This window comes from Lithobates pipiens, unplaced genomic scaffold (assembly GCF_037356315.1).
Source record: "Lithobates pipiens isolate NorthernLeopardFrog02 unplaced genomic scaffold, aLitPip1_a1.2 Scaffold_3, whole genome shotgun sequence".
Taxonomy (NCBI): Eukaryota; Metazoa; Chordata; class Amphibia; order Anura; family Ranidae; genus Lithobates; species Lithobates pipiens.
The window spans coordinates 118,054,876-118,343,233 of NW_027507790.1; the positions used below are offsets into that span (position 1 = coordinate 118,054,876).

Consider the following 288,358-nt stretch of genomic DNA (forward strand, 5'->3'; position numbering starts at 1 on the left):
GTAAGCTCTGTATAATTTTTGTTGCCTATCTGTGTTTGAACTGCAGAGATTCACTGTCACTTTCTATCCTGGTGACTGTTTTGAACAAGACAGAAAGTGAGGGGAAATCTAAAACCTTCTCTCCGGGAACACACTGGGGTGGTGCGGGCATAAGCGGTAAAGCGCCGCTAGTTTTAGCAGCACTTTACTGCTGTTATAGCAGTGCTTTTTGGAAGCTAGCAGGACGCTTTTAACTCTTGCTAGCAGCTGAAGAAGGGGTTAATAGCGCCCGTGTTGCAGCACTGCCGAAGCGCTTTGCAGGCGCTTTGGCAGCACTGCCCATTCATTTCAATGGACAGGGGCGGTGGAGAAGCAGTGTATACACTGCTCCCGCACTGCCCCAAAGATGCTGCTTGCAGGAATTTTTCCCCGTCCTGCAAGTGCACTGCCCCAGTGTGAAAGCACTCAGGCTTTCACACTGGGGTGGCTTCTGAGACCCCTTTTACACACTGTGTAAAAGGGGTTTCAGAAACTTTTTCCGTAGTGGTGCTGTCCCTGCACTGCAATAGTTATATTCTCATTTACACCTAGGGGGGCCAAGAAAAGTAGCTTTGTTTACCCAATCCTCTACTCCTACTGGCTCCTCTGCGCTGCAAGGCGCATCCCTGCATTATCTTCTCCTCTATGCTCTGGAAGTTGCAGGTCCCTGATGTCATCAAGATAGATTCATGTTCTATAGTCCCGAATTGGACGCGAGGACGGCGAAGAACAGGTGCTGGAGAGCAGGTGATCGTTGTCTACTGGGCGAGCAGTGAATTGTTTTTTAGAGCTGTTTTTCCCATTCCCTACACCTAAATGTACATTTAACCCTTGCAGTGTGGGGGCATCCTCACTGTAAAGGAGCAGTTTTACTCTATCACAGGAATAATGTAATCAATATAATTAATGTCCATCTCCAAAATTTTTTGTCAAAACCTTGTTTTGGTGTACAGCTTGTATGGGTTTATACAGAAGAGGAAGTTATATTACTCATGTATGGAGACTGTGCTTCCTGTTTTAGTATTGCAACAATATTGCGACAGTAATTGTATTTTTATTGCTCATTTCAACGTATAATGTACATACACCATGAGCACAATATAATATTTATGTGGCTTACCCTGTCATTGCTATCCTCTCAGAAACCCTTCAGTGAGAATTCTGATCAGTAAAAGAGTATCTACAGGCTTTTTTTTTTTTTTGATGAACATATGAAACGCATCACCTAATTGTACTTATCTGTATCAAAGTGTGTTTCTATTGTAAAATATGTATTTGTATGCATAGTTTGTAATGATACCTTGGGAAGCCACATTTGCTCAGTACTTCCTGCTGATCCCCATACTGATAAGGTTTTAGCTGACATAGAACAATACATACACTTTGTAGGTGACATATATATTGGTTCAGTCACACAGCAAGGCAATGCTAAATGGGAGCAGTGAGACATATTTATTATAATTGGGTTTCTTGATAAATAAATTCCTTTCTCTGCTCTGAAGTAGCACTGTGACAGAATAAAACCTGGCCCTGACCACTTCCTAGGCTAGGTTCAAACATATGAGATTGGTTTGACCCATGTTTGTGTGGGCACAGCAGCCCTTTCATTTAAATGAAAGGGTTGCTATACCTGCCAGACACGCAGGAAAAATGTTCCTGCACCCTTTTAAAATCGCAGCCACATAGGAATCGCATGCAGATTTTGCATCATGAGATTTCTTGTACCAGGAAACTGTGTCTTCATGTATGTGAACCTAGTCTTAACTGTGCTTGTCTGTCTCATCTGCAATGGTAATTTACAGACCTATTAAAGACCAGTTGTTTACCCAGGATTACAGGCAAAGGTGTCACAAACACACATAGGAACCGTTGCATAGACCAGTGTTATTCAACCTTATCCAAGTCATGGCGCCCTTTAAAATTCTGCACAATCTTGAGGCATCCAATTCTAAAATGTAAAAAACTAAACTTAGGCCGCGTACACACGGGCGGACTGTTCGCCCAACTTTGTCCGCTGAACAGTGTTTCAGCGGACAGTCCGCTCGTGTGTGGGCTTCAGCGGACAGTCTGACGAACAAAGTTTTTCGGAATTCCCGTAAGACAGTCCGCTGAAACTTGGTTTCAGCGGACAGTCCGCTCGTGTGTAGGCTCGTTCGACAGACTAAGTTTCGCGCATGCCCAGAAAGGATTTACAGGGCGGACAGGGCGGAAGCGCTCGGTCTTGTAAAACTAGTGTTCGTATTGAAGCTAGCATATTCGTCATGCTGCTAATTTTGTGGTTTTTTAATATAGCCCGTTCTTTTCTTCTTCGTAATGCAAGAAAAGTGAAGTAGCTTTGCTGCTTATATTCACACAGAGTTATACCACATGTTTTTATTCATCCTCATCCTATGATTAATCTTCCAATTATCGAAAAAATATATTCAAAATTAAAAAAAAAAAAAAAAAACCCAAAAAAATTAAAAAAATTATATATATATATATATATATATATATATATATATATATATATATATATATATATATATATCTTAAAAAAATAAAATAAAAACCCCCCAAAAAATGTATATATATATATATATATATATATATATATATATATATATTTATTTAAAAAAAATATAGAATTTATCTATTACTATATATTTTTGGAACTACTATTGTCATTTTTTTTTTTTTTGTGGGGGGGGGGGTTGAAACAAGATGGACTTGCATTTTTTTTGGCCAAGCAGGACTATGCAAGTAGAGATAGATAGATAGATAGATAGATAGATAGATAGATAGATAGATAGATAGATAGATAGATAGATAGATAGATAGATAGATACCCAAACCAGCATTTTAGCTTACACATGATTGCATGTTCAAAATCAGCAGAGCTTCCCCTCATTTCAAATGTTAAGCCTCAAATTTACAGCGACTGCACTTCCAAGTGCACTTGCAGTGCTTTAAAAATTGCACTTGAAGTTAGCATATTTACATGAACGTGTGTTTTGTAAATAACCCCCAGAGTCTTTTGACATGTATCTGCCTACTCACAAATAAACTTTGTTTTTTAAGCCAAAATAAAAAATAAAAAAAACATACAATATTTTTTTGAAATAATAAAGTTTTATTTTTCCTCAGAACAAAACTAAATCAAGAGGGAGGCAACACTGGAGACAATTTTGACGTTTGTGAAGCCTTTTGTCCCCCAGGCACACATCAAGTGAGTGGCCACCAAAATTCCGAACCTGTGTAACATGTAAATAGGGAGCACAACCAGGTCCTAGAATCCCAAAGACCAGGAACAGCAGCAGATGAGATCTATGTCCCCAGACTGTGGTACTACAACAGCCTGCGTCTTCTTTCAGAGCAGACTGAAGCCAGGCAGTCACTTGCGACTCTTCCGTCTAGCCTTCCCTCCATGCGTCGCTGGAGGCTGTGCCTCTGGTGGTGGACTTGTGGTAGGAGGAGGAGGAGGAGCAGTAGGGTCTGCGTTATAAAGCTTGGTGGTGGGTGTGAGCTCACCCTTCAGACCCCGTTGGATGGCATCAAAAAATATTGCTTCACACAAGTTGCGCTGTGGTTTGTCCATTTCAAGTAGCTTACTAGCCAGATAAGTGCCATAGGCCTCCTCCGGATTGGGGGGTTTGGACAGAACTTGTGTGGCTTGGCGTATAAGCGCCAAGGACTCCTCCTCTGTACGGGTCATCGTCCTGGGCCTTTTGCTGGCTAGGCGGAGGGGAGGGACCTGGCTTTCAGTCCTACTCCTGCTGGGCCCAGCTAGCTCTTGTGTGTGGCTGGTCCCGGCCTCCTCCTCCATACCACTGGTCCCGGCCTCCTCCTGGGTGAGCTCATCCTGTGTAAAAAAACAAAGAAATCAATAAATAAAATATGTCTATATTTTGAAATCATCAATCACTAACAATTTTACAGTTCTCACTTGCAAATACATTTGTCTTGAAATACAAAAGGCTATCATTTTGACACCATCATTTTTCCATCAGTTCACCAAGATTTGAGCCACATTTGTGTAAACTACTGTATCCTTCTATCTAATTTAATTTGTGATGAAATCCTAGATTTGGAAGCAATTCAAACATTGAACTTTACATCATTAATATTTGAGCAATCCAAACTTTAGAAACTAAAATATTCCTGGCTCCAGCTGGGCGCATCAACTTCGTCCAGCAAGGAAGGGTCTGGATCTTCCAGGGATGGCTCACCTGAGGTGGAGGGAAGGGTGGAGGGAAGGGTAGAGGGAAGAGTGGAAAGTGACTGCCTGGCTTCTGACGTGTCATCCAGAAAACGCAGCCTGTCATAATACCACAGCCTAGGTACATAGACCTGACCTGCTGCTGATCCTGATGTTTGGGAGTCTAGGATCTTTCTGCGCTCCCGCCTATACACGCTACGCAGGTTCTTAATTTTGGCGTTCACAAAGTCAGTGTCTGCCTGGGGGAGTCGGGTTTTCACAAACGTCAAAACTGTCTCCAGTGTCTTCTTCCGGCAGCACGGCTTGAATATTGGGGGTGTTTTGAATCCCAAAGACTACTGTGCGACTCAATTAAATCCAGAAATGTGGAGAGGAAGGCCTCCTCCTTAAAGGGGTCTGGGGTATACCTTTGCATTTTCTGAAAAAAAAAAAATATATACCAAAAAAAAAAGTCAGACCAAATGCACACTATATTGTGACAATGTAGGCGAGACACACACTACCACACACGCTACCCCCCCACACACACACTACCCCACACACACACACTACCCCTCCCACACACACACACAAACACTACCCCCGCCCTCCACACACACACACACACACACACACACACACACACTACCCCTCCCACACACACAAACACTACCCCCCCCACACACACACACACACACACACACACACACTACCCCCCCCCCCACACACACACACACACTACACACACTACTGCCCCATACACATACACACACACACACACACACACACACTACCCCCCCCCCCACACACACACACACACACTACACACACTACTGCCCCATACACATACACACACACACACACACACACACACACACACACACACACACACACACACACTACCCCTCCCACACACACAAACACTACCCCCCCACACACACACACTACCCCTCCCACACTCACAAACACTACCCCCCCCACACACACACACACTACCCCCCCCCCCCACACACACACACACTACACACACTACTGCCCCATACACACACACACACACACACACACACACACTACCCCTCCCACACACACAAACCCTACCCCCCCACACACACACACTACCCCCCCCCCCACACACACACACACACTACTGCCCCATACACACACACACACACACACACACACACTACCCCTCCCACACACACAAACACTACCCCCCCCCCCCACACACACACACACACACACACACTACCCCCCCTATACACCCACCTCCACCCCCACACTACCACACAAAACACCAACCCCACTCAACCACCAACCCACATAAAAATCAATTAAACATCAATAAGATTACATTTCAATATACACATTCCTAACGCAGGCTTTAAATTAAAAGAAAATAAAATGATAACTATCTTACCGTCGCGTGTAGCACTCGCTGCTTCCGTTCGGACAAGCGTACGGCCTCGCGGTAACGCTTTATATACAGCGCATGCGCTCAGGCTCCGCCTGCGTCGCCCGCCCCTGACGTTCCTTGTGACCGTATTTCCCCGCCCCTTTTACCCTCGTTCCGCTGTGGGTGAATGATAGGAGAAAATGGCGGACGCAAATTCAATTAGCAGCGTGAGCAGCGCGGAGGAAAGCCATGGACCCCATACTTCCGGAGCAAGGAGGAGATATAAGGCCACCAATATGGCCTTTGAAGAGATGGTGGAGATGGTGGCTATATTAAGAAGGGAGGACTATGATGGGGAACATGGCCCGTACCCCAAACCTAATGTCCGGAAAAGCGCCATCTTGGATAAGGTCGTGACATCGTTGCAGAACAAATTTGGGGTACAAAGAGGCAAGGACCAGCTCCGGAAACGATGGTCCGACATCAAGTCTAGGGAGCCGGACCAATATCACCGCATCAAAAAGGCCCTGAAAAAAAGTGAGTAAACTCCGCGTTTCTCGTGACTGTCGGACATAATCGTTCGTATAGGTATTATATGTAAATCTGGCGGATTTGTTCGTAATCGTTCGTGTAGGTATTGTATGTAAATCTGGCGGATTTGATCGTAATCGTTCGTGTAGGTATTGTATGTAAATCTGGCGGATTTGATCGTAATCGTTCGTGTAGGTATTGTATGTAAATCTGGCGGATTTGATCGTAATCGTTCGTGTAGGTATTGTATGTAAATCTGGCGGATTTGGTCGTTCGTGTAGTTAATAGTTCATGTAATGAGCGCATATGGTTGTTCGTATATGTGGGCGTAAATAGCATGAATTTGTATATGGTGTAAATTTATCTGGTGTTGGATTAGATTTTAATTAGTTATACATTTTTTTGTATTGTTCATGATAAACTGAATTGTCACGCTCAGTTTATAGGATATAAGTTTTTAATAAAGTTTCATAAATTTATTCAGTGCAATGTAGACTCAATAAAAAAAAGGAGATAGATAGATAGATAGATAGATAAAATGCTGGTTCAACATCTGGACTGGGAAACATTTAAGTGTAGTTTGGGACATCATAGAACATTTTTTGACATAATCACACACAGGTACTCCAGGGGATGATTCGAGTGTGTCCGTCTGTGAAACTTGGACAAAAGATATAAAGTATCACAGTTTGGTTAAAGGCTAGGTTCACATTGCTGCAATGTACGAGATCAAATGTGATTTGCACCGCACTGCAGTGCAAATCACATGTGATCTCTGTGTGATGCGATTTCAGCCATACATATAGTATGGCTGAATTCGCATCGCATCCGGCCCAAACTTGTACATGGCCCTTTTTTTAGTCCACAGCCGAATCGGATCACATGGGTGTTCACACCATGTGGTCCGATTCCTGTCCGAGTTTAAAGATTGCACTGTGAAATGAGAACTAATTTGGAGGTGTCAATAAAACTTTACACTGATACTCCCAGCAGGTCACATAGGGCAGTGCGAACTGCACATGCGATGCGTGAAACCACAGTAGATTTGCAGCGTTCACACATCGCAGCAGTCTGAACACAGCCTAACTAAAAAAAAGTAATTTTAAGGATGTATTAAACTAGGAGCTTGTAATAACCAGCTAATAATTGTACACCACTTCAAACCAATGTTTCATATTCAAATTTCTGTACTCAAATATCACTATGCTTAAAAGTATCCTTTTTTTTTTTTCATTCTCATAGGGGAACAAAGACTCAGACAAGAGGCGGAGCAGCCCAGGACCCCCCGACCTCACCAGCCTGATTGGGCACTTAGCCCCAGCCCCGCGTCGGTATTGGAGCTGCCCAGCCCTGTGTCCGAGAGGGAGCAGCCAAGCTCCGTATCCTCCGCTGGACCAAGCTCCGTAGCTCCTCTGGATCAGCCGAGCCCAGGGCTAGATGTGGAGGAGGAAGAGGTGGTGGAGATACACACCCCACAAAGTGAGTGTCTGACAACCCAGCTTAAGGTAAACAATTAATGGCTGTATATGTTAACCAATTTTTTATCTACACATGTTTTTAGGTGATGATCTGGTTGTGGAAGGACAACAAGCTGCAGAGCCATTTACAAGCGACAGTGCCCAGAGGCTGATTGGGCAGATCATGGCCTGGAATGGCAGGATTAATTTCATGGAGAACAACATCCAGGCCATGCAACACCAAATCCATGCCATACAACAGCAACTGGTCACTATGAGGCAGGAAATGAAGAACATGATCGATGTTTTAGGGAGAATCTAAGCCCCTTTTCCCTAAAACACAATCGATCATGTTCTTCATTTCCTTGCCAAAAAGTTTTTAATGTTTTTAGAACATAGTTTTTAGAGGCCAAATTTTGAAGATGCACACGGTGTGTCAACATGTGCTATGTGCCATCAGAGGATCGCAATGGACGCATTTGGTGTTTGCAAACCCTTCCTCATTCTAGTATGTGAGAGGAAGGGATTGCACACACCAAACACGTCCATTGATCACTCATGATGGTACATAGCACATGTTGACATTACCAATTTTTGGTGTGCATCTTCAAAATTTGGCTTTACCCCTTGTTTTATGTAAATAGTTAAAAAGATGCTTTTATTTTTTTATTTTTGTGATAATTGTATTTGAGATATATCTATATATTTCTATGTTTACAAAAAAAGAAAAAAAAAAAAAAAAAAAACAATTCCAAAAAAAAAAAAACACAAAAAGAAAAATATCTAAAAAAAAGGCACTGGTTGGAATGTGCACTATTAAAAAATCCAAAAAAAGATGTGTGTGTGTGTGTGTCTACTTCTTTCAATACTCAATACCAGTTTGGGAAGTCATTTTGTGTTTTCTGTCACAAAGGGCCTTATTTCCTATTGTCAAAAACCACTTTGCTATACAAATGCACTAGGACAGGAATATGCAATTAGTGGAAATCCAGCTGTTGCAGAACTACAAGTCCCATGAAGCATAGCAAGACTGACAGCCACAAGCATGAGACCCAGAGGCATGATTGACTTGTAGTTTTGCACCAGCCGGAGGTTGGCCAATTGCATATCCCTGAATTAGGACAATGTAGGAGACAAGCAACGTGAAAAGCAAACAAGAACCAAACTTAAAAATTTGAACAGACAATACATATTTCAAGAAAAATACATTTTTATTGCTCAGCTGGCATTGGAATAGCCCCCCTACCATTAAAATAGCTGACATAGCGGTCACGCACCTCACGTGCTGTTTGGGGGGGCTAAGCCAGGAAGGGCATGATCCAGCCCTGTCAGTTCTGGAAATATTAGTCCGGCCTCAGGCCCAATAGGCTGCAGGTACTGGTTACCTGAAAATTTACGTAGGAAATTATGCAGAATGCAGCAGCACAGAATCACATAGTTCAGTTTATATTCTGCAAGGTTGATCGCTGTCAGTAACAGATGGAACCGGCTGGCCATAATGCCAAAGGCACTCTCCACAACCCTTCTTGCTCTGGCCAGCCGGTAATTAAAAACACTCCTCTCCGGGGTGAGGGTCATTTGGGGGAAGGGTTTCATAAGATGTTCACTCAGACCGAATGCTTCATCAGCCAGAAACACAAACGGTAGACCCTCCACATTCTCGGCATCTGGTGGCAAGTCCAGGCCACCAGTGAGAAGACGGTGGCAGAACTCGGTCTGCCTAAAGACTCCTCCGTCAGACATCCGGACGTTCTTCCCCACATCCACATAAAGAAAGTCACATTGTGCCGACACCACCGCCATTAGCACCACACTATGGAACCCCTTATAATTCCAATAGTAGGACCCCGAATGGGGTGGGGGCACAATCCTCACATGTTTCCCGTCGATCGCCCCTCCGCAGTTGGGGAAGTCCCAACGGGCAGCGAACTGGGAAGCCACAGTCTGCCATTCCTGTGGCGTGGAAGGACACTGGGGAGTCAAACACAGGAAAAAAAATATTTGTCATTAAATAAAAACAATTCATAACAAATAAAACTCAAAAACATTTTGGAACAACAGTTAAACAGAAATATTGCAAATTTGTTTTCTGCCAAAAAAAAAAAAGTAGGCGGACCAATTCACAGATTAATCAGCCCTCTGATGGACCAGGGGACATAAATTAGGTGGGTAAGTGGGGTGGGGGGACTAATTAATGAGTATCCAACACCTGCAAGCAATTTGAGTGGGGGGACTAATTAATGAGTTGACAATCCATATATATCAATCCATATATATTTATCTATATCTATATCTATATCTATATATCTATCTATATCTATATCTATATATCTATTGTGACATTGGGGTGATTAGCTCATTTGGTAGATGCATTTTTTAGTCCACATCAGTCAGGCGTGTAGGGTTAAGGGCCTGGTAGCCCACGTTTATTAGAAGAAAACAAAATATTAGTCCATCCAGTAATCCCACGCAGGGGTCCAAGCTTAAATTAAATACAGCAAAATCAGAATGAAAATGCTAGCCCACCTGGCTACTTGCCCCGTCCAACAAACTGCTTGGACGCACACAGCTTCCAACCCTTCGACACACAGCACACGGCTCTTTGGACGCACACAGCTTTGAGTCCTTCACACAGCTTTGGACATGCACAGCTTCAAGCAGCAAGCTGCTCACACCCCACCATCCTACACAAATCCCCTCGTTATATGGGCTGTGTGCAGCTGGGCACACACCCTGCTCGCTAGCCTCAAGACCCGGACACAGGGTTGGAGATCCCGTCCCACCCATAACTCTCAGGGATCTCCAAACTACAGAATCCCATCTGGAGCTAGCAAAACCTGGAGAAAACTGACAGAGCAGTTTTCTCCATTTAAACTCTACACTCTGTAGTCCTGCAGTCCGCAGATATGCAAACTCTGTGTCTCCTTTACCTCTAATTTCATAGGGACAGAGCCTCGCTCTGTCACATATCCCCCCCCTTTGTTTCGATCCGGAGGGAGGAACACCAGCACCCATCATGATGGTTGGGACACCTCTGTGCTGGCTGTCAGCCACGTAGGCCCAACCCTTTTTCCGGGTGCGCTTCCAGGAACATTCCCCCCTGGATCTTAACAGGTTCCTATATTGTCCTATACTCAGCCTTCCTCTTCTTTTGGGGTCCCTGGGCTTATTCACTTTTCTTGGGGGAACTCTGCCTTCCTTAAGCCCTCCTTTCAACTTACAAATACCCATTTTACCCTTCACCATCAGTATTTCAGGTTCAAAACAGTTTTTCTTGGTACCCACTGTAACCAAATCATTGTTTACAGAACGAACTCTTAACAGATCACAGCTTTCCATATCATCAGTGCTTTCCAATTCAGTGTTTGTTAGAAGAAGACCTGAGGAGGGACTACGTCCGACGGGACCATAGCACAGCTCCACCTCACCCATTGTCAAACACTCCATGGGTACCTGTTCTAACAAACTACCCTGACCCAAGCATAAACCATTTTTTCCAGGTGTACACATTACATTGTTACGGCAACCAACATTAACACTTTCTCCCATAGTGTCTCCGGGCACCTTAACTTGTACCCCTGGGCCAGTGACAGAAAGCATCTCTGCTACTGCTGAGTCCATTCTGGGCCCTTCCTTCTCATGAGGCCTAGCGGGTAAGGCAGTATCTGCGCCCTCTACTGACCACTGCTCCGCCGCACCTCGGACCACACCAGCAGAGATTTTTCTAGTCACCGCCCCAGACGGAGAGACCTCTGATATCTCAAGCAGTTCTCTCGCGTGCCTTCCATACCAATCAATAACTAGAAGTACGCTCACAGAGAATCTGGAGATCCTGTGCCAAATGGTTAACCATTGGTCCCACCAATTCCACTGTTGGTCATGGTTTCCCAGCACTGCCTGTACCACCTGGCTCCACCCATTGGTGCTACGCAGCACCACCTGGTCCAACTGCGGTGGAGATACCCAAGTATACAGCGAGTTCATTTTTACCAACTCTAGCATTTCCAGTAAGGTTTCGGTCATCTCTAAACATCCCATGTCTAAACACCAGAACTTTCTAGGGTCTTCTACCCTGTCCAAGACATGGAGGGGCTCAGCGACTGCAGGTTGAGAGGGTGAGACATTTGAAGAGACCTCATCCTCCTTGGAGGTACTCATCATCACGGCCTGTTGTTCCCCTGGAGAGCTGTCAGACACATGTCTCACACTTATCCATTCTGCACCAGTGTTGGTGAGCCTCTGCAGGTCATTACAAGTCACACTATCACTTTGATACTCAATATCATTTAGCTGTGGAGCTGTGGACAACACATCTGCGATGCCAGTGCCCTGAACTGTTTCTTCAGAGGGGAGGGCAGCAACCTTTGCAGGGACCAGGATGCCCTCAACCACCAGCAGCTCTGCGATCCCCCTGTCTGGCATAGCAGTTGTGTCCACACCCTTGTTACTTAAGTTAGCCTTACCCAACATGGCTAGCAATTGTTTGGCCCAGCTGTCCCAGTCCATTGTGGTTCCACCATGGGTGTTCCACAGCGTTGCATCACCTGCTGTAGAAAGCCGCACAGAAACCTGGGATTCATTAGCTTTAACTGCACATTCCTCACTTCTATATACATCATTTTGTAACACCACACTTTTATCAACGTTGCATTGGGGTGATGCTTCACCTAAAGCTTGGTGCAGCACACCATTTTGAACACCTTTTCCTGGTGGCACTACAGACACATTCAGCTTTGTACCCTCAACTTTTGCAGGCTGAATTAACCCCTTGCCTACTGGGCTACGCGTAGGGTTGTGGGGCTGCGCCCACACTCTCTCACTGCGTGGCCCAGTCGTAACATTACAGGAAACACTTTTTTCAGCATTATAATCACCAATCACATCACATTGGCCAACACTATTGTCAGCATGACCATCAATATTCTCATTATGTGTTGACATAGCTACTGCTTTTGTGGGTTGTCTATGAGCCACCATAACCTCTGAGCAACTCTTCACAGCACCCGCTCTCTGTAAAGGGGCACTTTTGCCTATTTGGGCAGCTCCATAGCTGACCTGGGAAACTCTCTGCTCTAACACTGCAAGCTCCTTGGAAGTTTCCCTGGGCAACCCTGCAGCAGCTGTCACTAGGGAACATGGTACCAGCACTGTTTTGGTCACCCCTAGCTCAATTTTCCCAGCCATCTGCTGGATCATAGCAGGCATATGCAGAGTCCCCATGTCCTTTTCAGTCTTTAGCCCTGCGTCTAGTTGGGCTTTACGCTGCGCCTCCCCACTGCTCTGGGTAGCACAATGCAGAAAGTCTATGTCCATTTGTACTGCGGATCTCCCCACTGGACATACTCCCACTTCACTGGGTTCAGCATCATAAACTGAAACAGTCTTACCAGTTCCTGCAGCTGATGTCATAGCCTTCACTTGAGTGTGTTGTCTCACTGGTGTGGTGTCTCTATAGGCTGACTCCCCCATGTGGCCATGGAGCAAAACTGCAGCCTTTCTGAACCCACTGACGCCCCCTGTAGGTAACACAAGATCCTTGTTGATAGGGGTAACTGCAGACTTGCGCTCCAAAGCTGGTTGGCTATAACTCATGCAGGATTCAGGCTGATGTACTCTCCTTTCGGGACTGACCCCTTTGCCTAAGCGGCCATGACAGAAAACTTTACGTTTCTCTGGATTTCCAAAACCTAGGTCTTCCGGCGACACTTCTCCCGTCCTGGAGCATTGCTGGTGGCCCGTGATACGTTGGAACTCTCCTCTAAGAAGGATTTCCTCTTTAAACTTGCTGTAGTCATCCTGGTCCCCATCCATCAAATGGTAAACCGACCGGAACTCTATCCGCAATAAGGTTTGCAGCAGTTTTGGCCACCGGTCCCTAGGCCATTTTCTCTTTACAGCAACTTTTTCAAATCTTACAAGGAAGTCTCCCACCTCCTCTGTAGGCAGCATGGGTTGCACATAGTCAGAGGCCAAGATCTCAGCCCCTTGCAGTGCACCCGACTCTTTGCGATTCCGCTTGAACCATTCATTCGCTGTCTCACATGTCACTGGCCCCTTTTTACTGGTCCTACAAGGTGGAGACATCTTCTCAGGCCATGCTGAGCTCACTTCTTGGCATCTCCTCCATGACTGGCTCTCACTTGTTGCCATTGGATACCACTTCTGAGGACACAGCTGATCACAATCATTAGTAGATGAGCTCCAGAATTCATCAACCTCCCATCCAGCTTGGTTATTCCACAAACATTCCTGTGACAAGGGGCAATGGGCAACAGCATGTCCCCACTCACTACAACTAATGCAGCGCAGAGGCCTCCTTGCGTCATGCTGTGGCACCTTTGGGCTCAGGCTGCCAGGAACAACATCCTCTTTCACTTCTCCTTTAACTCGGGGTGACATGATCAATTTACCCCAGATCACAGCGATGTCAGACTCAGACAAATTCTCTGGTGTGGCTGGGGCATGTGGTGAAATACCCTCTAGCCACAATAGCCGCTCCCTCCTTGCAATCACATGCACACAGCGGCTTGTAACAGTTCTCAGCAGAGAAAAAAAAAAAAAAATCTGATGTTTGATTCTTCCTTCACAGGTACACAACCCGCATGCAACACAGTCCATCAAATAAACGTATACGCAATGCTGTTCGCCTGGCTGCCACACACAGCTAGCAGTAGTTCCTGATGCGACTCACCATGGAGCAAGGACCCGGATTCCACCGTCTACATGCCCGCATTCTCCACCACTTGTGACATTGGGGTGATTAGCTCATTTGGTAGATGCATTTTTTAGTCCACATCAGTCAGGCGTGTAGGGTTAAGGGCCTGGTAGCCCACGTTTATTAGAAGAAAACAAAATATTAGTCCATCCAGTAATCCCACGCAGGGGTCCAAGCTTAAATTAAATACAGCAAAATCAGAACGAAAATGCTAGCCCACCTGGCTACTTGCCCCGTCCAACAAACTGCTTGGACGCACACAGCTTCCAACCCTTCGACACACAGCACACGGCTCTTTGGACGCACACAGCTTTGAGTCCTTCACACAGCTTTGGACATGCACAGCTTCAAGCAGAAAGCTGCTCACACACCACCATCCTACACAAATCCCCTCGTTATATGGGCTGTGTGCAGCTGGGCACACACCCTGCTCGCTAGCCTCAAGACCCAGACACAGGGTTGGAGATCCCGTCCCACCCATAACTCTCAGGGATCTCCAAACTACAGAATCCCATCTGGAGCTAGCAAAACCTGGAGAAAACTGACAGAGCAGTTTTCTCCATTTAAACTCTACACTCTGTAGTCCTGCAGTCCGCAGATATGCAAACTCTGTGTCTCCTTTACCTCTAATTTCATAGGGACAGAGCCTCGCTCTGTCACACTATCTATATCTATATATCTATCTATATCTATATCTATATCTATATATCTATATATCTATATCTATATCTATATATCTATATCTATCTATCTATCTATCTATCTATCTATCTATCTATCTATCTATCTACACACACACACAGGGTGTATACAAAGAGTATACAAAGGGTGGGGGCAAGTAAAATAGTACAATGGAGCTGACAATATGATTTATAGAGAAAAACAGTCTCGGCTGTGGGTGTATATGGGGCCCAGGATTGAATGCTGAGGACGTTAATGAAAGCAAATATGCACGTGGGACACAAAAAGGTAAAAAGCTCAAAAAAAAATGACACAAAAATAAATAAATAATAATTTAAACAAAAAAAATAAAAAATAAAAAAATGGGTGGACCAATTCACAGATTAATCAGCCCTCTGATGGACCAGGGGACATAAATTAGGTGGGTAAGTGGGGTGGGGGGACTAATTAATGAGTATCCAACACCTGCAAGCAATTTGAGTGGGGTGGGGGGACTAATTAATAAGTATCCAACACCTGCAAGCAATTTGAGTGGGGTGGGGGGACTAATTAATAAGTATCCAACACCTGCAAGCAATTTGAGTGGGGTGGGGGGACTAATTAATAAGTATCCAACACCTGCAAGCAATTTGAGTGGGGTGGGGGGACTAATTAATAAGTATCCAACACCTGCAAGCAATTTGAGTGGGGTGAGGGGACTAATTAATAAGTATCCAACACCTGCAAGCAATTTGAGTGGGGTGGGGGGACTAATTAATAAGTATCCAACACCTGCAAGCAATTTGAGTGGGGTGGGGGACTAATTAATGAGTATCCAACACCTGCAAACAATTTGAGTGGGGGGAATAATTAATGAGTTGACAATCCATATATATCAATCCATATCTATATATCTATATCTATATATCTATATATCTATATCTATCTCTATCTCTATCTCTATATCTATCTATCTATCTATCTATCTATCTCTCTCTCTCTCTCTCTCTCTCTCTATCTATCTATCTATCTATCTACACACACACACAGGGTGTATACAAAGAGTATACAAAGGGTGGGGCAAGTAAAATAGTACAATGGAGCTGACAATATGAATTATAGAGAAAAACAGTCTCGGCTGTGGGTGTATATGGGGCCCAGGATTGAATGCTGAGGACGTTAATGAAAGCAAATATGCACGTGGGACACAAAAAGGTAAAAAGCTCAAAAAAAATGACACAAAAAAAAAAAAATGCATGCATTCATATAAAGGGGACATTCACATCATATTCCTGTCATGGATATTAAAAGTCATGATGAAATGAATACAAACATACAATGCATATAATGCATATAATGCAATATTAAAAGAACAAACTTACCTTCATATATTCCTTCTGCAGGACCCGAATAATGGCAGAACAGGTCTCTGGAATAATGATCCCCAGAGCCTGGGGGGAGATGCCTGTCGAGAACTTGAGGTCCTGAAGGCTTCTCCCTGTCGCCAAGTAGCGCAACGTGGCGACGAGCTTCTGCTCCGGAGTGATGGCTTGCCGCATGCAGGTATCCTGCCTGCTGATATAAGGGGTCAGCAAAGCCAGCAGACGGTGAAAAACGGGGTCCGTCATCCTGAGATAATTCCTGAAATCATCAGGATTATTCTCACGGATCTCACAGAGTAAAGGCATATGCGAGAATTGGTCACGTTGGCGCAACCAATTCTTTGTCCATGAACTCCTCCTCACCCTGTTCACAGACTGGGCTCGGGTCAAAGTATTAACCCCAACACCAAGCCCCAATATAGCACGAACTCGTTCCCGAGTACGTCCACTCTCCATGGCTTTGAAACGGTCGGCTGGACAGACAAGCTCAACTGAACGCACTGAAGAACAGCCAGACCTATGAAGAACGACCTGAAACCCAGAAACGAGCGGACCAGAAGCGCCTAATAACAGGTACAACTGATCCACGCGTACCGAAAGACAGATACAAACCTCACAGGTAGACTGCGCCGCAGTGAACGGACAAATTAAGCTGAAGTCTGAAAAGCGCGAATCGTCTCTAACCAAACTTCTACTAACGCAAAGTCAGCAGAAGGAGCCCAAAGGGTGCTTTGCTGTGTCTTGGACTTCCTATTTCTAGTCCCGTCGTACGTGACGTACGTCATCGCGCACGCTTTCAGCGGACTGTTCGTTCATCGTGTGTGGTCAAGTCCGTTCATGCTAATTTTGAGTGGACTGTTTGTCGGATTGTTTGACGAACAAAGTTGGGCGAACAGTCCGCCCGTGTGTACGCGGCCTAAGAGTTTTATATATTGCAGCAACATCCACACACATAAAACACCCAACAATTGAGGTGATTTATTCTTTCAAAGTAAATACACTTTTGCACACTGGTATACTGACTAGTATTCTAACATTTCTTCTTCCTCATTTTCTCTCCCCCACACAGCTAATGTGACCTTAGTGCTGACAGAGAGGACCAAGGAGGCTGTGCGGGTGCTCAAGGTTGTAATGTTGCACAATAAAAACCTGTGGTTTTATGTAACAAACAACAGGCTTGATCCACCTGCTGGCTTGTACCCAATTTTTGGGCTATTTGGGGCAATTTTTAGGCATTTGTCCAGGGCACCCCTAAAGAACCCAGAAGACACCCCATGGTGCCTAGGCACCCTGGGTGAAAAAAAGACTGGCATAGATTTTACTAACAGACAGCATCTACTTTTGTTGCTAATGTCATTGATACATGCCCCTCTGTGCAGTTGCCAATTATTGGAAATACTCACAATGCAACTGGCAAGCCACAGACTGTGTCATCTTTGCCTAAGCTATATGTCAGAGATCAGAGCAGGAAATGGGTGCTTCTTACTAAGAATTTGAATGCTCTTTGGTAATACTAACATATGTGCCAATAATAAAGTAAAGTGTTTTTTTTTTTTGTGATCTATATTACAGGGAGAATACATTGTGTGCTATGTGCTCTTTTGGAGAGACAGGGCAAAAAGAAAAGGTGATCGTGTCTTTATGTTGAAGTAATCTCAAAGCAAGTGTTAAATAGGTCCAAGTTGAAGTAGGGTGTGAAGCGAGTGTAAAGGAGGCCCAGGTTGATGGAGAATGTGATGTGGCTGAAGCATTATGGGTGGAACTACATATGGGTGTGTTTACTGCGAAGGTAATCATTGGGGTGTGTTATAGGCCTCCCAGTGTTACACCCCTTTCACACCAGGGCGTTTTGCAGGCACTATAGCATTAGAAATAGCGCCTGCAATCCGTCCTAAAGAAGCTGCACCATTGTGTGTAGTGTGAAAGCCAGTCCCGAGGGCTTTCACACTACAGCGGTGCGCTGGCAGGACGTCAGAAAAAAGTCCTACCAGCAGCTTCTTTGGAGCGGTGAAGGAGCGGTGTGTTTACCGCTCCTCCACCGCTGCTCCCCATTGAAATCAATGGGGCAGCGCTGTAATGCCGCTGGCAAAACGCAGCTATTGCGGTGTATTGCTGGCGGTTTTAACCCTTTCGCGTCCGCTAGTGGGGGGGGTAAAAGCGCCCCGCTAGCGGCCGAAATGCGCCGCAAATCTGGCGGTAAAACGCTGCTAAAAATAGCGGCGTTTTACCGCCGACGCAAAGGGCGGTGTGGTGTGAAAGGGGTCTTAAGGAGTAGGTGGAGACTCAGCTCCTTGCACAGATAGAAAGGGCTGCAAGGGCTAAGATGGCGATAATAATGGGGAATTTTAACTACCTGGAAATTGAGTGAAGTAATGGCACTGCAGGAACAGTTAAAGGGCAAAAATGTATAAACCTATTACAAGACACTTTTATGGTACAGTTCATTGGGGCCCCGGGTAGGAATGATGCTCTGGTGGACCTGGTAATCTCAAACCAGGCAGAGCTTATTAAAATTACTAATGTTCATATAAAAGAACATCCGGGTAGCAGTGACCATAACATGATTTAATTTAATGTTAGCTGTAAACAAGCTCATGTTGGAAATATAAATACACTTGAAGTGTTTCTTACCCCAACATTTCATATTCCTGATATGTGCCATGCTGTACCATGTACTTGTATGAAAAAGTATCCCGTTCTCTATGTATTGCTTCCTTTGTGTGAAATTATTGGTGTTCCTACCAGTCCATCTTCTTTCCTATTAAAAACTGACCATACTGAGCAGGAGAACACTGTGGTCAGTTCTCTAGCGGTGCTAGGGACTCAGCCTGCTCTCCTCCACTGATCAGACTTGTCCTGGCACACCTCCCCTGCACAGCTTTTCACTGGGAATCTTGGTGTACTGCTGCTTCTCCTCCGCTACTATGCAACTGAGGATAGAGGGAACAGAGGGTATATGATCACTATAAAAAACTTAAAAAAAGATTTGAATAATCAAAATTGAATAATAGAATTAATTATAAGAAATTATAAGCAAAAATAGAAATTCTTCAAAAAGACTGTATGTGAACACACAGAAAATATACCCATGTGGAATACGTTTAAAAGGCTAAAAATAAAACGTATGTGGCTCAAGTTAAAAAAGCTATGAATCAAGCTTTTCAAAAATATAAAAATGAAGGAACACTATCATAGTTTAAATATTACAAAGAATATAACAAATGAAAGATTGTAAAAGATAGTAGGACAAACCCCCCAACAAAAATCTTAAAATATATTAATAGTAAAAAGGTCAGGTCTGAGCATGTTTGCACTTTACATAATAATTTAGAATGGGTGACTGGGGACAAAGAGAAGGAAAATTCATTAAATACCTTCTTCAGTACTGTGAAATATATAAAAAGCAAAAATAGCTAAGATGATCCCACGCAGGGGATATGAGCAGTAAGCATATCATAGCGCAACTTAAGGATACACATTGAAAAATGTTTTGCAGAACGAACTGTCGAACAACAATAACTTTCCGGCTGAAACTGGGGATCAACTTAGGATGGCTTAGCTTAATTGCTCAGGGGTTGGGTGTGGAGCAATCCACAAAATTTTGAAAAAACAAAGCTTGGACTAAACTCATACGAAGAAACAGTAGAGGGGGGGATCAGTTAGAAGGGCCTAGGCTGGTCGGATGCAAATTTGGAAGAGCATAGGACCACCAGGGGCTCCACACCTTAAGGAATTTAGTGTGGGAGTCGTGAAGGATACTAGAGATCTCATTAATCATGAGAGTCGTTATGATGCTCTTCACCTCCACAAACGAGACAGCCGGCCTCTTGCAGGCCCTTGCTATTGCACACTTGCAGCGATATACAAATAGGTGGCCAATTTATGCTGTTAGGAGAAAGGGCCATGGAAGAGAATAGAAGACCGAACACCCTTGACCAGAATCCCACTATTCGGAGGCAGGACCACCAGATATGAAGTTCATCTCCACACTGACCACAGCCTCGAAAACATCTATCACTGTCAGGAATGTGCCAGTGCTGATGATGGGCACATGCGTGCGCGTTGACGCATGTGTGTGCGCACTAGCAGTGTTTGGCACCAAGGAACTTTTAAAAGTACCTCAGCTACACTTGTGTGGCGCTGTTTTGTCTGTAGCTCTGTACCTGTGTTACCTGAATCCATCCTGCTGATTGTTTACCGACCCGGCTCCGTCTGACTTCTCTACCTTCTCCAATCCAACCCAGCCTGCCCGACTCTGCCTATCTCTGCTGTGAACCGTTGCCGACTCCTGCCTGCCTTACCGACTCTACTGTTGCCTGCTGCTCTCATCCACCTGATTACCTGCCAACCCGGACCGTCTGACTTTGCTGTTGTCTGCTGTGTTCTTCTGCCTATTGCCTGCCTACCTGGACTGTCTGACTCTGCCTTTTGCCTGCTGTCTTGTGTTGTGGTGTTTCAGCCTTCTCATCCAGCTCCAGCAGCCGCTGTTCCTGCATCTCCTGCTGCTTCTGCCTGCTGTCATCTGCAGTCCAGCCATCCCTGGAGGATCTCCATACCGTTCCTGTGCCGACCACTACAACTTCCATAAGGGACTCCTGCCCACTGTGCTCACGAGACCACTGTTCCCATTCCAGTGGCTCCTGAACTAGCGCTGTAAGAGGTGTCTTCTCCTACAAGCCGGGCTCTACTATAAGGTACCTAACAATCATTGTATGATGGGTTTGATCTGACAATATGGGTTGGGACCCAATACCAGTAGAGGAGTACCTTAAAGGCTGCCTCCAGGGTAGCCGTGTTAAAGGAACATTTCGCTACACTAGACCAGGCCTTGCTCCAATCCTTCAAATTGATGGGGAATAAGTCTCGCTCCCTATTGGGGACATAACATAACGAAGTTGGGGTCCCGCATAAGTTAAGAGAGGAGTAAATTAAGGATATAGTACCAGGGGATCCTGTAGAGTGTAGGCATGTATTTTGAAAGGCTGCTTTCTGGTATGGAAAGGTGACATGGCATCTGAGTGAGGATATCCAGTGTCGCAATTGGAGATAACGAAAAAATTCCACTAGGGGAGCTTCACGAGTCTCTTGGAGGGAAAGGTGTGTGTTCCACGAAAGTGCTGGACCTGAGAGAATTCATGTGCAGGCCACCAAGAAAAGACATGAGGTTGTTCTAAGCTGGGGGGGGGGGGGAGAAAAATATTTTAAGCAAAAGACAGCATGGATTCATGAAAGACAGAAGTTGTCAAACAAATCTGATTTCTTTTTATGAGGAGGTAAGTAAAACCTTAGATAAAGGGGTGGCTGTGGACGTAGTGTACTTGGATTTTGCAAAAACATTTGACACAGTTACACACCACTAATGTGTAAGGTAAAATTGACCGAATTGGAAAGATCAGTTTGTAAAATATATGAGATATAAAACTGGCTAAAAGACAGAATTCAGAGAGTAGTGGTTAATGATTCTTACTCTGAATGGTCTAAGGTTATTAGTGGTGTACCCCCTTACTTTTAATATATTTATAAATGATATAGGGTCTGGGATTAAAAGTACCATTTCAGTCTTTGCAGATGACACCAAGCTCTGCAGTGAATTAATGTCCTTACAGTATGTTTTCAACTTACAAGCCAACCGCATTGCACTGTTTAATTGGGCAACTATGTGGCAAATGAGGTTTAATGTTGATAAATGTAGAGTTATGCACTTGATTGAATTTGCATGCATCATACATACTAGGGGGGAGTACAACTGGGGGAATCAAGATGAGCAAAATCCTTTTTTATATTAAGTGAGCTATAGACTCCAGAGAGAAAGAGATATTTCCCCATGTACAATCATAAGACCACATCTGGAAAATGCAGTTCAGTTTTGGGCACCAGCTCACAGAAAGGTCATCGAGGAACTGGAGAAAGTACAGAGAAGGGCAACCAAACTGATAAGAGGCATGGAGGAGCTGGCTATGGGGAAAGATTAGAGGAACTGAATTGATTGCCTCTTGAAAAGATGGTCAACTTGTATAAATACATATGTGGTCCATAAAGTGAACTTGGTGTTGAGTTATTCACTTTAAGGTCATCACAGAGGACAAGGGGCACTCTTTACAACTAGGGAAAAAGAGATTTAATTTCCAAATAAGGAAATGTTTTTTCACAGTAAGAGCTTTAAAAATGTGGAATAGACTCCCTCAAGTGCTGGTTCTAGCCAGCTCAGTAGATTGCTTTAATTTAAAGGCCTGGATTCTTTCCTAAATGTACATAATGTAACTGGATACTAGCATTTATAGGTGAAGTTGATTCAGGGAATATCCGATGGCCTCTTGGGAAATCAGGAAGGAATTTTTTTCCCCTGCTGGCGCAAATTGGATCATGCTTTGCTGGCTTTTTTTGCCTTCTTTTGGATCATCTGTGGGTTTATGATTATGTATATAGGATTGTATAGTTTTTTTTTTCCTTTGATTTGGTTGAACTAGATGGACTTATTTCAACCAGACTAACTTTGTAGAGAAAACATGGTAATCTAAGTAAAAATTCACAATTTACATAAAAGTTCTTTATGGAAAACTTTAAAGCTGAAGTTCGGGCACAAAAACTTTCATATAAATGTAGTGCCCTGGGGTTTGGTTAGGGAGCTCCTCTCTAAGTCCTTTGTCAGGAGTATCTACTGTGGCTAATTGCTAGGGATACTTTGATTTCTCATTTGGCCTGTTTGTACTTTCCTCTTCTACCACTAGGTGGCCAGGCACTTGGAGGTATTCGATTGAGAAGAACAACTCAAGGTCAGGTTATGGGTATATAGGGTATCTCAGCCAATGGGCAGGGATTTTGTTGGATGCCTTGGCCTGCTGGGGGAGCCTATATCTTCGGGGGAGGTCAGGTGATCCATGTTCTTGTGTGCCACCCGGACCGCCATCTGGCTGGATGTGTGTCGTTTGCCCCAGGCTTTTAGGCCAGAGATTAGGCCTATCCCGGGGGCATCAGGGTATCAGGCTGTGTGAGGGCCTATCCTGAAGTAAGAGGGCAGCGCAGGGTTGGGATTGCCGTCCAACCAGAAGTGACGGTTCTGCCATCCACTGACAGAACCTGTCAGTGGATGGAGGTAGAATGGAAGTTGTCACCATGAAGGGACCAATTGCCTTTACCAGGGATCACAGTGAGTAACTGAAGCAAGTACCAGAGCAGTATTTTCACCGAACTAGGTGGAGCATTGGGAAACTTCAGGCGGTTATCCAGTTAGGGACCCAACCAGTGGTTGGCGATGCTTGCAGAGCAGCCTTGTGTGCCAAGCTAGGGACCGATCCAGTCAGCAGGGGTGATCTTGAAGGTATCCGAAGTGCCAAGCTAGGGACCCAGCAGGGAAGCGTGAGTGACGTTTGAGGAAGATACTGCCGCAAAAGCCTTAAGGAGCTCATGAGATTCAGAGTAGTGACTCAGAGGGTCCAGTGAGAGACCAGGAGCTCAAGGGGGCTGAAGACCTACAAGGAGAAGTTGTAGTACAGCTGAGAGAACTATTACTTGAGTTAGGAACTGTTTAAGTACTGTTACCATAGGAGACTGCAATCCTGCACATGCAGAATGTAAATGGAAACAGTCCGATGGAGTCCACACACTATTGGATTATCCGACAACACGGTCTATCGGACATTGTCCATCAGAATGTCCGACCGTGTGTACAAGGGCTAAAAGAAATACACAGAGTACACCAAGATCCAAGTAAGAATGAAGCCTTGCCAGGTGGTACTTCACACTACCAGGTTAATGGAGGCACACAGACATAGGCCAGTGTGCTTTTAAATGGCAGGCTGTTTTTCTATTCCTGATTCTAGTATACAAGTATAGATTTTAAGCATGCTCTGTTTACAGCGGTACACACCAACATCTCCAGCTGGATTCTGAATAAATGTCTATGGCAGGAACAGAAGCCAGCACTGGCTGCATCTCTAGAACATATCATATGTACCAAAACAAAATACTTTCAACTTCTGTTATTTGGCTGCACTTCATTTTTTTTCTAAACAATTCTAAAACACTGCTTTGCATCAGGACGTAGAATACAATGATTTTAAGAGGATGACAATAATACAAGAATTTTAAAAGTGGACTTCAGATGCTTGACTATAGGCATAAAGACTATGTTCTCTTTAGGCCTCTAAAGCACATTCCTATTTCCAATGTCGCTAAGAGCTCCAACACACAGGGCAGGAGGATAGTAAGTCACATAGGCTACAAAAGTGTTGTCATCTAATGTACACAGCAGCTTATGTCTGGCCATGTCTGACTCGGCTGTGACCCCACTACAGAGCTCCAAGAGATCTCAGCAGTGTGATTCAGCATTTGAAGTCTGTGTGTATGAGCTATAACTTTACAATTCTGACATGACACCTGTAGCTCTTACCCGCAAAGGGGCTGCTGAAAATATGCTCAGGGCACCCTTGCTAGTGCAGAGACTGCCTGTCACAGTCACAACACATAGAGAATAAGAGAGGGGCACAGTATACTCCAAAACACTAGCAACAAGAAAACAGGACAGTCCCTAAGCAGAAAATCTGTGTGACAGCCTTTGCTGAGGATAAGAGGAATTGGCAATTAACCTGGGACTCTATATGAGCATTCCCAGTCCTTACAGCAACTTCTGGCACTTACTTCCCCAAACACATGTAGCCAAGTGACTGGCTAGAGACAGAGAGCCATTTAGGACACTGTGTTGCAGTCCTTTCTGTACTTGCAATGGACTTCAAATGAACACTTGCCTTCATCCACCAAAGGGAGCTGACAGGCAAGAGGAGTCTAGACTAGACTAGACTGAGACTAGATGGTTGGCAACATTGAATCATGGGATATATTTGGTAAAGAAACATTACTATGGCAGTTAATAAACTATTGTACTACAATTCTCACTGCAAGCCAGGTATAAAGGGAGAGAGACCTGTATTTTCACAGGCTGAATACTGAGGTATAAAAAAAAACAAAAAACAATGGACAGTTTGGGACTTTAAATGAGGCACGGGTTAGCGCCTCCATCCCGTTATTTGGCAAAATAGAAAGGAAATTGGGACTTTAAAATGAAGCGGCTGAAGTGTGGAGGTCAAGGAAAAAATAATTTAATTAAATTCATAATAATGTATAGTACAGAGTAAATTCATATACATACATACATACATGTACAGTTATTTGGCACAAAATATGTTTATGAAGACATCAAGGTGTATGTAAAGACACATCAAATCAAAAAGCATATGTAAACAGTAAATAGTATCTAGAGCAACAGCATAGCCCAAAGGTGCCTCAGGGCGACATATCCGGTACCTATGTTTATAATCGCATAATGTAAACGTAAATGTACTGAATTAATATTGGTAACAACGTCAGGACGTAGTAAATATCACTGTAGCATCCAATGTAGCTCGAGGCGTTTCGTGGATGTATTCCTGTAAAATGTATAGATATAGTAAACCACACTCTGTATAGAGGGGAATAGATACAGTACATAAGGTGCTTTCAAAAGAAATTAGCCAAGCATATCTACCATCCCCGGCAGCGAGCGCAGCAAGCAGCAACTGGCCCATGGTGAGTCGGAGGCACAGATCGCCCCCCCTGGGAGCTGAGGCGGCATATTTGGGCAACGGAAGTAGTGAAAAAATGCCTGGGTGTGAAGATGAATTCCATGTACTAACAGTGCTGGTATATGGGTCATCAAATAGACGTATCTAAAACCGAATGTGTAAATGAGCGTTAGGTGAACATGTAATGGGGAAATATTAACCCCCCTAGCGGTAATCCCGAGTCTGGCTCGGGTTGGGATTTTAATTACAGGAGCGGTAACCCCGAGCCAGACTCGGGATCGCATGGCTGGATGCAGGGGAGGACACAGGGAGAGTTACTTACCTTGTCCCCTGGATCCAGCGATGTCCTCCGCGCTGTGTGATCGAGCCGTCCTCCGCTCGATTCACAGTGCCGAATGCCGCCAAGCTCCGTTCCCTGCGACGCTACGGCGCACGGGAGCGGAGAATGGCGGCAAATTCAAAAAAGTAAAAGTACACAAAACACACACAGCACTGTAATCTTACAGATTACAGTGCTGTATTAAAAAAATACACACCCCGTTTGTCCCTAGTGGTCTGTCCAGTGCCCTGCATGCACTTTTATATTATAAATACTGTTTTTTTAAGCCTGGAATTTGGAGATTGCCCATAGCAACCAAAACTTGTCCCTTTTTCAGTGTTTTAGGATTTGATTACATTATTGAATATTTTTTATTATTCTTTATTATATTATAAACTTTATCATACCCGGGATGTCTGATAGACTCTGGTTTGAACAGATTTAAGAGCGTTATTCCTAAGAATTACAGGACTACAAAATAAAACGCCAGATTTCCATGCAAAATAATTGTACCTCTTTCAGCACCTTATTCCCAACTGAATCATACCGCCAGGGAGGTTAATAAACTTAAAAGTAGTTATAAATGTGTGGGGTAAATATAATGGATCTACAAAAATATAATGATAAATGAGAAATAGTGTATGGGAATAAAATGTCTAAAAATAAAATGTGAAAAGGGTATTAGAAGAATGTGAGTATGAACTGGAAAGTGATGTGTGAACGTATATGTTGGTTGTTCACACCCAGGCATTTTTTCACTACTTCTGTTGCCCAAATATGCCGCCTCAGCTCCTGGGGGGGGGGGGGGGGGCGATCTGTGCCTCTGACTCACCATGGGCCAGTTGCTGCTTGCTGCGCTCACTGCCGGGGATGGTAGATATGCTTGGCTAATTTCTTTTGAAAGCACCTTATGTACTGTATCTATTCCCCTCTATACAGAGTGTGGTTTACTATATCTATACATTTTACAGGAATCTGTTGCATCTGCTCCTGATGAGTGGAGATACATCCACGAAACGCGTCAAGCTACATTGGATGCTACAGTGATATTTACTATGTCCTGACGTTGTTACCAATATTAATTCAGTACATTTACGTTTACATTATGCGATTATAAACATAGGTACCGGATATGTCGCCCTGAGGCACCTTTAGGCTATGCTGTTGCTCTACATACTATTTACTGTTTACATATGCTTTTTGATTTGATGTGTCTTTACATACACCTTGATGTCTTCATAAACATATTTTGTGCCAAATAACTGTACATGTATGTATGTATATATATATATGAATTTACTCTGTATTATACATTATTATGAATTCAATTAAATTATTTTTTCCTTGACCTCCACACTTCAGCCGCTTCATTTTAAAGAATACTGAGGTATTGCCTCTTTGCTGTGAGGGAAAACAACGTGTGCATATTGCTGCTCCTGTGTTCACATCAACCTACTACATGCCTGTGGCCAAGAGCTGAGGACCAGAGACGTTCCAGGCAGATACAGAATTGAAAAAAAGGGGAAACAAACTGCGCTAAGGTGAAAAATTATGAAGTGTGTGAAATAATTGTGAATCTCTTAAATAATAAAAAGTGTTGAAAAGTGTTCAGCTGCGGCTTCACTGTATCACTTACAAGCAAAATAGATAAATGAAAAAACCTAAGCCGCGCTTAAACAAAGAAAAATGTAACCAACTACTTATACAGTGGTATTAAGATATGCACTATACAAGGTACAGCAACCCTATATATATGTGTATGTAATGCAGAACACATATGTATTAATGTTCCAAATCCAAAATCTCACTACTATGATTCACTACATATAATAAGAATACACTTATAAATACGAAAAATGTATAAAGCATCAACACCCAGTGTATAAACAATAAGTCCGTGTATAGAACGCCAAAAATGATTGACGAAAGGCTGTGAATAAAAAACCTCTAGAAATAAAACATAATGTTCATGAAATCCAAACTGAGAAAAATCGTGTTCAGTCCACCACCAACATACGTTGAGATTTGCTGCTTACCAGACGGATATGACCCCCCCACTACAGAGGGTCACACGGAGCTTTATGAAATTGTACACCACTTTCAGCCACAGGGAAGGGGATTCCACGATGTCCTCCTGACCTTGCTGCTTCAAAGACTCTTGGGAAGAAAAGCTCGCTCCCGTATACTTGGCTCAAGGTCCAAAAGAAGGACTCAGAGGCAGGGGCATTAAAATCATAAAGGGAGATAAAACTCGAAATAGTATAAAACCCTTTTTATTATGGGATAAAAGATATAAAAATGCACTTACAGATGTGTAAAAGAAAATACGCCTTAAGTCCGTGGCGCCGGCCGGACGCACACAGACAGACCCGTTCTCCTGGAACCCGTCACAAACACGAGGTGATAAGTAGCGTACCGCTCAGCCCATCAGATTTGGAACATTAATACATATGTGTTCTGCATTACGTACACATATATATAGGGTTGCTGTACCTTGTATAGTGCATATCTTAATACCACTGTATAAGTAGTTGGTTACATTTTTCTTTGTTTAAGCGCGGCTTAGGTTTTTTCAGATACAGAATTGAGCTGATGTCTGAACAGTGAGACCCCTGTTGTTATATTTCTCTAGTGAGAGTGTCACTAATCTGTTGCTGGGACTGGCCATCTAACAAATAGCATTATTTACTGCATGCAGACTTTACTGTGACTGTACTCACGTGCACCACCATAAACACTGGGCCCCAACTCTTGCTGGCTGAAGACCTAGGTCTAAGGACTGCTCACTGAGATAACTGCTTCATAAGAACTTTGATTATGGTCCAATGTAAGGGGTACTTCTTTAGGGAGTTTTAAATTTCATTCCTCCCATTCGTACAAAGTGCACTCTAAAGTTGATATAGCCTACAGTTTACAACTCATCAAAGTATTGATTATCATTGTTGTTCCTGTTTTCTAATGCCATTATTACATATTTTGTGGATTGCCAGGTTTAAGCTAATTTAGCTGCATAAAAATTCCATTCTATGCTGCTAGAGCCAAGCAAACATATTATCTGGCGAACTGTCTGTGATTGACCTACTCATTTATGTGCATACTGCTATGTACTGCTGCAAATGACAATATATTGGGTTAATTTACAATTAACCAGTCTGATGTTTTCTTTTAGAACCTTAGTTGTGTACCAGGTATCTATATTTGTACTCCCAGTAGCAGTGTGGTATCCATTTGCTTAACCTGGTGTGTCAGTGGGCTTAAGGTTGTTCTCAGAGTCAAGGAAAAGGAACAGAGACCCAGATCTACTAAGTGACTCCTGCGGGGGTAACGCTACACACTTGCACACCTTGGATCCCAAATCAAGGTCTTTACTGACAATGTCCACTTTTTAGTGAGGGAGTAAAAGGATCCTTCTCCAGAACAGTTTCCCCAAGTGATGCCCTCCAACAAACTTCTTTTAGTCACATCTCTTCTAGGCCCTCAGCCCAGCACTTGCTCAGGCCTAACAGCAATTCTTAAGTATACACTCTGGCTGCATCCCAAGGGCAGCAGTCCCCAGGATAAAAATAACATGTCTGAGCAAGCTTCCCAAACATCTTCTCCACAGCAACTTTCTGTGTGCCCCTTCCGAGGGATTGGATGAGGTCAGATAACTATTCCTAACTTCAGTGGCTGACCCTCACAGCTATTTTTGGAAGCTTCTTCCAGAGGCAGACAGGAGCAACCAACCACCAAGCTTAGGAAAACTTTACTAGACCAAAAACAAACTGTCCTTTTTGAACTAAAACACATAGCCAAGGATTTAAAAAAAAAAAAAAATAATAATAATAATTTATTAGGGGTCATAACAAAATAAAGAGGAAGGCAATGCTGGATACACTGTTGAAATTGTTGAAGCCCTTGTACCCCAGGGCAGACAACAATTATTTGACAGGCCAAATTGGCAACCTGGGAAGTACATTTAATAGGGAGCACAATATGATCCAGGACTCCAAGAGATCAGGAGCAGCAGCAGATGACATATATGTCCCCAGGCTGTGGTCGTACAACAGTATGCGTCTTTTGCCAGACCACACCAAACCTAGTCCATCACTCTCAAGACTTCCTTCCACGCTTCCTTCCAGGCTGTGGCTGCGGTGTTGGAGTTGTGTCAGGAGGTGGAAGAGTATGGTCCAACTCACATACGTGATTTTTCTTGGTGAGTTCGCCCCTATTTAGGACCTGAAATATGAGCTCCTCACTGATGAGTCATCGGCCCACCACCATTTCCTGCATCTTACTGACCATCATACACACAATGGCCTCCTGGATATTAGGGGTGTTTGTGAGGACTGCAGTAGCCTGCCGAATCTAACCAAGCACTGACTCCTCCACCTTCCTCCCCTTCCTGGGCCTTTTTGTTGGAAGGTGGAGGGAGGAACCTGTGATTCAGGTTTTTTGTCATCAATCACACTATCACGTACCTTCTAGTAGCGAGCCCGGATTGCGGAGAGAGGCCTCCTTTACGACTCCCACTACCGGTTTCCTGGCAATGTAACAGGGAACACAGGAGTAAGGAGGGGTACAGGTGCCTGGCAGGATCAACAGATGGGTAGGATGGGTAGGCGAGGTTCAGTGGAGCAGGTAATCACAGTGAAGGGATCAGCAGGTAGTTTATAGCAGATACACAGTTCAAAGGAGCAGGTAACTTGGCAATAAGCAGTGCAGGAAAGCAGGCCACTTGTAGCAGGTGAACAGTGTAATAAACACAAGTGCTTGCAGCAGATAAACAGTCAATATAAGCAGGCACTAGGAGCAGATGGACAGTGCAATACTAGCAGGTTACTTGTAGCAGATGACACAGTTCAGTATAAGCAGGTGACTTGCAGCAGATAGGTAGTTCAATATGAGCAGGCACTTATAGCAGATGAACAGTTCAATACTAACAGATTACTTGTAGCAGATGACACAGTTCAGTATAAGCAGGTGACTTGCAGCAGATAGGTAGTTCAATATGAGCAGGCACTTATAGCAGATGAACAGTTCAATACTAACAGATCACTTGTAGCAGATGACACAGTTCAGTATAAGCAGGTGACTTGCAGCAGATAGGTAGTTCAATATGAGCAGGCACTTATAGCAGATGAACAGTTCAGTATAAGCAGGTTACCCTTTTAGCAGACGGATGGTCAGATCAAGCCGGATCGGATACCAGACAGGAACGAAGTACAAGGGAACAGGCAGGAGAATAGTCACAACAAGCCGAGGTCGGGTGCAGGCGGATAGCAGATAGGTCACAGGCAGGCCGGGTCAAACAGGAACAAACAATACGGATCAGGTCTCACAGATATAACGCTGTAGCGCAGACAGCAAAGACTGTTGGCAAGAGGCTGGTTTAAATAGGCCGTTTGGCGCCAATACGGACGCACGCACGCGAACGTGCACGTGCCCGCGCACGCGCACCTGTGTACGAACGTAAGGGCGTTCGTACGATCGTGCGTACCCGCGACGATCGTACATCAGAAGACCTGGAGGACAATCTCTTCGTGAGATTTTCATGACACACACACAATTTAGAGCTCATGGCTATTGCAAATTGAATGTTAACAAATAGAAAAGACTATCCTTCTGACACCAGCATTTTTCATTCTTGTCCCAATCATTTTTGGCTACTACTGTCTATTGATTTGTAAACCACTTTGTTAAATCTGAAATTAGTGATCAATAATAACATCTAGTTAACATCATTAATTTTTGGTCAAGAAATATGTTGAACAATACTATATCTGACTCAAGCTAGGCTTCTCCACATCTTCTGGGGTGGAAGGCCCAGGTTGTACATCAGAAGCCTCATCTGAGATGGAAGGAAGTGTGGAAGGAAGAGTGGAAGGAAGGGTTGAGAGTGATTGCCTGATTTCAGTCTGGTCTGACAAAAACTGCAGTTTGTTGTAATACCAGAGCCTGGTAACATAAATGTAATTTGCTGCTGCTTCTGATCTCATGGAATCCTGGACCTTCTTTCGCTCCCTATTATATGTGCTCCTCAGGCCACCAATTTTGGCCTTCAAATAGTTGATGTCTGCCGTGGGAATCACCAGCTTCACCTATTCCAACAGTTGATCAAGCGTCGCCTTCCTATTTAGTTTGTTATTATAAAATGGGTATTTCACTTGCCACAGACAGGGCAGCTCCATGTATTTATCAATGAAGTTGGGGAGGAAGTCATGGTCATTGAATTTATCCATATTCTCTGCAAGACACAACACAAGACAAACCCTAATGTCAGGCTAAACTCTCCTAATCTTGTCCCAATATAGGCCTCAATCTATAAGCAGTATAGGTCACTGATGCCCCAAGTTAAAATGGTACCTTCTTTTGCACGATCGGCACTTACGATACTCCGTGCTCCACTCACAGATCGCATGTACGATGCACACGTGTTATGCTTTATATACACTGTGCATGCATGAAACTCCGCCTCTGACCTTCTTTCTAGTATATTCCCCGCCCCTTCTCTTTCGGCACAGTGGGAGAGAACATGGCAGAGAGACAACAGGTGCATGCAGAGGAGAGCAGCAACGATGAAAACCTGGAGCCAGAAACATCCCAATCCAGGAGGAACTTTAAGGCGTCAAATATGGCCTTTGTTAAGATGGTGGAGATGGTGGACATCTTTAAGAGGGCCGACTATGATGGGAAATATGGACCATACAGCAACCCAAATGTGAGAAAGGCCAAAATCATCACTAAAGTTGTGAAAAGTCTGCAGAAGAATTTTGGTGTACGACGATCCAAGGAGCAACTAAGGAAATGATGGTCAGACCTCAAATTGAGGGAGCAGGATCAGTACAGAAGGATCAAGAGAGTGCTGCAAAAAAGTTAGTATTTTGTTGTGTGTTCCTATTATTATTATTACTTGCATGCTGCTCCATGTGCTTTTCTTTACTGTTGTACAGTTTAATATGGCATTTAAAATGGCAAGTTTCTGGTTCGTGGGGACAGTAATCATTCGTAGTAAAAATCTTTCGTTCACCATTCGTTAGCTACTGCATTCCGGGTGATCGAGGAATTCTGAGATTTTTCAGGATTTCGGATCAACTGGACCAAATCAACGCTGTTTGCCTTAGACCCACAACCAGATCTAGTGCCCCCTCCTCGCTGTCCCCTGACAGTCACAACCCAATTTAAATACCTGGGGATACAAGTGAAATTACCCGTCGAGTCATTCACGGAGGTGAATCTATGGCCGGTAATTCGAGACTTTAGAGACAAAATACAAAAATGGAAGGAACTCCCGCTTACTTTATTAGGAAGAGCTAATTTATTCAAAATGATTTATCTCCCCAAATTTTTATACATAATCTCCAACGCCCCGCGATTTATCCCTAAAAAGACTTTCGGTTATATTGACTCCTTGCTGATCTCCTTTTTGTGGGGCGGCAAGGCAGCACGCGTCTCGCTGAACATTCTGCAACTACCGGTGTGGAGAGGGGGGCTGGCAATCCCTAATCTTCGCATGTACTACTTGGCGTCGCAATTAGTCCAGGCTCATTGGCGAATGTTTCCGCAGCTGAGCAACGCTGCGACTGCGGTGGAGGCAGCAGCGGCCTCCTCCTATGAGACACTTTTGAATTTTTTCTTTCGAGGTGAAGTACCGACGGAATGTGGCATGACTGCACTCAAACCAGCCAAACAGGTGCTAGAGACCTGTACAAGGCATATACAGGATGCGCCCTCCTGTCTATCCCCTAATGCCCCCCTGTGGTTTAATCCCTGTTTAAAAGACTTCTTTCTCCTGGACGATGGGCATAGGTGGGCTAGACGTGGACTTGTCTATTTACATCAGTTGTTTGATGATGGGGACCTTAAAACCTTTGCACAATTGAAAAGGGAATTGCATATTCCCGACTCATGGGCATTCCAGTACGCCAGACTGAAGCATGCGACTCATGCTCAATTTGGGTCTGGGCCAATAGTTTTGGAAAACACAAGACTGGAAAAATTACTTGCAGAACCGGAGCACACGAAACGTGTCTCTACCTATTATGCGGTCCTTATGACCAAAAGGCTGCCCGGTGAGGATAAAATGAGGAGCAGATGGACGGAGGTGATTCCGGAGCTGACTGGGGCCCAGTGGGAGGAAGTTTTAGCCTCCTATGGGCCCACAGTCATCTCAGCCCGGGACAAAATTATACCGTTACGATACCTTCACCAAATGTATTATACTCCACACAGACTATTTAGGATGGGCAGAAGAGATGACCCTACTTGCCACAAGTGCCAGGTGGCAGTTGGCACTTTTATTCACATGGTGTGGGAGTGTGGTAAGATACGACCGTTATGGTCACAGGTGTCCCAGTTTATTGCAGACACTTTTGATCTTCCGAATATCTGTAGCCCACTCTTGGGACTCCTGGGTGTAATAGAGGATGAGGTGATGAATAACAATACAAGGCAATTCCTGCGATTGCTGTATTATTATGTCAGAAAACGTATAGTTTTGAATTGGACTAAGAGTGAGGTTCTTACCCTATCTGCATGGAAAGGTCTGGTCAATGCAAATGTTACCTTGTACAAGATGACTTATGAAGCAAGAGGTAGTAAGAAAAAATTTAACAAAATATGGGGCAGATGGGTAAATTCTAAGGAAACCACACCATGTGACACCTAAGGGACACAATTTTATACCATTGTTGAATAAGTATTTCCTGAGAGATGGTATCGGTGAGGGCATATCGGGGGGGTGGGGAGATGACAGCACACAGCACGGAAAAATGTGGGGAATTAACCCACATAGTTTTGGTTTATAAATTGTTTATAGGTTTGTTCTTTGTTTACCATAATACATACTGGTGCTGAACGATATGATCTGTAATAAATATGGGTGAATGGTTAAGTATTCAATGACGGAAAAAAAAAAAAGCTATATGTGATAACTTGTTTTTGCCTGCGCACCGTGCAACTGTGTAAACGGTTCATACTTCCGCCACTTTGTTGTATATGGTTGAGTATATACTTTGTAAATGGTGCTTTCTTTGTATGTATGTACACTTGGTAAATAAAACTGTTTTAAAAAAAAAAAAAAAACTTTCGTTCGCCCACTAATACAATGTTTTTGACAGACGCAGGTTACCTATATTTGTTCAGGCCTATTTGTATTAAAAGAAGTTTATTGCATTGTTATCTAGATGGGTTTGTAACTAGAATGAGATGCAAACTTGATTCAGTGTAAGGAGAGGTCACTCAGCAGCACTAGATGGGTTTGTAACTAGAATGAGATGCAAACTTGATTCAGTGTAAGGAGAGGTCACTCAGGAGCACTAGTGTGGGACACCAGAACACCCTTTTTAGGGTGTCCCACACAGGTACTCCAGTGGATACTAGGGGTGTCCCCATGTGTGAAACTTTAACAAAAAAGGTAACTATTCCAGCTTTAAGAAAGGGAAAAAAGCATGTCTTCAGCTTGGAACTCTGCCAAAACAGAGAATTGTACGAAACTTTCAAGCAATGTTTCATATTCCTATCTCTTGCTTCAAATATCTGTGTGCTAAGTATACCCTTTTTTATTCACATAGGGGAGAAAAGACTCGGGACATCAGAGGACACCAAGAACAACACACCTCCTAAAGAAGGGGAAATGTGGATTCCGAGGTACATGAACTAGGCGAACTAGTGACCACAACAGGTGAGTGTCATGGAAGGGATGCCTAACACAGGCATCCAGCACAAAGTAAACAGATCAATGGGCTGCACTAAGGAATGAGGCTCGAAAGGTAAGTGAAGATATAAATATTTATTAAGGAAAAAGACACACGTGCAAACCAAACAAACACAGCAAACCATAAACAAGCAAGAACACAAATAATACACAGCAACCATAAACAAGCAAGAGCACAAATAATACACAGCAAACCATAAACAAGCAAGAACACAAATAATACACAGCAAACCCCAAAACCCTAAACTAACTAACTAACTATATACATGGAAAGGGAACACATATATAACAAGGCAGGGATGAGAGACAAGGGGAACAGGAGGCCAGGTGGAGGAAGCGGAAGTAAGGGGAGCCAAGGCAGGAATCAGGGGACAAGTCACAGGTATAGGGAACAGAGTCCAGGACAGGAAGCAAATCAGGAACAGGTCTCAGGCAACAGGTCAGGCAGGAACAAGGCTAGCAGGAAGGATTCTGAAGCAATGAGCCTCAGTGAAGGGCGGGCTTATATACTTCCAAGCCATACCACTTCAGGTGCAGCTGGATTATTAGAATGTCTGTTTGCTGGGAGACACCCGCTGGTGACCACCAGAACTGCAAACTTTGATGGCAAAAGCAACAGTGACACCAGCAGGCGATCCCAGCAACAACACCGTTCCTGACAGTTCCCCCCCCTAAGGAGTGGCCTCCGGACACTCCATTCTGCCCTTGACCTGACAGTGCATGTAAATGGGGAAAAGTCCAGAAAAGTATCCCCTGTGATTGCTGACTTCTTTGCGCTCTCCGGCCAGAGTCTCTTAACCTACTGGGAGGCATGCCACCCAAGTCTGACAATGGAACATGTATCCCACCACCAGGGTCTGGAAGTTTAGATCTGGAAATAAAAACAGGCTGGGCAACTTGCTTCGGGTCATCAGGCTGGGCAGTAGGCTTGGCAGCAAGCACCGGGTCATCAGGCTGGGCAGCAAACACCGGGTCATCAGGCTGGGCAGTAGACTTGGCAGCAAGCACCGGGTCATCAGGTGGGGCAGCAAGCTCCAGGTCATCAGGCTGGGCAGTAGGCTTGGCAGAAAGCACCGGGTCACCAGGCTGGGCAGCAAACACTGGGTCATCAGCCAGGGCAGAAGGCTTGGCAGCGAGCTCCGGGTCATCAGGCTGGGCAGCGAGCTCCGGGTCATCAGGCTGGAAGGCCGGGACATCAGACTGCAAGGCATCGGACTGGAAGGCCGGGACATCAGACTGCAAGGCATCGGACTGGAAGGCCGGGACATCAGACTGCAAGGCATCGGACTGGAAGGCCGGGACATCAGACTGGAAGGCATCGGACTGGAAGGCCGGGACATCAGACTGGAAGGCATCAGACTGGAAGGCCGGGACATCAGACTGGAAGGCATCAGACTGGAAGGCCGGGACATCAGACTGGAAGGCATCAGACTGGAAGGCCGGGACATCAGACTGGAAGGCATCAGACTGGAAGGCCGGGACATCAGACTGCAAGGCATCAGGCTGGAAGGCCGGGACATCAGACTGCAAGGCATCAGGCTGGAAGGCCGGGACATCAGACTGCAAGGCATCAGGCTGGAAGGCCGGGACATCAGACTGCAAGGCATCAGGCTGGAAGGCCGGGACATCAGACTGCAAGGCATCAGGCTGGAAGGCCGGGACATCAGACTGCAAGGCATCAGGCTGGAAGGCCGGGACATCAGACTGCAAGGCATCAGGCTGGAAGGCCGGGACATCAGACTGCAAGGCCGGGACATCAGACTGCAAGGCCGGGACATCAGACTGCAAGGCCGGGACATCAGACTGCAAGGCCGGGACATCAGACTGCAAGGCCGGGACATCAGACTGCAAGGCACCAGACTGCAAGGCCGGGACATCAGACTGCAAGGCACCAGACTGCAAGGCCGGGACATCAGACTGCAAGGCACCAGACTGCAAGGCCGGGACATCAGACTGCAAGGCCGGGACATCAGACTGGAAGGCACCAGACTGGAAGGCCGGGACATCAGACTGGAAGGCATCAGACTGGAAGGCCGGGACATCAGACTGGAAGGCATCAGACTGGAAGGCCGGGACATCAGACTGGAAGGCCGGGACATCAGACTGCAAGGCATCAGGCTGGAAGGCCGGGACATCAGACTGCAAGGCATCAGGCTGGAAGGCCGGGACATCAGACTGCAAGGCATCAGGCTGGAAGGCCGGGACATCAGACTGCAAGGCATCAGGCTGGAAGGCCGGGACATCAGACTGCAAGGCATCAGGCTGGAAGGCCGGGACATCAGACTGCAAGGCCGGGACATCAGACTGCAAGGCCGGGACATCAGACTGCAAGGCACCAGACTGCAAGGCCGGGACATCAGACTGCAAGGCCGGGACATCAGACTGCAAGGCCGGGACATCAGACTGCAAGGCACCAGACTGCAAGGCCGGGACATCAGACTGCAAGGCACCAGACTGCAAGGCCGGGACATCAGACTGCAAGGCCGGGACATCAGTCTGCAAGGCCGGGACATCAGTCTGCAAGGCACCAGACTGCAAGGCCGGGACATCAGACTGCAAGGCCGGGACATCAGACTGCAAGGCCGGGACATCAGACTGCAAGGCATCAGACTGCAAGGCAGGGGCATCAGACTGGAAGGCATCAGACTGCAAGGCCGGGGCAGCAGGCTGGAAGGCATCAGGCTGGAAGGCCGGGGCAGCAGGCTGGAAGGCGTCAGGCTGGAAGGCCGGGGCAGCAGGCTGGAAGGCGTCAGGCTGGAAGGCCGGGGCAGCAGGCTGGAAGGCGTCAGGCTGGAAGGCCGGGGCAGCAGGCTGGAAGGCGTCAGGCTGGAAGGCGTCAGGCTGGAAGGCCGGGGCAGCAGGCTGGAAGGCGTCAGCAGGCTGGACGACAGGCAGAGACACTGGCACAACAGGCTGAACAGCAGGCATTGGAACATCAGGCATGGAGGCAGAAGTGGGTGATGACAGAATGGTATGGGTTGGGAAAAACTTCAGTTTCTTTTTGGTTTTAGCAACTGAAGATTTGTATGTGGGTAGAGGGCTGTAGGTAGTGGATGCAGCTGGTAAGAGCGAAGAGTGGAAGGATGGTAAAGCAGAGGGAGCAGATCTTGAGGGGAGATTCAATGGAACTGATGAAGGCAGCTGAGAAGTAGCAGAGGGGTTAAAGGCTGGGTAGGTACAGCAGGAGGAAACAGGGTACTGGTACTTCATTGGTAGCAGGGTGTATTGATCAGAAATTGTGGTTGTTGGGGGTAATAGAGAGGAAGATATCCCAGCAGGCTGGTATCTGGACACAGAAATGGGTGGTTGGGAGCTGACAGAAGCTGAGTACAACAAGCTTGACCAGGCCTGTAATAATGGTTGCACAAAATCTGGTTTGCACACGGTTTGTCTGACCAGAGACTGCACTGAATCAATACATGCTGCAAGCACCTGTTGAGGACAAGCTGAGTACTGCTCAAAGAAAAAGGCTGAGTCATCTTCCAACAGCCACACCAAAGACTCTACCTGAGCTGCACTAAAAGGGGGTGTATAGTCATCACCTCCACTAGGGACATCAGACAGGGCCAACTCTGTACAGATCCGAATCAATGGCTGCACATCCTCAAACAGAAAACTGCCCTGATCAACAAAAACATGGGCTATACGGATACATTCCAGCAGTTGCTCTCTAGTGTATTCACCTAGTGTCTGATGACAAAAATCTCTGTCATCTGTTGCCAGAAGCGAAAGATACAGGATATCTTCCAGATGCATTTTTCTTGGCAATAGCAAGTGTCCAGATCCTATTCCCAAGTGCAGCCGATCTGTTAGTATGGCTTCAGAATTCTGTCATGGAAGGGATGCCTAACACAGGCATCCAGCACAAAGTAAACAGATCAATGGGCTGCACTAAGGAATGAGGCTCGAAAGGTAAGTGAAGATATAAATATTTATTAAGGAAAAAGACACACGTGCAAACCAAACAAACACAGCAAACCATAAACAAGCAAGAACACAAATAATACACAGCAACCATAAACAAGCAAGAGCACAAATAATACACAGCAAACCATAAACAAGCAAGAACACAAATAATACACAGCAAACCCCAAAACCCTAAACTAACTAACTAACTATATACATGGAAAGGGAACACATATATAACAAGGCAGGGATGAGAGACAAGGGGAACAGGAGGCCAGGTGGAGGAAGCGGAAGTAAGGGGAGCCAAGGCAGGAATCAGGGGACAAGTCACAGGTATAGGGAACAGAGTCCAGGACAGGAAGCAAATCAGGAACAGGTCTCAGGCAACAGGTCAGGCAGGAACAAGGCTAGCAGGAAGGATTCTGAAGCAATGAGCCTCAGTGAAGGGCGGGCTTATATACTTCCAAGCCATACCACTTCAGGTGCAGCTGGATTATTAGAATGTCTGTTTGCTGGGAGACACCCGCTGGTGACCACCAGAACTGCAACCTTTGATGGCAAAAGCAACAGTGACACCAGCAGGCGATCCCAGCAACAACACCGTTCCTGACAGTGAGTGTCTGAGACCACAGCTTAATAGGTGTATGCCTGCATATTTATAATACATGGTGTGTTTTTTTTATTTTAGGTGATGTGGATGTTGTGGAAGAAGAAACTAATTTCACCAGTGCAAGTGCACACATCCTCATCAGGGAGATCATGGTGTGCAATCGTGATTTAGAAAACATAAAGGAAAACATCAATGATGTTCAACAAAAAATGAAGAACATCATTGATGTTTTAGGCAGAATCTAAAACACACCATGTACCATTTTGTACCATTTTGTCATGGAATTTGTTTTTTTTAAATCAAGCTTTAAAGTAATTTGAAAGCCAAATTTTGAAGATGCACACAGTGTGTCAATGTCATGAACAGGTGTGACCAGATTGTGTGGACTGCACACTGTTTATTTACATAGGTGACAATAAAGTGAATATAACAGTACACAACCAACCCAAACCCACAAACAACAATGGTATTTACAAATAATGGGAAATACCGGAATCGTAACAAAAGCCAGGCCGAGGTCATACACAGGGGGGTCAGCAGATGGGTAAGGATGGGGAATAAACAGGACAGGGCGAGGACGGATGGATGGGCTGCAGAGCAGGGATCCAAGGCAAACAAGAGGGACAGGTCCAGGATGGGATCGGAATAGATCAGGTTGTGTCAGATGCAGGCTCAAGGTCAGGATAGCAGGCTCAAGGTCAGGATAGCAGGCTCAAGGTCAGGGCCCAGGGAGAGAGATACCAAGGCAATCATGTGTGGGCTTGTCGGGTATTTATAAGACTGCAGTAATTGTCCTCAAGTAACACCTGAGCGCAAGAAGTGTTGCCTGCTCCCTACTGCCAGGATCCATCCGCTGGTGGACGCCAGTACTGCGGCCCAATGATGACACAACACCAGCAGGGAAAGTCTCTCCTGACAGTTACAAACTGCCAGGAGACACCTGCTGGTTGACCTCTGCACTGCATGACAAATGATGGATCTTAACAGCGGACAGACCCTTTCCTGACAGTCAACATGTGCTATCTGCCATCACCGGATATCAATGTACACGTTTTGTGGGTGCAACACCTTCCTGGCAACTCAAGCAGGTGAGAGGAAGGGGTTGCACTCCCGAAACACGTCCATTGATCCCCCATGATGGGAGCTAGCACATGTTGACATTAGGCATGGGATCAGGAGAGAAATCCACATTTTGACTCCTAATTTGTGTGCATCTTCAAAATTTGTCTTTTACAGGGATGACATCACCCCATCTGATGAAGGCAACATCAACACAGTTTGAATATACTAATGTCTGATAGTGCCTTCACTTTTTTAAAGCTGAACTTTGTAAGTTCCTGAGTTGTATATGTTAGTATGGTTTTAAACATGCCTGTTTAACCAAAAAAGGCTATTTCTAATGTCAACCATAAAAATGTTATACACCAAAGATGTTGGTTTGTTCAAAAACCCTTTTCTAACGCACATGTGAATGTGCACGGAGTAAAAGGTTTTATACTCAACAATGTGTGGCTTCTTCTTTCAATGCTCAATACCAGTTTTTGGAGTAAGTTGGTGTAGTTTACAGTGACAATGGGGGTATTTACTAAAGGCAAATCCCCTTTACACTCCAAGTGCACTTTCAGTGCAGTTTCGTGTGGATTGGAGTCATAAATAGGCGGAACCAGCTGGCCATAATTCCGAAAGCATTCTCCACCACTCTTCTAGCTCTGGCCAGCCGGTAGTTAAAAACCCTCTGTTTCGGAGTGAGGGTCCTCATGGGAAATGGCCTCATCAGATGTTCACCTAGCCCAAACGCTTCATCAGCGACGAACACAAACGGAAGACCAGCCACGTTGTCTCCTGCAGGTGGCAAGCCCAAGCCACCATTCTGGAGCCATCTGTAAAACTCAGTCTGGGCGATGACTCCACCATCCAACATCCGGCCATTCTTCCCCACTTCCCCACATACAAAAACTCGTATGTCGCCGACACCACCGCCAGCAACACAATACTATTAAATTCCTTATAGTTATAATAGTATGACCCCAAGTTGGGGGGTGGGACGATGCAAATGTGTTTCCCACTGATTGCCCCTCTGCAGTTTGGGAAGTCCCACTGCTGGGCAAACTGGGATGCCACAGTCTTCCATTCCTGTGGGTTTGAAGGAAACTGTGGAGTCAAACAAGAAAAAAAAATGAGTACTTTTGCACAAAAACATTGCAAGCAGATTAGACACAAACATTCTTGGCCAACATAATTATAACATTTATTGAAATGATTATTTTAAGTCTAAGGTCCACTTATCAGATTCCTCACCCCCTCTGATGGCCCATTGTAAAAATGTTATGGTGGGGAAAGATGTTTTGGACAGGTAACCCTCTCCACTTCATTGAGAGCTGAATGCATAAATAATGTATTTTACTTTGGCCAGCCCCTCCATACTTATACTATTGGCAGCCTACTGGACAGGTAAGAAATGTCATAATCTAAAAATAAGAATACACACTGTACAAATTGAAGCACATTTTACATTCTACAATTACCTATCAAGATAATAGGAGAACAAAACTTTAAACAGTACAATTTGAAAGTATTAAGGCAGGCCCTTGCACTGCATTCTTGAATTCATCCATAAATATTAACACAAAAGAGGTAGGTATAGTGTTTGTGGGTTTGGCAAAGTCAGCAGATAGAGTATTGTTATCAGCTGACTTAGTGGTTGGGAGTAGGGAGGGTTCCAAATGAATTTTGGCCCCCCAAAAAAAGCCTCTTGCACTCTGCTTGAATTTAAGGACAAAAATCACATTTGTACACATTTTAGGTGGTGTTTAGGGTAAGCACTACAAGGGAGCTGACAAAATACATTGTTAATTGACTAGACTAGGTGTGTATGGGCCCAAGATAGCATGCTCGGGAGGTTAGTGAAGGCAAATGTGCATAAAGGAAAAAAAAGAACTTTAAAAGCTTCCAGCATGCATGAGGACAAAGAGGACATTCACAGCATATTACAATCATGGTAATTAGGGAATGATGAAAGAAATACAATACATTAGCAAACATTAAATTCATAGAATGTGATGCTAAAGGAGAAAACTTACCTTAATATAGTCCTTCTGCAGAACCTAAATGATGGCAGAACAGGTCTCTGGAATAATGATCCACAGGGCCTGGGGGGAGATGCCTGTTGAGAACTTGATGTCCTGCAGACTTCTCTCCGCCGCCAAGTACCACAAGGTGGTGAGGAGCCTCTGCACGGGAGTGATTGCTTGCCACATGCAGGTGTCCTGCTTCACAATATAAGGGGACAGCAAAGCCAACAGATGGTGAAAAACGGGGTTCATCATCCAGAGATAATTCCTGAAATCATCAGGATTATTCTCATGGATCTCCCGCAACGAAGGAATATGAGAGAACTGGTCGTGCTGGAGCAACCAATTCTTCATCCATGAACTCCTCCTCGCCCTGTTAATGGACTGGGCTTGGGTCAAAGTAAGAGCCCCAACACCAAACCCCTGCACAGCATGAATTCTATGACGAGTACGTAATCGCAACATGGCTAGAAAACATTCAGCTGGTCAGAACAAACGAACAGAACGCACTGAAAATCAGAAAGAACCTGACAAGAACAATCTGAAAAACAGAAATGAGTGGACAAGAACGCACTGAAAATCAGGTATGAACTGACAATACGCACTGAAAAACAGATACGAACCCACAAACACAAACTGAGAGCAATAACGAACTGAAAAGCACCAGGCTGAAAAGCGCAAATCGTTTCTCTCACCAAACTTCTATTAACATGAGATTAGCAGAAGGAGCCCAAAGGGTGGCACACTTGGTATTGAACTTCCTTTTTCTAGTCCAGTCGTACATGTTGTACGTCACCGAGTTCTTGCCAATCGGAATTTCCGACAACATTTGTGTGACCGTGTGTATGCAAGACAAGTTTGAGCCAACATCTGTCATAAAAAAATGCACAGTTTGGTTTTGGGAATGTCTGATCGTGTGTAGAAATGTTTATATTAGGTTTTCTGGGAATTTTCATGGATTTTTTTAATTTAATTTTATAAAGGATATAATAGTTTTATCCCTAGATTACCTTAAATATTAATTTAATTTGGTATTAAGATACTGAGAGACATATTGGGTGGTGGGAAACTTCTACAGTTTGACGCCCTGAAAACTACGTTTAATCTTCCCAATACTCACTTGTTCTGTTATTTTCAGCTTAGACATGCATACAATTCCCAATTTGGAGATATTGGTATTACCCTGAAAATTAGTGGTTTTGAGTCTTTACTAAGGGAGGATGCTTTGTCTACAATATATAAACATCTGTTCAGAGAGGGAGGAGATCTCCTTGCAAAGTGTAGGGCGGTGTGGGGTGTTCCCCCAGATGGAAGGGGACAACTGGGATGATGTATGGGACATTCATTTTACTAGATTGGTCTCTATACATATTTTGCTGAAATCCCCCTCCCAGCAAAAATCTTTGCCCCCAAATCCCCCCCTCGCTCAAATGCCCCCCTCCAACAAAAAATGCACCGCCTCTAGTCCTAAATTTTCCCCTCCTGATACACATCTTCTCTCCCCGCTTCGAATCCCTCCCTCCTTCCCAGCACAAATTCCCCTCGAATTCCCCCTTCCTAGCACAAATCTTCTTCCATCCCCCCTCCCAACACAAATCTCTCTAAATTACCATTCTTATCACTACCTCTCCCCCCATTTCCCCTCTTAGAATAATACTTACCCCCTGCCTCCCCCCAAATCCCCCCTTCCAACACAAATTCCATCCCCTCAACCTCCTTGAGGTGCCCCCCCACCCCATATGATACCACAGTGCCCAGGGCAGCTGCCCCTCCTGCCCACCCCTTGTCCCAGCTCTGGGTGTGCCTTTTGGGACTGATAGACAAACTAGCCCCAAAGAGAGTAACTCGTACTTTGCTAACAAACATAATCTATTACGCTAGGAAAATTATAGTGTTATCATGGAAAAAGCCAAATCCTCCATCTGTATCAGCATGGAAGGGATTTGGTTAATAGGGCTGAACCTTTATACAAGGCAAATTACTTAGCAGGGACATACCACAGAAATTTGATAAAGTGTGGGGCAGTTGAATGAATAGTGAAACTACGGTGGCGGATTGAGTGGCACCTTATAGAATGCACCTGTAGTAGGATTTGACATGTATTTGACATGTAACTGTTTGACATATCTTAACCACTTTCAGACCGGACCATTTTGCTGGTAAATGACCAGAGGTCTTTTTACACTTTGGCACTGCGCTGCTTTAACTGGTAATTGCGCGGTCATGCAATGTTGTACCCAAACAAAATTTGCGTCCTTTTCTTCCCACAAATAGAGCTTTCTTTTGATGGTATTTGATTGCCTCTGCGATTTTTATTTTTTGCGATATAAACGTAAAAAGACCGCAAATTTTGAAAAAAAATGATATTTTCTACTTTTTGTTATTAGAAAAATCCAATAAACTCAATTTTAGTCATACATTTAGGCCAAAATGTATTCAGCCACATGTCTTTGGTAAAAAAAAAGTCAATAATTGTATATTTATTGGTTTGCGCAAAAGTTGTCACATCTACAAACTAAGGTACGTTTTCTGGAATTTACGCAGCTTTTAGTTTACGACTGCCTATCTCATTTCTTGAGGTGCTAAAATGACAGGGCAGTACAAAACCCCCCCAAATGACCCCATTTTGGAAAGTAGACCCCCTAAGGAAATTGATAAGAGGCATGTTGAGCCCATTGAATATTTTATTTTTTTGCCTCAAGCGATTGAATAATGACAAAAAAAAAATTTTTTTTTTTTTTTTACACAAAGTTGTCACTAAATGATATATTGCTCACACATGCTATGGGCGTATGTGAAATGACACCCCAAAATAAATTCTGCTGCTTCTCCTGAGTACGGGGATACCACATATGTGGGACTTTTTGGGAGCCTAGCCGCGTACAGGGCCCCGAAAACCAAGCACCGCCTTCAGGCTTTCTAAGGGCGTAAATTTTTGATTTCACGCCTCACTACCTATTACAGTTTTGAAGGCCATAAAATGCCAAGATGGCACAAAACCCCCACAAATGACCCCATTTTAGAAAGTAGACACCCCAAGCTATTTGCTGAGAGGCATGTTGAGTCCATGGAATATTTTATATTTTGCCACAAGTTGCGGGAAAATTACAAACTTTTTTTTTTTTTTTTTTTTTTCACAAAGTTGTCACTAAATGATATATTGCTCATGCATGCCATGGGCATATGTGAAATGACACCCCAAAATAAATTCTGCTGCTTCTCCTGAGTACGGGGATACCACATATGTGGGACTTTTTGGGAGCCTAGCCGCGTACGGGGCCCCGAAAACCAAGCACCGCCTTCAGGCTTTCTAAGGGCGTAATTTTTTGAGTTCACTTCTCACTACCTATTACAGTTTTGAAGGCCATAAAATGCCAAGATGGCACAAAACCCCCACAAATGACCCCATTTTAGAAAGTAGACACCCCAAGCTATTTGCTGAGAGGCATGTTGAGTCCATGGAATATTTTATATTTTGCCACAAGTTGCGGGAAAATTACAAACTTTTTTTTTTTTTCACAAAGTTGTCACTAAATGATATATTGCTCACACATGCCATGGGCATATGTGAAATGACACCCCAAAATAAATTCTGCTGCTTCTCCTGAGTACGGGGATACCACATATGTGGGACTTTTTGGGAGCCTAGCCGCGTACGGGGCCCCAAAAACCAAGCACCGCCTTCAGGCTTTCTAAGGGCGTTACAGTTTTGAAGGCCATAAAATGCCAAGATGGCACAAACCCCCCCCCCCCAAATGACCCCATTTTAGAAAGTAGACACCCCTAAATTTAGGGGTACACTAGTGAGACTAGGTAATAAATGGCGGGTGCCCTGAAACTATAAAAAAATAACTAACCAACCAGCGTCACCTGTAACAGTTATATGGTGATCACTGGTGAAAGGGTTAACTAGGGGGCAATCAGGGGGCTTTATGCGGTAGTATATGGGGGTCCCTGGCGCTATAAAAAGCTGCGGCGAACCTAAATACCTACCTGCCTAACTAGCGTCACCTGTGACACTAATACAGCGATCAGAAAAACGATCGCTTATTAGGCTGGGTTCACACTGGAGCGATGCGGGAACGCCACGAATGCGCGGCGGGTTCCCGCATCGCATGCCTCCCGGCGGCAGTTCACACTGCCCTATGCGAACTGCTGGGAGTGTCAGTGAAATGTTAATGACACCCCCAGATCAGTTCGCATATCGCAGTGCGATCTGCAAACTTGGATCGCATGGTGTGAACACCCATGCGATCCGATTCTGCTGCGGACCAAAAAAAGGGTCCCGTGCGAGTTTGCGGCGGGTGCGGCGGGTGCGACACGAATTCAGCCATACTATCTGTATAGCTGAACTCGAATCGCACAGAGATCGGATGTGATTTGCACTGCAGTGCGGTGCGAATCACATCCGTTCTCATAAACCGCTGCAATGTGAACCCAGCCTTAGTGACACTGGCGACGGGGGGTGATCACGGGGTTAAACCTTTATTGGGGGGGTTAGGGGGGTACCTTAGAACTAAAGGGGGCTAACCCTAACTGCCCTAACAGTTATTAGTCACAAATGACACCTGCCGGGTGATCAGGGGGTTAAACCTTTATTAGGTAATAAATGGCGGGTGCCCTGAAACTATAAAAAAATAACTAACCAACCAGCGTCACCTGTAACAGTTATATGGTGATCACTGGTGAAAGGGTTAACTAGGGGGCAATCAGGGGGCTTTATGCGGTAGTATATGGGGGTCCCTAGCGCTATAAAAAGCTGCGGCGAACCTAAATACCTACCTGCCTAACTAGCGTCACCTGTGACACTAATACGGCGATCAGAAAAATGATCGCTTATTAGGCTGGGTTCACACTGGAGCGATGCGGAAACGCCGCGAATCCGCGGCGGGTTCCCGCATCGCATGCCTCCCGGCGGCAGTTCACACTGCCCTATGCGAACTGCTGGGAGTGTCAGTGAAATGTTACTGACACCCCCAGATCAGTTCGCATATCGCAGTGCGATCTGCAAACTCGGATCGCATGGTGTGAACACCCATGCGATCCGATTCTGCTGCGGGCCAAAAAAAGGGTCCCGTGCGAATTTGCGGCGGGTGCGGCGGGTATGGCGGGTGCGGCGGGTGCGGCAAATGGCTGAACTCGAATCGCACAGAGATCGGATGTGATTTGCACTGCAGTGCGGTGCGAATCACATTCGTTCTCATAAACCGCTGCAATGTGAACCCAGCCTTAGTGACACTGGCGACGGGGGGTGATCACGGGGTTAAACCTTTATTGGGGGGGTTAGGGGGGTACATTAGAACTAAAGGGGGCTAACCCTAACTGCCCTAACAGTTATTACAGTCACAAATGACACCAATGCAAAAAAAAAAAAAAATTAAAAAAAAATGACATTGGTGTCACTGTGACTGGGGGGCAGGGGTAATTGGGGGGGTGATCGGGGGGTAAAGGGGGGGTGTGAGTGTGCCTGGCATGTTCTACTGTGTGTGGGATGTGTTGGTGCAACTCACTGATCCGCTCTCCTCCGTGTCGGAACGAAAAATACCGACACGGAGGAGAGAATACATCACTTCCTCTCCTGTGTTTACATTACAGGAGAGGAAGTGATGTCACCGGGGATTTCCATTCGTCGGGAGCGATCGCGAGGGGGTGGCCATGAATGAATGGCCGTCCCCTCGTCCGGGATCGCTCCCGAACGAAAACCGACCGCCGCAGGCACCGGGCGGGGGCCCGATCGGGCCCCCGACCCGCGGGAGGCAAATCACGTACATGTATGTGCTTATGCCTGCCCGTGCCATTCTGCCGACGTACATCGGCGTGCGGCGGTCGGCAAGTGGTTAATGTACCATTGACTGTTAGTAAGAATAGGTGGTCTTATTATTATTCTTTTGATCTTATCAATGGGAGAGCACCTGGAAGGAGGAGGAGAGAGTCAATGCTGAAGAAATGTAAATAGTTTATTTTTGTGTGTGGACCATTGGGTACTGTATGTACTTGTTATGTTAACCACTTGCTTACTGGGCACTTAAACCCCCCTCAGTCCCAGACCAATTTTCAGCTTTCAGTGCTCTCACATTTTGAATAACAATTACTCAGTCATGCAACACTGTAACCAAATTATTTTTTTGTCCTTTTCTTCATACCAATAGAGCTTTCTTTTGGTGGTATTTGATCACCTCTCGGTTTTTTATTTTCTGCGCTATAAATGAAAAAAGACCGAAAATTTTGAAAAAAAATGAATTTTTCTTCGTTTCTGTGACAAAATTTAGCAAATTAGCAATTTTTCTTCATAAATTTTGGCCACAATTTATACTACTACACATCTTTGGTAAAAATAACCCAAATTTTTGCATATTATATGATCTGTGTGAAATTTATAGAGTCTACAAGCTATTATGCAAATCATAAAGATTTGCAAAAAAAGATCACATCTGATGTATTAAGGCCTATCTCCATTCTTGAGACCCTAACAAGCCAGGAAAGTACAAATACCCCCCAAATGACCCCTTTTTGGAAAGTAGACATTCCAATGTATTTAGTAAGAGGCATGGTTAGTTATTTTAAGTTGTCATTTTTTCCCACAATTCTTTGCAAAATTACGATTTTTATTTTATTTTTTATTTCCACAAAATTTTCATTGTAATAGCTTATTTCTCCCACACGGAATGTGCGTACCACAAATAACATCCCAAAATACATTCTCCTACTCCTCCTGAGTATAACGATACCACATGTGTGAGACTTTCGCACAGCCTGACCACATACAGAGGCCTAATTTTGAAGTAGCACCTTCAGGCATTCTAGGAGCATAAATTACACATTTCATTTCTCAACCACCTATTACAGTTTTGAAGGCCCTGGAACACCAGGGCAATGGAAACGTCCAGAAAATGACCCTATTTTGGAAAGCTAACACCCCAACGTATAATCTATGAGGCATAATGAGTCTTTTCAATGGTTCATTTTTTTCCAGAAGTTTTCGGAAAATGTGGAAAAAAATGAAAACGCATTTTTTTTTTACACAAAGTTGTCAGTTTATAAGATATTTCCAACGCATAGCATTTACATAGCAAAAATAACACCCCAAAATACATTCTCCTACTCCTACTGAGTATAACGATACCACATGTGTGAGACTTTTACACAGCCTGACCACATACAGAGGCCTAATTTTGAAGTAGCACCTTCAGGCATTCTAGGAGCATAAATTACACATTTCATTTCTCAACCACCTATTACAGTTTTGAAGGCCCTGGAACACCAGGGCAATGGAAACGTCCAGAAAATGACCCCATTTTGGAAAGCTAACACCCCAACGTATAATCTATGAGGTATAATGAGTCTTTTCAATGGTTCATTTTTTTCCAGAAGTTTTCGGAAAATGTGGAAAAAAATGAAAACGCATTTTTTTTTACACAAAGTTGTCCGTTTATAAGATATTTCCAACGCATAGCATTTACATAGCAAAATAACACCCCAAAATACATTCTACTACTCCTCCTGAGTATAACGATACCACATGTGTGAGACTTTTACACAGCCTGACCACATACAGAGGCCTAATTTTGAAGTAGCACCTTCAGGCATTCTAGGAGCATAAATTACACATTTCATTTCTCAACCACCTATTACAGTTTTGAAGGCCCTGGAACACCAGGGCAATGAAAACGTCCAGAAAATGACCCCATTTTGGAAAGCTAACACCCCAACGTATAATCTATGAGGCATAATGAGTCTTTTCAATGGTTCATTTTTTTCCAGAAGTTTTCGGAAAATGTGGAAAAAAATGAAAACGCATTTTTTTTACACAAAGTTGTCCGTTTATAAGATATTTCCAACACATAGCATTTACATAGCAAAAAATAGCACCCCAAAATACATTCTCCTACTCCTCCTGAGTATAACGATACCACATGTGTGAGACTTTTACACAGCCTGACCACATACAGAGGCCTAATTTTGAAGTAGCACCTTCAGGAATTCTAGGAGCATAAATTACACATTTCATTTCTCAACCACCTATTACAGTTTTGAAGGCCCTGGAACACCAGGGCAATGGAAACGTCCAGAAAATGACCCCATTTTCGAAAACTAACACCCCAACGTATAATCTATGAGGCATAATGAGTCTTTTCAATGGTTCATTTTTTTCCAGAAGTTTTTGGAAAATGTGGAAAAAAATGAAAACGCATTTTTTTTTTCACAAAGTTGTCCGTTTATAAGATATTTCCAACGCATAGCATTTACATAGCAAAAATAACACCCCAAAATACATTCTCCTACTCCTCCTGAGTATAACGATACCACATGTATGAGACTTTTACACAGCCTGACCACATACAGAGGCCTAATTTTGAAGTAGCACCTTCAGGCATTCTAGGAGCATAAATTACACATTTCATTTCTCAACCACCTATTACAGTTTTGAAGGCCCTGGAACACCAGGGCAATGGAAACGTCCAGAAAATGACCCCATTTTGGAAAGCTAACACCCCAACGTATAATCTATGAGGCATAATGAGTCTTTTCAATGGTTCATTTTTTTCCAGAAGTTTTCGGAAAATGTGGAAAAAAATGAAAACGCATTTTTTTTTACACAAAGTTGTCCGTTTATAAGATATTTCCAACGCATAGCATTTACATAGCAAAAATAACACCCCAAAATACGTTCTACTACTCCTCCTGAGTATAACGATACCACATGTGTGAGACTTTTACACAGCCTGACCACATACAGAGGCCTAATTTTGAAGTAGCACCTTCAGGCATTCTAGGAGCATAAACTACACATTTCATTTCTCAACCACCTATTACAGTTTTGAAGGCCCTGGAACACCAGGGCAATGGAAACGTCCAGAAAATGACCCCATTTTGGAAAGCTAACACCCCAACGTATAATCTATGAGGCATAATGAGTCTTTTCAATGGTTCATTTTTTTCCAGAAGTTTTCGGAAAATGTGGAAAAAAATGAAAACGCATTTTTTTTTACACAAAGTTGTCCGTTTATAAGATATTTCCAACACATAGCATTTACATAGCAAAAAATAGCACCCCAAAATACATTCTCCTACTCTTCCTGAGTATAACGATACCACATGTGTGAGACTTTTACACAGCCTGACCACATACAGAGGCCTAATTTTGAAGTAGCACCTTCAGGAATTCTAGGAGCATAAATTACACATTTAATTTCTCAACCACCTATTACAGTTTTGAAGGCCCTGGAACACCAGGGCAATGGAAACGTCCAGAAAATGACCCCATTTTGGAAAGCTAACACCCCAACGTATAATCTATGAGGCATAATGAGTCTTTTCAATGGTTCATTTTTTTCCAGAAGTTTTTGGAAAATGTGGAAAAAAATGAAAACGCATTTTTTTTTACACAAAGTTGTCCGTTTATAAGATATTTCCAACGCATAGCATTTACATAGCAAAAATAACACCCCAAAATACATTCTACTACTCCTCCTGAGTATGGCAATACCACATGTGTGAGACGTTTACACAGCCTGACCGCATACAGAGGCGCAACATGCAAGAAACACCGTCGGCGTTCCAGGGACACATAGCCTGCACATACCAAGAATTACACCCCCAAATACATTATGCTGAGCAAAGGGTAAAGAAAAGATTACCTGTGGTTTTAGAAGCGCAGTTGTCCACAGGAGGATATCACTGGTCCAGGCAGCAGGCAGGGACTTGGTCAGCAACAGCGAACACAGTTTTTTAGGCAGCAGGCAGGGATACTGTCCATATTACAGTCCAGGGTCAGTGCAGAGATGTCAGCAGTGCCAAAAATATTGGTCCTGGTAGTAGGCAGGTCCTTGTGGTGTGGTCAGTGCGGCATGATGGCAGTAAGTCCTACAGGCAGCAGACAGAAGTAGAGCCTCGTTCAGGACAGAATGGGGATAGGGGTAGAGGCTTCTCCCTCCCAAATCTCTTTGAAGCCTCCGAGTCTCCAGACCCTAATCTAGGAATAAGAAAACAAAGAAAAATGTTTTCTTCTTCTAGAAAAACTATACTGGAGCCCCTCACATATGTGAGACCCCGTGTTGAATCCCACAAGTCCAGTTGCAGAATACAAGATCAGTCCAAGAGGCAGGCAAATATCGTGGTCAAACAGTCCAAGGTCAGTTCCAGATCAGGCAGAGATATGTACAGAATCGTTAGACAGAAGTATGGTCGAATAACAGTCCAGGGTCAGTTCCAGATCAGGCAGAGGTATGTACAGAATCGTTAGGCAGAAGCATGGTCGAATAACAGTCCAGGGTCAGTTCCAGATCAGGCATCGGTATGTACAGAATCGGCAGGCATAAGAGTGGTCAAATAACAAGCCAGGGTCAGTTACAGAGCAGGCAGTGGCATAAGGGGTGTGAAGGTGTATGAAGGCAGGAACTGAGGATTATGTTTACCATACTTCACTAAAAATGTATTGAAGTATGGTAAGGCCGAAAACAGTCGCCTATACAGAGGCCTGGTTGGGAAGGACATTGTGCACAATAATAAGATGTGTCTCTTCTGACTCCTGCTCTGGTACACACCTTACATCTTTTTTGGCGTCTTTTGCCTGTTGGTTTGGGGGGATTTTATCCGGAAAGTGGCGCTCGGAGAGTCGACTAACAACGTCTGATCTGATATTTTCTGGTGGGCCGTTTGGGAAAATAAGGGCAGTGAAAACTTCCTCCTGGTAGCCGAAGAAACGTTTGGGGTTTTGGGTGGTGTTGCGGTAAATGACATATGAATTACAAATGGCCAATTAAAAAAATAAATTGCTACTTTTTTGTACCCATGGTATGTCCGTCTTGTGACCAGATATGGTTCCATCATTTGGTCGTTGAAGTCGACTCCTCCCATGAACAAATTATATTCGGAAATGTATTTGGGTTTCTTTACGGGGCCATTCCTTCTGGGGATTTCCACGAAGGTATCGTTGTGGATAGAAGATAACATGTATACATCCCTTCTGTCCCTCCACTTCACTGCCAGAACCTCCTTATTTCTTAGACTTGCGGTTTCTCCTTTCCGCAGCTTCTTGTTCACCAGACTTTGAGGAAAGCCCTTCCGATTCTTTTTTACAGTGCCACATGCTGGCGTCTTCTTCCGGTGAAGGTTGTGGAACAGGGGCAGAGATGTGTAGAAGTTATCTACATAGAGGTGGTAGCCTTTATCCAGTAGGGGGTATATGAGGTCCCAAACTATTTTTCCGCTGGATCCCAAGTAGTCCGGACAATTAGGGGGCTGTAGCTGGGTGTCCTTCCCTTCGTACACCTTGAATGAATATGTGTACCCTGTGGCTCGGTCACATAATTTGTAGACCTTCACCCCATAGCGGGCCCTTTTGCTGGGCATAAATTGCTTCATTCTAAGCCTGCCACTAAATTTAATACGGGACTCATCCACACATATGTGTTGGTCCGAGGTAAACAATTTGGGGAATATTTCTGAAAAATAATTTAGTATTGGTCGAATTTTGTAAAGGCAGTCATAATTTGGATCATTTCATGGAAGGCACTGGGAATTGTCACTGAAATGTAAGAACCTCAGGATGATCTGATATCTGGTTCTGGGCATTACCGCGGAGAAGAGCGGTGAGTGGTGGAGGGGGTGGGTTGACCAGTAGGTACGTAATTGATTTTTTTTGTTGAGTCCCATATTAAATGTGAGGCCTAAAAAAAGCTTGAACTCCTCCACCGTTAGGTCTCTCCATTCGTAGGGACGGGCATAATAGGAGGTCGGATTTTGAAAAATAAATTGTTGTGCATACAGGTTGCACTGGGCCACAATTGACACCAACATGTCCTCCGTAAAAATTAAATTAAAAAAATCTATAGGGCTAAAATTCTCCGTGTCCACCTGGACTCCTGGCTGGGCGGTGAAAGGGGGAACATTGGCCTCTCCTGAATTAGGAGGAAGCCACAAGGGGTTTTGAAGGGCATAGGGAAGGCCAGCATGGCTCCTAACCCTTTGGGGCTGAGATGACACCCCACTGGTACTTGGCCTTTCTTGCTGGGGCACTGCGGTGCTGGTGAACGGCATTGCGGTGCTGGTGGACGGCACTACGGTGCTGGTGGACGGCACTGCGGTGCTGGTGGATGGCACTTCAGTGCTGGTGGACGGCACTGCCTCACTAGAACGCCTTCGCTTGATGGGCCGGATATCTTCCTCCTCGGATTCAGTCAGTGTTTCACTGCTGAGGACTGGCTCATAATTTACGTCGGCTTTAGAATCCAAATCCGAAAAGGAATCTGAAGAGAGCTCCCCGTTGCTCTCGTCGGCCGTGGAAATAATTTGGTACGCCTCCTCAGCGGAAAAGACACGTTTAGCCATGGTAGCACTGATGGGCACTGATGAGGTGGCACAGATGGGCTCTTTTGAGGTGGCACAGATGGGCGCTTTTGAGGTGGCACAAATGGGCACTGATGGGTCGGCACAGATGTGCACTGATTTATTGCACAGATGTGCAGATTTATTGCACGGATGTGCACTGATGAGACGGCAGATGGGCACTGCTGAAGCGGCAGATGGGCACTGCTGAGGCAGCAGATGGGCACTGCTGAGGCGGCAGATGGGCACTGCTGAGGCGGTAGATGGGCACTGCTGAGGCGGCACAGATGGGCACTGCTGAGTCGGCACAGATGGGCACTGCTGAGGCGGCAGATGGGCACTGATGGGTCGGCACAGATGTGCACTGATTTATTGCACGGATGTGCACTGATGAGGCGGCAGATGGGCACTGCTGAGGTGGCAGATGGGCACTGCTGAGTCGGTACAGATGGGCACTGCTGAGTCGGCAGATGGGCACTGATGGGTCGGCACAGATGTGCACTGATTTATTGCACGGATGTGCACTGATAAGGCAGCAGATGGGCACAGATGGGCACTGCTGAGGCGGCACAGATGGGCACTGCTGAGGCGGCACAGATGGGCACTGCTGAGGCACAGATGGGCACCGATTGGTACAGATGGGCACCGATTGGCACTGGCGGTGCACAGATGGGCACTGGCGGGCACTGGTGGTGCACAGATGGAGCACTGGCGGTGCACAGGTGGGCACTGGCGGTGCACAGGTGGGCACAGGTGGCCACAGGTGGGCACAGGTGGGCACAGGTGGGGTAGATCTGGGCACAGGTGGGGTAGATCTGGGCACTGGCAGGGTAGATCTGGGCACTGGCAGGGTTTATATTGGCACTGGCACGTTTACAGTACTAGAGAACACTCACTCACTCTATCTGTCTCCTCACACGCTATCGCTGTGTGAGGAGACACATTCGGCAATGGGTGATGATCTCATTTGTTTACATTTGAGATCATCACCCATTGGAGGCGGACGATCACGCTTTAAACGGCGGCTGTGATTGGCCGTTTACAGCGATCTGTGATTGGCTGTGTCCAGGGGACACGGCCAACACAGATTTTCCCCGATGCGCGCTCCCGGGAGCGCGCGGGGAGCTCTTAAAGGGGACGACGTCAATAGACGTAGTCCCGGAAATTGAGATCCGCGCTGTAGCCGTCATTTGACTATAGCGCGGATCTCAAGTGGTTAAAAAGCAATAAATACAACTTTTCAAAAATAAAAATATTAATTTAATTATTAAAATATTATACAATTCACATTAAACGCTTAAATACTGGACACATTTACCCCCTTCCTGCCTTGGCCAATTTTCAGCTTCAGTGCTGTCGCACTTTGAATGCCAATTACTTTCTTGCAACACTGTACCCAAAATACATTTTTATAATTTCTTTTTTAGACAGATAGAGCTTTATTTTGGTTCTATTAAATCACCACTGGGTTTTTTTTTTTTTGCTATATAAACAACATCTTTTTTAAAAGATAATGCATTTTTCTTTATTTTTTGTATAAAATTTTGAAAATAAAAAATCTTTCTTCATAAATTTAGGCCAAAATATAGTCTGCTACATTGCTTTGGTAAAAATAACCAAAATCAGTATATATTATTTAGTCTGTGTAAAAGTTATAGAATCTACGAACTAAGTCTGGATTGGAGTGCCTCTTAGCTGGATTGGGCTGTCTCTTAGCTGGATTGGGCTGTCTCTTAGCTGGATTGGACTGTTTCTTAGCTGGGACTGTCTCTTAGCTGGATTGGGCTGTTTCTTCGCTGGATTGGAATCTCTCTTAGCTGGATTAGACTGTGGAATGGACTGTCTCTTAGCTGAATTGGACTGTCTCTTAGCTGGATTGGACTGTGGATCGGACTATCTCTTAGCTGGATTTGGCTGTCTGTTAGCTGGATATATGGGGATATCTCTTTACTAGATATATGGAGGGATGTCTCTTTGCTGGATATATGTGGCATGTATCCTTGCTGTATATATGGGGGGTGTCTCTTTGATAAATATATGGGGCATGTCTCCTTGCTGGATATATGGGGTATGTCTCCTTGCTGGATATATGGGGCATGTCTCCTTGCTAGATATATGGGGCATGTCTCCTTTCTGGATATATGGGGCATGTCTCTGCTGGATATTTGGGACATGTCTCTTTGGATAAATGTGGTATGTCTCTTTGCTGGATATATGGGGCATGTCTCTTTGTTGAATATATGAGACATGTCTCCTTGATATATGGGAAATATCTCTTTGATAAATATATGGGGTGTGTCTCCTTGCTGCATATATGGGGCATGTTTCTTTTCTGGATATATGGGGCGTGTCTCTTTTCTAAATATATGGGGCATGGGCATATAGGATACTTGTTACCCTCTAGACTACATTAGACTTAATTTGACACCTTTGCTTAACCGCTGCCGTGACGGTGTTAAAATGTTAACTAAATTAAATTTATCCCCGGCAGGTAGTATTAATCTTAATAAAATGATCTTAATGCCACAGTTTTCAAGGGAAAATTTGATAAATTGTGGTCCTCGTGGCTAGATGTCCCTGGTTTAGCTCCCACTGACCTAGTCATGGACCGTATACTTCAATAGTTTTGATGATATTGCACGCTAAGCTGGGTGGCTATCTCACAATGGTTTAACAATAACGTTTTATTGTACTTTTTGTATGAGTAAACTGTACATTATAGCATATGGTGCGGTATACACTGTTTGACATGCTTGAATATTATTATTAGCAGTCTTATATATCCATTGAGTTCTGTTATTTTTGGTATGCTTTATCTGTATGCTCATTAAAAATAAAAAATTCGAAAGAAAAAAAAATATGGGGCATGTCTCCTGGGGGTGTCTTTTTGCTGGATATATGGGAAATATCTCCATGCTGGATATATGGGGCATGTCTCTTTTCTAAATATACAGGGGATATCTCTTTGTTGGATCTTTGGGGCATGTCTGCTTGCTAGATATATGGGGCGTGTCTTTTTGCTGGATATATGGGGCATGTCACTTGGCTAAATATATGGGGGATGTCTCCTTGCTGGATATCTGGGGAATGTCTCTTTGCTGGATATATGGGGATGTCTCTTTCCTGGATATAGGAAGAAGATTGAAGGCTCTTAATATATGCAATTTATACAGTTCATTTTTATATAATTGAATTGAATGATTATTGAATTACTTCATTATTTTTCCCATTATGTGCATGCGTGGGACCTCATGCCTAAGTTTTGCCTAAGGCCTCACAAAGCCTAGAGCCGCCTCTGCAGCCTCACTGCAAGGGAGAAGTTTTAACTTTTGTGCTTTAGGCTGCATTCACACCTGAGCGTATCGTTTTCAGGCGGTCAAAAGGTCACCAATGTAAAAAGCAGAAAAACGCCTGTAATCTGCCTAAAAAGAAGCTCATGTACTGTTTTGCTTCAGGGGACAGAACGCTCAGATGTGAACAGGGGCCATTTAAATGAATGGGATTTTGCTTGTTGGGAGTTTTTGAACTTTTGAGATGAGTGCTTTATGAGCTGAAAATGCTCAGGTGTGAATGCAGCCTTAGGGTAAACTGAGTGGATTTCCTGACTTTAGTATACCTGCATTGTTTACTGGATAACAGTAATAGTTCACTTCCTGATTTTATTTGCTGCGTGGTTTTTAAGGGTGTCTCATAGACCTAAAATTGTATGACAATAAAATGACAATAGTCCAAAGCATCCAGCTGAATAGCATTAACGTTTACGTATGCAGACGGACAGTGATGTCTGGTGCCTTCGTGTCGCACCTGGACATCTAGATGCCTATGAAATCTATGCGCCCTGTAAAGTGAACTTAAAATCTGAAATTTATGTTAGGTTTGCCTGCCCTGGCTGTTGCCCTTTGTTCTGTAAAAGTTAAAAATAAGACCCATGAACCTCTTGACTATATTTCCCTTAACCTAACCCCACTATTAAATAGAATTCGAAACAAAACGAAAATTTGGTCCCGTCTTAAGATGTCACTGGTCGGAAGAGTCAACTTGATAAAGATGATCTTTATGCCCCAACTTCTATATATTCTGCATAATACCCCTATGGTAATCCCTCTGAAATTCTTTCGCATTATTAACTCAATTTTTAGAGCTTTCATTTGGTTAGATAGACCCCCACGGATTAAACTAGAACAACTACAAAGGTCCAAGGAGGCGGGGGGCCTCGCCCTTCCTAATCCTTGGGCCTACTACCTGGCAGCGCAGGCACAGCATATAGCAAGGGCTATGCAGGGGGGGACAGGGGGAGAGGAGGAGACCATATGCTTGGACCCAGTTAAGGCCCTGATGTGCCTGGCCTCCGGCTAGGGTTATGTACCCTCGGGAATGGAGGCCTTGGCCTACGCAAAATCAAACAAACGATTGCTCACCTATGCTCTTATGCAGAAAATCTGGAATAAACTACGACAAATACAGGGGGTGGAGGGCTTCACTGAGTACAGCCCAATATGGGAGAATAGGCACTATGAGGAGCTACTACTGCTGGATTGTGGTGCTTGGTGGAGGAGACACGGGGTTACGTATTTGGGACACATTTTTACAGCAGGGAGGCTGACTTCCTTCCCCGATTTGAGGGAGAGATTTCACCTACCGCAGTCCATGCTTTTCTACTACCTACAACTGCAACATGCAGTGAAGGCGCAGGCAGGGGGGACCCTGTGGGCTCTTTCACCGACCCCGATCTTCCGATCTATGGCATAACATAACACAGTTCCAGGGCTTTATTTCCAGAACGTACTCTATGGTCCTAACTGCCTGCCTGGGAGGATTCCTGCAGACGGCACTAAATAAATTGAAGAGGGATTGTGGTACATTTGAGGATGAGCAATGGGAGGAGGCACTACAGGCAGTACAATATTGCTCGCTAAATGTGGCCCAGCGGCTATCTCAATTATATATTGTGCTCAGAGTACACTACACGCCTGACATTCTGTTTAGGATGGGGGTGCGACAGGACCCAGACTGCCCCAGGTGCGCAAGAGATCACAGGGATTTGATCCACCTGCTGTGGAGATGCCCCAAACTACACCTATTCTGGACAGGGGTACTGGACACTATTAACAGAGTGTTTCAGATTACCATACCCTCAGACCCGAAACCATGTCTAATTGGGATCCTAGATGACGTTTCCATGGGGAACAATAGTGGACAGGCCGTGGCCAGGCTCTGTTCCAAGCACGGAAGATGATTCTTCGGCATTGGAAGGCGACTGAGCCTCCAACACTGGGGGAATGGATCGCCCAAATGGGGGATACTTTTAGGATGGAAAAGTACATTTTTCAACATAGAGGGCGACTGGAAAAATTTGAGAAACTCTGGGCACTTTGGTTGGATACTCCCGGCCTTTCACCGGTTGATCTAGTTATGGACAGAATGCTGAGATAAGAGCAAGGGAAGTGAAATTAGAGTAGGGGGGGGCATTGACTGTTAGACACCCACTGTAAATGATACTGTATGGGTGAATCAGGGTACAGCTAGAATATAAGGTGTCAATATATGAGGAGGATGGGACGATGTGGCATGTGAAGTGGTGAAATAAATGCCTGCATATTCCTTTTGTAGAGGTGAACAAGTTTATACACCGTGACAAAGATTTGTACTTGAGATGTAAGCTGCAAGTTGTACTCATATGTTTTGTTGTTATTCAATAAACTTTCTCTGATTAAAAAAAAAAAAAAAAATAAGACCCATATTGTACATGGAGCAATCCCCTTGCACTGCTGGAGGCCCCCGATTTTCTCTGCTAATCATTGCCTCTCATTTTTGCAGTCCCTGAGCCATAAGAATCAGGGAATTGTTGGACCTGGAAGTGGACTGCTATGAATCTCTGGTAAGAAAGTGGGTATTGGGGGCGTGGTCTGGACATGGAGGGATAGAGACGTGTCTACTGAGCTCCTGGCCGTCTCCTATCTACCTCAGCTTTTTCAGCCTGATAATACACAATATGCACTCCACAAAGAAGAGAACAAACAAGAACAACAAAGCCCTCTCCTTCTACGCCAAAGGCGGGTGAAATCCAACACTTATTTTTGCTCTCACAGCTAAACTCTCCAGAGCTCAAGATGGCGGACACACGTGGAGATCAGGATAGACAACACAACCCAAGACTTTCCGGCCTCAGCCACGGTATCCTCGGGATCCGAACCATGCCTCAGCATACCACCAGCCTTCTTCACAGACCCCGGGGGACCCTCACGCTCACCATCCCAGCCTTGGAGGGTGGACTCAGAACTAAGATCCCTACTACAGGTGCTTCCGACCAAGGCGGACATTGAGGCCCTCATCGGGAAGGTGGAAGCCGCACACAGGAAAGAACTAAAAGAGGTGAATGAAGGCGTCCAGGCCCTTTCCACTAGGCTGTCAAAGGGAAAAGCAAAGCTATCCACACTGGATCATAAGGTGTCAGCACTAGAGACCCTGCACAACTCCCACACTGAAGCCTTGGCAGCCCAGCAACTCCATATCGAGGACATGGAGGACCGGAGCCGCAGGAACAACCTGCGGCTACGAGGCCTGCTGGTGGCCACCGGGGTTGAAGACCTGGCCGACACAGCAATAGCCATCTTCAAGAGCATAGCAGGAGTGGAACTACTGGAACGGGTACAGCTGGGCAGCATACACAGAGCACTGGGCCCCAAGCCAACTGACCCTACAAGGCTGCGAGACGTGATTTACAGACTTCACCACTATGTCCACAAATAACACATAGTGCGGCAGGCTTGGGAAGTGGGAGACATAGACTTAAAGTCCTTCCGGATCTTTCGAGAGCCACCCTGCTACGATGAGCCATTCTCAGGCCGCTACTGGAACTAGCCCCTCTCTGTTACCTTCAGTAATGACTAGCGCTCATTCACCCTACACACTCCAGATTCCTTACCGGCGCTCTTTACATTCCTGGGCGCATTCTGAACTGGCTGGCCATCCTTCCGAGATTCACTGGCTGCCCACGTGCGCCTATGTGCACCCGCAACTGGAGGCACCTTCTCACCAAGGCCACAGAGAGGCTAACACCGACAGAGAGCACCTTCATCTGAGGAGACGTGAGTCTTAATACATCTACACGGTGAACAGACTTTTCCCATCCTCTGCACTTTGAGCCATTCTCCCTGCCGTGACACTAGTGGCCCAGCTCCTAGGTAGCCTATGCTTCCCCTACACATAGAACCTTCCCCTGTTTGTGAGCTGGAGTCTCCCACAGACTACTGAAATGGTCTCCCACGCTGCAATCCCCCCTTCTGATAGACATGCTTCTTGACCCTGATATCTGAGGGGATGATCGTGACTATGCCCAAGATCATACTTTCTGAGGAGTATAAACACTGATACCCGAGGTGAATACTGGACTCCTCCCCAACCCCCTCCCCCTTGCCCCATACTGTCACCCCGGAGTGCTGCTATACCTCAAATTATGCAACATGGCACCTGCACTTAAAACTGCCACACCACTTGTTGTACTGAACTCCCCTTATTGCCTAAGACTGCAGCACTAGGTGGAATATATACGGCACTATGAGGGCAATCCTTTCTGTTGGATACGAGGCCGGGTAAGGTACCACACTTACTTTAGGGGAGATGCCGGAGATGTATGCCCCCAGATGGCTGCTGTCAGCTCGGGCCACAGTGGGAATTGCTGGTTCTCGCTTGGAGGACAAGAGGTGTCTGTAGAGAAGTTACCCTAACAGATGCTAGGATGTAGGATGAATGCATTTTAATGCACGTTTACCCTGCTCATGAGAGTGGAACATGTTTGGTTTGTGCTTATTTTATTTATTTTTATTTTTTTGCACTTTACTGTTTTGAATTTATAGAGAGGTGATGGGACTCCACTTAGTCATTCACCAACAGGCGCTGACTTATCGGATGATACCGCCTGGTTCATAAAAATGTAATCTGAGGGGGGATGTTTAAACACCCATACCAGAGCTTTATCCACCAGAACCCCTAGGGCTGATGCGCTCATGAGGCACAAGGAGACTGTGATCATTCCACCCCCCCCTTTTTTTTTCTCTAGCTATCTCTACTCTTACTATATCCCTTATTTTACTAAGCAATTCTTATTGTTTAAGGAAAATAAGAAAGGTTAGCCCTACCCAGTTATGTACCACAGCAATGTAGGTTTCTATAGTAAAAGCAGAAGTAGACTTACAAGAGGTCTGTGTATCAAAGTATAGAAATCTCTAACTCAAGTATTGATGATAATCTTGCTTTGCTCTCACAGTATTATGTTGATATGAGGCTGCCACCTCATCTGTTTAAATGTTTATGGCAGGGATATGTAATTAGTGGACCTCCAGCTGTTGCAAAACTACAAGTCCCATCATGCCTCTGCCTTTGGGTGTCATGCTTGTGGCTGTCAGAGTCTTGCTATGCCTCATGGGACTTGTAGTTCTGCTAATTGCATATCCCTGGTTTATGATGTAACAATATGGCGTGCCCTTTCTTGAACTTTAATAAAATTATATTTGAAAAAAAAAAAAAGAAAGTGGGTATTACTTTTAATTTCATGGAGTATAGACAGTTTCTGACTATGTCCACCTACAATCACTCTCACTTTTGTTTTATCACACATCCATTATGATCAAGCTAAAACCTCCCTTTTTCTTTTCTTTAATCAGTAAGCTAATTTCTTTAAAAAAACATTTTGTTCATTAACTTTCTTCATATGATTTCTGCAAACCCTAGTAACATATTAACGATCATGTTTTATGTAATGGGCCTCGCATGAACTATGTAAAAACTGTGTAATAGCAGAGGTGCCGCTAAACTCCGAAGTCTAGACCTCAATGGAAAAACTGAATCAAGGACCCAAAGCTTCTCAATATTATTAATAACACCTACAAAACTCATAAAAGCCTTGCACAGTATAACAAATATGTGAATAGGAAAGAAGAAAAGCATCCTGTTAATGGACTACACTTGGTCTTTCCGAGATCATGAGCCTAATAGTAAATGCTACCTCTGCTGTTTCGCTTATTAAGTCACTGAATGTGAGGTTGTGTTTATACAGAGTTCCAGCCACAAAGATCATTTCTGCTCCCTTTTAAAAAAACAAGTACAGTTTGTAAGCACGTTTCTTGAAACAACAAGTTACACTGATAAGAGCAGTCTGCAGTGTATGGTAGGCACGGCCAGATATTTTGTTTAATGGTAGAGGTCCTGCCTGACAACAGATACAAGGTGCATGCTATAATTAACCAAAAAAGCCGCTTTCCTGACAGACTCCATGGCAGTCTACGTGTGGGTTAACCCCGCCTCCTCTCCAATGCTATAGGACCCAATTCCCATAAAAAATTTTCTTAAAGGATATCTAAAGGTTCGGTTTAAGATGAATAAAGGCTTTGCAGGCGCTTCGGCAGCGGTGCCCATTGATTTCAATGGCGGGGTAGTGAAGGAACGTTGTAGACGCCGCTTTTTCCCCACCCCAAAGATACTGCTTGCAGGACTTTTTCTAACGTCCTGCAAGTGCACCACTCCAGCGTGAAAGCACTCAAGATCTCACACTGGGGCTGCAGGGGAGGAGTTTTTCGGGCGCTTTACAGACGTTATGTTTAGCCCAAAGCACCTGAAAAAAAAAAAAACTGTTATACTTACCTCCTCTGTGCATTTGGCTTTGCAGAGTGGCCCCCGATCCTCCTCTTCTGGGGTCCCTCAGCGGCACTCCTAAATCCTGCACCTACTGACACAGACAGCAAGACACGGCTCCACCCCCCCATCATTGGATTCGATTGACAGCAGCGGGAACCAATCAATCTATCCAATTAGGACCCAGGACACCAGGTGAAGCTGGTGTGCTCATCCCTGTCGCTGGGAAGACCAGGTTCAGGTAAGTAAAAGGGGGGCAGCTGCATCACAGTAGGTTTTTTTACCTTAATGCATAAAGTGCATTAAGGTGAAAAACCTCAAGAGTTTACAACCCCTTTAGGGCTAGCTTACACTTGGTTAAAACATGGCTTTGGACAGGCTTTATTAAAGCTCTGAACACCAGTCAAAGCCCCTGATGCTAAATAAAATGGTTAGCTTACAGTCCTGTTTACACCTTGCTTTTTTTCGAGGCTTCAGGTGAGCTTTGCTATAGACTTCTATAGAGGCTTTGAAGCACCACTATAATTTTTGAAGCAACAAAAAAAACAGAACTGTAAGCTAACCCTTTTATTTTGTGACAGCCTTCAGAGAGCTTTAACAAAGCCTGTCCGAAGCCTTGTTTTGAAGCAAGTGTAAACGAGCCGTTGAATTTGTGTTGAAAGAACTACATACCGTATAGAATGCTGTACTAGCGTGTACTGTTTGGGAGTCGTTCTTTTAAATAAAAATAAAAAAAAGCAGAATTTCTTATCGAATAGAAGTTTGCACTTACATTTATTCTAGTCGTACTGAAAAGCAAAATAGATATTTCCACGTTATTTATTAGGCGACAGATTTGAAACAAACAAAATTGTTTTAAAGGCTTTGAAAACTGCAACTTTTCCCTTTTCCTCCACTGCAAAGTGTGAGCTTTATTGCTTTCTTCTTCTTCCTCAGAGCCCTTGAAGTGTGGTATCTAGGTTACCAGCAAAGAGAATTTGCAGAACAGGGAGAACTTGCTATTGCTGTAGGATGTGTTTACTTGATATCTTGAATTGCCACTGCCATGGTTTGCATAAGGCACTCAGAAAATAAACAGCTTTGGGAAGATGTCAATCTAAGGAGGATAACTGCATTACCAATTTGAATAAAGATGGTTTTCCATATAACTATGTGAGAGACAGAGAGCTAGAACTTTTCTAAGGAGGAGATTGCCGTATGACAGTGTAGCATTTGTTCTTGAGACACCAAAATAATCTGCTGCCATGGCAGGCTGTGGTTTGTAGTTCTACAGCCGATTGCCTAGGTCAGTGATGGCGAACCTAGGCACCCATGTTTTGGAACTACATTTCCCATGATGCTCATCAAAACTGCAGGAGTGCATGAGCATCATGGGAAATGTAGTTCCAAAACATCTAGGGTGCCAAGGTTCACCATCACTGGCCTAAGTCTTGGCTGCATTGTAAATACACAAGAAAAGCTGGGCAGATTTACTCTATAGTCTCTACTATAGCCAACAGATGAACTTTAAATAATATACCAGCGTTGTATCTAGATATCAGATACTTGACTGTCACAGGTCTGAAATATAAAATTTATACTGTACTTATTCTTATTTTCTATATTTACTTATTATGCATTATCCATCCTATTCAGTAAGGCAAATAGCAATATACACTCTCCGCCCACCTTATTAGATACACTTGTTCAATTGCGTGGTAACACAAACTGCTAAATCAGCCAATCACATGGCAGCAACTCAATGCATTTAGACATGATGAAGACGACTTGAAGTTCAAACCAAGCACCAGAATGGGGCAAGCAGGTGATTTAAGTGACTTTGAACTTGACATGGCTGTTGGTGCCAGACAGGCTGGTCTAAGTATTTCAAAAACTGCGGATTTACTGGGATTTTCACGCACACACCATCTCTAGGGTTTACAGAGAATGGTCTGAAAAAGAGAAAATATCCAGTGAGCGGCAGTTGTGTGGATGAAAATGTCTTCTTGTGGTCAGAGGAGAATGGGCAGACTGGTTTGAGATAACAGGGGGGATTTGATTTAAATCGAGGCACTTTAACCACTTCACACAATCGCTGTACTTTGACGATAAATACCAGGGTTATGGCAGCAGTTGGCAGCGATTTTCTAGCAAAAAAAATATTATTTTAACTAAACAAGTGTAAAAAAAAAAAAAAGAGGCTCAGTCCTTAAGTGGTTAAATCACAATTTAAATCACTAGTAAAAAGGCTCGATTTAAATCAATTTTTAAAGCACAACTATCATCTCTTTCCCAGAGCGGCTCCTCCTCTGACCCGCTGTTCACTCGACAGTCTCATTCCCTTAAATGGTATGGCTGGTGATGCAGCAGTGACACAACAATGGGAGGGACATGGCAGCAGCAGGTGAGTAGATGCCCACTAATAGGCGCTGCCATGATAGATCTGAAATGACAGGTGCTCTTTAAAATGTAAAGGACTTCTTCTTGCTGGTAGTTTGAATCTTTATTATTTGCAAACAATTTTCCCATTTAGAATAGTAAGCTGTCAGGTTAGTAAAACAGCAATATCAGAAAAGATTGAATCATACAGTTTGGAGTGTACATAGATTGGCAAAACAAAGGGATAAAGGAATATTCCTGAATTTTGGTTTATCCCATGGTTCCTGTGACATTGTGTGACTACATCAATGCAGTGTATGTGATCTCAGCTTGCAGAGCTTGGATTCATTGAATGAGTTTACCAATCCCATGGTAAATATGGTCTCATGCTACATAACTAAGCTCCATTTCATGCTAAATAAACCAAATTATTAATGTATCTTAAATAGAAAACTAGATAGACTTTTTTTTATAAAACTTATTTGAATGCTTTTGGAGTAAAAAAGATGATTTAAATCAAACAACACATCAAACCTTGAAGCAGATGGGCTACAGCAGCAGCAGCAGACCACACCGGGTGCCACTCCTGTCAGCTAAGAACAGGAAACTGAGGCTACAACTTGCACAGGGTCACCAAAATTGGACAATAGAAAATTGGAAAAATATTGCCTGGTCTGATGAGTATCTATTTCACCTGCGACATTCAGATGGTAGGGTCAGAATTTGGCGTAAACAAGATGAAAGCATGGAATCATTCTGCCTTGTATCAATAGTTTGTGCTGGTGGTATAATGGTGTGAGGGATATTTTCTTGGCACACTTTGGACCCCTGAATACCAACTGAGCATCATTTTTTTTTTTTTCTTTCTTTCCCCTTTTTGGTTTAATTGTTTTTTATTGAAAAAAAGAATTTCACTTATACATGCATAAATAAAACATGGTTTTGCATACATAGAGGGGGTATACATGTCAGCCAAAAATACCGAGTTTTTCTTCCAAAGAAACTGCTTAACACCAATGACGTAGTCATATCTATCCCTCTAATTATCGCTAGCGCCCCTGTAGGGCTAACCCCTCCTCCCCCCCATACCCCTGTTCTTCGAACACACGCTGCTAAATCCAAACAAGCTTATCTGGACAGCCGATGACGAAGTGGCGAATCCATTCAGGGACAGAAATACGGAGCTTCCAGTAGACTCCCAGGCCGCCCCGGGCCTGAGACTGATAGGTGCCCTCTAGGTCCCATCCTCCACTATCTCATCTAGAGGGAAGCCGATGTCCCTCAACCATGGATTCCATAGCAGCTTGAATTTTTTAAGGTTATTTTGTCTAATATACATTGCCCGTTCGCACCAAATTATGGAATTGATGGCATTTATCCATGCTTGCAGTGCTGGAGGATTCTTTGCCTGCCAATTCATCGCGATTAAGCGTCTGGCCTGGTGCAGGCATCTTAATATAGATGTTTTTGTTGCAACAGAGATTCCACCCCTTTCCATAATCCCTAATAGACAAGTCCTAGCTTCAGGTTCTAAGGTGGTATTGAAAATTCTATTTATTCTGTGCACGATTTCTATCCAGTACCGATACAGTTTTGGGCACTTCCATACCATATGGAGCAGGTCTCCTGATGCTCTACATCTAGGGCACTCCCCGTTGGACCTATTGCTTATCCTCCACATTTTTTTGGGGGTATAGTATGCCCTATATAGAAAAAGCTTATGGGACATACGCTGCGATGGGGAGATAGACACCAAATTCCCCTGTGCTAGGATCTCGTCCCATTGTTCCTGCTCAATTGGTCCCAGATCTTCCTCCCATCCCCTCCTGCTCTTGTCCGGTCCTTCTCCATTCAAGACTTTATCCCTAAGTTTTGTATACAGGCTAGAGATCTGGCCCTTTGTTTGTCCTTGCTCAAGAAATCTCTGTAACAAGGGGTTCTTTGTCCTCTCGATAGTAAGTGTGCCAAACTGTGAATGTATCCCATGTCTCACTTGCAAATATATATAAAATGTTTTATTGGAGATGTCGTATTCCTGGCGGAGGTCTTCGAAAGATTTCATAGTGTTCCCCTGGTAGAGATGTACCAGTCTTCTAATCCCCCTCCTCTCCCACTCCTGGGACCGGGCTATACAGTTTAGTTCAGCCAGTTCTCCGTTGTTCCATAGGGGGGTATACTCAGTTACCCCCCCCATAGGCCAAGAGGCGCTTAGCTATCTGCCATACTTTCCTCGCCAAGGTATTGGTGGGGCATTTACAAGCGAATGAATTAGCCTTCAGAACTTCAACTAGAGTTCTATGATATGCCTTATTAATCATCAATTTATGATTTGGACAGCCACCCTCTTCCAGTCCAGCCCCAGCCAAATGCTGGAGCTGGGCTGATAGAAAGTATGTTCTTAAATGTGGCAGCGCTACTCCTCCCTTTTCCACCGGGAGCTGCAGCGTCCGCAGCCGAATCCGAGGCTGTCGCTTTTTCCATATTAATTCTCGAATTAATCCCTCCAGTCTGTTAAACCATTTCTGGTTGATCCAGACCGGGGAATTGTGGAGGATATATAGGATCTGTGGCTGCCAAATCATTTTTACTAAATTACAACGCCCCGCCACCGACAGGGGGAGGCGACACCAGCTATTAACCTTCTGTTTCAGCTTTGCCAATAATGGTACCAAATTCTCCTCAACATACTGGTCTATCTCTCTGGAAATCCAGACACCCAAGTATTTCAGCTTAGGTACCACTTCTAGTCCCTCAACTATAGACGATGTTTGGTCTTCAAGCTCCGATAGTGGCATAAGGGCTGATTTGCTCCAATTGATAACCAAACCTGATTGCTGCCCAAATTCGTCCATCAGCCGTACTACCCTATTCAAAGTGGAGCGCACATCGTCAAGAAAAAACAAGACGTCGTCTGCAAACAAAGCCAGCTTCTCCTCCTCTAGTCCGCGCCGGAATCCCCGGATGTCTGAGCGTGTTCTCGCCATCACAGCCAGGGGTTCCATAGCTAGCACGAATAGGAGGGGAGACAGCGGGCATCCCTGTCTCGTACCTCTTTCTAGATAGAACACTTCAGAAAATAGGGTCCCCATTTTAATCTTGGCCCTGGGTCCCCTGTATAGTAGTTTTACCCACCGGATGAATTGGGGGCCAAAGCCGAAACGTTCTAATACACCCCAAAGATAGTCCCACTCCAGACTGTCGAAAGCCTTGGCGGCGTCCAACGCTAGTATGGCACCTGGGTTATCACCATCTCTAGGTATTTGTAGGTTTAGAAAAACCCTTCTAATATTAGTATTAGTTGTTCTGCCTGGGACAAACCCAGACTGGTCTGGATGTATTAATTTATGTATACAACTATTTAAACGAATTGCTAGGGCCTTGGCTAGGATTTTTATATCTAAGCATAGCAAAGATATCGGCCGGTATGACGAGACCTCATGTTGGTCCTTCCCCTCTTTAAGGATTAAAGTGATATTAGCCTCGCTCATAGAAGCGGGGAGTTCCCCCGCCTCTAGTGCATAGTTTAACGTTTCCAGTAGTGCCGGGATAAGCTGTTCGCTGTATCGCTTATAAATTTCCACTGGAAGGCCATCGGGACCAGGAGATTTACAATTGGGCATACTATTCATTGCGCCTTTTAATTCTTCCAAAGTAAGTGGTAGATCTAAATTCAATTTATCCTGGTCTGAAAGCACAGGAATACCGGTTTGCTGCAAGAAGTTAGTGTCCAGAGCCTCCCATCCCTGTGTGTTTGATTTATATAAGGTTCTGTAATACTCGCCCAGCACCTTCATAACCTCGAAGGGCCTAGAGACAAGGTCGCCCTTCTGTGTTTTAATTGCCTGTATTCCTGTGGGGGAGCTATTAGTGCGAGTCAATAAAGAAAGAGCTCGACCCACCTTCTCCCCTTCGCCAAAATAATATTGGCGTTGGAAAATGCGTTGATTTTCTACCCTTTTTAGAAGTGCCATTTTATATATCTGTTGGCTATCCTCCCAAATCTGTTGTTTCCCCGGCGATGGATCCTCCACAAACTCTCTCTCAGCCTGAATAACGTCATTTCGGATTTTCCCCTCTTGGTCTCGGGATTCCCGTTTTGTCCTTGCAATATTCTGTATAAGTATTCCTCTAAGAAAGGCTTTTAGGGAATCCCAAACCACTCCAGATGCCGCTGTCCCCCTGTTAGTCTGGAGAAATTCCCCTATTTGATCCCCTAAAAGATTGGATCTATCAATTAGTTCCAGCCAAGCGGGGTTTATTCTCCATTCTCTCAGTGGGGCGCACTCTCCCATGTTCAAAGTTATAACCAAAGGGGAATGGTCTGAGATCCCCCGTACCCCGTATTCTATGTCTACCACCACTCCCACTGCCTCATTGTTCCCCAAACCCATGTCTATTCTTGACAGCGTCTGATGGGTACTGGAGAAACAGGAGTACTGCCTATCCTGGGGGTGTCGCATACGCCAGATGTCACTTAGACCAACTTCCATAAGAAGTTCGTGTAATCGACCTGTTCTATTCCCAGTTGGACAAGGAAATCTATCTAGGCGTTTATCTATAGTTTCATTAAAATCCCCAGCAATTATCCATGGGATACCCATTTTACCCAGGCTGAACATGAGAAATTTATCCATAACCTCTAATTTGAAAGGAGGGGGTATATAGATATTTGCTAGAATGCATTCTTGCCCAGCCACCTGACAGTGCAAGAAAACAAATCTCCCCTCCCCATCTATCTGGGACTCTTTACATAAAAAATCCGTGCCCTTCCATACCAACACGCTCACGCCGCGGGAGTACGATGAATGAAAGGAGTGGTAGTATGCCTGGAATTTCCGATCATGGAGCAGAGGGGCCGTAGTTGGAGTCAGATGGGTTTCCTACAAAAAGAGTAAACCAGGTCCTCTTCCCTCCAACTCCAACATCACAGACCTCCGTTTCTTAGGGTCTCCCAAGCCCCTCACGTTCCACGAGGTTATATTCCACCTACCCATCGACTCCAATGATATTCCTCCCACTCATCGACTCCAGTGGTTAATATGCCCATGAAGGGGAGGGGGTAGGGGGAGAGGGAACCGCTTCCTCCCCCCATCGCCACTCCCCTTCTCATCCTGTCCCTCATCGCTGCCCCGTTACTCACAGCGTGTGCTCGAAGACTCCCCTCCCTCCCACCCCCCACCCAACCCTGCCCATCTGAGCCACCCTTAGGGGTCTCAATTGTAGCCGGTATAATCATACCCCATTCAAAAAGTGTCCGAGCTCACCATCCCCCCACATGAACTTATCACTCCCCATCAAAAATTCTTATAAAGTGGGATCGTAATCCCTTCGTAACACCCATCATGCCCTACCGAGAAAAAAAATAAAAAATAAAAAAATAAAAATAAAAAATAAAACTTATGTATAGATCCCCCCCCCCCCAAATACCACACTCCCAACTCAACTATTAAATCTCATTACCCCTTCTAGTGTAAAATTGTGCGTGCTATTTTTTCACCATATGGCATCACAGTGTTCTATATCCATAGTGCTATACCTCAACTTTAATCAGTTCATTTTTCCCCCACCCTGCTCGAGCGGCGGGCGGCAACAATTTAACCCCCCGTCCCTTTACCAAGATGGGTTCACAAATGGAATTGTTTCCAATAGCATACCTACATATAATTATATTCTCTCATACAACCCCCCCTCCAACCCCCACACCCCTACCTTCCCACCGTGTCTATAGCTGTGTCTTTTATATACAAAACAACTCATCTTATAGTACTCAATTTCTCATAATGCGAAAAAAAAAAGAAAAAAACAACAACAAAAAAAAAAACACAAACAAAAAAAACAAAAAAACAAAAAAAAAAAAAAAAAAAGGGGGGGATGTATCCTCTTCCTTTTTACTCCTCCCCCTCCCTCAACCCCCCCCCCCCCCTCACACCTCTTCCATAACACCTCGTTTACTACTTCAAATGTGAAATTATATAGACTTAATTTACTTTGTGATATCGCAGTGCTCTATACTCCATAGTATTTTACCCCATTACTAATCAATTTATCATATCATTTTGTCCATCTCACCAAAGCAACCAGTTGTAGCATTAAGGCTCACCAATCCTTCAGCGAGATGGGTACATAAACAAAATTATTTTCAAAAATACATATGCAAAAATTTACATTCCCCCTTACAACCCCCCCCCCCCCCAACCCCCACACCCCCCTCTTCCCACCTCTCCAGAAAAACCAACCTCTCCTCTCCCCCCCCCAAAAAAAAAAAAAAAAAAAAAAAAGGGTAATACAGATAAGTATCATTAAAGGGCCTCTTTGTGTTCCTCCAGCCAGTTCACAGCCTCCTGCGGGGAGTTAAAGAAAATTGTTGAGCCCAGAGCAGACACTCGGAGTCAGGCTGGATACAATAGGGCATACATTATCTTATGCGATTTCAGGGTGCGTTTAACAGGAATAAACTCCGCTCTCAGTTTCTGTAAGTCCGGTGAAAAATCTGGATAGAATGACACCCTAGTCTCCTTGTAGAAGATGTCTCCCAATCCCCTAACCCTCCGCATCAAGATCACTCGATCGTTATAGTTGATAAATTTCAATATCATTGGCCTACAGCGTCCCTCCGAGAAGTGAGGTCTAGGAGGAACTCTGTAGGCTCTTTCGATGCTGGAGGGCGAGGAGAAGGAGACATCTCCCAGTAATTCCTTAAACCAATTTTCCAAAAATATCACGGGGTCTGAACCCTCGCTTCCCTCTGGCAGGCCAATTAGTCGCACATTGTTCCTGCGGTTCTTATTGTCCATGTCATCAATTTTGGATGCCTGTGCGACAATTTGTTTCTGAAGAGTGGCTATTTTTTCCTGGAGGGGAGATAATTCATCTTCCACCGTACTTAATCTTCCCTCTAGGGCGTCTATTCTGTCAATAGTATTGCTTAATTGTTGACTCATAGCGTGCAGTTCATTTTGGATATTACTCAGTTGACTGTCCAGCCCAGAAATATAATTCTTACAGTCATTAACCGCCAGCAGTATCTCTCGTAAAGTCGGTTCCCCACCCCCCCCCAGGTTTTTGGGCCATACTGCTGTCCTCCTGGGATGGCTCACCTACCCCACCTCCCGGCAGTGGGGTACCAGGATCCAGTGAGGGGCGACCTGCACTCCTTCTGTCCCCCACTGGCCCCTGCATTTTAAATTGACCTGGTGGGTGATGTTGAACTTTCCTGCCTGGAGAAGTTGCATGAGCAAAGCGCTCGAGTTTCAAAGCCGCAGAGGCTTGATTTAGCTTTTCTTTGGCAGCACGTGTTTTTTGATTTCCCTCTCCATGGGATGTATCTTCTATCGCTCTTTTGCTAAGCATGGTAAAGTCCACGTAAAGGAGTCACCAAGCCGGCGGGAGGTAGTAATAAAGCAGTTTGTATCGCTAAATCAATTCTCCCAACAAGAAGGCCCGATTTTTCAGCAGAAGGACCTTGAGGGGGGGCCAGTCAATTCACCAAGTGCGTGGCACCTGGATCCTAGATTAATTGTATTTACATTTATGGGGTAGACTTGCTTCAGCCAGCGATTATCAGAAGTAAAGCAGATAGGGAGAGGCAAACATTAAGAAGTAACCAAGTCTCTACTACACAGGTTCTTAACTTTCATCCCGCTAAGTTATATAGCGTTTCTCACCACACTGCAACCAAAGTTCTTTCATCCATAGAGCTGGCGGATGTCTCCGGGAGATTTGCTCGTCCGAGGCGATCGTAGTGCTCTCTCCGCGTGCCCACGTGCGGCGTTGTAAGCGTTCGTCTATCCTCGGATCTCCGGTCGGATCTCCGACCGGGCTCCCGCGGTAGCGAAACCTAGCGCGGAATCCTCTTCGGGTTCTTCCAATGATCTCCATCCATACTGTGCAGCCGTCGTGATAACACACGCTCCAAGTCAATCATTCGTTACGGAGCTGCGATAGAGGGAGCCAGGGAGCGGCAGCTGTATCCACCAGCGAGCTACGTTCCTCGCATCGCAGGGCGGAGGCTAGGAGCTCGGACACGCTCGCACTCCTGCTCACTCACTCACACCCATCTCCATCCGGCCACACCCCAGCAGAATGTGTCCCCAACTGAGCATCATTTAAATGCCACAGCCTACCTGAGTATTGTTGCTGACCATGTCCATCCATTTACGATTACAGTGTACCCATCTTCTGAGGCTACTACCAGCAGAATAACGCACCATGTCACAAAGCTCAAATCATCTCACCACTGGTTTCTGTAACATGACAATGAGGTCACTGTACTCCAATGGTCTCCACAGTCCCCAGATCTCAATCCAATAGAGCACCTTTGGGATGTGCTGGAACAGGAGATTCGCATTATGGATGTGCAGCTGACAAACCTGCAGAAACTGCATGATGTTATGTCACTATGGACCAAAATCTCTGAGGAATGTTTCCAACACCTTGTTGAATCTACGCCAGCCGAAAATTAAAGGCAGTTCTGAAGGCAAAAAGGGATCCAACCTGATACTAGCAAGGTGTACCTAATAAAGTGGCTGGTGAATGAATACATCCATGTGTAAACAACAGAAGGTTAAAAACAGAAGCCAATATTGTGACCTAAAACCTGTTTCATGTCAAAGTTTTCCTGGCCTGAAACATTTCTAATGTAACAATGCTAAAGTGCAGAACTCTTGTGGTACTTACTTGTGGCAAATACAAGTGCTAAAACATCACAGTGATAGCTGGGTCCCTGTGCAGCCCATTTCATGCCCCAATAGTATGCAGCGCTAAAAAGGTAGGGAGTAGATGAAGAAAACGGTAAACAAAAGGTGAACGAAGGAGTTGAGACCCTCATACCAGCTTCAGTGTACATGCAAAACACACCACCGTGCTCACCTCTATTCTTCTTATTAGAAAGCCAGATAAAAAAAAGCATATGAGTATATGGCATTCCTGAGCCAAGTCTATTGATGGAGCCTCAACTTTTGCTTCAAGTGATTGGAAAGCCTTGTTTTTTTTTATATAACAAACATGTTATGTTATACTTACCTCCTCTGTGCATTTGGTTTTACACAGTACAGCCTGGATCCTCCTCTTCTCTGGTCCCTCTTCTGCTCTCCTAGCCCCTCCCTCTGGTGAGTACCTCCTCAACCAGCAGCTTGCTATGGGGGCACTCAACCCGAGTCAGAGCTCCGTGTATCCATTCAGACATGGAGCTCCGACCCTCTCTCCCCCGATTGGCTGACCAATGTTGATTGACAGCTGCGGGAGCCAAATGGTGCCACTGGTGTGTCTCAGCCAATCAGGAGGAGTGTCTGAGAATGCATTAAGATAGAAAACCTTCTGCCTTTACAACTCCTCTCTTTTCAGAGTAAGCCCCGATCTCTCCAAAACCAAGCCTTACCATCTAATTTAATGGTCAAATGCTAGAATTTAAGTAGGTAGGTAAAGGCTCTGGGATTTCACTACTGAATCACAAGATTGTGGAATATAGGATAGAAACTGGATTGGGCCTAGTCACTCACCCTACAATCAGAAGGGGCTTCAAAGGGACATAAGGCTCTCAGAGTACTGCAATGCGCTTGTAGTTCATATTTCTTACTATCTTAAAAAAAACATTTTGGGCCAGGTTCACTCTAAAGCAGGGATATGCAATTAGCGGACCTCCAGCTGTTGCTAAACTACAAGTCCCATCATGTCTCTGCCTCTGGCTGTCATACTTGTGGCTCTAAAAGCGGCGCTTTACGAGCGTTTTTCGGGCGCTGACATTGTGAAAGGGCTCTTAAAGCACTCGGACTTTCACACTGGGACTGCAGATGAGGCTTCTTTCAAGCGCTTTACATGCGCTTTTTTTAACGCTAAAGCGCCTGAAAAACGCCCCAGTGTGAAAGGGGTCTAAGAGTCTTGCTATGCCTCATGGGAATTGTAGTTCTGCAACAGCTGGAGGTCCGCTCTGGTAAGCATATATGAAACTTGATGTTTATTTTGAAGACGCCTACAGTTTGATGACTCTCGGGGCTGTGTGACATCCTGTGTATTCACCTACGTGTCTAGATGGACATTTGGTGTTTCATTTACCTCTATGTGGACTTTTTCTCACTTATTTTTTTGTCTGATTAATCTCACTCGCACTGTTTATATGTTTGGTTTAGCGCTACATATTTACCACTATAGCTGAAATAATATGAAGGGGATTGAGTACTTTTCTGACATTTCTGGGAAAACCCAAAATTCTCAAATGGCCAACCTCAGAAGAAAGGAGGAGGTAGAGGCAAGCTTCAACTTTTCTAGGAAAAGTTGATTTGCGTGCCTGTTTGGATATACTGTTCATTTGATCTTTGATACTAAAGATGTATATGTTGTGTTGTGTTTGTGAGAGATTCACTTTAGCACATAATTTTTTTTTGATAAACTACACCTTCACTAAGCCTTTAAGCGGTTGGCAGGCCTTAGTTATTATTTTACTCCTTTGATAGTAAAAAGGTATACATTTTCTTTGAAGCCACAAAACTCTAAACTGCAGAAAACTGTTTTTTGGTCTCTTTCCACGCATGTTCTCCTAGATTGCAAGCTCTAAACGAGCAGAGCCCTCCTGTATTGAGCTGTACAGTCTGCCCTTATGTTGTAAAGTGCTGCCCAAATTGTTGGCGGTATATAAATCCTGTATAATAATATACAACATGCTTTAAAAATGAAGGCCAACACAAAAGTTTTCAACTTCTGAATGGATACATTTTTATTTTCTTGGATGACAGCTTGACTGGCAAAAAGAAAAGTGCAATTCTGCTTTCCGCATAAAGAAATAGACAGCCGTAAAATGACAATACCGGTGTACCGTTTATCACTGTATTGCACTGGGTCAACGTATTACAAATTGCAGTGCACTTTGATGACCACAAGATTCAAGATTTGCATGAATATAATAATTACATAAAGATTTTAGAAAAATAAGCAAAATTAAGCTGCCTTTTTTATTCATTTGCCTATCAAGATCATATAAATGCAAAAAGAATATATTTTACATAGCAACAGAGGCAAACACGTGCAATTTTCTTTTGCATCATGCAACCTTGAAAATAGCCATTTATGACTTTACCCCTATGGCAGACCGTTGTAACAGTCCAACGTAACTGGAGATTTCTGCTTCAAGATATTTCCTTTCCACTTGCAAGCTACTGTATGTCCAGCATGTATGAGGAATTTTATCTGCATGTACTAACTGCCCAGTAACATTGGCCCAGGGAGAACCAGAAATTGTCATTAGATAACAAAATAATCTGTTTCCAGTGTTAACATTAGCAGATTAAACATTCCTTCACAAGTGGTCTCTTTCTCCTACATGGCAATCTGTTACCGAACTCAATTTCCAGCAAGTAACGAAGGAACGTCACCTTTCTCGAGTCCTAAATGTTGTCCTCATCCAACATTTTGTTCACACCATCACATAGTCTCTGAAGATGGGGTTTGTAAGGTCCAAATGGATTGTACAGAGCAGCTAAAAACTCACAATTTGAGAAGTGGTCAAACACGTTATTAATACGTCCATGAGACTTTGCTGTGAGATGGCGTTGGATTACCTGATGAAGAAGGTCGCGACATTCATTTAATAATTTTGACAACACATTGCGGTCAAATGTAAAATCAACTTGGTGGAAACTGACCACAGTCATGGCCAACTGATGGACTTTCCTCTTGAATTTCTCCATCAGTGCAATCTCATCTTGGTTGAATTGGTTATTCCTGTAAAGGACAGCCAGCTTTATCACTGTCTTGATGAGGTTCTTGATGATCTTCTCAGCATCTTTCTTGCTTTGTGTGAACTCTTTGGTGACTTGATAAAGCTCATCTAGTACTTCCCCACTGGTGTCATCAATCAAGGATGTTGCTATGTATTTCGATGACGCCATCTTGCCAAGAATCTTCTTTTGGGCTTGGACAGCCAGATATTTGGAGTTAAAAACATCTGTCGCCACTAAATTAAAATAAAAAATATTATTAATACCATGAACTAAAAATAACGTTTTTTTATTTACTTTCTCAACTATTCTACTGAAAGCCAACACCTGGTTTTAAAGTGATTGCAACATTTTTTTTTTTTTTTTTTTTAACATACGTGGTATACTTAGCTGCTCTGTGCAGTGGTTTTGCACAGGGCAGCCTGGATGCTCATTCTTGGGTCCTCCTTCGCTACTTCAGGTTCCTCCCTCCTGTTGAGTGCCCCACAGCAAATCAGCTTGCTATGGGGGTGCCCGAGCCGAGCTGCAGCTCAGCGTGCCCATTCAGACATGGAGCTGAGGTTTGGCCCCGCCTCATCTCTCTCCTGACCGGCTAACTGACTTTAATTGACAGCAGCAGGAGCCAATGGTGCTGCTGTTACCACAGCCAATCAGGAGGGAGAGTACCGGAGGGCTGAGGGTCTAGTGGACATCATTGGACAGAGTTTGGGCTCGGGTAAGTATTAACGGATGCTGGGGGGGGCTGCGGCACACAGAAGGCTTTTTATCTTAATGCATAGAATGCATTAAGATTTAAAAAAAAACTTCTGCCTTTATAACCACTTTAATTATACTTATTTAACATTCACAAATGTTTTAACTGGCCAAATGTATTAAGAACATCACATATACAATGCTTTAGTGATTTAAAAGCTGGCCGAGAACTTTTTGCTATGGACAAACCCAAAAGTTAAAAACACCTGTTTGGACCCCACAACTGCATTCATTATCTTTATTTTTGTAACCAGCTTTAAAAAAAAAAAAAAAGGAAAAATATGATTGGCGTGAACCACTAGACCTCCAGCATGACCAGAGCATTTTTTTTCTATTCAGCACTGCGATACTTTAACTGGCAACTGTGCGGTCATGCAGCACTGTATGCAATTTTCATTTATTCCCCCCCTTTTTTTTTTAACACACAAATAGGAGTAATTTTTTTTTATTATAGAAACTAAAAGACAAACTGTACTATTATAAAAAAAATAATAAAAAAAATGTCTTAATACATTTAGCCCAAAATGTACTCTGCTGCAGGTCTTTGTAAAAAAAAATCCCAATAAGCGAATATTAAATTGGTCTGTGCAAAAATGAAAGCATTTACAAACTATGGTAGATATATTGAAAATTATGCAGCAATAAGATGCTTTACTGTATATGGCAGTGATTGGTGACTTAAAATGTGACTGCGATAAGGTGGCAGACAAGCTGGCGCTAACAGACCCCATCTGGAAGGGTCACTGACATTGCTAGTGATACCAAGAGTGATAATATTGTACACAGACACTGTACTAATAACATTGGCTGGGTTACCACCTAGCAGTAATCAGGGGGTTAACTGTGTACCTAAAAATGTCTGCTGCTTTTACTTTACCATCTTCTGGCTGTTTTTCAGCTAAATTGTCATTCACAGTACACAGAGTTGTGTGATTTTGTAAACACAGAACTGTGTGTGTGTGATTGGACACAGCCAATCAGCTGACTTCAGGCTAAATCATTGGCTGAAATCAGCTGCCAAACTCCTGCTGTGTCCAATCACAGCACGGGTCAGCAAGGGGCTCACATGCCCACCCCAAACCTGGAAGCAAGCCAGTGACGTACAGGCACTATGTCTAATCTGCCTGTGCCGCTCCTCCCTAGTAAACTACTGTGGGTGGGGGACAAGCAGTTAAAGGACACCTTTCCTCTAGGAGAACAATGAAGCCTGTCGGAGGTACGAATAGGGCCTTACACTTCAAGCTCATGCTGAAGTCCACATTTATTTCCCTGCAGCACAGCACAGTCTGATCCTACATAAAGTAACAAATTAAAGAAAACAAAGTGATTGGTCCTGCGAGACTCCTTTCTGATGAAGGTCCCAACTGGTGAGCAACCCTGAAAACTCAGATAAAGCATTCTCACCACTTAAAAAATATGTAAACAAATGGCAAAACTATATTATAGAGATAAAAGGATATAGATATATATATCTATATCCTTTTTCTAATTTTTATAAGTGATCACATACTCAGCTGCATAAGGAGCTCAGAGAGCTAGGGAGGAAGAACAGCAGCACATTGGTCTCCCCAGTGAATAGTTGTTCGGGGAAGGAGCAGAGCAGGACACGTCTGACCATTAGAATAAAGCAGGCTAAGTTCTCAGCACAGCTAGAGAACTGACCATGCTGTGCTCTCATGCCTAGTGAGGGCATTTTTTTTAAATTGTTTAATAGGAAAGCAGGAAAACAGGAACTCCAGGGATTTCACACAAAGGAAGCAATACGAAGAAAACAGGATACTTTTCATACAAGTACATGGATACAGCAGGCACATATTAGGAATATGAAATGTTGGTTAAACCTTCTTTAAAGTGGAGGTCCGCCCACTGCTGCAAAAATTAAAAGCCAGCAGCTGCACATTACTGCAGCTGCTGACTTTTAATAAAATCGGACACTTACCTGTCCTGGAGTCCAGTGATATCAGCATTGCAGCTGATGTTTCCATCAGCTGTCGGGTACATGGCGCCTCCATTGCAGGTAAGGGGACCCAGCAGTGTAGCCTTTTGGCTTCACATCGGGAAACCTACTGTGCATGCATGAGGCTCCTCTCTCCTAGTGGCCCGGTGACAGGGAGGAGAGGAGGAGGGAGCCCCCCGCCGTGACGTCAATAGCCACGGCTGAGGCTTCCGGAAGTGAGGAAAGTATACCTGTGAAAGATAGGTACATTGGCCCCCCCAAAGGTGGCAAATGTGGCACCGAAGGGGGGAATGAGAACAATGAGCGGAAGTTACACTTTTGGGTGGAACTCCGCTTTAGGGCCTGAAGATCTATAAGAAGTTAGTAGTTCAGCCACTATGATAATAACCTGAGCTTCAAATGAAATGGTGCCTTCCAGTACCATTATCTTGCTTTATACACAGTTCTATGTAATACGGAGAGGATCTAACCTAACGCATGCCAGTATGGGTTTTATATCACATCAACTTCAGTGAAAAGGAACTTCTGTGGTGAGGTTTTGTATTCAGTTATTTCCCTGTAAATGCACATGCAGTACAATATACACTTACATAACTTTTTTTTCCCACTTCTGTTTATTTTGAGAACATTTTGGGCTGTGCAAGCATTATCACATAATTGTGAACACTTATTTGTACAAGGATATAAAAAAAAAAACGACGTTTTTTTCTGCAAAGCGTTGCATTGCACTGTCATTATAGATATAATGAGGAGATGGGGGATCCCTCTACTACACATTGTAAGACAATGGTACAAGCTCTCAGTATTTTTCTGTGCACACTGAAGCCTTACCCTGTGCATACTGGAAGTATGTAATACTTGCTGCATTTATACAAATACATTTTACAATTATTTTTGCACACCATAAAGCACAATGTGGCTGCATTCCTAACATTTCTGCATAAAATTCCAAAATGGAGAGCAGAATTAACTTCATAGCTGTAACCTCAGGAAACCGACGTGGAGAGAAATAAGCAGGCTGTCTTTGCTGATTTCGCCTATCATGCCTATCAAATCGTTTTTCACAGTTCTGCTTGACCAGTGACTGTGATGGTTTTAAATCCGCAGTCTGACATCATATTCTGGCTTTATTTGGGTCAGCAAGCCAGAAACTAGCAAGGACAGCCAGGTAATAAGCATTTTTAGTGGGTCGGCAGTGGCATTCCCGTTTTTTCTCTAGAAAATGTACACACTAGTTGCTGCAGGACAAAATTCTGTAAATCTTTGCAATTGCCAGGATACATAGATTGTGTTCATTGTTGTACTTCACACCATCACTGCACTTTGAAAAAGCAAAAACCTATCTACAAAAGACATAGGTGAGTAGTAAATGCAATCGGCTGTTTCACAAGTCCTCACCAAGAAACTTCCTCTTATTCCCTTAGCAGCAAACTCACTTCCTGAGAAAAACATCACCACAAGCATGGCGAAGACATTTTAGTATATTTTAGAAGACATTTAATATAAGGAGTATACAAAAAGAGACAACGCTAGATAGAACCCCCACATTTGACATTTTCCTGCAATTTGTGCCCCCCCCCCCCCCAATACAATTTACAATCAATGGATACTGCCTACGGATTAAAGCCTTCTACCTACTTTATTGCAGCACAGCAGATGTGCGCAAACTACTAAGTAGCAGCAATGATACAAACTATGCATCTGATTTCATCTTCTCCATTACATCATGCTAATGGAAAGCACAGCTCACACAGGATCAGTTGTGCCTAGTACCCATGATCAGAAAATCAGACGAAAAATACTGCTTTCAAAGCGAACGTTTGATGATCCGATAGTTAGAATCAGTATCTTTCAAAAGCCGATCACGACAGTTTATCCGAAATTTTCCTGAAGGAACATAAACACGAAAAAAGAAAAAAAAAAAAAAAAAAAAAAAAAGGTATTGTAGGATACCACAAACGTCCGATTTTCTTTTAATCAGTATTGTATTTGTTTGAAAAAAATAAAAAATAAAAAAAATCAGAAGACCCAACAGCACGCATGTATGGAAATGAAAGAAGAATACATTACAATGCAAAAACACTACATACACTGAAGTTGTATTCTGTCATACAAGAATATTCCTATGTTTAGTAACCTCTTCATTTTCTATACGAGACTAGAATGCAGAAAAAAACAAACAAATGGTCATTCGTCCGATATTCTCATCCTGGTTACGAGGCTTAAACGTGAAGTTCATTTTTTTTTTTCCTAAATTCCAGCTCCTCTATGCACCAACATAGCATTAATGTACTTTTGCGAAAATAAAACCGCTTTCTATTTTACACACACACACTCACACACACACTCACACCTAGCTCACTCTCTTCATAGAAGTTTAAACACACTGATCCATTATTTCTGCCTTACTTCCTGGTCAGACTTTAGGTCATGACACAGGAAGCAGTTGACCAGCTGGTCTCGTCACACACCTTCACCTTCTGCATGATCTACCCTCAGCTGGTCAACTCCTTCCAGTGTTGTGACCTAAAATCTGACCAGGAAGGAAGGCAGACATAATCAAGCAGTATTTTTGAACAGTTTTATTCTTGCAAAATAAGTACATTAATGCTATATTAGTACACAGGGGATCTGGAATTTAGAGAGAAAAAAAAGTGAACTTGGCCTTTAAGAAGAGGGGTGACGAGTCCCTGGAGATGCTGCCAGTGCCCCCGCAGTGTAGTGAGCTAGCTGTCTGATGGTACCCAATCCAGCCATCTTTGGGTATTTTAGTACCAGTCTACAACGTGGTGACCCTGGGCAGTCTCTCTAATGCTAGCCTGCTTCTCATAGACTACCAATTTGGCTGCCCAAGGTTTTCATTGACTATCCAATATGGCAAGTCAATTTTGCAGCACAGTCTCAGTAACAGCAAGGCTTCCATATACATATGCAGCAGGTCAGGTTAAGGGTAACAAAAGCTAAAGGTTACAAGTAGAATGCAGGCCATAGATGGGAGGTTAGGAGCAAGTCTGCATATTTTTGCCCACATAGACGTATATTATCTGACCGTTTTTTAGATGCAAGCATTACTTAATCAAATAATTTGGCTCCAGAGAAACCTGCAAATCTAATGATATCGCTCTGTTGTATCTACACTGCTTGAAGAATACAACATCAGTACCACCGGGCAGAGTGCACATGGATTCGCACTGACTTACTCCAACAGCATCCCCCTCCCCCTTGTAGATTCATTCGGTTTGTGCAAGCAACAGAAAGGCCTGGTATGGTTTCACTTCTTCAGAATTGAGTTGTACAGGAAATTGCACTGCTGAATAAGCCATATACTAGCTGCACCACAATGATCCATTAAATGCAATGGCAGAAGCCTTTATATGTTTGAATAATGAGAGAGAGAGCAGAGCAGGTGCACCAGATGGTACACTAGACGCATAAATCCAAAAGGTTGTTTTAGCAAGACAGGAGTTCTGGCATGTTTGCTTATTGAGCTTGCACTAAAAAAAAAGAAAAAAAAAAAAAAAAAAAAAAAAAAGGAACAAAGACTGTACAACTTTAACCACTTAAGGACCGAGCCTCTGTTTTCAACTTGTACACAACAAATCTCTTTTTTTTGCTAGAAAATTACTTAGAACGCCCAAACCTTATATATTTTTTTTCTAACACCCTAGAGAATAAAATGACGGTTGTTGCAATACTTTGTCACACAGTCTTACACTTTTGAGTTAAAAAAATGTATATATTTTTTTCCCAAAAACTGCTAAGACAAATGTAAAGTTAGCCCAATATTTTTTTTTTATATTGTGAAAGATAACATGACGCGGAGTAAATTTATACCCAACATGTCACGCTGCAAAACTGCAACCGCTCGTGGAATGGCGTCAAACTTTTACCCTTAAAAATCTCCATACACAATGTTTAAAAAATTCTACAGGTTGCATATTTTGAGTTACAGAGGAGGTCTAGCGCTAGAATTATTGCTCTCACTCTACTGATCGCAGCGATACCTCACGTGTGGTTTGAACACCTTTTTCATATGCCGGCTCTACTCACGCATGCATGCGCTTCTGCACGCAAGCTCGTCGGGACGGGGCACGTTTAAAAATAAATAAAAGGTAGAATAAGAAAAATAAACTTTTTTTTCCACTGTTTTTAAAGAAAAAAACAACACTTTTATTCCTATTACAAGGAATGTAAACATCCCTTGTAATAGAAAAAAGCATGACAGGACCTCTTAAATATGAGATCTGGGGTCAAAAAAATAAAATTTATATATATATATATATATATATATATATATATATATTTTTTTTTTTTTACTACTAATGACGATAATCAGCAACCTATAATGAGACTGTCACAGGGCGGTGGGCAATCTGATACCAACTGAAGTTTGGGGGAGGGGGGGCACCTGACACCGACATCACCAGTGACGCCAATAGTGACCATTGCCAATACTATACATACATCGTAACGGTACCAATGACATTGGCTGGGAAAGGTTTAAAATCTGGGGTGATCAACGGGTTAAATGTGTGCCTAACAATGTAGAATACATGCTGCTTTTTACTAAAGAACTTGGTTTCTTATCCCTGATTTGAAAGGATAAGAAACAGATTGTTCATTCTGTACAGAGCTCTGTGTTGATTGTCAACACAGGGCTCTGGGCTATGATTTGGCACAACCGATCTAGAGTTGGGACTACAGAAAATGGGGTGCCTTGATGGGGCTCTAGCTTACACATGTATGTGCAAATGTGTACTAAACCCCTGTTTTTAATACATACTGTTATACTGGAGAATTTGGTTGGTTGCAGGCTGGTCGGTAAGTAGAGGTGGAAATTCCTCTGGTTTTGTTTTGCATGTGTTGCCCTTCAATGTGCTTCTTGCTGCAAAGGCCAGTTATAGGTAAGGGCTGTGGCCATTTGTTTGTACAGTCGATCAGTAGGTCCTGGCCATGAATTATTGACCTGGATCTGCTGACAGAGCACATAGCTTTGCCTGTATGGGACCCCTGCCCGAACTACATTGCAGGCGCGGTACACAAGTGGTTATATTAGCTTGAAGACCGTGGGTTTTTGTGGAATGTGACCTGAGCCACTTACCCTCAAGCTAGTTTCCTCCCCTTCATCTACCCATCCTGTTATGGAACTCTGAACAGATTTTTATACTTTATAGTGCATCTACACCCAGGAACAAAAAAATATATATAAATCTCATCTTAGCAGTTCTTTAGATGTGGTGGCTGCATTTGTTTAATTTTTTAAAGCTTGGTTTGCTTTATTTTCACCTAGTGATCATGTCATCAACACTGCCCTAGGGTGAGAAAGCTCACCGACTGTACTGTATATATGAGTTTAGGAGCTTTTGGTGTTTTTTTTTTTGTGCCAAAGCTCCTACACAACTCCACAAAAGCCTGTGTGTCCATGTATATATAGGCTTTTAGGATAGTTCAGGAGCGTCTTCAGTTAGGAGAGATACGATTTTGGCGATTTTGCAGTATTTTGCGTTTTCCCAAAACTGGTGGTCAAAATAGTTCAAGTGTACATGAAGCCTTAGGGGTTACATACACAAAGTCTAGCCCACTTTATTAAATACAATGTTTAATTTATTCATCAGTATGTTTAAATAAAATATTGGTTAGAAAGCCATCATGCCTGGCTGGACAAAGTGTCCCCATATCAAGAAAGTACAACCAGAGATTACAATCTATACTGCAAGTCCTGATTACTCCAAAAAAGACAAGATGTGGAAAAGTACGAAGCTTATTCAAGAAGACAAATGTGAAGGTCAAAATCTCTACATTCAATGTGTACAGGAGAACACAAGCCTGTTTTACAATTCCCAGGCTTGACAAATATACGTGACAACCAATGGCAATAAACAAGGTAAGTAAAGCCGAGGACCTTTCCCACACTACCTATTAACAAACAGTAAAGTGTGCACAATAAAACCACTTCTCACTTGTTTACTCTGTCACAAGAATGCACTTTAATGAAAATACTCAAAATAGTTTTTAGCTGTAGACAGCCTAAAGATCAGAGTAGAGTTAGTGGCGGTATATTCACAGAAAGCATTTTATTGTGGAGAAAAATAAGACGGCACAGTCTGTATTTTGTTATATACTATTAGACCCCTTTCACACTGGGGTATTTTTCAGGCACTTTAGCGTAAAAAAAAAAGCGCCTGTAAAGCACTTGAAAGAAGCCGCAACTGCAATCCCAATATAAAAGCCCAAGTGCTTTCACACTGAGGCGCTGCGCTGGCAGGGCATCAAAAAAAAAGTCCTGCAAGCAGCTTCTTTGCAGCGCTTTTGGAGCGGTGAATACAACGCTCCTAAAGTGCCCCTTCCCATTGAAATCAAGGGGAAGCGCCTGCAAAACGACTGAAAAGCGATTTAAGCAGCAGTGTTTTGTGGGTGCTTTTAACCCTTTATTTGGCCATTAGCAGGGGTTAAAAGCACCCCAATAGTGATTGAAAAACGCTGGTAAAGCGCTGCTAGTTTAAGTGGCGCTTTACGAGCGTTTTTCGGGTGCAGACATCGTGAAAGGGCTCTTAAAGCACTTGGGCTTTCATATTGGGAATGCAGATGAGGCTTCTTTCAAGCGCATCACATGCGCTTTTTTTAACGCTAAAGCGCCTGAAAAACGCCCCAGTGTAAAAGGGGTCTTAACATAATATTGTGCATCCCCGGAGGGGCGTTTATTCTCATATGCAAAATTGACCATCAGCCTCTTGACATGGTGCCAGACTACAGGTCAATCAATGCTTTGTCCAATCAATGGGTGCGCTTGAAAGTGAGGGGGCATTCACATACTAAGTGGATGTGCATCACTCCATGAATCAATATTCCAGATATTTTTATTGCATCCTCAAGTAGAAGACCATACAATAGAGCCAATGTGTTTCAGGGACTAGCGCTCACTCCATCAGGGATACAGCAATACAAAATAAGTAAATAAATAAAATTCTTAAAAAAAAAAAAAAGTATATATATATATATATATATATATATATATATATATATATATATATATATATATATATATATATATATATATATATATATATATCTATCTATCTATATCTATATATCTATAGATATAGATAGATATATATATATCTATATATAATCTATCTATATCTATATATAATCTATCTATATCTATGTATAATCTATCTATATCTATCTATATCTATATCTTTTTTTTTTTAAGAATTTTATTTATTTACTTATTTTGTATTGCTGTATCCCTGATGGAGTGAGCGCTAGTCCCTGAATCACATTGGCTCTATTGTATGGTCTTCTACTTGATGATAAAAAGATATAGTGTATGGCTTTCATACCACTAATATTGCCAGATATACAGTGCATCGTGAAAGTATTCACAGCGCTTCACTTTTTCCACATTTTGTTACGTTACAGGCTTATTCCAAAATGTATTATATTTATGATTTTCCTCCAAAATTCGAAAAAAAAAACACCACCTTAATAAAAAAAAAAAGAAAAATGCAGCGCTATAAAACTAAACTTACTTTTACCTTTATTTTGGTGATAGTCGATACATCTAAAATCCCTTTTATGAAATTTGTGCCTTACGTGGGATGAGAAATATATGCATCTTGATGCCATTCTATACACCTGAATTTCACCATATGAAGTTTGGCTTTCTCCCTATTTATTTAAAAGGGATGTTATAGATTTTTATAATTTTTACTTATTTCACTTAAGTATGGACTCTGCAGAGTTTTTTTTGATTTTTTCACTTATTGCATTTTGCTGCACTAAGTTCACTATATTGGTACTATATAATTTAGTTTAGGACAATTTCAGGTTTACACTCTTTATTCCTTTCACTTGTTTAGTAGGTATATTTATTATAGCTCTTCCATGGGAATACTATCCTTTTAAGTTTAGTTTTATAGAGCTGCATTTTTCTTTTTTGTTTTGGTTTCACAATTGTATCATTGTTGATGCTGGCTGCTACATTTCACATTTTGAACAATGGGAGCGCAATTATATATTGTTATTTTGTATAATAACCCTTAATGACAACGTGAAAGAAGTTACAGTGCCTTGCGAAAGTATTCGGCCCCCTTGAACTTTTCAACCTTTTGCCACATTTCAGGCTTCAAACAAAGATATAACATTTTTATTTTTTGTGAAGAATCACCAACAAGTGGGACACAATTGTGAAGTGGAACGAAATCTATTGGATCTTTTAAACTTTTTTAGCAAATAAAAAACTGAAAAGTGGTGCGTGCAAAATAATTCGGCCCCTTTACTTTCAGTGCAGCAAACTCACTCCAGAAGTTCAGCAAGGATCTCTGAATGATCCAATGTTGTCCTAAATTAATGATGGTGATAAATAGAATCCACCTGTGTGTAATCAAGTCTCTGTATAAATGCACCTGCTCTGTGATAGTCTCAGGGTTCTGTTGAAAGCGCAGAGAGCATCATGAAGACCAAGGAACACACCAGGTAGGTCCATAATACTGTTGTGGAGAAGTTTAAAGCCGGATTTGGATACAAAAAGATTTCCCAAGCTTTAAACATCAAGGAGCACTGTGCAAGCGATCATTTTGAAATGGAAGGAGTATCAGACCACTGCAAATCTACCAAGACCTGGCCGTCCCTCTAAACTTTCAGCTCAGACAAGGAGAAGACTGATCAGAGATGCAGCCAAGAGGCCCATGATCACTCTGGGTGAACTGCAGATAACTACAGCTGAGGTGGGAGTCTGTCCATAGGACAACAATCAGTCGTACACTGCACAAATCTGGCCTTTATGGAAGAGTGTCAAGAAGAAAGCCATTTCTCTAAGATATCCATAAAAAGTCTTGTCTAAAGTTTGCCACAAGCCACCTGGGAGACACACCAAACATGTGGAAGAAGGTGTTCTGGTCAGATGAAACCAAAATCGAACTTTTTGCCCACAATGCAAAACGTTTGGCATAAAAGCAACACAGCTCATCACCCTCAACACACCATCCCCACTGTATAACATGGTGGTGGCAGCATCATGGTTTGGGCCTGCTTTTCTTCAGCAGGGACAGGGAAGATGGTTAAAATTGAGGGGAAGATGGATGGAGTCTGCAAAAGACCTGAAACTGGGACGGAGATTTATCTTCCAACAAGACAATGATCCCAAACATACAGCAAAATCTACAAAGGAATGGTTCACAAATAAACGTATCCAGGTGTTAGAATGGCCAAGTGAAAGTCCAGACCTGAATCCAATTGAGAATCTGTGGAAAGAGCTGAAAACTGCTGTTCACAAACGCTCTCCATCCAACCTCACTGAGCTCGAGCTGTTTTGCAAGGAAGAATGGGCAAGAATTTCAGTCTCTCGATGTGCAAAACTGATAGAGACATACCCCAAGCGACTTGCAGCTGTAATCGCAGCAAAAAGGTGGCTCTACAAAGTATTAACGCAAGGGGGCCGAATCATTTTGCACGCCCCACGTTTTTTTTTATTAGTTAAAAAAGTTTCAAAAATCCAATAGATTTCGTTCCACTTCACAATTGTGTCCCACTTGTTGGTGATTCTTCACAAAAAAATAAAAATTTTATATCTTTATGTTTGAAGCCTGAAATGTGGCAAAAGGTTGAAAAGTTCAAGGGGGCCGAATACTTTCGCAAGGCACTGTAATTTGAAATCTTTGAAAATTTACCGTATTGGCATATAACATGGACTTTTTTCACCTTAAAATCAGCAGAAAAATCGGGTGTGCGTGTTATAAACCGATCCCTGCTTTGTCTGAGGGAAGAGCGATGAATTACATAGAGCTGCGATCTCCTGTGTAACCAGCGCTCTGTCTCTCACAGCCACGCCTCCGCATTGGGCCACTGTTCTATCATATGACCAAGAGGCGTGGCTGTGAGTGACGGAGCGCTGGGTACACAGGAGATCACGGCTCTGTGTAATTCAGCAGCGCCAACTCCTCCTCTTCCCTCAGAGAGGACAGTGGTGAAGCTGCAATGATGGGAAAGGTGAGGTTGCAGATGGGCACTGAGCAGGGTGCATTGATGAGCTGTGGCCCTAATTTTGCTTCAAAGTTCTTTATTTAAAATGTATTTTTTTTTCCTTAAACTTCCCTCCTAAAATTGGGGTGCGTGTTACAGAAATAAATACGGTATTTAACCACGTACAGACCGCCTGACGCAGTTTTACGGTGGCTGTTTGAAGGAGGGTATCGTTATGGCAGCAGCTAGCTGCCATAACCCTGGTATCCCCTTCAGTGGGCGGTCTGCTACAAGATAAAAGTGGTCTCTGTGGCGGGTTTGCCGCAAGATCACTTTTAATCGGTTCCAGGAAAGGGACCCCCCTCGCCACAATCTGCTTACCAGAGCCGTCAGCAGCGGCGTAGGCGTTCGCGTCTTGTCTCCTGTCAGGTATGGAGACTAGTGAGGCAAAGATGGCCCCCAACCATCTGCATACAATTGCTGGGCGGAAGCGACGTCAAAACGTCACTTCCGCCCACTGCTCTTAAAAGGGACTTTTTTTTTTTTAAATGATTTTTTTTTAAGCTACAATTTTTTTTTATTGCATTTTAGTCTAAGTATGAGATCTTTTTGACCCTAGATCTCTCATTTAAGAGGTCCTGTCATCTTTATTCTATTACAAGGGATGTTAACATTCCTTGTAACAGGAATAAAAGTGAATTTAAAAAAAAAATTTAAACAGTGTAAAAATAAAAAGTTAAAATAAAGTATAATTTTTTTTATTTTTTTTTAAACACGCCCCGTGCAGAAGCAAACACATACTTGAGTAGCGACCGCATATGAAAACGGTGCTCAAACCACACATGTGAGGTATCACTGCAAATGGTAGAGCGAGAGCAATAATTCTACCCCTAGATTTCCTCTAACTTAAAACATGCAACCTGTAGAATTTTTTAAACGTTGCCTATGGAGATTAAGGGTAAAAGTTTGTCGCCATTCCACGAGTGGGCGCTATTTTAAAGCGTGACATGTTGGGCATCAATTTACTTTCCGTAACATTATCTTTCACAATATAATAAAAAAAAAATAAAAAAAAAAAAGGGGGCTAATTTTAGTGCCGTCTTATTTTTTTATTCAAAAAATTGCACTTGTAAGACCGCTGTGCAAATACGGTGTGAAAAAAAAAAAGGATTGCAATGACCGCCATTTTATTCTCTAGGGTATTAGAAAAAAAAGAATATATAATGTTTGGGGTTTCTAAGTAATTTTCTAGCAAAAAAACACAAACTGTTTTAAACATGTAAACACCAAAATCTCAAAATGGGGTCCTTAAGTGGCTAAAAAAAAAAATATGGGGGGGGGGGGGAAATAAATCACATGTACATAAGTATTCACAGCCTTTGTTAAAGCACCTTTGGCACCAATTACAGCCGCAAGTCTTTTTGAGTATAATGCTACAAGCTTGGCACACCTATTTTTGGGCAGTTTCTCCCATTCTTCTTTGCAGGACCTCTTAAAGGGGAAGTAAACCCTGATGGGTTTTACTTCCTCTTCATCCCCCTGCAAAGTAAAAGCATAATGGGCTAGTATGCATTGCATACCAGCCCATTATGTGGCACTTGCCACATCTTCACCCCTCTTCCTTCCGGGGCCAAGTGACTGTGCGACATCACTCTAACACATGCCCACAGGGGTCTCCAGTCATGGCACATGCTGGAGAAGAAATGCAACAGTTTCTTTACCTTGTAGTGCGCCGATTATGTAATCGGCTCATGCACAGTCAATATCGGCACACGTTTAGGAGATATTTTCAATACATATCGGTAAGCCTTATTAAACGCTTGCTGACATGTAAAAATGTCTCAGGGAGGTTTACAACCACTTTAAACACCATCAGGTTGGATGGGAAGTGTCAGTGCACAGCCAATTTTCAGATCTCTCCAGAGATGTTTAATCGGGTTCAAGTCTGGGCTCCGGCTGGGCCACTCAAGAACATTCAGAGTTGTCCCATAGCCACTCCTTTGTTATCATGGCTGTGTGCCCAGTATCATCGTCCTGATGGATGAAGCTTAGCCCCAGTCTGAGGTCCAGAGCACTCTGGAGCAGGTTTCCATCAAGGAAGTTTCTGTACATTGCTGAATTCATCTTTTCCCCGATCCCGAATAGTCTCCCAGTTCCTGACGCTGAAAAACATCCCCACAACATGAGGCTGCCATCGCCATGCTTCAAGCTTTGTTTCAAACCAGAGAATTTTGTTTCTCATGGTCAGAGTCCTTCAGGTGCCTTTTGGCAAACTCCAGGTAGGCTGTCATGTGCCTTTTACCGAGAAGTGGATTTCATATGGCCACGCTACCATACAGCCCTGATTGGTGGAGTGCTACAGAGATGGTTGTTCTTCAGGAAGGTTCTCGTCTCTCCACAGAAACGCTTGAGAGTGACCATTGGGTTCTTGGTCACCTCCCTGACTATTGCCCTTCTCCCCCGGTTGCTCAGTTTGGCTGGGTGGCCCACTCTAGGAAGAGCGGTCACTGTCGAGGCCACTGTGCTGATTGGGACCTTCAATGCTGCAGACATTTTTCTGTACCCTTCCCAATATCTGTGCCTCGATACAATCCTGTCTCAGAGGTCTATAGACAATTGCTTGGACTTCATAGCTTGGTTTATGCTCTGATATGCATGGTTAACTGTGGGACATTATATAGACAGGTGTGTGCCTTTCCAAATTATGCCCAATCAACTGAATTTACCACAGGTGGACTCCAATCAAGGATAATTAGTGGAAACAGGATGCACCTGTGCTAAATTTGAGTGTCATGGCAAAGGCTGAATACTCATGTACATGTGAATTATCGTTTTTCATTTTTAATAAATTAGCAAAGATTTCAAAAAAACTTTTTTCACGTTGTCATTATGTGGTATTGTTTGTAGAATTTGAGGAAAATAATGAATTTAATCCATTTTGCAATAAGACTAACATAACAAGTGGAAAAAGTGAAGAGCTGTGAACACCACTTTACAGTTGATAAAAATCACATTTCTATTTAAATGATTTGTTTTGTAAAAGGAAATATGCAATATGGCAAGCTCCCCTGTTGGATCCATGGCAGCCCTCACTGAGATCCTTCATTTCAGTGTCAAGGTTGTTGTAGAATTGAATATAAACTGTTTTTGCACTGGTGCGTGGAGGTATGCCGCCGAAGTACAAGCCCTAGTCTTTACCTCCTGCGTGCTTCTGCCTGGTGGGTATATGTTCGTATGTTCTGCAGTTGCAATAGACTGGAATGCTGAAGAAACAAGCTCCTTAACTTCCAATCTCTTAAGCTGCTGTACCTTATTGGATAATAATTGCTCAGTTGGTTTAAGGTTTTATTTCTGATACAGCTTGAGTGTTGATGACTGAGCTAATTTTTTATTACCGTTAAGGTTTTATGCACATTTTAGTAATTGTTAATAAGTGAATTAAATAATGAAATCAACAAATTGAATGCTGCAGCTAATTTATTGCCAAACGGTTGTGGTCAACCAGTTATTTTAGATGAATTATAATTCTAGGGTTTGGTGCCTTTGATGGCATCATGCATTTCAGCCTGAAGGAGGGGGGTATAGCTAGGAAAACATGAAAATGCAATGTATCCAATGTGTTTAATCATCTGCCAAGTGATTGAACAACTGTCACATACAACCAGAATAGCCATGCATCCATGACAGAGAGCCCTATGTACTACTCTGCGCTAAGAATACAACTGTAGCTCAAAAGGAAACCCACTTGTAACCACTTGTCATCAGCAGCTGTTCTCTGGCTGCTTCATTCTTCCATTTGTCCCAAAATACAAATCGCACAACACTTCTGCTAGCGCTCTGATGACCAGAATTTCTACAGCAAACAAAGGCTGTCTATTCTGTGCTCACACTGAAAGTCTAGAAACAAGCACATGTATGTGCATGCTCTCATTGGCTGGTGTAACCAGAGACTTCATGAAATGTTCATTGTTTGCATGCCAGCACCATTCTTGGCATGAATAAGAGGATATAAAGGATGCTATACATTCCTGCGTCATTGTCCATCTCCAAGTGGGATGTTGTATGATGCTTCGCTATAGGATTACATAAAAAAATAAAATAAATTAAAAGTCTCCAAGAGAAAATGTTAGTGCAAACCATGTTTCCTGTAACATCAAAGTCCTCCGTGTAGAATAGGCAGCCTATTTTGGGTCTGTACACTTCCTGTGTTGAAATACAGTGCACTCCGGCATTGCAGTTTTCCAAAAGTACAGCTACAGCATAATTTGAATCTGTCTGCAGGCCACGACATTGACAAGACCCTTGTACCTACTATTTACCAGTATATCAATGTTTGTGAGCGAAGCTCGCCACTAAATGACTGAATTCATGGTTAAATATACACACACACACACACACACACACACACAGTACATATGAGATAGTGACCTACTAAAGCGTTCATCTTTTACAGTGCGTTTGTGGAAAAGGTCATAGCACACAAATTAAAAAAATAAAAAAGGTTCACTTTTTAAAATTAAAAAAAATATAATAATAATAATAATAATAATAATAATAATAATGTTAGTCAACATACTTTCCCTTTACCCAATTTCCACCTGTGGTAGATAGGACAGTTCTTGGCTGAAAATAGCTCCCATTACTAAAGCCAGGCATAGATAGTACAATTTTCTTTCAACCCATAATTGTAGGAAAGAAAATTGCTTGATTCCCTCATTACCACACAGTCACACTCGCAGAGTTATCTTCCATTATTTTACACAGGTGATTTGATCGGTTTCACTGCCTTAGGCCCCTTTCACACATTGGGGCGGTGCTTGCATTTGCCGGCGGTATAGCCGTGCTGTCCCATTGATTTCAATGGGTAGGAGCGGTTTAGGAGTGGTGAATACACCGCTCCTTCACCGCTTCAAAGATGCGGCTAGCAGGACTTTCACAGTCCTGCCAGCGCACCGCTCCAGTGTGAAAGCCCTCCAGCTTTCACACTGGAGTGAAAGGGGCCGGTTTTTCTGAAAACCGCCTCGGTGTGAAAGGGGCCTTAGTAATTACCACAGCTGTTTCATCTGAGGGAAATCCTGAAAACATGATCTGTTGGGGCACCTTGAGGACTGGAGTTGAGAAACATTGCTACACACAATAGTGATCAGCTAAATCCAGATTATTCCCCAAACGCAATTAGGCCAGGACAGTGCACTGCTACCAAACCCTATAATATTGACACACATGCCATATCTATGCACTCAAAGTCAGAAGCTCTGAGGAGATGGAATCTGTTCTGGCTGGATTTGTTGTTCTAGGATCAAACAGCCATAAAAAACGATTTTTTTTTACATTAAAAATATAGCACAAAATAACCTAAAATGATATTAATTCCCCATTTACCCATACCAGTCAATTCATCACTATGGGGTGCAGTAGTATATTCAGTCTTATCCCATGGCAGTGCATCCATTCTTTAAAGACAACAGATTTTTTTTTTTTCCAATACCATGTATGATTTTATTTATTTTTTTACATATTTGTGTGTTTTTTTTCGCTTTCTTAGCGCCAATGCTTTGAAGATTAGCCAAGAACCAAAGAAGCTTTCCAGAGATAAAATAATAAAAAACGTTTTTAATCTGAAACGCAAATAAACTAAACATTTTCAATATTCATGGCAATATTTCAACTTTTATTCTCTATGGGACCAGCCAGAGTTGGAATTCAGAGAAGATATTTGACTTCTACATTAGAGAGCTTAAAGTGTTAGTTCACCATTGTAAAAAAATGTAAATAAGCAAGCGCCTGTGCAAGTTAAGAAGCCCCAGTAGGAAACAAACTAAGCAGTTTTTAAAAATCTGGAATAATGTATCTGCACTATTTGTAGGCCATTCACGAGCCCCCCCCCCCCCCCCCCATTCTAGCCCATTATGAATGCCTTGCCCTGTCAGTAAAAAAAAAAAAGGCTCAAGCATGAAAATGACCTGCGAGTGACAACACTGCTCCTCAATACACTATAGTGAGGCTGGTCACCCTAGGACAGCCAACGTTATGCTGGCAAGATATAGGTTTAAAAATTAAAAGGGGAAAAGGCCTGAAAAAACTCCAACATATATGTTGTGGTAAGCTGTGATATATTACACTTATGTTTTCGCGTTTAAATACACCTTAATAATGCCAATTCACACAGTATCTAACAAAAGTGAGTACACCCCTCACATTTTTGTATATATTTTATTCTATCTTTTCATGTGGTAACACTGAACAAATGACACTTTGCTACAATGTAAAGTAGTGAGTGTACAGCTTGTATAACAAGTGTACATTTGCTGTCCCCTCAAAAAACACAACACTCAGCCATTAATGTCTAAACTGCTGGCAACAAAAGTGAGTACACCCCAAAATAAAAATGTCCACAATGGGCTCAATTAGCCTTTTTTCCCTCCCCAGTGTCATGTGACTCGTTAGTCTTACAAGGTGTCAGTTGTAAATGGGGAGCAGGTCAAGTTTGTTAAGTTTTGTTTTATCGCTCTCACTCTCTCATACTGGTCACTGGAAGTTCAACATGGCACCTCATGACAAAGAATTCGGAGGATCTGAAAAAAATAATTGTTGCTCTACATAAAAGGTGGTTTAGACTATAAAAAGATTGCCAAGACCCTGAAACTGAGCTGCAGCATGGTGGCCAAAACCATACAGCGGTTTAACAGGACAGGTTCCACTCAGAACAGGCCTCACCATGGTCGACCAAAGAAGTTGAGTGCACATGCTCAGCGTCATATCCGGAGGTTGTCTTTGGGAAATAGACGTATGAGTGCTGCCAGCATTGATGCAGAGGTTGAAGCGGTGGGGGGGCAACCTGTCAGTGCTCAGACCATATGCTGCACACTGCATTAAATTGGTCTGCATGGCTGTCATCCCAGAAGGAAGCCTCTTCTAAAGAGGATTCACAAGAAAGCCTGCAAACAGTTTGCTGAAGACAAGCAGACTAAGGACATGTCCTGTGGTCTGATGAGACCAAGATAAACTTATTTGGTTCAGATGGTGTAAAGCGTGTGTGGCGGCAACCAGATGGGGAGTACAAAGACAAGTGTGTCTTGCCTACAATCAAGCATGGTGGTGGGAGTGTCATGGTCTGGGGCTGCATGAGTGCTGTAACCTACTCAGATTCAGAACACTTGCTATGCAGTGTGCACATTGTACTTTCGTCCTTCTTATATACAGATTAGGTGCAAGTCAGATCATCATTTGGGCCAATTATGGTCACCCTATGGAAAGAAGAATTTAAGACATCACACGTAAACAAAATTCGCTAACACGTTATTTGTATTCAATAAAATATTGGCGTGAAATAACAGCAAACCCTGTGTGCTCTATAGGTTCCTGAAATCAGGTGGGATTCCCCTCACCTTACATTTCGTACTATTCGCTGGTTTCACTATGAACTGGCATTCAGAAAGCTAAAATGAAACAGATTAAGCTGTCAACACTTAGCAAATACTCAGAGTAAGCCTGCTTATGTTAATTCAGAATGTAATAATGATTAGCAGTGTCAATATTGAATCCCACATTCACAGAAGCCTTCCAGAGAGTTTTTCAATCTAATGTTCATTCCAGAAATAATTAAAAATAGACAGATAGAGTCAGACACATCCTGTACACGAGGGTCAATTTAGACATCAGCGGACAAAAGGTAGAAAATACAAACTCCATGGACAGCGTCACTGGTGATGATGGATCTGAATAGCCAAAAACTTGCTATGTAGTGTAAGGCTAAGGCCCTATTCACACTGTCACGTGATCATCTGACCCAGGTTTTGATCATCTCCATTTGTAACCAATGTGATGATTTTTTAAATTGGGTAATACCGCCCATCTTATTGTATGTAGGAGGGTTATATATATATATATATATATATATATATATATATATATATATATATATATATATATATATATATATATACACACACACATACATATATATATATATATATATATATATATATATATATATATATATATATATATATATATATATATATATATATATATATATATATATACACACACACACACACACACACACACACCGGTTTTTAATGTTACATACCTATGCTATGATTAAAGCTTAGGTTGAAATGCGTCAGTATATGGATGATGTTACTGCTATGATCCTAAAATCTAAAGTTTTCTATGGAGCAGCTGTCGAGTTGCCGGCTCGTACTTATGGATTCACTGTGAATTTAATCAGCCAGAGCACCGACTACTCTGCACACTAATTTGCACTATACCGCGGTAGAGCTTGGATGAGTTTTCTTGCTACCCTTCCACACTGGCAGAGTTAGCCAGTGGATCCGTATGCTCCACTGATCCCCGCTGAGCAGGCAGGTGACGGTTACATGCGTATCAGCAGAGCTCACTGTCTACGGTCGGTCAAATGGAAATGGACCGCCTATCCATTTCAATCCAAATGTTTTTAGAGGAGCGTATCGGATCGGATGTCGGCAGGTGTCAATGGACATCCACCAGTCCATAGAAAGCTATGTGTGATCCGATCGGGTCCGGCCGAAACCGACAGGCGGAACCGAACGTTCTTCCTGTGTGAATGAGGCCTAATGCCATGGGTGATTCTGCCATTAACATTAAATCGCAAGCAGGAGGAATCGCACCCTCTGTAAACAGATGAAATGATGCTGCCCTTTTCGACTGGGCCAAATGCTGCTAAATCTCGACTGCTAGGGACTGGAGCAACATCTTGCTGCCTTGGCTACAGAGGCAGTCATCAAGTAGTCTCTTAAAGCGGAGGTCCACCCTAAAGTGGACCTTCCGCTCATCGGAACCCTCCCCCCCTCCGGCGCCACAATTGGCACCTTTCAGGGGGGAGAGGGGTGCAGATACCTGTACAGTACAGGTATCTGCACCCACTTCCGGGATAGCTCTCTGCGGAAAGGGGCGTAGATTACGCCCCTTTCCGCAAGTGCCAGCCCCTTTCCGCAAGTGCCCCGCTGCCTGCTGGGAAACACACAGATCCCAGAGGCAGCGGGGACCGTCCTTATTGCGCAGCGCGACTCGCGCATGCGCAGTAGGGAACCGGGAAATGAAGCCGAAAGGCTCCATTTCCTGATTCCCATACCCAAGATGGCGGCGGCAGCACCCGAGAGACGATCTAGGGCTCGGCTTCGGGTGCCGACATAGCGGGCGCGCTGGACAGGTAAGTGTCACTATTTTAAAAGTCAGCAGCTGCAGTATTTAAGCTTTAAGCTGGTGTCACGATAGCGGATTTTCAGATAAAAAGTACATTGCATGTTAAATATACTTCAAGATTTTTTGCTTTTAACATTTGATTTTGGAACGAATGTCCTTTCCCCAATGAAAACCACATGCACTGTTAGAAGTTTGTGCGGGAATTTTTTTTCATCCTGCTACTTTGAATATTCTTGTCACTGGGTTAATAACAAACATTGATTTCACGACACTAACCATTGCAAAGTTTAAAGCGGGAGTCCGCCGGGAGTTCCGCCGTTTTTTTTTTTTTTAAAAGCCAGCAGCTACAAATACTGCAGCTGCTGACTTTTAAAATAAGGACACTTACTCGCCCAGCGCGCCCGCGATGTCGGCACCCGAAGCCGATCTCTAGATCGTCTCTCGGGTGCTGCCGCCACCATCTTGGGTATGGGAATCAGGAAGTGGAGCCTTTCGGCTTCATTTCCCGGTTCCCTGCTGCGCAATAAGGATGGACCTGCTGCCTCTGGGATCTGTGCGTTTCCCAGCAGGCAGCGGGGGACTTTCGGAAAGGGGCGTAATCTATGCCCCTTTCCGCAGAGAGCTATCCCGGAAGTGGGTGCAGATACCCGTACTGTACAGGTACCTGCACCCCCCTCCCCCCTAAAAGGTGCCAATTGTGGCGCCGGAGGGGGGGGGAATTCCAATGAGAGGAAGGTCCACTTTAGGGTGGACCTCCGCTTTAAAAAATGTTGTTAAACCATGTTGAACAACATTCTACTAGTGTATACCTATCTAGCTGTAGCAATCCCGCCACTGCTGACTTTGACAAACTGTCAGCAGCAGAGTGGTCCATGTGTCATTAGCCATAGGCTGGGAAGGTTTATATTTTTTTGTTTTACAAAAACAATTTTAATCATCTAATACAAAATCAAAGCTTAAAAAACCCCATTAAATGCTGGTATAAATAAAAAAGCTAAAGTCCTCTCCTCTGCCATGTACAATATAAATATGTTTACACCTAGGCCGTGCACAGGCGTACAATGTATACAGTATAAAAAGATGCATATTCAAACAGCTCAGCCCTTCGTATGTACAATGGAGCTGAGCCTCTGAAGGGTTCAAATGATGGATCAAGAACTTCCTATTGAATTGTATTGTAATTGTATTGTCAGCCCTCATGTTGTAAAGCGATTCGCAAACTTGTTGGCACTATATAAATGCCGTATAATAATATTTATGAACACCTCAATAACAGAACAATCTTTTCTTTATCTTCATATGTACAGAGATACATTAATTCAGACGTTGCCTCCACCCATATTATTACACTTATATCATTTCTGATTGTCTGAACATGTAGAGTTGACATTGATTCAAGTCACTGTGTTCCTGCCATCAAAAGGTTAAGATTATCGTGAGAAAACCCCACTATGGAAACAATGCCAGCTATGCCCCTATAATGTCTGCTGTTTATGTAATGGTGGCTCGAAGAGTCCATCGGCATGTCAGATGTTTGTCATCAGAAGTGATGCCAGGTACAGATTTCTCATGAAAAATATTTCAACTATTTTCCAGTGATCCCTTCCATAGATAACACTAAAAAAGGTACTAAGAAAATGTTTTCTCCATTGTGGAAGAACAAGATCATAACATTTTATATATAATAGGCTCAAACAAATACTGCATATACAGGCAATTTAACATTCTTTGGCCATTTTTGCAGTAACACCACTGACAGGTAAGGCTTTGTCGCAGTGAAGGTAGCCAACATACATGATATGTATAAATTCTATTCTCAACCCTCATGAAAGGTACCATAACATACTGCGTTTTTAGTCTTTTGCTTAACCACTTGCTTACTGGGCACTTAAACCCCCCTCAGTCCCAGACCAATTTTCAGCTTTCAGCGCTGATGCACTTTGAGTGACAATTACGCGGTCATACAACACTGTACCCAAATGAAATTTTTATCATTTTTTTCCCACAAATAGAGCTTTCTTTTGGTGGTATTTAGTTACAGCTCGGAGTTTTATTTTTTGCTAAACAAACAAAAAAAGATGCAAAAAAAAAAAAAAAAAAATCATGTTTTAATAGTTTGTTATAAAATTTTGCAAACGGGTCATTTTTCTCCTTCATTGAAGTGCGCTGATTAGGCGGCACTGATGGGCTGCATTGGTGGGCACTGATGGGCTGCATTGGTGGGCACTGATGGGCTGCATTGGTGGGCACTGATGGGCTGCATTGGTGGGCACTGATAGGCTGCACTGGTGGGCACTGATAGGCATAGTTAAGGCGGCACTAATAGGCACAGATAAGGCGGCACCGATGGGCACAGATAAGGCGGCACTGATGGGCAAAGATGGGCACAGATAAGATGGCACGGATGGGTGGCACGGATAAGTGGCACGGATGGGCACTGATAGGTACCACAGATAGATGGGACTGATGGGCACTGATAGGTGGCACTGATAGGTGGCTCTGATAGGTGGCACTGCTGGGCACTGATGGGCGGCACTGCTGGGCACTGATGGGCGGCACTGCTGGGCACTGATGGGCGGCACTGGGGTGCAGCACCTTTGAGGCAGATTTTGGGTGGCACTGTGGGTGGCACTGTGGGCACTGCTGGGTGGCACTGTGGGCACTGCTGGGTGGCACTGTGGGCACTATGGGCACTGCTGGGTGGCACTGACAGGGGGGCACTTACTTTATTTCAGGATGGCACTGCGGGTGGCAGGTGGGCACTGGCAGGGGGCAGGTGTCCGCTTGAATTGCTGGCCGTGATCGGGACTAATGTCCCGAACACGGCCGCCGGCGATCGGCTTTTTTTTTTCTCCTCGCGCTGGCAGCGCGAGGAGGAATACTAGCCGATTACCGGCTCCGTTTTATCACATGATCAGCTGTCATTGGCTGACAGCTGATCACGTGATAAGGGGTCGGGATCGACCCCTTACACGGATCGGTGATCAGGCGAGTCTCACGGACTCGCCGATCACAGAGCGCGCCGCGCGCGCCCCTCAGGGGGCGCGCAGGCCGCTCGTAACCGGGACTACGTCAATAGACGTAGTCCCGGCAATCTAGGTCCGCGCTAATGCCGTCATTCGGCAATAGCGCGGATCCCAAGTGGTTAAAGAGGAGTTATATATATATATATATATATATATATATATATATATAATAATAAATGAAAGTCAGCAGCTACAAATACTGCAGCTGCTGACTTTTAATAATCGGACACTTACCTGTCCCAGGGTTCAGCGCTGCGGGGGAATGAAGCCACGCTTTCCTCCTCCGCTTGGCTGCGCAAGCATTCTAACTGTGGGCACCCGGCTGTGGCTTCACAGCCGGGCACCCACTGCGCATGTGTGAGCGGCGCCCCGCACCGTGATTGGCCTTGCAGTCATCCGGGACCCGTCACGTGTCCCAGATGACTGAAAGGAGGAATTTTTATGATTTTTTTTTTTTTCTGTGCACCACCACTTTAAAGCAGAGTTCCAGCCATTTCGGTTTATTAAAAGTCAGTAGCTACACTTTTTTGTAGCTGCTGACTTTTAATAAACATACTCACTTGTCCCACGATACAGCGATGCGGCCGACCAAAGTCTCGGTTCTCTCACACGCCTCTCCCTGGCATCACTAGTGTGGGCACCCAGCTGTGACAGCTTGCGGCCTCACAGCCGGGTGCACACTGCGCATGCTGAATGGCCGGGCAATCTTCTGGGACCTGTGAAGTGTCCCAGAAGATTGCAGGGATGGAGGGGGGAGAGGAAAACTTCTGCTCGAGTCACCTAGACAGCCCGAGCGGAAGTGGGAGCTGGGTACCTGTCAAAACTAGGCATCTTCTGCCTCCCCCCAAAAAAATTACATGCCAGATGTGGCATGTCAAGGGGTCAGGACTGCTTAAAAATGGAAGTTCCACTCTTGTTGAACATGTGTAAACCTTAAATCTTACTATATACGGTTTTCTTAACTGCTTCTGGACCGCCTTCCGTACATTTACTGTGGCAGGGTGGCCCTGCTGCGCAAAACAATCTACTTGTATGTTAATAATGCCTCAGAGTTTGGGACACACACCACCGGTGACTGCGTGATTAAACACAGCGGGAGCCAATAAAGGGGTCCCGGCAGCTGCGATGGCTGCCGGGACCCATCGATCCTTTGCTGGAATATAAACAAGGCAGATCATCCTGTCAGAGAGGAAGAGAGATCTGCGATGCCTTCTAATTAGGAACACAGATGTCTCTTCCTCCAGTCAGTCCTACCCCCACACAGTTAGAAATCACTCCTTAGAAACACACTTAACCCTTTGATCAACCCTGGTGTTAACCCCTTCACTGCCATTGATACAGTGACAGTGTATATTTTTAGCACTGATCACTGTATTCACGTCACAGGTCCCCAAAGTGTGTCCCTGAGGGAGATTTACTAAAACTGGAGCACTCAGAATCTGGTGCAGCTGTGCACGTTAGCCAATCAGCTTCTAACTTTAGCTTGTTCAATTAAGCTTTCGCAATAAAACCTGGAAGGTGATCGATTTCTAAGTAGAGCTGCACAAGATTTTGCTGTGAAAGATTAATTGAACAAGCTAAAGTTAGAAGCCGATTGGCTACCATGCACAGTTGCACCAGATTCTGAGTGCTCCAGTTTTAGTCAATCAACCACTTAGTGTCCAATTTTTCCACTGCAATGTTGCAGTCCCGCTAAAAATCACAGATCGCTGCAATTACTAGCAAAAACACACACACACAAACACACACATTTTTGTTAATTACTTTTTCTTCTTTTTGTACAATGTGTTTCTTACATACAGTGACAAGAGCAATTCAGAGTTACCATTGTAACACTGTACTACTCTGAGGAGATGATCACAATTTTTTTTTCTTTTTACAGCTTGCATTTTACAGTTATAAGCAACTATTCTTACTGAATGAAAACCACTCAGTGTTTACTATTGTGATAAGCTGCGATTGGTCACAGATAAATCATATGGTACAGATGGGCTGCGATAGGCCCTGTATATACCATGTGATGACTGTGACCAATCACAGAACTCAGCACAAGTACACAATGAAAAGCAGGCAACAAAGCTTTTTATTATGTACAACTGTCACGTGATCTGCTGTGAGTGGCCACATCAGTCACGTGGTACCGGTAGCGAGCCGGTACAGTGATTGGTCATCTGTAACAGATTGCGCCAGAGCATGGCTTGTGAGGCACGATTCTCGGAGAACTTCATACAATGTGCTTCCAGAACTGTGCTCCCTCCCCTCCTTTTACAATAGGTTGGGTGGGAAGAGGTTAAAGCTGAACTCCAGGCTGGAGACTAGGTTACCCTTTGCCGGGATCCCCCCTCCTCACTGCAAGGGTTATATCCCAAGGGATATTAGATAAGGCGGGTTATTTACACTATCTGACGCTCCCAGGATGTGGGCAAGCCCATGGCACCCTCACATACAAAGGCAGGACCAAGTGTAATTTTTTTTCCTCTATCCCAGACCTCAGCTTTAGGAAAACTGTACAGAGAATGATATGATGTCGAACATACTGAGATACACACAGTTTTAACAGTCAAAATGTTCTGAGTGACAGATTTTCATATCCTGACAGCTTCCAGCAGTTTATAGGCACAGCCTTATCCCCTACCCCCAATACTTGATATATAATGAAGGGATTGTTACTTTTACTAGAAGATGGGAAGATGGTATGAACAGTCACAGAGATTTCCCAGTTTGCTAGAAGATTTCTGTGACTCACATCACTGTTGGCGCTGTATCCTCCACCCAACCCTGCTAGCAGTAGTGATGTCTGAATTATTTACATCTCTACTGAAACTGGGCCGTTTTCAAATACAATGCAAACATACTGGCACCAACTTATTTCACTATGGGCCAAAGGCACTAAACGGACCTCTACACTTTTCACATCTAAGTGAATATTAGTTTTGAATACAGTGAAGAAAGGATACAAAACTAGTTAGGTTTTTATGGTTAATAAAACCAGAAACAAACAATCTTTTATACAAGCACTTTGATGGCTGCTGCCAGACACTCGATTACAACAAAACAATACTTGTATTTTAGATACTTTAAATAAACAATATCGCCAGCAAACATGTAAGTGTTTATATGCAAACAAGGTTTTGTCAATGTTGTATTTTTAGATCATTTGAACACAGAATAACATGTTTTAGTTATCAAATGCCTGGCAACAACCATGAAGCCATTTGTATTAAAGACTATTCCCAGTTTAGTTACATATTAGGTGTTGGTGGACTGCAGTTTCTTTTTACTTTATAACGGGTTTATAAATTGGGGTACCCTATCCAAATACTACATTTAACAGTCTTTAGGTTTTATTGCTGTGTTCTGCTTGGGGTCTTTACTGCCTTTCCTGGTAACATCTTCTCAGGCTGGAAACACACAGCAACAAAAGAAGTTCTAATTCCCCAATCCACAAAAGGGAGGTGGGAGCCTAAACAGCTTTCTTCACATCAAAGAAATGCTGATCACTTCCTGTACCAGTGACAACACAGACAGTGGCAGATCTCTCCATCAGGCAACCACTTCCAATAGGATATACCAGAAAAAAACTTGAAAAATAGCAAGTTAACTGAAAGAATAGATACTATTTATGGGTTACCTGAGCGTCTTTGCTCCTGCAGCTTCCTGAAATATCTCTATCATTTATCCCAGGAGGCTGCTGGAGCATGGGCACAGAGGCTGACCTGCTGAAGCATCATAAGGGAGCCAGTAGAGACAACCCGCATTTGAGGACGTAGAAGATGGTAATGTGGGCCAGGCATGTGACAGAAAAGAAACAGGTCACAGCTGGAAAATACTGTTTTTTTTTTTTTTTGATTGTGTATGTGAACTGAAGATAACCCTGCACAAAAAAAAAAAAAAAAAAAAACCGCATGGGAAAGGTGGGTGGTTGAAGTGCCACAACAACCTGTAGTAAAAATATATTCAGTGCTATTCAAGTACTATTCAAGTGCTAAGTTTAAAGCGGGGTTCCACCCTAAAGTGGAACTTCCGCTGATCGGAACCCTCCCCCCCTCCGGTGTCACAATTGGCACCTTTCAGGGGGGAGGGGGTGGAGATACCTGTCAAAGACAGGTATTTACACCCACTTCTGGGCATAGACTCCTGTGGGAGTCTATGCCTCTTCCTGTCCTGCCACGCTGTCTGCTGGGACACACACGGGTCCCAGAGACAGCGCAGACAATTCCCATTGCGCTGCGCGACTCGCGCATGCGCAGTAGGGAACCGGTAAGTGAAGCCGATTCGCTTCACTTCCCGATTCCCTCACCTAGAATGGTGGCGGCAGCAGCCGAGGGCCGAGCGATCGATCGGCCTCGGCTGCCGGCATCGCAGGAACCCGGGACAGGGGAGTGTCCATTTATTAAAAGTCAGCAGCTGCAGTATTTATAGCTGCTGGCTTTTAATATTTTTTTTTGTAGGTGGAATCCCTCTTTAACCACTTGCCGCCCGCCCTATAACAAATAGACGGTGGCAAAGTGGTTGCATAATCCTGACCGGACGTCATATGACGTGATCAGGATTATGAGCCGCTGCGCGCCCCCGGGGGCGCGCATCGCGGCAATCGTTGTTGTGGGGTGTCAGTCGGCAATCGTTGTTGTGGGGTGTCAGTCCGACGGAGACTCTTTACCACGTGATCAGCCGTGTCCAATCACGGCTGATCACAGTGTAAATAGGAAAAGCCGGTGATCGGCTTTTCCTCACTCGCGTCTGTCAGACGCGAGTAGAGGAGAGCCGATCGGCTGCTCCTCTGACAGGGGAGGTCTGTGCCGATCGATTATCAGCACAGCCCCCCCGAGGATGCCCACACTGGACCACCAGGGACGCCACCAGACCACCAGGGATGCCCAGGACAAGGTATGCCACCCTAGACCACCAGGGATTCCAGTCAGTGCCACAATGGATGCCAATCAGTGCCCATAATGGATGCCAATCAGTGCCCACAATGGGCATCACTGATTGGCATGCATTATTGATTGGCACTGATTGGCATCCATTAGTACAATATATTAGAATACAATGCCGCCTATCAGTTCCCACCTGTGCCGCCTACCCATCCCCACCTGTGCCGACTAACCCATCCCCACCTGTGCCGACTAACCCATGCCCACCTGTGCCGACTAACCCATGCCCACCTGTGCCGACTAACCCATGCCCACCTGTGCCGACTAACCCATGCCCACCTGTGCCGACTAACCCATGCCCACCTGTGCCGACTAACCCATGCCCACCTGTGCCGACTAACCCATGCCCACCTGTGCCGACTAACCCATGCCCACCTGTGCCGACTAACCCATGCCCACCTGTGCCGACTAACCCATGCCCATCCATGCCAGCTATCAGTGCCAATTTGTGCCACCTATCAGTGCCCATCCGTGTCGCCCATCAGTGCCACCCATCAGTGCCGCCTATCAGTGCCACATATCGGTGTCCATCAATGCCACCTCATCAGTGCAACTTCATTGGTGCCACCTCATCGGTGCCCATCAATGCCGCCTTATCATTGCCCATCAGTGTAACCCCATCAGTGCCCGTCAGTGAAGGAGAAAACGTACTTATTTGCAAAGTTTTGAAACTGAAACAAAAAAAACATTTTTTTCAAAATTTTCGGTATTTTTTTATTTGTTTAGCAAAAAATAAAAACCGCAGAGGTGATTAAATACCACCAAAAGAAAGCTCTATTTGTGGGAAAAAAATGATAAAAATTTCATTTGGGTACAGTGTGGCATGACCGCGCAATTGTCATTCAAAGTGCGACAGCGCTGAAAGCTCAAAATTGGTCTGGGCAGGAAGGTGTTTAAGTGCCTGGTATTGAAGTGGTTAAGTTTTTATAGTGGACAAAACACATGTTGCAATAAACTATGCATGGTGTCCCCTGTTCATTTACATACATCCAGCCGTCCACCAAGACTAACCTTTAGGCTGGATTCACACCTATGCATTGTTTATGCTTTTTGCATTTTGCAGATTTGCTCTACAGAACATGTTCCATAAGAAACCATGTTAAATGGACGGCAGTGCAAATCTGCAAAAAGCACTAAAACTGCATTGGTGTGAATCCAGCCTTATAATGGGACCTATCAATCCAGCACTTTACAGTACAAAGTAGGGCTGAAACAACGAATCGATTCATGTCATAATCGATTACTATTTTCATAATCGATTAATCGGCCAGTAACATAATGAGGTAACAAAACAAAAAAAAAAACTAAAATGAGCTCTTTATAGTACAATAAAATCACTACTGTAAATATTACTTTCACTGCTCTACAGTAAATAAAAAACATGAACCCCTTCCAGTAGTGATTATCTGCTTTTTTTGTACTATAAAGGGCTAATTTTAGTCTTTTTAACCCCATTATGTTACTAAACGTCTTAGGCCTGGTTCACATCTATATGTTTATTGGTGATTTTTGCAGAAACGCACTACAGTTCATTTACATGGTTTCCTATGGGATACGTTCATATCTGTGCTTTTTTCAGTGCTGCATATTTGGAAAGGGTCAGGGACTTTTAACGTAAAATGTTGCTTTTTTGGTTCAATATACTTTAATGGAGAAGCTGCAGAAAAGAATGTAATGCGTTTTTGCAGCAATTTGTGCTTTTTAATCTGCCCAAAAAAAAAAATGCAAAGAACACAAATTGCAGTAAAATCACATGCGCAAAAAACAAAAAACACAGCAGAAACAGTTGAAAAGTAAAAACTGCATAGGTGTGCATCGAGCCTTATGCTGGCCTCTCGGATCAATTTTCAGGTGAGAATATTCAGATTGTACATTCGCTGAATGAAAGAATTTTGTTTGAAATTTCCACTTCATTTCTAAACAAAAAAACACATACACTGTCTGAAAATTCCTTTGACCAAGAAGTTTTCCATTTCCAAATTTCCCCGTCACTGTGGTTGAAAATGAACGTCAAATTTACCCACTTTTTTTTTTTTTTTTTAAGGTTATTAACCGATTAATCGAAACAATAAAATCGGCCAACTAATCGATTATGAAAATAATCGTTAGTTGCAGCCCTAGTACAAAGCACTGCTAATGTTTACACCAGGGCTCGCCAAACAGGGAGTCATTTTACTGTCCTTCAGACTTTATGTGGATGGATTGTGGATGGTGAGGGTAGAAAATGTCCCGGGCCCAGCATCAACATGGCCTCAGGCTTGGTGGTCAGGAGGAGGAGGAGTAGCGCCCTAGTATTGGTATTGGTGGGTGTCAGTGGAAAACAACAGTGCCCCGTTGTTGGTGTCAGGGAAAAGAATAGTTCCCCATTATTTATATTAGTGGAAGGAATCATGCCCCCTCAATCAACTGTTGGTGTCAGTGGGAGGAATGGTTTCTCGTATCATTGGGAGGAATAGTATCCCAAGGGCCAGATAAAAATAGAGTATGTAAAAGACAAAGCTAATAGTGGGTAGTGTTAAAAACCTTTTGTGCTTTTATTGTGGTCTGTGCTCCTGATAGATGGATTCACCTCTTCTTTGACATGGCACAGGAAGTGAGAAGCAATCTGTCAGACAGGAAACACCTGTTTTGGTGACAACGGTCTTTACAGGGGATTTCCCTTACTTTGCAGAGATTTACTCTCACTTCCTATTTTTATGTGACTGGTATTAAAGAGGAAGTAAACCCTGATGGGTTTACTTTCTCTTTGTTTCCCTGCAAAGGCAAAGCATAATGGGCTACTATGCATCGTCCATCTTCCTTCCGGGGTCACGGACTCCGGCTCTGTGCCTGGCCGGAGTCGCGCGTGTGTGCGGGAGCCGTCAGTCATGGCATGTCGTTTAATGAAAGTGGCACACCGTGACCCTTCTAAAGTGCGCAGGCGCCGAGTACATTGGCCCATGCACAGAAGGAATCCTCGTACGGGGAATTGTAAATATTTCCTAAACCATACAGCACCTACAGGTAAGCCTTAACCACTTGCTTACTGGGCACTTAAACCCCCTTCCTGCCCAGACCAATTTTCAGCTTTCAGCTCTGATTCACTTTGAATGACAATTGCGCGGCCATACAACACTGTACCCAAATGAAATTTTTATAATTTTTTCCCCACAAATAGAGCTTTCTTTTGGTGTTATTTAATTACAGCTGGGAGTTTTATTTTTTGCTGAACAAACAAAAAAAAAATGCAAAATAAAAATAAAATAAAAAATCATGTTTATTAGTTTGTTATAAAATTTTGCAAACGGGTCATTTTTCTCCTTCATTGAAATGCGCTGATGAGGCGGCACTGGTGGGCACTGATAGGCGGAGCTGGTGGGCACTAATAGGCATAGTTAAGGCGGCACTAATAGGCACAGATAAGGCAGTACTGATGGGCACAGATAAGGCGGCACTGATGGGCACAGATAAGATGGCACGGATGGGTGGCGCCGATAGGCACTGATATGTGGCACTGAGGTGCAGCACTGTGTGTGCGAGGCAGATTGTGGGCACTGATAGGTGGCACTGTGGGCACTGATGGGTGGCACTTTTTGGCATATTTTAGGTGGCACTGGCAGGGGGCAGGTGGGCACTGATGAGCTGTCCCCAGCTCACCGTGATCGGGACTGATGTTCCTATCATGGCCGCCAGTGATCAGCTTACCGGCTCTGTTGTGATCACATGATCAGCTGTCATTGGATCACATGATCAGCTGATCACGTGGTAAGGGGTTGGGATCGACCCCTTGCTCCGATCCGTGATCAGGCGAGTCTCAGACTCGCTGATCACAGAGCGCGCCGCGCGCGCCCCTCAGGAGGCACGCAGGCCGCTCATGCACGGGACAACATCAATAGACGTCGTCCCGACAAAGCAGGTCCGTCATTCGGCTATAGTGCGGATCTCAAGAAGTTAATCTAGGTTTACCTGTAGGTGAAAGTGTGTTGTAAGAGTACAACCACTTTAAAGGGAAGTCCTAACCATTTCATACTATTTTTGTGACAAAGGGCTTTACATACCCTTTAACTATCAACATTTAAAAATAATTAAGAGAGATGCCTTAAAGTAGTTGTATACTCTTTTTTTTTAACTTTTACCTACAGGAAAGCCTATAATAAGGCTTACCTGTAGGTAAAAAAAATATCTCCTAAACCTGTACGGTTTAGGAGATATTCCCCTCGGTATGCGCCGCTGACTGCAGCGGCGCATGCGCACGAGGGGATTCTCGGCCTGAAAATCCGGCAGTGTCCGGCCGGCCGGAATGAAATCTCCCGCGCGCATGCGCGGGAGTGACGATATCGCAGCTCCAGCCACTCACAGCGCCGGAGCCGCGATACCCGGAAGAAACGACATGCTCCCTCGGCGTGGATCGTGCCAGATGTCGGGGCCTCGTTCTAAGGTAAGTATTTCATAATGAGCTAGTATGCGGTGCATACTAGCTCATTATGCCTTTTGCTTTGCAGGTGTTAAAAAAAAAAAAATAGCGGGTTTACTACCACTTTAAAAAGGACCAGCAATAAAAATGTGCATGCTGCATATGAAGTGTGGCCAAAAGTGGGGGGTCACCTCACAGCGTATGGTGCATAGAGTTTGAACCTTGCCCCAAAATTCTCCTTCGTTAGTGTCCACAGCAGTTACAGAATTCTCATAATTAATGGCAGCAGGACTAGTCAAATTGTTGGCATCAGTAGGACAATATAAACCATACTGTTAGTATGGGTGGGATCATTCCATCCACTGAAGGAAAATAAACCCCTTGTTGAGGTCTGTGGGAGCAGGAATACGTCCAATGTTTTTACTAGTCGGTTTCAATGGTTACTTACCTGGGAAACCAGTGGTAGCTTCAACCCATTATTGGCCAACAGAAACTAAATTAACAGTTTGGGTCGATTTAAACTTTTTCATTATATTGTTTACAGATTTTCAATTGCTACAAGCCATTTAATAATGAATGTTAACTGGTTAAAAAACAAAACAAAAAAACAAAAAAAAACACACATCAAATATGCTGGATACAAAGTTTGTAAAGTAATTTGCATATCATTAGTAACCTGGTAGGCTTTTAAAGACTTGTACCACTAGTTTTGAGCTTGCTTTACCTAGCAACGAAAGCTGAAACACAAAACGAATACAATACATAAATTCACAAGCTCAACTACTAGTCCAAACTACTGCAATCCTGATATTGCCTGGAGACAAGGACAACCAGGACACAGGAGTCAAATTTACAATTCACAAAATGATGATGTATATGTTACTTTAACAGCACTTTATATTTGACCTCACAAAAATTCTCATGTAGCTGCTCATTTCACAATGCTCACATATCACTAATGTCTAGAACAAGTATGGTTTATTCACGTGTCGACTTTATATTATGACATCCTGATGTATGACTCCTTTGTGTGCCACTCCAGGAGAAAAGTTAGGCTAAACCAAAACCCCATTTGGTTAAATTTGTCTGGCTTTTCACACACTTCAGGGCATCTTATCCTCTTGTGCCATGATTCTATACTCTGCAATCTCCCTATTATTCTCCTACATACAGTGGATGTAAAAAGTCTACACACCCCTGTTCAAATCAGGTTTCTGTGATGCAAAAAAAAAAATATATGGAGACAAAGAATCATTTCAGAACTTTTTCCACCTTTAAAGAGGAAGTAAACCCTGATGGATTTACTTCCTCTGTCTCCCTGCAAAGGTAAAGCATAATGTACTACTATGCATCGCATAGTAGTCCATTATGTGTCACTTACCTGACACAGGAGCCAGCAAAGTCACTGCTGTCCCCTGTAGTTCAGAGCATCCATCTTCTTGGTGGGTCTCAGTGGTTCTCGCTGCTCTAGCGCTGTGATTCACCGGAGCAGCGATGACGTCACTCCCGCGCATGCGCACGGGAGCCGACACTTGCGGCATATAGCCGCGACCTGCGGCTTGCCCAGTGCGCCTGCGCGCTGCTGTCTATGGCGCATGCGGTGGCTGTCTTCAGGTAAATATCTCCTAAACCGTATAATCTAGGCCTACCTGTAGGTCAATGTGGTTTGTAAGGGTTTACAACCACTTTAATGTGACCTGTAAACCGTACAAATCAGATGAACAACAAACTGAAATCTTTTTAGGTGGAGGGAAGTAAATAAAAAAAAAACTAAAATATATGGTTGCATAAGTGTGCACACCCTTAAAACGAATACTTTGTTGAAGCACCTTTTGATTTTATTACAGCACTCAGTCTTTTTGGGTATGATTCTATCAGCATGGCATATCTTGACTTGCCAATATTTGCCCACTCTTCATCTCCTGTGTAAAGCCCTCTTCTGATCACCCCACAGATTTTCAATTGGATTAAGGTCTGGGCTCTGTCTGGGCCATTCCAAAACTTTAATCTTCTTCTTGTGAAGCCATTCCTTTGTTGATTTGGATGTATGCTTTGGGTCGTTATGCTGAAAGATGAAGTTCCTTTTCATTTTCAGCTTTCTAAGCAGTAGCCTGAAGGTTTCGTGCCAATTTTGACTGGTATTTGGAACTGGTCATATTTCCCTCTACCTTGGCTAAGGCCCATGTTCAAGCTGAAGAAAAACAGCCCCAAAGCAGGAAGTTGCCACCACCACGGTTCACTGTGGGTATGGTGTTCTTTTGGTGATGTGCAGTGTTTTTGCGCCAAACTTATCTTTTAGAATTATGGCCAAAAATGTCAACCTTGGTTTCATCAGACCAGAACACATTTTCCTACATGCTATTGGGAGACTTTAGATGTGTTTTTACAAAATGTCGGATAGTGCCTGCTTACGAGAAGTGCCCGTAGGGAACAGCACAACAGCGGATTTTATGATCAGCTGTCGGAACAGTGAGATGACGCCTACACTCAATAGCAGACAAAATAAATGTTTGTGTCAGATTGTGCACCACGCTGTCGAGGCATGTTCATGTTGGTGAGGGGCGGATTAGTACACGATGGGGGCGGATTATTAAATGATGGCCAGTGCTGCTAAAATGGTGGCAGATTTGGGGATTTTTAAATGATGGCTGCTGCTGAAAAACACATTTTCTGAAAGAAAAACCTGCCCTTCAGTTGACTAAACATGCCCCGCAAGAAAGCGACCCCCCCTCCCCCCCAAATATTTCAGTTTGTTTTTCAATTGAGTTGTACAGTTTATAGATCGCATTAAAAGGTGGAAAAAGTTCTGACATGATTGATCTTTGTCTCTTTTTTTTTTATGTCACAGAAGCCTGACATTTTAACAGGGATGTGTAGACTTTATATCCACTTTAAGTGGGCAATGCTTCAGATGGTTCAAAACAAAGATGGTGTTTGCAGCAGCGGATAAACTTAGACCACATATTTTGCAGGCTCAGATCTGAGGATATTTTGAAGAGAAGGAGAACCTAACAATTTCAGGGCTATAGATAGTAGGGTACATAGCATAACAAAGGGTAAATGAGCCCCGTTTACAGAATTTGACTGGGGTTTTAACTTAAAGCATATCTAAAAAGTCAAAAAGGGTATGTAAAAAAGGAATTCTGGGATTGATCTACAGTGGGGAAAATAATTTTTTGATCCCCTGCAGATTATGTAACTTTGCCCACTTACAAAGAAATGAAGGGTCTATGTTTATCATAGGGGTATTTTAAATGATAGAGAGAATATCAACCAAAGATTCAGAAAAAACACAATACAAGTGAGTTGAATGAATTTAGTTGCAGTTGAGTGTGTAAAATAAGTATTTGATCTGCAAGCAAAACATGACTTCGTACTTGGTGGAGAAACCCTTGTTGGCAAGCACAGAACTAAGACATTTCTTGTAGTTGGTGACCAGGTTTGCACATATCTTAGGAGCGATTTTGGTCCACTCTTTACAGATGTTCTCTAAATCCTTAACCCCCCTGACGGTATTCCCGAGTCTGACTCGGGGTGGATTTTTTATACCAAGAGCGGTATCCCCGAGTCAGACTCGGGACTGCATCGCTGGATCCAGGAGGAGGATTACTTACCTTCTCCCTCGGATCCAGCGTTGTCTCCCCGCTGTACGAGCGAGCCGTGTCTCGCTCGATGCATTACATCGCCGATCTCCGTGCCCTGCGAGCGTTGCGACGAACGGGCACGGAGCTCGGCGCAAAATTCAAAAAGTGAAACAAACAGTAAACATACAGTATAATGTAATCTTACAGATTACATTGCTGTATGTAAATATTTCACATCCCCGTTGTCCCTAGTGGTCTGCCCAGTGTCCTGCATGCAGTTTTATATAATAAAAACTGTTCTTTATGCCTGGAAACTGGAGATTGTCCATAGCAACCAAAACTGTCACTGTACATCAAAAATAATTATAGACCAGCTAGAAAACAGCGATAATAAATTAGAATCACTCGCAGAATTGAGCGATAGCGATTTGTGGGGAGATCCGTCATCAAATACTGAAAAGTAATGACAGTGACAATTCTGCAACTGAGCAAATTTCAGTGTTTTTGATTTGATTACATTATTGAATAATTTTTATTATTGTTATATTATTATTTGGTACAATTATTTATAATTATTTATTATTTTAATAATTTATGATTTAACAACCTGCAAGACACTAGCATAATGTGCTAGTATGCATTACATACTCCCCGCTGCACTCCTAAACCATGCTTTGGGAAGAGGTGACAGACAGGCACAGCACTGGTTCGAGTACTTGGGGTAAGTGGGGGGGGGGGGGGAATACTGCTACCTAAACAGTTTTTACCTGCAAAGAATACATAACGGTAAAAACAAGTTTGGTTTTAGAACCACTTTAGAGGTAAAAAGCCCATTCTGTTCAGATCACATTTTCTTTAGATTGTGGCAGCGAGCAAACTACAGCAATCTACCATGTAATCAAGATGAACAAATAACCATGGCTTCACCTACAAGGTGGAAAATAAAAATAAAACTAAAATGAAGGGACAAAAAAAAAAAAAAAAAAAGGTTATTAGCAGGATTACCTGGGTCGTAAATACATGGAGAAAAGACAAAAAAAATAAAAATAAATAAAGAAACACACACACACACACACACACACACACACCTCATGAACTTTTGGGCAACACACGTCCCGCGATTGTCGCACAACAAATCGCTGCAAAACGAAAAAAAGAAGATGTTTGGGTGTCATTGAGAAATAATGGCATCACAATCATGTGCGTTTTGCTACGATTTTGAATTGCGGGCAGAATCGTGGCTATTCAGAACGTCCTGGTGTGAATGGAGCCTAATATAGTAAGCTGCAATACATTAAATATTTAATTTTTGGTTTGGATGCCCTTTCAACTAAGCCCCAGGCAAAAGTTTTGCTTAAAACTTGTATATATGCCGAATGCAAGAATGCGGAACATTTCTTAACATAACAGAACTGATATCGTTACATACAGAAATGATTTCCTTGTTTAGTGCAGTTATTGTTCTAGGCCGATTCTGGTAGACTACTGACTTCACTAGTCTACCATAAAAACAAAAAATACTAAATAAATTGTGTGTAGAAGGGCATTTGACTTCACCTCGCCTTCCAGTCCATGTGTTCAGAAATTTATGATTGAAAACATTTCTCACAGCAATTGCAAAAAGTGTGGTGGGCCACAGTTATGGTGATATTGAATTTTATGTCATTCCAAACAAATGTTATCTAATTGAAAAGGAAAGATGGTGACATACAGAGGTGCAGTTCCCCTGTTACATTACTATAAAAAAAAAAAAGCATTGCCCAATTAATCTATCACCAAATATTCTCAAAATACATAATTTGTGGAAGTTTAAAAATGGCCTTCAGCCACCCAGTTTGTTTGTTTTTTTCAGATCAGTGATGTGCATTGTACTGGTTGACACCATCACTGAGATTAAATGAGGCCTCACCACTGCAAAAATCCATTACTTCCTGCTGCTGAAAGAACCACTAACAATCTCCCCCGTCTGTGTCATCCACCATGCAGTTCCTGGACCTTCTGCGTTTTAAACGGAAATTACGTTTTCAAAAAATGTGGACTTTTTTGGGCACACCCTATATGAATACACACATATATAGTGCACATACTGTACATCAGGGTGGATTTGATTTAAATCAAGTCAATTTAAATCAGGATTTAAATCACTAGTAAAAAGGCTTGATTTAAATAATAATTTTTAAAGAGCAACTGTCATTTCTTCCCCGGAGCGGCTCCTCCTCTGACCCGCTGTTGACTCGACAGTCTCATTCCCTTTAATGGAAAGGCTGGCGATGCGCCAGTGACACAACAAGGGGAGGGACGTGGCAGCAGCAGGTGAGTGGATGCCCGCTATAACAGGCGCTGCCATGATGGATCTGAAATGACAGGTACTCTTTAAATGTAAGGACTTATTCTTGCTGGTATCTTTAGATAGATTTTTACTCCAAAAGCATTTTATTAAAATAAAAATTAAAAATATAATAAATCAGATTTTTATCCACCCTGCTGTACATACACACATTACACAATACACACAAGACTAGGATGCTTTGACACCTTCTTGGGCTGCTCTAGATCACAGTATTCACGTTCCTGGACAGATCAACATTCTGAGAAGCCAGTAAACAATTTACTTTCATGTTATGTATTAACAGATAATTATTAGGTGCTTTTATGTTATTAAATAATATGGCAACTATTCCCTACAAGACAAATGTCTGGTGAACAATTAAAGCTTCACTTTAGGCATGCAATCACAATACGGTATTAATTAGCGCCTAGAATAGTTTGTGATACAGTTTGGTAACAGTAAAGTACTCCAAAGCCATTTTGTGCATTTAAACAGTTCCAAGGTAAATACCTATTCATTTAAACTTCAGCAGTACTTGTATTCATAGAGAAAAGTGATCAACTAAGTCAATAGTATGTCTAGCCACAGTCACACAAAAACACTAAAGTACTCAAATATATTCCAGATTAAAACAAACAGAAAAGCTTATCTATCGGGAGTTACACACTCATCTGTTTACATTTGAGCTTTAATGACAGTCTGTGGTTAAACTAAATGTCTGTTTCCCATTAAGCTATGGCAACACCAAAAACTGCATTTAAGTTAAAGAATCCTTGCAGGCCATATGTTTCCCATAAGGACATCGACCTCTATCAGCTGAATGACTGCATGACAAGAGCAGCAAGATGGCGGAGGCAGGCACCAAGGATCTTGAAGAAGGCAATTACAGGGCAGGGCACCCACTGAACTCATTGTCTTTAATTTATTTAACGGGTTAGTCCATAATTACATCTATTAACAAATCATGCATTCAAAGCACATATTGGCCTAAAATCACAGTCACATATTTGAAAATTTGCGATAACTACTAAACAAAGAGGACAGTTAGCTGCAAATCATGCAGAAAGCCTGAACAGTATAGCCATACTGAATAGAAATAGGGAATCCATTGAAGGATTTCCTTGAAATAGGACCTTCTGCTTGGCTGCTGCACATTAAAAAAAAAAAAAAAAAATCTTTAATTTAATAAAGGGTTGTCTAGTATCAACCCGTTGTTGTGTCTGGTTTTGCTAATGTAGATCTATACATTAGAAATAGAGTAACCCTATTTAAACAAGCTAATGTACAGAAATCATGGAGTAATAAAGCCTGCTACGGTGGTCCAAAAGATTGCCTACCATGCTGAAAAATCTCTGCAACCAGTTAAATATCTTTGTTTACATTTTCGACAAGTGAAATGACCTCCATTTGGTAAGCATTTGTCATTGGCAGGGGTTAACCACACCGTAAAGATGTAGCCGTTCCAGGCTTCCCTGGCACTCGCCTAGGTGAAAGTGATGTCTTAAAAGCAGAATTAAAGTCACGTTTTTTTTTTTTAATTGCAGACAGGTGGAGCTTTTATGAGAGGAGAGACCCAATCAGTCTCTTCTGGCATGAACGCTTCCATTGCAGGTCAGCTGTAATGTACATCAAGTGGTGGATACGCAGCCCAGCGTCCTGACCGGGAGCAACATCATTGCAGCCCAGACATTCAAGTGGCCAAACAGAAAAGAGGGAAGACCAGGAGAAGATGAAAGAGCCTGGGATCAGTAGGAGCTGAAAGGGTAGCACTGGAGGGCATCACTTGACAGGTAAGGTTGCCACAATGTGCCAATAGGCTGTGCATTCTAACATTCTGCCATAAGCCACCTGGGGCCCATTTAAAGTGGTTGTAAACCTCAGACATGACATATGAACAAGGCATATCCCTCTATAGTGTGTACTTGTCTAAATTAAGGGCACCAAGTGTCATTCTTGTCTGCTGCCCGGTTCCTCTGCTATCTACATGAATCACTTCCCACAAGTTTTCCTGACTCCAAGAGAAAAATGGTAACAGGGGAGGGACCTCCAGCAATTTGACAGTCTCTCACCTCCAACCAGCTTTCAGAGATCTCCTCACTGAGCTCCTTACATTGTAGTATCAGCTATCTGCCCCTTTTTTTCTAAGCTCTCAGACAAGCTTTAAAAATGTGGGATTTTGAACATATGTAGAAGAGAAGACGTCATTTTTGTGTATCACCTGAGGCCAGTCACTTCATTGGGTATACGTAAGGGATTAAAACCATGTTAAATATAAAACGAAAAAATCCACAGAGTTGGCTCACACCCGACAGCGTTCCCCTGCAGTGCGCTTTGGCAACCCATCCATTTGACTGGGCTGCAAATTGCAGCAGGATGACCTATGTCGCTACACCAAATCGCATGGTACAGTAGCACCATGTGATCTGATGCCCACAAGCACACAGCATTTGTGATCTGTGTTAGGAGTGCTGCAAACAGTGTATTGGCAACTGCAGCAGATCACCAAGGCAAAGAACTTGCCTTTCCCACACCGCGTTCTGGTGTAAACCAGCCCTTAGTCAGGCAATCCATATCAAATTCCACTACCAGGGCCGGAGAATCATCTTGCTAAATTTGAGACTCTAAAAAAAAAAAAACACTTTCCCAGGATTTTGTGGTTGACCAGATTCAAACTGAGTTTGTAAAAGATCTGAGACTATGGTGTGGAGGTAATTTAGGTATGTAAAATGGCTTCCAAGTATGTGTGAATATTCTATATTATAAACGTCAAGAATATTTCAGTCAGAGCAAGGCAGAATTCCTTCTAGTGAGAGCTGGCCAAATTCCAGGACATTAACAGTAAAAAAGAACAAAAAAAAAAAAAAACACACAAACTTACCCAAACCCCTCATGATTAGGTCCATGACCAAGCTTTCTTTCTCTCATCACTGGGGACATTTGTGACATCAACATTCCCAACAGCAGTTGTGTTACCATCAGTACGGCTCTCACAATTGTCTCAATGCAGGTCCCACCAATATAAAAAAGTAGGGCATACTATCAAGTATTCAGACTGGCATCTGGGGTGAAAGGTGAAGGAGCAAGAAGGATGACAGATCCAGATATTTTTACTTTTGATGCAAGTGAAAACACCTAAAAGGCGTAGAATGTCCTGAGCAGCTTTTGGGGACCCATTTAATGAAAGAAAACTGAAAATGGGGAGCTTGGGAGGGTAAGGGTCTTGAAAATACAGTAGTATTTACAGGACTCTCCAATCAGTGAGATACAAGTCACCGGAGATCAGTTTCCATGATCTGCAATCAACCATATATGGTCTATACAAGATGGTCACCTCCTGGAGAGGCTTTATAGTTTATGGTCATAAAATGCTGAATCACAGATTTAAAAAATTTTTTTATACTGATCAACAGAAAGATACTCTTCTAGTTCGGTTACAACAGATCTCTGCGAAGTGATTAAATTACAAAGAAAGTAGGTTCTCTGTGGCCTGATTTTGCTTTGCAATAGTTTTGTTTGCCTTTTGTATATATCCGCAAAAAGAATTGACATAAAAAAAAAAAGAAAATAACTCACTGTGAGAAGATATCAAGGAATGGCATATTAACTATGTATATATCAAACCCTACCAGGGCCCTGAAAACTGAATATAGTAAGATATACCCCGCTACTCCACTTGCTTCAAGGTACTGCGCTGAGCGGCTTCCCTGCTGCATTGTGAACATAGGTCGGCTACTCAGCACGGACGCCATTTAGAAAATGTAGTAGGGGTTCCCCAAGACCTGAAAGCTATTCCATGGGTTCCTCCCTGGTTAAAGGCTGACCTACAAGGTTCAACTTCTAATAACTGTGCCAAAACCTACATCATGAAGACAAAAAAATAAAAAATAAAAAAAGAACACAAGCACCTTGGTGAAAAGCCAAGTGATGAGCACAAGTTCGGGGAGTAATACAGTGCAACATTTTGGGATACGGAACATCCCTTGGAGAACACTTAATTTGGTTGTACCTGTAGGTACCATGACCATCTCCTAAACTTGTACTGTTTAGGAGATATTCACTGTATCCACATATGCTGACGTCATCGGCACATGTGCAATGAAGAAACTGAAGTAGCTGTGCCATGACTGGCAGCTCCCCTGTAAGCATGCACAGGAGTGACGCCATTGTGGCTCTGGCCAATCACAGCGCCGGAGTCCGCGAACCCAGAAATAACTCTGGGAGACATGTCGCCAGCCACAGCAGTGTACAGGGACTGCTGCAACAGTTTCAATCCAAAGTAAGTATTTCATAATGAGCTAGTATGAGATGCATTATAGCTCATTATATACCTTTGTCTTGCAGGTTGTTTTTTCTGAGAGTTTACAACCACTTTAAAAAAAAATAAAACTAAACTAAACCCAAGAACAAAATTACAAACACTATGTTGCTTGTTGTGTTAAATTGTCTTTTTCAAGGGTGTACAGTTTTACCTTTTCATTTTTTCTGTAAAGGCTAACTTACACTTTAAATCGATTTGCAGAGATTAATTTTCACTTTAACTTTAAAGTGGAAGTCCAGGATATTACTAGCTAACCCTAAATCTGCTCCCACCCACATCTAATTCCTATTTTATCCAGCTGAAAGGAAGATGCATATACTTACCCACTTACTGAGCACTCAAGTCTGGTCATGTGACCTCCCCAGCGACCAGCTTCAGTAGAGAGAGGAGAAACCAGTGACAATGGCTGCAATGCCTGGGTGGTGATGTCACCCATAGGCTTACGATAGGGCATCCATTGTTGGCTGTCCCTCCATTACCCTGAAGCTGGCTGCTAGGGAGATCACATGACCGCAGCATTCTGAGAATAGGTATGTGCATCTTCCTTCTACAGGGCAGTTAGAATAGGAGTAAAGGGGGGGGGGGGGGGTGCTCCAGACAAGAATGCTCACTAAAAAAAAAAATGCATTCAACAATTCTTATCAATGTCAAAGCCAAGAGAGATGCTTTGTACAAAATACTACAATACAATGACAGCTCAATACTTTGTGTTTAGGTGAAATATTTTCTTATACATCTCCATATAAAGTATAAAAGCTTTGCACTTGAGATTTAAGCACCTCAGCTATGTTGGGTTGGAATGCAAGAGATTCCATAGGAATGTGCTTTTTCAAAACACTCATGACAGGAAAAACTTGTTCTACAGTTCAATCTGTTGCCTTATGGCCCACCCCTGGCTTCATCAGTGAGGAGGTACAAGACTGACACAGGGACTTTGTGTGTCCTTGGAAATACTCTGCACGTGCCTGCTAAGTGATCCAAGACTTGGGTTATGCTACACTTCCGTTCAACTTGCTGGCCTGGCCAATTAAAGGAGAAGTAGGGCCAAAGCTCTTTTGATTCTACTTCTCCTATGGATCACAGAAGTGCACTTAGTTCGGCACTCCTGTGACCAGTTTTCAGCTGAGAGTGGGCTAAAGTCCGCTAATGTCACTGAACTGGTCCAGGCTCTGGAGAGGTCCAGACTTTAAAAGTCGAGATTCATCCAGATGCCTAAACCGGCAGCTGGCTCAGCCTCTTAGTATACACAGACACACACGAAGCTGGTCATAGGTGGTTCGAATCTCGGCCAGTTCAGCAAAGACAAGCCAAGATTCAAGCCATGGATGGATGGGCTGATTGTACCCAAGCTGATTGATCAACTTGGGTACAACCAGCCTGTCAGATTTTTCATACATTTATTGCCAGCAGCTATAACCACTATGTGGGTTCTGCCGGCCAGGACAGCTGCCCCCCACCCCGCTGGGAAAACACAATAAGCGCCACAGGAGGGATTCCCCCATTTAACACAGTCAGTGGTGGAATCTAGCAATTTTTTTACCTGCAGCTTGTGGTTGCAGTAAAGAAAAATCACACCATCTATGACCAGCTTTAGAGGGTGGACAGCATCAGCAGGAACCTGTAAGATATTCTGTGCATGCAAGTTAGTCCAGAGCAACTACCAAACTAAAAAAAGAAAGAGGAGTTGCAGCACAGAAATCATAATTTATTTCCTCTGGGTCAAGCTGGGATGTCTAAAACGTTGCTGGATTATTTTTTAAGCGGTAGTAAACTGAGGGGGGGGGAAAAAAAAAAAAAGTTTCCACCTGCAAAGCAATATCATAATGTGCTAGTATGCACTGCATACCAGCACATTATGAAAGACTTGCCTTAAAACAATGCCCTCCAGCAGCGCTCTGTCACCACTGCAGAGGCTTCCATCTTCACCGCAGTCTACTTGTTCGGGGGCTCCGGGCATTTGATTGGCCGAGTGGCAATAACGGTGTGTCATACAGCTCGGAAGGAATGGCACAAGTATGCCGTTCCTTCAGAGTGCATGCGCCGGTGACGTCCCTGGTTGCTACTCAAAAGAATATCTCCTAAATGGTGCACTTTCAGAAGATACAATAATGGTCTTGGATTACGAAAATAATTTGTTCCAGAAGCATGCTTGTAATCCAAAGCACTTGTATATCAAAACGATCACCCACAAGAAATAATGGAAGTCTCAGATGATTCGTTCCACAACCACTGCTGGTGTATGCAGTACTGTATGTAGCCAGAGCTGGTGGCACTCAGGAACTGTTGACACTTTCTGGTGCTCCGACGCATGTTACACTCACCCAACCCAGCTGGGAGCATCTCCAAGTGTCTCCAGCACCCCTGGACCTCTGGCCACATACAGCAATACATACACCAGTGGCTTGAGTCTTGCTCATCTTGTGAGACAGCGCACGCAAATAAAGTCATGATTCTTAAATATAAAAAATAGAGCTCGTCTTGTGAAACGCTCATATACCACGTTACCCGCAAAGTGAGTTATCACTGTATTCATTTTACCTACAGGTGAGCTTTATTATAAGCTCACTTGTAGGTAAAGATAACATTCCAGGGTTGACTACCACTTTAAGGGCTTGTGCATACCACCAGTGTGCATTACTGTTCAGTGGATGGCGTGCAATGTGAAGTGACGATGTGCTGATTACAAGACATTGCACCATTTACCTTCTTTTTTTTTTCTAACTTTATTAAAAATGTCTCAAAAGGGATTTCATTCATATTAATGCACTGCAGCGTGCTGCGACATGATGAAGTCCACTGCATAAAAATGCAGCATGTCCTGATTTTTATCAGTGCACATCACTGCAGTCCAATGGTGTGAACAGGTTGCCCTGTCTATGTTGGGAAAGGTTGCCTAGCACTGCCCAACACATGCAAATGGGAACTCAATTATAAATTGAGCCACACAACTCCCTTTGTTGCGACCCCTCTCTAGTTTTTTCCACCTGTATATGTGCCGTGTGTTTCTATATATAGGAGGTATGTATGGATGTAAATATTATCTATATATACACACACTTTCACCCATATGAATACACGCTGCATTCACGCATGCACTCACATTTGTATTAGAAAAAAATAATAAACTAGATCAGGCACCAACTGTGAATAACTATATTGTGTCTGGAGTGCATCCAGGTTTCCGGAGTTTTAAATTAAACCTTTTTCACAGTACCCGTCTCTCACCAGTCTTTGGTATTTTCTCTGTGAAATAAAAAAGTTAGATGGAAAGGAAAAAAAAAAAAAAAAAAAAAAAAAGGAAATACAGTATAGCAGCGAGCGTGCCAAAAATAGTGATCTTCATTTCTCAGCTGAAACTTGCAAGCATTCCCCACCGAGCAGCAGTAATAGTTGAAAGCTTCCCCTCCACAACAAATGAGACGGTCAGCCAAGTTTTAAAGTGATCAGCACTACTCTCTCTGATGTACCATGAGGCTTTCTGGCCTAGGATAACCCACCAAGAAGAAAGAAGTATTCCATTCCTTGTGTACTCCTTCCAGGAAACCTACACAAAAGCTGTCCTCAGATGATTCTGCCAGATCTCTAGACATAATGGCTGACAAGCTAAAACCACAGCAAACTTCACATTTCACTTTCATGTGCCCAGGCAGCCGGGTGCCCAGTGTAAGAAGCTGAGATAATAGGAAGCAGATCAACGTACCGTCTTTGGGTTCATCTGACTCTGAGCTCATGGTGTCAGTGTGAGCCACTGGAGAACAGATTACAGCTGACGTGCACTCTCAGCACAAGTAGACAAGTCAACTTTGCAAAAAAGAAAAAAAAAAAAAAGTCAGGCTGAAAAGAGGAAAGTTCTGCAAGTTTGGCCAATCACATGCAGACAGTATGGGGAGAAAACCCCTCCCCCTCAGCCACTGTCTGGAGAAGCAGTACCTTCAACACAAACGCTTATTGAGAAGTGCAGATCTGCATTGCCATACTATTACACAGAGAGGTTCCTTATTGTATCATGTGAGGGTGGGGTGTAGCTTGCTGGAACATGAATGGATTACAGGAAAGGAGAACAGTGAGCAATGCTCCATCTTCAGCATTTCTTTAATGTGATCGTTAAGCTGGATGCCCCAGAGCCAACAACTCCAGCGCTGAGCATTGATGTTACTGGAGCTCAGCCCTACAAACTGACACAGTCAGAGGTGTGTCATATAAACAGCCAGGGCTGGGTGCATGCAATCAGATCTGCTGGAAGGATGAGGGAAAAAACAATTCTACTCTGCTATCAAAACAAACATATAAAGCAGAAGCTGAAACAAAGTATTGGAAGCTGTGGATGGCCATACACACATTGATTTCCTTCACGCTGGAAGATCACAAGAAATCTGGGAGTGCGGTGCGAAGCAATTGCTGCAAAATCCAATGCTATAGAGAATCACCGGGGACTCTAGCAACTAAATCACTAGCTACAAATTGCTAACCTCAGAGATTAAATGCGATCTCGCAAGAGTCCCTAGCAATTTGTTATAGTATTGAGATGTGATCTGCTACAGATCACTCTCAGCAATTTGTAGCCAAGCAAAACAATTACTGCAACAATTCATAGAGAAGCATTAAGGGCTTGGTCACATGTGTGACTGCCCTTGCAGCACCTATGAAAAGCGATCAGTGGTGAATTACTTTTCAGAGGTTGACAGGTGGCTAGGAGGCGATAGGTCACCACCTCATGACCTGATTTAACCTTGTAAATGCCACACCAGAGAAGCCCCATAAGCTTGCACTGATCATATTAGGCAGGCAGTAACACCACAGACCTCATTTGAAACACTAAATATAACGGCTTGGTGCAACCCCCCTCTTTTGCCCCATTTTTGTAAATTAGCCAAACAATCATTTGATCTTTTTCAGTTTTTTTTATCCAAGCTGACTTTTGAATCTAGTGAGACAGTCAAGTGATGGGCAGCTGCTAGTTCTTGGGTGCAAATGGGGTAAATAGGAATGTTAGCCAAGCTTTGTACATTCCTGCACACAAATAGTACCTAAAGCTGAACGCCAAGTGTATATCTTGGCAAAAACCTGCATGTAGTCTATGGCGGCTGGTGTTTTTTTTTTTGGGGGGGGGGGGGGCGGCTCGGGGGTCTCGCAGTCAGTCATCTACCACTTACCCCATCTAGGTTCTGGGCAGGCAGCGCTGCGACGGGTGAGCATCTCCTCCTCCACCTCTACATCACGGTGGCTCCTGCCGTGCATCCAATATGATCGCCTATCCTTTCAGCCAATCGGGTGACAGGTCCTTCCTGATTGGCCCGGAGGAGGATCAGTGTGAGAATAGCAAATATTCATTCGCTATTGCCACACAACTGGGTGGGCTCGGAGTGCAGTGCTCTGCACCCCAAGCCCACCCTTTTTTGAAGCCTATTAGAGCCTCTGGCTCTAATCACATTCTTGAAACAAAAAAAAAAAAAAACATTTCTGCACTATATGTACTTTTCCCCATCCTTTGTTTCTTTAAAAATGCTGCAGAAAAAAAACTCCATCTGATCCTGACAAAAATGGAGAACGTTTCTATCTTCTTGCGCAAACTCAGACCTGTTTCTGCTGCTCTGGAAATGAAAGCAGCATTGTCAGCCCTGCTGAGTTCTCCCTTGTTGGCCAACAGAACCCCCTCTTCTGTGATGGAGATAAGGAGATGGGAAGATGTTCTGTAGTCCAGCAGGAGAGAACTGTGCAGGGCTGACAATTTCCTTGCAGTAACAGCATGGATTTGTCAGCTCACACACTTTGACAGATTACCAGGTATAGGTCTGTACTTGAAGTATTTTTAAAAGATAAGCCTTTGAGAATGTGCTTGCATTGCCGAGACATACTAAATAATTCTCTCTTTGCCCATACATACACTTTAAAGCAGATTAAAAACATAAATTATGCCTGCATTCACACTTCGCCATTTGCTCAATTTTGCACACAGTTACAAAACGTGTGAATAATGTGTGTCACTTTTACATTGCCATTCATTGTAATGGAACCCCAAACAACAAACATGAAAAAGTGCATCAAATGGAAACACATGCAGTTAACAAAACGCATGAAGCACGACACTCAAAAAAGAGGTACATGAGCTACTTTGTCACATGTAGGGAAACTCGATCAATTGAAATGGACTGCCCTATATGGGTGTCACAAAAATGCACACACATGTGGTGCGATTTTATGCACATTCACAAAATGCTAAATGAAAAAGTAAGCTAAAGCGTACATACAGCCTAAACTTTGTTTGTTTTGGATGCAGTGGGAATGGAATAAAACCCTTAACAGATTTTGTTCTGTGTCCCAATGTGGAGATTTCACTTCCTGTCCTGGAGATGCAACAGGAAATGAGAGGATCTTTTACCAACGTTGTCACCAAAACGTTTGCCCAACAGATAACTTGCTCTGGTAACAATGGTCTGCAGGACAAATAGAAGTGTGAAATTTCCCAGCAGGGATACAAACAGCAATATCAATTCAGGGACTTGGTCACTACCCTGGTACAAGCATGCAGCAAGAAATCTCTTTAAACAGTCAGAATGCTTTATCTATTCCACACACACACACAGAGGATGGGAATGACAAGCAGAGACAACTTAAAATGTTATCAAGGCCAGGGCCCTGTACGCTTGTGGTTGGTTTCCCAAACACATTGTAGGGCTATAAATTATACAGAGCTGTAAATAATAATTTTTGCATTTATCAAAGTAGGAAAGCAAACCGTGTTTTCTGGCAACAGTAAAGGGTATCATTACCTCTAACTAAAGGGAGACGCTAGATCTACAATATAAACACCAAAAATACTGCCAAAATAATAGAAGGCAAGTTTGTAGTAGAAACAAACACATTTACAAGGTAACAAGTCAGTAATTTCTGCAGCATGAATGTCACAGTTGCTGAGTTCACACCGGGTCAAGGTAGTATTGAAAATAATAAAAAGTACTCAAGCTGCAATACTCCCCTTCTCTCCAGGTCTGTACACTGCAATAATTCCATTCTGCTGCTAGATGGCATCAATCTTTCAGAATGAATGACACTGGGTATGAAGATTGATATCCTGCACTTAAGGTGTAATGACACAAAAAATATTTTTGTTGAAAAGTATCTCACATCTTCTGTCTGGACCTACAAATGGCTCAAATCCTGACCCCCCCCCCCCCCCCACCCCCTTGGAGGGCCCCACACTGTTTTTTTTTTTTAATACTTTTTTGTGATGTCCTGTGGCCAAGGTGAGGCCTCTGATGACACATGAGGTCATCATGCCAGCACCATTCTCTGCTTCAAATCACTCATCACTCATAAACCTTTGCAACGACTGGCAGCCATGTGAATAACATGGGACTATCCCGTTACAATGGCACCTAAAAATGGAGAAAAAAAAAATGAGGATGGGGAAGTGGTGCAGTTGTGGAAGCTGACCATACACATATTCCCGACCTCAATGGTTGTGGTGGACTATCTCGGTACTGATAAAAAAAACATAATTGATATATAAAAAGATTATTACATATAAAAATAACATACAAAAAATAAATATAAAAAGAAAAATTGAAAAAAAATTCAAATACTCAGGGTTCCCCCAAGAGATATCTGTTGATGAAGTGCACCTCAAAGAGTGGCTTTTCCTCTACTAGTTTCTGTGTATTTTACTGCTTCTTCAGGAGGAATAATCTATAAGACAAACACTAAATTAAATCACAAATTGAATACTGTAGATTACACTTAAGGATTTTATACAGTGCGTAAGGAAGGGAAAGGTAAGGAGGGGGGAGGGGGGTAGGGAAAGGAACGGAGAAATAGGAGGAACCAAGGAACAGAGATGCAAACAGTGGATATGGGGTATACAGTATAAGATGGCTCACCTGAAAACCAATACCAGAGATAAAAATATTCCAGAACTCCAGGGGACGAATAAGGGTTAATCCTATTAAGTAAAACGGTCAGACAGCGAGATACCAAAATGACTGGCCTTGTCCTGTGATGTAATTAGAAATTTTTGGAGCTTGCAAGGGGAAGTGGTACAGCCTCCCTGGATGTTTACCCGGCCAAAAGCCAAAAGCAGCAGATAAACTCTGCAGGGTAAAAAGATAGTTATGTATATGTAAGTACACTTACATATCCTTTTACCCTGCAGAGATCATCTGCTGCTTTTGGCTGGGTAAACATGGGAGGCCGTACCAGGCTATGATTGGATGCTTTATCGCCCTTGCAAGCTCCAAAAATTTCTTATTACATCACATGACCAGGCCAGTCATTTGGTTATCTCGCTGTCTGTCTGTTTTACTTATTGGGATTAACCCCTATTTGTCCCCTGGAGTTCTGGAATATTTTTATCTCCGGTATTGTTGGTGTTCAAGCGAGTTACCTTGCTCCCTGTATACCCCCCATGTCCACTGTTTGCATCTCTGTTCCTTGGTTCCTCCTATTTCTGTGTTCCTTTCCCAGCTCCCCTCACCTCACCTTTTACCTTCCTTGCACACACCCCCCCTCCCCTCTTTTCCCTCTCTCCTCCCTCCCGCACAGCTCCCCTGCCTCCCCTCCCTTTCTTGTTCCCCGTTTTTCTTCTCCCCTTCCACCTCCTTTCTTCCCCCCCCTCTTTCTCCTCAACCCCTGCCCCACCCCCTACCCACTCTATACCTCTTTCCTTTCCCCCCTCCTCCAAATCCCCCCCTCATTTTATCTTCCTATGTATTCTGTTTTCACCATCTATTCTCCTGTCCCGCTCCCTCCCCTTTCATCCCTTCCAATTCCCTACACCTCCTCCCACCTCCCCCTTTTCCTTGCCTCCCTTCCTTCTTCCCCATCTCTCCTTACCCCCCCCCCCCCTTTCTTCAATTCCCCTGTCCTTCCCTCCCATGCCCCCTTTTTTTCCCCCACTGATTGTGGAGTGACCATGCATGAGATACCCTTTTACTATTATTCCTTCCTATTTAGAACCTCTCTCGCCCACACTGCCCTTGTCCGCCGTGGGGGAGCTCTTTTTTTGAGTGGCCTTGTTCCACACATGGCCAGTGACCTGTCGGGTGAGCAACTCTTTTTTCTATATACATTTTCTGCTGAATTATAAATTGTATAAAATCTGTTAGTTTAATGTATTCGATTTGTGATTTATTCAAGTATTTGACTTCTAGATTATTCCTCCTGAAGAAGCAGTAAATACACAGAAACTAGTAGAGGAAAAGCCACTCTTAGGAGGTGCACTTCATCAACAGATATATCTTGGGGGAGCCAGAGTGTTTATTGAATTTTTTTCAATTTTGCTTTTAAATGTATTTTTGTATGTCATTTTTATATGTCATAAATCTTTTTATAGATCCATTACGTTTTTGTTTATCAGTACTGAGATAGTCTACCACAACCATTGAGGTCAGGAATAAGTGAATGGTCAGCTTCAGCAACTGCCCCACCTCCTCATACTCATTTCTTTTCTCTATATAAATTTGGATGATGGTACCTTCTTATGTCTAGCTAAACTATATTATATGAGGCTATAGTCTAAATTAAATTCGGCATCTAAAAGTGGGTGGGATATATTTGGTAGCAACATTTTGTCCCTGAAGTTGATGTGTTGAAAAAAAAGGGGGGGACATTGCAGTCTGTTGTGTATGGAGCGGTGTAGCTGCAGAACAGTCAGGGTGCCCATGCTGACCTGTGTTGGAGTCCATGCCTAGACAAGTCAGAGCTGTTTTGGCAGCAAAGGGGACCTACTCAATATTAGATGGGTGCTCATGAAGTTATGAATGATCGCTATATACTATAATTGAAAGGCATGTCGCCATAAAGTCCTGCAGTAACGGTATATCCTCAGTTTTCATGAAAGACAACATCTTGCGGTGAGAAAAAAAAATAAAAATACTGTGGGAGACAACTCTGGATTGAAAATGTTATTGCAGCTTGAGCTGCTTTTTACATATTTTGAACACTGCCTGGGGGGCTTTATTTATTTGTATTTTTTTTTAAATTAATTAAGCCTGTTGGCTTTAACTGCTTAAGGACCGCCTCACGCCAATATACGTTGGCAGAATGGCATGGCTGGCACTTATCTGTACGTGATTCTTTATGTGCCCAGCCGTGGGTCAGGACCTGGTCCTGAGCCCCGTGACCGTGGGACCAGTGGACCTGATCGCTGCTGATGTCCCGCGATCGGGTCACAGAGCTGAAGAACGAGGAGAGGTCAGTGTTAACAAACCTCTCCCGTGCTTCCTACTGTGGCTGTCACTGATAGTCTGTTCCCTTTTATAGGGAAGGACGATCACTGACGTCACATGCCAGGCCACGCCCCCCTATAATCATAAAAAAAAAAAAAAAGGTCATACATAACACCTACACTGCCCCCTAGTGGTTAACTCCTTCACTGCCAGTGTCATTTACAAAGGAATCAGTGAATTTAACCACTTGCCGACCGCCGCACGACGATATACGTCGGCAGAATGGCACGAGCAGGCATATGGGCGTATATATAAGTCCCTGCCTGCCCGCGGGTGGGGGGCCCGATCGGGCCCCCCCCGGTGCCTGCGGCGGTCGGCATTCCGTCGAGAGCGATCCGGGATGAGGGGGCGGCCATTCATTCATGGCCACCCCCTCGCGATCGCTCTCGACGAATGGAAATCCCCGGTGACATCACTTCCTCTCCTGTAATGTAAACACAGGAGAGGAAGTGATGTATTCTCTCCTCCGTGTCGGTATTTTTCGTTCCGACACGGAGGAGAGCGGATCGGTGAGTTGCACCAACACTCTACACACACAGTAGAACATGCCAGGCACACTCACACCCCCCCTTTACCCCCCGATCACCCCCCCAATTACCCCTGCCCCCCAGTCACAGTGACACCAATGTCATTTTTTTTTTTTTTTTTTTTTTTGCATTGGTGTCATTTGTGACTGTAATAACTGTTAGGGCAGTTAGAGTTAGCCCCCTTTAGTTCTAATGTGCCCCCCTAACCCCCCCCAATAAAGGTTTAACCCCGTGATCACCCCCCGTCGCCAGTGTCACTAAGGCTGGGTTCACATTGCAGCGGTTTATGAGAACGAATGTGATTCGCACCGCACTGCAGTGCAAATCACATCCGATCTCTGTGCGATTCGAGTTCAGCCATTCGCCGCACCCGCCACACCCGCCGCACATTCGCACGGGACCCTTTGTTTGGCCCGCAGCAGAATCGGATCGCATGGGTGTTCACACCATGCGATCCGAGTTTGCAGATCGCACTGCGATATGCGAACTGATCTGGGGGTGTCAGTAACATTTCACTGACACTCCCAGCAGTTCGCATAGGGCAGTGTGAACTGCCGCCGGGAGGCATGCGATGCGGGAACCCGCCGCGGATTCGCGGCGTTTCCGCATCGCTCCAGTGTGAACCCAGCCTAATAAGCGATCATTTTTCTGATCGCCGTATTAGTGTCACAGGTGACGCTAGTTAGGCAGGTAGGTATTTAGGTTCGCCGCAGCTTTTTATAGCGCCAGGGACCCCCATATACTACCGCATAAAGCCCCCTGATTGCCCCCTAGTTAACCCTTTCACCTGTGATCACCATATAACTGTTACAGGTGACGCTGGTTGGTTAGTTATTTTTTTATAGTTTCAGGGCACCCGCCATTTATTACCTAATAAAGGTTTAACCCCCTGATCACCCGGCGGGTGTCATTTGTGACTAATAACTGTTAGGGCAGTTAGGGTTAGCCCCCTTTAGTTCTAAGGTACCCCCCTAACCCCCCCAATAAAGGTTTAACCCCGTGATCACCCCCCGTCGCCAGTGTCACTAAGGCTGGGTTCACATTGCAGCGGTTTGAGAACGGATGTGATTCGCACCGCACTGCAGTGCAAATCACATCCGATCTCTGTGCGATTCGAGTTCAGCCATTCGCCGCACCCGCCGCAAATTCGCACGGGACCCTTTTTTTGGCCCGCAGCAGAATCGGATCGCATGGGTGTTCACACCATGCGATCCGAGTTTGCAGATCGCACTGCGATATGCGAACTGATCTGGGGGTGTCAGTAACATTTCACTGACACTCCCAGCAGTTCGCATAGGGCAGTGTGAACTGCCGCCGGGAGGCATGCGATGCGGGAACCCGCCGCGCATTCGTGGCGTTCCCGCATCGCTCCAGTGTGAACCCAGCCTAATAAGCGATCGTTTTTCTGATCGCTGTATTAGTGTCACAGGTGACGCTAGTTAGGCAGGTAGGTATTTAGGTTCGCCGCAGCTTTTTATAGCGCCAGGGACCCCCATATACTACCGCATAAAGCCCCCTGATTGCCCCCTAGTTAACCCTTTCACCAGTGATCACCATATAACTGTTACAGGTGACGCTGGTTGGTTAGTTATTTTTTTATAGTTTCAGGGCACCCGCCATTTATTACCTAGTCTCACTAGTGTACCCCTAAATTTAGGGGTGTCTACTTTCCAAAATGGGGTCATTTGGGGGGGTTTGTGCCATCTTGGCATTTTATGGCCTTCAAAACTGTAACGCCCTTAGAAAGCCTGAAGGCGGTGCTTGGTTTTCGGGGCCCCGTACGCGGCTAGGCTCCCAAAAAGTCCCACATATGTGGTATCCCCGTACTCAGGAGAAGCAGCAGAATTTATTTTGGGGTGTCATTTCACATATGCCCATGGCATGCGTGAGCAATATATCATTTAGTGACAACTTTGTGAAAAAAAAAAAAAAAAAAGTTTGTAATTTTCCCGCAACTTGTGGCAAAATATAAAATATTCCATGGACTCAACATGCCTCTCAGCAAATAGCTTGGGGTGTCTACTTTCTAAAATGGGGTCATTTGTGGGGGTTTTGTGCCATCTTGGCATTTTATGGCCTTCAAAACTGTAATAGGTAGTGAGAAGTGAACTCAAAAATTTACGCCCTTAGAAAGCCTGAAGGCGGTGCTTGGTTTTCGGGGCCCCGTACGCGGCTAGGCTCCCAAAAAGTCCCACATATGTGGTATCCCCGTACTCAGGAGAAGCAGCAGAATTTATTTTGGGGTGTCATTTCACATATGCCCATGGCATGTGTGAGCAATATATCATTTAGTGACAACTTTTTTTTTTTTTTTTTTTTTTCACAAAGTTGTCACTAAATGATATATTGCTCACACATGCCATGGGCATATGTGAAATGACACCCCAAAATAAATTCTGCTGCTTCTCCTGAGTACGGGGATACCACATATGTGGGACTTTTTGGGAGCCTAGCCGCGTACGGGGCCCCGAAAACCAAGCACCGCCTTCAGGCTTTCTAAGGGCGTAAATTTTTGAGTTCACTTCTCACTACCTATCACAGTTTTGAAGGCCATAAAATGCCAAGATGGCACAAAACCCCCACAAATGACCCCATTTTAGAAAGTAGACACCCCAAGCTATTTGCTGAGAGGCATGTTGAGTTCATGGAATATTTTATATTTTGCCACAAGTTGCGGGAAAATTACAAACTTTTTTTTTTTTTTTTTTTTTTTCACAAAGTTTGTAATTTTCCCGCAACTTGTGGCAAAATATAAAATATTCCATGAACTCAACATGCCTCTCAGCAAATAGCTTGGGGTGTCTACTTTCTAAAATGGGGTCATTTGTGGGGGTTTTGTGCCATCTTGGCATTTTATGGCCTTCAAAACTGTGATAGGTAGTGAGAAGTGAACTCAAAAATTTACGCCCTTAGAAAGCCTGAAGGCGGTGCTTGGTTTTCGGGGCCCCGTACGCGGCTAGGCTCCCAAAAAGTCCCACATATGTGGTATCCCCGTACTCAGGAGAAGCAGCAGAATTTATTTTGGGGTGTCATTTCACATACGCCCATAGCATGTGTGAGCAATATATCATTTAGTGACAACTTTGTGTAAAAAAAAAAAAAAAAAATTTTTTTTTGTCATTATTCAATCGCTTGAGGCAAAAAAATAAAATATTCAATGGGCTCAACATGCCTCTTATCAATTTCCTTAGGGGGTCTACTTTCCAAAATGGGGTCATTTGGGGGGGTTTTGTACTGCCCTGCCATTTTAGCACCTCAAGAAATGAGATAGGCAGTCGTAAACTAAAAGCTGCGTAAATTCCAGAAAACATACCTTAGTTTGTAGATGTGACAACTTTTGCGCAAACCAATAAATATACAATTATTGACTTTTTTTTTTACCAAAGACATGTGGCTGAATACATTTTGGCCTAAATGTATGACTAAAATTGAGTTTATTGGATTTTTCTAATAACAAAAAGTAGAAAATATCATTTTTTTTCAAAAATTTGCGGTCTTTTTACGTTTATATCGCAAAAAATAAAAATAGCAGAGGCAATCAAATACCATCAAAAGAAAGCTCTATTTGTGGGAAGAAAAGGACGCAAATTTTGTTTGGGTACAACATTGCATGACCGCGCAATTACCAGTTAAAGCAGCGCAGTGCCAAAGTGTAAAAAGACCTCTGGTCATTTACCAGCAAAATGGTCCGGTCTGAAAGTGGTTAAATGGCACCGATTGCTGTATAAATGACAATGGTCCCAAAAATGTGTCAAAAACTTCTGATGTGTCCACCATAATGTCGCAGTCACACAAAAAAACTTTTGCGCAAACTAATCAATAGTCGCTAATTGCATTTTTTTTTTTTTTTTTACCAAAAATATGTAGAATAATACGTATCGGCCTAAATGGAGGGAAAAAAATGATTTTTTTATATATTTTTGGGGGATATTTATTATAGCAAAAAGTAAAAAATATTGCATTTTTTTCAAAATTGTTGCTCTATTTGGTTTATAGTGCAAAAAATAAACTGCAAAGGTGATCAAATACCACCATCAAAAGAAAGCTCAATTTGTGGTAAAAAAAAAGAAAAAGGACGCCGATTTTGTTTGGGAGCCACGTCGCATTACTACGCAATTGTCAGTTAAATTGCAGTGCCGAATCGCAAAAAGGGGCCTGGTCCTTTGGCTGCAAATTGGTCTGGGGCTTAAGTGGTTAAGGTTCTACTTTTTGGGTATGACATGAAAAAAAAAAAAAAAAGGATATGTAATTTTTTGGAAAATATCTGTAACCACCCCTCATTTAAAGAAGGCATGAGATCGCAACGTTATTCAAGTTTATAGGTAGAGGGTTTCTTAACTTTTTTAAACAATGATCCAGTCCACTGGTTGAATTGAGGCAAGTAGAATCAACAAACTGCCCCAGAGGTTGGAGGTCAAAACACCCCAACATCAGTAATCAGAATATTACATGCTCTGACATCAGTGGTCATAAATGGTAATAAATGCCCCTTCATCGTTGGAATTAATGAATGTCAGTGGTTAGCCAGCTTTAAACCCTTAGGAAATTCTGCTTTTTCAAGCAGATCTTAGTTTAGTGACATACAGGTTTTAGAACACTCATTATATGCACATGTATATACAGTGGGTATAGAAAAGAATCACCCCCTTTAAAATAACATTTTGTTACTTTGCAGACTGAAATGAAGATTGGCAAATTTTTGTTTTATCCAGCTGTATTTACAACATGTCAGGAAAAATTAAAAATAGAATCAATGAGTTGGAAAAAGGATCACCCCCTTGTGTCAGTATTTTGTTGAACCATCTTTTGCTTTAAATCACAGCCTTTAGTCTGTTGGGATATGTCTCTACTAACTTTGCACTCTTCTTTGCAGAGCTGCTCAAGTTAAGTTAAATTTGATGGTGACCATTTGTGGACTGCAGTCTCCAAGTCATTCCACAGATTTTCAATAGGGTTTAGGTCTGGGCGCTAACTAGGCCATGCAAGGACATTCACCTTTTTCTCCTTCAACCACTGTGTGGTCATTTTTGCTGTGTGCTTTGGGTCATTGTCATGTTGGAAGGTAACCTTTATTCCCATTGACAACATTCTGGCAGAGGGCATTCTCCTTAAGAATTTAATGGTATTGCCCCTCCATTTTTCTTTCTATCCTGACAAGTGCTCCAGTCCATGCTGCAGAGGAACGTTTTCTAACTCAGCAATTTTGTTTTTTCCCGACATATTGGCGTAAATCCAGCTTGAAAAAAACGTCTCCATTTCTGGCTGCAACGCAACAATTTTTTATTTTTTTTTTATTTTTTTAAATAAAATCACAAAGGGGGGGGGGGGGGTTATTTTCTATACCCACTGTAGATCTGCCAGAGTACCTACTTAAAGTGGAACGTCACCTAAAAAAAAAAAAAAAAATAAAAAATAAAAACCATGCTCTGCTTTTCCTGCTCTGACCCCCTTCTACTACTTTTGGGGGCTATATTTTTTTTCTTGGCTTGAATACCCATTTCTGACAGCTACCTGCTCCACTTTGCTGAGATCACCAAGAAGTTTCCCCCACTCCTGAGAGGCTGCCAGCCCATTGAGAAAGCTACTCGCACATGCTCTGTGGAAAGCCAGCTGTAAAGCACCAGGAAGTCACAGTTGCATTCCCACATCCAAGATGGTGGCCTGGCAGACCCAAAGACTGGCGAAAAACAGGCCCCGTTGAGAACAGTGCTGGATCTCTGAAATGGTAAGTGAATGTTTACTAAAAGCCAGGAGCTACAGTATCCGTATCCCCCCCCCCGAGTGAAGTTCCCCTTTAACATCACTCCTCCTACCCCCCCTCAGTGTTTATGTTTTGTGGAATTAGAACCCAGAATTAAAATGGATTCTTGGGGGGGGGGGGGGGGGGCTTCTCACCATGTGATGTACACAACATGCTTATGACTTTGAAGTTGCAAACATTTTTTTTTGACATAAACAAAAAGTAAAAATAAAATATAATATATCTTGCGTGCATGAATAATTCCCCCCCCCCCCGCTATCAAACTCCTAAATAAGATATGGTCAAACCAACTGGAGAAGTCCCATAATTAGATAATTACATAAAGTTCCTGTGTGCAATCAAAGTGACACGATCAGTTATATGCTGTCAGTATAAACACAACACCTGTTCTGAAAAGCCCCTAAAGCCTAGTACACACAGGCCGAATCTCAGGCGGCATCGGCCGGTTCTATAAAAACTGGCTGACATTCAGGTCCGTGTGCATGGCAGCCGGTCTGACAGAAAACGGTCACTTAGCATGCTGGGAAGACAATATCAAACCAGCTTCCAATCAGTGCTCTCAGAGATGAATATATCTAAATCAAATAGGTTATAAAATGGAGACACACCAGGGTACAGAATTCAGAATAGATGTTGATGGGTTGAGTCACTCACAGGCAAAAAATACAGTTTATATTAGGGACTCTGGTGAAGAGACTTCCACTCTTGAGTTTGCAGCTACTATGTCCTTTGTAATATAATTAAAGAGGTGCTCCAGTCATTCTGAAAATTAAGTCAAAAGCTACAAAAACTAAAAACAAACAGACACTCGCCGATCCCAGGATCCAGCGCTATCCTCACCCAATCATTTTTTTTTCTACTCCACCCGGCACTGGAATCTTAAAGCAGAGGTCCGCCCGCTCCTTTAAAAAATAAAAGTCGTCGATCTGGCTCCGCTTCTCTTCCTCTGACACCTTAATGAACCAAATCTTGAACGCATAAGGGCACTGTGGGCTCTTTCTTACCCTACCCATATTCCTTCCCCCTCCCCCCCTCTCCTCTCCTCTTCCTATCTAGCTTTCCCCTCTACCGCCCTGCTCCTCTTCACTTTGCTCCTCTCTCTTCTCCCTTTTTTTTTTTTTTTCTTCTTTCTCTATCCTTTTTATATTATTGTTTAAATATTACCTCATGTAGTAACCCGTGAGTATTTCTCACTACTGTGGCCTCGTGGAACGGTGAGCAGGCAGTCTTCTCTACTCTCCAAGCTTCCCGTTAGGGACCGGCTGTGGCCGATAGTCATTAGCCGGCCTCCCGCAATTGTACTCCTGTTACTGTTCTTGCTTGCATTTGTCTAATGATGGTTACTGTTTTTTGTTTTTACTTGAAATGTTTCAATAAAAATATTTTCAACACTAAAAAATAAAAGTCAGCAGCTAAACATACTGTAGCTGCTGACTTAACATTAGGACACTTATCTGTCCTAGAGAGTCCAGCGATGTCGGCACCACAGCTGATCTTTCCATCAGCTGTCGGATACCGACGCCGCCACTGCCGTTATGGGAACCTGGCAGTGTAGCCTTTCAGCATCATGGCCGGGTTCCTACTGCGCGCTGCGCTCTCTCACTAGTCCGGCAGTAGGAGGGAAACTGAGCTGCTGTCGAACTATGCCGCAGCCCCCCGTAAGTGGGGACAGGGAACCCACCAAAGACAGGTATCCGCTCCCCCTCCCCCCTTCACAGCTGGCCGCCCACTGTTCATGCACAAGGCACGCTGCACTTTGTGAATGGTCTCAGTGTCTTCTGGGACCTTTGATGCATCCCACAAGACTGCAGGGAAGAGAACTTCGCTCAGATCGTTTAGGTGATCTGAACAGAAGTGGGAGCAGGTACCTGTCAAAAAAAAAGAAAAGGAAAGTGCCAAATGTTGCAGAGGAGAGGGGAAGGAGGAGGAGGAGGAGCAGAGGAACTCCCCCCATTAATCATAAAATCCTCTTGCGCATAGAACATGAAAATGTTGCACAACTCAGACTGAAAAAAACTTTTTTTTTTCTCTTATTAATAACAACTATACAAACCATCTTAATCCATAAAAACACGTAAAACCTTCCATCACAAATAATAAAAAAAAATAAAAAATAAAATAAAAAAAAGAATGGTGATGTTATCAAGCTTGTAAACCTTCCCAGAAAAGCGATAAAAAAAAAAAAATTGTTCATCATCATCTGGTATAAGACCCACCGGGCCTTACAATAAAGATAGTGTACAGAAAGTAGATCAATACATCAATAAACACTTTAATAGGGCATATAACAAACCCTACACTATGACCACATAGAGGTATATTGTGCGAATATAATGTATGGAAATGCAATACTTAATATTCAGAAATGTGTAGATATGGCAAGCACTGGAGGAAGAGAGAAGAATGTACCCTGGTTATAAAGAAACCATATCAGGTCATTGAGGCAAGAAGTTGGTGGAAAAAGAGTCTCAAACAGTTTCAGCAGTCAAGTCCTAAAATAATATTAATTTGGCACCACCAGACTCCCATACAACATACTATATATGGAGACCTGTCTGCTGTGGATGTCTGGCAACATCTGCTGCTGCCCATAGACAGGAGACTGCTTTGGCCAGTACTATTGGTATGTCAACATTTGGTAAAACTGTACAATGATAGTTTTTGCCTAATAAAATTTGTAACTATATAGACATTAAGAGAAAAAATTTTTTGAGAGAAAAGGAATCTGAACGGCACAGATACCACGTCCCAATATTTATGGAAAAAGTAAAAGGGCCAAAAAGGGACTGGGGAGTCACCAACCCCTGGGACTTTTAGGGTATCAAATCAAAACATTAACAAAAGATTAAAATAAAATAATATAATTTTATTAATATTATGCAAAAAGATTTTTTAATATAAATTGAACATTCATAAAAACAATAATAATTTTGCCTTATTGGTGCATGAACAGGCGTGTTAACAAAATTGACCAAGATTTCAATTAACCATACAGGAAAAACTGTTTTTCCTGTATGGTTAATTGAAATCTTGGTCAATTTTGTTAACACGCCTGTTCATGCACCAATAAGGCAAAATTATTATTGTTTTTATGAATGTTCAATTTATATTAAAAAATCTTTTTGCATAATATTAATAAAATTATATTATTTTATTTTAATCTTTTGTTAATGTTTTGATTTGATACCCTAAAAGTCCCAGGGGTTGGTGACTCCCCAGCCCCTTTGTGGCCCTTTACTTTTTCTTTTTTGTAACTATATAGTTTACATGTTAAAGTGGTTGTAAACCCTTACAAACCACTTTGACCTACAGGCAAGCCTAGATTAAGGCTTACCTGTAGGTCCAAGCAATATCTCCTAAACCTATATGGTTTAGGAGATATTTGCCCGAAAAACGGGCACCGCTGTCTATGGCGCATGCGCCGTAGACAGTGGCGCGCAGGCGCACTGAGCGTGGCATTTCCAAGAATGGAGCTGCCGCGCGTGTCGACTCCCGTGCGCATGCGCGGGAGTGACGTCATCGCGGCTTCGCCGAATGACAGCGGCGGAGCTGCGAGACGCCACCAGCAAGATGGATGCGGCGGACTACAGGGGACAGCGGCGACTTCGCTGGCTCCTGTATCAGGTAAGTGACACATAATGGGCTACTATGCGATGCATAGTAGTCCATTATGCTTTGCCTTTGCAGGGAATGAAAGAGGAAGTAAACCCATCAGGGTTTACTTCCTCTTTAAATGCAACTTTAAATGAAAAAGAAAGGTGTTACATGATGCTACAAATTTAGAAGCACATTCCATACACTTTCTGCAGCTGTCCTCTGGAAACAATTAGATAAATTGTGCAAGCCATAAAGTAGTTAAGAGCAAAGAAAGGTTTAATTTGTGCTTTAGTTGCCTTTATAAAGGATTAGCTGCTAAATAAGCTATAAACAAATCAGATATGTTACTGTTATAGTACCAGTTAAATTACAAGGGAACAAAGACCCTTGGTGTATAGCCGTTTGGCCTTTGTTTATGTCATGAATTTAAGCCATTGCAGGCAATTACCAGATTTAATTTCCTCTTTGCCAAGCGCAGTAAACCCGACTGCTTTCAGGACACGCTGACATGCAGAGCAGATATTCAGAATCTTTTTGTCTATATTCTGTGCTAAGACGTTTAAAGGGTTCCTGCACCCCTGCTGCGGACCAAGTGGTGTATTAATACTAGGGGTCTATTATATTTATAAAGCTGAAAATGTGACATAAAACCAAAATTTTTATGCAGGTGAACCTTTCTGGTGCATGTGTTTTAACCGCTTCCCGACCGCCTCACGCCAATATACGTCGGCAGAAGGGCACGTACAGGAAGAATCACGTACCTGTATGTTGTCCCTTAAGAGGCGGTGGGGGTGCACTCGCAAGAAGCTCCATGAGTCCGATCGCGGGGACTCGATCGCCTCGGGGATACCCGCGATCGTCTCATGGAGAGGAAGTACGGGGAGATGCTATAGCAGTGATAGCGAATCTTGGCACCCCAGATGTTTTGGAACTACATTTCCCATGATGCTCTGGCACTCTGCAGTGTAGTGGAGCATCATGGGAAATGTAGTTCCAAAACATCTGGGGTGCCAAGGTTCGCCATCACTGTGCTATAGTAAACAAGCATCCCCCCATTCTGCCTAGCAACACTGATCATTGTTCCCTGTGATTGGAGCAGAGATCAGATGTGCACAACACAGCCACGCCCCCCACAGTTAGCAACACGCCCCTAGGACACTTAACCCCTACACTGCCACCTCCTGGTTAACCCCTTCACTGCCAGTGTCATTTACACAGGAATCAGTGCATTTGTATAGCACTGATTGCTGTATAAATGACAATGGTCCCAAATATGTAAAAAAAAAGTCTGATGTGTACGCCATAATGTCGGAGGTCATGATAAAAATCGCCGATTGCCGCCATTTAAAAAAAATATATATTAATAAAAATGCCATAAAACGATCCCCTATTTTGTAACCGCTATAACGTTTGCACAAACCAATCACTTTTGTGTGATTTTTTTTACCAAAAATATGAAGAATATGTATCAGCCTAAACGGAGGAAAAAAATAATTTATATATATTTTTGGGGGATATTTATTATAGCAAAAAGTAAAAAATAATGTGTTTTTTTCAAAATTGTCGCTTTTTTTTGTTTATCGCAAAAAATAAAAACCGCAGGGGTGATCAAATACTAAAATCGAAAAATCAAAATTTGTTTGGGAGCCATGCACACTGGAGTACGATCAATATATTTTCAGTTAAAGCGGCGCAGTGCCGAATCGCAAAAAGTGCTCTGGTCAGGAAGGGGGTAAACTCTTCCAGGGCTGAAGTGGTTAAACAACAAGAGGATTTATTTATTTTTTAAATAGCAAAAGATGTGCAAAAAAACTTTATACCCAAGCACATAAAATCCCCCCGCCCCAGAAAAGAAAAAAGAAAAAAAACCTCTTACTCCCACGCACACCGGAGTACGATCAATATATTTCTAGCACCAGAGTTCAACCATAACGCTAAACTGATAACCTATAGGGGGCAGTTTGTCACCATTCCACAGGCACATGCAAATTTAAGGTATAACATGTTGGGTATTTACTCGTGCAACTTCATCTTTTACATTTTACAAAAAAAAAAACACTGGAGTATTTTATTGCATTTACGTTATGTACCATTTTTTCAGAAATTTAATTTTTCCTAGACCTTTGCCGTTAGAATATGTGATATGGCCGGTTCCTTTTCTTACATGCTAGGGTGGGTGGTCTAGAGACATTGATATTGGCGATATACATACCGCCGCCTTTCCAGTTCGCTGTTCTCACAGAAGGGCTGGCGTTCATGGCTCAATTCCCCACAATACCAGCTATTTGGCTGGGGGATTTTAACAATGTGATGGACAGAGAGCTGGATAGGTTGCAGGCAGTCCCGATGAACCCATCTACACACTCGGGCACCCGTTTTGGGAAATTTCTCTCTGAGCTGTCCCTAGTGGACACTTGGAGACACTGTCACCCTACTGATAAGGTTTTTTCTTGTTTCTCCGCGACGTACGACAGCATGTCCCGTATTGACCTTATCCTTATTTCCCGGTCCCTTCTTCCATGGCTGGGGGGGGGGGGGGGGGGGGGGTGGGGTTCTGCCCCCGAGTTCTCTCGGATCACTCACCCTATTGGATCGAGCTCTCCATTGATTCCCTACCCTCAACATATAGTTGGAGACTCAATCCCTTTTGGTTAACAGTAGTCCCAGATTTGGAGGAGGCGGGCGGTGAGTGGGATGTGTTTTTTCAGGCCAACATGGGCACGGCCCCTTTTGAGGTTGTGTGGGACGCATTTAAATCTCACGCCCGTATGACACTAGCCCACCGCATAGCCAGATACAGGAAGACCTCTTCCGCCTGGTGAACCACTTGGGAACAGGCTCTAACAACGGCTGAGCTGGAGTTTTCTAATGACCCCTCCCCCCTTAACGCCGATAAACTAAAACTGCAGACCCGTATTGTGAATAATCTTATTTGAAAACGCCGAACGGAAGATTTTTTACAATAAGCAAAGAGCATATGAGTTTGGGGAGCGGGCGGGGCGGCTCTTGGCCTACCTGGCGCACCTGGACCACAGGCCACCGACAATGGTCTCTCTTCGCTCCCCGACCGGAGACTTGATTACAGATCCCGATGCGGTGGCGGGAGAGTTTCGCTCCCTATTCGCATCCCTATACTCCTCTACCAATGACAGATCCCAGGAGGACATTGAAACGTTTCTAGCTGGTATAGAACTACCCACATTGACAAGACCCCAAGTAGACTTGCTTGACGCCCCCATTACTGAGGATGACATAACTAATGCCATATCTCACCTTAAGCCCTCCAAGGCCCCTGGCTCGGACGGCCTGCCCCTCGAATTTTACACTACATACCGGGCGGCACTTCTCCCTAGATTGCAGGAACTATTCTCCCACATCTACTCCACCGGTGTCCTACCACAGACCATGCGCGAGGCATATATCGTATTGATACCTAAGCCCGGCAAAAATCCCGAACTCCCGGAAAACTATCGCCCAATATCCCTCCTCCAATTGGATATTAAAATCCTTGCCAAAATCCTGGCGCTCCGGCTGAATGGGGTGATTTTGACCCTCATTCACCCGGACCAGACAGGGTTCATGCCTTCCTACAATACTGCACATAACCTCCGTAGGCTCCATATGCACCTGCAGGCTACCCACGATCAGATGGGGTCCAGGGTGGTGGTGTCGTTGGACGCCGCCAAAGCCTTCGACTCCGTGGAGTGGAGGTACCTATGGGGCTGCCTGGGGAGATTTGGCTTTGGGCCCAAATTCACCAACTGGATACGCCTGTTATACCAGAGCCCTAGTGCTAGGGTTCTTGTTAACGGCAGGGTCTCGGAGGCTTTCCCCCTGTCCAGGGGGACGCGTCAAGGGTGCCCTCTATCGCCCCTCCTGTATGCGATTGCAGTGGAGCCCCTCGCCTCTGCGTTGCGTACGCATCCTGGAATAGGAGGACTGTGGCATGGTCAGCTACATGACAAAATTATTCTCTACGCTGATGACATGCTGCTGTACCTTGCGGACTCTGGCCCATCTCTACAGGCAGCCCTGGACACCATTAGTGTATTCAGCGACTACTCGGGGCTGCGCATTAATTGGGATAAATCCCAGATCCTCCCCATAGATTTTGGCCCTCCCACGGCGGGACAGGCTTCCTCCCCCTTATCCGGGTAAGTTCCCTGAAATATTTGGGTATCATGATTACCCGCTCCCCCGCAGACTTTACTAGGCTCAACATAGAACCTTTGATTGCGACCCTTAAAACCAAAACACAAACATGGGCTAAACTCCCCCTTGGGATATTGGGCCGTATCAACCTGATAAAAATGATTATACTCCCTCAATTTTTATATGTCCTCTGGCATGCTCCAATATATTTACCCCTTCGAACCTTTAAAGACATTGAAGCGATCCTTAACTGTGTGGGGGCGGAACCGGCATAAAATTGTCCTGGCAAATATTAAAACGTCCCACCGACTTAGGCGGCGCGGCGTTACCCGACTTCAACCTGTATTACCTGGCTGCACAACTTTCTCACTTCTTTCATTTAGACAAACAGGACAAGGAACGGTATCTGACCCTAGTGTGCTCTTCCTTGTCTGCTGTGTACACCCACCCCTATCAAGTGCTATTTAAAACTCCAATAGACACGAAGGCGCTGCGTAATCGCCAGGGTCTGCTACATACCCATTGCAGAATATGGGAATTGGTGGGGCGCAGGCTGGGACGACCCGCTACGCACTCGCATACCCCCTTATGGCATAATCCGGGACTACAAGAACTATTGTCAATACCAGACTGTGGCCTGTGGTTATCCAGGGGTGTGGCATACCTCTCAGATGTTTATAGTAATCAGGTTCTTAAATCTTTCCAACAGCTTATGGATGAATTCCACGTCCCCAACCACATGTTCTTTAGATTTCTCCAGCTTCGGCACGCCCTTCAGACCCAATTTCGGGACCATCCCCCGAATCTGGAACGTACGAGCATTCTAGACACCTTGCTGGGACAGAACCCCTCCAAACTAATCTCCCTCTTCTACAATGATCTTCTCCGTCCCGTAGCAACTGCCTCTGCATACAAACTGAGGGATAGATGGGTCGGGGACGTGGGACTGTTGGAGGATGAGGAATGGGAGGATGCATTGAATACATGTAAAAAGGTGTCTACCAAACTCTCTGATCGCCTGACCCAAATGTACATCATTCACAGGGCCTATATAACCCCATCCCGCCTCGCTCTGTTTAATCCGGCACCAGGACCCCAACTGCCCTAGGTGCAACGGATCGCCCGGTACCTTTTTTCACCTGTTGTGGTCCTGTCCGGTAATACATGATTACTGGTCCCACATTGTTAAATTTATACACGATGAGATGGGATCCCCCCTGACCATGTGCCCCAAACAATGTTTATTGGGGATATTCCCAGATCCAGATTTTGATAAGCCCCATATTACTTTTCTACAGGAGGTACTATTTATTGCCAGGTTATTGGTGGCAAGGAAATGGATGAGAGAGACGCCCCCGAGTATGCAAGAATGGATAGCTACCATTAATGGTGTCCTTCCATATAAGAAGGAAATATACGCACACAGGGGCTGCCCAGCTAAATACGGGAAAATTTGGGACATATGGTTAAATAATGCAGCTACTTGCAACACCATAGAGGTCGATCCCTGACCCCAAATGTGTTAGCCCTTTAGAGTGTCCAGCCTGCTTGTTTTCCCCCTCCTCCCCTCCCCAGGACTTACCGCATTGATGCTTTGTAGCTCCTTTACCGATCTGCCTCAGTGCAGTGCTCTAACTCCTATTTCTGTGACCCTGTTAATAGCTCTTCAATGTACCCTCTCCATCCGTTTGGTCTCTGATACCTCCTGCTCCCATCCAGCATGATGTATTTTTGATGTATCTCTGCTTTATTTGCCTACTGTATGTATTTTGTACCCTGTACAACTCAATAAACACTTTCTTTGTAAAAAAAAAAAAAAAAAAAAAAAAGAATATGTGATATGAAAAAAACTGGAACAATTATTTTGTTCTCTAGGGTGTCTGCTTTCTGAAAATATATGTTTTGGGGTTTGTGAAATCTTCAGGGCTAAAATGTTTTTTTTTTTTAACCACCTCCCGCCCACGCTATAGCCAAAAGACGGCTACAGCATGGACCCAATTTGCCAGGAGGCGGCTGTGAGAGGGACATCAGTCTCCATCACGGAGAGCCTCTGCAGAGGCTTCTGTGCCCACCTGTGCCACCTACCAGTGCCCAAAGTGTCAACTATCAGTGCCGCCTATAAATACCACCTACTAGTGCCCATTAGTGCCACCCATCGGCGTCGCCTTATCTGTGCCCATTATTGTCGCCTCATCAGCGAATATCAATGAAAGAGAAACATTACCCGCTTGCAAAGTTTTAGAACAAACTAAAACTTTTTTTATTCTCAAAAATCTCTCTTTTTTTTGTTTGTTTAGCAAAAAATAAAACACCAAGTGGTGATTAAATACCATAAAAAGAAAGCTCTATTTGTGTGAAAAAAATAAAATAAAAAAAGGATTTGAGTACAGTGTAGCTTGACCACGCAAATTTTATTCAAAGTTTGATAGCGCTGAAAGCTAAAAATTGGTCTGGGCAGAAGGGGGGGGGGGGGGGGTTCAAGTGCACAGTAAGAAAGAGGTTAAAAGTGTGCAAAAAATTAAAAAATTAAAATAAAACACAAAAACAGCTCTGGCAGCAAAACGGTTAAAGTGGCGGAGCGTAATAAATTTCACTGCAAGTATACCCAATAGGGCTGAAACAACTAATCAACATAATTGAATATGAAACTAGTGGTCAACTTTTTTCATTATCAATTAGTTGGTCAACCAGCATAAAGAACGCATTATTTGTTTACATATCAGGAAATACAGTGCCGCACACATATGGCTCCGTACACTTACCATACATGTCAGTATACACAGCACAGCACACATGCAGCTCAGTACACTGCTAATACAGGTCAGCAAGTCCCTGAGTATTTGAATGTCAGTGTGTGAGGAGCAATGTCTCATGGAACATGTAGTCCTGGGATGGAAAAGGACGTTACATATAGTTACATAGTAGGGGAAGTTTAAAAAAAAGACAAGTCCAACCTATGTGTGTGATATGTCAGTATTACATTGTATATCCTTGTATGTTGCAGTTATTCAGGTGCTTATCCAATAGTTTTTTGAAACTATGGATGCCCCCCGCTGAGACCACCACCTGTTGAAGGGAATTCCACATCCTTACCGCTCTTACAGTAAAGAACCCTCTACAGTTTAAGGTTAAACCTCTTTTCTTCTAATATTAACGAGTGACCACATAACTTGTTAAACTCCCTTCCGCAAAAAAGTTTTATCGCTATTGTGGGGTCACCAGTACAGCATTTATAAATTGAAATCATATTCCCTCTTAAGCGTCTCTTCTCCAGAGAGAAAAAGTTCAGTGCTCGCAACCAATATCCTCCAGACCCTTTATTTGTTTTGTTGCCCTTCTTTGTACTTGCTCCATTTCCAGGACATCCTTCCTGAGGACTGGTGCCCAGAACTGGACAGCATATTCCAGGTGCAGCCGGACCAGAGTCTTGTAGAGTGGGAGAATTATTGTTTGATCTCTGGAGTTAATCCCCTTTTTAATACATGCCAATATTCTGTTTGCTTTGTTAGCAGCAGCTAGGTATTGCACGCCATTGCTTAGCCTATCATCTACTAGGACCCCCAGGAGATTCTCCCTCCAGTGTAAAGATTTCATTCATATTTTTGCCACCCAAATGCATTATTTTTTTTGTCAAATATTTTATTTCAAGAGACACGAAAACATAAAATACAACATTGTCAAGTATATGAAAGATGAGGAATAACAAGTCACGTATGTCGAGCTAACATTGCCCGTCAAAAATAGCATTTCAAAAGGTACAGGTATATGTGACGTGCCCAAATGCATTGATTTTAAATTTTTCTACATTAAACCTTGTACTCCTTGTTGTGTTTGCCATGTAGTTGCCAACCCAATTAATTTGTTCGGGTCTTTTTGCAAGGTTCCCACATCTTGCGGAGAAGTTCTTGCCCTGCTTAGCTTAGCATCGTCCGCAAATACAGAGATTGAAATGTTTACCCCATCCTCAAAGTCATTTATGAACAAAATAAATAGGACTGGTCCCAGCACAGAACCCTGGGGACCCCACTACCCACCTCTGACCATTCGGACTACTCCCCATTTATCACCACCCTCTGCCCTTGTAGCCAGTTTTCAATCCATGTACTCACCTTATGGTAAACGCAAACGGACCTTACATTGTACAGTAAAATGTTTATGGGGAACTGTGTCAAATGCTTTTGCAAAAACCAGATACACCACGATCTAGATGGCAACTCACCTCCTCATAAAAGGTTAATAGATTGGTTTTGCAAGAACGATTCTTGCCAAAACGATTCTAAAAAGGCAGAAGTTTTTTTGTTTTTTTTCGCTGGTATAGGGGCACTCTATACTACTAAAGGCTGAGACTTTTTACATGGATATAATACATTTTAAATAAAATGCACAATACTGGTAAATTTTTAATTCTAAATGCAATTGTAATGGCTTAATATTACCTTCCAGCTTCTCTGAGTTCAGGTGCTGCTCTTCCCTGTACAGAGCCCTTAAAGCGATTGTAAACATCAGAATTTTTTTTGTTTAAATAATGGTCCTGCACAGAGCAGATTGTCCACTTCTGGGGTCCCCCACCGATACTGCTGGCTCCTCCTGCCTTCAGGGTTCCCCTATGGTAAGCTGTAAAGTATAGTATAAAGTGCCCCTATAGCAAGGTAAAAAACACAAATGCCTTTAGAATCACTTTAAATCCTTCTTTCTCCTGTCCAGGACTACATGTACTAAGCGGTATGTGTGCTGCACTGTATTTCCCGATATACCCTTACCCTTTTATTTTTAACACTTCATTACTTAAATCTGTGCTACTGCGATACTGTAGAACTGTCAGCCACTGCTATTAATTTTTTTCACTCTATATTTCTTCTGTGAAATCTCTAACTAGTGTTATCTTGTTAAAAAACACAGAACTATCATTCCAAAACAATTCAAAAACTAAATCCTTCTTGCTTGACAAAATTTCCAATGCTTCAGTGTCTTGCCCCTTGCACACTAGGTCTATCTGTATGAAGGTAACCAAATGAAACACTTACATGATTTCAGCATTTCTTTTGGTAATTTTCTGATCGGCGACCACGAGGCAAAGATCGTCTTTTTCTTTATTAATGTTCTGTGCTAAATTAGCCACCAGTCTCCAATACCTAGGTCACAGAACCTGTTCACACTAGCAGGAACCCAACTTGCACCACCCATAATAGAAACAGATTTTGTGTTTGCTAAACAAAGAATAGAGCAACTTTGTTTGCCATTATAGGCGTTACATTTCAAAACCAATACCATGCACGTCATTTCAAATGAAATTTTACCAGCATTAAAAAATAAAAAGTTTTTTTATACACACACACACGTTGTTTGCATGGCAAATCGGCAGAATTTGCCCTCAATGGAACCGTCCAGATCGATGCAACGCTGACTTTGCAGCTCCGCACCGATTCCTAAAAGTAGTTTCCATACTACTTTTGACTATTTCAGGTACAATTTCAATAGACATCTGCGCAAGAAACCACACACGTCTCTGAAATTGTCGGACTGACATGCGGGAATGAAATCTAACTCATACGATTTCAATCCCGCAGCAATGTGAATTCTGGGCTAAATCATGATTTAACGCAACTTGATTTTAATCAAATCCACCCTGTTAAAAAGGTATTTGAAAAAACGGTCACACGCACCAGTAGTGTTGGGTAAATTTTTGCTTTGAAACACACCCAATGTCTCTTCCGAGTATGGGCAGCTCACAGGAAAAGTAAACATATTTTGCTCTTACAATAAGCTTTGATGTGACTCAAGTTTGCAGATGCTTGTTCTTCCATACCTTTGTTATTGTATTTAATATACAGATTGGCTGCTATGACCTCTCCTAATTACGTAAAAGCTGTTGCAATAACAAGTCAGCTACGTAGGCAGTACTTTGTTTTAATAGATTGGCTGACATAGATGTGCATTATGAAGAACAATTGCAAATCACAACCATTTTGTTGCCCTGCAAAGAAGGAAGCAGTGCCTGCATATGTAAGTATGGCTAACCCTTCGTACATATACTGTATAATACATTTTGTATACATTTTTTAAAACATGAATGAGAAAATTAAAGGCGTTGTAAAGCTCAATTTTTTATTTTCCAAATAGGTTCCTTTAAGCTAGTGCATTGTTTGTTAAATTTACCTTTTCCTTCGATTTCCCTTCTAAAATGTTTTTTTTCCCTTTGTCTGAATTTCTCACTTCCTGTTTCTCCTCAGTAAACTTCACACCATCATCAGAGTGGCGTTTAGTCAGCCAGAACAGCTTACTGAGGAGGAACAGGAAGTGAGAAATTCAGACAAAGAAAACAAAGAAAAAAAAAAACATTTAGAAGGGAAATCGAAGGAAAGGGTAAGTGAATCAACAATGCACTAGCTTAACCACTTGCCTACTGGGCACTTAACCACTTGCCGACCGCCGCACGACGATGTACGTCGACAGAATGGCACGGGCAGGCATAAGGGCTTACATGTACGTCCTTGCCTGCCCGCGGGTCGGGCCCCCGCCCGGTGCCTGCGGCAGTCGGTATTCGTTCGGGAGCGATCCCGGACGAGGGGACGGCCATTCATTCATGGCCACCCCCTCGCGATCGCTCCCGACGAATGAAAATGTCCGGTGACATCACTTCCTCTCCTGTAATGTAAACACAGGAGAGGAAGTGATGTATTCTCTCCTCCGTGTCGGTATTTTTCGTTCCGGCACCGAGGAGAGAGCATCGGTGAGTTGCACAAGCACTACACTACACAGTAGAACATGCCAGGCACACTCACACCCCCCCTTTACCCCCCGATCACCCCCCAATTACCCCTGCCCCCCCAGTCACAGTGACACCAATTGCTTTTTTTTTTTTTTTTGCATTGGTGTCATTTGTGACTGTAATAACTGTTAGGGCAGTTAGGGTCAGCCCCCTTTAGTTCTAATGTGCCCCCCTAACCCCCCCAATAAAGGTTTAACCCCGTAATCACCCCCCGTCGCCAGTGTCACTAAGGCTGGGTTCACATTGCAGCGGTTTATGAGAACGAATGTGATTCGCACCGCACTGCAGTGCAAATCACATCCGATCTCTGTGCGATTCGAGTTCAGCCATACAGATAGTATGGCTGAATTCGTGTCGCACCCACCGCACCGCCGCAAATTCGCACGGGACCCTTTTTTTGGCCCGCAGCAGAATCGGATCGCATGGGTGTTCACACCATGCGATCCGAGTTTGCAGATTGCACTGCGATATGCGAACTGATCTGGGGGTGTCATTAACATTTCACTGACACTCCCAGCAGTTCCCGGCGGCAGTTCACACTGCCCTATGCGAGGCATGCGATGCGGGAACCCGCCACGGATTCGTGGCGTTCCCGCATCGCTCCAGTGTGAACCCAGCCTAATAAGCGATCATTTTTCTGATCGCTGTATTAGTGTCACAGGTGACGCTAGTTAGGCAGGTAGGTATTTAGGTTCGCCGCAGCTTTTTATAGCGCCAGGGACCCCCATATACTACCGCATAAAGCCCCCTGATTTCCCCCTAGTTAACCCTTTCACCAGTGATCACCATATAACTGTTACAGGTGACGCTGGTTGGTTAGTTATTTTTTTATAGTTTCAGGGCACCCGCCATTTATTACCTAATAAAGGTTTAACCCCCTGATCACCCGGCGGGTGTCATTTGTGACTGTAATAACTGTTAGGGCAGTTAGGGTTAGCCCCCTTTAGTTCTAAGGTAGCCCCCTAACCCCCCCAATAAAGGTTTAACCCCGTGATCACCCCCCGTCGCCAGTGTCACTAAGGCTGGGTTCACATTGCAGCGGTTTATGAGAACGGATGTGATTCGCACCGCACTGCAGTGCAAATCACATCCGATCTCTGTGCGATTCGAGTTCAGCCATACAGATAGTATGGCTGAATTCGTGTCGCACCCGCCGCAAACTCGCACGGGACCCTTTTTTTGGTCCGCAGCAGAATCGGATCGCATGGGTGTTCACACCATGCGATCCGAGTTTGCAGATCGCACTGCGATATGCGAACTGATCTGGGGGTGTCATTAACATTTCACTGACACTCCCAGCAGTTCGCATAGGGCAGTGTGAACTGCCGCCGGGAGGCATGTGATGCGGGAACCCGCCGCGCATTCGTGGCGTTCCCACATCGCTCCAGTGTGAACCCAGCCTAATAAGCGATCGTTTTTCTGATCGCTGTATTAGTGTCACAGGTGACGCTAGTTAGGCAGGTAGGTATTTAGGTTCGCCGCAGCTTTTTATAGCGCCAGGGACCCCCATATACTACCGCATAAAGCCCCCTGATTGCCCCCTAGTTAACCCTTTCACCAGTGATCACCATATAACTGTTACAGGTGACGCTGGTTGGTTAGTTATTTTTTTTATAGTTTCAGGGCACCCGCCATTTATTACCTAGTCTCACTAGTGTACCCCTAAATTTAGGGGTGTCTACTTTCCAAAATGGGGTCATTTGGGGGGGGGGGGGTTTGTGCCATCTTGGCATTTTATGGCTTTCAAAACTGTAACGCCCTTAGAAATCCTGAAGGCAGTGCTTGGTTTTCGGGGCCCCGTACGCGGCTAGGCTCCCAAAAAGTCCCACATATGTGGTATCCCCGTACTCAGGAGAAGCAGCAGAATTTATTTTGGGGTGTCATTTCACATATGCCCATGGCATGCGTGAGCAATATATCATTTAGTGACAACTTTGTGAAAAAAAAATAAAAAAAAATTAAAAGTTTGTAATTTTCCCGCAACTTGTGGCAAAATATAAAATATTCCATGGACTCAAAATGCCTCTCAGCAAATAGCTTGGGGTGTCTACTTTCTAAAATGGGGTCATTTGTGGGGGTTTTGTGCCATCTTGGCATTTTATGGCCTTCAAAACTGTAATAGGTAGTGAGAAGTGAAATCAAAAATTTACGCCCTTAGAAAGCCTGAAGGCGGTGCTTGGGTTTCGGGGCCCCGTACGCGGCTAGGCTCCCAAAAAGTCCCACATATGTGGTATCCCCGTACTCAGGAGAAGCAGCAGAATTTATTTTGGGGTGTCATTTCACATATGCCCATAGCATGTGTGAGCAATATATCATTTAGTGACAACTTTGTGTAAAAAAAAAAAAATATATATTTTTTTGTCATTATTCAATCGCTTGAGGCAAAAAAATAAAATATTCAATGGGCTCAACATGCCTCTTATCAATTTCCTTAGGGTGTCTACTTTCCAAAATGGGGTCATTTGGGGGGGTTTTGTACTGCCCTGCCATTTTAGCACCTCAAGAAATGAGATAGGCAGTCGTAAACTAAAAGCTGCGTAAATTCCAGAAAACGTACCTTAGTTTGTAGATGTGACAACTTTTGCGCAAACCAATAAATATACAATTATTGACTTTTTTTTTTTACCAAAGACATGTGGCTGAATACATTTTGGCCTAAATGTATGACTAAAATTGAGTTTATTGGATTTTTCTAATAACAAAAAGTAGAAAATATCATTTTTTTTCAAAATTTGCGGTCTTTTTACGTTTATATCGCAAAAAATAAAAATCGCAGAGGCAATCAAATACCATCAAAAGAAAGCTCTATTTGTGGGAAGAAAAGGACACAAATTTTGTTTGGGTACAACATTGCATGACCGCGCAATTACCAGTTAAAGCAGCGCAGTGCCAAATTGTAAAAAGACCTCTGGTCATTTACCAGCAAAATGGTCCGGTCTGAAAGTGGTTAAACACCCCTCCTGCCCAGACCAATTTTCAGCTTTCGGTGCTCTCACACTCTGAATGACAATTACTCAGTCATGCAACACTGTACCCAAATGAATTTTTTGTCTTTTTCCCCCCCCCACAAATAGAGCTTTTTGGTGGTATTTCATCACCTCTGGGGTTTTTATTTTTTGCGCTATAAAATGAAAAAAGACCAAAAATTTAGAAAAAAAAAAAAACGCATATTTCTTGACAGAATTATGCAAATTATTAATTTTTCTTCATACATTTTGGCCACAATTTATACTGCTACATATCTTTGGTAAAAATAACCCAAATTAGTGGATATTATTTGGTCTTTGTGAACATTAGAGAGTCTACAAGCTGTGGTGCGAATCGCACAAAATTGATCACATCTGATGTACTGGTGGCCTATCTCACTTCTTGCAACCCGAACAAGTCAGGAAAGTACAAATACCCCCCAAATGACCCCTTTTTGGAAAGTAGACATTCCAAGGTATTTAGTAAGAGGCATAGTGAGCTTTTTGATGTTGTCATTTTTTCCCCACAATTCTTTGCAAAATTAAGATTTTTTTTTTTTTTTTCCACAAAATTGTCATTGTAATAGATTATTTCTCTCACATGGCATGTGTATACCACAAATGACACCCCCTAACAAAAATTCTGCTACTCCTCCCGAGTATTACAATACCACATGTGTGGGACTTTTTCACAGCCTGGCCACATAGAGAGGCCCAACATGCAGGGAGCGCCATCACGTGTTCTAGGAGCATAAATTACACATCTAACTTGTTGACTACCTATTACACTTTTGAAGGCCCTGGAGCACCAGGACAATGACACATGACACTAATGACAGATGGCACTGATAAGTGGCATTGATGACACGTGACACTGATAACAGATGGCACGTGGCATTGACGACAGATGGCACATGACACTGACGGCACGTGACACTAACAGATGGCACGTGACACTGACGGCACGCGACACTGACGGCATGCGACACTGACAACAGATGGCACGTGACACTGACGGCACGTGACACTGACAACAGATGGCACGTGACACTGACAGGTGGCACTGATGACAAATGGCACTGATATGTGGCACTGACAGATGGTACTAATATGTGGCACTGATGACAGATGGCACTATGTGGCACTGATGACACATGGCACTGGGGACAAATGGCACTTTTTAAACTTTTTTTTTAACTTATGGCCGCTGCAGCCGTTCATCTCTCCCTTCTCACACGCTGTCTTTTGTGAGGAGGGAGAACGGCGCTGAGAGATGATCTCATATGTTTACATATAAGATCATCTCTCATTGGACACGCCGATCGCGCTGTAAACGGCCGCTGTGATTGGCCGTTTACAGCGATCTGTCACTGGCTGTGTCCGAGGGACAGGGCCAGCACAGAACTTCCCCGATGCGCGCTCCCGGGAGCGTGCATTGCGGAAGTAAACAGGAGGACGTCCAGGGACGGCCTCCCGGCAGTTAGCATCCACTCTGTAGCCGTCTTTCAGCTATAGGGCGGGCGCAACGCGGTTAAAGGAACCTATTTAGAAAATAAAAAACAAACCTTTACAACCCTTTTAAGTGGTGTCTACCAAACATGGAATATAAAATTAATTCATTCACTTTGGAGATACATTTGTATTAAGTTTTAGGTGAGTGGGTTAGGATTTGTTGCCTTCGGTATCCCTACTGATGAGATTTTCTATCACTTTTTATATGGTCACCTGACAGAAAGTAAAGTAAAAGGGAAATCTCTCTAAAGCTTGGTTCACTCCAGCAGTTTATTTTTTTCTTTCAACTCAGCGGGCCGAACAAAAAAAAACAAAAAAAACTGAAGAGCTTGGGAGGTGCCGGTGTGCCAACTATCCGCTGTTTATACAGAGATCTCTTGCCCCCCAACCACACCGGTGAAGATCGGCAGACCTTTTTTGGTCATGCCCCTTCAACAGAAGGCAGACATTTGGCCGGCTTCTGTCGGACTGGATGCCATACACAGGGCCACTGATAGGCCAGTACAACTGGCCCTGTTGTACCGGGCCTTGGCAATCTGCACAGAGACCGAATTGATGCAGAATAAAAAAAATATTCCTTCAGCCAGCATCAGCTGACCTCTACCTCCACCCTCCGACTTTTCAGGTGTTTTTTTTGCCACATCTGTCCTGATATTCTTGTGGGTGTGAAGGACTATTTCTTCTGTTTTGGACGCATGTCTCTTCTGTGTCAGTGGCAGAAGAAGGAAGCAGCTGAAATCTAAAATTGTTTATGACTGACACTCCAGGCAGCAGCAGCAGGATCAGAGATCAAGTGGCTCATGGGGACCGGCTAACACATGTGTGTGCTTGCTTGGGGGGGGGGGGGGGGGGGGGGGTGATTCAAGATCCATTATATCACTATGTCTGCAGCAGCATCTATACATTATGGCATTGGTGGCACATGCGTTATGGCCCAGCCAGTGCCATCCATGCCATAATGTGCTGCAGACAGCGCCACCCATGCTGCCAGTGCCATAACTCATGTGCTGCCTACATAGACAGTGCCACCTATGCTGCCAATGGCATTGGCAGCACTGTCTGCCATACATGGTGGCATGGGTGGCACTGTCTGCAGTACATTATGGCATTGGTGGCACTGTCTGCAGTGATAAATATCACTAGAAGACAAACGTGCACTTTGTTTCAAGGCGGGGTCTAGGCAGAGGCCAAGGGTGGGGCTGAAGGGGGCCCCCCATTAAGTAGGCTGTATGGGGCCTCATGTTATCTATCAGCAGCCCTGGCCATACACACAGGCTGAACGTAGGCTGGTTTCTTTTGAACTGGTCAATAGTGTCCAATCGGCCCATGTGTACTGGGCTTAAAGCAGCCAATAGATTATTACATTTACTTTGCTTCCACCACCAATTATCTTGGGTACAATCAACCTGCCCATAGATGGATCAAATCTCAACCGATCTCTGCTGAACCGGACAGATCTCAATCCATGTACCCAAGCTCTGTTCACATCTATGCAAGTGTGACAGTGCGCACACATTTTTGGGCTTTGCGTTAATATCAAAGGGCTGCCCCAAGTGTGAAAAGACCACCAATGAAATGCAATTCCAAAATATTTAGTACTTTGTTGCTATGCGTTTTGGACTGCATATCCACACACATTAGCAAGGTACATTGGGTGCCATTAAAAATAATGGCACTGGCCAAAGGCCATTGACTATTAAGAATGGCATCACCACACTTCCGCAAAAGGGTGCGCTTTCTTTGCCTGTTGTAGAAATACACACGATTTTGCGTGCGTTCCTACAGGGCATGTGAACCTATTGTAAATTTTCTAGCGATTCGGGAGCGCTGCCCATTCATTCCCACCACCCCAAAGATGCTGCTTGCAGGACTTTTCCCATTCCGCAAGCGCACTGCCCCAGTGTGAAAGCACTCAGAGGAATGAGAGGCAGTTTTCAGGCGCTATTTTTAGCACCAAAATGCCTGAAAACTGCTTCAGTATTAAAGTAGCCTAAAAAAATTATAACACTGTTGTTAGTAATCGGACTCCTTATGATAATTTAAATGACCAGAAACAAAAAAACATGTTGTGCCTGTTATAAAAACACTGGGATTAAGAGCTCTGTGTGACCACAAATTTTTATGACCTTTTTGGTTCTTCTCCGTTTACTGGTAAATATGTACCAATCCTTTGTGTTTGGAAAACAAACAGACGTTCTTCTAAATATTCCATTAGGGCCGTCATCTCCATTTGTAGCAACCTTCTGACCTTGTTCTCTCCTGCGCTATTTTAAATAGTACAACACCGGAATTCCTTTTAGACTGTACACAGTCTATTTTCAGTACCAGCCTCACCTGTTAAAGGTAACGGATTCCATTCATCAGTTATTTTTATACACACATGCAAAACAGCTTGGTTTAACCACTTTCAGACCGGACCATTTTGCTGGTAAATGACCAGAGGTCTTTTTACACTTTGGCACTGCGCTGCTTTAACTGGTAATTGCGCGGTCATGCAATGTTGTACCCAAACAAAATTTGCGTCCTTTTCTTCCCACAAATAGAGCTTTCTTTTGATGGTATTTGATTGCCTCTGCGATTTTTATTTTTTGCGATATAAACGTAAAAAGACCGCAAATTTTGAAAAAAAATGATATTTTCTACTTTTTGTTATTAGAAAAATCCAATAAACTCAATTTTAGTCATACATTTAGGCCAAAATGTATTCAGCCACATGTCTTTGGTAAAAAAAAAGTCAATAATTGTATATTTATTGGTTTGCGCAAAAGTTGTCACATCTACAAACTAAGGTACGTTTTCTGGAATTTACGCAGCTTTTAGTTTACGACTGCCTATCTCATTTCTTGAGGTGCTAAAATGGCAGGGCAGTACAAAACCCCCCCAAATGACCCCATTTTGGAAAGTAGACCCCCTAAGGAAATTGATAAGAGGCATGTTGAGCCCATTGAATATTTTATTTTTTTGCCTCAAGCGATTGAATAATGACAAAAAAAAAAATTTTTTTTTTTTTTTACACAAAGTTGTCACTAAATGATATATTGCTCACACATGCTATGGGCGTATGTGAAATGACACCCCAAAATAAATTCTGCTGCTTCTCCTGAGTATGGGGATACCACATATGTGGGACTTTTTGGGAGCCTAGCCGCGTACGGGGCCCCGAAAACCAAGCACCGCCTTCAGGCTTTCTAAGGGCGTAATTTTTTGATTTCACTCCTCACTACCTATTACAGTTTTGAAGGCCATAAAATGCCAAGATGGCACAAAACCCCCACAAATGACCCCATTTTAGAAAGTAGACACCCCAAGCTATTTGCTGAGAGGCATGTTGAGTCCATGGAATATTTTATATTTTGCCACAAGTTGCGGGAAAATTACAAACTTTTTTTTTTTTTTTTTTTTTTTAACAAAGTTGTCACTAAATGATATATTGCTCACGCATGCCATGGGCATATGTGAAATGACACCCCAAAATAAATTCTGCTGCTTCTCCTGAGTATGGGGATACCACATATGTGGGACTTTTTGGGAGCCTAGCCGCGTACGGGGCCCCGAAAACCAAGCACCGCCTTCAGGCTTTCTAAGGGCGTTACAGTTTTGAAGGCCATAAAATGCCAAGATGGCACAAACCCCCCCCAAATGACCCCATTTTGGAAAGTAGACACCCCTAAATTTAGGGGTACACTAGTGAGACTAGGTAATAAATGGCGGGTGCCCTGAAACTATAAAAAAATAACTAACCAACCAGCGTCACCTGTAACAGTTATATGGTGATCACTGGTGAAAGGGTTAACTAGGGGGCAATCAGGGGGCTTTATGCGGTAGTATATGGGGGTCCCTGGCGCTATAAAAAGCTGCAGCGAACCTAAATACCTACCTGCCTAACTAGCGTCACCTGTGACACTAATACAGCGATCAGAAAAACGATCGCTTATTAGGCTGGGTTCACACTGGAGCGATGCGGGAACGCCACGAATGCGCGGCGGGTTCCCGCATCGCATGCCTCCCGGCGGCAGTTCACACTGCCCTATGCGAACTGCTGGGAGTGTCAGTGAAATGTTACTGACACCCCCAGATCAGTTCGCATATCGCAGTGCGATCTGCAAACTCGGATCGCATGGTGTGAACACCCATGCGATCCGATTCTGCTGCGGGCCAAAAAAAGGGTCCCGTGCGAATTTGCGGCGGGTGCGGCGAATGGCTGAACTCGAATCGCACAGAGATCGGATGTGATTTGCACTGCAGTGCGGTGCGAATCACATCCGTTCTCATAAACCGCTGCAATGTGAACCCAGCCTTAGTGACACTGGCGACGGGGGGTGATCACGGGGTTAAACCTTTATTGGGGGGGTTAGGGGGGTACCTTAGAACTAAAGGGGGCTAACCCTAACTGCCCTAACAGTTATTAGTCACAAATGACACCCGCCGGGTGATCAGGGGGTTAAACCTTTATTAGGTAATAAATGGCGGGTGCCCTGAAACTATAAAAAAATAACTAACCAACCAGCGTCACCTGTAACAGTTATATGGTGATCACTGGTGAAAGGGTTAACTAGGGGGCAATCAGGGGGCTTTATGCGGTAGTATATGGGGGTCCCTGGCGCTATAAAAAGCTGCGGCGAACCTAAATACCTACCTGCCTAACTAGCGTCACCTGTGACACTAATACAGCGATCAGAAAAATGATCGCTTATTAGGCTGGGTTCACACTGGAGCGATGCGGAAACGCCGCGAATCCGCGGCGGGTTCCCGCATCGCATGCCTCCCGGCGGCAGTTCACACTGCCCTATGCGAACTGCTGGGAGTGTCAGTGAAATGTTACTGACACCCCCAGATCAGTTCGCATATCGCAGTGCGATCTGCAAACTCGGATCGCATGGTGTGAACACCCATGCGATCCGATTCTGCTGCGGGCCAAAAAAAGGGTCCCGTGCGAATTTGCGGCGGGTGCGGCGGGTGTGGCGGGTGCGGCGAATGGCTGAACTCGAATCGCACAGAGATCGGATGTGATTTGCACTGCAGTGCGGTGCGAATCACATTCGTTCTCATAAACCGCTGCAATGTGAACCCAGCCTTAGTGACACTGGCGACGGGGGGTGATCACGGGGTTAAACCTTTATTGGGGGGGTTAGGGGGGTACATTAGAACTAAAGGGGGCTAACTCTAACTGCCCTAACAGTTATTACAGTCACAAATGACACCAATGCAAAAAAAAAAAAAAAAAAAAAAAAAAATGACATTGGTGTCACTGTGACTGGGGGGCAGGGGTAATTGGGGGGGTGATCGGGGGGTAAAGGGGGGGTGTGAGTGTGCCTGGCATGTTCTACTGTGTGTGTGAGTGTTGGTGCAACTTACTGATCCGCTCTCCTCCGTGTCGGAACGGAAAATACCGACACGGAGGAGAGAATACATCACTTCCTCTCCTGTGTTTACATTACAGGAGAGGAAGTGATGTCACCGGGGATTTCTATTCGTCGGGAGCGATCGCGAGGGGGTGGCCATGAATGAATGGCCGTCCCCTCGTCCGGGATCGCTCCCGTACGAATTCCGACCGCCGCAGGCACCGGGCGGGGGCCCGATCGGGCCCCCGACCCGCGGGAGGCAAGGGACGTACATGTATGTCCTTATGCCTGCCCGTGCCATTGTACCGACGTACATCGGCGTGCGGCGGTCGGCAACTGGTTAAGTAATGTAACCAATAACAGTTTTGTAAGGGTTTTTCACAGAACGGCCATGATCCTCCTCTTCTGGGGTCCCCCCACAGCGCTCCTGGCTCCTCCTCTTTGAGTGAACCCACAAAGAACCGCTTTCCATGGGGGCACTTGTGAGGGCACGCTCCCAAGTCTTGCTGCTACGTCCATTGACACAGATAGTAGGACTCGGCCCTGCCCCCAGGCTCCCGCATCACTGGATTTGACTTAAAGCAGCAGGAGGCAATGGCTCCTGCTGCTATGAAATCTATCCAATGACGACCCAAGACAGCGGCTGGAGCTTCTGTGTTCGTCCCCGTCGCTGGAACTAATGGGTTAAGGTAAGTAAAAGGGGGGCTCTGGGGGGCTGCTGCACCACAGAAGGCTTTTCACAGAGCTGCCATCAGCGCCAGCGGTAAAGCAGTGCTATTTTTACCAATGCTATTCTGCCATTAGTGGGGGCAGTTTTCACCCCCCCCCCTGCTAGCGGGCGAAAAGGGGTTAAATCAACACATAAAACGACGCCGGAGTGACGTTTTTCCGGCAGTATTGCAGCGGTACCCCATTGAGTTCAATGGGGAGCAGTGGTGGAGGAACGGTGAGTTCACCACTCCAAAGAAGCTGCTGGCAGGACTTTTTCCGACGCCCTGCCAGCACACCGCTCCAGGGCTTTCACACTGGAGTGAATGGAGCCGTTTTTTTTCAGATGCTATGCAGGTGTTTTTTAGTGCAGTAGTGCCTGAAAAACGCCAGCAGTGTGAAAGGGGTGTTAGATGCAGGGATTTCCTCTCACTATCTGTTTTGGCTCTGAAACAAAGTGTGATGTCCGGTCATTGGGGAAATCTCCCCAATGGGACACACAGGGCAAAAAAAAGCGCTTCCTGACAACAGAAGGAATGCCTGGGTGGGGACGTCACTCATAAGCTTACTATGGAGCATTTATGGTTGGCTGTCCCTCCTCTCCCGTGAAGCTGGCTGCTGGGAGCCGATCGCATAATGGGACGGAAATGCCCAGAGAAAAGCAAGTGGTATGCTTCTTTCCTTTACACAGTAGTTAGCAGTTTTAAAGCAGCGTTCCACCCATTTAGGTCAGCAGCTACAAAAAGTGGAGCTGCTGACATTTAATAAACAGACACTCACCTGTCCCACAGTCGCTTCTCTCCCCCTGCTCTCTGGCGCGCTGGCATTGCAAGTGTGCGTGCCCAGCTGTGGCTTCACAGCCGGGCAAGTGCTGAGCATTGTGAATAGACCTGGAAATCTTCTGGTACCTGTGACGTGTCCCAGAAGATTGTGGGAGCTGGGTACCTGTGAGAACTAGGTACCCGCTCCCCTCCCCCCCAAAAAAATGATATGACAAATGTGGCAGGTCAGGGATTCACAAGTACTTAAAGCGAAAGTTGCATTTTTGGGTGGAACTCCACTTTAAGCTTAGTATGTAATAGCTTTCCTAATGCTCTCCAGATACTTTAGGAGACATCTTCTAACGTCTAGAGTGTGGAAGGCTTCTTCTCCTAGCCCAGAAAGTTAGGGGCAAAAAGGTAGGGCGAATTATCTCCTGTGTACAGGGAAAACCGAAGATACCTTAGGCAGGAAGGCTGGATCTGTCCTCAGGACTATCCTGTCTTGTAGAACTCTTAGGAAAAGCTCTTTGATGGCTAATGCTTGTATTTTCGATAATTCTACAGGCAGAGGTCACTGCACCCAGAAGTATTGTCTTTATTGTTAGGAATCTTAACGATGTACCTTCTATCGGTTCAAACATGACTTAGTAAGACCCTGAAGAACTAAGGGTAAATCCAACTTGGGAAAATGAAAGAGATCTAGGCCTAACTTTTGCCAAAGCCCTAAAGAACCTGATTATCAAGGGTTGTCATGAGGTTTTAGGGTTTTTTTCCCCCCCCCAAAAAAAAAAAAAAAAAAAAAAAAAAAAAAACTGATAAAAGCAGCCACCTGCATTTTGAGAGTACTCACTGCTAAACCCTTCTCCATTTCTTCCTGGAGAAATTCTAAAACTAAAATAGTGTTAAATTAAAGTGTTTGCTGGAACACCAGGAATTGTAACACTTCCAGACTTTGAAGTAGATAGCCCACAAGTGGGTCACCAGAGCGAACGCATCCACTCTGGGGGCTTGATCCAGCCTCTGAAGAGAGGCTTTTTTTTTTGCATTCCTTTGATTTTCAAAGAGGTCCACTTGAGGAAATCCCCCCCTTTCGGAGATCAGCACGAATAACTCTTGGTTTAGAGACCACTCTGCTTCTCCCATTTGTCTCCTGCTGAGGAGATCCACTAGGGTGTTTTCCATGCCTTTCAAATGCGCTGTGGACAACGAGGCTAAATCTTTCTCTGTCCACCTCAGGATCTGACGAGCTAGTTCCATCAGGGTATTGCTCCTTGTGCCCCCTTGTTTTGTTAGGTATAAAACCGCCGTCATGTTGTCCGACAGTACCTGGAAATGTTGATCTTTTAGAAACTGCTGGAAATAAAAGGAGACTCAGATGGATAGCCTTTAACTCCCTCCAATTTGAGAACTTCTTGCCTCTGGTTTGGACCAGGCCCCCTGAGTTTTTCGTCCCTCGAGGGGAGCTCCCCACCCCCTCGCATATGTTAACCTCCGAGTCACCGAAAAAGTCCATGGGAGACCTTTTGAGGTGTTTTTCTGATCTCTCCACCAAAGTGATCTATTTGCCTTTAGCCCTACTGAACTTCTTCTCCAGAGGTTCCTGGTGTGACCAGTTCAGAAAAATGGCCGCCTGCAGGGGTCGAGCATGGAACCTGGCCCACTGTACTAAGGAGATTGCTGCTGTCGATAGACCTAGAACCGGCATGGCTTGTCTTATGGAAACCTCTGTGTTGGTTTGAAGTACTTTCAGAGCTATCTGCATTGTTTCCACCTTTTCCTGAGGGAGGAAGATTCTTTGTTCTATTGAGTCTATTTCGTATCCCAGAAACCTTACTCATTGAGATGGTACTAAACTTGATTTCTGAAGGTTCAAAAGTCATCCCAAACTGTTTGGGTTACTTGCAGGTGTACCTTTACTTGATCTGTTGAGTCTGCAAACAGTAGCAAGTCATCCAAATAGGGTACTATTAGGATCCCCTTCAGTCTCAGAGATTCCAGAGCTTCTGCCATCACTTTCGTGACTAACCAGGGAGAGGAGGAAAGGCCAAAAGGCAGGGCCCTAAACTGCAGGTGCCAGATCCCCCCCCCCCCCCCAGACTGACTGCTAACTGCAGGAACTTCTGTGATGAGGCTGAAATTGGTTTATGGAGCTAGGCATCTCTCAGATCGATAGATGCCATGTAACATCTGAGGGTAATCGTATCCATGTAACATCTGGAGGAGAAAATCGTATTCATCCTGAATTTTTTGTATTTTATGGATTGGTTCAGAATTTTCAGGTTGAGAATCAGCCGACATATTCCTGATGGTTTCTTGACCAGAAAAATGTGGGAGTAAAACACCTTCCCCTCCTGATCTTTTGGGTCTTGGGAGATGAAACCCTCTTGCATCAATAATGCTAACAGAGGTTTCATAGCCAAGGCCTTCTCCTGATACGTTGAAAGGTTTGTCACATAAAACCGACACGGAGGTGTCTGTAAAAATTCAAGCCAATATCTCTGATGGATTAAATTCAGAACAAAAAGAGACTTTTTGTTGCTTTTTCTCAATCTGGCAGGAAGTCCTGTAGCCTCCCGCCTACTGGGAGATGGTCATTGCTTTTTGAGGTCTGCTCAGGAGGTCTAAAGAACACCCCTCCTCTGCCTCTTTCTTTCGGAGGGTTCCAGGGCCTTTCCTGGGTTTGATCCCCTTCTTTATGGGCTTGTTCAAAAGGACAAAAATTCTTCCTTTGCTGCACCACCACCTTTTTCTGTGGGAAAGCTTTTTTCTTAATCAGCTGTTCTATCAAGGACTGTCTCTAATTCTGGTCCAAAGACCAGGTCACCTGTAAAGGAAATCCCGCAAGGCTTTACCTTTGATGCAGAGTCTCCTGACCAGTTTTTCAGCCAAAGAGCCCTCCTGACAGAGTTACCGAGCGCTGAGGATCTGGCCGACATCCTGATGGATTCTGCTGAGGTATCAGCCATATATTTGACCGCTCTCAGAATGGTGGGGAAGGACTCCAACAGATCTTTCCTAGAAGTGCCTGCTACCACATGACCTTTGAGTTGTTTCAGCTAACCCTCCATATTTCTAGAAACAACTGTAGTGGCCATCACCGCCCCAGGCTCTCTTTAATAGCGCATCTTCTCTTTTGTCCATGGCGTCCTTCAGCATGCCCATATCCTCAAATGCCAGATCCGTCCATCTGGACACTGGAGAGAAAGCGGCATACATTTTTGGTTTCTTAGTCCAAACGAACACTTCGTCCTCTTCAAAAGGAAACCTTCTTTTGAGTGCTTTGGAAAAAAACTGGCCCTTTTCTGTATCTTTCCATTTGATCGTATCCGACAAAACTTTGTGGACAGGAAAGACTATGTCTGGCCTCCTCCAGCCCCCGATACATTTTATCATGTATTGATAGCCGGGTTTTCTCTTCTTGAATCTCCAAGGTGGTATATACTGCCTTAAGTAGATCGTCCACCTCTTCAAGCGTTAGTTTGCACCTAGATCTATTTTCTTCTTCCCCCCCATCCTCCTCGGAATCAATGGTTGAGGGAGAAAATACTTTCTTTCTCTGACTCACTTCCTATTAGTCTGAAAGTGGTAGGAGGAAGACTGGACCGGGAGCTCTGTTCCTGGCTGGAACACTGGCCCTGCTTTTTCATAAGAGAATAAAAAAAAAAAAAAATTAAAAATAAACACCCAGTGAGAAAAGGAGAGAAATGCCACTGCACCTCTCCTACCTGGGCACCTGCATCTGCCATTGCTGCCGATGATTCATTCCTCCATTGCAAATGCTGCAGCAGTCACCTGTGTGGTTTAAATAAATACTTCCTTGCGTAGAGCGGAAGGAAGTCCTGGCCAGAAGTCCTGGTCAGAAGACACCCCCCCCCCCTGCTCCTACTTTCTAGCAGCTTGAACCAATCGCTGCTACTAGAGGTCGACCGATATGGGTTTTTCTCTGGCCGATGCCGATGTCGATATTTAGAAATCATGGCGGCCGATAGCCGATATATGATGCCATTTTTTTATGGCCGATATGTTAGGCCGATTTTATTTTATTTTTTTTATTTTTTTCCTTTTTTATTATTATTTTTTTTTTTTTTTTAATCCCCCTTGATCTTACACACCTTTCCCACTGGGGCGTTTTTCAGGCGCTTTTGGGCTAAAAATAGCGCCTGTAAAGTGCCTGCAAAATGGCTCCCCTGCAGTCTGTGTGAAAGACAGAGTGCTTTCACACTGAGGCGATGCGCTGGCAGGATCTTAAAAAAAAAAAAAAGTCCTGCAAGCAGCACGTTTGGAGTGGTGTATACCGCTCCTCCACCACTCCTGCCTATTGATATGAATGGGCACCACTGCCGAAGCGCATGCAATGCGATTTGGCAGCAGTGCTTCATGGGCGCATTTAACCTCTTCCTTGGCCACTAGCTGGGTTATATGTGCCCCACTAGCAGCCAAATAGCACCGCTAAAATTATGGTAAAGAGCCGCTAAAACGTGCGTTTTACCAACAACGCCTGCCCCGCTCCAGTGTGAAAGCAGCCTTCATAAGTGATACAGAAAATATCTTACATTTAAACATTTATTAAACAAAACAAACCTCCAATCAGTTTACTTGTATGTATGATTTAGATTAAAAAAAAAAAAAAATTGGCTAAATTTACTGTTTTTATTTTATTTTTTTAAATAGTGTAATTTTTTCCCAAAAAATGCATTTGAAAGACCTCTGTGCAAATGCCGTGTGAGATAAAATATTGCAACAACCGCTATTTTATTCCCTAGGATCTCTGCTAAAAAAATATATATAATTTTTGGGGGGGTCTAAGTGATTTTCTGGCAGAAAATACAGGATTTTTACTTGTAAGCAACAAGTGTCAGAAAAGATTTAGTCTTTAAATGGTTAAACTGAGAACTTCTACACACTGAGATGACTTCATTCATTTAAGTGTAAACATTGTATCATTTTGTTCTTTTCTTGGCAGCCTGCCCAGAGAGGAGGAAGACGTTTCTATGGCAACTTACACTGACTTCTATGACAGAAGTCATTTCAAAGTCCCGCTGTAGTTCTAAATCGGCTTTTTATCAGCACAATCGGCCGATGCCGATTATTTAAAAAACTGCAAATATCGGCCGATATATCGGCTGGCCGATATATCGGTCGACCTCTAGCTGCTACGCCCCACCGGAAATCTCCACTCCCGGGACTCAGTGCCGCCATGCTGAGACCTGGCATGGGCGCTCAGAATGAGCACACCCATGGCCTCCTGAGCACTCTGGGTGGACGACCTCCTATGGACCATTACCCCTGTGAGTTGGTGAAGGGACACCAGAGCACTCCCCTCTCGTGCGGGAAGAAGCTGGGCTGGTCCTAACATAGAAAGCAAAAAGGTGCTGCTCAAAACCCTCACTCTGAAGAGTGCAGCCCCTCTGGTTCCCCAAGCAGTGCTTCCATGGTGGAGGAAACACAAAGTGATGGCATGGTGGAAGCAGCTGCTTTTAAAAAGGGGCGTTATGACGCAGTGTTTCACGTGAAGAGGTTGAGCTGCTGTTCTGAAAAGCGAAAGGGAGAAAAATGCTTGAAAGCTGCTGGTAGTAGCGTTTAACTGTTTCCCGACCGCCTCATGCAGATATACTATGGCAGAAGGGCTTGTACAGGCAGATTAACGTACCTGTATGTTGCCCCTTAAGAGGCAGCTTGAGGGACCGCCGGAAGCTCCATGAACGGGGGTCCCACGTACTCCCGTGATCGTCTCAAGGTGAGGAAGAACAGGGAGATGCTAAATGTAAACAAGCATCCCCCCTGTTCTGCCTAGTGACAGTGTCACTGATCAGCCCTCCCTGTAATCAGGAGCGCTGATCAGCGAGGTGTCACACACAGCCCCTCCCCACAGTTAGAATCACTCCCTAGGACACACTTAACCCCGACAGCGCCACCTAGCATTTAACCTCTTCACTGCCAGTGACATTTTTACAGTAATCAATGCAATTTTTTAGCTGTATTAATGCTAATGGTCCCAAAAACGTGTCTAATGTGTCGCAGTCACAAAGAAATAAAAAAAAAAAAAAAAAGATCAAATTATCAATAAAAATGCCATAAAAACTATCCCCTATTTTGTAGATGCTATAACTTTTGAGCAAACCACACACTTATTGTGATTTTTTTTTACCAAAAAAATATGTAGAAGACTACGTATCAGCCTAAACCGAGGGAAAAAAAACTTGTTTTTTTTTATATTTTTGGGGGATATTATAGCAAAAAAGTAAAAAAAAATTTTTTTCTTCAAAATGTATGCTTTTTTGGGGTTTATAGCGCAAAAAAAATAGAAACCGCCGCAGAGGTGATCAAATACCACCAAAAGAAAGCTCTATTTGAAGGAAAAAAAGGCTATCAATTTTGTTTGGGAGCCACTTCGCACAACCGTGCAATTGTCAGTTAAAACGACGCAGTGGCAAATCTCAAAAAGTGTTCTGGTCAGGAAGGGGGTAAATTCTTCCGAGGCTGAAGTGGTTAAGCTAGCGTGCAGGGAGCCTGCAACTGCAAAAAAATAAAAAATTTAAAAAATGCAGTAGGAACAGAATATTTGGGAGGCCTTCTGGAAGTGTCAAGGGCAACAATTGAGCCATTATTTTCAAGTTGATCACCTTTGTTTTAAATGTATTGGTATGATGTCTGTTCCACTTCAAGTTCTACTGCTACCCAGGGACAATTTATTAGAATGCAAGCAAAGGCTAAATTAGGTTTCTTGAGTCTTCACTGTTGTCAGCTCTACATATTCTCAATTTCCCCATCAGACTGGCACCATTTGTTTTCCTGACTGCATGTTAGCTTCTGCCAGGAAATACAACTTAAAGAGCAACTTCACCAACCTAGCTAGAACCGCATTTCTAGCTCATGTGAATTGTTGCTATATGTACTATAAATAAAAAATACGCTCACGAATCCATGATCGTTCTTTCAGCCCAAAGTTCCACTCACATACTGCCATTCTGGACTGATCTCGAATGCATGTACAGAAATGCCGAGAGAGATAGAGAGATAGAGAGATAGAGAGATAGAGAGATAGAGAGATAGAGAGATAGAGAGATAGAGAGATAGAGAGATAGAGAGATAGAGAGATAGAGAGATAGAGAGATAGAGATATATATATTTTTTTTTTTACACAGGCAAAACACACGGTTATTCTCTTCCAGTTTCTACAGACCTGCATATGGGTACATCATAGTCACACAGGCGAAGATGCAGGAATAGAAATGTGTGAAAAGTAAATTTAAAAAATGGATTTGTTTACAATCCCTCTCCTCTTATGTAAGAGGACAACGTCTTATTTTTGCTCTATTTTCTGTTCCAGTTTTGATCAAACATTTCCTAAGGATAAAAAAAAAAAAAAAAAACAGCAAGAAGGATCCCTGATCTTATCTGCCATAATAAAGAATAATTCTTGCCAGTAAGATTTTACCCGACCTTTCTACACATCTCTGAAATTGATAATAAAAAGAGAAGGATTGTAAATGCTAAACATAGTTTAATGAGTAAGAGATGCACAATACAAGAACAACTAGTTAAAAAGTAACAAAGTAAAAAGCTTTCATCAATGTACTTTGTGTTTGGAAAATAACAGGCCCACAGTTACAAAGTTCTACTTAAAAAAAATAAAAAGAAGGTCTTTAGTTAATATGTTGGCAAAAAGAAACAAAAATAAAACCTCTTTTCTATAGACAATAGGAGACTGAAACAACTAAATCATGTTAAAAATACAAACAATGTTTATTTTTTGTAGCCACAATGGTGAATAGATCTGCTGTGTTGGATATTTTCTTAAGTTGACATAAACACAATTAATCAAAATTAAAAGTTTTTTTTCAGAATCATATTTACCAAGGTGGATGCAGCATCGGTCCAATGAGAGGCTGAGATGGGTATCAGTCCAGGCACCTGGCAGATCAAGACTATCACCATGATGCGGTGCCCGGGACCGATATCTTACACAAAAAGAAGAAAAAAAAAAAAACACACACTCACTAAATAAATATCTGTTTTCAAAAGTGTTACTTATGCTGGCCATACATTATACAATTTTCTTCTATAGATTTCCTTTAGATTTACCAAACCCATATAATATGAGGTCAAATCTAAACACCTTCAATTTGTCTGCAATCAGACAGGCCCTTGCACCACACAGTTGAAGGTAAATCTAAAGGAAATTGAATAAGAAAATTGTATGGTGTATGGCCAGCTTAACCCAGAACCGGCATTCATTATCTGGTCCCCTCACAGAACATGGAAATGCAATTATTTTAGTAAATCTAAATGGCTAAATACCTTTATCAGCAACAGTATATAGCAGCCTTGTGACTTCTATCAGTTCCTAGTAAAGGAGTTTTCATTCGCCCCTCATCCTCTGTCTGGACAGTGCTGATTGGCCCTGTCCCAAGAAAAACTCTCTAGCAAAACACACCAAACTGAGCATGTGCAGCCTGACTACTAACTTTCTGTTCCATCAGGAGATGGGTTGGAGTCAAAGAGGAGGATCACACAGCCTTTATACACAATTGAAGAGGATTAACCCCTTAGGTTCTGCAGTGAGTATAACAATCATGCTTTACTGCATATACAGACTGATTTTACTGTTGTGGGTTTAGTAACACTTTAATAAGTTAACAGAATATAGTTACTGCCGTCTGTATTACCAAAAGGTCTGAAGCCATTATTTTCACCACAAAGCCATGTGCAGGTAACATACTGGGTAAGAAATGTTAGAGCAGACTTGTTGATCAAGTCCAAGGATGGGCTACAAAGGCAGTCGCATAGGAAATATTTTATGTACATTTACTATTCAATATTTTATGTCTGAAATATTGCAATTTAAGAAATTTTATTCGCTGTTCACCACCTTCTTCAGCTCCAATTCACTGGTGACAACCATAAAAAAATCAGGCCCCGACTACCCACCACCTTCACAGAAGTATAAGGGCCTTGCATGCAAATGACCATCCTAGCCAGTGTCTCTCTAGAGTTGGTGACCTCAAAAATGGTTGCATCCTCCAACCACATGTCACTGCCTAGAGCCGTGGCAGAGCTGCCAACTGTGCCTGCCAACTGCATATAACTCTGAACCAGAGCTGTATCTCCCTGCTCTCTTACCTCCAGCAGGCAGAAGAGACCTGCAGCCATGAAAACAATCCCATATATTCAAGGCAAACAACTCACTTGCACACTGCTGTAAACGCTATTCTTTTTATTTGCTGCATATGATTGAATTGCAGCCTAAATGAAACACTGAGTTACATGGGCAGTTAACAATAAGCTTTTATGGCCAAGAATAGACTGCTGGAAGGCTTGATGGAAGATTTGCTTGGAATGGGTCCTTCCGATTACTGGTACAGGAGCACAAATTTTAATTCTACTATGATATTAACCCTTGTACCACTTTGCTTCTAATCGATTTGGCCACTGTTCAAATCCACCAGCAAAAAACCACATTAAGTTTTTCTTTTTTTTTCCCCAGCGCCTGTTCCCCAAGAGACTACATTAGCACTTCAGAACATTACAACTGCCTTCTCTCATTGCATAAATGTTGGGAATACATACACCCCACTCTTTAGCTAATTTGTGGATTGGATTTTCCCTTCTCTAACAGATTTTTTTTTCCTTTAATAACTATCCTAAAAGCCTGGTACAAACACAGGCCAAATATCGGATGGTACCAGCCAGTTCGACAGAAACCATTTGACATTCCACCCGTGTTGACAGCAGCCTGTTCAACAGAAGCCAGCCAAATGTCCAGCTTCTGTCCAATGGGAATACTGGAAAAAAAACAGCTGCCAATCTGTATCCAATCAGCGTTGGGAACCAACAGCTCATATTACCTTTATTAAAGCAGTAAATAAAGCAGCCAGCATGAATAGGTTGTACTCAAGTTTTTGTGCTAGTCGCTGCTTTCCCAAAAAAAAAAAAAAAAAAAAAAAAAAAAGAGATTACTGTATAACACGCACCTTTGCCCCCTTAAAATCAGGGGGAAATCGTGGGTGCGTGTTATACGCTGATCCTCCATTTTGGAGCTCCTGGGCAGCTTTAAGCCGCCTTCTGCCCTTGGGCCTTCTCGGCGGCCGTAAACCGCCGAAAAGCGGCCGAGATACACAGGACATCTCGGCAGCGAGAGAGTCGTAGTTTAGGCACATGTACAGTGGTACAGAGTAGACCTTGCTTTTTAGTATTGCAGATGAAATATATTTATGTACAAGTGTGCATTTCACAGTTCATTTCGATCTATGTATTTCAACCTTTGTTACGGTCTAGTAGCACAAAAACAAATGAAAAATATGAAGTAGTCATAGAAGTCTTGAACTGCATGTGTGGTTTTATGCTGTAGGGAAGCCAAGTCATCTGGGCTGGTTGTTGCAAAATAGTTCCTGTATATTAATCTCGCCACAACCGATTGTAAAAGATCTGGTGCAATGTGCTCCTACACACGCTAATTATTTATTTTGGCGTTTTAGATCACAGCTTGACCAGTATATGAGGCCAATCCAAATCTAAAATCAGATAGCCCACACACTAAGATTACATGTACCATTTATACAGATCCTGCTCTAAATTCAGCTCTAATCTAGCAGATCTTGCCATAGGCATGATGGAAGGCAGCATTTGGGTACTTTAGGAGAAATAATGGGAAGTAGCCAGGTTCACTGTTCCAACTGTAAAATACATAGATATTTAGGCTCCTTTCATACGTCTGTTCCCATCAGGTTTGCCTGTCAGTTTTTCAGGCGGATATGATTGGACATTTACTTCACCTCTATGGACCAATGGGTGTAAAGTGACAATCCAATTCACTAAAAACAAACAGAAGGGGATCAGTTCTCTTCCATGTAAACAAACCGGATCAAAGGGCAGTCAGGTGTGGACGGACAGTGGAAGCTGTTTATTCCTGGCTGCCCATAGAATAGAGCAGGCTCTGTCCGTGTCTCTTCATAAACTGAGTGGACACGGACCTGTCACCTGCCACCTGCTCAGCAGGGAATCAGCAGACAGATCCTTTGCTGATCAAAACGGAGGGCGGCCATCACTTTATATATGTTGCAGGTCCCAACATGTAAGTTATGAAACAAAACAGACACTTCCCTGTTACAGTGGCTATGTTTTTCCCTCTGCCATTTTTGGGTTATGTATTGCAATAACCCCCCCCCCACCCCCCCACCCCCTGGCATGTACAGTTATGTTTGTTCCCACTGTCTATATCTGTTTTCTAAGCAGTCACATTTCAAATAACTAACAGTACTAAGATCAGGCAGAAGGATGACCTTAACATGTAAATATATCTGTGTACAGCCCCAAAGCTGCTAAACCTACTAGAGTAACATATCTGCCCAAAGCACCAGGTAAACTCTATTTATCAAGTTTCAAGTGTGGATTGCAGACTAGAGGCCATGGGCAACAAATATTTTCTCACAAACTCATTCATTTAAACCATTTCAATGGGCTGTCCCACCAGCAAGAAATGTGTGTGGCAAGAAGTATCTGATCCTTTAATAAACGTCCCGTGTGGGTGGGGGAGGGGGGTTTTGGTGTCAGTAAAAACAGGCAGTGAAGCCATGTTTCTACTGCTTTCAATCATGGAGCAGCAAAAATGATCCACCCACCCATGTTTAAGGGCAGAACCACCCCCAAAACAAAACCCATTTTAAGTGAATAGGGATGCAATGCAACCAGACCCTTTCAAGAGCAGTCTGCCTCGGGTCACTTTTGGACAGGCATTTGCATTTGACAGGCAGTGAGATGTATATATCCATATACAGCTGCCTCTGCAGCTTGGGGTGGGGGGACGACACAGCTTAACAGCCTGTCAAGCTCCTGTTAACCAACCACCTCTCAAGCACCATATGAAAAGCAATCCATTGTGCATAGCTCTTCGGAGGACAACACGTGTAAAATGAGCCTCTAAAAAAGAAAATTAGAAAAAAACATTTTAAAAATTTAAGTACCTAACCCTCTCAGGTCTGCCATCCTTATAAGCCAATTAGCTTTATTAACCACTTCAATACAGGGCATTTTCACCCCCTTCCTGCCCAGGCCAATTTTGCTGTTGCATTTTGAATGACAATTGCGCGGTCATGCAACACTGCATCCAAATAAAATTTTTATCTTTTTTTCCCCCCACAAATAGAGCTTTCTTTTGGTGCTATTTGACCACCTCTGCAGTTTTTATTTTTTGCGCTATAAACAAAAGAAGAAGAGTGACAAGTTTGAGGGAAAAAAAAAAAATATATATATTTTTTACTTTTTCCTATAATAAATATCCCAATTTTTAAAAAAACTAAATTTTTTCCCTCAGTTTAGACCAATATATATTCTTCTACATTTTTTTTATTTTTTTTTTAAATATCGCAATAAGCGTATATTGATTGGTTTGTGCAAAAATTATAGCGTCTACAAAATAGGGGATAGTTTTATGGCATTTTTATTATTTTGGTTTTTACTAGTAATGGTGGCGATCGTTATTTTTATTGTGACTGCGACATTGCGGTGGACACATTTTCACACTATTTTGGGACCATTTGCATTTACAGTGATCAGTGCTATAAAAATGCACTGATTACTGTATAAATGTCACTGGCAGGGAAGGGGTTAACACTAGGGGGCGATCAGGGGGTTAAATGCGTTACCTATGGAGTGATTCTAACTGTGGGGGAGGGGACTCACAAGGGGCGGAGACCGATCAGTGTTTCTCTGTACTGAGAACACACGCTCGGTCTCCTCTCCCGTGACAGGGCGTGGATTTGTGCGTTTACATACACAGATCCACGGTCCTGCTCTGTTATCGGGCAATCGCGGGTGCACCAGACACGTGCACTGGCTCCCGAGTTATGCGGAGGGCGCACGCGCCCCCTAGATGGCTGGGAAGCCAAGGAAATCATACAACGCCTGCCCAGGATGGGAGATCCCTCCTGCGGACGTTATATTACTATGGGTGGGGTATGAAGTGGTTAAGGAAAAAAAAAAAGGGAGCAATAAAGTTCCACTGAAGCCAAACCATCCAGCAGCACCCAGAATTAACAGATGTAACCTACAACTGTAATGCTGATTGCGGCTGTGGGCAGCGAGTCCATCAAGTTTAATTGTGAGAGTTTAACTTGTTAACCACTTAAGGACCGCTGCATGCCAATGTACACAAGCACGTACATGTATGTGCTTGCCTTCCAGCGGGTGTGGGGTCCGATCGGACCCCCTCCCGCTGGATGTGGCGGTCCGTTTCGCTGCAGGAGCGACCCGGGATGAGGGGATGGCCGTTGGTTTCTGGCCATCCCCTCTCGATCGCTCCTGGCGAATGAGAAGCTTCCTCCCACTTTGTATAGTAAACACAGGCAGGGAAGAAGTGATGTCATTCTCCTCGGGGAGGTCTTATTGACCGGACTACGAGGAGAGGACACAGTAAGTGTGCACCAACACTACACTAACACATAGGCACACAACAAAAATAAATTGTAAATATTCCTGCAACTTGTGGCAAAATATAAAATATTTCATGGACTCAACATGCCTCTCAGCAAATAGCTTGGGGTGTCTACTTTCCAAAATGGGTTCATTTGGGGGGGTTTTGTGCCATTTTGGCATTTTATGGCCTTCGAAACTGTGATAGGTAGTGAAACTTAGAAACCCTGAAGGCAGTGATTGGTTTTCGGGGGGGCCGTATGCAGCTAGACTCCCAAAAAGTCACACATATGTGGTATCCTCGTACTCAGGAGAAGCAGCAGAATATATTTTGGGGTGCAATTCCACATATAACTATGGCATGTGTGAGCAATATATCATTTAGTGACAACTTTTTGTAAAATTTTTTTTTTTGTGTGATTATTCAATCACTTGGGACAAAAAAAAAAATATTCAATGGGCTCAACATGCCCCTCAGCAATTTCCTTGGGGTGTCTACTTTCCAAAATGGGGTCATTTGGGGGGGGGGGGGGGTTTGTACTGCCCTGCCAATTTAGCACCTCAAGAAATTAGGCAGTCGTAAATTAAAAGCTGTGTAAATTCCAGAAAATGTACTCTAGTTTGTAGACGCTATAACTTTTGCGCAAACCAATAAATATACGCTTATTGGAATTTTTTTACTAAAGACATGTGGCTGAATAAATTTTGCCCTAAATGTATGACTAAAATTGAGTTTGATTTTTCTTATAACAAAAAGTAGAAAATATCTTTTTCTCAAAATTTTCGGTCTTCGGTCTTTTTCCATTTATATCGCAAAAAATAAAAAATAAAAATCGCAGAGGCAATCAAATACCATCAAAAGAAAGTTCTATTTGTGGGAAGAAAAGGACGCAAATTTCGTTTGGGTACAACATTGCATGGCCGCGCAATTACCAGTTAAAACAGTGCAGTGCGAAATTGTAAAAAGACCTCTGGTCCTTAGGCTGAAAATTGGTCCGGGGCTGAAGTGGTTAAAGCTTGATTAGGCAATCAAAATCTATAAAACACTGCTGCCAAAGTTCCTCAAAGGATACGATCGAAATGTCTTACAACACTCACCCCAATCAAACATTATTTGGCAAGGGAAAACCAAACAAACATGAAAAGGGTAAATTAAAATATGTATATTAAACTTTGGGATTAAACATTGGGACTGCTTTACTAAAGGCAAATAGAAGTTGCTCCAAAGCTTAGCAAACGAGATGAAGCTTCACTTTGCAAAAAATACCCAATCACATGCAAGTAAAATAAACAGCATTTTTTCTTGCACATGATTGGATGATAGAAATCAGCAGAACCTCCTCTCATTTAACAAGCTATGGAGCAACTGCAGAGTGCACACTCAATTTTCCGTTGTGAATCCACCCCATTGTGTATTGGCTTTTGATTTTGCATTTACATAGTACAATAGCCTACATAATCTGTTTTAAATGTAAAATATTTTCCACGATTTATTTTTAGAAACCGTACTACAGAGAAACAAAATTTGATTTACAGTTACAATGCATGCATGCTCCACTCTGCTGGTAATTTCGTTTTTTAATAAACCCATAACCAGATTAAATTGTGTTTTTTAATCTGCTAATGTCATTTTGTTAGCCTATAAAAGCTATTCTGAAGCTTAAATGATTAAATTTACTAAATGCCACATAATTATGTCCAGTGAAGATGTCTTTGCTTGCATTTAACATTGAATGCATTATTCAGTACAACCACAAGATGGCACACTTACCTAGTAATCAGCACCGCACTGTCACATGCATCTGTGCAATGAGCATTTGACAATGTAGAGGACTATAAAAGATAATCGCACAAAGCAGGAGCAGACAACATAAGATAGAACCTGGACCCATCACTGCAATCTAGCCACATGTCAATTTTAAGAAAGCTGGGAGATTAGGAGAACTTTCACTGGCTAACCCAACACCTAAGATTTGTCTAGCTCTGTCATAAAGGTATTACAAACTCTATTAAAATATATTCTGCTAAAGATGAAAAAGAAAGAAAAAAAAAAAAAAAAAAAAGCAGCAGCAATGATAATAATTCTAAAAATTGGAGGACAGTACAGAAGCATCTGGAAATACTTGGAGGAGTTTCGTTTAAATGCCCCAAGGCGGCTCAACACAGAGAAAATTCCCACAATCACGGAGCTCTTGTAGGAACACAGCTTCATTCTTTACATAATGTAATGTGACATTGTGGCAGTCTCGGGTCTTTAGGAACTTGGGAAATGCCCTGAAACCTTGTAAAATTAACAAAAACATATGTTTTATAAAATGCCTCCTATGTACCCTACAGTCACATTCCAGTGTGAAAGGAAAAAAGCCATATTTGCAATAAAAAAAAGTTTTGCAAGTTTAATGAATTTATAAAAGGGAAGTTTACTTGTAGTCAACATCATGGGATAAAAATAGTTACATAATGACAAGCAGAGGATAAAATGTTAGCGACTATCCTTTTATTCATTTATTATCTCTCCAAGAGAAGACACTTGAGTTCTAGCTGTCCTCTAGTAGGGGGATTCTCAAGCTTTTTCCCTTTAAAATCCTGCACAATCATCTAAAAATCCAACTAAAAGTTTTACATGCAGCGACATCTACACGATACAACACCCAACAACAGAGAGGATTTATTCTTCCAAAGCAAACCACCTTTGAACACTGGTACTGACTAGTATGCCAATGTTTCTCTTCTCCCTCACTCGGCTAATGCAACTCCAGTGCTGATGAAGAGGGGCAGGGAAGGGGCAAACAAAGATGCTGTATAAGCGCCTGATGTCCTCATCAACCAATGGCATTCATTGGTTGTTAGGATGCCGGTGACCTGTCGAGAAATGTTCCCCATCGGATAGTGTCCACCCTGTACAGCACAGGTGCAGCGATTGCTCAGTACGGAGGACAAAAGGAGACGGCGAAAGTCTCTGAAGATTAACAGCTGTTCATCAGCACTATACGGCGCCTGCGCACTTAATACTACATTCCGCAGTCGTACAACTCTGCAAGGGGCAGTGTGCCTACACAATGGCCAGAGATGGGGCGGTGACGAGGGTGTAGTTCAGTCCACCAAACCCAACAATCAACATTGCTAAACCCACCCTTCATTTCTGTAAACATACCCAGCAAACATACGCCCATTTGACAAAATCAACCCCCCACAAGCATCGGCAGGGAGCAGGAGTGTGGGACAGAATGTAGTATTAAGTGCGCATGCGCGTGTAGAGCTGATGAGGGGACCTTTCTCGTCAGAACACCGTCCGCTAGCAGGTTGTAATGGTGCACAATAAAAGCCTGTGGCTTTGTCTACCTGGAAGGCAGGCTTAATCCACCCGCTGGCGTGCATTAAAGGTTTGGGAAATATTTAGGCATTTTGGCACCCCATCATTCTATCCTTCGATCTGACCTCTTCACTGGCATAGCCTTTCCTCTCCATTAACAGTCTCTGGGTGGACAGCAATCTGGAGAGATAAGTGGGAAGGATGTAAAGCAGCCTCTCAACCTCTTTTCAATCGCAGGACCCTTTTAAAGTGTGCAAAATCTCAAGGAAGCCCAGTCTTAAATGTAAAACATGTAAATGGTACTTCTCCATGGGAAATCTGAGACAATGCACACAACCGTCTTCATGAAAATAACTTAAAATTAAAAGCTCCCCATCACATCTGAATCCCCTCTATAGAAGGTAGCCCCCCCCCCCCCCCAAGTTACACAGTCCCCCGCTATACATAAAGCTCTACCTTTTGCCCCAAGCAGTGTGGCAGAAGGTGGGAGATGGAGGTCTGGAGGATTGAAGGACGCAGACACCCTTCATCTCCTGCATCCTGCCGTGGACCAGAGTCATGCATTGCATGGTATGGATGAGCCAGTTGCCATCACTACAGCAATGAAGGCCACCATGAGCCCTGGCCCTTGAGTGACATTGATTTATGTGGTGCTGGCAGCTAATCTGCACACACCATGGCAACTCATGACACTGATCCAGAAAAAAACTGGGCCCCTTGTTTGTGGCATCCTGGGGGAACACAGACGTAATGGCATTGGACTTTAGAGACTAGGCAGATTGGCTTTTGAAACAGGTATTTCATTGTATTGAACCTTTAGGGCTAAATGACAGCAATAGCAATCTATTGACCACTGTCACTAGCAAATAGATCGCCATTGCAATGATCTGGTTCTACAGATGGTGCAAGACCGTCCTGTTCCAACATGGATGCTGAAGTTCACTGGAAATTGCAGGTAATTAACCACTTTCCGCCCGACAATTATCAAATGACGGCTGCAAAGTGGTTTCAAAATCCTGACCGGACGTCATAGACCGTCCTCAGGATTTTGAGCCGCCGCGTGCCCCCGGGGGCATGCAATGCAGCGATCGTTGTTGCGGGTGATACCCCGCAACTACGATCTCAGTAAACAGTCTCCGACGGAGACTCTTTACCACGTCATCATCCGTGTCCAATCACAGCTGATCACAGTGTAAATAGGAAGAGCCGCAAGTAGAGGAGAGCCGATCGGCTGCTCTTCTGACAGGGGGTCTGTGCTGATCGATTATCAGCACAGCCCCCCCCCCCCCCCCCAAGGATGCCCACACTGGACCACCAGGGACTCCACCAGACCACCAGGGATGCCCAGCACCAGGTAGGCCACCCTAGACCACCAGGGATGCCAGTCAGTGCCACAATGGATGCCAATCAGTGCCCACAATGGGCATCACTGATTGGCATGCATTGTTTGGCACTGATTGGCATCCATCAGCACAAAGGCGACTATCAGTGCCCATCCGTGCCACCTATCAGTGCCCATCCGTGCCACCTATCAGTGCCAGCTATCCATGCCAATTTGTGCCACCTATCAGTGTCCATCCGTGTCGCCCATAAGTGCCACCTATCAGTGCCGCCTATCAGTGCCCATCAATGCCACCTCATCAGTGCCACTTCATTGGTGCCAGCTCATCAGTGGAGCCCCATCAGTGAAGGAGAAAAACGTACTTATTTACAAAGTTTTGAAACAAACAAAAAATATTTATTTTTTCAACATTTTTGGTCTTTTATTATTTGTTTAGCAAAAAATAAAAACCGTAGAAGTGATCAAATGTGGGGGGGGGATTCATTTGGGTACAGTGTAGCATGACCGCGCAATTGTCATTCAAAGTGCGACAGCGCTGAAAGCTCAAAATTGGTCTGGGCAGGAAGGTGTTTGAGTGCCCGGTATTGAAGTGGTTAAGAAGTTCTGTTATGAGATTCTTTGTTTATCTACAATGAGAAAGTGTTATAGAGCAATCTTGTAGAGCAGATTGTAGAAAAGTGTATAGCCCAGGGGCAGACTGATTCTCCTCCTAGGCTAAGACCCCATACACACTATTAGATTTTCTGCAAATTTTTTTTCTTCAGATTTACCAAAACCATATAATATGGGAGGTCGAACCTTAAGAGTTTCAATTTGTATGCAATCAGGCAAGCCCTTGCACTACATGGTTTTGGTAAATCTGAAGCAATATAATATTTTAGAACAATAATATCCCAAATAAATCTTGCGCACTGAATAATATAAAATGTGCGCTTCAGTTATAAATTGGCAAAACAAAATCTAAAAATTGGTTGCTGGCGCAGCATGCAATTTATTATAGTAGCTGTCTGTAACAAATCAATAGTTTCCAATATAACAGTCACCTATCTAAGTGAACACACAAAAAGAAAACCATAGCCAAGTGTGCTCCTGTAAGTTCACATCTATGCATTTTACTACCGCCACACAAAACTAGTAAAGAAGAAATCTAATCAAGATAAAGCTTCCTGTAAAAGCGACTTAACATCTGGTTACATGCACTCATTCTAAGCGGACATCTATGATGTGCACAGGAAGCACTACACATAACGTAAGCACTGGATATATTCTGATGGAGAATTCACCTAGCATAATGTACACAAATGTGACAAGGGGTAGCTTTTAAAAATCCTTTAGTACATTTTAGGATCTTTAAATTGGAAATAAACCCTAACAATGAAGTGCTCATATTTTCTCCCTTTTCATCTATTAAATACAACTACGAAAGTGTGTTTTATTTGTTGGGTGATAAAAAATTATAATATAATATAATAGAATATAAAATATATAATTATGTAAAAAAAAATAAAAAATAGATGATGTTGTCCTATGCATACTTCTCGTTATAACAAGAAGTCATCATAGTTCATATCTTGCAATCTCGCACTACAGAATGATTTCTTTGCTCTTGAGATTAGAATACTGGGCAGGATTCAGTTATTGACAGACAGGCAGGGCTAACACCAATAATTTATTAAAAAGGCATTTCACAAAAAGGAATTTAGAAGATTTCATTTCTGTCAGATCAACAGGTATCTTTCTGTACTTGCAGGGCCTTTAACCTGTTGCCAACAACATAATGCAAATGTGCAGCGTCCGGGAGGGAGGTGCTGTGTATACGCGTTCATGGTGGCTAAAGTTTCTGTGCTGAGAGCATGCTCATTGAGGCACGATTCCTCCTATAATGACGGGACACTATTCTGTCCTCCTACTGATCACAGGCGCTATGTATTTATTTTTTTAACCCCAATGACCATCAAGCCGGAGGGATTATTTTCTCCCAGTCGTGCAGAGACCAAAGCAAAGCCCACAAAAGTCTAAAAAGGACAGTAAACTGGCCCTTAGTTTAGACCAGGGGGTCTCCAGACTTTCTCAACAAACACGGTAAAAAAATAAATAAATAGTGGAGGCTTCAGTTTAATGAACAGTTTTATTCTGGACCTATATGGCTACATTCTTATTTTATTTAAAAGAGTACATGATTTTATAATAATAAATAATAATACTCATTTAAGTGAATGTGGATTTGATCCGATGCGGCATCTGTCCCCCCATCGGCTCTGCAGTGAGAGCTGAGTGTTCGAAAACTGCCGATGACTCAGTTCTCCACTCAAGTCTGAGCAGAGAGCCATGACTGTCTGCAGCTCTCCCCTCCAGTGCTCACTGGAGCACCAGACTGTGGAGGGGGCGGAAGGGGCTGGCTCATGCTCTCAGCAAATCTGAGAGGTTGAGCCAGGTGTGGGTCCAGGCATCTGGGTGCATGTCCAACCATATGTTGGGATCTTTCCAGAGCCTGAACTGGCTGAGTGATGTCAGCTGACCGTGGGCTTTAGCATGCTGTTGGCTGAAAATGGGTCACAGGAGTGCAGAACGAACTGCACTCCTGTGATCCATAGGATAAGTACAGCCAAAAATAGCTATTTTAAACAATTTTTTTTGACATTCAACAGCTGTGAAAATTCAAGGCCTAGAACAACAACAGTATAACAATAAGAATAAAGTAACCAGCTCAAAAAAAAAACAAACAACTTGATATAAATCAGTTGGTAAACTGGTAAGAGATTACTCAGTATCTTTCATCGCCACATTTGCTGTATTGGAAAGACTATGGTATACGAAAAAAAAAAAAAAAAAATGATTAGCAGCAACGGACATGAAAACATTTTAATAAAAGCGCGTTCAATTTTTGTGCCCCCGGAACAGAATTAAAGCATTTTCCATTGGAACAGTATTTAAAAGCCATCTCTGAATATTAGACAATGCAGAACTTGAGAGACCAAGTTTGTTGATATTGCCAAAGTGTGTGGCAGTGATGAAAAGCGTGCTTAAGGAAGGAAACTGTGGTTACAGAAGGTTGTTAAAACGCTGACAAACCATGCACTCACAAATCAACTACAAATGCATATACTTAACTTTTTTCCAAATAATACGGGACAACTCACAAGTAACTCAAATAAATAATAGAAGTAGCACTATGGCTTATTCAATAAAGCGGATCCAAGAGCACATACACAGTTCCTAGTGCAGAGGCCCCCCCATACCTCCTGTAACTTATTGATTGGTTCCATGGGTTAGGCAAACCATAGAAATAAAATCATAAAATAACTTGACTATCTCAGAACATTTTTTAGCAAAAAGATAAGATTGTGCATTTTTGTTGAACAATTATCTTTCCCATGTACATTCTCTACACTGGTCCAATTTTTTTGGAGCCATCATCTTTATTTTTTTAGCATGAACTTTTATGGAAGCTCATTGTTGGACATATCTATTGCTTTCAAAGTGATTGCTTCCAGTGATTCCGCTCTGCCCAAATGCTGGGTCGCTCTGATAGGGCAAATCTGACTACCTGCAGCACCTCTACATTTCTATTGAGCTAACACTATGAGGGACTGCAGGGCAATTGGATTATGCAAGGATGGGCAAGTTTCAGCACTACCAGGAAGTGTCAAAGCTTTGTCCAATCAGAACAGCTTGGCATCTGTGTATGGAAAGCTATAGACACGTATAGACACCTCTCAGCAGTTTTTTTTTTGGTTACAAGAGTTCATAATATCCTCTTACCAACTGATCAATCTGGTTGTGTAGGATGGACAGACTGATATTAGGGAAGGCCTACTCTCCATCAACAGGAATAAATATGCACTGTTATTTGATCGAAACATTCATGGTTATAAAAAATATATTTATCCACGAATATATCTTTGCGAGGTCAGATCATGCCTGATGATCCCACCTCTATTTGAGGGCGATAGATACTCACAAATACACTGTACATATAAAAATGTTTTGTATTGTACTGGGGTCTGGGGATCATCTTTCTATTTTCTCTTCATATCAAAGTTCTCTCTTCTAACCGTTTGGTGCTGAAGCAGAGGACGACATATTTTACACCAAAGATCAGTCAAGTGCTTTTATTGCACTTTATTAAACTGGTTGTTGGGAATGTCATGTGAAAAAGGGGGAGACGGGAAAACTCTGTGGGAATTTGAGTGAAACGTATGTGAATACATCTCCATCCCTAAATCAGTAGAGAGATTTTATTCGCTTTTTTTTTTCTAAGCAGGGAAAGTCCTCTTTGCTTCCCATCACAGTTTCACAAACTGTTCCACAAAAGGAAATAAGCCATGATAATCATTATCGCTGCTTAACTCTGTTCAATAACCATACACCATGGTGTCCAAACCTTGCCAAAATAGGTTAGGAAATGTACTATATAAAAAGGTGTAACACAAAATGTGTAAAAAAAACAAAACAAAAAAAAACCCTTTTCACTAGTTTGCGCAAACTTTGATCTATACTGCAAGCTTACAACAAATCATTTTAAAAAGTCAAGGCATTAAAATGTATCCATCGTCAAACAATTCTATATTAAATTTCCATGTTGTATTTCAATAATGATCTTGAAGTTTGTAAACTTACTTTGTGAAGACCACCACACATTTACTTCCTTGAATTCTGTGACACCTATTCACTATGCCCAATGAGTAGGCACTGCTGTGTCACACATTTCACAGAGCCTGCCTTCTGAACTTCAGCGGAGGAAGCCGGAGTCAGTACAGGAATCACAGTTTGCAGGCAGCAAGGTACCATGGGAAATGGAGTCCTTAGAAATGGCAGTTAAAAAGCAGAGGGGAAGCCGAAATGCATGCAGGGAACCCAGGAAGTTGTGAGATGGCCAACAGACAGGCAGTACTCACCACTGAGGGGAGATTTTTCAAGTAAGTTTATATTGGATTGTCAAATATAAATTCTGTTTGCAGTGTTATTACAATGCTGAGGTTATAAAATCAAAGTACAGAAATTCTAAAAAGTTTACCCTAAAATCTTCAACTTAAAAAGTGATTTTTTTTCCTTCTTTTTGGTTAACAAAGATCCTGTTCCCTTACAGCATGTTATACAGCACAGTGCTTGTGCGGTTCTCTTTTGTCCCCCTGTATACCCTAAAATACCTGGCTGATCCTGCCTGGCTATACCTTCCCCCTGTACGCTGACCACGATATATCATGGCTGCTGAGCCTTGACACCATGGTCAGAGTACGCGCGTCAGCCGCAACCCTGCTCTCCTGTGTTAGTCTCCTCTGTTCCCAGTCTGCTTTTACCAAAACACCGGTGTGCGATTTTGTGCATGCAATGTAGGGGGCCATTGTGATTGGACCCAGCGGCCACGTTGCCCACAACAACCTGCCGTTTGTTCAGTGGAGAGATGGAGCAGCAGCAGCAAACCCCTGATCTGTCAGGGAGCAAAAAAAAAAAAAAAAAAAAAAAAAAAAAAAAAAAAAAAAAAAAAAAAGAGATCTTGTGTTTTAGCTCAGTTGAAACATGGTTCTCTTTTCCCCTCCTTTGCAACTCCCAGGGACACACTTAACCCCTTGACCACTCCTGGTGTTAACCCCTTCCCTGCCAGTGTCATTTATACTGTGACAGTACATTTTTTTTTTTTAGCACTGATCACTGTACTGGACCCACTGGTCCCTAAAGTGTCCAATTTGTCAGCTGCAATGTCGCAGTCCCGGAAAAAAATAAAAAACCATCGCAGATTTTGCCGCCATTAATAGTATATAAAAAAATTAGAAAAATTGTATTTAAAAAAGAAATAAAAAAAAAAAAAAAAGAAGTCATAAATCTATCCCATAGTTTGTAGGCGCGACAACTTTTGCACAAAACCAACCGGTCAATATACTCTTTAAAAATGCAAAGTTATAAAATACCACCAAAATAAAGCTCTATTTGTGAAAAAAAAGGGGGACATCAATTGTACTTTGTACAGCGCTGCACGACCGCGCAATTGTCAGTTAAAGCAACACAGTGTTGCATCTCAAAAAATGGTCTGTTCAGGAATGGGGGGGGGGGGGGGGGGGGGTGATTAACCACTTCAGCTCTGGAAGGCTTTGTCAGAACCAAAGTGAAAACGTTGGGCAACAAATATTCCCTGCAGCACTTTTGCAACTCCTGCCTACCATAAAATGTGATGGATTAAGAGGTGATGTGCAATATACACTCTGTTCCCTTTTTAAAAGTAAAGTACTTTTATTGCATAACTACCTAAGCTTTTTGGAGCGGAAAAGAAACTATAAAATAAATAAATTGTAAAGAATGGTGTAGCATCACATTTGATCGATATGCCACACATGGGGATTTGGATTTAAAGTGATAATTTCTCTTTAACCAATTTGTTGCTACACTGTGAACTTAGGGATCTAAACAGATATGGTGAGTAACAATTATTCATAGGATCTTGATTTTTCATCATGAAGGTGCACTTATTTAAACAGACGAGTCGAGTGCACAAGGGCACAGGAAGGAAGGAAGGGACTTCTGGAAAGTGCCATAAGCAGTATAATATAATTGCTGAGGTCTAGCGTACTGCCGGTGTCCTTAAGATGCTTTTTTTCTGCATCCAGCAATCTATAAGCCGTGATTTACAGCCATGCAGAAAAAAAATAAATAAAAAATCTATGTTCCTTGTTAAGAGTTCGAAGAACAGAGATGTAACTTTATTAAACACTGCAATGCTTTCTATTGTTCTACAGTCACAGGTTCGTTTGAAATTAAATTGCTTTGCAGACTGTTACATTCAAGATCCCTAAATACATAATCGAAAATAAAACTATAGCGAGAGATCAAACTAATACAGCCAATAATCACAATTTGTTTGTTTAATGGTATTAGGAGCCAAATCATAAAGTATTTGTATAGATCAATATTAGATTTCAAGTAGACATTTGCATGTTGTAACTACATTATTAAAAAAAAGCATTGAACATAGAATGATAACTGCTGTTAACTGGTGAGAGGTATAAAAAGACAAAGACTTACTCCAGGCAGGTATATTAACCACTTAAGGGCCAAGACTCTTTTTGAGATTGGCATTTACCAGTTAAAATCTTTTTTTTTTTGCTAGAAAATAACTTGGGGGGGGGGGGGGGCACAACATGTTTGGGGGTTCTAACACCCTAGAGAATAAAATGACGGTCGTTGCAATACTTTGTCACACCGTATTTGTGCAGAGGTCTTTTGGGAAAAATTGCACTTTTTTGAATAAAAAGAATAAGACAACAGTAAAAAGTAAAGTATATATATATATAATTTTTTTAAATTTTTTTATAATTGTGAAAGATAATGTTACGCCGAGTAAATTGATACCAACATGTCACGCTTCAAAATGGCCCCGCTCGTGGAATGGTGACAAACTTTTACCCTTAAAAATTTGCATAGGCGACATTTAAAAATGTCTACACGTTACCAGTTTTGAGTTACCGAGGAGGTCTAGGGCTAGAATTATTACTCTTGCTCTAACAATCAGGGCGATACAGTTTTCACATGCGGGCGCTGCATACTTATGCATTCACTTCTGCCTGTGAGCTCAGCGGAGGGGGCTTTCATATTTATTTTTTTCATTTTACTTTTTATTTTGACACTGTCTTTTAAAAAAAAAAAATAATAAATTGGGTAAATTTTATTCCTATTACCTTTTAAATATGAGATCTGGGGTCAAAAATAAAAACCATTCTCCATTAAGAGCATTGGGCAGAAGTGACGTTTGACGACGCTTTCGCCAGTCAATGCTATGGAGCCGAGTGGGACCATCTTCCCCTCCCCAAGCAAGGAAGTGGACCCGATCATCTCTGCCGGCGGCTCCGGTAAGTGGTGGAAATGACCTGATCGCAATAAAAATTATCGATAAAAGTGATCTCACGGCGAATCTGCCACAGAGACCACTTTTATCTGAAACCCGAACGCTCGCTGAAGAAGATACTGGGGTTTAATGGCATGGCAGCTAGCGGCTGCCATATCAACGATATTCCTCTTCAAAGTGCCTGCGTATATAGTCATGAGCCAGTCCAGGAAGTGGTTAATAAGTAGCTATAAGACCCCTTTCACACATGAAGACCAGTCGTTTCATCAGTGCAGCCACTTTTTTTCAAAGAAAAAAAAATATATGAAGTTTATATCAGTTTGTCATGTTTTTTCATCCACCAGCTAGAGTCCGTAACCACGCGAGTCCCGGAGCCATTCTTCCACGCAGAAAACTGAACGTTTCTCCGTTTACATGCAGTTTTTTTTTTGTCTGATCCATTTTTTGTTAAAAGAAAAAAAATAGGGCTTTGATCCATTCCAAAAAACAGATGTTGACGGAAGAGGATGTAAACGGATGAGAAACCATTTTTCATTGAGATTCATTGATGTCCGTTTTTTCATCCGTCAACAGATGGTTGAAAAACATACAAATGGGGGCAGGCTCCATTCCAATCAGCAGGAGATCAGCAAAGAATCTGAGAGCGGATCAGAGCAGGCAGATGACAGGCCCATGCCCACTCAGGTTATGCACACAGACAAAGCCCACTCTGCTCTATAGGCAGCTGGGTGTAAATGAACTGCGCTGTCCATTTACACCCGACTACCTCTGATCCACCTACATGGAGGAGGACGACAACTCCACTTCAGTTTGTTTTTAGCAGACTGTATTGGACTGGATCGAAGGTAGGTAGGTGTAAACCGAAAAGTCCCTTATCGACAGCCGCTGGTCGATAGGGGTAAATAGATCATCTAATCAGGCCCGCCTGAAAAAACGATAGGTGGACCTGATCAGAACAGTCCTATGAAAGGGGTTTAACTGGATGAAATTTAGGGACCATTTATTGAACATCTATCCAGTCCATTGTCACATGTTAACATGCTTTGCCTTATAGAAGCCCATTTTTAGTATACGAATGGGCTGCCAAGAAACAACAAATGGAAAATCAGACATGTACTATTTTTCTACCGCAGCACACCACAATACACAGTAGTGTGTTACTGAAAGCAGATGCATTCCCTTTGCTGGTTGGGGTTTGAAAATGAATGGCTCCACAGTGCCCTAATGTGTGCATGGTGGATTGGTGCGAGTTACGCCAACATGCATGTTGCCTTAAAGTGCTTGTATAGTCTTTTTTAAAACTTTTACCTACAGGTAAGCCTATAATAAGGCTTACCTGTAGGTAAAAAAAATATCTCCTAAACCAGTACGGTTTAGGAGATATTCCCCTTGCAATGAGCAGCTGCTCATGCGCACAGGGTATTCTCGGCTGAAAGTCTGGCAGACGCTGGACCCTGCCGGAAAGAAATCTCCCGCGCGCATTCGCAACGATATCGCGGCTCCGGCCACTCACAGCACCGGAGCCACAATACCCGAAAGACACCCGAGGGAACATGTCAGCTCCCTCAGTGTGGATCGGGCGAGATGTTGGGGCCTCGTTCTAAGGTAAGTATTTCATAATGAGCTAGCATGCGGCGTATACTAGCTCATTAAGCCTTTTCCCTTGCAGGTCAGAAAAAAAATAAAAAACGTCAGCGGGTTTACTTCCGCTTTAAGCAATAATTGGTCCCTTAGTTTGTTAAAACATTGTATCAAACAAGTTTAAACGTTCTTTCCATATAATAATGTTTTCACCTTTTTTTCTCCCTCATCGCTGAAAGAGACTTCAGGAAATCAGCAGCAATGTCAATCTACACATATTTTCTCCAAGTGAAGCTATGCATCATTGTTTAGGGTGGGTTGCCCGATAGTGACAACAGAGGACCATGCCTGCCATACCCAAGAGTCAGAATGGCCTCTTGTAGTCTCCACTGGAAGCAAATGTAACAAGGTGATAACAAAAGAACACAAAATGACTGAGAAGGAGGGCAGTGTGCTCCCCCTATAACAGAGATTGCATGAATAATGATCTTTATGTCAGTCTCAGCATTTCAAAAGATCAAAATGACAATGACATGTCAAAAGTTATATGAGGTTTTAGTGGTTAGGGTTAAGATCTACTTTAAAATCAGCCATTTTTTTTTTTTTTTAGAAAGGCTATGAGTAGACAAACCCAATTACTAAAATCCTGTATACAAGCTGAAAATCAGAAATACAGGGTCACATGGTTCTCTATTCTGTCTGCTTGAAAATCGGAGTTGCTCTTTAATTATACCCCCTCCTTATTCCACTGCATGCCTCCACATTTTCATTGAAGTACATTGCAGCAGTCCCTTTTCCCGTCTATATAAAGCCCTGCTTGAGACCGAATGACTAACAGGCACATACCCCGGGTTACAGAGGGTGGCAATTACAGCTGCTGTATCTTCCGTGGGGCACACAACTAATGTGGAGCCAGTTTCATCTGGATAGGAAAAGGTTAGCTGTACAGCTCAGAAATTTCCCCACAGCAGTTAGCATGCCGTGCAGAGCAATGTTGCAGAGTGTGATTTGTACTTTTAAAAACACATAAATTCATCTTGTTTCATCTGATGAAATTGGCTCATCAGCAGAATTTACCCCCCCCCCCCATGCACACTGAATTGTCAAACTCACACACTCCTCTGCAGTGTAAAGCAGCCCAAGTGTTCATTTTTGGGGGGGGGGGGGGGGGGGGGGGTGGGGGCTTGGAATAAAGATAAAAAATTTTTTATATTATATATATAAAATTATTTTTTTTTTTTTAAATGTGCCCTGTCCCGAGGAGCTCACGTGCAGAAGCAAACACATATCTAAACATGACATGTTGGTATCAATTTACTCGGTGTAACATTATCTTTCACAATATAAAAAAAAAATAATTGGGCTAACTTTACTTTACAGGCAATCCAGACCTAACTCCAAAATGGGAGCTGTGGTGAAAGGTCCCACAAACTGGGAAGGGGCGATACCACATGCAGCCACGGCAGTCGAGGACAGACTGAGGGAAACAAATGTGGTATGTGAAAAGTGAGCCAGGGGAAGGGAGAAAGAAGATGGGGAAATGAGATGAGGGGAGGGAGCCATGGCCGCCTGTGGCATCGCCCCTTCCCAGTTTGCGGGACCTTCTACCTCAGCTCCCATTTGGAGTTAGATCCGGATTGCCTGTGTGGCCCCACCCCCATATGGGCATTACATCATACCTCAATAAGTGTAGGTTGTGGGGGTTGACACCCCACCCCTAATCTTGCCTTCCCCCTAGTTGTTTTTTTTTTCTTACATTTATATTTATTTTTATGGATTATTACACACGCTTGCTCCTGATGAGTGGCACCCAAGCCACGAAACGCGTTGAGTTACCGACTGCATTGTTTTTAACTAATCTTATCAAGACCCTTCAAGTTATGTATTTATCCCTTCAGGTTCAGTGAGACCATAGGTCCCGCAAGTAACATTATTTGAATTATTGTATATACTCTTGTTTTGTGATGAATTAAGGAATTTAATTTTCTGAATATGTGAGATTACCACCATTTTTAACATATTGTTGAGAGCATATCATTGTTACCATAATATGCGTTTACCTGGACTGTATTAAATGGCTCAGTTAATATATTTATGTAATTGTGTACCATTGTTAACAGAACTATATATTTTTTATCTTGCCTTCTAATAAAATTCATTTTTATTCATCTAAGTATTTTTTGCTGCCCGGTGCTTCATTCAAAGTCCCACTTCCCTTGGTTTTATACCCCTCTCCAAATGCATATGGGATGGATATGCATGACCTTACCAGATCATGATATCAATTAAAGTCCATAGGGATGGAAATGCATGACCTTACCCTGTCATGCATTCCTGAAAGTTCCTATCTCCCTTCAACTTTTTCCCACTCTGCAATGTAGTTGAGCATCGTGGGAAATGTAGTTCCAAAACGTCTGGGGTGCCAAGGTTTGCCAACACTGTACTAGGGTGTCAAAGTAATTTTAAATTTGTTATTTTGTGAATTAGATTTGTGGAATTGTCTATATATGCTGCATTTGTAAGAAAAATGTGCATTTTGTGCCTCAAAATGCCCATCTTCACAACATTCTTAATTTGACATTATTATTATAGGTATGTGGCACTTGTTATTTTTGAATACACCAAGATTTTAAAATGTATTCATACCTGGAATTTAGATTTAATCACTTCAATACCGGGCACTTAAACACCTTCCTGCACAGACCAATTTTCAGCTATCAGCGCTGTCGCGGTTTGAATGACAATTGCGCAGTCATGCTACACTGTACACAAATAGAGCTTTCTTTTGGTGGCATTTGATCACCTCTACGGTTTTTATTTTTTGCTAAATAAAAAAAAAATACAGAAAATTTTGAAACAAAATATGTTTTTTTTTTTGTTTCAGTTTCAAAACTTTGTAAATAAGTAAGTTTTCTCCTTCACTGATGGGGCTACACTGATGGGCACCGATGAGGTGGCACAGATGAGGTGGCATTGATGGACACTGATATGTGGCACTTATAGGCGGCACTGATAGGTAGTACAAATTGGCACTGATAGCTGGCATGGATTGGTGGTACAGATGGGCATGGATGGGTGGTACAGATGGGCACTGATAGGCGGCATTGTATTGTTTTATACTGTTCTAATGGATGCCAGTGCCAAACAATAATGCATGCCAATCAGTGATGCCCATTGTAGGCACTGATTGGCATCCATTGTGGGCACTGGCATCCCTGGAGGTCTAGGGTGGCATACCTTGTGCTGGGCATCCCTGGTGGTCTAGTGGCGTCCCTGGTGGTCCAGTGTGGGCATCCTCGGGGGGCTGCGCTGATAATCGATCAGCACAGACCCCCCCCCCGTCAGAGGAGCAGCCGATTGGCTCTCCTCTACTCGCGTCTGACAGATGCGAGTGAGGAAAAGCTGATCACCGGCTCTTCCTATTTAGACTGACACCCCGCAACAACGATTGCCGCGATGCACGCCCCCGGGGGGGCGCAGCGGCTCAAAATCCTGATCACGTCATATGACGTCCGGTCAGGATTTTGAAACCACTTTGCCGCCGTGCTTTTGTTATAGGGCGGGCAAGTGGTTAAAAAAAAAATTTAGAAATGAAAATTTTTCTGCTTGAACAATTTTTCCTTAATTTGGTTTTTATATTGTTTACATTCTTTTCAGACCCACAAACCCAACAAACATCAGCATAACTTCCAGTGGCCAATCAGAATTCCCTGGCACTACTTCACCAGATAGATATGGCAAATTCATAGTTACATTGGTCCAACTTGAACCAATGCAACCATATAGAGATTGTCATACCTAAACCCCAGCTTTAATATATTGTAGATGCAAGTAATAAACACACTTGTCCAGTAAAGTGCCTCTAAATGTAAGCATGTATGGAATGCTTTCTATAATCCAAGCACAACATAATGCACTGTTTGGAATATACTTTCCAGCAGAGAGATTTCACTATGGGTGACACTGAAAGTATACTAGAAATGATACATTGGCCTTTCCACACACTGTCGAGTAAGTACAGCTGTAGCATGTCCCAAACACTAGAGCGATTCAGTACTAAGGAAACCTTGCTAGAGAGCTCTCTGTAAGCATGCCCACTGCCATCCTCCACACACACTGACTTCTTTTATTTAATAGGAGCTTGGTGTACACAGCGGACCCCATTAGTCACATTCCAAACACTTGTATGAATGGTGAACTGGTCTTAACCCCCCTTCGTTTTTCTCAAGTATATTCAGGTTAAATGACAACTACGATACAAAATAAAAGCATTTTCCTACACAAAGGATGTCAAAAATGCAGCTTTTACAGGTTTTGACTTTTTCTGCCTCTAAACACCTATGTTAGCTTATGTGTCCCTGTACATATAGGCCTTTACAGATATTGAGGCAGGAGCGTCTCGAAGCAGAAAAAGTAATGCACCACTAGTACATCCAGGAGAGGAGTATTTGGGTGGAAAATGCCAAATGCTCATAAATACACATTAATGCATTTAGGCACGTTCCTGCATTTTTATGGCCAGAGTAGTCCCTAAAAATCTTCAATTTGGCAATTTTGTTGTGGAAGGTGTCTCCAGTTGTCTTATGGTGTCATGTGTGGTTCGATTAATTGGTCAGTTTTATTATTTTTTTTATCTCTGCTACAGTAACCAGTTTATAGTCACCAACCCATCTGATCAATATACCACGCACAGCATTTCTCTCTCTCACTCTCCCTATCCCGGGACATTTCAACTGGGCACCCCTTCTTATAGGTTTTACCTTTCACCTCTGGGATCTCGGGACCACTGTACTGAGATTTATGATGGAAGGTGGCAAAAAAGTTGGTGAACTCCCAATCAATCAATCTCCCCTGTGATTAATGAATGTGATCATTGAAAAGTGCAGTATCCCAGTGGCTAAGTATCATGCATATCAGGATTCTGTGTCCCTGACCTGTAACAACTACAGGTAAAAGTAATCCTCCCCTCCCCAAAAAAAAAAAAAAACACGCACACACAGCCTCTAGTCCAGGGGGAGGCAACCTCAGCACTTAAGCTGTGGTGAAACTACAAATCCCATCATGCCTCTGCCTCTAGGAGTCATGCCCTACGATTGTCAGGGTCTTGCAATGTATCATGGGACTTGTCGTTTCAAAACAGCTTGAGGGCTGAGGTTGCCTACCCCTGCGACTAGAGTCTAGTCCATTTCACAGGCACACATTTGCAAGGCTAGAAATATTGCATACTTAACGCAACACTTTTTTTTTTTAAATAAATTTATATATATATATATATATATATATATATATATATATATATATATATATATATATATATATATATATATATATATATATATATATATATAATCTCTCTAAATAAAAATGAATGAAAAATATATTTACACCATTGTAAACAAATTGTAAACAAATCTTTCCTGCAATCTGTAATGTCGCCGGCACATGCCCAGTCCGTAGCTTCTTTAACGACATTCTATTTGCGCTGTTTCACTATCCACAGTATGCCAGGTTATTTCCTTTCACTGAGAATGGCACAAGAAAGCCTTTTGATACTGTGCCCTCCCTCCTCCCCCCACCTTCCTCGATAGAGCCTTGGTTTACATGTGATCGCGCATGCGCGAGATTTACACAGGGAAGGAAAGGAAGGGCGGAAATGACGTCCACACAAGAGCTAGCAATCAATAGTAAAGATGGCGTAGCCGATTCCCAGAAGAGAAAACGTATAAAAGACCAAAAAAAATAAAAATAAATAAAGATAAAAAGATATTTACTAACCTTGTTTTAGTAATCTTTTTATATGCAAGGCTTATAAATACATTGTTGGATGATAATATATAAAAAAATAAAAAAAGTCCAGGGTCAACTTCCTCTTTAACTAGGTTGGTCAATATTTAAACATGAAATTTATTTGTAGAATAAATTTACTGGTCCTTTAAGGCAAAATGACAATTACCTAATAGATTGCAATGTGCTATAGAAAGTAGATTCCCCCCATTCTGCTGACTGCACAACACATAGATAAAGAGCAAAAGTCAGCAGTGTCATTCAAGAGGTCTCTAGCTTAGTTCATTCTTTTGTCACACAGAAATAGCAGCTCTTTGGTCTAAAACAAGTGCACACATTTGTAGAATGCAGCAAGAGATGCCAACCTATCTTCATTAATCCTCCATCAGATTCAGGCAGTCAGATCAACGAAAGATGACAGCTTAATGGCTGTGCTGTATTACAAAGGCACTGTACACTTTCAAATGTTTTAAACTAGATATTAGTGTAGTTATATTGTGTTGTTCGATTGCTGTACCTTGTAATGATGGGCTCACATAAAGTGGTTAAAGTTTATAGTGTTATGGCTGATTGATTCCTCCATGTCCATGTATTCATTTGCCTAGATTGTCCTTAGTTGTTAGAAGGACAAGCAACTTCTTGTTCCGGGTCCCAATTCACGCTTCCTCGTTTTCTCTGTGTTGCAACACAAATGTGTGCGAATGTGATGAAAGATTGCAGGATGAATGCTGTTTATTGCTCTGTCTGCTTAGGTCTATGTCAGACCCAGTTAACAAACTCTCACCTGAGGGGCACTAAGTGAGAGACCCAGGGAACGTTGGATATATCTTTTTTTCTTTAATAGGAAGTGTCAGTTCTTAGACTGCAGACAGAGGTCAAGCAATACATTGCACAGGTGCCATGAACACAAAACAAAACTTCTGATAGCGGAATGTGACAATTTACTCCACTATAGGCTGTGTGTACAGGGCAGCTAATGACACCATTAAACGACACGATCAATGAACATCTTATGGAGGTAAAAAACCAACAAAATGGTTTTACAGGTAAGAAGATTTACAGTACCCATCTTTTTTTTTTTTTTTTTTGCGTTGTTTTTGCTCTTAGAAAATAAAGTTTCATGTTTCTCCCAAAATCAAAACTACAGTAAATAAAGCGGAAATATTATATATATATATATATATATATATATATATATATATATATATATATATATATATATATATATATATATATATATGTATATTTTGCCTTCCCTGGTTCCTTGTTTACCTCTCAATCAGCATAGTATCCGTAAGTTCAAAACAAGACCTTTCCCTTTTCATTACATACCTTCTTTCATACTCATTGAAACCATTACTGAGTCCCTGTGCATCTCAATGCAATGTAGGCAGATTATAGACATACAGGAAAACCTTGGTTTGAAAGCTTTTGCAAGACAAGCAACATTTTTAAACACCTTTTGACTTGATATACAAGCAATTTCTTGATATACGTCATGTCACAACTGCGAATAAGAGAGAGGAGGGGTGCCTCTAAGTGTAGCCATATGGTTACATTTAATGAAGGTACAACATTTAGTAAGTCACATGGTTGATGAATAAAACGTAAAGTATGTAGGCATCCGCTGTAAAGCTGTTCACATAGACCAGGGATATGCAATTAGTGGACCTCCAGCTGTTGTAGAACTACAAGTTCCATGAGGCATTGCAAGACTGACAGCCACAAGCATGACACTCAGAGGCAGAGCATGATGGGACTTGTAGTTTTGCAACAGCTGGATGTCCGCTAATTGCATATCCCTGACATAGACCATCCCCCACACCACCATCGACGTCATCCCTTCCACACTGCAATCCATGAGTGCTTCAAGCCTCACTTTCAAATCACTTAACTGCAGGATAGTCTTCCCGGTCATGATTGCAGACTGACAGCAGGAAGAGCGAGCGGTGCAGAAGATATACTCTTCTATACTCTGTAGCTCCTGCTGGATTTTGCATCCAATTCCATCGTGGAGGCTGCAATTTGCAGATGGACATTTTCCTGTATCTTAGGAATGCATTAAACTCCAGGACAAAAAAAAATGCCAACTACCCATATAAACAATTATAGAATAAATGTATCTTACGCAACAAATGCAAAAAGGAGCCAAAATGATTGCTTTACCTCTACATGCAGCTAATAATTTTCTTGCTTTTACCAAGTGTATTCATCGTGTTAAAAACAAGTATGCTCTTGAAATTCAGAAAAAGTCAACAACCATGGTGTGAGCAAGAGTCACAATGAAAAGGTATCAACCTGATATCATTTCAAGAACAATGCAGCTCACTTTAACAACAACTAGCACACAATGCAAGAAGAATACGTTCTATAGAATGACACCTGGTACTGAAAGGGAATTCCCCACCATGACAGTTTTGTGCACTTAGTCACCATTAAAGTTTCCCATGTTAGGTTACATGTGTAAATGTTTAGATGCCAAGAGGAAACAATACAATACATACTCTGTGCAAGAGGGAGATGAAGAGGTCTTTCATCATGCCAGAAGTATTGAGTAATTTATTGCCTGGCTGGAAAACCGTTGCTTTGTACAAATGACCATGCTGATTAAATAAAAAGCTAGCAAGGCTTTTAAAACTAACTGTTGACATTTTTTTTCTCCTTTTCATAACTTAATTTGCCATGCTTTACAATGTAACAGTGTCTGCAATGAACACAAATGCTTGTTAAGGCTGCGTACATAAACCACACACCAGGACAGCAAAACAGCATTAGAAAAACTGAGATGTAATAAAAGCAATAACTAATCACACAGACATATACAACCAGATGAAAACAAACTACCACTTCTGTCTTGGAAGCAAATGCAAAACTCAAGCCTTAACAAGCTCTTGTGTATTTTAAAGTTTCCTGACTCCACTTAATAGAAGGGAAAGTTTGGAGTCAGAGTGTTTTCTACAGGCACATGGCTTTAATAAACAGCTCAACCCTGTCTATGAGACGCTGAATTGTTTTTAGGCATATCGCTATTTTTCTGCCAAAAAAAATTTGAAAATTCCTAGAAATTAAAAATAAACTTCAGCCACAAGAAAACAGTTATTGTTCAAAATAGAAGCACTATCAAAGCCAAAAATGATAGCAATTTAAATACTTTCATGCATTAGGCAAACATTCATTAACGATGTGTTGAGAATATAGGTCTCATGCATTTAAAAGTCAAGGTTGATTCTGTTCATTAACGTTGCACATTTAATAGTTATTGTCCTTTTTGGTATATGCACAAGTTTTGATCATGTGAATACATTTAAAGGGATAGCACACCATTTTTGTTTTTTGACATTTGTTTTACCCAGTATTCAGGGTATTCAAAGTGCAGCAGTCCATTTAGAATTTGAGCCAAGCGCAAGGTTGTCTTAATATTTAACATGCATTTCATCCAATGAGCATGTTTACGGTATATAAATACTCAAATGATATGTCCGGTTTCCTAAACTGTAGCTCATAGATGAGAACTAGCCACATAGTACTGAATAGAACCGACCATCGTATTCCCAGGACAGCACCCTGGGGTGAAACAAAGGACAGTGGCCAGAACAGGCATAAATAGAATTTAAATGTAAAAATGACGTGTAATGCAGGGGTTGACAAATTTGCTTGGAATCTAGGAGCCAGCTTAAAAAAAGTTAGGAGCCAGGTCCGTGACGGCGATCCGGACCTGTCCCTGGCCTGACATGGAGACGAGTGAGGGGAAGATAGCAGCGCCGTCGCCGCCCCCCCCCCCCCCCCCCGTCTCCAAGTCATTGCCCATAGCTCTTAGAGGGACATTTTATTTATTTTTTTTCAAATGACAATTTTTTTTTCAATTGCATTTTAGTGTAAATATGAGATCCGAGGTCTCTCTGACCCCAGATCTCATATTTAAGAGGACCTGTCATGCTTTTTCTATTACAAGGGATTTTTACATTCCTTGTAATAAGAATAAAAGTGACACAACATTTTTTTTTAAAAGAACAGTGGAAAAAAAAAAAGTTAAAATAAGCAGAAAAAATAATAATTTTTAAACGCGCCCTGTCCTGCTCGCATATAAAATCGGTGTTCGAACCACACATAGGAGGTAGCGCCGTGATCGGTAGAGCGAGAGCAATAATTCTAGCCCCAGACCTCCTCTGTAACTCAAAACGTGCAACCTGTAGAATTTTTTTAAACGTCGCCTATGGAGATTTTAAAGGGTAAAAGTTTGTCGCCATTCCATGAGCGGGTGCAATTTTGAAGCGTGACATGTTGGGTATCAATTTACTCGGCGTAACATTATCTTTCACAATATAAAAAATAAATTGGGCTAACTTTACTGTTGTCTTATTTTTTTATTAACTAAATTATTTTTCCCAACAAAAGTGCGCTTGTAAGTCCGCTGCACAAATACGGTGTGACAGACAGTATTGCAACAACCACCATTTTATTCTCTAGGGTGTTAGAATAAAAAATATATATAATGTTTAGGGGGTTCTTAATAAAGGGCAGAAGAGGCAGGTAATATAAAACAGGCAGAGGAAACTTTGCAGAGGAAATTAGCATTGCTGGTTTGTCATACCAACAGCGACCACAAGAGGGCGCCAGATTCCATAAGGAATCATAGGACCGCAGAAGGCCTCAAAGCCGCGGCCTAAATTTTCGGCCGCCGGCGGAACGGCCCGACGCGATCACGCTGGGGGGGTCCACAGAGACAGGATACCCCCAGCTGTGCTGCCCCAGGCGCGAGGTCGCTATTTCTAGTCGCCAATGCGACCTGGTGCCCGGGTTTTGTCAAGCCCTGGTGTAATGCCAGGTCTACACTAGCCACAGCTTGCAGCAGGGGGTCTGGTGCATTCCTGTTCTCCGTTTCAGCAACAAATAACGTCCACATTTTTGCCTGAATTCAGACCTGAAAACAGAGCCAAAGACGCACAGGGCCCTTTTCCAGTGTGGACCGCGGCCACCCCAAAGGTGTGTGAACCAGTTCCATTGAGAGCCGGTCATAGTCTCCTGTCATGCGAATTGGATGCAGGGAAACCCGCATAAGTGTGAACTCAGCCTAAGGCCTGGTTCACACCTATGCATTTTTAGTTTTTTTTGCAGATTTGAACTACAGAATGTTCCATAGGAAAGAAACCATGTTAAATGGACTTTAGTGCAAAACCTTAGACCAGGGGTCTCAAACTGGTGGCCCTCCAGATGTTGCGAAACTACAAGTTCCATCATGCCATTGTCTTTGGGAGTCTTGCTCTTAACTGTCAGCCTTGCAATGCCTCATGGGACTTATAGTTTTTCAACAGCTGGAGGGCCACCAGTTTGAGACCTCTGCCTTAGACTGACAAAGACAAACCCTTTCCTGAATAAATAAAGAATCTGAGCCAATTCAGCAGGGACCAGACAAGGTTCGAACCATGTATAGGCAGGCTGAATGTACGCAAGTTGATCAATTTGGGTACAACTAGCCTGTTGGATTTTATATGCGATTATTGCTAGCAGCCATTGTAGCCACTAGCAGTAAGCACTTATCTCCTGGGAGAACACAATGGATCTGCGGGAGGGATTCCCCCATCAACACCGATATTGCATTTAAAGTGGTTGTAAACCCTTACAAACCACTTTGACCTACAGGTAAGCCTAGATTAAGGCTTACCTGTAGGTCCAAGAAATATCTCCCAAACCTATACGGTTTTGGAGATATTTGCCCGAAGACAGGCACCGCTGTCTACGGTGCATGCACTGAGCGTGGCATCGTCGATGACGAAGATGGCGCGCGTCTCGGCTCCCGTGCGCATGCGTGGGAGTGACATCATTGCTGCTCCAGCGAATCACAGTGCCGTAGCAGGGAGACCCACCAAGAAGATGGACGCTCGGAACTACAGGGGACAGCTGTGACGTCGCCGGCTCCTGTGTCAGGTAAGTGACACATAATGGGCTACTATGTGATGCATAGTAGTCCATTATGCTTTGCCTTTGCAGGGATTGAAAGAGGAAGTAAACTCATCAGGGTTTACTTCCTCTTTAAGGCTTGCCATAGATGGAGCGGTCATGTGGTTTCTTAAAAATCATAATTATCCCAGCAAAACAAAGACATCTGAGAGATCACCACAGGTCACTAGTTATTAAGTCACAAGAGGAGACCTTAGAATTACAAATGTAAAGTAAATAATATTGTTTGTTTTTTGTACTTTTTTGGTATGGAGTTTGTTTAAAATATCAAAATAACCAATAAAATGATCAATTCCCCCTTCTAAATTATACAAAATGTGCAGCAGAATTTTAAAATAATCATTGCATTAAATGAAGAATTAAAACAAACAAAAAAAGTGATTGCAAAGTAGCGCCTCTCTGTGGGATAAGAAATGAGTTTATAGGAACGCTCACTCATCACACATTGTTGGAACCTAGCAGTCAAGAAAACACTAATTGCATGCATGTGTTGGTATGTTAACACAAGCAAAAACATTGTTACACATAGGTGAAACAGTGTGGCCAAACACAGAACAAACTGACATTTATAAACACACACTGCTACCATCTTACACAACTGTTTAAACAAACTAAGAGTTGGGCCACTTCCTGTCTTTATGAATACTTTAGAAGGTAAATAGAAAAAAAATAAAAAAATTTTTTATATATATATATATATATATATAACAGTAAAAGTACCTATTGCTAGCTCACCCGAGGTACACTGTACAGCAAGCACACCTTGGATGTTAGTCATCATGCAAATGTCTAAACATTTGTAAACTAATAAATTTGATTGTCTGACATTAGCTTGCTTTAATACAGTTTATCCACTATATAAGTTTAGGTGCAGAGATTGACTGCTCCTGCTTCCTGGCCACCTATGGGGTGAAGAGATTGGTTGCCGATTCCTTGCCGCGTAAAAGTAATTATGTGGGGGGTCTAAACATTTGCTACTTCCATCCCATCTATAAAAAGGCACAAAGATGCACAAAAAGCTGATGCTTCTCGACCGCCTACAGGGTTTATTGCTGCTTCTTGGTCACCTATTAAAAAAAAGAAGGGGTACAAGGTTTGGACTGCCATTGCTTGAAATACAGAAATTCTCTGCTGCTGCTTCCTGGTCACATATAGGCTGGGTTCACACCGCTGCGATGCGGGAACGCCGCGAATCCGCGGCGTTTTCCCGCATCGCACGACTCCCGCCGGCAGTTCACACTGCCCTATGCGAACGGCTGGGAGTGTCAATGATATGTTAATGACACCCCCAGATCCGATCGCATATCGCAGTGCGATCTGCCGACTCGCACAGGAATCGGATCGCATGGTGTGAACGCCCATGCGATCCGATTCTGCTGCGGACCAAAAAAAGGGTCCCGTGCGAGTTTGCTGCGGGAGCGATGCGAATTCAGCCATACTATCTGTATGGCTGAACTCGCATCGCTACGGAGATCCGACGTGATTTGCACTGCAGTGCGGTGCGAATTACGTCCGGATCTCCCGTTCGCAGCAGTGTGAACCTGGCCATAAGGTGCAGACATTCAAGGACAACAAGTGTATAGGTGCTGCAAGCTTCCCACATAAAAGCTCCGCCCAGCGCTCAGACCTTGAGGCTGCTGACACCTCCAACATACCAGAATAAGGAAAGGGCTGGTCGGCACTCAGGATGACACCCAAAATAGTATTTCTTAATTAAATACATGTACAGAGCTGTAAAACAGCCTACGCATTTCAGACATTAGATCTTAGTCATGGCTCAGGACTAACGTCCGAAACGCATGGCCGTTTTACAGCTCTGTACATGTATTTAATAAAGGAGTATTATTTGGGATGTCATCCTGAGTGCCGACCAGCCCTTTCCTTATTAAAGGTGCAGACAATGACTGCATCTGCTGGCCATCTATAAAAGGTGTACCAATCCATCTTAAAATGCAGAAATCCTGCCCACTTATGAGGTGCAGGGTTACTCTTGATGATGCTGCCTGGCCACCTATGAGGGGCATAGATCAACTGATGCTGCATCCTTCTGGCCCCCTATAAGGGTGTACCAATGCATCTCAAAATGCAAAAATCAGAAACGGTTATTAAAGTACCATGGAATCATTTTCTTTATGAAAATGTACTTTACTATATAGCACTGTTTTTCTGGTAAATCAACATCTTAACGCAGTAGTTCCCACCAGCATCTCCACAAAATCTTAACCCTGCTGCAGCATTAACCATAATGTAAACTCAAAAAAAAAAAAAAAAAAAGAAGGTAGTGACGCCTGACTGTGAAGGTGGACATTTAGACCCATTTCACACTGGGGCATTTTTCATGCGCTTTAGCGTTAAAAAAAAGCGCCTGAAAGAAGCCGCAACTGCAGACCCAATGTAAAAGCCCGAGTGCTTTCACACTGAGGCGCTGCGCTGGCAGGGCGTCAAAAAAAGTGCTCTTAAAACACTTGGGCTTTCACATTGGGACTGCAGATGAGGCTTCTTTCAAGCGCTTTACAGGCGCTTTTTTTAATGCTAAAGCGCCTGAAAAATGCCACAGTGTGAAAGGGGTTTTACCTAGGGGAAGACATTCTATGACTGCATCCTCAAAATAGAGCCATAAGAAGCAGCAGGAGAATGTAACCTTCATAAAAACAGCAATTATCAGCTGTTGTGGGCTGACCTCCCCCCAAAAAAGCAAAAAACAGGCCCCACTTCTTATTAGCTGGCTTTAGATACTTTTTTTTCTTCTTGTATATGAAATACCCTTAAAATTTTTTTTTTTTTTTTTTTTTTTTTTTTTTTAAAAGAATAAAATAGCAACCCAAGCAGGTCATCAAAACCCCAGCAGCCAGGAATCGTAGAATCACAACCACTCGAAGAACATTTCCTTCCAAGTGTTACGACTCACATTGAGGTTTTCAGGTTAGGTGCCCCATACATCTGGCATTCATCCAAGAACGAAGGGAAAGAAATATGAACAAGGCTTTGCAGTCTTCAAGAGACTGGTGTGTACATACAAAGGTCACAAGCCATTTCTCCACTATTCAGGGCAGGCTAGATTTTTATCAAATGTGTCACTGTTTATAGCGGTTTTCACACTTTTTTTTCTAGCGACACTGGAAAAACCATAGCCATATTTCACAAACAGGTAAGAGACATGACAATAACAAGCCAACCAGAAGAGCACACTCTTCCTTTTGGGTCCCCTTCCTTCCCCCAGCAGCTCCCCCATAGTATATACTATAAAGCCCGACTGTTGGGTTTTCCCTGATGTGGACAGGCTTTCCAGCGAGGTTAAAAGAGACTTCAACACGTGTGCCAATAGGGTATGGAAGTCTTCTAAATATTAGACCAGACAGGCAGCCCCACTGACCAGCTCTCTGTAGGCAAGTATATCCTATGGTCAGCATGCTGGAGTAGAGTTGAAAAGTACATATATCCTTGAAGTAGAGCTGCACAATTCTGGCCAAAATGAGAATCATGTTTTTTTTTTTTGCTTAGCATAAAAAGATCACGATTCTTGTGACGTAAAATCTTTCGCATTATTCAAAAAAATAAATAAAAATGGGCTAACTTTACTGGTTATATATATTTTTTTGTTTAAAGTCATAAAAAAAAAAAAAAAAAATTGCAGTCGAAAGACCGCTGCGCAAATACAGTGTGACATAAAATATTGCAACAACCGTTTTATTTTCTAGGGTGTCTACAAATTTAAAAAAAAAAAAAATGAAAATATAAAATGTTATATATATATATATATATATATATATATATATATATATATATATATATATATATATATATATATATATATATATTTTTTTTTTTTTTTTTTTTTTATTTGGGGGTTCTAAGTAATCTTTTAGCAAAAAAAAATATATATATATATATATATATATATATATATATATATTTCAACTTGAAACCAACAAATGTCAGAAAAGGGTTTTGTTTGTTCACATACACACATAGTCTATTCCATTGACAATTTGTTACAATGTTTATACTTAAGTTCAACTGATAAAGAATGTTTTGATTCTTGGCGGATGGCCCAGTTTTTCTCTTCCTTTCTTTTGAAGGCTGTGGCTTCAGAAGAACAGAGAAAGACTCAGTTAGACTTACCGGTGACGGTATTTCTAAGAGCCTTTCAGGACAACCCCGGAGAGAGTGTAGCTCCACCTTGCAATCAGGAAACACATGCCCACTTTAAAAACACCTCCTCCTCCTCCATGGCTTCAGTTATTGTGGCCTTCCGACGCTGGAAAACAAAGCACAGAAAGCACAACACCATGGTAGAACTTAATACATTTACTAAGCATAACCTAGGGAGGGAAGTAACGGTTGTCCTGAAAGGCTCTTAGAAATACCGTCACCGGTAAGTCTAACTGAGTCTTTCTCAAATCGCCTTTCAGGACAACCCCGGAGAGGATAACCGAGAAACTTACCCTAGGGCGGGACTACTGCCTGCAGTACCTTCCTGCCGAAGGCCTGATCTGCTGCAGACAGTAGATCTAACCGGTAATGCCGGAGAAATGTCGAATAACTGGACCAAGTGGCAGCCTTGCAGATTTGTTCAGGCGTGGCACCGGCCCTTTCAGCCCAGGAAACTGCCGTGGATCTAGTAGAGTGGGCAGCAATACCTGAGGGAGGTATTTCTCCTTTTGCTTTATAGGCTTCTGTTATAGCCAACTTAAGCCACCTACCCAGCGTACTTTTAGAAGCTTTCTCCCCCTTGCGTGATCCAGAAAATATCACAAAGAGGGCGTTTGATTTTCTAAATTCTTTAGTAACTTTCAGAAACTGTAAAAGACATCTTCTCACATCCAATGTGTGAAAAACTTCCTCTCCTGCATTTGCTGGGCTTGCAGAGAATGTAGGTAACACTATTTCCTGTGATCGATGGAAAGTTGAGGATACTTTCGGTAGGAATGCTGGATCCGTCCTCAGTACCACCCTGTCCTGATAAATTCTAAGGAAGGGTTCTGTAATAGCTAGAGCTTGGAGCTCGCTGACTCTCCTGGCCGAGGTGATGGCCACCAAAAAGATTGTTTTTAAAACCACCTTCTGCAAAGAAGCTTCCTGTAAGGGTTCAAACGGTGCTCCCGAGAGACCCTGTAAAACTGTAGACAAATCCCAACTGGGAAAGTCTTTAAGGGCTACTGGTCTATTTCGAGCAAGAGCCCTAAAAAATCTAGAAATTAAAGTTTCTTTAGATAAAGTCTTTTCAAAGAAAACTGATAAGGCAGCCACCTGAGTCTTCAGGGTACTGGCTGCGAGACCCTTCTCCATTCCTTCATGGAGAAACTCCAAGACTGACACCGTGCTCTTGACCTTGAGTTCTCTAGAACTGCACCAGGAGTTGAACTTTTTCCAGACCTTCATGTAAATTGCCTGTGTAACTGCCTTCCTACTGGACAGCAGGGTCTTTACTACTTTATCTGAGAGACCTTTAGCCTTTAAACAGGTCCTCCTCAGAAACCAGGCGGTTAGCTGCAGGAGTTCCACTTCTGGATGACTTACTGTCCCCTGGGATAACAGATCTTTTCTGAGTGGTAACCTCCATGGGGGCTTCGAGGCTAGGTTTCGAAGACCCGCGAACCAGGGTCTTTTTGGCCAAAAAGGAGTGACTAGTATTAAGTCTGTCCTTTCTTCCCTGAATTTCCTCAGTACTAGTGGAATTAGAGGAAAGGGGGGAAAGGCATAGCACAGCTGGTAATGCCAGGGGTGAGCGAATGCATCCAACCCTATTGCTGCATCTCCTCGGTGAAGAGAAAAGAATCTGTCCACCTTTGAGTTCTGCTGGCTGGCAAAAAGGTCTACCTGAGGAACCCCCCAGGCCTCGGAGATCATCAGGAACACTTCCTGATTCAGACTCCATTCTGCCTCTAGCAATTTGCGCCTGCTTAGGAGGTCCGCAAACAAATTCTGAGAGCCCTTCAGATGCACTGCCGATAGTGAGGCTGTGTTCTGTTCTGCCCAGGCTAACAACAGATTGGCCAGCTCCATCAAGCTCCTGCTTCTGGTTCCCCCTTGCTTCATAATGTAGGTAACCGCTGTTGTGTTGTCTGACAACACCTGAACATGGTGGCCTCTCAAACTCTGCTGAAATGCCACTAAACCCAGAAAGATCGCCTTCAACTCCCTCCAGTTGGATGATCTTTGAGCTTCCTGTTTGGACCAGACCCCCTGAGATGTCTGACCATCCAGATGGGCTCCCCAGCCCCAGGCACTTGCGTCTGTAGTAAGGCGCTTGTCCACAGGAAAGGTCCACACCAGGCCCCTTGAGAGGTTTGCCTGGTCTCTCCACCACCAAAGAGCCCTTTTCGTCTTTGACGAAATTTTTAGCTGTTTTTCCAAAGGATCCTGATGGGACCAGCTTGACAGAACCTCCCTCTGAAGGGGTCTGGAATGGAACCTGGCCCACTGAACAGCCGGGATTGCTGCCGTAAGCAGGCCCAGAACTGCCATAGCCATCCTGACTGAGACTGTCTGGTTGCTCTGTATCCGCTGTACAGCTAGCTGTAACTTTTCCTGTTTTTCCAACGGCAGGAAAACTTTCTGGAGAATCGAATTTAATGTATACCCCAGAAATTTCATTTCCTGTGAGGGGGTCAGGATTGACTTCTCTAGGTTTAGAAGCCATCCCAGGCCCTCGAGGTGAGACTGGGCCCTCTGGAGATTGACTAGGACCTGCTCCCTGGAGTCTGCAAAAAACAAAAGGTCGTCCAGATAAGGAACAACTGGAATCCCCTTCAATTTCAGGGGTTCCAAAGCCTCTGCCATAATCTTCGTAAAGACCCTGGGAGAGGACGAGAGTCCGAACGGCAGAGCCCTGAATTGGAGGTGCCATACCGAACTCCCTACCTTCAATGCCAGGCGCAGGAACTGCTGCGATGCCTGATGAATTGGTATATGAAGGTAGGCATCCCTTAGGTCCAGGGATGCCATGAAGCATTCTGGGGTCAACAGCTTTGTGATGGAGAAAATTGTATCCATCCTGAAATGTTTGTACCGAATGAACCTGTTCAGGAATTTCAGATTCAGGATTAGACGGTACTTCCCTGAGGGTTTTTTCACCAGAAAAATATGTGAATAAAAACCCCCGCCCTGCTGGTTTACTGGGACTTGAATCAGAACCTCTTGCTGTATCAGCTCCTGTAACAACAGCTTCATTGCAGAGGCCTTCTCCTGATCCCTTGGCAATGTTGTCACATAAAACCTGCTCGGGGGTAGTTCTGAAAACTCCAACCTGTACCCCTGATCGACAACGCTCTTCACGAACAGATTTGGAGACAGCCTGTCCCATTGTTCGCGAAAAGCTGACAGTCTCCCCCCCACTGGGGAGATATTGTCACTTGTTCTTAGGGGACTGCTCTGGGGGAGATCTAAAGAGGACTCCACCCCTGCCTTTGCCCTTCTGTGAACCCCATCTGCTCTTGTGCTCCTGGTCTTTTTTATGGGACTGCTGAAAAGCACGAAAATTCTTTTTAGCAATCTGCTTTTTCTTAACTGGAAAAGCCTTCTTTTTATCGGCTGTTCTATCCAGCACAGACTCTAAATCAGGACCAAAGAGCAAGTCACCCGAGAAGGGAAGACCACACAGCTTGACCTTAGAGGCAGTGTCCCCAGACCATGTTTTCAGCCAAACTGCTCTCCTGGCTGAATTTACAAGAGCCGAAGACCTAGCGGCCAGTTTAACTGATTCTGCTGATGCATCCGCCATGTATTTGACTGCATTCAGGATCAGTGGAAAGGACTCTAAGAGATCCTTGCGGGGTGTCCCCGCCTCAATATGGCTCTTCAGCTTCTCTACCCAACATTCCAGATTCCTGGCCACCACCGTAGCTGCCATTGCTGGTTTTAGACTGACTGACGCAGCATCCCAAGCTTTTTTAAGGATGGAGTCAGCTTTTTTGTCCATTGGGTCTTTAAGGATCCCCATATCTTCAAAGGCTAGATCCGTTCGTCTGGATACCTGCGAGAAAGCTGCATCGACTCTGGGTTTCTTGTTCCAAACCTCTGAGTCCTTATCTTCGAAGGGAAACCTTCTTTTGAGAGCTTTAGAGAAGAAAGGGGCTTTTTCTGGGTCCTTCCACTCCTTTCTCACTGAGTCTGAGAGGACCCTGTGGACAGGAAAAACTCGCCGTTTTGTTTCGTCCAACCCCTGGTACATTTTGTCATGAACTGACAGTTGTACTTTTTCTTCCTGAATTTCTAGAGTAGTGTAGATTGCTTTTAAAATATCATCTACTTCCTCTAGTGATAGCTTGAATTTGGAGCCCCTGCTATCTTCTTCCTCTTCCTCCTCCTCAGAATCCCTGAAGGAGATGAGAGTACTACCCCCTTCGTCTCCAGACTCTTCAGTTTCCACCTGTCTGGATGACGACGCCCTGGGGCTGGGCGGTAAGTTCTGAGGCTCGGTCTGTGCGGGAGGGTTTTGTATCAGGATGGACTTGACTGAACTCAAAGAGTTTGTCAGCTCTTTAACCGAAGAAAACAAATCCTTATATTGTTGAGATGTTTCCTCTTCCACCAATTCTCTGATACAATTTCTGCACATTGCCTTCTGCCATGAATCTCTGAGGGGGGTTTTGCAAGAAGGACATTTTCTCTGACCTGGTCTAGCTTTTCCTAGTGATTTTTCCTGAAACGACATACAGGTTTAATTCACTAAAAGCTCTCAACAACCAGTTGCTTAACACCAAGCCAGTGCAGAGACCCACCACCAAACAGACCTACTAGTGAGACCCCAGAACTAGGCTGCAAAAGGTCAGAGCGAAGTCCACCTCTGACCTGCAGCGACAGGCCCCCAAGAGGGGGGAACAAACAAAGACATACCCACAGTAAAGCAGAGGGTGCCAGTGCACCTTACGTACCTGGGCTGGACCGGTGCTGGGGGCGCCTGTCTCCGCCATAGCTGGCTTGCACTCTTCCATCGTTTGAGTGAGGCAGCTATTTTACAAACAGCTCTCATTTTAAATTTTCCCGGCCGCCGCGTCATCAAGGCCGGCCGGAAGCGGAAGCACACGGTCACCTGACCCGCCCCATGACCCCTGCGTTCCAGGCGCTGAACCACGGCGCCACGCCCCCTCAGAGCGCCCGCGCGTCACCGTGAACGACGCCGTCGCCGCCCGGGACCCGGCGCCGAAAACGGAGCCATGCCGCTGACCTGCAGCGGCCTCCGCCAGCAACAGAGCCCTCCCTGCGCTAACAAGCGGACACCGGGCACCCGACGCCGGCACTCCGAGGGTCCTTACTCCCGTGAGATGGCGGGACCAGGAGCTCCAGGAGTCCTCTCCCCGTGGAGATGCTGCTGGGGGTCAAAGAGAAACAACCTGCAACAAAAGGTAAGCCTTACTCCCCTGCAGAGAGTGTAGCTCTCCCTGGTTCAGGCACATGCTTCCTCCAAGGAGGAAACACAATAACTGAAGCCATGGAGGAGGAGGAGGTGTTTTTAAAGTGGGCATGTGTTTCCTGATTGCAAGGTGGAGCTACACTCTCTCCGGGGTTGTCCTGAAAGGCGATTTGAGAAAATTCTTTGCATAGAAAGAATTGTGAAACACTTTAGTCAAGATCGTGATAACGATGCTTGACGATTAACTGTGCAGCTCTACCTTGAAGTCTTTAAATGCTTGTGTTTTAGGCTGGGTTCACACTGGAGCGGCTACGAGAACCGGATGTGATTCGCACCGCACTGTAGTGCAAATCACATCTGATCTCTGTGCGATGTGAGTTCAGCCATACAGATAGTATGGCTGAACTCACATCGCACCCGCCGCAAACTCGCACAGGACCCTTTTTTTGGTCCGCAGCAGAATCGGATCGCATGGGTGTTCACACCATGCGATCCGATTCCTGTCCGAGTTTGCAGATCGCACTGCGATATGCGAACTGATCTGGGGGTGTCATTAACATTTCACTGACACTCACAGCAGTCCGCATAGGGCAGTGTGAACTGCCGGCGGGAGGCATGCAATGCGGGAACCCGCCGCGGATTCGCGGCGTTCCCGCATTGCTTCAGTGTGAACCCAGCCTTACAAGAAACAAAGCCAGATTGCTATATTATTGTAAGAAAAAGTCAAGTACCTTGAAAAATGAGTACACATTCACAATGCTCAAACAGGAACTTCACCTTTCCAAACCCTGAAAGATGTCCCTGTATGCCAATAAAAACATATTAACATGATTGGTAAATGCTGACTTGTCCACTTGCCGATACCTCGCTGGACTACAAGTGGTTATTACCGGGATGATGTCTGCAGCTAGGAACCGTGACTCAACAATTTATTTTCTAGGGCCTCTGCTATATATTTGGGGGTTCCAAGTAATTTTATAGCAAAAATACTGATTGTTATATGTAAACAAAAAAAGGGGCCAAAAAAGCCTGGAGGTTAAGTGGTTAATTTAATTACTACCCCCCCAGTGACAAACCTCTTAGGGAGGGGGGGGGGATAAATAAATCAAAAGGCAGCAGCTAAAACATGTAGCTGCTGACTTTTAATAAAACGACACTTACCTGTCCAGGGGTCCATCACTGTCCTCACCCGGGCTAGTTGTTCACTAACCTTCGGGCTCCCAGCACCAGCATCCAAAATGTGGGCAGCCAGCTATTCTGCTTTCAACTTCACAGCCAGCTGCCCACTGCACATGAGTTAGCCCTTGTACACACGGTCGGAGAATCCGTCGGAATGAGTCTTATCGGACCGTGTTGTCAGATAATCCGACTGTGTGTGGTATGCATCGGATTGATTCCGTCGGAATATTCGTCGGACCCAAATTTTCCAACTTGTTGGAAATATTTTCCGACCAACTGGTTCGATCGGACCAAGTGCCACGCATGCTCAGATCAAATTCCTACATCAAAGATATTGGCTACTAGCCTGAACGTAGTCCCATCATAACGAAATTACGTCATCACGTTCTGAATGATCAGATTTTTCGACAACTTAGTCCGACCGTGTGTATGCAACAGTTTCGGACAAGATCCGACGGGCAAAATGCGACGGATTTGGTTGTCGAAATCTCCGACCGTGTGTACAGGGGCTAAGCCATGCTAGGCTTTGCAAATGGTCCTGCAGTCTTCTGGGACCTGTGATGTGTCCCAGAAGACTGCAGGGAGGGAAGAAAGGAAATCTTTTGCTCGGATCGACTAGTACAGGGGTCCCCTCCCTGGGCAATGGACTGATGCCATGGCCCACTTGAAGCCAGGCTGCACTGAAGGAGGTGAATGGCAGATGAACAGAGACCAGAGGCTCATTGCTCTCATCACCACTGTTGGGTCTCAAATCTCATAGGAGTGGAACCCTGTAAATAAACTGTGCGTGTGCTGGTTCCCAGCTCCTGCCGGATTCCTTGCGAGACCATAGCACTGGGCAGAGGCTTTACTATTAAGTTATTTCACTGTACAAAACCCTTACAGATTTGCCTTACAAAGTGACAAGCTGCATCTGGTGGCTGCAATGGTAGCATACAGTGATAAGCTGTATCGGATGGCAGGGTACAATGACAAGTGACACTCATTCTAAAATTATGGAGAGTTGAAGTATTTCATTATATTTTACAGTGTAAGATTAGAAACACGTTTCAACCCTCTTGACACCATAACCGCCAAACAGCCTCCCAGTCCTTGGCAAAATTTTCTTCCAAGAAAGCAGTCCCTGGTGTCCAAAAAGGTCCAACATGACATGTCAAACGTGGCGGAGGGGAGGGAGACATAAAGCGGAACTTCCCTTTTTGGGTTCCACTTCAAGAGGAATTACAGTATTCTTACAATATGTATAAAAGGACACACATGCCTGACATGACTGTGCCTATTGCTTCTTAGCTGTGTATCTGCAGCATGAGATCATCTAAGGCACTGTTACCTCTTGTTATCCTTACAAGATTTGGATTACAATTCCGTGATGTCACGGTTTGGAGAAGATACAAGTTTGGTGATGTGCTGCTTGCTGGATAGGAACCTCTACACAAGCACATCCCTGCTTCATCCATTTAGCCAGCTGATCACAGTGCCAGAGCACTGACAGGCAGCAGCTCTTACTGTGCATGTACCGGCCAGGCAAAGTGCTGGTGGGCCCTGCTGCATGTCAGGGTGTCACCAATCTCAACAGAAGAAATCATAGGCTGGCAATGCTGTAAAGACTGAACAAACCTTTTTAATATCATCTATATGACCGTCAAATGAGTAATGCCTACATAAAAGACAGACAATCAGCCCCAAAACAAAATATTTCAATTAGAAGCCTTAGACGGAAGCGGTTCATCTCTAACCACAGGGTTCCTTCTGAGGTACTAAAGTTGATCTAGTTCCACTTCCCCACAAGGGTCAATACTGCCCTAGATTTTGTATAAAAAGTGCATAAGTCAGAATGTCAGCTTCCATTTGAAGCTTTTCACACAAGTATCATACTTTGGCTCCCTATGACTATAAAGGGTCCGATCTCTACTAACCTATGTGCCTGTCCTCATAGCAATCACTGAGCAACTTAAACCACACCATCATTTGCTAGGAAGCTGCAACATCCTGACAAACATTTAAACCAGAGCTGATTTCTTAGAGAAGAAGAAGAGCAAACCATCACATGTATGACAACCATTGTTTTCTAGTAGGCTGGAGAACATCTACCAATACAGTTATATGGTCAGCGTCAGCTCCACTATCCACCTAGTATGGCCGACGTCCTGGACTCCAGCCTTTACCCCTGGTTAACAACTGTGCAGCTTTGAAACCACACTACTTCAGCACAAGTTAAAAGCCGCCTAAACAGTGCGATTTTAATGTTCCGTTTCATTGGGGCTTGTGATTATATTTAACAGAAGTCAATACAAGTAGCAATGAAATTGCAAAAAAAGTAGCACACGAACCTGATTTGAATTTTTTAATGATTTGAATGGTTCTATTGTCAGCAATGGGGTGCAACTTGTCATGCGATTTTGAACGGTCAAATTGCAAGACAAATCACACTGGTGCGACACAAGGCTAAGTTTAACAACAATCTGTACATAGTCTCGTACAACAATGTGGAATAACCGACTCTCAGGTCACTAGGGCAACCGTATCAGCTACACTGGCAGGCAGCCAACCAAAGACATCCTAAAAGATCTGGACTGTTCACTTGGTTTCCTGGACACGGAAAGGAACCAATTTAGAGCATAGTAAAAAGGCCTGCTTAATTCTGTAAAAATTCACCCCTGAATCTTTTATCTATGCATCACAGGAATACATGCGTTACTGCAATGCACAGCAACGTTTTATGCATTGACGCACTGCGGTGCCATTCATTTTAAATAGCACTCCAATACACTAAGGCATCATGCTTTGATGTATAGCAACGCACCATAATGCACTGAGGAAAACAAATTTGCAGTATTTCTGGTCCTTGGGCCGGTTTAGTGCATTGGAATCCCATTGATTTCAATGGACTGCCTTAACCACTTGAAGACCAAGCGCACTGGCACTTTTTGTGCTTAAAAACATAATTTTTTGCCATAAATTTACTTATAACCCCCCCCCCCAAAAAAAAATTATAATATGATTGATTATATATATATATATATATATATATATATATATATATATATATATATATATATCTCTAATAGTGTGTGTAAACAGACACCCTATGGAATATTTTTGTGCAAAAAATACAATTGAATTAATAAAAAAAAAAAAAACACACTATATATACCCCAAGATGATGTTACATTGAGTAAATAGATACCCAACATGTCACGCATTAAAATTGCTCATGGAATGGCGACAAACTACGATACTTAAAAATCTCCATAGGAGACGCTTTAAACGCCTTTACAGGCGATACAGAGAAGGTATAGTGCTAGAATTATTGCTCTCACTCAAACTTTCGTGGCGATACCTCACATGGGTGGTGAGAACACCATATACTAGAGGTCGACCGATATGGGTTTTTCTCTGGCCGATGCCGATAGCCGATATATGATGCCGATTTTTTTTTTTTTAATCCCCCTTGATCTCATAAAATCTAACACACCTTTCCCACTGGGACATTTTTCAGGCGCTTTTGGGGTAAAAATAGCGCCTGTAAAGTGCCTGCAAAACGGCTCCCCTGCAGTCTGTGTGAAAGACAGAGTGCTTTCACACTGAGTGCCCGTTCACACAGGGGCGACACGACTTGCAGCGCGACTCACAGACGCGACCTGCACACGACTTCAGCAGCGACTTGCAAAACGACGACTGTATAGAAGTCAATGCAAGTCACCTGAAGTCGCCCCAAAAAATAGTACAGGAACCTTTTTCTAAGTTGGAGCGACTTGAGTCGCTCCTATTAGAACGGTTCCATAGTACAGAACGGAGCGCGACTTGTCAGGCGACTTAGTCGCGGTAGTGTGAACGGGCACTAAGGCGATGCGCTGGCAGGATCTTAAAAAAAGTCCTGCAAGCAGCACGTTTGGAGTGGTGTATACCGCTCCTCCACCACTCCAGCCCATTGATATGAATGGGCACCACTGCCGATGCGCATGCAATGCGATTTGGCAGCGGTGCTTCACGGGCGCATTTAACCTCTTCCTCGGCCGCTAGCTGGGTTTTATGTGCCCCACTAGCAGCCAAATAGCGCCGCTAAAATGATGGTAAAGAGCCGCTAAAACTTGCAGCGTTTTACCATCAACGCCTGCCCGCTCCAGTGTGAAAGCGGCCTTCATAAGTGATACAGAAAATTTCTTACATTTAAACATTTATTAAACAAAACAAACCTCCAATCAGTTTAAAAAAAAAACGGTAGTCAAAACTTTTGGACGAAAAAAAAAAATGGGCTAACTTTACTGTTTTTAAATAATTTTTTTTTTTAAATAGTGTATTTTTTCCCCAAAAAAAATGCATTTGAAAGACCTCTGCGCAAATACCGTGTGACATGAAATATTGCAACAACCGCTATTTTATTCCCTAGGATCTCTGCTAAAAAAATATATATATATAATTTTTGGGGGGTCTAAGTGATTTTCTGGCAGAAAATACAGGATTTTTACTTGTAAGCAACAAGCGTCAGAAAAGATTTAGTCTTTAAATGGTTAAACTGAGAACTCTACACACTGAGATGATTTCATTCATTCAAGTGTAAACATTGTATCTTTTTGTTCTTTTCTTGGCAGGCTGCCTAGAGAGGAGGAAAGCCGTTTCTATGACGACTCAGGCAACTTACACTGACTTCTATTACAGAAGTCTTTCCAAGTCGCGCTGTTCTAAATCGGCCTTTTTATCAGCACAATCGGCCGATGCCGATTAATTAAAAAACGGCAAATATCGGCCGATATATCGGTCGACCTCTACCATACACCATAGGTGCATGCACGACCTATGTATGCATTCGCTTCTGTGGGCGAGCACAGAGAGATGGAGGTGCTTTAATATTTATTTTTGTATAATTGCCTCTTGGGGGGGGATCAGGAAGGAATTTTTTCCCCTGCTGTAGCAAATTGGATCATGCTTTGCTGGGGTTTTTTGAGTTCCTCTGGATCAACTGTGAATATAGGATTGTGTATATGGGATTGTATGATTTTTTTTTTTAAGGTTGAACTAGATGGACTTGTGTCTTTTTTCAACCTGACCAACTATGTTCTCCAGATGTGCCAAAAGGATTCTCCTTTGGAATGTCTTGTCTTCCTGCATTGTCGGGGAACTCTTTCCATTCCCCACAACAAACTCTCCTTTGTAGGACAACTCTTGCTATCTCACACTGTCCCTTTAATTATTTTTGGATCACTTTTATTTTATTTTAACTACAGGGGTGAATTTATATCTATGCATCACAGGATATATCCCTTGTAATATAAATAAGTATGGCAGGTTCTCTTTATGGAGAGATCTGGGGTAAAAGACCCCAAATCTCTCTGGCGCTTCTAAAAATGTTCCAGCGGCTCATGAGCTGCTCGGAGCGCTTTCAAGAGAAAGCCAGCCACCAGTTGAAAAAAAAAAAAGGAAATAGAAAATTCTGGGGCTATGGCTGATAACTTCAGCCATAACCCTGGTAATCCACTTGCAAAACGCAATGAACACACACACACATACATACATACATACATACATACATACATAAAACCCTTACATATGCTCACTGAAGGGACTGGTAATACACATAGATGGAACAAATCCTCCTACATAAAAAGTTTTACCGGTTTATCTGCCGTTTTCTCTTCACTACACCTGTTCAAAGTCCAGAATTGATAAAGCTTGTCTGAGTTGCCAGAAAAAGGGGAGGGGAGCTGAAGTTACACTCAGCAGAGATCAATGAGGGGAGCTCAGAGCTGATTGAAGGGAATGGACTCACCCCCCTTCACACAGCAACAGAGCTCCCCTGTCACCTTTTTTTCTCTTGGTGTCAGGAAAACGGGTCAGAAGTGATTCACGCTGATAGCAGAGGAAGAAAGCAGCAGACAGAAATTACATTTAGTGATCTGGATTAAGAAAAGTACACAGTAAATATGGATATGCTTTGTTCATATTTCACGTCTGAGGTTTACAACCACTTTAGCGCAACGCATATGCATTAAAGAGGAAGTAAACCCTTCCAAACAACTTGGACCTATAGGTAAGCCTAGATTAAGGCTTACCTGTAGGTCCAAGCAATATCTCCTAAACCTATATGGTTTAGGAGATATTTGCCCGAAAATGGGCACCGCTGTCTACGGCGCATGCGCCGTAGACAGCGGCGCGCATGCGCACTAAATGCGGCAAATCCAAGAATGGATTTGCCAAATTTGTCGACTCCCGTGCGCATGCGCGGGAGTGACGTCATCGCGGCTTCGCCGTATGACAGCGGCAGAGCTGCGAGGCGCGACTCCCGTGCGCATGCGCGGGAGTGACGTCATCGCGGTTGCGCCGCTGTGATTCGTCGGAGCTGCGAGACGCCACAAGCAACATGGATGCGGCGGACTACAGGGGACAGCGGCGACTTCGCTGGCTCCTGTGTCAGGTAAGTGACACATAATGAGCTACTATGCGATGCATAGTAGTCCATTATGCTTTACCTTTGCAGGGAAAAAAAAGAGGAAGTAAACTCATCAGGGTTTACTTCCTCTTTAACACACTGTACAAAATTGAAATGCCTTTTAACGCTAGGCCATTTACTAGAAGGTTTTCCTATTGACATTAAACACATCTCTCTTGTCGACGATTGTATTCTGATCTGCCACTTGCGACTGTTAGAATACTCAATTGTGACTGCAGCTGATTGAATGTCACTGTTCAGCCAACAACTTTTTGCTTGGCTCCTTTGATTTTTCCAATTGAGGAATGTCAGGCAAGAGGGGATCATCAGGGCTACCCACAGCTTCAACGTTGGCTGGCTCACCAGGAACCAGCTAAAGCTTTCCATAGATGGATCAAAATTTGTCCGGTTCTGCGCAATGTCATACAGTGTGTGGCCGCCTCTGTTCAACAGAAGTCAATCATTAGATTATCCAGTGGACAAGTCGGAAAACTTCTCAATCAGCGGCTGCAGCCAATACAATGTCTTGACAGGAGAGATTCCTCCATTCACCCAATTTGGAGGAATCGTATTTTTTTTTTTTCCATTTAGCTTGCTATGCTATGGCATCTATGGCTTTAGTCTTAGGACACTGAAAATAAAAATAAAAAATAAAAACACACACAACTGCTAACTAATTCAGTCTTGACTCCAAGGGGAATAATATGGAAACACCCAGCAGTAATATCTGATGAAATATACACGACATGAACTCTGCTACAATACCAAAGATGTTGATTTACTAAAACTGGAGGTTGCAAAATCTGGTATAGCTGTGCATAGAAACCAGTTTCCAACTTCAAGTGGTACAGTCTTTGTTCTTTAAAAAAAAAAAAAAAAAAAAAACAACATGTTATACTTACCTTCTATGTGCAGTGGTTTTGCACAGAGCAGCCTGGATCCTCTTCTTCTCGGGTCCCTCTTCAGTGCTCCTGGCCCCTCCCTCCTGTTGAGTGTCCCCACAACAAGCAGCTTGCTATGGGGGCACCCAAGCTGAGCTGCAGTTCCCTGTGTACATTCAGACATGGAGCTGCTGTTCAGCACCACCCCATCTCTCCTGATTGGCTAACTGACATTGACAGCCGTGGGAGCCAATCATGAGGAGAGTGCCGGATGGCCGAGAGACATCACAAGAGCGAGATGGGTCTCAGGTAAGTATTAGGGGGGCTGAGGGAGGCTGCTACACACAGAAGGCTTTTTATCATAATGCATAGAAAACCTTCTGACTTTACATCTCCTTTCAACCTGGAAGCTGATTGGTTTCTATGCAGAGCTGCACCAGATTTTGCACTCTCCAGTTTTAGTAAATCAACCCCACAGTCACCATTTATCGTATTCATCTTCATAAGCAATGTGGAACATTGGATTTGATGATCTAACATAACTGAACAACCTCATGAACTCAGCACTCCGCTGACATGGGAGGGAAATGAGAGCTGCAGCTCAGCCATGAGTTTTATCACTTCTATAAACTTTTTTAAGAGTTGGACAGCAGTAACTGTGCATACCATTCCCTACACAATGCCAGGAAGGGGCTGACCAGGTGGAAAGGATGGCAAGGGTTAACTTGGATTTGTTCACTCCACACATAGCATGTATTGTGCTCCAATAAAAAATAGACATAAATAAATAAAATACACCTTTCCAATTGATTGCAGGACATTGTAGAACGTCCTGTATGCTGCGTTCCAAACACAATGACCTACAGTTTTCCATTTAAAAGGAGACGTCCAGCGTGAGCTTTTTAGGCTGGGTGTCTCATCTGGGTCACAGGAGTGCAATTCGTTTGGCACTCCTGTGACCCGTTTTCAGCAGAGAGCGGTCTGAAGTCCACTCCCCACTGACATCACTGCCTAGATTGATGGCAGTCTCAGCGGGCTGCTGAAACTGCCACTCCCCGGCCCTCCATGACTCAGCGCTCCAAGCGTGGAGAAGCAGACAGGAGAGATTCTGACTGACAGGCAGCAGCTCTCCTATCGGGGATCTGTGAAAACCAACCCATCTTCTTCTAAAGTTGTTGTAAACCCAGTGAAGTGACTGGCCTCAGGTGATACACTGACATGAAATAAATCCTCCTATATAAGTTGTACCTGTTGATCTACAGACATCTTTCCCCTACATCCATTCAAAGCAAAAAATGTTTACACAAGATCTCTCAGCTCTGAAAAGCAGGGGGCGGAGAGCTGAAGTTACAGCAGTGAAGAGAGCTGAGAGCTGATTGGAGGGAAAGGACACACCCCCTTTACTCACCACACGTGAGGTATTGCCGTAATGGTTAGAGCGAGAGCAATAATTCTAGTGCAAGACCTCCTCTGTAACTCTAAACAGTTAACTAAGGATGAGCTCCGGCGTGTTCGCACACCCCAAAGTGCAGAGCCCGCCAGGAAGTCGGCGCTGCGCTAATCACAGGCAGTGAAACATTGTCCCGATGCACGGCTGCAGAGATCAGGAAATGTCTCACTGCCTACGATTATCGTAGCACGGTGCCGACTTCCTGGCGGGCTCTGCACGTTAGGATGTGCGAACACGCCGGAGCTCATCCTTACAGATAACCTGTAAACGTTTTTAAAGCGTCGCCTATGGAGACTTAATTCCCGCAGTATGTCACCATATTAGGTATCTATTCACACAGCGTAACATTATCTTTCACATTATACAAAGAAATTGGGCAGACTTTACAATTTTTTTTTTGTTTATTCATAAAGTGTATTTTTTCTCCCAAAAAAAAAAAAAATTGTGTTTTAAGGCTGCTGTGCTAATACAGTGACATAAAATATTGCAACAACTGCCATTTTATTCTCTAGGGCAGTGATGGTGAACCCTGGCACCCCTGATGTTTTGGAACTACATTTCCCACGATGCTCAGCTACACTTCCAAAAACAGCTCGGGTGTCAAGGTTCACCATCATGGCTCTAAAATATATACCGTATATAACATTTGGGGCTACCAAGTGATTTTCTAGCAAAAAAAAATACAGATTTTTACTTGTTAACAACAAATGTCAGAAAAAGGCCTGGTCTTAAAAGTGGTTAACCCTTTTGATTTAGACAAACTTTAACCACTTCCTGCTCAAGGTACGTCATATGCTACAGGCATCATTCAAATATATATTTTTTTCTGTGTACCTTAAGAACACTGATAGCGGCAGTTCAGCCGCTTGATCTTTCTTACAGGTGGCAGGAGGTGACGTCTCCCCCTCCTGCCGCCCTCCGATGCTTCTACCAGCTCACCGTGCGATCCGCGAGCTGGAGAGCGAATTGGTCACCGCCGGCATAGATTTCCAGATGGTCCCCAGTCATCTCTACGACCCTCGGGCAACATTATGACATCACGTCCAGGACGGCGGAAGTAAACAATGCTGGAGATGCGAATGGAAAGGCCGAGACAGTATTTTTGTTCTCCATCTTTTCAGCCTGAAGTAAAGAGGAACTGTCACGCACTATTTGTATTACAAGGAATCTTTACATTCCTTGTTAAAAGGAATAAAAGTGATAAAAAAAAAAAAAGAAATTTAAATGTAAAAGGAGAAAGTGTAAAAATAAAATAAAAGTATATTTACTCGGCGCAACATCTTTCATTTCATGAAACTTTTTTTCTTTTAATGTGTAAAAAAAAAAAAAAATATATATATATATAAATCTGCGCAAATACTGCGCGACATAAAAAGTTGCAATGACTGCCGTTTTATTCCCTAGGGTGTGTGCTAATATATTTTATAATGTTTGGGAGTTCTGAGTAATTTTCTAGAATAAAAAAAATTGTATGAAGTGCCAGAATTTGCCCGGATGGGAAGTGGTTAAGGGCCAAACCCCACCACATGCATTTTTTCTGCACTGGAAAGCAGGAAAATGCATCAAAAATGCGCATGGGGAAATGCATTGGAGACAGATCTGGAATGCTTTTTCGTGGTGTGATCCAGCACTAATGGGTTACTTTACCTTTTCAGAAAAAATGCAAAAGGGGGAATACTCTGCACCCTTCCCTGGCTGCACTTACCTCCATGGGTGATACAGTGTCACTATCCACAAAGTGATTGGTTAGTGACAGCACATTACTATGCTGACTGATCAGTACTGCTCTGATCCACCCCGGAGTCCCCAGGGAAAGAAGAGCAATTATCACACCCCAAGACCAATGTACTGAGCTGTATCACTCACGGGAGGTAAGTACAGTGAGGACTGAGGTAGGGAGGGTGTACGGTGACATCGTAGGTCCCTTTCACACAGGGAAGATCCGTTTGGTCAATTCTGCTCGTTGATCTCCGCTCAGCAGGCGGATGACAGGTCCATGTCCGCTCATTGCAGAGACGGACCTGTCAGAGCCCCGTTCTCCTCTATGGGAAGATTGGATGAAAACGTATTCGCCTGTTGACGGATGGTAATGATGGACCACCATCAGTCTTGATTGGACAGAAAGGATTGGATAGCTGCAGACATGTCACCGCTGACATCCGCTGCCCCATAGGGGCGGAATGGAGCGTCTGATCGGGTCTGCTTGAAAAACCGACAGGCGGATCTGATTGGAAAGCCTGTGTGAAAGGGGCCTTAGATGACCATAGAGGTGGAGGCACATGCCACACCGTCACAATCTCATGCCAAAGTTTGGCAGACAGGAGTGGGTGGATCTGAACGCACACAGCTCTGAGGGGGCACACATACATGTGCACAGAGGACAGCATGCATCTCCCATCTAAAAAGGTGACTTGGGCCCATTCACAGCAGTAATTATTATACAGGATTTATAGAGCAGAAGATGCCACCAAGTCCCACATCTGGGCACAGCAGGCTCTGTACTACACACATATACAAACTAGCTGTGTCCAGTCTGGGCACACACCGGGGTCACTCACAACCTCCAATCACAAGTCAGTGCAGAGATGAGCGACCAATCACGTACAGATCTGCATACACTTCCCTGGTGGATCCTCTGGGGTCACGGCACATAAATCCGCCCTGTGTGTACATTGTGGAATGCGTCATGGTGCGTTTTCCATCCTCTGACGCTATTTACAGATTTTTTTCCTCCAAAGACCCGCCATGCATTGAAAGGCATCAGAAAAAAGCCGCCCGCCTGCCACAGACTGAGCCCATTAGAATCCCCCCGAGCCCCGCTCCGTGTCATGTCTGTGAGGGAAGTGTTTGGGAAGTTGTAGGATGAGGGCTCAGCTATCCCAGGACACACAGTGAGGAGGACCCCCTCCTCCTATCCGGGAACACTTACTTGGTGTAAGACTCCACAGAGGGGACACGGCGGGGGGACAGCTCCAGGTACCGCCACACTGCGGGCTCCGTCCGGGGAACTTATGGCGCTGTACAGCGGAGCGGAGTACGGACAGCTTGCTGCTCAGGGGGAGGGGCCCAAGAGCAGAGGGGGCGGAGCCTCGCTCATAGCGCACAATGCAGTCCCCTGCCTGAGGGAACCTGTGTGCGCTATGTGAGGGGCGTGTCTGTACAGAGCCCGGTGTGTGCTATGTGAGGGGCGTGTCTGTACAGAGCCCGGTGTGTGCTATGTGAGGGGCGTGTCTGTACAGATAGCAGACATGTCTAAGGGCTCCTCACCACACAAGTCTGAACTGCTCACCGCCTCACCTCTTCATGTATTAAGACACCTCAGTCAGTGTAGGAGAAAACAAAAGTTCCTCGTTTAACCTCTTGCTTACTGGGCACTTAAACCCCCCTCTGCCCAGACCAATGTTTAGCTTTTAGCGCTGTCACTCTTTGTATGACAGTTGCGTGGTCATACTGCACTGTACTCAAATTACATTTTTATCATTTTGTTTCACACAAATGGAGCTTTCTTTTGATGGTATTTAATCACCACTGGGTTTTTATTTTTTGCTAAACAAAAAAATACAGAAATTTTGAAGAAGAAAAAAAATAAAGTTCCATATTTTGTTATAAAATGTTGCAAATAGGTAACAGATGGGCACAGATAAGGCAACACTGATGGACACGGATATGGCAACACTGATGGGCACGAATATGGCGACACTTTGGATGGACTAGGTCCAACGGTCTTCCCGACTGTCTTTCGGCGGAGTTCTGACGGACTTTCTGAACAAACGGACTTGGCCACACACAAGCACACCAAAGTCTGACGGTTTCGAACGTGATGACGTACGACCGGACTAGAATAAGGAAGTTCATAGCCAGTAGCCAATAGCTGCCCTATAATCGGTTTTCATCCGTCGGACTAGCATACAGATAAACAGATTTTTCGACCAGACTCGAGTCCTTCGGAAAGATTTGAAACATATTTTAAATCTAAAGTCCGTCTGATTTTTAGACAGCAAAGGTCCGATGAAGCCCACACATTCGTTCCGTCAGACTAAAGCCTCATACACACGATAGGACTTTGGATTTTTGTACAAGGGGCGTCGGCCCTGAACTTGTATTGCATACACACAGCAGGACTTTTTCAGCCAACTTTCACCAAACCACGTGGTTTTTCTGCTCTTTACCGCCACCTTTGGTCAACTTCTGTATTGTTGTCTGATCTTTTGCATTGGTTCTGAGCATGCCTGTTTGCACTTTGTACAAAAGTCCTATGGTTTTCTGTACACACGATCAGACTTTGCTCCATCGGACTTTTGTTGCCAGAAAGTTTGTCCGTTCGCACAGCCAACAAAAGTCAGATGAAAACCAAAAAAGTTTGTCCGATGGAGCGTACACACAGTCGGATGTTGCTCCAAAACAGCTAATTTGCATGTTTGTTGTCAAAAAGTCTGATCGTGTGTATGGGCCTTTAGTCCGTCAAAAAGTCCGGTCGTGTATACGCAGCTTTAGTGTCCAGTTTGTCTGCTGCAATGTCGGAGTCCCACTAAAAATCACTGATCGTGGCCATTAATAGTAAAAAAAAATGCCATCACAGAGCTTCTGCAACTACCAGAGAGCCTCACCTGCCTCTAGGAACCTTCCACATGTAGGGGGATTGCTGGGACCTGCAGCCCTCCTTGAAGAACACCAGTTCTGGAGATCTGCCATTGCGGACTCTGCTGTGTATGGACTGTGCAGGTATGCTGGGCAGCCTCAAGCCCGAGTTAGGGATTAGTTTAGTAAAAAAGACTTTGTTTTGGAACTGTTATGTTGACAGTTTCCAGTAAAGCTTTTGAAACGTTGTTCTTATCTGGTCTGAAGTTACTTAAAGGGGTGCATGGTGGTAATGACGTAAAGAAGAACAGGGCTGTAACGCACACAAATGGGGTGAAGTGGTGACATGCCATTGCTAGGGGCAACAAGTACAAGAGAAGGATGATAGGACAGCCAGACAGCAGGAGAGCGGTACTGGCAGGAGTGACAGGTCTCATGTATAATGAGAGGAGCCTACCCATTGCCTACACCCCTGAGTTGTTGGTGCCCAACCCACGTGTCAGAGACTGTCAGGAACTAGCTGCATGGTATGGAAAAGGAAAGTGTTAATTATGTGCATGCATGGGGTAGGTGCTGGTGCCCTGAGGAACCCCCTTCTGTCACTGGGAGAGAGGTGGAGGAGTCTAACTGGACTGGTGGAACAGGACACTGCTTTGTGATGTCTCCTTTAAAATGTCGCATTCTTAGCAGGTGTATGTATTGTGGGACTAGGAGACACCGGTATGACAGCTTCAGGCTATGATACAGAGACACTGGGGTATATGGGTTGTTTCTAAGTCGAGGTATCACCATAATGTTGATGCCACATGAATGCAGCCCCACCTGGTTCCGGTCATTAGTGAGCATGTACACCGGAGAGTCCGGAAGAAAGAGAAAAGTGAGAGGGAGCAAAAAGTCCCCTTATGCTCACACGCTGTCAGCTGAAACCGGGTCACAGGTGTGCAGGACCAACTGTACTTCTGTGATCCATAAGGGAAGTATAGCCAAAAGAGCTTTGGCTATACATTTTTTGCTTTAACCACTTGCTTACTGAGCACTTATACCCCTTCCTGCCCAGGCCAATTTTTAGCGTTCAGCGCTATCGCACTTTGAATGACAAATGCACGGTTATGCAACACTGTACCCATATGAAATCTTTATCATTTTATTACCACAAATAGAGCTTACTTTTGGTGGTATGTAATCACTACTGGGGTTTTTATTTTTTGCTAAACAAACAAAAAAAGAACGAAAATTTTAGAAGAACAAAAAAACCATTTTCATAGTTTGCTTAAAAAAATTGCAAACAGGTAATTTTTCTCCTTTACTGATGTGCGTTGGTGAGGATGCACTGATAGGCACTGATAGGTGGCACTGATAGACAGGATTGAAGGGCATTGATAGGTGATATTGATGAGCAGCACTAATGGGCACTGGTAGGTGGCACTGATAGAAAGCACTGATAGGTGGCACTGATGACGAGGCACTGCTTAGCAGTACTGATGGGCATTGGTAGGTGGCACTGGTAGGTGGCACTAATGTGTACTGCTTAGCAGCAGTGGCTCTCAGTGTGTGGGACCGATGTTCCATTTACACAAACTGGAAATCGGGTTATCTTTTTCTCCTCACTGAAAAAGGAAAAAAATAAAGCTGATGTAAACATGATGTAAACCGGCTTCTGTTTACATCATGTGATCAGCTGTCATTGGCTGACAGTTGATCACGTGGTAAAGGGCTTGGATCGCCCCTTTACTCCGATCTGTGATCAGCCGAGTCCCAGGCAGTCCTGGGCAGTGCGAGCATGGAAGGACATCCATGTAAGCCCTCCAGGCAATTTAGTGGTTAAGTAAACACTTATGCCGCGTACACACGATCGCACATTCCGACAACAAAATATTTTTTTCCGACCCATGTTGGCTCAAACTTGTCTTGCATACACATGGTCACACAAAGTTGGTCAGAATTTGCGAACGTCAAGAATACGGTGACGGAAAACACGTACGATGGCACTAGAAAGAGGAAGTTCAATACTAAGTGCGCCGCCCTTTGGGCTCCTTCCGCTAATCTCGTCTTAGTAGAAGTTTGGTGACAGCTTTTCAGATTCCTGCTTTTACAATCGTTCCTGCTCTTCAGTTTGTGCTTGTGGGTTCGTATTTACAGTATATATCCGCATAAAGGGATTTTTATTGCAAAAACTTAGACAACGAACAGTCTCTTAAAATAGGATCGGAGGGTTAGGAAGGAAGTTCAGGTATTCTTAGTGTCAAAGTCAATAATGAAGGACTTGCTTACTTTGACTAGATCCAGAGAATACCCATTCAAAACTGAATGTTCACTTAGGTTGGATAGTCCCTCTCTCACAAGGTCTAGCAGCCAACAAGGTGCTTCACTCAGGAACAAGTCTCTGCCACAGACGTTGTTGTAGAACTTACAGGAATACGTCTCTGCCACAGACAATGTTGTAGAACTTCAGGAAACTAAAACTTGTAGAACACTCGTGTGATACCTGGATCTTTCAGCCAGCTTGGCGATACCCACGAGACAGATTCACTTAGGTACTTCAGCCCTTCCAGCCTCTTGCTAAGAAGCCAACCCGTACCTGGCCTTCTTCTGAAGAGTCCTCCCCTGGATAGCGACAAAGTTACTGGGCCTCTCCAATGACAGCACTGGACCACCTTGGAATCCTTCTTTAGTTTCCTTGCCTTGGGCTAGCCAGCCCCGGGACAACAAGTCAGATGGATCCGCACCCCAGGCCATAGCTTTAATGGGGGCTGGTCAGGAGGACTAGGACCATGGAGTCACAATGTACTTCTGGACCGGAACCCCGAACCACATGACATCCGCATCTTAAGTACCCTCCCTCAGAAAGCACAGCAAGAGTGACACTCCCACTGGGCGGGCTCAGAGAGAGAGTAAACTTAAAGCACCCAACAAGACTGTGGTTTCATGCCTGCCAGAAGAGACAGTGCCCCTTGTGGCCAGGCTGAACAGCCTGTAGTCCAGTCAGACTGATGCTGAGGCCCAAATTTAGAACAATTGTACCCAAACCAAACTACAGTTCAGGTGTAACATTAACTTTCAAAAACACAGCGCGTGCTCTTCAGGAGCCAGTGCTACATATATAAATATAAATATAAATAAATATATATATATATATATATATATATATATACATGCACACACACGCAAATGTGTTTGAGCTTTGGGGTGCACACCCTAATGCAATAGGCTGTGCATACCTACCTATGGCACTGGCTGAAACTGGAACATACCAAAGACATACTGGTAGGTGAATTGGCTCTAGTATGTGTATGAATGTGAGTTAGGGACCCTAGATTGTAAGCTCCTTGAGGGCAGGAACTGATGTGAATGTAAAATATATACTGTAAAGTGCTGCATAAATTGACGGTGGTATATAAAGAAAGTACCTGTAATAATAATACATGAGGTGTGGTGGATCTCTTTTCAGAGGGAAGTAAAGAGGCGACATGTCACCTCCTCACTGCCTGTTTTAAACCCTAAAAACCCACACCACCATGAAATGCATGCAATTGGAGGGTGGGTGCAGCTCAGCCCTGTTCAGTTAAATGGGCCATGTTTAGTGGGCAGTACTGCCTGCTGAATACAATGGGGGGCTAATTTTTTTCCATGCCATGATGCCACTGCTTAGGTATGTCTCTACCTGCTGCCTTTGCAGCCTAAGGGGGAGCAGTTAAAATGCAGCTCAACCATGTGTTTGTACAGGCCCCCCAAAGGCAAGTGTAAATGTAGCCGTAGCTGCTGACTGAGGGTACAGTATATTAGGCTGAATTCACACCTATGCAGTTTTAGTGCTTTTTGCATTTTGAAGATTTGCACTACAGAACTTGTTCCATAGGAAACCATGTTAAATGGACTGTAGTGCAAATCTGCAAAATGCAAAAAGCACTAAAACTGCACAGGTGTGATTTAAGCCTGAACACTCTAAAGAGGAAGTTAATTCCTCCATACATTTTGTTTATTTCCCCTCTTGCCTTATCCGAAAATATACACACCCAGCAAATCCAATGTTGTCTGGTGTAATCTGCCACTCACCAGGTCCTGTGACACCATCAGGGGCTGACTGTTTCTACCAAAATCTTGCAGCCACCCCTTTATGACATGTCATGACACATGCTTTCTACAGTGCCTCAAAGCCTCCTGAGATATCTGAGATAAGTATCCAAGGATGCTTTTGGGTGGGAAGGGGGACACCATTCTGGCTTAGATCAAAAAGCCAAAAATGCAAAACAGGTGCCACAAAAACATTTATTTTATTTAAAAAAAAAAAATAATAATAATAATATCTGATACATGGCGAATTATAGAAAGTCATTGAAGAAGGTTAAGGTATACTTTAAACATGCTAATACATGTTAAAGTGAAACTAAACAATGGGGGTCATTTACTAAGATGAATGCTCTGCGCCGGTTCATACCTTAATTGGTGCGCCTGATAAATCATTAATTGAGTGTGTGAACCGGCGCATGCATATGAGCAACAGCAATAATAATATGCCATTGATAATAGCGCACGCCGTATCATTAAGAGTCCGCCGCGAAGACTTCCGACTTTGGGAGGCAACTTGGACACCACTTGAGTATGAATCACAGTGCAACTTGGGGCGACTTCAACATGACTTAGGGCGACTTACAACATGACTTTAAGTCGCCCCCAGGCCAGGCAACTTTGACTGTGGCCAATCACAGAATAATCAGCTCTCGAGGGGGAGCTCCACGCCAAATTTTAAATAAAAAAACAGCATGGGTTCCCCTCCAAGAGCATACCAGGCCCTTAAGTCAAAATATTTTTTAAAAAAGGCGTGGGGGTCCCCCTCAAAATCCATACCAGACCCTTATCTAAGCATGCATTCTGGCAGGCCGCAGGAAAAGAGTGGGGATGAGAGAGCGCCCCCTCCTCCTGAATGTACCAGGCCACACATCTTCAACATTGGGAGGGTGCTTTGGGGTCTGACTCATGTTGATTGGGACAAGGGCCTCATCCCCACAACCCTTGCCCGGTGGTTGTGGGGGTCTGCGGGCGGACCCCCAGATCCCGCCCCCCCCTGTGTGAAATGGTAATGTGTACAAAAGTACCCCTACTATTTAAAAAAAAGTGTCAAAAATGTTAAAAATGACAAGAGATAGTTTTTGACAATTCCTTTATTTAAAGTCTTCTTCTTTCCATCTGCTTCGGGTCTTCTTCCTTCTTCCTTCCTTCATCCTTCAGTTTCTTCCTCCATCATCTTCTTCCTCCGATCCCCTGCTTCTTGCTCCAGTGTTCTCATCCAGCATCTTCCTCCACGGCATCTTCTTCCCCGCTTCGTTCTTGGGCCCCTCCGCATCCATGGGAGGCTCCTGCTGTGTGACGCTTCTCTTCTTCTGACACTTCTTATATAACGGAGGGTAGGGCCACCTGGTGACCCCCCTCTTACACACGTTTCCGTTATAGAAGTGTCACAATGTTTGGGGGGTTTAAACTGCACTGTTTAGGAGAAATTCACACTACATGCAGCCAGTGATGTCACCGGCGCATGCACTCTGAAGGGACGGCATGCCAGTGCTGTCCCTTCAGAGCTCTGTGTCACGGTCCATGACTCCCACGTGCATGCACAAGAGTGACGTCATCGCAGCACGGCCAATCAGATGTCATCGGTGACATCTTGTCCGGCTGGAGGACTTAGTTCTAATGTACATATTTCATAATGTGCTATTATGCGATTATGCCACTGTCTAGCAGGGTTTTCTAATTAAAACGAAAAAAAAGTGGTTTACTTAGTAATCTTCAAGCCTAAAATAATGTTTTAAACATGTGTACAAGAAATGAAAAAATGGTTCTGACAGTGAATGTGTTAATGTGAACGATCACTTTGTAACACAGCCCATTCAGTTTAAAATGGAAACCAAAGGCAACACATGTGTATAGATATATAAAAAAACACATTAGAAATACCTCCCACCACCCCCCTTTCTTATAAGTGATTACACTCCCTCTGTTCTCAGCTGCATAAAAGCTTGGGGGAGGTGAAGCAACAGGACACTGATCTTCCCAGTGAATGGCTGTGCAGGGGGGCAGTGTCTGTCAGAACAAGTCTGATTATTGGAGGAGAGCAGGCTGAGTTCCCAGCATAGCTAGAAAACTGACCACAGTGTGTTCTCCTGCTTAGTGTGGTCAGTTTTTAATAGGAAAGCAGAGGGACTGGCAGGAACACCAGGGATTTTACTTAAAGGAAGCAATACAAAGAGAACTGGAGACATATTCATACAAGTACAGTGGGCAGCAGGTACATATCAGGACTATGAAATGCTGGGGTAACAAACACAGAAAGATATCCCCCAAGCATGTTATTTCAAGGAATTGTGTATTTTTAATGTTGTTCCCAAAGCTTCAATAGCTTGCCTATTAGCCCTAAAAATGGCCAGATTTTTTTTAAACAGGATCCCCCTTCCCTTTACACACGTCAATGGGATACACCCTATAAGTTCATGTTTGCCGGATTTCAAACATAATTCACCAGACCTGTGAGGGTTTGAACCAGAGCTGTCCTACTGCCTGGCTGTCATTTTAATCCTCTGGGTTAAATTCCCTGTGACTGAGAGGCTGCATTCATATGTTCCCAGCTGGAAAATACAGCAAGGGACTGACAGCAAACAGAATTGTCATTAGGTCTGAATTCTTGCAGTCAACGTAGGCCATGGCCTCAGGCTGCTGAAGGGCCCGTGGGGGGGGAATACACAGTCACCCATACATCATGTTGCCAACTGTCAGTGACACATTTCTATGTATAATTAAGGCTTCCAGAATGCAGTCCTGCCCATCAGTGTCATCCAAGCGTAGTATCACTTGAAGCTTGTGACTCAAAAATGACTCATCTGCTTCTTTTGAATTGCAAACATCGAGTGTTTTTGCCCCAATAGACTTCAATGGGAACATCTGAAAAAATGCCACAATTGCCCTAAAATTTCTTGTTTTTTTCCCCCTAGTAACTAGCTTCTCATTGGCTAAAATTAATAAAAAAAACACTCAAGTAAAAAAACGTAAAAAAAACAAGAAAAAACCCCACCTGTATAAACGCTCAATGAACACGTCTGTAAAACCGACCACCTAAATCTAGGTATGACATAGTTCGATCAGACTCTGCAAAAAATGTAGGTAAGACCCAGAAAAATCAAGTATTTACAATACTAACTAGCAGTGTTTTTCTCAGGATAAATTATTTTATAATGCCCTGCAATGTGCCTCTGAACTTGCAAAAAAAGTGAATAATTCGGGAAAGTCAACCCTTAGAACAATCCCCTCCCTCCTTGCACTTCCTGGCCCTCTCCTTTTCTGAAACTGCCTATTTACTGTCTGTGCTGGGCCAGCTCATCCATCCCTCCCCTCTCATCTCTTGTATAACCTATTTTTGCATCAGGCTAGGTAAACTTTGTTCATCACATAGGTGGGCTGTTAGGCTTTACATTTTACGACTGCCTGTGTTACTCAGTTCATCTTTGTATTATAGGCCTTTCATGTTGCAATTCTCTTTTATACAGTAAACATTATAAAAAGATACATTTTCTGTGTTTTTACAGGGATACCCAATAGGGTTGCCACCTTTTCGTCAAGCCAAACCCAAACGCTTAAGCAGCTCACGCCAATTTTTTATTTTTTTTTGTAGTACATTCAATTCATTACCTCTGCACAAAGCAATGCACAGCAATTTTATTATGTAGTATACACTATACATATATTTTGTGACATTTCTAATCATATGCAATTAATCACAAGAGTCACCCTTTATATCAGAGTCAACAGAGTTCCCCTTTAGATCTGAATCCACAGAGTTCCCCTTTACATCTGAATGCACAGGGTTTTTTCCCCTTTACATGGGGGCAGTATGTACGGGAGAGGAGTGCGGAGGGTATGATAGGGGCAGTATGTACTGGAGAGTAGGGATGAGCCGAACAACCCCTGGTTTGGTTTGCACCAGAACCTGCGAACGGAAATATTCCTTTAAATATTGTGCCTGGGGGGTGTCTATAGTATGCCTGTGAAGTGGCACGTGTTTCCCGTGTTTAGAACAGTCCCTGCACAAAATGACAATTCTAACGGAAAAAAAGTAATTTAAAAATGCTTGCTGTTTTAATGTAATGTCTGATTCCAGCAATATGGATGAAAATCATTGAGAAAAATGGCATGGGTAGCCCCCCTGCCCATTACCAGCCCCTTTGGGTCTTGTATGGATATTAAGGAGAACCCCCAGTACCCTGAGCCTGGGTGAGAAGGATGAGGAGGGCTTGGTCATCCACCTTACCAAGTCTTCAGCATGTTGCAACTGAACATGTCCAGCTGCCGAAAATAAGGACAAGCGTATGGCCACGTACTGATGAGGATGCACCGCATCCACGACCAGCACTGTTGCCTCTAGACACAGAGCTTGCTTGCCCTCTTTTATTGGCTCGTGACTGTCTGCCTCTCCTTGTTGGCCTTCCAGACATACTAATGGCCTGCAGGGAGATGCGAACACCAGCAATTGGGGTAGCTTTTGGTGCCCACTGAGCAGATGACACAGTACACCAACTGTAATTACTACAGCTGCCTGCGGTAATGGATGAGCAGAACACCAGCAATTGGGGTAGCTTTAGGTGCACACTGTGCAGATGATGCAGTACACCGACTGTAATTACTGCAGCTTCCTGCATGTGGTATAGGATCTGAAGAACATGAGCAACTGGAGTAGCTTCAGGTGTACACTGTGCAGGTGGCACAATGCACCGACTGTAACTGCTACAGCTGCATATGGTATAGGACTAGAACAACACCAGCAATTGGGGTAGCTTCAGGTGTACACTGTGCAGGTGGCACAATACACCGACTAACTGCTGCAGCTGCCTGTGGTATAGGACCAGAACAACACCAGCAATTGGGGTAGCTTCAGGTGTACACTGTGCAGGTGGCACAATAAACTGACTGTAACTGTTGCAGCTGCCTATGGTATAGGACCAGAACAACACAAGCAATTGGGGTAGCTTCAGGTGTACACTGTGCAGATGGCACGATACACCAACTGTAACTGCTGCAGATGCCTTTGGTATAGGACCAGAACAACACAAGCAATTGGGGTAGCTTCAGGTGTACACTGTGCAGGTGGCACAATACACCGACTGTAACTGCTGCATCTGCCTGTGCTATAGGACCAGAACAACACCAACAATTGGGGTAGCTTCAGGTGTACACTGTGCAGGGGGCACAATACACCAACTGAAACTGCTGCAGCTGCCTGTGGTATATGACCAGAGCCACACAAGCAATTGGGGTAGCTTCAGGTGTACACTGTGCAGGGGGCACAATACACCGACTGTAACTGCTGCAGCTGCCTGTGGTATAGGACCAGAACAACACCAGCAATTGGGTTGCTTCAGGTGTACACTGTGCAGATGGCACAATACACCGACTGTAACTGCTGCAGTTGCCTGTGGTATAGAACCAGAACAACACCAGCAATTGGGGAAGAATCAGGTGTACACTGTGCAGGGGGCACAATACACCGACTGTAACTGCTGCCGCTGCCTGTGGTATAGGACCAGAACAACACCAGCAATTGGGGTAGCTTCAGGTGTACACTGTGCAGGTGCCACAATACACCAACTGAAACTGCTGCAGCTGCTTGTGGTATATGACCAGAGCCACACAAGCAATTGGGGTAGCTTCAGGTGTACACTGTGCAGGGGGCACAATACACCGACTGTAACTGCTGCAGCTGCCTGTCGTATAGGACCAGAACAACACCAGCAATTGGGTTGCTTCAGGTGTACACTGTGCAGATGGCACAATACACTGACTGTAACTGCTGCAGCTGCCTGTGGTATAGGACCAGAACAACACCAGCAATTGAGGAAGAATCAGGTGTACACTGTGCAGGTGGCACAATACACTGACTGTAACTGCTGCAGCTGCCTATGTTATAGGACTAGAACAACACAAGCAATTGGGGTAGCTTCAGGTGTACACTGTGCAGGTGGCACAATACACTGACTGTAACTGCTGAAGCTGCATGTGGTATAGGACCAGAAAAACGCCAGCAATTGGGTTAGCTTCAGGTGTACACTGTGCAAGTGGCACGATACTCTGACTGTAGCTGCTACAGCTGCCTGTGGTATAGAACTAGAACAACACCAGCAATGCTATTGCAATGACTGATGCCATTGACACTAGGGAAGAGGCAGCATTGGCAGCTGCTTTGCCAGTACCCTGAGCCTGGGTGAGAAAGGATGAGGAGGGCTTGGTCATCCACTTTTCCAAGTCTTCGGCATGTTGCAGCTAAACATGTCCAGCTGCTGAAAATAAAGACAAGCATATCCCATGGCCATGTGCTGATGAGGATGCACCGCATCCACGACCAGCACTGTTGCCTCTAGACATAGAGCCTGCTTGCCCTCTTTTATTGGCTTGTGACTGTCTGCCTCTCCTTGTTGGCCTTCCAGACATACTAATGGCCTGCAGGGAGATGAGAACACCAACAATTGGGGTAGCTTTAGGTGCCCACCGAGTAGAGGACACAGTACACCGACTGTAATTACTACAGCTGCCTGCGGTATAGGATGAGCAGAACACCAGCAATTGGGGTAGATTTAGGTGCACACTGTGCAGATGACACAGTACACCAACTGTAATTACTGCAGCTGCCTGCCTGTGGTATAGGATCTGAAGAACACAAGCAATTGGGGTAGCTTCAGGTGTACACTGTGCAGGGGGCACAATACCCTGACTGTAACTGCTACAGCTGCCTATGGTATAGGACTAGAACAACACCAGCAATTGGGGTCGCTTCAGGTGTACACTGTGCAGGGGGCACAATACACCGACTGTAACTGCTGCAGCTGCCTGTGGTATAGGACCAGAACAACACCAGCAATTGGGGTAGCTTCAGGTGTACACTGTGCAGGTGGCACAATACACCGACTGTAACTGCTGCAGCTGCCTGTGGTATAGGACTAGAACACCACAAGCAATTGGGGTAGCTTCAGATGTACACTGTGCAGCGGGCACAATACACTGACTGTAACTGCTGCAGCTGCCTGTGGTATAGGACCAGAACAACACCAGCAATTGGGTTGCTTCAGATGTACACTGTGCAGAAGGCACAATACACCAACTGTAACTGCTGCAGCTGCCTGTGGTATAGAACCAGAACAACACCAGCAATTGGGGAAGAATCAGGTGTACACTGTGCAGGCGGCACAATACACCGACTGTAACTGCTGCAGCTGCCTGTGGTATAGGACCAGAACAACACCAGCAATTGGGGTAGCTTCAGGTGTACACTGTGCAGGGGGCACAATACACCGACTGTAACTGCTGCAGCTGCCTGTGGTATAGGACCAGAACAACACCAGCAATTTGGGTAGCCTCAGGTGTACACTGTGCAGGTGGCACAATACATCAACTGAAACTTCTGCAGCTGCCTGTGGTATATGACCAGAGCCACACAAGCAATTGGGGTAGCTTCAGGTGTACACTGTGCAGGGGGCACAATACACTGACTGTAACTGCTGCAGCTGCCTGTGGTAACGGACCAGAACAACACCAGAAATTGGGTTGCTTCAGGTGTATACTGTGCAGATGGCACAATACACTGACTGTAACTGCTGCAGCTGCCTGTGGTATAGGACCAGAACAACACCAGCAATTGAGGAAGAATCAGGTGTACACTGTGCAGGGGGCACAATACACTGACTGTAACTGCTGCAGCTGCCTATGGTATAGAACAAGAACAACACAAGCAATTGGGGTAGATTCAGGTGTACACTGTGCAGGTGGCACAATACTCCGACTGTAACTGCTGCAGCTGCCTGTGGTATAGGACCAGAACAACACCAGCAATTGGGGTAAGGCCGCGTACACACGGGCGGACTGTTCGCCCAACCTTGTCCGCTGAACAGTGTTTGGGCGGACAGTCCGCTCGTGTGTGGGCTTTCAGCGGACAGTTTCAGCGGACAGTTGGACGGACAAAGTCTTTCGGAAATTCCGAAAAACTGTCCGCTGAAACCGTGTTTGAGCGAACAGTCCGCCCGTGTGTGGGCCTGTCCGCTGTACTTTCGAAATGAGCGGACTGTTCCCGCTCGGAAAGTCCGCCCATTTCGAGCGCGTGTACAGGTAGGCGGGGCCCGCGAAGGAGACGTCGCGGGCTCCGCCGCCTGGAATGGGCTTAAAGGGGAACCCCAACGCCGAAAAAAATCGGCGTGGGGGTTCCCCCAAAGTCCACACCAGACCCTTGTCCGAGCATGCTACCCGGCCGGCCAGGAAAGGGGGGCGAGCGAGCGCGCCCCCCCTCCTGAGCCATACCAGGCCGCGTGCCCTCAACATGGGGGGGTGCCTTGGGGAAGGGGGGGCCGCGCGGCCCCCCCACCCCAAAGCACCTTGTCCCCATGTTGATGAGGACAAGGGCCTCTTCCCGACAACCCTGGCCGTTGGTTGTCGGGGTCTGCGGGCGGGGGGCTTATCGGAATCCGGGAGCCCCCTTTAAGAAGGGGGCCCCCGGATACCGGCCCCCCACCCTATGTGAATGAGTATGGGGTACAATGTACCCCTACCCATTCACCTGTGAAATAAAGTACAAAAAAAAACACAACACAGGGAAAAAATATTTTATTGCACAGCTCCGGGGGTCTTCCGTCTTCGGGGGTCTTCTCGCCGGACTCCTCCGCTATCTGTGTGTAGCTCTTTTACTAGCGGAGGAGTCCGGCTTTCTTCCTCCCCGCCGCCGGCCTCTTCTCCCGACTTCGGGGGTCTTGTCCCCCTCTTCGGTTCTTCTGCCGGGCCACCGCGCCTTCTTGTAGCTCTTTTGCAGGCGGTGGCCCGGTCTTCTGTCGCCGCTGCCTTCCGTTCTTCTGCCGGGCCACCGCGCCTTCTTGTAGCTCTTTTACAGGCGGTGGCCCGGTCTTCTGTTGCCGCTGTCGTCGCCGCCGCCGCCTTCCGTTCTTGTTCTTCTTCTTGTTCTTCTTCTTCTTCCCCAGGAGATGTTGACTCGACGAGCTCTCCGGCCGGAATGCCAGAGCCGCGCTGTGCGGTCACTTATATAGTGACAATGGGGCGGTGTCACATGGTATATGTCACATGGGTTGGTCACATGGTGACCCCGCCCCCGTACGATGTCATAGTCCCCATGTGACATCAACCCATGTGACCAACCCATGTGACATATACCATGTGACACCGCCCCATTGTCACTATATAAGTGACCGCACAGCGCGGCTCTGGCATTCCGGCCGGAGAGCTCGTCGAGTCAACATCTCCTGGGGAAGAAGAAGAAGAACAAGAAGAAGAACAAGAACGGAAGGCGGCGGCGGCGACGACAGCGGCGACAGAAGACCGGGCCACCGCCTGTAAAAGAGCTACAAGAAGGCGCGGTGGCCCGGCAGAAGAACGGAAGGCAGCGGCGACAGAAGACCGGGCCACCGCCTGCAAAAGAGCTACAAGAAGGCGCGGTGGCCCGGCAGAAGAACCGAAGAGGGGGACAAGACCCCCGAAGTCGGGAGAAGAGGCCGGCGGCGGGGAGGAAGAAAGCCGGACTCCTCCGCTAGTAAAAGAGCTACACACAGATAGCGGAGGAGTCCGGCGAGAAGACCCCCGAAGACGGAAGACCCCCGGAGCTGTGCAATAAAATATTTTTTCCCTGTGTTGTGTTTTTTTTTGTACTTTATTTCACAGGTGAATGGGTAGAGGTACATTGTACCCCATACTCATTCACATAGGGTGGGGGGCCGGTATCCGGGGGCCCCCTTCTTAAAGGGGGCTCCCGGATTCCGATAAGCCCCCCGCCCGCAGACCCCGACAACCAACGGCCAGGGTTGTCGGGAAGAGGCCCTTGTCCTCATCAACATGGGGACAAGGTGCTTTGGGGTGGGGGGGCCGCGCGGCCCCCCCTTCCCCAAGGCACCCCCCATGTTGAGGGCACGCGGCCTGGTACGGCTCAGGAGGGGGGGCGCGCTCGCTCGCCCCCCTTTCCTGGCCGGCCGGGTAGCGTGCTCGGACAAGGGTCTGGTGTGGACTTTGGGGGAACCCCCACGCCGATTTTTTTCGGCGTTGGGGTTCCCCTTTAAGCCAATTCCAGGCGGCGGAGCCCGCGACGTCTCCTTCGCGGGCCCCGCCTACCTGTACACGTGCTCGAAATGGGCGGATTTGCCTCCGCCTTACGTGGGCGAGTCCGTTCATTTCAAAAGTTGAGCGGACTGTTTGGCAAACAGTTCGTTGAAACAGTCCGCTCGTGTGTGGGCAAGTCCGCTCATGCAAATTTTGAGCGGACTGTTTGCCGAAACTGTTTGACGAACAAGGTTGGGCAAACAGTCCGCGCGTGTGTACGCGGCCTAACTGTAATTGCACTAGGTTCAAAGGAAATCAAGACACTGTCTCTGCCTACCTGTCTCTATGAGCCGCCCACAACGCACTACGCTAGGCCGCCGCGCAGGTGGCCTTATATAGTGTGGGCCGTGTACTAAACCCCCTGAGCCATAATGCCTGTGGCCAATTACGGCTCTCCTCGCTGACAGCGCTGTGATTGGCCAAGCATGCGTGTCATAGTGCATGCTTGACCAATCATCAGCCAGCAATGCACTGCGATTCTGCAGTGCATCATGGGCCGTGAGCACCACTCGAATTTGGCGCAAAGAGCCCATAAAGTTCTGGTTTCGCTGAACGGGCGAACAGCCGGTGTTTGAGTCGAATACCCAGCTCATCCCTACTGGAGAGGAGTGCGGAGGGTATGATGGGGCAGTGTGTATGGAAGAGGAGTGTGAAGGGTATGATGGGGGCAATATGTATGGGAGAGGAATTCGGAGGGTATAATAGGGGCAGTATGTACGGGAGAGGAGTTCTGAAGGTATGATGGGGGCAGTATGTACAGGAGAGGAGTGTGGAGGGTATGATGGGGGCAGTATGTATGGGAGAGGAGTGCAGAGGGTATGATGGGGGCAGTATGTACAGGAGATGAGTGCAGAGGGTATGATGGGGGCAGTATGTATGGGAGAGGAGTGTAGAGGGTATGATGGGGGCAGAATGAGGAGGGAATTCTTGCAGTGTCTACGGGGTGACCAGGGAGTGATGTTGGGAAGATAAGGGAAGGAAAGAGACCATGGAATGATGTCCCTCAGCTAGATTTATAAAGTGGTCTGGGGGTGATGTAAGCTGGGGGGAGTTGAGGGCTGCGAAGTGGTCAGATGGTGATGTCTCTAATCAAAAAAAGCTCTTGTGCTCATCTACTAATATATACAATAAATGCCATAAATCATACAGCAGTACTATTCAATGAAAACAATCTGTTATAAGCTTTAAGTACATATCTATATAATTCAGCCCCCCCCCCCCTACTCTGTATGTACAGATGATGTGAAGGTAATTTATGACCATTCATGTAACCCTGTGTTATCCAGGCTCTGAGTCTGTACAATCTGAAGTGTAGACTCATAACATATACACAGGGTTACAGGAATGGTCATACATTACTTTCACTTTATCTGGTCTGAGTGATTGGGGGATGTTTGTACAGATAGACACGTGTTGCTTTGCAAACCGCACATGCAGAGTCCACCAGGAAGTCGGCACTGCGGAGCGCTAATCACAGGCATTTCTGCAGCCACGCATCAGGACAATGTCTCACTGCTTGTGATTAGTGCTCAGCAGTGCCGACTTCCTGCGGGCTCTACAGGTGAGGTATGCAAACACGCCTGAGCTCATCCTTACTAAGGAGGTATCACCTGCAAAACAAATACTCCTAAACTTTGCAGCTTTCTTTCCTAGGAGACTTTTCGCAGAAAAAAAAAAAAAACTCAGCCCACCTCCTCCCAGCATGTAATGTGAGCAGCAGCCTGCCCGACAGAAGAGCTCCTCCTCAGCTCCGCCTCCTGATTCTCTCAGCACACCGCACTGGTGATTGGAGGAGGGGATGTTGAATCAGAGATACCAGAGACCGTGTAGAAACCTGGGGGGGGGGGGCAGAGAGAGAAAGGGGCTTTAGATTCCAGCACACACCACAGGCATGCGTCTCACAGTGACAGGTGTGATGATGGTCCCCCCTGCCTGAATGGTCTATCCCTGTTCTGGGCTGAATCACATGCCCAGGTTACAGGCAGTACAAAACCTGGGCACATGATTCAAGACCCATACTGTCCGGGCAAATCCCGAACAGGTGGTAACCCTAATGCCCAACCTGAAAAAGTTCCAGAACTATGAACACCATGGACACTATTTACAAAAAGTCCACTTTTCCTTTCTCCTGCATAAACTTGGTTACCTGCTGCTCACTCCTGTAGGAACTAGGAACTTGTTCAGCAAAGGCCCATTATAGACAGGAGCTCTCAGTCCCTTGACAAAGTAGTGCAATGTGAGTGAACAGAATGACATTTCTCCTTCTGCTTCCTGATCCCAGCTCCACTTCAGAAAATGCTAGCCCAGTTGGTTGAAGACCAGCCATGCCTGTCTGATCTTCCTCCTAGACCTCCAGACTGACTGCGTCAGTCCTGTTCGACTGGCTCACACACATGGAGACCTCCCAGGGTTAGATAAAGATTTGGCACTATGCAGTCTTCAAGAGAGGCCTGCTGCAGATGGCAGTCTCTCCACTTGTCTGTTCCTGCACCTTGCTGATCTACTCACTGTCTCTCCTTGCTCCTTCTCGCTGCCTCTCCCTCATTAATCATTTCACTGCCTCCTGTGTTAGGATCCTTCCAGGCCAGCTTTCTAAGCACTCGGTCTGAAGTAGAACCCCTCCGGTAAGGGGTCCCTCAAAGGCCACCGACAGCCTCTCCTCAGCGCTTCTCCATCTTTCACCCGACTTCCCTGCTGGAATGGCTCATGTCCATTTATGGGGTTGCCTCAGCCCCCGGACAGTCCAACTCTGGGGATTGGCTGAAACTCCATAAATATTCATGGCAATGCCTAACCCCCACCCTCTAGTTTCAGAAGGTTCTCCAACCTTCCAGACACCAGGAGGCACCAGAGAGCTGCCAGAATGAGTCATCCAGCCCTGGCCTCTAGTAACCCTGACCCAATTCAATGACTCAGGTTATTCCTGGCTAGAATATGCTTTTACCTACTCTCAACACTAGTAGCACACACTAGAGTGAGCTACACAGGCAAAAATGCTTTGACGTTAATTATATTAATTGGCCAGAATTCATTCTGATCATTGAAATAAATTATCGCGCAATCGTTAAACGTGCCTAGCGTTAACATGCGTTTACAAACATCAAGCGTTTTTTCTGCCAAATCTCTGCTGCTCCTGGACGCACTGGCAGTGTTTTTTTTTTCCTGCCTCTCCCCTCCACTAAATGCTGCTTCAAGTCTATGTGTACATGGACACATATGATAACATGGAGGGGCGTTTGGAAACAGGAAAAAAAATGTCTGACGTCCCTAAAAGCAGCAGTAAAAACATCCTGTGCGCATGAGGCCTAAAGCCAACTGAATATACAGAAAATAACATTCATGGTTTTGAATGACCTATATGTGACTACTGTATAGATAAAGATTTACCCCCTTCTGAGGAAGACACAAGGTTAGCAGTTTTATTAACCAACTTAAAGCAGTTCTTCAACCTAGAAACAAAAGAATTTAAAGGAGGCAGACAAGCGGAGCTTCCTCTTTTGGGTGAAGTTCTGCTTTAAAGTAACTCTGGCACTATTTAAGAAAGAACACTGAAACTATTTTAAAAGAAAACAAACAAATTATTTCAAAGAAACCAATTAAAAAGGTATTAAACCCAAAAGCAAACATTTATAATATTGCAGATTACCAATTCTTAAATGTGATGGCTGCATTAGGTTCCTTTTTTTAAGCTTTTTTTTTCATCTGGTGATCCATTGTTTTTCAGAAGCACAAGCTCTCCAGCTGAATGTATCACTTTACATGGATGAGACAAACCATTTACCACTGGCAGGTCAGTGGTTAGGTTTAGTTCATTCATGTAAAACCTTTATCCTATAAGGGAAGCAAAAACCTGTTGCTGTAACTTATTATAAAGTGTAAGCTGGAGTTTTGCTTTATTTGTTATTATATTTACATCTACTAATATATTTAACACTACCCTCCCAGACTGACGATGCTACTGACTGCTGTGTCTCCTGTTCGCATTCATCCAGAGGTGTGTCTTCTAATACAGGTGTGTTACTGGTCAGATCATCAGGTGAAAACAGATGGGAAAAAGCTAAAAACAAAAACAAAAAAACAAAAACAAAAAACTAATGCAGCCACCGCATCTAATGATTGGTAAGCTGCAATATATTACATTTTTGGTTTTGATTTTTTTACTGCTTTAAAACATATCTGTGCAGGAAGCAGGAAATGTGAGGATCAATTGCTTTCTTTGCAGAGGGATTTGTTTTACTTTCTTGAAATAGCAACGGAGACACTCTAAAGGAAACTTGTAGGCTGCCATTCCCTATCTTTCTTTTTGAAAATGCTAAAATCTAAATTTACTGACCAGGAACAAGAACGTATATTAGAGGTTTTGACTTCACAATCTAAATTTGGTATCTGCATGTTTTGAGTGATTTTGGCGTCAAGAGTGATTGATGCCAAAGACAGGTGGGCAAGTTGAATTTTCAGATGAAGGTCAGCAATGGTCAACAAAACAGTTTACATCAGTATAGGCTCTCTTTATCAGAATAACACAAAGTCCACGCAGAATAGGCAGCACTCCTATACATGAATATGTATAAGGGAATGTGAAGAGGGTTTGTATACCTTTCAATAAAGTCCGGATTAAAAAATATAATAAATCATTTTTGGGGAGTGATTATATGTTTCATACAAACTTTATGTAGTCTTCTACGCAGTAGCAGTTAGAGCTCTATGATCCTGTAGCACCTTCCCTGATTTTCCGGGATCCTGATGGTGACTACCAGGGGTTGGGATGGCTGACATACATTCTCGGAGTGCAGGTTTGTGGGCATGGTGGGTAATGAACAAGAAAGAACATTGGGCGCCAGTCACTTTTATGCTTTAAACAGAGTGAAGTTTATTTCTTGAATAGAAAAAATGTGGGAGAGAGGGGGATCGGCACAGGACACCATTAAAAACAATCAGCAACAGGCAGATTAGCCGACTCCTTAGACAAAAATAGGTGAGATTAGGCAAAAAACATTACAGGGATAAGAACCTTTAAACTGAACCAGCACATCTGTACTCTGTAGGATAGGCTGTCTCCTCTAGTAAATTAACTTTATTCACTGCTTCATCTCAGATCCCCTTGAATGAGTTCTCTTGAAGTCCTCCCAGTCACACCATAGCCTCCAGCTAATGAAAAATCACCTCTGGTGCTTCCTCAGAACTTCCTCCCTCTAGGATCGTTTCCAGATCTTTGGATGGCTCTTCTCTGCATATACTTGAACACCTGGATAGGCCTCGGATAAGCCTAGCAGCCGGCAGCCACCTGGATATGCCTCAGGCTTTAGGCCTAGCAGCCAGGAGCTGTACACACATCCAGCCAGGGCTGGACTGACCCTGATCACCTGACTTCTTTTCATTAAATAGCTTTTCCTAGCATGCTTAGCCACAAATTTGTTTGGCTGAGAAAAATAGGATTTTTATAACAGCTTACCTGTAAAATCCTTTTCTTTTGAAGTACATCATGGGACACAGAGCCATAGTAGTTACTATGTGGGTTATAGGCCATCTTCAGGTGCTGGACACTGGCACACCCTAAACAGGAAGTTGCCTCCCTATATAACCCCTCCCATACCGGGAATACCTCAGTTTTGCAGCAAAGCAATACACGTGTATACTAGAAAGAGGGGCAGGACCTCTGTGTCCCGTAATGTACTTCAAAAGAAAAGGATTTTACAGGTAAGCTGTTATAAAAATCTAATTTTCTTTAATCGTACATCACGGGACACAGTGCCATAGTAGTTACTATAAGGGATGTCCCATAGCGATGCCAACTGAGGAGAGGGAGACACAACAGAATTAGGGCAACATGAGACTAGAAGAGTTATACTGCTGCCTGCAGCACACTATGTCCCAAAGGTGATATCCTCATGCCTTTCTATATTTACCTGATATAATCTGGTAAATGTATGGATTGAAGACCAAGTTGCGGCCTTGCAGATTTGAGCCATGGAGGCTTAGTGCTGCACTGCCCACGGAGCACTAACAGCCCTAGAGGAGTGCGTTTTGATTTGAGAGGGTGGAATCTACCTCTTTAAGCCATAAGCTTGAACAATTACTTGTTAAATCTATTTAGAAATAGTAGATTTCAATATTGCCTGTCCTCTTTTAGGACCTTCAGGCAATACGAACAAAACATCAGTTTTCTGAATCTGATCAGTGGCCTTTAAGTAGACTTTGACTGCTCTCTCCACATCAAGAGAATGTAGTGATTTTTCTTCCATAGAACAGGGTTCTGGAAAAAAATAAAGGTAGAACAATATCCTGGTTTAGATAAAAACCTGCTACTACCTTCGGTAAAAAGTTAGGATGAGGATGCAATACTACCTTATCCTTGTGAATAATAATAATATGGCTCTTTACAAGAAAGAACAGCCAACTCTGATACCCTTCTTGCAGAAGATATGGTTACCAGAAAAACTAGTTTTCTTGTCAAAAAAAGGACCTAGGGAATATGTTGTATAGGCTCAAAAAAATCTGTTTTTGTAATGCCAGCAGAACTAAATCCAAGTCCCAAGAGTTCAGGGGTGACCTAACTGGTGTATTAAGCCGTGTTACTCCCTGAATAAAGCTATGAACCAGAGAATACGAAGCAAGTACTTTGAAAGCACTGAAGGCCAGCTTTATTTCTATTTCCATCTGCAGAAGGTTAAGGATTCTAGCTATGACCTATTTCCTGAGGTGCCAACCCCTGGTTTCATACCAGGAGACATATGCTTTCCAGACTCCATAATATATGATTATGGAGGCAGGCTTCCTTGCAGTAACCAAGGTAGATACCATTGAACTTGACAGCCCACGTTTCCTCAGAATGTGGGTCTCAATAGCCAAACCATTAAATTTAGCATTTGAATGGTAAGATAGAATACTGGACCTTGCGAGAGAAGGTCTGGGCGTGGTGGTAGGGTCCATGGGACCCCTACATCCAACCTTATGATCTCTGCATACCAAGATCTTCTGGGCCACGTTGGGCCACAAGAATCGCCAACTTCCCTTCCTGCTTGAAGAAGTCATGGATGCAGGCCGAAAAGGAGGGAATGCATAAAACAGTAAAACTGATTCCACGGGAACACCAAGGTACCTGTTCCACATGCTAGCGGATCCTTTGTTCTTAACACAAAGTTGACAATCTCTTTGTTGAACCTGGACGCAAACAGATCTACGCCTGGAATCCCCCATCTTTGACCTATTGTCAGCAGATATCGGGGTGAAGGAACCATTCTCCCGGGGAAAAACTGCTGGCGACTCAAATAGACTGCCTGACAATTTTCTATTCCTAGAATGAAAAACTGCCAATAGGCAAGGTACATTGTTTTCTGCCCAAGATAGGATATGATTCACCTCTCTCTGGGCCGCACAACTTCTTGTGCCCACTTGGTGATTGATATAGGCCACTGCCGTGGCATTGTCGAATTGGATCCTGACAGGACAGCTCTGCAAATGAAACGTCCAGGACCAAGCGCTCTGCCCAATCCGGTAGAATGTTAATGGGCAAGGTCATTTCTGATCTGGACCACTTCTCTTCGACAGTTGTCTCTTTCAGGACTGCTCCCCAACCTAAAAAATAGGTTGCCATATGTTGTTACCACTTCCCAGGTAACTGTAGGAAGGATTGTCCCCTTTGCAGTTTTTTGGTTATTAACCATAAACTGAGGCTCCGGCGCACCTTTGGAGTCAAACACATTGGAAAATCTAGAGCTTAAACCCTCTTGTTCCAAGCTGATAAGATAACGTTTTGCAGCAGTCTCAAATGAAACTGAGCGTAAGGAACGGTCTCGAATGAAGCCACCATCCTTCCCTCATGCAAGCTGAATAGAAGGATTCATCTTGCCTCGACCACTTTAATCAGTTCCTTTATGGCACTGATCTTTGCCTGAGGCAAGAATACCCTTTTCTGGGTGTATCTATGAACAGACCTAAGTATCTTCTTAACGGTTTTAAGGAAGATTTCTCTAGGTTGAGAATCCAACCTAGGTATTCCAGGTAGTTGAATGTGGTGACCATACTTTGGTCTAAGCGGGCTACCGACTGGTCTATCAAGGGCCAATCGTCTAGGTAGACTAAACTATAAACTAAAAGAGTGGATATTCAGGAACCAGTTTAGATTCCTGAGATCCAAATTGGGTTTCGCCATTTGATTTTGCCATGAAAAAAGGTTTGAATAAAGCCTCAACTCCAGCTCTTTCATGGGGGCCAGCATGATCACTCTTTGCTAAAGTATGGTCCAATGCCAGAAGAGAGACTTATTTTTTATGGATCTTAGGAATGTTTGATCGGAGAAAACGAGGAGAAACCCCAGATTGTACTCTAGAGCTATTGAAGCCACCCATCTGTTTCGATATTCTTTCTGCCAGACCCTTGAGAACTGCAGAAGTCTCACCCCCCCCCCACGAGCGAGGGCACCCCCTCATAAGGAGGCTTTAGTGTCTTGTTTGTAGGCTTCTTTTGTCCTTGAGGATTACCTCTTGAACTTGACGGTGGAAGCCATCGTTATCGCCTGGAGGCTTATTACCCTGGCACTGGAGAAGGAGCTTGTTTAAATGAAATACATTTACTCCTTTTCTTAAATGGCAAAGGGTTACCTTTCCACTAGAAATTCTTTGGATGAATTATCCAAGATATCCCAAACAGCTGTTTACCACAAAAAGGAAAACCAGCCAGGAGTTTTTTTTTTATATATGAGGCTTCGGCTGACCAATTTTTCAACCATAGTATTCTAAACATAGTGGCAAAAATCAAAAAGATGAGAAGATTCACATCATAACACGTTTTTCCGCACAGCACAAAGAGATCAATACTATAATTAAAAGACATTGGTCAATTCTAAGAGATGACGAGATAGTGAGGCACTTTGTGTCTCCATTTCCCTCAATCACGTACAAACGAGCCACGTCCCTAAAGGACAGGCTGGTAAGGAGTGAGTTTATAGATCTGACTAATAAAAAACACTGCACAATTTTGGGCACCTTTCCATGTGGCAGTTGTGCACACTGTCCATTAATAAGAAAAGATAGGACATTTAAGTTACCTAATGGCCGAATTTATCGACCTAAACACTTTGTAAATTGCCAGACCTGTGGGGTCGTATACTTGATGACCTGTGAGTGTGGGGCCTACTACGTAGGAAAGACCAAACAAAAATTCTGGTGCAGAATTTCCAAACATGCATACAGTATGCAAATCGGCTATATCTACCTTCCCCTTGGTAGACATGCGGTCACGAATCACGATTACATTATGCCAAAAATTCTTTTCACCGCCTTAGATAGGGTACATATTCCCAAACGAGGCAGTGATTGGAATAAGACACTATTACAAATCGAACAAAAGTGGATACATTCACTTCAGGCTACACAATATCCAGGCCTCAATGAGGCAATCTCGTTTGTACCTTTTTTAAAAGGTTATACCTAAGGTAAAACGAGTTACGGCAGTAAGACAAGAGATCAAAAGGAAAGATCAAACAACGCTAGTGAATGCAAAGAAATACATTTTTTGGTTGAATCCCAACATTGTTACAACGTGGGCTCAGCCATTGTTCCTCTGCCTTCCCTTTCTTCTTTCCCCCTTCCTTCCCTTCCCCCCTCCTCTGTCCCTGTCCCCTATTCCCATTCCTTTCTCCCTTCCAGGATCATAATTGAATTATTATTAACAAATACCATGGCAAAAAGCAGTGAAACAACAATGGTGGCACTCATTACTCTGATAATATCATGTATTACTAGCGATATTTGTATTGTATTTATTGGTGTACTGTCATTTTATGTGATTCCCTCTGGGCATTTTGGATCTGTTGTTTCTATTGAGGTTGGACCATATCGGGGGTCTCGCTAGGAGGGAGCATTTTTTTTTTTACTTCCCGTCTCCGAGTTCCCTTGGCTAGGTTTGGCTGGGGGCAGTAAGTCCCGTGCAGGCGGAATTCCGTGATCGCCGCCGGACGTTGTGGTTTGCGTAGTGCGCCTGCGTGGGCTCTCCCCAGGCTTCTTGGAAAAAAATTCCATTGCGCAGGCGCGCGCATTATTGCGACATCACGTGGGTTGCGGCGGAGACGACGTGATTTCCGGGGCATCGTTTGCCTTCCGGAACGCCGAGGAATTGACAGGAGCCACAATTATGGCTCTGGGGGCTGAGGGGAGCAGCGGATGGGCGGAGAACAAGCACACCACTAAAAAGAAGGAGGAGAACCCCACCTGCATTTAATTTGTCAATTAAGTAAGTGTTATAAATAAGGTACAATAGTCAGGACTTTTTCATTTGAGTCCTGGAACACCACACCAGACAGATCATTAAAACAGGTATGGAGAATGTTGAAGAGAGTCATCTTTCTTTTCACTGTGTCTCTCTCTATTGATACAATATGAAGTTTGGTAACTATATTATTTTATATTTAGCTTTAGAGCCGCTGCGGCAATGGGGGCTTTTTCGTTATTCGCTTTAAGGTGCTAATTTATTTATCTGCAAACTACAAAATAAGTGCAGCAGATACAATACACAAGTAATACATTATTAATTACTAACGTTACCAATATTCTTTCAGTTTGCACTTTTCACTATCATTCATACTATCACATTCTCAGGCACTTCACTACACGCTGATGGGGTTAGTGGTTTAAGCATACACACCTATGCTAGTTTTTTAGTTTTACCTTTTTTTACACACATTCACACATCTTGGTCTGGTTGCACTACTAGTTAACTGGTATTTGAACTAAATCCATGCTACTTTACAATAATGCAATTATCACAGTGGAATTCTCACACCTGTTTATTACCTAAATAAATATTATTTGGGCAACAAAGTATTATTCCCCTCCTATTTTGTTATTCCCATTTACATACGCTTTTGCAGATTAGCACAATTGTGTAACACACTAGTTAAATATCTAGTTAGCATATTTTTTTGTGATATATTTGCTTTATATCTGATTGTATTCTACTATTTTTAGGTGCGGCCACCTGGGGTGTGCCAAGAACCTCCTCCTCTGTTCCTCTGGTCTCCCTGGGGAAACTCCAGATACTGTCAATTCTTGTAAGCTAGCGATCGATGCCCCTGTGAAGTCATTTTCCTCTGCTCCCTTTCCCCCCCCCTCCCTTTTCCACTCGGTGGGTGGTTGAGGTGGGCCAGAACAGCAGGGCAGCGGATCCAGGATGACCCTTTGAGCGAAGGCACATTTCTTTTTTCAGATTTTATTAAAAGTCTCTGGTTGAACAGTAACGGTTCGGTGGAATTGGTAAATATCATTGAAACAAGTTATGAAAATGTATTAATTAAAAAAAAAAAAACTATTATATTGAAAGTCTTTTTTCCTTTGATTACTTGCAGAATACACACTATAATTATCCCTTTCGCTTGGGCTTTGTTGTTTTTTCCCCCCCTGAAGAAGACCCTGACTCCTTGAAGGTCGAAATGCATTGGGGCAGCCTGGGTGTTATTTGCAACCTTTGAAAAATTGTTGTATTTGCAAATTGTTCCTGTAACCATTTCTGTATTAAGTGTTGCATATATTTTCTATCCATTGATATGCTGTAATAATATATACCAGAGCCTGTATTTTAAATCTATGATGGCGAATAAGCCGTTGAACCAATAAAACAAATATATTTTTTACGAATCTATTTCTGCTTTTTGTTGCTGCCTGAAAACCCCAAGGGGAACTTATCCGTTCATTCTCTCTAGAATACATAGGGGTGTGCAGCTGGCTCGCTCTCTATTTATTTTATTTTTATGCACTTCTCTTTTTTCTTACATTTAGTATTCTATACATATTTACCAGCAAAGCGAAAGGTGTGAGGCCTGAAGATAGAATCTCTTATAGCGTCTATTGCCAACATAAAGCTACTAGGAGCTTGTCAGAACCTGGGCCTGCTGAACAGGGATAACTTTGAGCTCCTGTTTAAAACTGGTCTCCCAAGGATTTGACATATACCAATTACTGTCAGCACAGTCTGAGACACTCAACCTGTCAGGAAAACAATAATTTTATTTTTATTTTTATTTTTTATAGGAATTCCAACTCTTTATCTGTTGGATCCCTAAGTATTTGAGCATTGTCTGCCGGACAAGTCAAACTTTTAATCAGAAGATATAGCAGCGTCAACTACTGGTATCTTCCAACTTTAGAAAGTTTATTTTTTTTCAATAGGACAAAGTGTGAAAAACTTTTTAGGAGGGAAAAAATGCTTATCTGGGTGATTCCACTCAGAATACATGAACTTTCCCAACAATGAATGGACAGGAAAGGCATGCACAGCTTTGAGGAGGCTTTAGCGAACCCAAAACAAAAAGTGGACACTCAGTTAAGGGTAGCATAAAATGTGGAGCAGACCAATTCAGTAAGAAATTACAATTGCTGATCTTCGGCATATGACCCCTCAGAGGAGGAGTCATCTGCCTGTTCATGGTCCTCTGAGAGAAAATATCTTCTCCCGCCCCCAGATCCTCAGTTTGAGGATGCGATTAAAGTTGCTAGCCTTTTTCCCATCCTATCATGACTGAGAGAAAAACCTTTTTAGAAATATAGGCAGGGGCTGCAGTGTTGTAAACAGTTGCCAACATTCCATGGCCCCTGAAGGCTCACTCTGACCAGCCACCCCCTCTCAGGGGAGGATGCCAATACAGAGATACGTTTTAGGCTTTCAGAGCTTGAGGGAGATCCCTTTAGCCCTCTTTTAGGGTGTTTCTAGCTCCCCTTCTGACCATAGCCGATGCACAAAAGCAGAGGTACTACTAAAAGGATTGCATCCGCAGCTTGAGCAATAGTACAGCCGCTGCCTCTGTTATTAATGCTCAGCCTGGTGCGAATAGTAAATGTGTCAAAATAGGAAATAGGAATGCCTGTGTCACCAAACCTCTTTCATGCCCCTTTTTGCTCTTGTGTCCCTGCGACAACTTGCAGCCAGCATAAATGGAGTTTTTTTTAAAACAAACTCCCATGCTGGACGTTGGAGGGCATCACGTTCCCCCCCCCCCCCATCTCTTTTTCAAAAGAGAGCTTTCCTGCGCGAGTGCAGGCCTTCGATACAATGGGATCCGCTTGTGTATGAGGGAGGGATGTGAGGAGGAAACCTCAGAGGCGCCGCCGTGCAGGGGCTGTGGAAGAAAATGGCATTGCCAATCGTTTTAGCTCTCCCCTTCCCTGTGAAGAGGGGTAGAGCTTAGCCCAGATGGGGGGTGTCTGGTGGAAGCAAAACCCCCCCAAACTCACCGGAGGTCTGAGCTGCACGCTAGAGGAAAAGAGCCTGCTGCTTCCTGATACAGCGTGATCTCTGAGGAAAGCATGAGAAGGTACCTGCTCCATAAAGCCCCCAGTGGTGACACTTAGGCATGACAACATCCCTGCCCCCTCCTCGCATAGCACCCCCCCTCTCTTTTTCAAAAGAGAGCTTACCCGCACGAGTGCAGGCCTTCGATCCGACTGGATCGGCTTGTGTGTGAGGGAGGGATGCGAGGAGGAAACCTGAGAGCCACCGCCATGCAGGGGCTGTGGAGGAAAACGGCATCGCCGAACGTTTTAGCTATCACTTTCCCTGTGAAGAGGGGTAGAGCTTAGCCCAGATGCGGGGTGTCTGGTGGAAGCAAAGCCCCCCCCCCAAACTCACCGAAGGTCTGAGCTTCTCGCCAGAGGAAAAGAGCCTGCTGCTTCCTGATACAGCGTGATCTCTGAGGAAAGCATGAGAAGGTATGTGCTCCATACAGCCCCCAGTGGTGACACTTAGGCATTACAACATTTTTTTTTTTTTAAGGAGACATTTCAAAAGAAAAATGTAAACATTTCTTAGAAAAACTCCACTTACCTTTCCTGCTGCAGGGTTTTCTGTGGTAAAACCAACAGACCCAATCTTCACCCTTCATGGTGTGTTCCATTAACAAACCTTCAGGAACCGGGGACCCTCTGGGAACCGACACTCTTGGACCTGTAATAGCACCCCGCCAGTAAAACCTAATTTCCTCTGCCATGAGGCTCGGGTACCATTCAATTCGGCCTAAAAGACACTTTGAATGGGTCCGGCTGCATAGCTAGCCCCAGCAAGGATTGCTCCAGTGGAGCTCAGCACAGCACATTTTCACTCGTGACCAACACCTTAGGCACTGGCAAAAAAACGGAGGACTCCCAGTATGGGAGGAGTTATATAGGGAGGCAACTTCCTGTTTAGGGTGTGCCAGTGTCCAGCACCTGAAGGTGGCCTATAACCCACATAGTAACTACTATGGCTCTGTGTCTCATGATGTACAATTAAAGAAAGTATGTTTATCCATAACTTAAGTATACTGTAGCTCATTACACTAATGTCAAAGGCAACAGTGCCACCTACTGACAAAAGGGAGAAACCACAATTGAATGGAATTAGCATAGAAATCAATTGACCACTAAATACTATAAATTAACAGGGCTAGCTACCACCCAGCATAACTAAATTTACCTATAGCCCTACTTTTAGGAGAAGGGTGCTACACTCCTTTTCATATGTTTCCCTCTGTCTCCTTAATATACTGTGTATACCGTATAGACCGGTGCCAAATATATAAATCCTGAGCTGCTGTGTTCAACACCAATGATGTTTAAGCAATATCTCTGTAAGTACACAATGCTTATGTATGCAATACAATTTTACCTCATAAAAAAACACAATTCTATGTAAAAAAAAATGCAATACATACAGTGTCACAATCATTAACCAATCATGATTTAATTCACAAATGTGCTACTAACAAAAGGTGCAAACATATAAGGGGCTTCTTATAAAGCATCAACTGTGAATTAAACAATAAAGTGCATTGTGATACTAATTTCTTAATTTCTTGTGTAAAAATAAGTCCACTGCAAGACTTTTCAGTATTTCACTCCACTAAAGTGGCAATACTAGAACTCACTGAAAATCCGTGACCCCCCCCACCAAACTTCTTGGGTCAACATGCACTTTGTTCCCTCAGGGAACAAACCATCCAGGAACAATGCTACTACTTCCTCTTAATGTGTACATTATATTACCAAAAGTATTGAGACACCTGCCTTTAATGGCATCCCAGTCTTAGACTGTAGAATTCAATATTGAGTTGGGAAGGCTGTCCACAAGGTTTAGGAGCATGTCTATGGGATTTTTTGACCATTCTTCCAGAAGCATATTTGTGAGGTCAGGCACTGCTGTGAACCAAAAGGCCTGGCATGCAGTCTCCGCTCTAATTCATCCCAAAGGTGTTCTATAAGGTTGAGGTCAGGCCAGTCAAGTTTGTCCACCCCAAACTCGCTCATCCATGCCTTTATGGACCTTGTTTGTGCACTGGTGCACAGTCATATGGGAACAAGAAGGTGCCACCCCCAAAAGGTTTCCACAAAGTTGGGAGCATGAAATTGTCCAAAATGTCTTGGTATGCTGATGCCTTACGAGTCCCCCTCAGTGGTACTAAGGGGCCAAGCCCAACCCCTTATATAAAAAACAACCCCACACCATAATCCCCCCTCCACCAAATGATTAGGACCGGTGAACAAAGCAAGGTCCATAAAGACATGAATGAGCGAGTTTGGGGTGGAGGAACTTGATTGGCCTGCGCAGAGTCCTGACCTCAACCTGATAGAACACCTTTGGGATGAATTAGAGCAGAGACTGCGAGACAGGCCTTCTCATCCACATCAGTGATCAAACATTCCCATTGAAACACTTCTAAACCTTGTGGACAGACTTTCCAGAAGAGTTGAAGCTGTTATAGCTGCAAAGGGTAAGGATAGGTCAACTTAATATTGAACCCTGCGTCCCAATACTTTTGGTAATATAGTGTTTATCATAAACCTGTCAGAGAACCATCTTAACTAAAGTTTGTTCCCGCATGCCAGCCTGTTATTTACTAGCAGCTCTTTATTTCAGTGCGCAGGGGCTGTTCAGCTGTTGGTTAAGTACCAGCCATTCATTGTTTCCACAGTGGCTCACCTGGTTACCATCACATGCCTCATTGGTCCAGCCTACAGCCAGCCCCTTTTGGCTATTTAAACAGCTTTGCTCATTCCTTCCGTACCCTCATGTGGTCAACATCTCAAATGTATTCCTGTGTATGACTTGGCCTGGCTGACTGCCCTTCTGATTCCTGCTCCTAATTTTGGGCTCCTGACAATGCTGACTTATGGTTCCCTTATTCTAGTTTGTCTGATTACCCGCTTTGACTTCCAAACCCTGGCCATTTGACCATGTTCAGAACTGTTGTTATTTATGCTATTACATTTAAGGTGTGATTTTAATTACATTTTCTGTCTCTGCCTGGTTTATGGTTCCTGACATTGTATAAGTTTTGTTTGGTATGGCAAGAGTTAATGGCTTAGTTTAAGAGGAGTGGGATTGCATCCTCCTGTAACACCTCCTGAATATATCATCACAAGGAAACACACCAGGGTGGAGCTACAGGAAGTGACGTCATCCTGCTGACTATACCACAAGGTACACCCGGAAGGGCTGGGAGAATTGGCTGAGCACACACTACATATGGTGGAGCCAGCCTGTAATAGAGATTAAGCCATTTTTTTTTCCAGGTGCAGGGCGGAATGGACCTTATAATGTGAGTACATATATTGTTGGTTTTTAATGGTGCAATTTTTAATAAAAGGTTTTACACTATATAAAGTTTTTCTTTCCTGTGGTTTATGATATACATATTGAGAGGAAACGGCATCACTGCTCCTGGATGGTTGGTTCCCTGAGGGAACAAAGTACATGTTGACCCATTAAGTTTGTGAGGTCATGGATTTTCTGTTCTCTTGAGTGTTGGTGTTGGCACATTGGTAGAGTGAAATACAGAAAAGGCTTGCAGTGGACTTATTTTTGCACAAGAATTGAAAAAATATATATCACAAAGCACTTTATTGTTTAATTCACAGTGAACCTCTGTCTCCTTATTTCCTTTGTTCTAAAAAGCCTGTAATTTACAGGGCTCAGTAGCTAAAGCTTATATCGACACACACAAGTGAATGAGTGAAAGGAGTAAGGATTCCTCATCGGATGAATGAAGGCTGGGAGTTTTTGCTGTGCTAGCCCTTTGTCATTCATTATTTGTAGAGCAAATGTTAAGTAGCAGGATAAGTAGTGCTTTACTAACTTTTAACTGTTTTTTTTAACTGTATTCGCAGATAAACTAATTGTTCCAAAAATGTTGGTAGATCCAAATGGATAAGCTACTGTGTATGGACATCTCAATGTTTCTTGTAAGTTCTTTAGCTTGGACCAACCCTCTCCTACCTTAAGAGGTTCCCTACTCATCATTGTGGCTGCCTCAGTACCAATAGTGAGACAGACGAAAGCAGGGCCAAGTTCAACCATTTCAGAAGATGCACACACAATTTGCAATTTTAGTCTAACTCCGGGCAAACAGCCAACTAAAAGTTTCCCATTGCTCTTAAGTCTTATTTAGTGGATTACTCCTTCGGCTGACCAGTGCAGACACCAAGCAGGGGCTTGTTCTCACCCTGAACTATCACCACATTCAGAGAAAAACAGCCAGCAACTCACCATAGCATCCAACGCTTGTAAAAATTGTATTATTCTAGGACAGACTTCAAGAAGCACCTCCTTTTGAGCTTCCTTCTCTGACATGTTTTACCCACTACTTGGCTCAGTCGTAAAGCTGAGGGGGGACAGAAAAGGGGAGACATTTATACATTTACAAAGTTCACATGTGAAGATAATTATAGAGAGATAATTATAGAGATACATGTCTATACTTAAACATGTACAAAACCCTTATGTGAAGGTAATTACATCACTGCCACAGTCACTTACCTTCCACACTCCAGTGCTGGTGCCTCATCCATTTCCTGGGGGCATGGACACTGTCTTCCAGGTATTGCCAATGTTGTCCCAGACATTTAAAATCATGCGTCACAGGGTTGGAAAATCTGTTTAAATTGGGAAAAAAGTTCAACTTTAATTATTCTTAAGCAATGGCTGGGCTATGAGGGCAGGTGGGTGACGCAATGGCTCTAGGAATTCAGATCCGTTGTTGAGTGTTGTCTTACACAGGGGAGCCAGAGCTGCTGGATCACGTGACCAGACCGGATATAAAAAGGTAAGTATATAGATCTGTTTTATACAGGGTATTCAGAATAGGTAGATGGAGGGGGAGGGAACATTTATAGCTAGAGTTAGCCTTTCCTACTTCACTACTGTTCGGCCCAGTCCATTTCTTTCCTGTTTTCTTCAGTCCAGTCCACAACTGTCCAGTCTGTTTTGTCTTCTTCAGTCCAGTATGCTACAGTCCATTCTGCTAGTGTCCCGTCTGCTACAGTCCAATCTTCTACAGTCCATTCTGCTAAAGTCCACTCTGCTACAGTCCAGTCTGCTTCAATCCAGTTTGTTCAGTCTGCTTCAATCCAGTTTGTTCAGTCTGCTTCAATCCAGTTTGCCCTACTATATTTTTGACACCAACCTTCCTCTCCGTCCATGAGTACCTGTTTTGTAACCCGGAAGTAGCTTGCACCTAAAGCTAAACTCCCGTGAAGAGGTCCCTGGCAGAACACCAGTTGCACCTGAGACTCCACCTTCAGGGGAAACAATCATGTAGGTGTAAAGGGCCTACTTCCACATCCCATATCAGTTTTGTAGTATGCTCATGCCAAAGATGGGCCCATCACAGGTGCCCTTTGACTGCCAATGATCCGCTGGAAGGCCTGTTCAGCAAGTTGAAGGTACAGCAATCCACACAGAATCATCTAGTACAGTAAAGTTTTTAGACTCTTGTTTCGACAATCTACAGAATTCTTTAGCTGCATTGTCTACCTCTGCCATGTCTGCACCTATTGTATCTGCACCTCAGCCAAGTCCTTCTTCTTCGACCCTGCAGGGGCTTCTTTAACCAGTGTGGAATTCACTTTGAGTTTCACCTCAGCATTCCCCTCACCGCTCTAAGGTGGCATATGTGATCTTGCATTTGATCGGACACACTCTGGCCTGAACCTCTCAACTCTGGGGAAAAAAAACAATCCCTTTCAGCATACATTTGACAAAACTGTACGTGCCTTCTGTGCATCAAGTCACTCCTAAATTTACACCAAGAGAGTATGACTGTGGTTTACTACGCTATACAGTTTTAGACCCGGACGGCTGAATTGGCCTGGAGCAATGAGGCCCTAACAATTTACTTTTTGGTAAAGGCTGTCTGATTGGGTCAAAAGATGAGCAGACTGGCGGAGGTCCTCCCTGGATGGTTTGATCACTCTCACCAGCTGCATCAATATCAGGTTCCAGAAATGCCCACAGGAGTGAATCGCAATATGCTACCCTACTCTGAACGATCTATCCCTAAAGAAATGCCCCACCAAGAATCCTCCACTGTTGAGCTGCAATTGGGAGCTTGAATGTCTTCTGAAGAGAGAAAATGTCAGTGGACCCAGGGACTACGCAAATATTGTGGAGAAAAGATGCATTTCTTCAATTAATGTCCATAGTGCTCAGGAAACTCTTGGGTCTAGTATACCTTAGAGGGAGCCTAGTAAACTGAAACTTTAATATCCTCTGCCAACTCATCCACTTTGACCATCCAACTCCATTTCAAGTTAGTAAATTCAGCAATCATCGACTTGAAAACCGTTGTTAATTTATTGGAGTAGATCTATTTCTAAAATGAGGACTTCAGGTAAAATCTGTTCACACGTTTTTTTTGCCTCAGCTATTGATGGCTCCTTACTTTGATGGCCTCCTTCCCCCCCCCCAAAGATGTGCATAGGGGTTCTACAAAATTATTATTATTTTTTTTACTTGTATTGCTACATGTTGTTTCTTCCACCTATCTGGGCCTAGCGTGGCTACAGCAGCTTTAATCAGCCATTAACTAAACTCATTTTGAGTTTCTGTCCAGTCTTGGTGTTTACCACTCTCTCCAATTACCAAGGTAGTTCTGCTGACCCAAGCCCACACCAAATCCTGCCGCCTATGCCAACTAGTCTGATGTTTTTTCTGAATGAGCTAATGACACCTTGCTGCCTCATTGTTCTTTTGTCTGGGTGACTGACTTAATCCCTGGCTCCTCTCCTCTATGTGGCAGAACCTACTCTCTTTCAGACCCGAAACACAAGCAATACATTCCTACAATTGTGAAAAAAAGGCTTTATCCGCAGGTCCACCCCGCCAGCTAGAGCAGCTTTTTCTGTGTTTGTTAAGAAAGATGGAACTCTAATGCCACGTACACACGACCGGACTTTCCGGCAGACAAGGTCTGACGGGATCAATCCGTAGGACAATCCGACCATGTGTGGGCTAGTCCTTTTTTTATTTTTATTTTTAAATCAGACGAACCTAGAAATATAACATGTTTCAAATCTATCCGACGGACTAAAAATTGGGAAAACCGTTCATCTGTGTCCTAGTCCAACGGACCAAATATGATGCAAGGGCAGCTATTGGCTACTGGCTACTGAACTTCCTTGTTTAGTCCTGTTTACGTCATCACGTTAAAAATGAATGGACTTTCAAATGGACTTAGTCCGGCCTTGTGTGGCCAAGTCCGTTCATTCAGAAAGTCCGCCGGACCTCTACCGAAAGTCGGGAAGACCGTCGGACCTAGTCCGTTGAAAAGTCCGGTCGTGTGTACGCGACATTAGACCTTGTATAGACTACTTTGGGTTGAATGCCATCGTTATCAAAATCCGTATTAGCTACCTCTCACTGCAAAACTGTTTATTGCTTACATGGAGCACAGATCTTCTCTACATTTGACCTGATAAGGGCTTAAATTTGATCCAAAAAAAGGATTGGGAAGAAAGAAAAACTGTGTTCAACATTTGGAGTGGGCGATATGAATACTTTGTGATGTCTTTCAGCTTGTGTATTGCCCTTGTGGTCTTATAGTGCATTGTAAATGAAATCTTTAGATACCTAAAAGATAGTCTGGTCTACTCTGCTAGCCTACCAGAACTTTACTATCATATGCAAATGGTCCTACCATGCCAAGAGAGAACATACTCTGTGCCAAAGCTTAGAAGTGTATCTTTCAGCTGCAGGAAGTACTCTTTCTAGAATACACCGTTTCTAAAGATGGCCTTCAAATGGATCCTGAAAATATCTCTTATCTCTTTAGGTTTTTTGAATTACTACCACCATACGACAGTTTATTAATGGCTATTCTTTAATGGTGGCACCTATCACAGCTCTGACCCATAAAGGTGCTGATCACGAGAACTGGAGTCTAAAAGACATGGAAGCCTGTGATGCCCTGAAACCTTCTAAATGAATACCAGCTTTATACCATCTTGATGCTGCCAAACCTTTCTTCTTGGAAGTTGGCACATTAACTGTAGGGGGTAAGAGCTTTATTGTTGCAGTAGGTCCAAGGCAAGAAGCAACCTTGTGCCTTCTTGTCAAATACATTTTTACCAACAGAACATAATTATGGCACAGAAGACCGATATTTACTGGCCCTTAGGTTGGCTTTAGAAGAATAGAAGCATATTTTTGGGGGCTCTCAACATCATCTTACCATATTTACTGATACAAGAATTCACAATCTCTTCAATCTAACTGTCGTCTCAATCCAAAATGAGCTCGCTGGTCTTTTCTCATTTTAATTATTATGTACAAACCTTGTTCCAACAATACAAGAGCTGTTGCTCTCTCCTGTTCCTTTGACCCCCATGAGTCGTGACCACTGGAGCCTTCTAGTTCCTAAGTCCTCCTTCCCAGATTCTGTCTATTACTGCCCTCACCAAGACCTGTATTCCTCTTGGCAAAACCCTTCTGCATCTTAACCTCAGGATCAAGATTCTCCACTGGGCACAATATTCTTTAGGCTCAGTTCATACTGCTGATGTGATTTTGATGCAATTTCATATGCAGCTTTGGTTGTGGTTTGCATATTCTATCGGGCCAAATTACACTGTAAATCCCACCAAAGTAGTACAGGAAACCTTTTCCAAAATTGTAACATACTGAGTCGCATTGTTGTGAACCAGCAAAATAGTGTGATTTCCCTTGTTATGCAATTCTCTGTAACTAAAGTCTCATCTGAAATTGCATTAGTGTGAACAGGCCTAACTAGCTGGTCACCCAGGAGTATGCAGAAAATTTGCCTTTTTGACCCATCCTTACTGGTGGCCAGGATTGAGGAAGAACTGTAAAAATATCTAATAACTGTGCACAGAACATGTAGTGCCCTGGCAGGTCCATTTCCCACCTCCCCATTCAGTGCCTAACCAACCCTGGAATTGTGTGTCCACAGGCTTTATCACAAACCTTCCTCCCTCTAATGCCGTGTACACACGATCTGACTTTTCAACGGACTGAATTCCGTCAGACACCAAAGTCCAACGGATTCGACTGTGATGACATACGACCAGACTAGAATAAGGAAGTTCATAGCCAGTAGCCAATAGCTGCCCTAGCGTCAGTTTTCATCCAGTCGGACTAGCATACAGACGAACAGATTTTTCGACTGGACTCGAGTTCGTCTGAAAGATTTGAAATATGTTCTAAATCTAAAGTCCATCTGATTTTTCGACAGCAAAGGTCTGATGAAGCCCCCACACGCTTGAATTGCCCGACAGATTAGTTCAGTCGGACCTTTGCTGTCGCAAAATCCAGCCGTGTGTACACGGCATTAGGGTCAGTCATTTAAGTTGTGGTTGACAGGTTTTTGAAAATTACATATTTGTTCCCCTCACAGCTTTTCCCTTGGCCACAACTTTAGCACGAATCCTTTAGAAATTCTCAGACAGGGGAGCACAGTTTACAGGGCCTGTCTGATCTGGGGGTGCAGCAAAAAAAAGTCAAGGGCCTACATTTAAAAAATAAAAAAAAATACATTACGAACTGCTAATGTAATTTGACAAGGACAATGAATCAGGTAACACTGGTGAAATTAGGCACACATGCATGCTGTACTGCACAAAATTTACAGTGCTACACACCACAACCCCGGTAAATGCAGAGGAATCTATGGAGGTCACCCCTCCTTGTTTTTCTGTCTCTCCAGCCTCCTCATCAAACATTACTACATAAAAAAACTTGTTCTGTGATTGTGACAGGAATGCAGATCTATATTAATAATAGGCAAATGTTGGCCAGGAATTCAAGCAATCTGCCAGGGATCCAATTAAAGTAGCTCTGTCAAAAATTTGAACAAGTGTTCCAATATACTTTGTTTTTGGTAATCGCATCCATGAGTTCTGTTCAGCCACCCTCCATGACGCTTCCTCCACTTGTATCTTCTGCTCCTGGAACATCAATATGAGGCACTTGTAGGCAGGTGCAGTTTATTTCCTCCACTCCAGGTGATGCTCAACAGCAGCAGTTCTGCATGTGGAGAGGATGTCAGGAGGAACATAGTTCCCCTATGGTTTCCCAGGTCACTGGGGAAGCGATCCGGTTGGATGCTGTTGTCCCATGTGACTCTGGCAGCCATCTTGGGTCAAGCAGAGCCTATTTAAAGATAAACTGTAGTCAGACGTTGAGTTCACATCCAACAACCAGCTTTTTTCTGATGAAAAAGCCAAATCGACTGTCGAAAGCACTGTACTAATGATCCAAAAATCTGCAGACAGCTCATTGCACAACTTTTTCCTTTAGATTTTCATAGAGTGTGTACAGGCCTTAACTCTGTTCCCTTTTAATCATTTCTCTTCTATTTTGATCCACTTACCATCCTCTACATAATGGTCAAACACAGAGAACAAACAAAACCCAGGAGTAGTTTCTCCACTTGCTCATTTTGAACACCATGACAGCGGAGTCTCTTTTCTGGCTTGAAGCAAGTTCGCCCATAATATTTTTGTTAATTCAATTTCTGGAGACTCTCCATTCTATGTAGACTATGGAAAACACTCTTGAATACCAGTTCCAATATTTTCGACCAGCCAAGGACCAGCTCTAGTCACCAAGCAAGCATCCTTCAGTCCAATCTGGTCTGAAGTCCAGAGATGCCACTTTAATGATGCCTCCAACATGCTTTAGTCCAGTCTACCCTATGGCTTTTCTGCCACTAATTTGTCTCTCCATGATTACCTGTTAGGTGACCTGGGGGTAGCTTGCAGCTAGGTCTGGACTCCTCCTCTATCTAAGCCCAGCCACTGCAGCTAGGGAAGGAGAGAGGGAGCACTGTGCATGTGAACAGTTTGAATGGCCTGGAGTGGTGGCTGGTAGGGGTTGCACAATTATACTGTGCATCCAGTCGTGCAAACAGCAGAATGGAGGCAGATCGAAAGGGCCAGCAGTTTTTGCGGAGATGTCCCCAAAGCCCAAAACTTCTGAATAAGATGTATCTGATTTATATTTGGTTGATATTGTGGAAAAGTCAGATTAAGATATTTTATGTGATATAATTGTACCCTGATCACCATTAATGTCTAATGTTGATAAATCAAGTATGAAGCATAAAATACTTGTATTAAGGGCCCGGGAAACAAAGCTGTTGCTGTAGTGCATACCTGAGGGGAACAGAGTGGACGGAGAATTTTTTGCTGAAGAGTATCGCAGAGTAGCTGGGTAGAAGCTGCCATCTGGGCATTATAAGGAGGATTCTTTGCAAAAAGGCTCTGGTGTTTTTGTCTCTATGATAAAATTACAATGAACTCCGCACCAAAAATGAATAAACTTAAAAATAATTATAAATGAATTTTAAAATATTTTTTAAAATATTTTTTTTAAAATTTCAAATATTTTTATCTCTAAACCAAGGGACAGAAGCCAGATACACAAACATGGAAATCCAGTGGCCCCCTAGGAGTCATCACTACCCGTAAATGCACTGAAACCATGCCTCAATGTCAGGACCCACAAACCACAAGAAACGACTAATCTTACCATCAATGGCAGTAAATGATAACTGGTAATGGACTGTGACATCCTGTTAAACATGCAAATAATTTTTGCTGAGCTTATTTCTTATATATTGTTCTGCCTATTTTTGGTACAATAATCTGTGGTATGTTTTCTTAGTAATATTACTATTTTGAGTCCTATTGCAGGTGTCCACCTGCTATTTCGGGCACACAGCTGTCCTTTTTTGTCACTGGATTGTAAATATAGCATTATTATACTTGCTTAGTACATAGTTTAGCTGCTTCAGGTAGTGAGTTATAGACTGTAGGCTAAATATTTTATCACAGCAGAAATTTGCTGTTTTGCTTCACTGGTTGCTTGTTATATTGTGTATACTATTTATGTCCTTTTATTTAAAAATGTATAGGAAAACACTTTTTCTACTTGTTTATTCTGTTATAAATTTGGGAAACTGAGCAGCTTTAGCCTAGGTGCAAATCTTTTCGCGTCTACCTGTCGTGTTTCCACGGGCACAGCAGTTCATTCATTTGAGCAATATTTTATTTCAATGGCCAGAATAAATTATTATTCTGGCCAATGAAATTAACACCCAAGTGCTTGACGCCTGTAAACACACCTAAAAGCGTTACACAGTTTTACAAGCATCAGGTGTTTTTTCTGCCAAACGCTGCTACCACGCTTTTAGAAGGGTTTGCAAAATGTCCTGTGTGCATGAGGCCTAAGGCTCGATCCCACTAATGCATTTTTTGATGCTTTTTTCAGAAATGCAGGGAATTTGTTTAACCGGTTCCCGACCGGCGCACGCCGATATATGTCGGCAGAATGGCACGGGCAGGCATATTGGCGTACAGGTACGTCCAATCTTTATTGCCGCCCTGCCATCGCGAGCGCGGCGCCAGTGGCACGTTCGTGTGCCAGTTGGGACCCCCGTGAGTCCGGTCGCGGGTCCCGCGGACTCGATCGCCGCGGGCGTACCCGCAATCGTCTCACGGGGGGGCTGAACGGAGAAATGCTGTTGTAAACAGCATTTCCCCATTCTGCCTAGCAACTAGTGACGCTGACCTCTGCTCCATGTGATTGGAGCAGAGATCAGTGTTCACTAAATGAAAGCCCAGTCCCCCACAGTTAGTAACACACCCCTATGAACACTTAACCCCTACACTGCCACCCACTGGTTAACCCCTTCACTGCCAGTGTCATTTACACAGGAATCACTGCATTTATATAGCAGTGATTGCTGTATAAATGACAATGGTCCCAAAAATGTGTCAAAAATGTCCGATGTGTCCGCCATAATGTCGCAGTCACAATAAAAATCGCTGATCGCCGCCATTACTAGTAAAAAAAAAATTATTAAAAAAAATGCCATAAAACTATCCCCTATTTTGTAAACGCTATAACTTTTGTGCAAACCAATCAATAATCGCTTATTGCGATTTTTTTTTACCAAAAATATGTAGAATACCTTCAGCCTAAACTGAGGGAAAAAATGTTTTTTTTATATATTTTTGGGGGATATTTATTATAACAAAAAGTAAAAAATAATGCGTTTTTTTCAAAATTGTCGCTCTATTTTTGTTTATAGCGCAAAAAATAAAAACCGCAGGGGTGATCAAATACCCCCAAAAGAAAGCTCTATTTGTGGGAAAAAAAGGACGCCAATTTTGTTTGGGAGCCACATCGCACGACCGCGCAATTGTCAGTTAAAGCGACGCAGTGCCGAATCGCAAAAAGTGGTCTGGTCTTTGACCAGCAAAATGGTTCGGGGCTGAAGTGGTTAACATGGGTTCACATCAATGCATTTTTGTGCCTCTGCATTTTTAGAAAGGGTTGGGGACTTTTTTTTCCCCACAAAATGCTGCATTTTGCATATAATAGACTTCAATAGACCCGCATCCAAAACACACGATTTTACCCCAATTTTGCCATTATTTTATTTATTTTTTTACATTCACTGTATATAGCTGGTTGCTGAGGAGCAGGTCGGGAAGCCAGCCACGCGTCCTTAACAACTGATTAATCATCAGCTGTCAGTGGGCTTCCCCGCTGACAGCTGAATGTAAAAACAAAATTCACTGAAAAAACGGCGTGAGCCCCCCCCCCAAAGACCAAAAAGGGGACACTCCCATGCCAAAATATAAATCCTTACCAGACCCTTATCTCAGCATGCAGACCAGCAGGTCAGGAAAGGGAGGGGACAAGCGAGCACCTCCCCTCCTCCTGACCCATACCAGACTACATGCCCTCAACATGGGGGGGGCAAGGGTCTCTTCCTGACTACCCTGGCTGATGGTTGTCAGGGTCTGCGGGGGGTCTTATCAGAATCTGGAAGCCCCCTTTAACAAGGGAACCCCAAGATCCTGCCCCCCCATGGGAAGGGATAGCAGTGAAATGTGAAGAAAAACAAGAGCTGTTTTTTGACAAGTACTTTATTAAAAAAATAGCTCCGAGCTATCTTAGCCCACCGGTGTCTATCCCATCGCAGTCTTCTCCCGCGCCACTGTCTTCTTCTTTGCTGCCGGTTACCTGCTAAAAACAAATCTGATCTTGTCCTGAGGCTGTCTCCCTCCGCTGTCTGACATCTCTTATATAGCCATGGAGTGTGGCCATCTGATGACGTCACTTGGAGAGCCCACCTGTCAGAAACCATGAATCAGACCGAGACAGAAGTACAATTAAAATTACACTTGTTTCATAATAAAAATAAAAAGGTAAATAGAAAAAGCGTAGTCAAAGCATAGCCAGAGTCCAGTAACCGGATAGAGTAGTCAGCCAGGCCAGAGTTCAATAACCAGATCGGGTAGTCAGCTAGGCCAGAAGTCAGGGATCCAAGTAGAGCAACAGCAAGCAGGATAAGGAGCCAGAAGGGATGTCAGCAAGCTAGTCAGAACTGCAGGAGATGGTTTCTTGTGATGTGACCAAGGCGAAGGCAGAGGTGAAGTGAGCTGGACAGCTTTAAGTAGGCAGGTCAGACGAGCATGATCAGGAACAACTGGTAACTGTGGAGAGAGATGAGAGCTGGCAATTAGCTGACAGCTGAGCAGCCAGCCCAGAGAGGGAAGGGCTAAGCCAGCCCTGACACCGTCCCCTTGTGACATCACGTGATACTCCTGAGGAAGTCACGTGACTGTGACGATACATGTGGAGTGTAGCTGGGTGACGCTGTCAACACCAGAAGTGACGCGGGGACCTCTAAGCACCGCTGTTGTCATGCTAAATGATCCTGTTTTAAATGTAAGTTACTACTTGTTTTAAATACATTTTCTACATAACTGCTACACTATGAGGTTACACCTTTTTGTATGAGCCACTGCACGGATGTACCATGATTCTAAGGGCCATACATCCTAAAGATGGATAGCGAGTGGAACTAAGAAGGAGGAGAAAGAATATAAAGGACCCCTTCCTTATATGTCCTAATTCAGGGGAAAGCGTGACTTGACCTGGCATGAGAGGTCAATAATAGAGGTGAGCGCATAATGTGGAAGGTGGTGGGTCTGCCCTGAAGCACTTAGCACATTTATTGTGGAGAACACTTACATTGGAGTCAGTGAAGCACTAGCACTTTTAAGGTGAAATGTTTTTATACTGAAGATTTTGAAGCACTAGAACTTTTTGAATAGAATACATTCATTGGAGTTGAAGCACTAGCACTTTAAAAGAGGAAGAAACACCTGTTCACGGATTCATTGCAATTTTATTGACTTTAAAAAGGATATCTTCAAGGAATGATTATTGTTTGTTTATTGTCAATTGTTTGTTATAACAGCACAAGATTATGTATCTATAGGATATCATGGAATTTTATAATTTGAAGATCACATAGAGCAGGGGTGCCCAACCTTTTGAAGAGCGAGGGCCACTTAAGCGACTTGGTAACCAATCGCGGGCCACAATGAGTAGAGCAGGCGGATGACAGGTTAGTTCAGAGTGGACACGGACACAGCCCACTCTACTCTATGGGTCCTCTGATCTGATCTGCCCTGACGGAATGGGATTGATCACCTTCTGTTTTTTTTTTTAGTGAATCGGATTGGAAGTAGGCGGGTGTAAAAGGACACAAATCTACTTACATCTGCCGTTTCATAGAGGTGAATGGAGGGTTCGATTGAGTTGGACCGATTGTGTGAAAGGGGCCTTTCACACTAATGCCCTGTACACACGGTCGGACTTTCCGATGGAAAATGTGCAATTGGATCTTGTTGTCGGAAAATCCGATTGTGTGTGGGCTCCATCTGACTTTTTCCGTTGGAATTTCCGACACACAAAGTTTGAGAGCTGGATCTAAAATTTTCCAACAAAATCCTATCATTTAAATTCCGATCGTGTGTAGACAATTCCGACAGACAAAGTGCCAGGTATGCTCAGAATAAATTACGAGATGAAAGCTATTGGTTACTGCCCTCTTTATAGTCCAGTTGTACGTGTTGTACGTCATCGCGTTCTGAACGATCGGATTTTCCGACAACTTTGTGCGACCGTGTGTAGGCAAGACAAGTTTGGGCCAAAATCTGTCTGAAAAAATCAGACGGATTTTGTAGTGGGAATGTCCGACCGTGTGTACAGGGCATAATGCAGCGTATTGCACCTGTGTCTTTACTGTGGGTTAGTAACACTTTGCCACAGACTTCTATTATATCCTGCAGGTGTGGTGTACTTTCTGAAAGCTCACCAAACCCGCAGGTAATAACAGAAGTCTATGCCTCAGTGCAGGTAACCTGAAGGTGCAATGCACCTGCGGATCAGTTTGAAAGCAACCCGGTAACCACTGCACAGATATGCCCATATATACACTGCAATTTTAGTAATAAACTGACCTTTAATAACAGTCTTCCATTCAGGTATCACCTAATGTTGCTGTCCCTGGCAGGGTGCATTTGGTATCACTCCGCCTGTGGCAAGAGACGGCGCTATACAAGAAGCATCAGCTTAAACAGCTCTGCTCCACAGCTGCTTGCTTTGCTGCTTCATTAACAACACAGATGCTCTGGGATGGTGGGTCTGCAACCCATGATCTGGGCTTGCCAATCTGCCATCGCACAGAAGGAGGTCACAGGCCACATCAGAGGGCTCCAAGGGCCACTGGTTGGGCACCCCTGACATAGAGATTTACTTTATGCACACTTGATATTAGGCTCAGTTCACATCTAGGCATATGGCGGTGACAATTGCGGTAAAATCATGCAAATAGAATCGCTGGACGCCCATCGCTCAAAACAAGCTCATGTACTTCTTTTGGACGACAGGCAGTCTGCGATTCTGTTTGCGCGTTTTTACCACGTTTGTTGCCCAAAGAAATCACGGTAAAAATACACCGCGTTTGGGGTGCTATTGAAATCGATGGACAACGCACCGGGAATGTGGAGAGGTGATTTAATTACTGCTAGACATGGAACAGAAAGCTGAGCCTGCAAATGTAGTGAGAAAATGTGGCTGTCCCCATATACTTATATATAAAATAGGGCTGTTACTGATTAAAATTTTCGTGTTCGATTAATCAATTTTTTTAATCGATTAATCAACTAATTTTGATTAATTATAACGCACATACAGTTTTTACAATTTTTTTTTATTAAACTTTAAGAAACTTTAAGAAAAACATAGAAAGTTTATTTAACTTTAATTATAAAACATATCTAGTATATTGACTGTCAGTCACTTTATAGTAGGCAAGTAGGCATCCCTTTAGCCAGTCACGCAGACATACCAGAGTGTTTACATTTTCTGGAAGCAGACATGATCGCATTTTATTGACGATATATCCTGAAGAACTGAACAGTCCACATCTGCCCCCATACTGTAATATCCACATCTCCCCACATACTGTAATGTCCACATCTGCCCCCAAACTGTAATATTCACATCTCCCCACATACTGTAATGTCCACATCTGCCCCCAAACTGTAATATTCACATCTGCCCCAATACTGTAATATCCACATCTCCCCACATACTGTAATGTCCATATCTGCCCCCAAACTGTAATATTCACATCTCCCCACATACTGTAATGTCTACATCTGCCCCCAAACTGTAATATTCACATCTGCCCCAATACTGTAATATCCACATCTTCCCACATACTGCAATGTCCACATCTGCCCCCATACTGTAATATTCACATCTCCCCACATACTGTAATGTCCACATCTGCCCCAATACTGTAATATCCACATCTGCCCCATACTGTAATATCCACATCTCCGATTATCCTCTCTGTCCGGAACAGACAGCAGGCAGACCTGTCCACAGAGTAGACGGCACAAGCAGGCGGATGATGATGACGTCCGCTACTAGGCCGCCACCGGGTGGACCAAGATGCGAATTAACGATTAATCGAGCAATTAATCATTAATTTCCGCACCCCTAATATAAAACACTGCACAGAAACAATGGGGGAGATTTACTAAAACTGCAGAGTGCAAATCTGGTGCAGCTCTGCATAGAAACCAGCTTCCAGGTTTTATTGCTGAATCTTAATTAAACAAGTTGAAGTTGATTGGCTACCATGCACAGTTGCACCAGATTCTGAGCGCACCAGTTTTACTTAATCTACCCAAATGATTCTAAAATAATGATTCATAAATAAGCTCCAAAGTGTCATACACACAATCAGATTTGGACGAATGGTCGTCCATTTTTTTGTTGCATGTAATGCCCCGTACACACGATACGAAAATCGTACGGAAAATACCGCTTTCGATGCGATCGTACGATAATCGGATCGTTAGTACAGAGCTTTCGAGAGCCGATTCAAACAGTACATCCGATATTATTCTATCGGACGTGCACGGAAATTTTTTTCGTACGATGCTAGATCGTACGATTTTCGTGTAATCAGTACAGCTATCGTTCGAAAATGCAATACAAATGCATTACAACACATGACATCACGTACGAATTTTTTTTATGTCGTGCGGGAATTTTCGTGACTTTAGTAAACTCATCAGATTCGATCTGAGATTAGCATGCAATAAAAAACGGACGTTCATTCGTCCGATAATCTCATCGTGTGTATGGGGCATTACTCACAATACGAAAATTCTCGTACGACTGAATTCAACTTCAGAAGTGACGTAATGTGTTGACTAGTTTTGTATGTGATCTTTCGTTTCTGAGCATGCGTAGTCTTCACTCTTACGATCTTTTTCAGACAAAAACCGTGCTAATTAAACGAAAATCAGACTTTGTGTTCACATCCGACAAAAAATGTATAGTCTGCACATCCAGCCTTTGTCGTACAATAAAATCAGAATCGGCTGTCAAACACCATACTAATGATCCAAAAATCAGCAGATCGTTTGGACGAAATTTTACTTCCGATTTTCATATAGTGTGTACGGGGCTTAAGGCTTGGTTCAACACTGCATTGATGCGGGAACCCAGCGAATCCAGTACTGGTTCCTGCATCGCATGTCTCCCACAAGCAGTTCACACTGCCATATGCAAACTGCTGGGAGTATCAATACAAAGTTAATGACACTCCAGATTGGTTCGCAGTTCGAACTGTCAATTCAGACAGAACTGCGTTGATTTAACTGACAATTGCGCCATCATGCGACGCTGTACCCCAACAAACAGAGCTTTCTTTTGGTGGTATTTGATCACGGCTGCGATATAAATTTTTTGCGCTATAAACAAAAAAAGAGTGACGATTTTGAAAAAAATATATATATTTTTCACTTTTTGCGATAATAAATATCCCAAAAAAAAATCTTCATCAGTTTAGGCCAATATGTATTCTTCTACATAAAAAAAAATTGCAATAAGCGTATATTGATTGGTTTGCACAAACGTTATAGCGTCTGAAAAATAGGGGATATAGTTATGGTATTTTTATTATTATTATTATTTTTTTTTTTACTAGTAATGGCAATGATCTGCAATTTTTAACGGGACTGCGACATTGTGGCAGACAGATCAGACACCTTTGAGTGACCATTAACATTTATACAGCGATCAGAGATAAAAAATAGCCACTGATTACTGTATACATTTCCCTGGCAGGGAAGGGGTTAACACTAGGGGCGATCAAGGGGTTAAGTGTGTTCCCTGGGAGTGTTTCTAACTGTATGGAGGCTGGGCTGACTGAAGGAGGAGAGAGATCGCTGTTCCTAATCACTAGGAACAGCAGATCTCTCTCTAACTCCCCTGTAGGGATGGGATCTGTCTGTTTACATTGACAGATCCCTGTTCTGGCTCTCGCGACCGTGGGTGACTGGCAGACATCGCGGCCCCTGGCCACACGTATCAGGTCCCCCGCCATACAGTGGGCACATGTGCGCACCTGCTATGGCTTCTTACAGGAGCCGACATACACCTACGGAACATGCCGATACATATACTGGTTAAACTATAACTAAAGATATCATTTTTAATTAGTTTAAGATAGTGTATAGATGGATTAGAACAAGTGTCAGTTTTTATTGCTGGCTGTGTCCATAATAGGGACACTAGTTCTTGTGACCTGGAGGTCCCCAAGGAATTCCCTTAATTTGCAGGGATTTCTTCTCACTTCCTGTTTGGTTATGGGATAGGAAGTGAAGGGAAATCTCCACAGTTGGACACAGATGGCGGAAAAAAATCTGACAGGGATTATAACCCTCCCTAGCTCTATCAAATTGAAAATACTTTAAGTAGAACCTGAGCCTACTCATACTGTATACACAGTACACATATACCACCAGGGCAGGACTTACCATTGGGCTTGACTGGGCTCAAGCCCATGGGCCCCGCCCAATAGGGGGCCCAGCCAAGATACATAGCCGAGTGTACTCGGCTCCGCTCACAGTCACACCCAGTCCCACCCTATGATGGACATAACAAAGGGAATGGGCATAACTGTGAGCCGAGCCGAGTACACTCGGCTCCGCTCAGGACTGTGAGAGGACCCGAGAGCCGCCAAGAGGACCTGAGAGGCGCCAAGAGCTGCCAAGAGCTGCCAAGAGGACAGGAGAGCCGCCAAGATACACAGGACTCTGTATCTTGGCGGTACCATTTTTAAACTTCAAGACTGCAATGACAAGGCTGCAAATGACACTGGACAAGGCTGCATTGATGGGCGTTTAAATGTAAGTTTTTTACGTTAAACTTCCCTCTTAAACTTGGGGTGCGTGTTATTCGCCCATAAATATGGTAATGTATAGAAGGTAGGGCCCAAAAGTGACTCAAGCCCAGGGGCCCCCACCACCCTAAGTCCTGCCCTGTATACCACAGTCCTTGCACCTACAAAATATGCTCTAAAAAGACGTTGTCACAAGTTCAAGATTTTTTATTTTATTTAAATGCTTTTATTAAAACATAAAAAAAAAAATACATGTGTTCTCTTTTTATATTGACAGCTCTTTCTTTTATTAATAAGCTATAGAAAATAAATTGGAATCTCACACTTCTAGGAGTGTCAGATGCTACTAGCTTCCAGATACCCACATAGCTGCCATACTGACAGTGCTTCTGCGACTTACGAATAGTTTGAATTAATCAATCATGCAGGGGTCTCAATCTGGCGGCCCCCCCAGCTGTTTGCCAAACTACAAGTCCCATGAAGCATTGCAAGGCTGACAGTTACTAGCATGACTCCCATAGGCAGAGGCACGATGGGACTTGTAGTTTTGCAACAGCTGGAGGGCCGCCAGTAAAGTGTTCTCATCCTGCAGTCCTGACAACTCCATAATGAGTCTCTTCAGAGCTGTCAGGGCCACAGGAGGAAATTACCTTTGTTCATTCATACTAACAAGGGTCCCCTGCCTACCACTTCTGTACAATTAGTCTCAGTATGCAACTTTGCAGCGAGTCTCTCCAGAGCTGTGTACATGTAGAGAGACTTTGAAGCTAAATCATACCTGCGGTAATGGCTGCAGCCCCCTGAAAAGCTGCACAATGACAATACAGAAGCTGCAAGCAGGAGCCACTTAGTGGATGAAAGTTTATTTTTCATCCTGATGACCTCACAGCTCCAAAGAGATTCCCTCTGAAGTCATCAAGGCCGCAAGAATAAACCACTTTTATTAATTTATACTATCAGCACGTATCTGTTATGCATTAATATAAAACATCTAGAAAAACATTCTTGATCTTTATCATGTATACTATACTTTTACCCAACACAAGACCTGCCAGTAGTGTGGGGCGCATGATTTAGCCCTTAGAAATAAAGAAAAATTATAATCCTTAAACTGGGAATAGACAGTTAAAAAAAGATTCCTCATCTATACAGGTAAAGTGGGTAAAGGAATCCCCCGCCTCCTTGCTCACAATAACTCACAATCCAATGTGGTTACATGTGCAGCACAAACTGGAAGTACCCTTGTGCACGACTTTTGTTCTGCTAGCAGGGAATGCAATGCATAGGTGGGGGCTGACCTGGTAAGCAACATGCCAGGGAGGGGGTGTTGGCGCAGAGGCTGTGGAATGCAAAAAAATAAAAATGAAATGCAGAACCCAAATCACCCAGCTTGAAATGTGGGATGTGTGTGTGCCCTTAGTGCCCATGGCATGAACTAACATGTAAAACAACATGATCACACCATGTACTGCCCATCTTTGGGAAGCTCAAGTCCACAGGAAAACTGATAAATGCAAGTTCAAAGTGAGCCTAGGATCTTTAATCAAAATCCGTGTGAGCTGGAGGGGGTGCACTTCTAATGTCCAGCCTATCCTTCCAGGGCCGGGACAAGGGGTGGGCAGGAGGGACGGCCGCCCTGGGCACTGTGGTATCATGTGAGGTGGGGGGGGGGGGGGTCACCACAAGGAAATAGGGGGGAGGGGATTTGTGTTGGAAAGGGAGATTTGGGGGGCAGCAGGGAGTAAGTATTGTTCTAGGAGGGAAAATTTTGGGGGTATGCTAAAAGTTAGGGGAGAAGGAATGGGGGATGAAGATTTGTGCTAGGAGGGATGATTGGGGTGCTTTGTGCTGGAAGGGGGGATTTACAGTGGGGTTATTGGGAGGGGCAATTTTAGGGGTAGATAATTTGTGCTAGGAGGAGTGTTTTTTTTGGGGGGGGGGCACTTTAATTAGGGGGACAGATTTGCACTGGGAGGAGGGGCAATTTATGCTTAGGGGGTGAAAAAGATTAGTGCTCAGTTTTTTTTTGGGGGGGGGGGGATTTTTGATGACACATAATGCTCATACACCTTGGGGGCAGGGGGTGCAGTTTGGCATGTTTCCCCGGGCTCTGGATGACCTTGTCCCGGCACTGTATCCTGCCATTTAGACAGGATGGGTCAACCACCTAAAGCTTTTTGCAGATAGGCTGGGCAGGACAAAGAGGTATGCAATGGGAAAGGGTCTCTTTTTAAATAGAACAACAGATGTTGTGTCAGTTGCAGAAATGGGTAGGGGCATTGCATTGGTTGAATTGGGAATCTGTGCATTCATTTGTAAAGGGTTTGTTTTTGCCTCGCCAACATAAAGCCCTGTAGGGAATATATACAGTGCCTTGAAAAAGTATTCACACCCCTTTACATTTTCCACATTTTGTCATGTTACAACCAAAAATGTATTTTATTTGAATTTTTTGTGATAGACCAACACAAAGTGATGCATAACTGTGAAGTGGAAGCAAAATGATAAATGGTTTTAAATTTTTTTTTACAAATAAATATTTGAAAAGTGTGGTGTGCATTTGTATTCAGCCCCATTTAGGCCTGATTCACACCTGTGCATTTTTAGTGGTTTTTGCATTTTGCAGATTTGCACTACAGAAAGTGTCCCATAGGAAACCATGATAAATGGACTGTAGTGCAAATCTGCAAAATGCAAAAAGCACAAAAAATGCATGGGTGTGAATCCAGCCTAACTCTGATACCCCTTACTAAAAGCTAGTGAAACCAATTGCCTTCAGAAGTCACCTAACTAGTAAATAGATTCCATCTGTGTATAATGTAATCTCAGTATAAATACAGGTGTTTGTTAGAGAATCTTATGGAACAAACAGCATCACGAAGGCCAAGGAACACATCAGATAGGTCAGGGATAAAGTTGTGGAGAAGTTTAAAGCAGGGTTAGGTTATAAAAATATATCCCAAGCTTTTAACATCTCACAGACCACTGTTCAATCCATCATCCAAAAATAGAAAAAGTATGGCACAACTGAAAATCTTCTAAGACATGGCCGTCCACCTAAACGGTCAGGCTGGACAAGGAGAGTATTAATCAGAGAAGCAGCCAAGAGACCCATGGTAACTCTGGAGGAGCTGCAGAGATCCACAGCTCAGGTGGGAGAATCTGTCCACACACAAGCCAACTATTAGTTGTGCACTCCACAAATCTGCCTTTATGGAAGAGTGACAAGAAGAAAGCCATTGTAGAAAGAAAGTCATAGGAAGTCCCATTTTCAGTTTGTGAGAAGCCATGTGGGGAACAGAGCAAATATGTGGAACTTTTTCTCATGAATGCAAAAGGCTACTGTATGTTTGGCGTAAAACTAACACTGCACATCAACCTCATCATCCTCACCGCGAAACATGGTGGCCGCAGCATCATGTTGTGGGGATGCTTTTCTTCAGCAGGGACAGGGAAGCTGGTCAGAGTTGATGGGAGGATGGATGGAGCCAAATACAGGGCAATCGTAGAAGAAAACCTGTTAGAGTCTGCAAAAGACTTGAGACTGGGCATAAGTTCACATTCCAGCAGGACAACAACCTAAACACACAGCCAGAGCTACAATGAAATGGTTTAGATCAAAGCATATTCATGTGTTAGAATGGCCCAGTCAAAGTCCAGACTTAAAGAGGAGTTTCCCGCCTGGGGAAAAAGAAATTAAAAGTCAGCAGCTACAAATACTGTAGCTGTTGACTTTTAATATATGGACACATACCTGTCCAGGGAGCCCACAATGTTGGTACCCCAGCTGATTTTCAGATCGGCTGTCAGGTGCTGCCACTGCCGCCATTCATGCCTCTGCCAAACTCAACTGTCTTAAGCCATGAATATGAATATTTTGGTGCCCACGTAGCTGCCTTACAGAAAGTTTCAGACACTCGGCCTGCTGCCACTGTCAAGGTCGCGACCCTTCTAGTGAAGGGTGCCATGATTCTTCTTGCACGGTCAACCCTTTCAACTTGTAGGCCAAGGAGATGAGCTTTACCAAGCAAGAGGCAATAATCTTGCTGGAAGCCATAAAATCATTATTTGTTCAACCTGGAATGACAAACAGATGCTCCGACCTCCTGATGGCAGAAGTCGCCTTGATTAAACATTTTAAAGCTTGGCTCATATCTAATGGGCTAATTACTTGATTCAAATCCATTAGCCTTTGCCTCTCTAGACCCAGGCCATCAGCCCGAGCCTGTCGGATGCTGGATGAATGGGACTTTGGAGAAGATTTAATTTTACATACAGAGGGAGTCAATCTTTGACACTTAACCACTTAAGGACCGCCGCATGCCATTGTACGTCATCACAATGGCATGTACAGGCACAAGCACGTACATGTACGTGCTTGCCTTCCAGCAGGTGGGGGGTCCGATCGGACCCCCTGCCACTGGATGCGGCGGTCCGTTTTGCTTCAGGAGCGATCCGGGATGAGGGGATGGCCGTTGGTTTCTGGCCATTCCCTCCCCGATCGCTCCTGGCGAATGAGAAGCTTCCTCCCACTGTGTATTGTATACATAGGCAGGGAGGAAGTGATGTCATTCTCCTCGTGGAGGTCTTTTTGATCGGACTACGAGGAGAAGACTAAAAGTAAGTGCACCAAACACTACACTAACACATAGGTACACATAGGTACACAAACCCCCCCCCCCCGATCAACCCCCACCCCCCCCCCAGTCACAGTGTCACTGATTGCAGTGATCATTTATTTACTGATCACTGCATTCAGTGTCAGTTGTAAAAGTAAAAACTGTCAGGGCAGTTAGTGTTAGGTCCAGGGTAGCCCCCTACCACCCCCAATAAAGGTTTAACCCCCTGATCGCCCATAGAGTTAACCCTTTCACCCCCTTTTGCCAGTGTCACTAAGCGATCATTTTTGTGATCGCTGCATTAGTGTTGCTAGTGTCGCTAGGTAGCTAGTTATTTTTTTAGGTTCACCGCCAGGTTTTTATAGCGCTAGGTACCCCGATATACTACCCAATAATGGTTTTAACCCCCTGATTGCCCCTAATTAACCCTTTCACCCCCTTTTGCCAGTGTCACTAAGCGATCATTTTTCTGATCGCTGCATTAGTGTCGCTAGTGTCGCTAGGTAGCTAGTTATTTTTTTAGGTTCACCGCCAGGTTTTTATAGCGCTAGGTACCCCGATATACTACCCAATAATGGTTTTAACCCCCTGATTGCCACTAGTTAACCCTTTCACCCCCTTTTGCCAGTGTCACTAAGCGATCGTTTTTCTGATCGCTGCATTAGTGTCACTGGTGCCGCTAAGTAGCTAGTTATTTTTTTAGGTTCACCGCCAGGTTTTTATAGCGCTAGGTACCCCCATATACTACCCAATAATGGTTTTAACCCCCTGATTGCCCCTAGTTAACCCTTTCACCCCCTTTTGCCAGTGTCACTAAGCGATCATTTTTCTGATCGCTGCATTAGTGTCGCTAGGTAGCTAGTTATTTTTTTAGGTTCACCGCCAGGTTTTTATAGCGCTAGGTACCCCGATATACTACCCAATAATGGTTTTAACCCCCTGATTGCCCTAGTTAACCCTTTCACCCCCCTTTTGCCAGTGTCACTAAGCGATCATTTTTCTGATCGCTGCATTAGTGTCACTAGTGTCGCTAGGTAGCTAGTTATTTTTTTAGGTTCACCGCCAGGTTTTTATAGCGCTAGGTACCCCGATATACTACCCAATAATGGTTTTAACCCCCTGATTGCCCCTAGTTAACCCTTTCACCAGCAATCACCGTATAAGTGTCACTGGTGACGCTGGTTAGCCAGTTAGTTAGTTAGGTTCCCCGTCAGGTTTTTATATAGCGCCAGGGACCCCCATATACTACCTAATAAAAATTTGAACCCCCTGATTGCCCCTAGTTAACCCTTTCACCAGTGATCACCGTATAAGTGTTACGGGTGACTCTGGTTAGTTAGTTTGCTTTTTATAGCATCAGGGCACCCACCATTTATTACCCAATAAAGGTTTAACCCCCTGATCACCCGGCGGGTGATATCAATTAGGTTTTAGGGTCAGGGTCTGTGTCACCCCAGGCAGCGCTAGGTTAGTGCCAGTACCGCTAACACCCACGTGCAAAGCATACACCTCCCTTAGTGGTATAGAATCTGAACAGATCAATATCTGATCTGATCAGATCTATACTAGCGTCCCCAGCAGTTTAGGGTTCCAAAAAAACGCATTGTTAGCGGGATCAGCCCAGATAACTGCTAGCACCTGCGTTTTGCCCCTCCGCCCAGCCCACCCAAGTGCAGTATCGATCGATCACTGTCACTTACAAAACACTAAACACATAACTACAGCGATCGCAGAGTCAGGCCTTATCCCTGCGATCGCTAACAGTTTTTTTTGGTAGCGTTTTATATTTAAATCCGGAAGGCAGTGCTTGGTTTTCGGGGTCCAGTACGTGGCTAGGCTCCCAAAAAGTCCCCCACATGTGGTATCCCCGTACTCGGGAAAAGCAGCAGAATTTATTTTGGGGTGTAATTTGACTTATGCCCATAGCATGTGTGAGCAATATATCATTTAGTGACAACTTTGTGCAAAAAAAAAAAAAAAATTGTAATATTCCTGCAACTTGTGGCAAAATATAAAATATTTCATGGACTCAACATGCCTCTCAGTAAATAGCTTGGGGTGTCTACTTTGCAAAATGGGGTCATTTGGGGGTGTTTTGTGTTATTTTGGCATTTTATGGCCTTCGAAACTGTGATAGGTAGTGAGGAGTGAAATCAAAAATTTGCACCCTTAGAAACCCTGAAGGCAGTGATTGGTTTTCGGGGTGCCGTACGCAGCTAGACTCCCAAAAAGTCCCACATATGTGGTATCCCCGTACTCAAGAGAAGCAGCAGAATATATTTTGGGGTGCAATTCCACATATAACTATGGCATGTGTGAGCAATATATCATTTAGTGACAACTTTTTGTAAACTTTTTTTTTTTTTTTGTGTCATTATTCAATCACTTGGGACAAAAAAAAAATATTCAATGGACTCAACATGTCCCTCAGCAATTTCCTTGGGGTGTCTACTTTTCAAAATGGGGTCATTTGGGGGGGGGGGGGGTTGTACTGCCCTGCCATTTTAGCACCTCAAGAAATGAGATAGGCAGTCATAAATTAAAAGCTGTGTAAATTCCAGAAAATGTACTCTAGTTTGTAGACGCTATAACTTTTGCGCAAACCAATAAATATACGCTTATTGACATTTTTTTACTAAAGACATGTGGCTGAATACATTTTGCCCTAAATGTATGACTAAAATTGAGTTTATTCGATTTTTCTTATAACAAAAAGTAGAAAATATCTTTTTTTCTCAAAATTTTCGGTCTTTTTCCATTTATATCGCAAAAAATAAAAATCGCAGAGGCAATCAATTACCACCAAAAGAAAGCTCTATTCGTGGGAAGAAAAGGACGCAAATTTCGTTTGGGTACAACATTGCATGACCGCGCAATTACCAGTTAAAGCAGTGCAGTGTGAAATTGTAAAAAGACCGGTGAACTGTCACCTTCCCCCACCACAGGCTCAGCTGGAAGCTGAGAATCAGAGGGAACAGCAGAAAGTCAACACCTCCATTCCGATTGCTTGCGGATTCTGGGCCCTGGAATGGAACTTCAGCAACTTGGTGTTGACTGGGGATGTGAGAGGTTTATTTCTGGAAGAAGAATACTAAGCTCTGTTAGTTCTCAAAAGACTTTCAGTAGTCTGGACCACTCATTGTCCTCCAGACTTGTCCTGGACAAATAGTTTGCCTAAAGATTCTTCTGCCCAGGCACATAAGTTGCAGATAGCTACAGAAGATTGACTTCGACAGATTCCAGACTGGACAGAAGGGAGAGGCTGAGCCTTGTTTCCAGATGTAAGCCACAGTAATTGGGCTGTCCCACTTTACCAAGACAGGCTTACCCCCGGAACATTGCAGACGATTTAATTTCTTCAACCATAAGTTTAGGAAACCCGACTTGAATGGGAGCCAGAGTTAAACTGAGCCTACCTGAGCTGCTGGAGTGAGGCGCGCGCGCGCACGTGTGTGTGTGTGTGTGTGTGCGTGCGTGCGTGCGTGCGCGCGCACACAAACAATATCTCACAAAAGTGAGTACACCCCGCACATTTTTGTAAATATTGTATTATATCTTTTCATGTGACAACACTGAAAAAATTATACTTTGCTACAATGTAAAGTAGTGATTATACAGCTTGTATAATAGTGTAAGTTTGCTGTCCCCTCAAAATAACTCAACACTAAGGATGAGTCGAACAATTCCCGGTTCGGTTCGCACCAGAACCTGCGAACAGACCTAAACTTCGTGTGAACTTTAGGACCCTATTAAAGTCTATGGGACTCGAACGTTCAAAATCTAAAGTGCTAATTTTAAAGGCTAATATGCATGTTACTGTCCTAAAAAGTGTTTGTGGACCTGGGTCCTGCCCCAGGGGACCATCCTTTGATCTGGGAAGTTTGTCCCCCATAACCAGAGCACTAAGCATGTATGACCCTTAGAATATATGTTCGTTTGGGTCAACATCATCCGGTAAGCCTACATCTATTAATGTGGTGGTATTGTCACATGGGTGGTTGCTCAGCTGAACCATAATTGGACTGCTCTTCTGATTCTTCATCTCATATTTGGGATTTCACTTTTATAAAGAACTGTCTGTCTTTTTCACCAATTACTTACCATTTTTCCGTTTGAGTGTTATTTTTTTACACATGGTTTATTCACTCATTGATGCATATATATTAATAAGTATAAGTATGTATTGATTGTTGGAAATATAATACTTTTAATGTGTACACCAACAAAAATTATGTGAGTTTTCACGTACAAGTTCAACTATTGCACTGATCCACGGATTATAATTTCTTTTTAGCGCTACACTTTATATATTATTTACATGATTTGAGCTAAAATATCAATTTTTAGCGCGTTAGCGGCTTTATTTGGATAGTGCAGTGTCACTTTCGGGTATAGACATGTATCAATGCAAAAAAGAGTTTTAAAAACGGCTGTTTTTTCGAGAGCAGTGATTTTAATAACGATTAATGTGAAACAATAAAAGTGTAATATTCCTTTAAATTTCGTACCTGGGGGGTGTCTATAGTATGCCTGTGAAGGGACGCATGTTTCCCGTGCTTAGAACTGTCCCTGCACAAAGTGTCATTTCTGCAGCAAAAAAAGTCATTTAAAATCACTCATGGCTATAATGAATTGTCAGCTCCCGTAATACAGAGAACACTCATTGAAAGTCATTGATAGAAAAAAAAAAAAGCGTGGGGTTCCCCCAAATTCAATTACCAGGCCCTTCAGGTCTGGTATGGATATTAAGGGGAACACCGCGTCAAATAAAAAAAAAAATTGATGTGGGGTTCCCCCTAAAAATCCATACCAGACCCTTTATCCAAGCACGCAACCTGGCAGGCTGCAGGAAAAGAGGGGGGGGGGGGGCGAGAGAGCGCCCCCCTCCTGAACCGTACCAGGCCACATACCCTCAACATTAGGAGGATGCTTTTGGGTCCCCCCCAAAGCACCATGTCCCCATGTTGATGGGGACAATGGCCTCATCCCCACAACCCTGGCCGGTGGTTGTGGGGGTCTGCGGGCGGTTGGCTTATCAGAATCTGGAAGCCCCCTTTAACAAGGGGACCCCCAGATCCCCCCCGTTTGAAATGGTAAGGGACCATTTCACAAAGAAAGTGTAAAAAATAGTTAAATAAGACAAACGCACTTTGGAAAAAGTCCTTTATTAAAAATAAAAAAAATAAAAAGATTCCAGCGGTGGTAATCCACTCTTGCTATCCAGCAATGGATGATCATCTCTCCAGCGATGGCTGATCTGATCCAGCGACGGTTGATCTCTCAGTCCAGCGCAGTCTGGTACGGTTCAGAGGGGGGGGGGGGGTCAATGACAGTTCTAAGCACAGTAAACATGCACCCCTTCACAGGCATACTTTAGACACCCCCCAGGTACGAAATTTAAAGGAATATTACACTTTTATTGTTTCACTTTAATCATTATTAAAATCACTGCTCCCGAAAAAACGGCCGTTTTAAAACTTTTTTTTTGCATTGATACATGTCCCCTGGGGCAGGACCCAGGTCCCCAAACACTTTTTAGGACAGTAACTTGCATATTAGCCTTTAAAATTAGCACTTTAGATTTCTCCCATACACTTGTACAGGGTGTTCCGCAGCTTTTCGAATTTGCCGTGAACACCCCCAATTGTTCACTGTTCGCCGAACAGGCAATGTTCGAGTCGAACATAAGTTCGACTTGAACTCGAAGCTCATCCCTACTCAACACACAGCCATTAAACAGTAGCTGACCAGCCAAGATATAGGTGCACCCGTGGCGATCTGATTCACTTTAGAACCGATCAGTCTCCAGGCCATGGCCAATGATTTCTGGCCTGGACCTGGTGATTGGTTCTGGCGAATTAGAGACTGTCTTCTACCTGTAAGTATAAACACAATCAGAGGAAATGATGTAATCTCCCCTCGTGGAACTCTTTTCAGTTACAGAGAGAGGAGAAAAGACATCTGTGTGACAACTGTGAGTTGCACAATACTACACTAACACCACATGTAGGCACACTTGTCAACACCCAATCCCACCCCCCCAGTTAACCCCTTCACTCCCTGTCAATGTGTCACCAATTGCAGTTTTAAGATTTTTCACTGATCACTGCATTGGTGTAATTTGTGACACTAATAAGTGTTATGGCAGTTAGTAGTAGGTCTAGGGTACCACCTAAACCCCCCTAATAAAGGTTTAACCCCTTGATTGCCCCCCCCCCCCAGTTAACCCTTTCACCAGTGTCACTAATACAGTGTATAGATCTATATTCTGATTGCCGTATTAGTGTCACGGGTTAGCCAGTTAGTTTCACCGTCAGTCTTTTATAAAGTCAGGGTACCCCCATATATTACCGAATAAAGGTTTTAACCCCTTGATCTACCCCCCAATTAAACCTTCCACCCCTTGTCACCAGTGATCAC

General features: G+C 43.7%; 1 protein-coding gene across 5 annotated transcripts; it reads right to left on the bottom strand.

The window, feature by feature from the left end:
* Positions 1-78,487: 78,487 nt before the first annotated feature.
* Positions 78,488-227,921, bottom strand: TNFAIP8 (TNF alpha induced protein 8). 5 transcript variants are annotated; one of them, XM_077462222.1, is made up of 2 exons: positions 227,721-227,921; positions 78,488-79,749 (listed from the first exon to the last, which is right to left on the bottom strand). In XM_077462222.1, coding segments are annotated over exons 1-2 (570 nt in total). In that variant the 5' UTR covers positions 227,722-227,921; the 3' UTR covers positions 78,488-79,180. The 5 variants fall into 5 exon arrangements, with proteins under 5 accessions (XP_077318348.1, XP_077318347.1, XP_077318343.1 ...); XM_077462221.1 differs by lacking the exon at positions 227,721-227,921 and adding an exon at positions 153,241-153,268; XM_077462217.1 differs by lacking the exon at positions 227,721-227,921 and adding an exon at positions 152,653-152,734.
* Between the last annotated feature and the right edge of the window lie 60,437 nt (positions 227,922-288,358).

Coding starts and splice junctions, on each gene's coding strand:
- TNFAIP8 (XM_077462217.1), bottom strand. CDS start 152,719: ATGTTTACAATCGCTTTAAGGGCTCTGTACAGGGAAGAGCAGCACCTG. Junction 79,750..152,652: donor GAACTCAGAGAAGCTGGAAG/GTAATATTAAGC, acceptor ATTTTAATTTAG/TGGCGACAGATGTTTTTAAC.